This window comes from Nomascus leucogenys, chromosome 7b (assembly GCF_006542625.1).
Source record: "Nomascus leucogenys isolate Asia chromosome 7b, Asia_NLE_v1, whole genome shotgun sequence".
NCBI classification, from domain to species: Eukaryota; Metazoa; Chordata; class Mammalia; order Primates; family Hylobatidae; genus Nomascus; species Nomascus leucogenys.
The window spans coordinates 48,311,217-48,590,835 of NC_044387.1; the positions used below are offsets into that span (position 1 = coordinate 48,311,217).

General features: G+C 49.9%; 10 protein-coding genes, 3 long non-coding RNA genes and 6 pseudogenes across 26 annotated transcripts; 11 read left to right on the plus strand and 8 right to left on the minus strand.

Annotated features, from left to right (window-relative positions):
- Positions 1–18,953: 18,953 nt before the first annotated feature.
- CRKL (CRK like proto-oncogene, adaptor protein) lies at positions 18,954–56,829 on the plus strand. Its single transcript, XM_003281431.3, has 3 exons — positions 18,954–19,813; positions 35,950–36,415; positions 52,811–56,829. Exons 1-3 carry the CDS (start codon positions 19,503–19,505, stop codon positions 52,943–52,945), a joined length of 912 nt encoding a protein of 303 aa, XP_003281479.1. The 5' UTR covers positions 18,954–19,502; the 3' UTR covers positions 52,946–56,829.
- LOC115836211 lies at positions 49,698–49,771 on the plus strand (annotated as a pseudogene).
- Positions 55,063–63,955, minus strand: LOC115835983. The gene is made up of 3 exons (XR_004030964.1): positions 63,935–63,955; positions 62,433–62,436; positions 55,063–55,144 (listed from the first exon to the last, which is right to left on the minus strand). It is a non-coding gene; the product is annotated as an uncharacterized LOC115835983 (long non-coding RNA).
- A 4,230-nt stretch (positions 63,956–68,185) lies between these two features.
- AIFM3 (apoptosis inducing factor mitochondria associated 3) lies at positions 68,186–84,409 on the plus strand. Of its 7 annotated transcripts, XM_030815911.1 has the most exons (22): positions 69,884–70,384; positions 70,892–71,062; positions 73,175–73,320; positions 76,363–76,576; positions 76,817–76,926; positions 77,123–77,232; positions 77,312–77,356; positions 77,585–77,681; positions 77,764–77,876; positions 78,753–78,839; positions 79,276–79,367; positions 79,469–79,599; positions 79,712–79,827; positions 79,928–79,999; positions 80,093–80,156; positions 80,761–80,837; positions 80,949–81,066; positions 82,334–82,432; positions 82,690–82,765; positions 83,083–83,187; positions 83,800–83,820; positions 84,044–84,302. In XM_030815911.1, exons 5-22 carry the CDS (start codon positions 76,818–76,820, stop codon positions 84,081–84,083), a joined length of 1,572 nt encoding a protein of 523 aa, XP_030671771.1. In that variant the 5' UTR covers positions 69,884–70,384; positions 70,892–71,062; positions 73,175–73,320; positions 76,363–76,576; position 76,817; the 3' UTR covers positions 84,084–84,302. The 7 variants fall into 7 exon arrangements, with proteins under 7 accessions (XP_030671766.1, XP_030671768.1, XP_030671769.1 ...); XM_030815906.1 differs by lacking the exons at positions 69,884–70,384; positions 73,175–73,320 and adding an exon at positions 68,186–68,283; XM_030815908.1 differs by lacking the exons at positions 69,884–70,384; positions 73,175–73,320 and adding an exon at positions 68,232–68,283 and having other exon boundaries at positions 70,880–71,062.
- A 395-nt stretch (positions 84,410–84,804) lies between these two features.
- LZTR1 (leucine zipper like transcription regulator 1) lies at positions 84,805–102,707 on the plus strand. Of its 3 annotated transcripts, none has more exons than XM_030815902.1 (21): positions 84,805–85,624; positions 86,070–86,132; positions 89,107–89,163; positions 90,866–90,945; positions 91,372–91,480; positions 92,470–92,553; positions 93,296–93,353; positions 93,982–94,121; positions 95,223–95,424; positions 95,809–95,964; positions 96,395–96,505; positions 97,294–97,386; positions 97,556–97,651; positions 97,736–97,901; positions 98,188–98,357; positions 98,500–98,656; positions 99,378–99,504; positions 99,595–99,744; positions 100,356–100,461; positions 100,546–100,626; positions 100,892–102,707. In XM_030815902.1, exons 1-21 carry the CDS (start codon positions 85,425–85,427, stop codon positions 101,006–101,008), a joined length of 2,523 nt encoding a protein of 840 aa, XP_030671762.1. In that variant the 5' UTR covers positions 84,805–85,424; the 3' UTR covers positions 101,009–102,707. The 3 variants fall into 3 exon arrangements, with proteins under 3 accessions (XP_030671762.1, XP_030671763.1, XP_030671764.1); XM_030815903.1 differs by having other exon boundaries at positions 98,545–98,656; XM_030815904.1 differs by lacking the exons at positions 84,805–85,624; positions 86,070–86,132 and adding an exon at positions 87,313–87,706.
- Positions 102,708–103,444: 737 nt separating this feature from the next.
- THAP7 (THAP domain containing 7) lies at positions 103,445–106,510 on the minus strand. The gene is made up of 5 exons (XM_030815912.1): positions 105,763–106,510; positions 105,509–105,588; positions 104,932–105,087; positions 104,323–104,463; positions 103,445–104,108 (listed from the first exon to the last, which is right to left on the minus strand). The coding sequence occupies exons 2-5, from the start codon at positions 105,586–105,588 to the stop codon at positions 103,556–103,558; spliced, it is 930 nt and encodes a 309-aa protein (XP_030671772.1). The 5' UTR covers positions 105,763–106,510; the 3' UTR covers positions 103,445–103,555.
- Positions 106,511–106,518: 8 nt separating this feature from the next.
- On the minus strand, positions 106,519–114,723 carry LOC115835985 (annotated as a pseudogene). The gene is made up of 2 exons (XR_004030965.1): positions 112,559–114,723; positions 106,519–106,992 (listed from the first exon to the last, which is right to left on the minus strand). The product of XR_004030965.1 is annotated as a tubulin alpha-8 chain-like (transcript).
- Positions 114,724–118,327: 3,604 nt separating this feature from the next.
- P2RX6 (purinergic receptor P2X 6) lies at positions 118,328–132,184 on the plus strand. Its single transcript, XM_003282062.4, is given in 13 exon segments — positions 118,328–119,033; positions 119,036–119,060; positions 119,658–119,808; positions 121,703–121,774; positions 126,553–126,628; positions 126,819–126,912; positions 126,995–127,075; positions 127,152–127,293; positions 127,386–127,495; positions 129,978–130,071; positions 130,184–130,249; positions 130,425–130,502; positions 130,593–132,184. Coding segments are annotated over 13 exon segments (1,314 nt in total). The 5' UTR covers positions 118,328–118,906; the 3' UTR covers positions 130,791–132,184.
- Positions 132,185–132,882: 698 nt separating this feature from the next.
- On the minus strand, positions 132,883–136,072 carry SLC7A4 (solute carrier family 7 member 4). The gene is given in 5 exon segments (XM_030815905.1): positions 132,883–133,399; positions 133,505–133,613; positions 133,878–133,915; positions 133,918–134,475; positions 134,958–136,072. Coding segments are annotated over 5 exon segments (1,863 nt in total). The 5' UTR covers positions 135,940–136,072; the 3' UTR covers positions 132,883–133,223.
- Positions 135,545–146,167, plus strand: LOC115835986. Its single transcript, XR_004030966.1, has 3 exons — positions 135,545–135,630; positions 141,124–141,240; positions 145,981–146,167. It is a non-coding gene; the product is annotated as an uncharacterized LOC115835986 (long non-coding RNA).
- Positions 141,513–149,819, minus strand: LOC115835984 (P2X purinoceptor 6-like). Its single transcript, XM_030815913.1, has 4 exons — positions 149,191–149,819; positions 148,455–148,605; positions 146,654–146,725; positions 141,513–141,598 (listed from the first exon to the last, which is right to left on the minus strand). The coding sequence occupies exons 1-4, from the start codon at positions 149,352–149,354 to the stop codon at positions 141,536–141,538; spliced, it is 450 nt and encodes a 149-aa protein (XP_030671773.1). The 5' UTR covers positions 149,355–149,819; the 3' UTR covers positions 141,513–141,535.
- A 384-nt stretch (positions 149,820–150,203) lies between these two features.
- On the plus strand, positions 150,204–165,184 carry LRRC74B (leucine rich repeat containing 74B). Its single transcript, XM_012508103.2, has 9 exons — positions 150,204–150,432; positions 151,699–151,841; positions 152,227–152,359; positions 153,301–153,507; positions 156,495–156,604; positions 157,603–157,718; positions 159,192–159,270; positions 161,186–161,281; positions 164,433–165,184. The coding sequence occupies exons 1-9, from the start codon at positions 150,294–150,296 to the stop codon at positions 164,586–164,588; spliced, it is 1,179 nt and encodes a 392-aa protein (XP_012363557.2). The 5' UTR covers positions 150,204–150,293; the 3' UTR covers positions 164,589–165,184.
- A 5,734-nt stretch (positions 165,185–170,918) lies between these two features.
- LOC100590743 lies at positions 170,919–175,528 on the plus strand (annotated as a pseudogene).
- A 958-nt stretch (positions 175,529–176,486) lies between these two features.
- Positions 176,487–187,047, minus strand: LOC100591081 (annotated as a pseudogene).
- A 157-nt stretch (positions 187,048–187,204) lies between these two features.
- Positions 187,205–214,746, plus strand: LOC115835987. The gene is made up of 4 exons (XR_004030967.1): positions 187,205–187,619; positions 190,364–190,447; positions 210,687–210,839; positions 214,704–214,746. It is a non-coding gene; the product is annotated as an uncharacterized LOC115835987 (long non-coding RNA).
- Positions 214,747–246,408: 31,662 nt separating this feature from the next.
- LOC115835992 lies at positions 246,409–247,360 on the plus strand. Its single transcript, XM_030815943.1, has 2 exons — positions 246,409–247,016; positions 247,156–247,360. Exons 1-2 carry the CDS (start codon positions 246,498–246,500, stop codon positions 247,315–247,317), a joined length of 681 nt encoding a protein of 226 aa, XP_030671803.1. The 5' UTR covers positions 246,409–246,497; the 3' UTR covers positions 247,318–247,360.
- A 2,437-nt stretch (positions 247,361–249,797) lies between these two features.
- Positions 249,798–250,849, minus strand: LOC100591743 (annotated as a pseudogene).
- A 5,072-nt stretch (positions 250,850–255,921) lies between these two features.
- On the minus strand, positions 255,922–256,749 carry LOC115835993 (annotated as a pseudogene).
- Positions 256,750–257,484: 735 nt separating this feature from the next.
- LOC115835990 (breakpoint cluster region protein-like) lies at positions 257,485–275,764 on the plus strand. 5 transcript variants are annotated; one of them, XM_030815939.1, is made up of 7 exons: positions 257,485–257,521; positions 270,148–270,257; positions 271,527–271,666; positions 272,723–272,857; positions 273,800–273,905; positions 274,384–274,546; positions 275,241–275,764. In XM_030815939.1, exons 1-7 carry the CDS (start codon positions 257,507–257,509, stop codon positions 275,328–275,330), a joined length of 759 nt encoding a protein of 252 aa, XP_030671799.1. In that variant the 5' UTR covers positions 257,485–257,506; the 3' UTR covers positions 275,331–275,764. The 5 variants fall into 5 exon arrangements, 1 of the variants encoding a protein (XP_030671799.1); XR_004030972.1 differs by lacking the exons at positions 257,485–257,521; positions 270,148–270,257; positions 272,723–272,857; ... (1 more) ...; positions 274,384–274,546; positions 275,241–275,764 and adding exons at positions 257,661–258,136; positions 263,267–263,370 and having other exon boundaries at positions 271,527–271,616; XR_004030973.1 differs by lacking the exons at positions 257,485–257,521; positions 270,148–270,257; positions 271,527–271,666; ... (2 more) ...; positions 274,384–274,546; positions 275,241–275,764 and adding exons at positions 257,661–258,136; positions 263,267–263,370; positions 268,527–268,566.
- Positions 275,765–279,619: the final 3,855 nt, after the last annotated feature.

Genomic DNA, 279,619 nt, shown 5'->3' on the forward strand with positions numbered 1-279,619 from the left:
CCTTGCGCCTGGTTCAAACTATTCTGAATAGGGATTTCTGATATTCTGAATAGGGATTTCTGATACTGCAGCCAAAGCATGCTAATACAGCTTGTTAGTTAAGATGATTACATCATGAATCCATGGCGAGTAAACTTTTGTAAGACCATTGAGTCACTCTGGTGTTGCAAGTATAGACGGATCTGATTGCCTAATTCTAGGAGGGTTAGGCCCTGATCTCAGTCATGACTACTTTCTGAATAGGCTTGGCACCAGGAATTGAGTGGGAGGAACCTAGGTGATCTAGGAGTTTAAACAAAAATAAAATCTTCAATTTTAGAAGAAAAGATGTCCCAAGAAACTGCTCCACGATGGGTAGGAGATAAAAAAGTGGAAACAGGTACCTGAGCAGGAAAAACTATGTTCATGATTTTATACTAGCTCTTGAGGTTTTAGTCTTGTGTTGGGAAAAGTGGATTTAGGATTAAAGTCTTCTGTCCATACACAATCTACAGCATTAAAATACTTTGCCCTATCAGATTGGCACACGCCTGTGGTCACAGCTACTCGGGAGGGTGGGGTGGGAGGATCATTTAAGCCTGGAAGTTGGAGGTTGCAGTGAGCCAAGATCAAGCCACTGCACTCCAGCCTGAGTGACAGAGTGAGACCCCATCTCAATTTAAAAAAAAAAAAGATCTTACCCTATCAAAGATTCGAGTTCAGTGAAGATCCATTATAAAATACTTCCTCCTTCAAATAGAGATGATGATAACAGGCATTGATGCAATATTCTTAGTAAGCATTGACTCTTGGTTGTTTTTAGTCAAAGATTTCTAATTCTGGCTCTATTACTGAAGGACCATCTGGCCACCCATTATGGTACACAGGTTATATAACACATATGAATGCTATGGTTATGGACTGAAAGTCATTTTATAATAAGACACCCTATTGCTATTACATAAAAGGCAGTCTCAGCTATAGAACGAATTCTCGCTTGGTCAGTCATTGCGGTCCTACTAATCATGGAGGGAAAAGATGTTTCTCTCAGAAAATCTAAACTAAGTAGGAAAGCCCCAGGAGGTGCAAGCCTGGTTGCACATTAGAATTGGCTAGAAGTTTTAATAAATACTCATGATAGCCCTTGAACATATGAAAAGATGCTTGACCTCATTCCTAATAAGAGCAATGCAAAATAAAACTACTCTAAACATTTTTTTTCACCTATCAGATTGGCAAGAATCTAAAAGTTGGACATATAATTTTATTAATATCCAGTTCTCCTCTACTTCTGAGAATATGGACTATACAATTTCCTGCACCCCCTGAATTTAGGCTTAGCATGTGACTCATTCTGGCCCATAAAATGTGAGCAGAATTAACATATTTTCCTCTGGGCTAAAGGATTTAATAGCTGGTGCTATTAAACAAACTATGGGGATTCTCCAGCTCTGTTCCCCAATTCAGCTACTAAGGGAGAAGGTGAAGTTTTCCATTTGGTGTAGCCTCAGGATGGGGGACTTCCACCAGCCTGGATCTGAGCCGCTGCAGAGAGGAACATTGCCCTGTGTCAGAAATAGTTAAGCCACTGCTGCATAATCCCAGCCTATTGTGACACACGCTGTTGATGAAGCTGTGAGTAAACAGGTATTCTCCTATATTGCTGCAATAGTACAAAATGCTATAAGCGTCATGGAGGGCAATTTGACCATAGCTATAGATGCACATGTATCATTTAATCTATCATTTAATTCCACTTCTGGGAATTCATCCTACAGAAATGCCTGCATACATATGAAATGATGTATGTACAAAGTTATACATTATGGCATTGTTTGTAACAAGAGTTTGGAAATAAATATCTAAGTATGGAGACTGGTTAAATAAACTGTGGTCTATCTTCACAATGGAATAGTATGCAAATATAAAAACAAACAAACAATAAGGAAACTCTCAAAATGCTGATGTGGAAATTGCTCCAGGATATATTGTTAGATTTTTAAAAAGCAAGATGCAGAAGAGTGGATATGTTTCCTTTAGTGTAAGAAAGGGGGAAAATAAAAATATTCTTACTTACATAAACATTTGTGTGATACACAAGAGATGAATAGAAGTGGTTAACTATAGGGTCCTCCAAGTTGGATGGGATGGGAGCAGGACTTCTCAATAAATACCATTTGTATCACTTTATATTTGAACCATATTAATACATTACTTTTTTTTTTTAATATAGTACTCAGGTCTCCCTGCAGGCCAAATAAATAAATGAGTCTTCTGGGATCAGGACTGGGCTTTTTGTTGTTGTTTTTTATGCTATGCATGTGATCAAATGTTCAGTCAGCACTGAGAATTGGTATATTCAGCTTCAGTCTCAGACGAAACAGGATATCAGAGAGGCAGTTTTTGTGTTGTGGGTATGGGTAGTATTTGGCCTTTGCTCTGTGTTCTAGAACCTAACTCTGATGGCTGAAGTAACCCTTCTGGTTGGAATACTATAACTAGATGAGGGAGCTGCATCTGGCACAGATGTTGACAGTGCTGTGGGATATGCCCGGATCATGTGCCAGGCTATCTGGAACTGAATACTCTGAACTAGAGAATTGGGCCAGACACAGAGATGAAGTAAGATGCAAACTAACACTGAATTTATCAGGGCTATGTGGTTATAATCGGGGTATTTTTTAGGGGAAGACGTCTATTAGATGTTGTGGTAGTAGGCTGGGCACGGTGGCTCACGCCTGTAATCCTAGTACTTTGGGAGGCCGAGGCGGGCAGATCACGAGGTCAGGAGTTCGAGACCAGCTTGACCAACATGGTGAAACCCTGTCTCTACTAAAAATACAAATATTAGCCAGGCGTGGTGGCAGGTTCCTGTAATCCCAGCTACTCAGGAGGCTGAGGCAGGAGAATCGCTTGAGCATGGGAGTCGGAGGTTGCAGTGAGCCAAGATTGCGCCACTGCACTCCAGCCTGGGCGACAGGGCAAAACTCCGTCTCAAAAAAACAAAAAAAGAATTTGTGGTAGTGACCTTAAAAAAGTTCTGGGTCACACTGGGAGCAACACAAAAGGCACACATTCAATACAGAAGATTTTTGACCTAAAGTTGGCAAACCATGGCCCATGGGCCAAATCTTGCCCATCAACTCTACCTTTATGGCTTGTGGGCAAAAGGTGTTTGTTTGTTTGTTTGTTTGTTTGAGACGGAGTTTCGCTCTTGTTGCCCAGGCTGGAGTGCAATGGCACGATCTTGGCTCACCACAACCTCTGCTTCCCGGGTTCAAGCAATTCTCCTGCCTCAGCCTCCCAAGCAGCTGGGATTACAAGCATGTGCCACCATGCCTGGCTACTTTTGTATTTTTAGTAGAGACAGGGTTTCTCCATGTTGATCAAGCTGGTCTCAAACTCCCGACCTCAGGTGATCCACCCGCCTCAGCCTCCCAAAGTGTTGGGCGTGAGCCACCGCACCCAGCCAAGAGTGGTTTTTACATCTTTAAACAGTTGGGGGAAAAATCAAAAGAATATCTCATGGTACATGAAGATTATGTGAAATTCAAATTTCAGGGCCCATAAATAAAGTTTTCCTGGAATAAAGCTATACCTAAACCTATTGGGACAAAGTCACATGTAGTGTGGCTGCTTTCCCACTACAATGGCGGAGTTGAGTAGTTGTGGCAGACACGTACCTGGCACTCTCATCCCTTTGTGCTGCTGCTCAGTGCACTACAAGTTGGAGTGCTGCAATTACAACTCAGCAGTATTTTGGCCAGGCGTGGTAGCACACACCTGTAATCCCAGGACTTTGGGAGGCTGAGGTGGGCAGATCACGAGGTCAGGAGTTCGAGACCAGCCTGATCAACATGGTGAAACCCCGTCTCTACTAAAAATACAAAAATTAGCCAGGTGTGGTGGTGGGTGCCTGTAGTCCCAGCTACTCAGGAGGCTGAGGTAGGGGAATCGCTTGAACCTGGGAGGCAGAGGTGGGAGGCGGAGGTTGCCGTGAGCCGAGATCATGCCACTGCACTCCAGCCTGGTAACAGAGCAAGACTCCTTCTCAAAAAAAAAAAAAAAAAAAAAAAAAAAAAAAAAAAAAATTGCCAATGTATATTCTTGTATCAAAAGAAGAAAAGTATAATTTTCTTTTTTTGAGACAGGGTCTCGCTGTCTCAATGCCCAGGCTGGAGTGCCGGGGTGTTAATCAGAGCTAACTGCAGCCTTGACCTCCTGGGCTCAAGCAATTCTCCTACCTCAGCCCCCTGAGTAGCTGGGGCCACTATGCACAGCTAATTTTTTAAAATTTTTTGTGGAGATGGGGTCTTGCTATATTGCCCAGGCTGGTCTCAAACTCCTCACCTCAAGTGATCCTCTTGCCCCAGCCTCCCAAAGTGCTGGGATTACAGGCATGAGCCACTGCACCAGGCCAGAAAAGTAGACTTTGAATGTCACACTTTCGAGGCAAAGTGTAGATTATTTTGTTACTATATACAATTGCAAGGTCGGGGGCGCAGTGGCTCACACCTGTAATCCCAGCACTTTGGGAGGCCGAGGCAGGGGGATCACTTGAAGTCAGGAGTTTGAGACCAGCTGCCTGGCCAACATGGTGAAACCTCATCTCTACTAAAAATACAAAAATTAGCTGGGTGTAGTGGTACATGCCTGTAATCCCAGCTACTTGGGAGGCTGAGGCAGAAGAATCACTTGAATCTGGGAGACGGAGGTTGCAGTAAGCCGAGATTGCACCACTGCACTCCAGCCTGGGTGACAGAGTAAAACTGTCTCAAAAAAAAAAAAAAAAAAGCATACAATTGCAAAGTATTATGTTTATTATGCAGTGACACTGTATCTGTGCTAAAATAATAAGATATATGTTAACTTAGACTAAGCAGTCATCACAGTATTACCAATTCATAGGAAAGCAACAGTCAGAAAAATTGGAAAATTTTGGCTAGGTGCTGTGGCTCATGCCTGTAATCCCAACACTTTGGGAGGCTGAGGCAGGAGAATTGCTTGAGCCCAGGGATTTGAGACCATCCTGGGTAACACAGCAAGACCTCATCACTACCAAAAAAAAAAAATTGGCCAGGAGTGGTGGTGTGTGCCTGTGCTCCCAGCCGCTTGGGAAGCTGAGGTGGGAAGACTGCCTGAGCCCAGGAGGTCGTGGCTGCAGTGAGCTGTGATCACGCCCACTGCACTCCAGCCTGGGTGACAAAGGAAAACCCATCTCAGAAAAAAGAAAAAAAAGAAAGAAAGAAAGAAAGAAAAAAATAGGAAAATTTCAAATGGAACATCTTATCAGAATTTCTGCACAAAAATGAAAAATGAGGCTGGGTGTGGTAGCTCAGGCTTATAATCCCAACATTTGGGAGGCCAAGGTGGGAGGATCGCTTGAGCCCAGGAGTTTGAGACCAGACTGGGCAACATAGCAAGACCCTGCCTGTACAAAAACAATGTTTTTAATTAGGCAGGTGTGGTGGCACATGCCTATAGTACCAGCTACTTGGGAGGCTGAGGTGGGAGAATCACTTGAGCCCTGGAGGCAGAGGCTGCAGTGAGCTGATCATGGCACTACATTCCAACTTGGGTGCCAGAGTGAAGAAACCCTGTCTCGAAAAAAAAAAAAAAAAAAAAAAAAAAAAAAGAAAAGAAAAAATGAAAATGAAACTGCCAAAGTTTCCAAAGAAAGCCAGCCAAAGAAAGCTGCTTACTGGCAGTGAGTTCATCAAATTCTGTTTGTAGTAGCAGAAGAAAAGTGTCCAGAGAAAAATGATTTTGAATTATTTTCTTTATCAACGACTTGATAGATGTTACCATTAGTGCTCAATTGTTGTTTATTTGAGGCGTTAATGCTGAATATAAAATCACTGACGAATACATCTCTCTTGAATAGTGTGCATGGAATAACTATAGGCAATATTCTGAAAAGTTGATCGGGCATGGTGGCTCATGCTTGTAATCCTAACACTTTGGGAGGCCAAGGAGAGGGGACTGCTTGAGCCCAGGAGTTCGAGACCAGCCTGGGCAACACAATGGGCCCTCATCTCCAATAGACTTAACCTCTGCCAGGCATGGTGGCTCATGCCTGTAATCCAGCACTTTTGGAGGCTGACGCAGGCAGATCACCTGGGGTCGGGAGTTCGAGACCAGCCTGGCCAACAGGGTGAAACACTGTCTCTACTACAAATACAAAAATTAGCTGGGCGTGTTGGCACACACCTGTCATTCCAGCTGCTCGGGAGGCTGAGGCATGAGAGTCGCTTGAGCCTGGGAGGCAGAGGTTGCACTGAGCCAAGATCATGCCACTGCACTCCAGCCTGGGTGACAGAGTGAGACTCTGTCTCAAAAATAAATAAATAGGCCAGGCGCAGTGGCTCACACCTGCAATCCCAGCACTTTGGGAGGCCGAGGCAGGCGGATCACCTGAGGTCAGGAGTTCAAGACCAGCCTGCCCAACATGGTGAAACCCTGTGTCTACAAAAATACAAAAATTAGCCATGCATGCTGGCGTGCGCCTGTAATCCCAGCTACTCGGGAGGCTGAGGCAGGAAAATCACTTGAACCCAGGAGGCAGAGGTTGCAGTGAGCCGAGATCATGCCATTGTACTCTAGCCTGGGCGACACAGCGAGACTCCGTCTCGAAAAAACAAACAAACAATAACAACAACAAAATAAATAAATAAAAGACTTGATCTCAGACCAGACGTGATGACCGGCTGAATTTAAGCATATTAGTCAGCAGAGGAAAAGGAACTAACCAGGATTCCCTCAGTAATGACAAGTGAACAGGTAAGAGCCCAGCACCAAATCCCTGCCTTGCAGAGTTTTTACGTGTGTGTGTGTGTGTGTGTGTGCGCATTATATATATACGTATTCTTTTTAAGTTGAGAAAACAATAATTCAGTATAACCCAAAGTGGAATCTGCTAAGATGTGTAACAAGTGATAGTGGTAATCATGTATGAAGCAGAAAAAGGCTTAGGTGAGCAAATTTATAAAGCCCTGGAAAATATAAGGTGTTTAGAGCCTATGGTTATTTATTACATTATTCATCTGAAACTAATCCATGATAAAATATATATATATATTTTTTGAGACAGAGTCTCTCTCAGTCGCCCAGGCTGGCGTGCAGTGGTGCAATCTCAGTTCACTGCAACCTGTGCCTCCCAGGTTCAAGTGATTCTCCTGCCTCAGCCCCCGAGTAGCTGGGACTACAGGCACACGCCACCATGCCTCGCTAATTTTTCTATTTTTAGTAGAGACGGGGTTTCACCATGCTGGTCTCAAACTCCTGACCTCAGGTGATCTGCCCGCCTTGGCCTCCCAAAGTGCTGGGATTACAGGTGTGAGCCACTGAGCCTGGCCCCCCAAAATATTTCAATCTACCATGTGTTATTGAACTAGAAGTGTTAACAGGGAATTTCATTTGCTCTCTTGTTTAACCATCACAAAACATGAATTTTTGTCAGAAATAGAAGCTAAATATCCTGACAAGGTTACTACCTTGAAGGTGGTTCCTACCATACGTCATTTCAATGACTTAGCAATGATTAGGTTTTATTAATTTTTTTTAAGCTCAGGGCCAAGATTGAAATTATTCAAAACAGACAAAAATCATTCTAAACCATTATTACTGAATAATTAATAGTTGGAGATTAGCTTTTGCTACAGACTTGATAATGTTTCCTTTTTTTTTTTTTTGAGACAGAGTCTTGCTCTGTTGCCTAGGCTGGAGTGCAGTGGCGTGATCTCGGCTCACTGCAACCTCCGCCTCCCGGGTTCAAGCAATTCTCCTGCCTCAGCTTCCTGAGTAGCTGGGACTACAGGCATGCGCCACCATGTCTGGCTAATTTTTGTATTTTTAGTAGAGATGGGGTTTCACCATGTTAGCCAGGATGGTCTCGATCTCCTGACCTCAGGTGATCTGCCCGCCTCGGCCTCCCAAAATGCTGGGATTACAGGAGTGAGCCACCATGCTGGGCCTGATGTTTCTTAATGAATTAAATCTAAAATTACAGGGCAAAAAAGTGCTTATACACAAAATACATACTGTAGCAAAGTCAATGATAACTAACATTGTTTTAAATCACAAGTAATGTTAAGGCCAGGCATGGTGGCTCACACCTGTATTCCCAGCACTTTGGGAGGCCGAGGCAGGTGGATCACTTGAGGCCAAGAGTTCAAGACCAGTCTGGACAACATGGCGAAACTCTGTCTCTACTAAAAAATACAAAAATTAGCCAGGTGCAGTGGCATGCACCTGTAATCCCAGCTACTTGGAAGGCTGAGACACAAGAATTGCATGAGTCTGGGAGGTAAAGGTTGCAGTGAGCTGAGATTGTGCCACTGCACTCTAGTCTGGGCAATAGGGCAAGACTTTGTCTCAAAAAAAAAAAAAAAGAAAAAAGAAAACAAGTAATGTTAAGCTACTTTATTTTGTTTTGTTTTGAGACAGGGTCTCACTCTTGCCCAGGCCAGAGTGCAGTGGCATAATCGTAGTTCACTGCAGCCTCGAACTCCTGGGCTCAAGCAATCCTCCCATCTCATCCTTCCAAGTAGCTATGATCACAGGCACACACAACCATGCTAGGCTAATTTTTAAATTTTTTTTTTTTTTGAGGCTGAGTCTCACTCTGTCACCCAGGCTGGAGTGAGGTGGCATGATCTCAGCTCACCACAAACTCTGCCTCCCAGGTCAAGCAATTCTTGTGCCTCAGCCTCTCGAGTAGCTGGGATTACAGGCAGGCGTCACCACACCTGGATAATTTTTGTATTTTTAGTAGAGATGGGGTTTTACCATGTTGGTCAGGCTGGTATCGAACTCCTGGCCTCAAGTGATCTACCTGCCTCGGCCTCCCAAAGTGCTGGGATTACAGGTGTGAGCTATCATGCCTGGCCAATTTTAAAATTTTTTTTTGTAGAGACAGAGTTTCGCTATGTTGCCCAAGCTGGTCTTGAACTCCTGGCTCAAATGATCCTCTTGCCTTGGCCTCTCCAAGTACTGGGATTACAAGCATAAGCCACTGTGCCCAGCCTTAAGTGCTTTAAATACTTCTTGTGCTGTCAAAAGGTAAAACAGGAGGCACAATCTCCATTCCTACACAAATTTGCAGCAGAGACATCTCAGCTCAAACTACAGTTGCAGAGGCAATTTTTAGATCTTGATGCCAAGTGTAATGGAATTTCACATATTTCAAAACCCATTTAATTGTGTGATTGAGTAGCTTCTACCTAACCTTCAATTGAAGGTGGTTACTCTCCAATAACAGGCAAATACCAAGAGAAGAATCTAATAGAATTCTATAAGTGCCTTCCAACAATGAATATACTCAATTAAAATCATATGCTCATGGACTGGCATCAGTATTGCCAGTGCTATCTAGGTGAAAGACATTTTCTTTTCTTTTTTTTTTTTTTTTGAGGCGGAGTCTCGCTCTGTCGCCCAGGTTGGAGTTCAGTGGCGCGATCTCGGCTCACTGCAAGCTCTGCCTCCTGGGTTCATGCCATTCTCCTTCCTCAGCCTCCCGAGTAGCTGGCACTACAGGCACCCGCCACTGCGCCCAGCTAATTTTTTGTATTTTTAGTAGAGACGGGGTTTCACTGTGTTAGCCAGGATCGTCTCAATCTCCTGACCTCCTGATCCGCCCATCTCGGCCTCCCAAAGTGCTGGGATTACAGGCGTGAGCCACCACACCCGGGCGTTTTTTTTTTTTTGAGACGGAGTCTCGCTCTGTCGCCCAGGCTGGAGTGCAGTGGCCAATCTCAGCTCACTGCAAGCTCCGCCTCCCGGGTTCATGCCATTCTCCTGCCTCAGCCTCCCGAGTAGCTGGGACTACAGGTGCCTGCCACCATGCCTGGCTAATTTTTTGTGTTTTTAGTAAAGGGGTTTCACCGTGTTAGCCAGGATGGTCTCGATCTCCTAACCTTGTGATCCGCCTGCCTCGGCCTCCCAAAATGCTGGGATTACAGGCGTGAGCCACCACGCCTGGCTGCAAAAGACTCTTTTTTTTTAAGTTGGTTTTTTTTTTTTTTTTTGACTCATCACTATACAAATGAGGAAAATACATTTTCAAAGATGATGTAAAATTTCATTATAGATCGGCATTAACAGCTCAGCATTTAGGGCCAGACATGGTGACTCACGCTTGTAATCCCAGCACTCTGGGAGGCCGAGGTGGGCGGACTGCTTGAGTCCAGGAGTTTGAGACAGCCTGGGCAACATAGCAAGACCCTGTCTCTACAAAAAATTTAAAAATTAGCTTGGCATGGTGGCGCACGTCTATGGTCCCAAATACTTGGGAGGCTAAGGAGGGAGGATCGATCGCTTGAGCCCAGGAGATTGAGGCTGCAGTGAGCCAAGAATGCGCCATTACCATTTCATACCAGCCTGGGTGACACAGCCAGATCCTGACTCAAAAAACAAACAAACAAACAAAAAAACAAATGTTTTTCCTATGCTCTCCCCTCACACTGTTGAATGAGAAACACCTGAGCCCAGAAGGGTGGTCTACAGTGAGCCAAGATCTCACCACTGCACTCTAGCCTGGGCAACCAGGGTGAGACTCTGTCTCAAAAAAATTCAAAAAGCTCAGCATTAAATAGTGCACACTAACTTCGAACCCCAATTAAGCAGAATGTTACTCCAAACAAATGAATCCCATTCTTCTCATTACTATACACAGATTACAAAAAAAATTTATACTCAATTGCTCTTATACTTTAATTGATAAAAAATTTGCAGCAAAATATTTTTCTTGTTATACATGGACTTACATAAATTTCCTTGATTTGCCTCTTGGTCCACAAAGCTTAACATATTTACTATCTGTCCCTCAATAGTAAAAGCTTGCTGACCCCGGTGCAAAGAGTTGCACAGAACTGGTTTATTTGAGATAAGGGTGAGAGGGAATCAGTGTCCCCTAGTGGAAGGATCATCCTGCTCAGATCTTTACAAATGACATGCCAAAGGGTTCTGAAATCCAGGGACAACAAGAGAATTTGCCTTTCAGTTCAGAAGAAGCTAAGTGACAAGAAAGTGGACATACCACTTTTAGGGACAAAACAAAGGTACACGAGAAAATGGCAAAGGGAATATGACCGCACTTTAAAACACTTGGACAAAGAAGTAGGCCAGTGCTTTCTATGGCAGTCAACAGAGTTTCCAGGTATGGCAGCTTAGCTTAGATCAAGAATATCACCCCATGAAGCAAGTGATTATTAAGTTGATATTATGATAAGGATATGAACATTATTATTTTTGTTTGTTTTTGGGTTTTTTTTTTGAGATAGAGTTTCACTCTTGTTGCCCATGCTGGAGTGCAATGGCGCAATCTCGGGTCCCTGCAACCTCCGCCTCACAGGTTGAAGCTATTCTCCTGTCTCAGCCTCCCGAGTAGCTGGGATTACAGGTGCCTACCACCAGGTCCAGCTTATTTTTTTGTATTTTTAGTAGAGATCGTGTTTCACTATGTAGGCCAGGCTGGTCTCGAACTCCTGACCTCAGGTGATTCCCCCGCCTCAGCCTCCCAAAGTGCTGGGATTATAGGTGTGAGCCACCGTGCCCAGCCGAACATTATTATTCTTATTATTTGAGACAGGGTCTGGCTCTGTCACCCAGGCTGGAGTGCAGTGATGCGATCTTGGCTCACAGCAACCTCCGCCTCCAACCTCCCACCTCAGCCATCCTCCCACCTCAGCCTCCTGAGTAGCTGGTACTACTGGCGCATGCCACCACACCCAGCTAATTTTTGTATTTTTGGTGGACACAGGGTTTCACCATGTTATCCAGACTGGTCTCGAACTCCTGAGCTCAGGCAATCCATCCTCCTTGGCCTCCCAAAGTGCTTGGGTTATAGGAGTGAGCCACCGCACCTGGCCATGTCTTGCCCTGCCGCCCAGGCTGGAGCGCAGGGGCGTGATCTTGGCTTACTGCAACCTCTGCTTCCTGGGTCCCAGCAATTCTCCTGCTTCAGCCTCCCAAGTAGCTACGACTACAGGCACCCACCACCACTCCTGGCAAATTTTTTTTTTTTTGAGACGGAGTCTTGCTCTGTCACTCAGGCTGGAGTGCAGTGGCACAATCTCAGCTCACTGCAAGCTCTGCCTCCCAAGTTCACACCATTCTCCTGCCTCTGCCTCCCGAGTAGCTGGGACTACAGGTGCCTGCCACCACGCCTGGATAATTTTTTTTTTTTTTGTATTTTTAGTAGAGATGGGGTTTTACCACGTTAGCCAGGATGGTCTTGATCTCCTGACCTCGTGATCTGCCCGCCTTGGCCTCCCAAAGTGCTGGGATTACAGACGTGAGCCACCACGCCCAGCCTTTTTTTTTTTTTTTTTTTTTTTTGAGACAGAGTCTCTTGCTCTGTCACCCAGGATGGAGTGTAGTGGCCCGATCTCGGTTCACTTTGCAAGCTCCGCCTCCCGGGTTCACGCCATTCTCCTGCCTCAGCCTCCTGAGTAGCTGGGATTACAGATGCCCGCCACCACACCTGGCTAATTTTTCTATTTTTAGTAGAGACAGGGTTTCACCAGCTTGGGCAGGCTGGTCTTGAACCCCTGACCTCGTGATCCACCCACCTTGGCCTCCCAAAGTGCTGAGATTACAGGTGTGAGCCACCACACCCAGCCTAGCTTCTTTTTTTTTTTTTTTTTTTTGAGACAGAGTCTCGCTCTGTCACCCAAGATGGAGTGTAGTGGCAGGATCTCGGCTCACTGCAACCTCTGCCTCCCAGGTTCAAGCGATTCTCCAGCCTCAGTCTCCCTAGTAGCTGCGATTACAGGCATGCGCTACCACACCCGGCTAATTTTTGTTATTTTCAGTAGAGATGGGGTTTTGCCATGTTGGCCAGGCTGGTGTTGAACTCCTGACCTCAGGTGATCCACCCTCCTTGGCCTCCCAAAGTGCTGGGATTACAGGTGTGAGCCACTGCGCCTGGCCATGAACATTATTTTCTAAGTATTACAGTAGCAAAGTAGTAGAAGAGAAAAAAGAAAATCATCAATGAGGTTTTTTCTTTTAGGGAAATAAACTTAGAAATATATGTAAAACATGGGAATAGTGGCTGAGAACTAATGAGAGAAAATTTCTTGCATAGGAGGCAAAGAACTCAATGAATTAGGTTAGTAAACACAGTACAAATGGAAGAGATTAATCAATCCTTGTGCAGAGAGCATCCGAGGACTGCTGAGATGCTCTGAGTCACTGCAGTAAATACATCATGTAATTGTGTATCTACAGTTTCACACCTCTTCTACCCTTAGCATCATTGCTGGAAAAGAGAAGGGCAGGAAGATGGGACAAAAGGTTGTTCTGGTGCCTTCAGTAAGGCAGCGATCTAGGGAGACTGCCAGGCCCTGACTATCACCCAAAGAGTTGAGCCTGCCCAGACAGGAAGAACAAGGAGCCAATAGTGGGTCCCAAAGTTGTGGCCTCTCTGCAGTGTCAGGGCTAGGAAGTAAAGAATCCAGACAAGTTGCTCAAAAATATTTGTCATTTTGAACCTAGATTGTAATTACCTTTTTTTTTTCTTTTTGAGACGGAGTCTCGCTCTGTTGCCCAGGCTGGAGTGCAGTGGCCCGATCTCGGCTCACTTTGCAAGCTCCACCTCCCGGGTTCACACCATTCTCCTGCCTCAGCCTCCCGAGTAGCTGGGACTACAAGCGCCTGCCACCACGCCCGGCGGCTAACTTTTTTGTATTTTTAGTAGAGATGGGGTTTCACCGCATTAGCCAGGATGGTCTTGATCTCCTGACCTCATGATCTGCCCGCCTTGGCCTCCCAAAATGCTGGGATTACAGGTGTGAGCCACCACACCCAGCCTTTTTTTTTTTTTTTTTTTGAGACACAGTCTCACTGTGTCACCCAGGCTGAAATACAGTGGCATGATCTGGGGCTCACTGCAGCTTCAACCTCCTAGGCTCAAGCACTCCTCCTGACTCAGACTTCCAAAGTGTTGTGTTTACAGGCATGAACCACCACACGTGGCAACTATAGTTATTATTTTTTGATACGGAGTCTCACTCTGTCACCAAGGCTGGAGTGCAGTGGTGCGATCTCGGCTCACTGCAACCTCCGACTCCTGGGCTCAAGCGATTCTCCTGCCTCAGCCTTCCCAGTAGCTGGGACTACAGGCATGTGCCACCATGCCCAGTTTTTAGTAGAGATGGGGTTTCACTATGTTGGCCAGGCTGGTCTTGAACTCCTGACCTCAGCTGATCTGCCTGCCTCGGCCTCCCAAAGTGTTGGGATTATAGGCATGAGCCACTGCAGCTGGCCTGGCGATTGTAATTATTTTAGAAGACAAGAGTTTAAGTATAAAACCATCTAGAAACCCTGGGAATATGCAAGCTAAAGAAGAATCACAAATCTATATGTTACAGCTTTTTTTTTTTTTTTTTTTTGAGACATAGTCTGGCTCTGTCGCCCAGGCTGGAGTGCAGTGGTGCAATCTTGGCTCACTGCAAGCTCCGCCTCCCGGGTTCACGCCATTCTCCTGCCTCAGCCTCCTAAGTAGCTGGGACTACAGGCGCCTGACACCATGCCCGGCTGATTTTTTGTATTTTTAGTAGAGATGGGGTTTCACCGTGTTAGCCAGGATAGTCTCGATCTCCTTACCTCGTGATCCGCCCACCTCAGCCTCCCAAAGTGCTGGGATTACAGGCGTGAGCCACTGCGCCTGGACTGTTACAGCTTTTTTAATGGTTTCTTTCTGTTTCTCTACTCATTGCTGTTTTGCTATCTCAGCATTTAGTAACTTTTTTTGGAATGTTTTTGACAGGGTCTCGCTCTGTTGCCTAGGCTGAGGTGCAGTGGCACAATCAAGGCTTACTGCAGCCTCGACCTCCTGGGCTCAGATGATCCCCCAACCTCAGCCTCCTGAGTAGCTGGGACTTGAACACCTGGGCTCAAGTGATCTACCCGCCTTGGCCTCCCGAAGTGCTGGGATTACAGGCATGAGCCAACATACCCAGCCTGGAAAGTTTACTTTATGCTGGTCTCAACTGTGCTAAGGAAAAACAAAGGAAAGTATCTTTTACAAAAATTTTATTATAACAAATTCCAAACATACATATTTATGTATTATAGAATATAATTAACCCTACCTTCACATCATGTCACCTGGTTTCAATAATTATCAATCACACATGGCCATTCTTGTTCCATTTTTATCTAAACCACACCTTATTCCTCTCTGGAGTATTTAGAAGCAAAATGAGAGATATTTGGCTTTTGTTTTTTTTTTGAGATGGTGTCTCACTCTGTCTCCCAGGCTGGAGGGTAGTGGCACAATCTCGGCTCAATGCAACCTCCACCTCCCAGGTTCAAGCTATTCTCCTGTCTCAGCCTCCTGAGTAGCTGGGACTACAGGCGACCACCACCATGCTCGGCTAATTTTGGTATTTTTAGTAGAGACAGGGTTTCACTATGTTGGCCAGGCTGGTCTTGAACTCCTCACCTCAAGTGATCTGCCCGCCTCCACCTTGCAAAGTGCTGGGATTACAGGTGTGAACCACCATGCCCAGACTTCTTTTACTTTTTTCTAAAAAGAGGGTTTATTTAAGGAAAATAGAGAGCAGAGAGTTTATTTATTTTTAAAATGTTTTTACATTGGCTGGGTGTAGTGGCTCATGCCTGTAATCCCAGCACTTTGGGAGGCCAAGGTGGGCGGGTTGAGAGGTCAGGAGTTCAAGACCAGCCTGACCAATATGGTGAAACCCTGTCTCTACTAAAAAATACAAAATTTAGCCAGGCGTGGTGGCACGCGCCTGTAGTCCCAGCTACTCAGCCGGCTGAGGCAGGAAGAATCGCTTGAACCAGGGAGGCGGAGGTTGCAGTGAGCCGAGATCACGCCACTGCACTCCAGCCTGAGCAACAGAGTGAGACTCTGTCTCGAACAAAAGAATGTTTTTATTTATTTATTTATTTTTTTAATAGAGATGGGGTTTTGCAGTGTTGGCCAGGCTGGTCTCTAACTCCTGGCCTCAAAGGATCCACCTGCTTCACCTTCCCAAAATGCTGGGATTACAGGTGTGAGCCACTGCACCTGGGCAAGAGCAGATCGTTTATATAGACAGATAGTACACCCTGAAAAGGTGAGGCAAAGAGGGCTGCTGAAAAGGGAGTGAGCCAGCAGCTAATGTTCAATTTTCATTTTTCTCTGGCTTCCTCCCATCTTTATCCAACTACATTCAAAAACCATACATCAAGTATGTATTGGCTGGGCGTGGGGGCTCACGCCTGTAATCTGAGCACTTTGGGAGGCCAAGGCGGGCAGATCATGAGGTCAGGAGTTTGAGACCAGCCTGACAAACATGGTGAAACCCTATCTCTATTAAAAATACAAAAATTAGTCAGGCATGGTGGCACGTGCCTGTAATCCCAACTACTCAGGAGGCTGAAGCATGAGAATCACTTGAACCTGGAAGGCAGAGGTTGCAGTGAGCCGAGATCGCACCACTACACTCCAGCCTGGGCAGCAGAATGAGATCCCGTCTCAAAAAAAAAAAGCATGTATTATGTGCTAGGTACTGGGAATAGAAAATATATAGCAGCCTGCCCTCAAGATGCTCAGATTGGGATGAGAAAAATATTTATAAACAATTACAATAGAATGTGATAAAAATTAATTTAGGCTGTGACCACAGTGTATACATAGTAATCAGAGAGTATGGTCAGTTTTGGTTCTGCTTTTAGAATATGTGTTTGGAGTCACCAGAGATGTGACCCCTAAATGCTTCATGATGATGATTAGCCTACTAAAGGAAAAACTATGGAGAGGTGAAGGAGGCTCTACATTTAGAGGGCAGAGAGCGGGTTGCTATGGCTCATATCGGTAATCCTAGCTACTTTGGAGGCTGGGGCAGGAGGACTACTTGAGCCTAGGAATTTGAGACCAGAGTCAGCAACAGAGACCTGTCTTTAAAAACAAAACAAAACCCAAAAAACCTAATTCAGTCAAAGCATGGGTAGAAGCCAGATTAAGAAGGTTGAGCAGCTGGGCGGGTGGCTCATGTCTGTAATCCCAACACTTTGGGAGGCCAAGCTGGGAGGATTACTTGAGCCCAGCAGTTCCAGATCAGCTTGGGCAATACAGTGAGACCTCATCTCTACAAAAAATTAAAAAACTAAAAAATCACCTCTAGGATTACAGGCGGTGGCTCACACCTGTAATCCCAGCACTTTGGGAGGCTGAGGCAGGAGGATCGTGAGGTCAGGAGTTCAAGACCAGCCTGGCGAACGTGGTGAAACCCTGTCTCTACTAAAAATACAAAAATTAGCTGGGCATGGTGGTGCATGCCTGTAACCAATCCCACCTACTTGGCAGGCTGAGGCAGGAGAATTGCTTGAACCTGGACCTGGGAGGCAGAGGTTGCAGTGAGCTGAGATCGCGCCACTGCACTCCTCCAGCCTGGGCTACAGAGCTAGAGTCCGTATCAAAACAACAACAAAAAAAGGCTGGGCAAAGAGCAGGTGATTATGAAGTGGCAAATCTGACAGTGAAAAGTAGTTAGAAAACGAAGTGGATATTTTTCTCTCCACCCTCACCCACCCACTGAGGGTATGCTCAGGGTTTTAGGCTATAGAGGTAGAGGCCCAGGGAAGGAGTGAATAATAATAATGGAAGACTCATATGATGCTTACTATGTGCCAGGTACTATTCTAAGCACTTTGCATATATTAGCTTGTTTCATACATAGCTGGGCGGGGTGGCTCACATCTTGGCTGAGGGGGAGGATTGTTTGAGCTCAGGAGTCTGAGACGAGCCTGGGCAACATAGTGAGATTTCGTCTCTATTAAAAATCAAAAAAATTAGCTGGGCATGGCAGCGCGAGCCGGTAGTCCCAGCTACTCGGAAGGCTGAGGTGGGAGGATCCCTTGAGATGGGGAAATCAAGGCTGCAGTGAGCCATGATAGTTCCACTGCACTCCAGCCTGGGTGACAGAAGGAGAACCTGTCTCAAAAACAAAACAAAATAAAACAAACAGGCCAGGCACGGTGGCTCATGCCTGCAATCCTAGCACTTTGGGAAGCTGCGGCAGGCAGATCACCTGAGGTCAGGAGTTTGAGACCAGCCTGGCCAACATGGTGAAACCCCGTTTCTACTAAAAATACAAAAATTAGCAGGGCATGGCGGCGGACAGCTGTAATCCCAGCTACTCGGGAGGCTGAGGCAGGAGAATCGCTTGAACCCGGGAGACGGAGGTTGCAGTGAGCCGAGATCGCGCCCCTGTACTCCAACCTGGCGACAGAGCGAGACTCCGTCTCAAAAAGAAAGAAACAAAGAAAACAAAAACAAATAGGGATCAATAAATAGGCAGAAGCAGGCATAATCCGGGGCAGGCGAAGCCTCGGGGCCACGCCCGAGAGGCATTTGTATTTAACTTTCAGCAGTTCAGAGCCCATGATGGCCAGGTTACCCACTTGTGGACTTCCTTGACCACTCAATTGAGTCAATCTAACCCTCACCTTCTCTCTCCTCTCACTCCATTTAACGGGTCAGGTAGCCACTAGGGCTTCCTTAGCCTATCAGGCAACCTGGGGACTGAGTCATTCAGTCAGTCACCTATCTGGTGGTCACATCTGCCCCTGGGGTCATCCCTTTACTGGGCCACCTCGGCCCATCGGGACCTGTCAGTCCTTGAGCTCCCTCAGGCCCCTAGGCTGGCCAGGTCGCCTCAGTGCCACGCCTCCCTAGCCCGCGATTCGGCCTGCACGTTACGCTTTGTTCCCAGAAGCAGGTTTTCGAAACGCCGCTCCCTCTCGGCTCCAGCTGTTTTCCTGCCAGCCGCTGGGAGACCCGGCAGCCGCAGCGCCCCCAGCGGCGCGCAGCGGCCCAGGAAGAGAGTGCCTACCGCCGGCGCCTCTTCAGTCTCCTCCTGGAACGCGGGAGCGGGCGAGACCAGCGCCCACCCTGATCGTCGCGACGGTGCTCCTGATTGGCTGCGCTGTGTGACGTAACGGGAGGGCCCCGGCGGCCGCCGGGAGCCGGAGCCCCGCGCGTGCGCAGACGGAGCGCGCTGAGCGGAGGGGGAGGTGGCTGCCGCTTCTCCCGCGTCCGCCATTTTGTTGCTGTGGCTATTGGGAACAAGCTGGGCAAAAGCACCCCGGAGGCGCGACGCTCCTTCGAGTTCGGTGCCTCGTGTGACGGCGGGGGTCGGTGAAGACCCGTAGAGCTGGGGCGCCGGCGCGTTCCAGGCTGGGAGTCACTGGAGGCACCCCTGGGACGCCGAGCAGTCCGAGAACCCCGGGGTGGCCTCCGCTGCGGCTCGGGTTTGCCTGCCCCGACCCCCCGGCTCTACCCTGCATTCCCGGGCGGCTCTCTCCGTGTGGCGGCCCGGAGCAGGCGGGCGGCGTCGGAGGATGCTGCGGGCCCGGAGCCGAGAGGAAAGTGCTGGCCCAGCCCTCTGAACGCTCCTCGAGGTGTGCGAGAGGCCCTTCCTCGGCCCCAAAGCCGTCTGCCGGGCTAAGGCGTGCAGAGCAGGCGAGGACAGCCGCCGCCCCTACCACCGCAGAGTCCCCGGCCCGACACCATGTCCTCCGCCAGGTTCGACTCTTCGGACCGCTCCGCCTGGTACATGGGGCCGGTGTCTCGCCAGGAGGCGCAGACCCGGCTCCAGGGCCAGCGCCACGGTATGTTCCTCGTCCGCGATTCTTCCACCTGCCCTGGGGACTATGTGCTGTCGGTGTCCGAGAACTCGCGGGTCTCCCACTACATCATCAACTCGCTGCCCAACCGCCGTTTTAAGATCGGGGACCAGGAGTTTGACCATTTGCCGGCCCTGCTGGAGTTTTACAAGATCCACTACCTGGACACCACCACCCTCATCGAGCCCGCGCCCAGGTACGCGAGAGCCCGCCCCGACCGCGGAGGAAGGTCGAGGACCGGGTCGGTCGAAGAGTGTTTGTATAGGGGGGAGGGTCGCGCTTGAACCCATATTCCCCCCATTCTGAACCAAATTATTTTCCAGAAGGCCTTCCTAACGGAAAGCTAGTGTCAGGATCTGGGTCACTGGATAAGAGGATGCGTTTTTTTTTTTTTTTTTTTTCCCCTCACGAGGCTTTCTCAATGTGAAGAGGATGCGTTTTGAATCTTTAACGGTGGTTGCATAGTTGAAATGCACGCTTTTTGCCTTGCGTAACTTTCTCTGGGTATAATACTGATGCAGGGATTTGTTGGTTTTTCTAAACCTTTTTTTTTTTTTTTTTGAGACGGAGTCTCGCTGTGTCGCCAGGCTGGAGTGCAGTGGTGCGATCTCGGCTCACTGCAGCCTCCGCCTCCCGGGTTCAAGCCATTCTCCTGCCTCAGCCTCCCGAGTAGCTGGGACTACAGGCGCACGCCACCACACCCAGCTAATTTTTGTATTTTTAGTAGAGGCGGTGTTTTACCATGTTGGCCAGGATGGTCTCGATCTCTTGACCTCGTGATCCGCCTGCCTTGGTCTCCCAAAATGCTGGGATTACAGGCGTGAGCCACCGCACCCAGCCAAAAACCGTTTTTAAGCCATAGACTTCTTTGAGAATCTGCAGATAGCGGAGCACTCACCACCCCACTCCCACCCCTCCCCGCCAAAGGCACGTACACACGTTTGCACACCATCCCAGGTTCTTGTACTCCCTCCAGATCTCTGAACTCCAGGTTAAGAACTCCAGGACTGCAGCCTTTGGAACAGTCGACAAAATGAAAATGCTTTAGCGTTTAGAAACAAAAAAACCTTTAACCAAAATATCAACTATATATTGATACTGTGGTGCCAAGTTTGAAGCAGGCCAGACACCACCACTTTTATAGTACGTTAATTACAAAGATAAGAGAAGGTGCATTGGCTTCAGCGAGGATATTTTTTGGGAAATTTATTTCATATTTTCTCCCCAAGGACCATTAGCAGGCCAGAGATCAGTCTGGTTAATTTCCAAGGTGGAATTAGGCTAGAATGTTATTAAGGAAAATTTTTGAATGACACTTAGTTGTATCCTAGTTCAATTTCAGACAGCTTTTTGTGTTGTCTAATGACTTAGTATTTCTTATTTTAAAATTAACGCAAAGTGACCAAGCATTCTCTTTTCCAAGTGAAATACGTTATTTTAATTGATTGGTTGCTTTAATTTGCCTTAAGTGTTTTAGCAGAGATTTGCTTTTGTTATTGTGTTTGCCCTGTAACACTTTGATTTTATCAGGTTTCTTTTATTTAAATTATCCCAAATTTGAACTGAAAAGTTGCCTAGAATTTTTAAAGTAACAAACTGGCCAGTTCATTTCTTAAACATCTATTTTAAAAGGACTGGGTGTTGATACAGTTTTTCCAGGGTTAGATGTTTATGACTTTATGGATTTGTCGACCGGGTATTACTCTAAACTTTAAACATTAAAAGCTATTATAATTGAGGACACCAACTGTTTGCATAGTGGGATAGAGATAGAAAAAGAAAAAGCCATGATAGTATAATGACTGTAAGATTAACTGCTGAACTAAGTGGACTTTAAAAGTGGGGAGAAAGTGATTATAAATCAAATACTATATAACAAAGACCAGTACACCAAGAATCTGATTGGTGAAACCTGCGGTTCCTGGCAGATGCTGGTAGTTGCAGTCAGCTTTGAGCACAATGTAATTCCAATTTAAGGAGTCGAGAATCTTAGAACCCACTGTAGTGAGATTTGTAATATGACTGAATAAATTATTTGTTTCGTTTGTGAGAGTGAATTATATAATTAATACCAGGCATTCATTAAGCCATGCATATGCTTACGTTGAGGTGATGAGTACTAATAATACAGCTGTTTCAAAAAGCGAGTTAATGTGTGGGTGTGGTAGCTCACGCCAGTAATCCCAGCATTTTGGGAAGCCAAGCCGGGCGAATCACAAGGTCAGGAGTTCAAGACCAGCCTGGCCAACATGGTGAAACCCCGTCTCTACTAAAAATACAAAAAATTAGCTGGGCGTAGTGGTGGGTGCCTGTAATCCCAGCTACTCGGGAGGCTGAGGCAGGAGAATCGCTTGAACCCGGGAGGCGGAGGTTGCAGTGAGCCGAGATCACGCCACTGCACAGCCCGGGCGACAGAGTGAGACTCCGTCTCAAAAAAAAAAAAAAAAAGGAAAAAGTTAATGGCTTGAATCTCCTTCTAGAGGAAGGAAAAGAAGTACGCGGCTTCTCTCTATCCACAGAATCGCCTCCAAATTTTCTGTACATGCATGTATCTTCTTAGAGAACAAGCATGTAATTCTGTCTTTGCCCCCTTTCGTCCTTCCTTTACTGCAGCTCTACGAGGCTGCTCACTTTTTCCCTGGTAGCCATCCTTCCTTACTCATACCTTTGTACCTTTGCACCTTTGCTCCAGCTGTTGGCTCTTCATTGACTGCCTTAACTACACCTCACTCTCCATCTGTTGAAATCCTACCTGTTGTTCCAGTCCCCTCACAGATTATGGGGCCTTTGTCAGACCCTCCCCCTCACGTTCAGCTTTGTTTCTCCTTCTCTGTGCCCTCTGCCTCAGGCCTGTTGCTTTACTTTAGTTTTTCATTTTCCTAGGTATCTCTGAAGGAAATCACCATGCTGGTTGAATTAGATCCTGGCTGAGTTTACTTTGTTATACTGAATCTTTGAATTGCCACTCCCAAGCCTGGTTTTCATGGCTTAGGTTTAACATGTTATTAGCCTTTTATAGAAAGCTAGTGACTACTAGAGCCTGGGCCAAAGGGAAAACTCAGTGTAATGCTTCTTTGCATCCCAAACAGGATACATTTAGTGTCTTAACTTTGCAGGCATCAAAACTGAGCTTTTAAAGCCAGAGTTTCATGCCTCTTGGCTAATATTTTGGTTTACCTTGCATAGCTAATGTCCTACTCGAAATTTAAGGTCTGGTGGCTTGCATTGTTATAGTCTTACCCTTTTTATTGGAATGCTTCATAATTTTTAATTTTATATTTTTATTCAAATGTTTATAAGAGAATTATAACCCAGTGTAACCCAGTGTAGGTACTCGGAAAGATGTGTGACAGACATACTTTCTCCCTGTGGAACTTCTACTGTAGTGAAGACAGACTGAAAAGTAGAAAAATAAAGCACTAGTAAGATCAATAAATGCTATGAAGGAAATAAACCAAGGCTGAACGAATATAACAGGAGGGACCTACGTGGGGTGGTGTGGTCAGAGAAAGCATGAAGCTAAGACCTAAGGGTAAAGAAGAACCCAGCCTAGGCAAGGCTTGGCCTGAGAGGAGAAGAGCCTTTCAGGTAAAGAGAAAAGCTTATGTAGATGTCTTGAGGTGAGAAAGTCCATTGTGTTGGGAGTGTGTTTCTTCTCTTTCTTTCTTTTTTTTTTTTTTTTTTGAGACAGAGTCTCACTCTGTCGCCCAGGCTGGAGTGCAGTAGCGCGATCTTGGCTCACTGCAAGCTCCACCTCCCGGGTTCACGCCATTCTCCTGCCTCAGCCTCCCGAGCAGCTGGGACTACAGGCATCCGCAACCACGCCGGGCAAATTTTTTGTTTTTTTAGTGGAGACGGGGTTTCACCGTGTTAGCCAGGATGGTCTCAATCTCCTAACCTCATGATCCGCCTGCCTCTGCCTCCCAAAGTGCTTGGGATTACAAGCGTGAGCCACCACGCCCGGCTTTTTTTTTTTTCTTTTGGAGATGACGTCTCACTCTGTGGCCAGGCTAGAGTGCAGTGGCCCAATCTTGGCTCACTGCAACCTCCGCCTCCTGGGTTCAAGTGATTCTCCTACCTCAGCCTCCTGAGTAGCTGGGACTACATGGGACTACAGGCACCCGCCACCATGTCTGGCTAATTTTTGTATTTTTAGTAGAGACAGGGTTTCACCATGTTGGCCAGGATGGTCTCGATATCTTGACCTCATGATCCACCCGCCTCGGCCTCCCAGAGTGCTGGGATTACAGATGTGAGCCACCCTGTCTGGCCTGGGAGTGTGTTTCTTTTTTTTTTTTTTTTTGAGACTGAGTCTCGCTCTGTCGCCCAGGCTGGAGTGCAGTGGCGCAATCTTGGCTCACTGCAAGCTCCACCTCCCGGGTTCACGCCATTCTCCTGCCTCAGCCTCTCCGAGTAGCTGGGACTACAGGCGCCCGCCACCACGCCCGGCTAATTTTTTTGTATTTTTAGTAGAGACGGGGTTTCACCGTGGTCTTGATCTCCTGATCTCGTGATCCGCCCGCCTTGGCCTCCCAAAGTGCTGGGATTACAAGCGTGAGCCACCGCGCCCCACCTGGCCGGGAGTGTGTTTCTTAAAGGAGAAAGGGGGACATATAAAATGAGTTTGGAGATAAAGTCAGGAATTGGGTTTTTATTTAAAGTGCTATGGGCTCCAAGGAAGGAATTTGAGGCAGAGGAATGACCTGGGGCTGTTACTGTAATCCAGCTACAAAATGATGGTGACTAATAGTGACAGTGGAGCTGTGACTTGGAGCTGCCTATTTTGGAGATAAAATTGATTTGCTGGTGGGTGGGGATGAAGGGAAAGGGAAGAAGGGATGATTTGGTCTGTTGTAACTTTGTATCTTCTGTGTTTTTATCTTTAACTGCTTTTTGTATTTGTGGTATTCCTATGGTGGGTTTTATTTTATTTTTTATTTCATTTATTTTTTTTTGAGACCAAGTCTCCCTCTGTCCCCCAGGCTGTAGTGAAGTGGCGTAATCTGGGCTCACTGCCACCTCCACCTCTGGGGTTTAAGATTTTCCTGCCTCAGCCTCCCTAATAGCTGGGATTATAGGCATGCACTGCCACACCTGGCTAATTTTTGTATTTTTAGTAGAGACAGGGTTTCACCATGTTGGCCAGGCTGGTCTTGAACTCTTGACCTCAAGTGATCCACCTGCCTGGGCCTCCCAAAGTGCTGGGATTACAGGTGTGAGCCACTGCGCCTGGCTTAGCTCTAGTGTTTTTTTATTTAATAAGGGCTGTTTCCAGTTTAACAACAGAATGCTTCAGAAGGTAGCTTGCTTGCTTTGACATTTTCCATTTCTAGCTTATGTCGATAGATAAATCCAGGCTACGAAAAAAATTAGAAGAAATAAAATTTTACCATTAAAAACTAAAGGAAGTTGGCCCTTCAAGAAAATATGTATTGCACTCAGCAGACCTTGAGCATTGCATGTACCTGGTAATATGGAACCAACATTGAATCAGACAGCCCTATCATGTTTCTGAGGAGCTTACTGGTTACTAAAAAAAAAATTTTTTTTTTTTTTTGAGACGGAGTCTTGCTCTGTCGCCCATGCTGGAGTGCAGTGGTGGGATCTTGGCTCACTGCAAGCTCCGCCTCCTAGGTTCACACCATTCTCCTGCCTCAGCCTCCTGAGTTAGCTGGGACTACAGGTGCCCGCCACCACACCTGGGTAACTTTTTGTATTTTTAGTAGAGACGGGGTTTCACTGTGTTAGCCAGGATGGTCTCGATCTCCTGACCTCGTGAACCACCCGCCTGGGCCTCCCAAAGTGCTGGGATTACAGGTATGAGCCACCGCGCCCGGCATTTTTTTTTTTTTTTTTTTTTTTTGAGACAGTCTTGCTCTGTTGCCAGACTGGAGTGCGGCGGTGCGATCTTGGCTCACTGCAACCTCCGCCTCCTGGGTTCAAGTGATTCTCCTGCCTCAGCCTCCCAAGTAGCTGGGACTACAGGCGCACGCGCTACCACACCTGGCTAATTTTTGTATTTTTAGTAGAGATGGGGTTTCACCATGTTGCGCAGGATGGTTTCTATCTCTTGACCTCAGGGGATCTGCTCGCCTCGGCCCCCCAAAGTGCTGGGATTACAAGCGTGAGTCACCGTGCCCGGCTACTGAAAAAAAAAAAAAATTAAAAGGTTGGCTGTGCTCGGTGGCTCATGGCTGTAATCCCAGCACTTTGGAAGGTTAAGGCAGGAGGATCGCTAGAGCCCAGGAGTTTGAGACCAGCCCTGGCAAGATAGTGAGACCCCATTCCTACAAAAAATTAAAAAATTAGCTGAGCATGGTGTCATGCGCCTTTAAGTCCCAGCTACTTGGGAGGCTGAAGTGGAAAGATTGCTGAGCATGGGAGGTCGAGGCTGCATTGAGCTATGATCGTGCCACTGCACTTCAGCCTGGGCAGCAGAGCCAGACCTTGTCTCAAAAAATGAACGAATAAATGAATGTAAGTTGTATATATTTAATATAATATATTTAATTTCCATGCATGGTAAAACAGCTGCGGGAGAACTGAGAAAGGGTGCTTAGTCTAACCTGAGAGCCCAGAAGAGGAGCCTCACACACCTGTGAAGTAGAAGCCAATCCCTGAAGGGACAGGAGGAAACAAGAAGCATGGTTGTGCCTCCTCCTTACATCCCCTGTTGTAAATATTTAAGAACTGAAATCTAGACTTCCATAATTTGGAATGGGGAAAGGATTGCCAAATCAGCATAGGATTCAACACTGTGAATAAACCCATTTGCATTTCTCCTGACCAGTAGTTAAAATCATGTGAATTTGATTCAGATAAAATACAAGAACATGGCCGGGCGCAGTGGCTCACGCCTGTAATCCCAGCACTTTGGGAGGCCAAGGCAGGCGGATTGCCTGAGTGCAGGAGTTTGAGACCAGCCTGGGCAACACAGTGAAACCCCGTCTCTACTAAAATACAAAAAATTAGCTGGGCATGGCGGCGTGCACCTGTAGTCCCAGCTACTCGGGAGGCTAAGGCAGGAGAATCACTTGAACCTGGGGGATGGAAGTTGCAGTGAGCGGAGATCATGCAGCTGGACTCCATCCTGGGCGACAGAGTGAGACTCTCTCCAAAAAAAACAAAAAACAAGAACACTGTCATTATGCTGAGAATGGAATCTCGTCCAGTTAAGAGTTGTGTTCCCAGCCGGGCGTGGTGGCTCACGCCTGTAATCCCAGCACTGTGGGAGGCTTAGGCGGGCGGGTCACGAGGTCAGGAGATCAAGACCATCCTGGCCAACATAGTGAAACCCCGTCTCTACTAAAAATACAAAAACTAGCTGGGCATGGTGGCATGCACCTGTAGTCCCAGCTACTCCGGAGGTTGAGACAGGAGAATGGCTTGAACCTGGGAGGCGGAGGTTGCAGTGAGCCAAGATCGCGCCACTGCACTCCAGCCTACCAACAGCGAGACTCCGTCTCAAAAAAAAAGTTGTGTTCCCATGGAAAGTACTAGTAGCCATTTGATTTGTGACTTTTAAGACTCAAATCCACAGAATTGTGACCTAAATTTTTCCTTTTGATCTGAATGATTAGACTAGATTTATGAGGGTCTTTCAGATTAAAATATTTTAATTCTGGGCTGGCCGTGGTGCCTCACGACCGTAATCCCAGCACTTTGGGAGGTCTGGCAGGTTGGGAGTTCGAGACTGAACCTGGGAGGCAGAGATGGCAGTGAGCCGAGATTGCGCCAGCGCCACTGCACTCCAGTCTGGTCAACAGAGCGAGACTTCGTCTCGGAAAACAAAAAACAAACAAAAAAAAACATTATTTTAATTCTTTCAGATAAGTAAAAGGGGGCACAGCCTATTAGTTGGGAGTTCAGATTAACTTGAGTTGAATCTGAGCTAAAATCATAACAAGTTGGGTGGGGCCACCAGGCACATAGCAACTCACCTGGAATGAACGTGACAAGAGCAGTGGAAGAGGGTGAGAAGAGGCCTCGAAGGCGCACGCTCAACGGTATTCGAATTCTGTCACACCAATTTTGTGACAGAATTAAACCAGAGTTAGGTAATTCGAATACCTGAGCTTTTGTGCTTTCAGAAACAAAAAAGGAGGGAAATAGGAAAGGGAAGTTCTTTGATATATGGAGGCCTACTATATACCAAAGCTCACTGCTAGACTGTTGGCATCTAATGGAAATAAACCATGTTTTTGTTTTTGTTTTTTGTCTTTGAGAAGCTTTGGTCTATTGAAAAAATTAAAATAGAATGCCATGACAGCTTAAAAGCAAAGGTGATCAACTGTACCTAAGAGGTGGGAAAAGGCTTGAAAGAGGAGATGCTCTTCAACTGGTTCTTTAAGGATGAGAACAAGTATACGAGGTAGAAGAGGTGGTGGCAGTGCTTGCTGGTAAAGACACAGTTATAATTAATGTAAATGATGGGCAGGAAGCTAGGAAGGAAAGATAAAGCCAACTTGTAAAGGGCCTCCTCAGCCTTGTAAATGAGCTTAACAATGGGAGCCATCTAAAGTTTTTAAAAAGAGAACTGTCAGATTTTAAAAGGAGAACTGATGAGTTTTACTTTTGAGAAACTGCTCTGGGTGGGAAAAGATCTGAAGGACTAATTCTGTTACGGGAGAGGGACCCTGAGAAGCTGAGCCAAGATCAAATGCCATAGGAATGTAAAGTGGCACATAGAAGGTGAGGGGAGAGGTATGATGACTTCAGAGAGGATTGAGTGGTGCCTTTGAGAGAAGAGAAAGGGATTAAGGTGGGGACGTGATTCTTTTCAACAGGAAGAATCTTTGAGGTACCTGCTGGAAGCCAGGTGATATTTAGCAATCTGATGGGTTTGTTATGGAGAAGAGAGGTAAGGGCTGAATACATATAGATTTGGGAATCTCAGCTTAGATAGGATCACCCAGAATGAGCAGGCAGAACAGGAATAAGTAGAGGAAGAGAAGCTGTGGAAGGAGAGGCAGCCACAAGCATAGGAGGAGGAGCCATTAGTGATGGCCTGAAAGCCCAGGGACAGAAGGGAGGGGACCTGGGCATTAAATGCTGGTCAGTGATAAAGAATGGTGGTTACTGGCCGGGCGTGGTGGCTCACGCCTGTAATCCTAGCACCTTGGGAGGCCGAGGCAGGTGGATTGCCTGAGCTCAGGCGTTCGAGACCAGCCTGGCCAACACAATGAAACCCTGTCTGTCCTAAAATATAAAAAATTAGCCGGGCATGGTGGCATGCGCCTGTAGTCCCAGCTACTGGGGAGGCTGAGGCAGGAGAATCGCTTGAACCCGGGAGGCGGAGGTTGCTGTGAGCCAAGATCGCACCACTGCACTCCAGCTTGGGCGACAGAGCAAGACTGTCTCAAAAAAAAAAAAAAAAGAAGAAGAATGGTGGTTAAAGCAGTTTCACTAGAGAAGTACTTGGCCAATCTTGGAATTGATTTTTTTTTTTTTTTTTTTTTTTTTTTTTGAGACAGTGTTGCTCTGTCACCCAGGCTGAAGTGCAGTGGCACGATCTCGGCTCACTGCAACCTCCACCTCCTGGGTTCAAGTGATTCTCCTGCCTCAGCCTCCTGAGTAGCTGCGATTACAGGTGCCCACCACCACGCCTGGCTAATTTTTGTATTTTTAGTAGAGATGGGGTTTCACCATATTAGACCAGGCTGGTCTTGAACTCCTGACCTCAGGTGATCCAACTGCCTCGGCCCCCTAATGTGCTGGGATTACAGGCATGAGCCAGCCACCACGCCCAGCTGGAATTAAGTTTTCTACCGGTGTTTTTGTTTTTGTTTTTTTTTTTTTTAACTGTGAAATATTTCATACATAGAAAAGAGTAAGGATGCCGTGGCTCACGCCTGTAACCTCAGCACATTGGGAAGCCAAGACGGGTGGATCACTTGAGGTCAGGAGTTCGAGACCAGCCTGGCCAACGTGGTGAAACCCTGTCTCTACTAAAAAGACAAAAATTAGCCGGGCGTGTTGGTAGACGCCTGTAATCCCAGCTACTTGGGAGGCTGAGGCAGGATAATTGTTTGAATCCGGGAGGTAGAGGTTGCAATGAGTTGAGATCGCACCACTGCACTGTAGTCTGGGTAACAGAGCAAGACTCTGTCTCAAAAAAAAAAAAAAAAAAAAGAAAAAGAGTAAGGCTGGGCACGTTGGCTCATGCCTGTAATCCCAGCACTTTGGGAGGCCGAGGGAGGCAAATCACTTGAGGTCAGGAGTTTAAGACCAGCCTGGCCAACATGTGAAGCCCATCTCTGTTAAAAATACAAAATTAGCCCGGCAGTAGTGGGGCCCTGTAATCCCAGCTACGGGGGAGGCTTAGGCACGAGAATAGCTTAAACCCAGGAGGCAGAGGTTGTGGTGAGCCAAGATCACACCACTACACTCCAGCCTGGGCAATAGAGTGAGACTGTCTCGAAAAAAAGTATATGTAAGCTGGGTGTGGTGGCATGCACCTGTAGTCCCAACTACTGGGGAGGCTGAGATAGGAGGATTGCTTGAGCCCAGGAGTTCAATACCAGCCGGGGCAACATAAACCCCCATCTCTGCAAAAAATTAAACAAGGATTAGCTGGGCATGGTGGCTCATGCCTGTAGTCCCAGCTACATGGGAGGCTGGTGTGGGAGGATCAGTTGAGCCTGGGAAGTCAAGGCTGCAGTGAGCCATGATTGTACTGCTGCACTCCAGCCCGGGCAATAGAGCAAGACGCTGTCTCAGAAAATTAAAAAAAAACAAGCAAAACTATCATCTGTGTGCTCCCTTTAAAAAAGTAAATAAAACATTGGCCAGGCATGGTGGCCCAGACTGTAATCCCAGGACTTTGGGAGGCTGAGGTGGGAAGATCACTTGAGCTCAGGAGTTCAAGACCAGCTTGGACAACATGGCAAGACCCTGTTTCTACCAAAAATACAAAAATTAATCAGATGTGGTGGCAGGCACCTGTAGTCCCAGCTACACAGAAGGCTGAGGTGGGAAGATTGCTTGAGCCTTGGAGGTTGAGGCTGCAGTGAGCCATGATTGTGCCTCTGCACTCTAGCCCGGGCAACAGAACGAGCTCCCATCTCAAAAAAAAAAGAATATTACCAGCACCTTTGAAACTTCCTTTTTCTAGAAGTTGATTGTTTTGGTTCTTAGCATGCATCAGGAGAATTTTTTTTTTTTTGAGACGGTGTCTCGCTCTGTCACCTAGGCTGGAGTGCAGTGGCACGATCTCGGCTCACTGCAAGCTCCGCCTCCCGGGTTCACGCCATTCTCCTGCCTCAGCCTCTCCGAGTAGCTGGGACTACAGGCGCCCGCCACCACGCCCGGCTAATTTTTTGTATTTTTAGTAGAGACGGGGTTTCACCGTGGTCTTGATCTCCTGACCCCGTGATCCACCCGCCTCGGCCTCCCAAAGTGCTGGGATTACAAGCGTGAGCCACTGCGCCCGGCCAGGAGATTTTAAGCTTAGAACATATTAACACTTGGTTTAAAGATGTTTTGTGTGTGGTTTATACATGTAGAAACTGAGAACGCTTTTAACCAAAAGAGCTGAGAGATTCATTATCATCAGAAAAGAAAAGTAAGTTACGAATTAGTTGTTAGGGACTTTGCTGCTCAAAGTGTGCAGTGGACAATAGGCAAAAACTGAGAAGCATGGTTAAGGGTGTTTGGATGGGCTTGGAAAACCCTGTACATTTTATTTTATTATTTATTTATTTATTTTTTGAGGCGGAGTCTCACTCTGTTGCCCAGACTGGAATGCAGTGGTGCGATCTCGGCTCACTGCAAGCTCCGCCTCCCAGGTTCACGCCATTCTCGTGCCTCAGCCTCCTGAGTAGCTGGAACTACAGGTGCCCGCCACCACGCTCAGCCAATTTTTTTATATTTTTAGTAGAGACAGGGTTTCACCGTGTTAGCCAGGATGGTCTTGATCTCTTGACCTCTTGATCCGCCCGCCTTGGCCTCCCAAAGTGCTGGGATTACAGGCGTGAGCCACCGCACCTGCCTTATTTATTTATTTTTTGAGACGGAATCTCCGTCTGTTGCCCAGGCTGGAGTGCAGTGGCATGATCTCAGCTCACTGCAACCTCCACCTCCCGGGTTCAAGCAATTCTCTTGCCCCAGCCTCCCAAGTAGCTGGGCCTACAGGCGCACGCCACCACACCTGGCTAATTTTTATATTTTAGTAGTGACAGGGTTTTGTCATGTTGGCCAGGTTGGTCTCAAACTCCTGACCTCATGATCCACCTGTCTCGGCCTTCCAAAGTGCTAGGATTACAGGCATGAGCCACTGCGCCTGGGCAACCCTTTATATTTAAAAGGGAAGTTGGGGGAGGGTGCTATTTTCAACCTTGCTCAAAGAACAAATAATTGAGAAGCAATAAATTTTCTGATGAATATGCTTCATATTTCTTTAGACATTGGGGTCTAATGGAAAGGCTAAGATATCTGACATGGAGCAACATGTATTTATCTCTTCAGTGGAACTAATGTGTAATTTTCAGGGGAGTTTGATGAATAAATGAGTTTCAGAATATAGGGCAGAGGACTTGGAATTTATGTCAGGGTTATGGCTGGTGAGATTGATTTGGTGTCAAATTTATGAATATCTCTGCAGATACTAACACAGAAAATGAGCCCCAAGGTCACTATAGCAGTATAGTAGTGGAGGGAAATAAAAGCTATCTTTATCAAATTTGTACACAGACATAGCCCTCACCAGGGAAGCAAGGAAGTTGAAAAGCACACTTTGCTTCCCTAACCCAGGAATTTAGAATGGGGGATCAGCAAACTGTTGAGTAAAGGGTCAGATTTTAAATATTTTCAGCTTTTCCATAGGGTCTCTGTCCAACTACTCAACTATGCCTTTGTAGTGAAAAACAGTCATAGACAATACGTAAATGAATGGGCTTGGCTATCTTTTTTTTTTTTTTTTTTTTTTTTTTTAAGACGGAGTCTTGCTCTGTCGCCCAGGCTGGAGTGCAGTGGTGTGATCTCGGCTCATTGCAACCTCTGCCTCCCCGGTTCAAGCAATTCTCTTACCTCAGCCTCCCAAGTAGCTTGGCCTACAGGCGCATGCCACCACACCTGGCTAACTTTTGTATTTTTAGTAGTGACAGGGTTTTGTCATGTTGGCTAGGTTGGTCTCGAACTCCTGACCTCAAGTGATCCTCCCACCTCGGCCTCCCAGTGTTGGGATTACAGGCGTGAGCCACCACACGCCTGGCTTTTTTTTTTTTTTTTTTTTTTTTTTTTTTTTTTTTTTTGAGATAGAGTCTAACTCTGTTTCAGGCTGGAAGTGCAGCGACGTGATCTTGGCTCACTGCAAGCTCCGCCTCCCGGGTTCACACCATTCTCCTGCCTCAGCCTCCCGAGTAGCTGGGACTACAGGTGCGTGCCACCACGCCCGGCTAATTTTTTGTATTTTTAGTAGAGAGACAGGGTTTCACCATGTTAGCCAGGATGGTCTCAATCTCCTGACCTTGTGATCCGCGGCCTTGGCCTCCCAAAGTGCTGGGATTACAGGCGTGAGCCACCACGCACTGCCTAACTGCTTTTAACTGTACAAATAATAAAATACTCTTGGATGGAGTCTAAGGTAGAACTGACTGTGCTCTTAATAGTGTCTGAAATTTATATGGTACTTACTAGACTCTTCACAGGATCTCTGTGGCTCTTGAAATAGCAGGGGCTGGGTGTGATGGCTCACACCTGTAGTCCCAACACTTTGGGAGGCCAAGGCGGGAGAATTGCTTGAGGCTAGAAGTTCAAGACAAGCCCTGAAAACATAGACCCCCATCTCTACAGAAAATTTAAAAATTGGCTGTGTCTGATGGCAACTGCCTGTAGTCCCAGCTACTCAGGAGGCTGAAGTGGGAGGATCACTTGAGCCTGGGAGGTGGAGGCTACAGTGAGCTGTGGTTGTGCCATTCTGCACTCCAGCCAGGATGACAGCAAGACCCTGTCTCAAAAAAAAAAAAGAGAAAGAAACAGAAGCAGGGATGTACTTGAAGGGATATGTGTGTGTTCATGTGGGTACATTGGATGCTTGGTGTTGGCTGGTAATTTTGAATGCTTCACATGCATTATGCCATTAATTCTCGTACACCTGACAGATGCAGGTCCCTAAGGCTGATTAGCTCATTGTGAGTGAAGAGTCTAGAACCAGACTCCCTGAGTGCAAGTCTAACCTCTTCTTTGGCTCTTCATTTGTAAAATGGGGATAATAACAGCATCTACCTCACAGACTATTAAATAATCTAATCTCTTCAAAGACCGTAAACCATGCCTAGCATAGATAATAAGTATGAGCTCTTTATTATTACTACCTGCTCCTACTACTCTACTACTCTTGCTATTTATTTTTATTTTATTTTATTTTTTTGAGATGGAGTCTCGCTCTGTCGCCTAGGCTGGAGTGCAATGGTGCAATCTTGGCTCACTGCAAGCTCCGCCTCCCGGGTTCACGCCATTCTCCTGCCTCAGCCTCCCGAGTAACTGGGACTACAGGCACCCGCCACCACGCCCGGCTAATTTTTTGTATTTTTAGTAGAGACGGGGTTTCACCGTGTTAAGCCAGGATGGTCTTGATCTCCTGACCTCGTGATCCGCCCGCCTCAGCCTCCCAAAGTGCTGGGATTACAGGCGTGAGCCACTGCGCCCGGCCTCTTACTTATTTATGTGTTGAGACAGAGTCTTGTTCTGTCACCCAGGCTGGAGTGTAATGGTGCAGTCATAGCTCGCTGCAGCTTCTAACTCCTGGGCTCAAGTAATGCTCCTGCCTCAGCCTCTTGAGTATCTGGGACCGCAGGTGTGTGCCACCATGCCCAGCTAATTTTTTGTCTGTTTAGTAGAGACAGGGTTTTGATATGTTGGACAGGCAGGTCTCCAAGTGATCTGCCTGCCTTGGCCTCCCAAAGTGCTGGGATTACAGGTCTGAGCCACCACGCCTGGTGGATTTATTATTTTTAATTTGGCAAGTCTGTAAGCCCTTTTTTGTTCCTTTTTTTTCAAGGGGCCAGAGGCAGAGGCCTTTGTCATTTTCTGTGTGTCCAGGGAAGTGTGCAGGATGTAAGCCACAGATTAGGACTGGGAGGAAGAGTGTGTGGTTGTTGTGACAACGGTCCAAAGGAAGGAAGCTTCCGAATTTACTTGAGATTATAAAAATAAATTTAAACCAGGTATCTCTGTGTAATCAAAAGGTTTCTGTAAAACAAAGATGGAGTGTATGTGTGTGTCTGTATACTTGTAATTTGAAAAGACATTCAGAATAGTAACTTTTGGGACAGTACAGACTACAAAAATTACAACATGATAGAACCTTCTTAACTACTAAGAATATAGAAAGAAAAATAAGGCCAGGTGTGGTGGCTCACACCTGTAATCACAGCACTTTGGGAGGCTGAGGCGGGTGGATCACGAGGCCAGGAGTTGGAGACCAGCCTGGCCAACATGCCAAAATCCTGTCTCTACTAAAAATACAAAATTTAGCTGGGTATGGTGTTGCACATCTGTGATCTCAGCTACTTGGGAGGCTGAGGCAGAAAAATCACTTGAACACGGGAGGTAGAGGTTGCAGTGAACTGAGATTGCGCTACTGCTCTCCAGCCTGGGTGACAGAGCAAGATTCTGTCTCCAAAAAAAAGGCTGGGCTCAGTGGCTCACACCTGTAATCCCAGCACTTTGGGAGGCCGAGGCAGGCAGATCACAAGGTCACGAGATCGAGACCATCCTGGCTAACAAGGTGAAATTCCATCTCTACTGAAAATAGAAAAAATTAGCGGGGTGTGGTGGCATGTGCCTGTAGTCCCAGCTACTGAGGAGGCTGAGGCAGGAGAATTGCTTGAACTTGGGAGGCAGAGGTTGCAGTGTGCTGAGATCCTGCCACTGCACTCCAGCCTGGGCAACAGAGCAAGACTTCATCTCCAAAAAAAAAAAAAAAAAAAAATGTAGGGGCCGGGCATGGTGGCTCATGCTTGTAATCCCAGCACTTTGGGAGGCCAAGGTGCGTGGATCACCCGAGGTCAGGAGTTCAAGACCAGCCTGGCCAACATGGTGAAACCCCTTCCCTACTAAAAATAAAAAAAAAAAAAATTACCTGGGCGTGGTAGTGGGCGCCTGTAATCCCAGCTACTCGGGAGGCTGAGGCAGGAGAATCACCTGAACCTGGGAGGCAGAGGTTGCAGTGAGCTAAGATCGCGCTGTTGCACTCCAGCCTGGGCAACAAGAGCAAAACTTGTCTCATAAAAAAGGAAAATAATTTATTACAGAGGAGAGTGGTTTATTAAGAAGTTTGACAGGCGCTGGCTTAGAGTAAGATTTTTCTCTTAATTTTCTTTCTCTCTTAAGGTATCCAAGCCCTCCAATGGGATCTGTCTCAGCACCCAACCTGCCTACAGCAGAAGATAACCTGGAATATGTACGGACTCTGTATGATTTTCCTGGGAATGATGCCGAAGACCTGCCCTTTAAAAAGGGTGAGATCCTAGTGATAATAGAGAAGCCTGAAGAACAGTGGTGGAGTGCCCGGAACAAGGATGGCCGGGTTGGGATGATTCCTGTCCCTTATGTCGAAAAGCTTGTGAGATCCTCACCACACGGAAAGCATGGAAATAGGAATTCCAACAGTTATGGGATCCCAGAACCTGCTCATGCATATGCTCAACCTCAGACCACAACTCCTCTACCTGCAGTTTCCGGTTCTCCTGGGGCAGCAATCACCCCTTTGCCATCCACACAGAATGGACCTGTCTTTGCGAAAGCAATCCAGAAAAGAGTACCCTGTGCTTATGACAAGACTGCCTTGGCATTAGAGGTAAAATCTGTTCAGATTAGCTTTTTGGGTCCTTTGACATTTGGTTTTAATTTTTAGTTTTAGTTTAGTTTCTGCTCATTTAAGCTTATATTCATGGAATTAGAGCACTGGATGATTTTGGAAGATATGCACTGTTAGCATTTCATTTTTAAATTTTTTTTATAGAGACGAGGTCTCTGTAATTTTAAAAGAGTTTGCCCAGGCTGATCTCGAGGTCCTGGCCTCAAGCAATCCTCCTACCGCGACCTCCCAAAGTACTGGGATTACAGATGTGAGCCACCATGCCTGGCCCATTATTAGTGTTTCACAGCTTGTTTTGTTCTGTCCTATTCCTTGTTTGCCCCAAATTCTCAGCCTCCTTGCTCTTTTTTGTTCCCAAAGCCTAACAGATTTAGTTTTGCAGTCGTTGGTTTTTCTTCCAGTAAGGAAAGATAATTAAGGAAGACCCATGACCTAGAGGCAAAATCAGCATACAGATACATAGCTACTTGTATGGTTCTGTATTTCTAACATTGGAATCAGTTGAGAAATACGAAAATGTCTTAGAATTTCTCTTGAGCTTGGTAGAGGAATGATTTTTTTTTTTTTTTTTTTTTTTTTTTTTTTTTTTTTTTTTTGAGACGGAGTCTCGCTCTGTCGCCCAGGCTGGAGTGCAGTGGTACAATCTCCGCTCACTGCAAGCTCCGCCTCCTGGGTTCACACCTCCCAAGTAGCTGGAACTACAGGCACCCACCACCATGCCTGGCTAATTTTTTTGTATTTTCAGTAGAGACGAGGTTTCACCGTATTAGCCAGGATGGTCTCGATCTCCTGACCGCATGATCTGCCTGCCTTGGCCACCCAAATTGCTGGGATTACAGGTGTGAGGCACTGCACCTGACCCAGGAATGATTTTTTTTGAGATGGCATCTTGCTTTGTCACCCAGGCTCCAGCACAGTGGCATGATCTTGGCTCATTGCAACCTCTGCCTCCTGGGTTCAAATGATTATCCTGCCTCAGCCTCCTGAGTAGCTGGGATTACAGGTGCCTGCCACCATGCCCATCGAATTTTTGTATTTTTAGTAGAGATGGGGTTTCACCATGTTGGCCAGGCTGGTTTTGAACTCCTGACCTCAGGCGATCTGCCTGCCTTGGCCTCCCAAAGTGCTGGGATTACAGACATGTGTGACCACGCCCAGCCATAGAGGAATGATTTTAAAATACATCAGCCCTTGCTTGTTACGGATTTTGTAAATTAGAATAGCATGAAATAGAACTTGAACATTTTAATTACCAAGTCATTTTCTTTTCTTTTTTTTTTTTTTGAGACAGGGTCTCGCTCTATTGCCTTGTTGCCTAAGCTGGAGTGCAGTGACGTGATCTTGGCTCACTGCAACCTCCGCTTCCTGAGTTCAAGTGATTCTGCTGCCTCGGCCTCCCGAGTAGTGGGGACTACAGGCACGCACCACCCTGCCCGACTAATTTTTGTATTTTTAGTAGAGATGGAGTTTCACCATGTTGACCAGGCTGGTCTCGAATTCCTGACCTCAGGTGACCCGCCCGTCTCAGCCCCCAAGTGCTGGGATTACAGGCACGAGCCACTGCACTTGGCCAAGTCATTTTCTTCTAACTAAATACTACTTTTTAAAAAGACTCTTTCTCAGCTGGGCATGGTGGCTCATGCCTGTAATCCCAGCACTTTGGGAGGGCGAGGCTGGTGGATAACTTGAGGTCTGGAGTTTGAGACCAGCCTGGCCAACATGGTGAAACCCCATCTCTACCAAAAAATACAAAAATTAGCCAGACGTGGTGGGCATGCACCTGTAGCCTCAGCTACTCAGGAGACTGAGGTGGAACAATCTCTTGAACCAGGGAATTCGAGGTTGCAGTGAGCCGAGATCATGCCACTGCATTTAAGCCTGGGCAATAGGATGAGACCCTATCTCAAAAAAAGGGGGGAGAATGTTGAGAGAGACCCTAAGTGCATTTCAGAAGGATGAAGTAAGGGACCCTGTTGCTTCAAAAAAACCAAATCCTGACTTACCAAACAGCCTGCCCACAGATAAAAGTTAGCTAGAATTGGTTTCATGGGTATTTTTCCATAGGTTGTCCTCAGTGTTTTTTTGTTTTTGTTTTTGTTTTGTTTTGAGATGGAGTTTCGCTCTTGTTGCCCAGGCTGGAGTGCAATGGCATGATCTTGGTTCACTGCAACCTCCGCCTCCTGGATTCAAGCCATTCTCCTGCCTCAGCCTCCGGAGTAGCTGGGATTACAGACATGCGCCACCATGCCCAGCTAATTTTTTTGTATTTTTAGTAGAGATGGGGTTTCTCCATGTTGGTCAGGCTGGTCTCAAACTCCTGACCTCAGGTGATCTGCCCTCCTCGGCCTCCCAAAGTGCTGGGATTACAGGCGTGAGCCACCATGCCTGGCCCTCAAGTTTTTCTTTGGACCAGTAGTAGTATCTGAATGAACTGCACCTGAAGGTTTGTTTCAATGTTTGGTTTTTGCCTCCCTTTCATGTTGGCTATAAAGAAAAGGAGCATTTGAGGCTGTGATGGGGGTCAGGGACTGAGAGGCTCCAGGTCTGAGGAGGCTGCCTCCACAGATAGGAGTGCTGGCTGAGCAGAGCAGGCCTTCCAGCTTTCTTTCCTTTTTTTTTTTTTTGAGATGGAGTCTCATTTGTTGCCCAAGCTGGAGTGCAGTTGATATAATCTCAGCTCACTGCAACCTCTGCCTCCTGGGCTCAAGTGATTCTTCTGCCTCAGCCTCTCAAGTAGCTGGGATTACAGGTGCCCACCACCATACCCGACTGTTTTTAGTAGAGACAGGGTTTCACTACGTTGGCCAGGCTGGTCTTGAACTCCTGGCCTCTGATCGTCTGCCCGCCTCGGCCTCCCAAAGTGCTGGGATTACAGGCGTGAGCCGCTGCGCCTGGCCAGGCCTTCCAGCTTTCTCACCCACACACAGACCTGCCTAGGCCCAGGTGCATGCCGCTGGCCTGGTCTACACCTCAGCACCTTAGAATAACACGAGGTGCTCTGGGCTGTTAATACCCTGTAGCATGCATTGTGTTTTCAGCCTTTTGAGTCATTTTCACGTCTGTCATAGCATCGGATTGGGGAGCTAGGAGTCAGAGTGGATGTGACTCGTGTGTGTTTGGCAGGTGCTCGTTGAGAATCTTGAAGGTCGAGGCTCCCAGTCAGAATTTTAGGTACCTGCCTGTTGACCTCTGGCTCTAGGATGTGTGTTTTAGAAACCTGTATCTAGTGTGCATGCATGTGTGCTCATTGGAGCGAGTACTAGGAGGTTGTAGGGAGGAACACCAGATATTGCAGAAGGGATCACTTACAGCTTGGTGAGTGGGTGGATAAGTAGGTGCCCGAGAGAGGTCAGGAGCAGGAGGAAGGAAGCCTGGTTAATGATTGTGTATTTTAAGATAACCTACATACTTGGCCATTACATAGCTCCTAGTCTCTCTGGCCCCAGAGAGAGGTTCTCCACACCTGAGCCTCATGACACTAACCCAGCCAGCTGAGCTTCAGCCAAGGGTTTGTTTGGTGTTTGACTGAGAGAGAATGTAAATAGGACCTGAGAAATAGACCTTTTTACCAAATTCCATTTAGTGGTATTTCGCTTTCTGTATATTTAAATGAAACTTAGGTTATGGCATAAGTAAATTTTTTTTTTTGAGACTGAGTCTCTGTCACTCAGGCTGGAGTGCAGTGGCACGATCTCCACTCACTGCAACCTCCACCTCACAGATTTAAGTGATTCTCGTGCCTCAGCCTCCTGAGTAGCTGGGGTAAATGTTTTTGTGATTGTTATCTTAAACTATTACTAGGATAGTGGTGCCTGTCTGATCTTGTTAAAAACAACTCTTGGGACTTTTGCAATTAGGTTACTGGGAAAAGTATTAAAATTAAAATGAGAAACAGACAAGTAGGACAAAATGTGCCAATAATTGAAGCTTTGTTATTCCCCTAGATAGTATTACAGAGAACGACGATGGTTTAGGTGACTTTATTCCTTAAATTATTTTACAATTTTTTTAATCTTGATTTTCAAAAGAGGAGTCCTGTAAGTAAAGAGATATTTTAAAACCAGTCTGTGTTTAGCTATTTTCTTTTCTTGCTGACTTTTCTGCAAGAAGAGAGTTGATCCTGAGATTTGATTTGAAGGGGAATATGTGGTATCTGTAAGGCGAGTAGAGCTTGTGTGATGAGACTAACGTCACTGAATAGCTGTAGATAGGTGAGCATGCTGGGCAAAGGGCAAAAGTGGCAAAAGACAGCCAGGGCAGTGGGCTGTTGCCATATCACGAAGGGCTGAGCCGAGGAGATTAACAATTTTCTTGCATTGCTTTCATTTGAGTCATGAAACAGCCAGTTTCTCACAACTGACAAGGTCAGGTTTACAGGCAATTTCTTTTATTTATTAATTTTTTTATATATGCTTTTATTTTTCCATGATTACAAACACAACTGAATATCAAATGCACAAAGTAAGAATTATACGGGGAAAAAAATCAGATACGTTCATATATATATCACCTTTTCAAGGCTATTTCCATCCAGAATAACCTTGGTTTGCCAGGGCCAATAGAAAGAAGTCACAAAATCGCCTTTAGTCAAATTTGTGTGTTTGCTTTCTTCTATAATTCCAGTACCTCCACCATCAACGACTTGAGATAGCTGCCAAGGTGTTATATAATCAGTGCCAGTGTCTTCATTCATTCTACAATGAAGGCTGTCACTTCACACTTGGAAGGTTGCACAGTGGCCAGGCAGAGGCGCTCCTCACTTCCCAGACGGGGCGGCCGGGCAGAGGCGCTCCTCACATCCCAGACGGGGTGGCCGGGCAGAGGCGCTCATCACTTCCCAGACGGGGCGGCCGGGTAGAGGCGCTCCTCACTTCCCAGACAATGGGCGGCTGGGCAGAGGCGCTCCTCACTTCCTAGACGGGGTGGCGGCCGGGCAGAGGCGCTCCTCACATCCCAGACAATGGGTGGCCGGGCAGAGGCGCTCCTCACTTCCCAGACGGGGTGGCTGGGCAGAGGTGCTCACTTCCCAGACGGGGCGGCCGGGCAGAGGCGCTCCTCACATCCCAGACAATGGGTGGCCGGGCAGAGGCGCTCCTCACTTACCAGACGGGGTGGCTGGGCAGAGGTGCTCACTTCCCAGACGGGGCGGCCGGGCAGAGGCGCTCCTCAGTTCCCAGACGGGGCGGCCGGGCAGAGGCGCTCCTCAGTTCCCAGACGGGGCGGCCGGGCAGAGGCGCTCCTCACTTCCTACACGGGGTGGCGGCCAGGCAGAGGCGCTCCTCACATCCCAGACGGGGCGGCCAGGCAGAGGCGCTCCTCACATCCCAGACGATGGGCGGCCGGGCAGAGGCGCTCCTCACATCCCAGACGATGGGCGGCCAGGCAGAGACGCTCCTCACTTCCTAGATGGGGTGGCGGCCGGGCAGAGGCGCTCCTCACTTCCCAGACGATGGGCAGCCGGGCAGAGGCGCTCCTCACTTCCCAGACGAGGCAGCCGGGCAGAGACGCTCCTCACTTCCCAGACGATGGGCGGCCGGGCAGAGGCGCTCCTCACTTCCTAGACGGGGTGGCGGCCGGGCAGAGGCTGTAATCTCAGCACTTTGGGAGGCCAAGGCAGGCGGCTGGGAGGTGGAGGTTGTAGCGAGCTGAGATCACGCCACTGCACTCCAGCCTGGGCAACATTGAGCATTGAGTGAGCGAGACTCCGTCTGTAATCCCAGCACTTCGGGAGGCCGAGGCGGGCAGATCACTCGAGGTCAGGAGTTGGAGACCAGCCTGACCAACACGGCGAAACCCCGTGTCCACCAAAAATACAAAAACCAGCCAGGCGTGGTGGTGTGCGCCTGCAATCCCAGGCACTCTGCAGGCCGAGGCAGGAGAATCACGGGAGCCCGAGGCAGGGAGGTTCCAGTGAGCCGAGATTATGCCGCCGCACCCCAGCCTGGGCAACAGAGGGAGCCCATCTCAACAAAGAAAGAGAGAGGGCGGGAGGGAGGGAGGGAAACACATCTTTAGAAATAGCACAACTATTAGGAACTCGTAATGAAACTCAAGTCCTGGATGTGCTGCAGATGCATCCCAATAATCAGGGTGGCCTCAAAACCCTGTCTGTCCTCTATAGCACTTTTATAAATGGCCTGCGACATTCACTGAGTGAGATCGAATTTTTCTGTCTTCAAACATCACCACTGATTTCTGTGGATATCCTTAGGGTGACACTCTGATGTAGGGGAGGAAGGGGTTGATGTGTCCGGAGAGCACGGCAACCACGTAGGAGATAATGAAGGCGGCTGACGACCAGGTCACCAAGAGGAAGGGGAGGAAAGCCATTCCCTTCAGGAAGCGCAGCATTGCCCCGCCGTCACCTACGGAGTGCTGTGCCTACGGAGTGCGACGCCCGGGCGTCGGGTTGCTCCGGGCTGCCTGGAGGCGGCGCTATTTATTAATTTTTAAATTTAGAGCAAATGCTTGACTGTCATGTAATAATATCATTCTCATTCATTTGCATTCCAGTTTGCTTTTCTGACTAAAAGGGAAGAAATATCTTAGCAACTTTAGAATTGTACTTAACCCTGGGTACACACACCCATGACTATTTGTATGAAAATTTGTATTTAAGTGTCTAAATGCAGCCTCACCTGTGCTTTTCCCCCATGGTATGGCATAAGAAAACAATTGGTGACACAAGCTGGGAATCTGTGGGAATTGAAGTCAGTGGAACAGATCGTGTAGGAGGAAAAATAGTTTCCCAGGCTTACAAGTGAGACAAAGTGATTTGGGATGGAATTGATATAAATCAAGCAGAAAGGTTGAATTGATACCTTAGGTCATTTAGTTCAGTTATTTTCCCAGTGCTTTTAGCCCTCTTCAGTCTAACTCCATGGCCCTCCAGTCTCAACTTGGACACCTCCAAAAAAAACATTCACTTCAACAAAAGTTTATTGAGTGCCTATTATGTGACAGGCTAGGAACTTGGGATACAGTAGTGAACAAAACAAAGATGTCTTTCCTGTGGTACATCTGGAACATAAGTTTCTTTTTTTTTTTTTTTTTTTTGAGACAGAGTCTTGCTCTGTCTCCCAGGCTGGAGTGCAGTGGCGCCATCTCAGCTCACTGCAAGCTCCGCCTCCCGGGTTCACGCCATTATCCTGACTCAGCCTCCCGAGTAGCTGGGACTACAGGCACCTGCCACTGCGCCTGGCTAATTTTTTTTTGTATTTTTTAGTAGAGACGGGGTTTTTCACCATGTTAGCCAGGATGGTCTCCATCTCCTGACCTCGTGATCCGCCCGCCTCGGCCTCCCAAAATGCTGGGATTACAGGCGTGACCCACCGCGCCTGGCCCATAACAGTTTCATGAGGTGGTCTGTCTCATGTTGTATGGCTCTGGTAGCTGACATATCTTGTGTTCAGACTCTCCACCAGGGAGAAAGAAGCCACAGCCAGTCCCCTTCTTGTGTTTGCCTAGCCCAGTGTGTGGACTTAAGTGCATGGCCCCATAGTTGTCCCTCTTGAGTTGTGTTGTTGTTGTTGGTTTGGTTTTTATTGGTCTTGTCATACCATCTGCGTACATCTCTGAATCCTTTTTTTTTTTTTTTTTTTTTTTTGAGATGAAGTCTCGCTCTTGTCGCCCAGGCTAGGGTGCAATGGCGTGATCTCGGCTCACTGCACCCTCTACCTCCCAGGTTCAAATGATTCTCCTGCCTCAGCCTCCTGAGTAGCTGGGATTACAGGCGCCTGCCAACCACGCCTGGCTAATTTTTGTATTTTTAGTAGAGAAAGGGTTTCACCATGTTGGCCAGGCTGGTCTCAAACTCCTAACCTCAGGCAATCCACCCGCCTCAGCCTCCCAAAGTGCTGGGATTATAGGCATGAGCCACCACACCCAGCCTCTGAATCTTTTAAAATCCTGGTTATGTCATCTAGCATATTCATTACCCTCCAGTTTCCTAACTGCAGGTTTTGTAAAAGCACCAACAGATCTTTGTACTAAAGTCCTTCTATGCAGCCTCTCCAGATCTGCCTCTTATATCTATAAAAAGACAGTGAGGTTGATCTGGCGTGACTTGTTCTTGGTGGGCTCATGCTGCTTCCAGATGCTCCACTTCCCATTCTAAATCCTCACAAACCATCTGTTAGCTAGTCGCATCCAGAATTTTGTCTGGGTTTCATTTCAAGCTCACTGTTTTACATTTTATGGAATTTGCCATCTTTTGACAAAAAACGAGAGAGTTGACCCTTCCTAAGTCTTCCAGTGTCCTATGATGTAATTTCTCTGTGACAGGAGACTAGTCTTACTCTTACTCCTGCTCGCCAGTGTGTTTGGTCAGCTCTTAAGAACACCCTTTCCTCATCTTTGGTGCTCTTTTTTTTTTTTTTTTTTTTGGCATTTTTTTTCTTAGTGATACTCAGCGTTCTTTGAGCTTACTAGCATCCTCAACATTCTTGCTCTTCGTTCCCATAATTGCTCTGTGTCATCTGTGATTGCGTTTTTATAATTTCTTCTTGGATTGTCTTTGTCCCATTTCAAAACCTGTAGTAATTTGGATTACATCTGGTCTCTGTGTCTTTTGAATTGGCCTTCCCAAGGGCCCATGGTACAACTTCCTTTACTGACTGACGTGGAATTAGCAGATTCCCACTTTACCAATTGGTTTTGCTTCATTGCTTAGAATTAAATTTGTATTAGCATTTTCTTCATTGCTGCTTCTGCTTGCTGAGGTGAAGTAATCTGCAAAGTAAGTTTAGGTTTCAGTAATACTGATTGGACTTTGTAATCTCTTAGGGATCATCATGAGTTCCTCCTGCTGGGTGGCCTGCAGTGCTGTTGGGCCTGTATGTGTTCATCGTGAAGCATCTGACTCAGCCCTGGGGGTCCATGCGGCAAGCTTACAGCCTCCCATTGTAATGGGGCTTCTGTCCCTCACCTCACGTCACATTCTAGCACGTGAAGCCTTCTTACCAAGGCTTCCCAGAAAGGCCCACAAGTTAGCATTCACCTTAAGCAAGAATCTCAGGTGTGTCCTACCCATGCCGTGGTGGTGTGTGGATGTCTGGTGCCCGAGGAATCATTTCCACTCGCCTCCTTGGACCTTTCATCAGGACTGACCAGGATCCTCCTCCACCCTTCTGTCTTTGACATTGTGTCAGTTGTCCTTCATAGCATCTCAGCTTTATTTCTTCAGTACCAAAAGTGCATTTTTCCTTGATTATAATACCATGCAAACATAGGAATCTTTAGAAAGTCCTTCAGAATTTTAGAAGATTCTCGTATTTAAAAATATATAAATATATGTGTTTGTGTATGTGTATATGTATATTTTTATATATATATATATTTTTGTTGTTGTTGTTGTTGTTGAGATGGAGTCTTGCTCTGTCGCCCAGGCTGGAGTGCAGTGGCGTGATATCAGCCCACTGCAACCTCTGCCTCCTGGGTTCAAGCAGTTCTCTGCCTCAGCCTCCCGAGTAGCTGGGATTACTGGTGCCTGCCACCAGGCCGGGCTTTTTTTTGTATTTTTAGTAGAGATGGGGTTTCACCACCTTGGCCAGGCTGGTCTTGAACTCCTGACCACATGAGCCATTGCGCCCAGCCCAGAAAAAAATATTTTTAAAAGGTTTTTGTTCCTCTTTCCTAATGTGTAAATTAAATGAGAATGCCATGGAATTGGGGCCCTGGTGTGGTTCAGGCAGGGCCTGTCCCATCCTGGTCATTAGGCTGACCTCTGTTTTCTGTGATAGCTGTTTTCTGGTGGTAGCTGTTGAGTGAGAAGAACCATCAGCTAGGGGTTCACAGAGAGAAGTTTATTCTCATGACTACCCCCACACTAAGAGCTTGAGGTTTATATAATTTGCCAACAATCTACCTTCTGTCTATGAATTTACCTATTCTAGGTACCTGATATAAGTAAAATGATACAATATTTGTCCTTTGGGTCTGAATTATTTCATTGGGTACAATGTTTTCAGAGTTCATCCAGATTGTAGCATATATCAAAACTTCATTCCTTGTCCCAGCATGAGGTGGCTCACACCTGTAATCCCAGTTCTTTGAAAAGCCAAGGTGGGAAGATTACTTGAGGCAAGGAGTTTGAGACCAGCCTGGGCAACATAGTGAGACTCCATCTGTACAGGAAATTAAGATAAAGACTTCATTCCTTTAGGGCTGAATAATATTCCATTGTTATGTATATATCATGTTTTGTTAATCCATTTATCTCTTGATAGATACTTGAGTTGTTTTTGTTATTTTGGCTATAGTGAATAATGCTGCAGTGGACATGACACACAAATGTTTGAGTCCTTGCTTTCAGTTATTTTGGTTATATGTCTCGGAGTGGATTTCTGGGTCAAATGGGTAATTCTGTGTTTAGCTTTTTTTTTTTTTTTTTTTTTTTTGAGATGGAGTTCTGCTCTGTTGCCCAGGCTGGAGGTGCAGTGGCACAATCTCGGCTCACTGCAACCTCCATCTCCTGGGTTCAAGCGATTTCTCCTGCCTCAGCCTCCCGAGTAGCTGGGATTACAGGCGTGTGCCACCACACCTGGCTAATTTTTGTATTTTTTAGTAGAGACAGGGTTTTGCCATGTTAGCCAGGCTTCGAACTCCTGACCTCAACTGATCGCTCACCTCAGCCTCCCAAAATGCTGTGATTATAGGCATGAGCCTCCTATGTTTAGCTTTTTGAGGAACTGTCAAACTATTTTCCATAGCAGCTGTACCATATTCCATTCCAGCCAGCAGTATATAAGGGCTCCCTTCTTCACTGCCAAAAAAAATTCTTCCACATCCTCATCAACACTTATTATTTTCCGTATTTTTTATTATAGCCATCTTAGTAGGTGTGAAGTGGTATGTCATTGTGGTTTTGATTTGCATGTTCCTAGTGACTGATGTTGAGCATCTTTTCATATTGGCTGTTGGCAAATCTTTGGATAAATATTTTCAAGTTCTTTGCCCATTTTTTAATCGAGTTATTTGGGCGTTTTTGTTTGTTTTTTATTTTATTTTATATTTTTTGAGACAGAGTCTCACTCTGTCGCCCTGGCTGGAGTACAATGGCACGCATGATCTCGACTCACTGCAACTTCTGCCTCCCAGATTCAAGCGATTCTCCTGCCTCAGCCTCCCAAGTAGCCAGGATTACAGGCACTCACCACCATACCCCACTAATTTTTTGTATTTTTAGTAGAGATGGTGTTTTGCCACGTTGGCCAGGCTCTTCTGGACTCCTAAACTGAGGTGATCCGCCCGCCTTGGCCTCCCAAAGTGCCGGGATTACAGGCGTGAGCCACCATGCCTGACCTTAGTTATTGTATTTAGGCTGTTGTTCCATTTTAAATGACTTTTTGTGTATAGTGTGAGATAAGGTTTCAGAGTCTTTCTTTTGCGTGTGGAAATTGGTGCAGTTGTCCCAGCAAGGTTATTCTTTCTCTGTTGAATGGACTTGGCACCCTAGTGAAAAATCAGTTGGCCAAGCTGGGTGTGGTGGTGCATATCTGTAATCTCAGGTACCCTGGAGACTGAGGTGGGAAGATTGCTTGAGCCTAGGAGTTGAAGATCAGCCTGGGCTACATAATGAGACTCCCACGTGTTAAAAAAAAAAAAACACTTGATCATAAATGTGTGGGTTTATTTTTGAACTCTCAGTTCTATTTCATTGTTCTGTATGTCTCTCCATATGCCAGCACCACACTGTTGATTACTATAGCTTTTTGTAGTAATTTCGAAGTCAAGGAAGTGTAAGTCCTCTAACTTTGATGCTTTTCAAGGTTGTTGTGGCTATTCAGGTTCCTTGCAATTCTATATGAATTTGAGGATTGGTTTTCCCATTTCTGCAAAAAAAAAAAAAAGGCTATTAGAATTTTGATAGGGATTTTGTTGAATTTGTAGATCACTTTAGGTAGTATTAGCTTTTTTTTTTTTTTTTTTTTTTTTTTTTTTTTTTTTTTGAGACGGAGTCTCGCTCTGTCGCCCAGGCTGGAGTGCAGTGGCGCAATCTCGGCTCACTGCAAGCTCCGCTTCCCGGGTTCACGCCATTCTCCTGCCTCAGCCTCTCCGAGTAGCTGGGACTACAGGCGCCTGCCACCACGCCCGGCTAATTTTTTGTATTTTTAGTAGAGACGGGGTTTCACCATGGTCTCGATCTCCTGACCTTGTGATCCGCCCGCCTCGGCCTCCCAAAGTGCTGGGATTACAAGCGTGAGCCACTGCGCCCGGACTGCCGTTTTTTTTTTTTTTTTCTTTTTATGAGACAGGGTCTCACTGTGTTGCCCAGACTGGTCTCAAACTCCTGGGCTCAAGTGATCCTCCTGTCTCAGCCTCCCAAAAGTGCTGGAATTACAGGTGTGAGCCACTGCGCCTAGCCAGTATTAATATCTTAATAATAAGTCTTTCCATCCATTAACACAAATGTTTTTGCATTTATTTAGGTCTTTAATAATTTTTGGTATGCAAGTCTTTCACCATGGTTAAATTATTCTCGGTTTTGTTTTGTTTTGTTTTGTTTAGACAGTCTTGCTTTGTCACCAGGCTGGAGTGCAGTGGCGCAATCTCGGCTCACTGCAACCTCCGCCTCCCCGGTTCAAGCGATTCTCCTGCCTCAGCCTCCCAAGTAGCTGGGACTACAGGCGCCTGCTACCACGCCTGGCTAATTTTTTGTATTTTTAGTAGAGACAGGGTTTCACGGTGTTAGCCAGGATGGTCTCGATCTCCTGACCTCGTGATCCGCCTGCCTTGGCCTCCCAAAGTGCTGGGATTACAGATGTGAGCCACCATGCCCGGCTTGGAATTACTTTCTTAATTATGGAACCAAAAAACTGTTGTGACGACCAGTGCTTGGGCCCTCCAGTGCCTTGACTGCTCTTTGAATCAAGTGCCAGATGCCAGTCAGTAGAGTCATTTCTTGGACAACACTCTGGACAAGTAGGGCTGTAGGAAACTATTGCCAGCAACAAGAGGTACCCTCTTGCCATTTAACTCTTGATAGACATAAAAGGGCTGACTAGTGTCCCTGGCATATGTGTTTTAGAGTTAATTTGTCCACTCCCCAGGTGCTAAGTGCGGCCAGCCACAAAAATAGTATTTTGACAGTTCTAATAATGACTAGGATTGTCCTGTTCCATAGGGTGAAAATTAATAAAGATGATGCATTAGGTATGTGCTTCCTCTTAATCTGTTGATAAGGGTCAGCCACATCTTCCAGGTGTAGTTTGCCCCTTGAACTGAGTTGGTATCTACCCACATCAAGATTGATCTGTCCTGTAAGACTATACTTTCAGGGATTATTTCTATAGTTCATTACTAAAAAAGTTTCTCTGAAGGTGTAGAGCACCTCCCCCCCCCAAAAAAAAAAAAAACAGATTGATCTGCCCTCCAAACTGAGTGCTTCTTTGAGCTGGATCCGTGTACCATGAACCCAGAGGAAGAGCACCACACCAGAATAGGGAGTGATGAGGGAAACAGCAAGATGGCTGCCAAGCTACCAACCATTTTAGGATCTGAGCACAAGCACTGTTCGGTAGAGCCATGGAAGAAGCTGGTCCATAGCCAGGCCTGTAAGTGGACAGCAGGCTGCATAACAGCCAGGATATCTTTTCTGTGTTGAGATAGAAAACAGCATGAAGAATGATGATGGTGTTTTAGCATGTGGAAACTCCTGCAAGGCCACAATGAGGCACTAATGGTCAAGAGGCCACCAGAAGTCTGTCAGCCATTCTCTTCCTAGGCTGCTCCTTGACCTACTTCTGCTGGTCCAGGTTCCCTCTGTCTAAGCAGTAGCTCCTTGATCCTGTGCTCTGCAGCATTGATTTAGTAGTGTTTTTCTGCCACTTGCTGCTTTAATGTGTTTTCTCTCTCTCTGTCTCTCTTTTTTTTTTTTTTCAATAGAAGCTAGGTCTCACTATGTCCCTCAGGCTGGTCTTGAGCATGTGGCCTCAAGTGATCCTCCCACCTTGGCTTCCCAAAATGCTGGGATTACAGGTGTGAGCCACTGCGCCCAGCTACACCAAGTGCAGTGACACAATTTTGGCTCACTGCAACCTCCACCTCCCAGGTTCAAGTGATTCTCCTGCCTCAGCCTCCCTAGTAGTTGGGATTTGGGATTACAGGCATCTGCCACCACGCCTGGTGATTTTTGTATTTTTTAGTAGAGACGAGGTTTTGCCATGTTGGCCATGCTGGTCTCGAACTCCTGACCTCAGGTGATCCATCTGCCTTGGCCTCCCAAAGTGTTGGGATTACAGATGTGAGCCGCTGCACCTAGCCTTTTTCTTTTCTTGTCTTTTTCTTTTTTTCTTTCTTTTTTTTTTTTTTTTTTTTTTTTTTTTGAGACAAGGTCTCGCTCTGTCACCCGGGCTGGGGTGCAGTGGTGTGATCACAGCTTACTGCACCCCTGCAACCTCTGTCTCCTGCGCTTAAACGATCTTCCCACCTCATTCTCCCAAGTAGCTGGGACTGCAGGTGCATGCCACCACGCCTGGCTCATTTTTGTATTTTAGAGACAGGGTTTCACTGTGTTGCCCACGCTGGTCTTGAACTGCTGGGCTCAAGTGATCCACCCACTTCAGCCTCCCAAAGTGCTGGGATTACAGGTGTGAGCCACTGCGCCCGGCCACTTCGTGCTTTTTACACTGTGTTATTATCTGACAAAGATTCATTGTGTATCCCACTCAAAAGACAGAAGTTTTTTAAGGATATGAACTGACTTGCCCATTTTCCATGGAGTAGATGTTCAGTAAATTTATTTAATTGATTAGGTAGGATCATGTAGAAAGTATCCTGTTGAAGACTGCCAGACTCACAAGTTAATTGGAAGGCGTGAGGTGTGAGTGTTTTTGGCAGCTTTCAATCCTTAGCCTCATCTTTAATCTTCCCGTAGTCTTCCTCGGCTGCTTAGTATCCATCACAGTAATTTTTTAGACCCCGTTTTCAGCCTGTTCCTCATTGGTTTTGAGAGGACCCTTGTTGGTGACAAGGTTGGAAATCCTCTGATATATACAGTGCTGTGCTTCTCAGTGCTAATTCCAGCTCTTCCCTTCATGCATCCAAAGGGTATGATCATTAGAGGAGGCGTGGGGTTGGGGGCTGGGTTCTCATTAGAGGGGGCATGGGGTTGGGGGCTGGGTTCTACTCAGAAATCTCTACTCAAGTAACAATCATTTAATTACTGCAAGAACCTTTCAAAGTTGGAAGGAAACTGAGACTTGGAGAACTTAAGCAGTTTGCTACAGTCATGTAGTTTCTAAAAGTGGCAGAACCAGGACATTTGTTTGGTGTCCTGCATGCTCCAAAGTTCATGGCATGGACCACTGGACTGTGCCATAAAAACCTTGTGCCCGTTTTTATTTTGAGATGTGGTCTTGCTGTGTTGCGCCGGCTGGTCTCAAACTCCTAGGCTCAAGCAGTCCTCCCACCTCAGCCTGCCAAGTACCTAGAACTACGGGCACGTACCACTATGCCTGGTTCTATATGTGTTTAAGCAGACAAAAGCTTATTTCTTACTGTCTTAGATCTTAGGTGGGTCTTATATTCAAGTAGTGTTTTTATGGACCTAAGTACACAATACAGAACCTTAGATTAGTGCTCTGCTGAACAGAGTAACACCCTGTCTACAATGGCTACCACCTGAAGGTCTTTTTTTAAAATACACCTTTTTGTGTAATTTGACGTTAACCATTCTCAGAATCGTGTTCATTTCTATCCTGTTGGGGTTAGTGGCCAAAATAGAGGGTTAGTGTCGGGGGAAGTGGGGGGGAGCTGCTTTGTGCTCAGAAGCTGTTTCTGTGTGTGTGTGTTTTGATTTTTGTTTTTTTTGAGACAGAGTCTCACTCGGTTGCCCAGTCTGGAGTGCCGTGGCATGATCACGGCTCACTGCAGCCTCAGCCTTATGGGCTCAAGCCATCCTCTCACTTCAGCCTCCTGAGTAGCTGGGACTGCAGTTATGTACCACCACACCTGACTAATTTTTCTATTTTTTAGAAGAGATGAGGTTTCACCATGTTGCCCAGGCTGGTCTCAAACTCCTGACCTCAAGTAATCCCAGGAGTTGGTTACAATGAGCTGTGATCGTGCCACTGCATTCCAGCCTGGTTGACAGACCCCGTCTATAAAAAATAAAAAATTAATGTGCATGGTGGTGCACGCCTGTAGTCACAGCTATTCAAGAGGTGGAGGTGGAAGGATCACTTGAGCCCAGGCGTTAGAGGTTACATTGAGTAGGGATCTCACCACTACACTCCAGCATGGCTAACAGAGTGAGACCCTGTGTCTAAATAATAATGTATGGGCCCTTTGGATAAGGTAGTGTTTGTGATTTAATGTAAACTGTCTTTTTCTTGTTGCAGAGAAATGCTAACTTTGTCTTCTTCATCCATACAGGTTGGTGACATCGTGAAAGTCACAAGGATGAATATAAATGGCCAATGGGAAGGCGAGGTGAACGGGCGCAAAGGGCTTTTCCCCTTTACGCACGTGAAAATCTTTGACCCTCAAAACCCAGATGAAAACGAGTGATTGCTGTTGCCCTGTTTCCTGCTGCTTTGTTGTTCTGCCTGTCCTAGTCTCCTTTGAAGTGGGAAAGCATTTTCTCTCATAGGCAAGTCACACTGCATTGCCGAAGTCCAGCTTTCTGCAGACTGGCAGTCGCACACACATTTGGAATGCACACAGCGGCTGCCTCCTGACGTTTGTATCATAGTCGTATTGTCAAAGAGTAGCCGATTTTAGAGTTCTTTTGGATCATAAACTGGAAATACTGATGGAAGCACACAAGTGGAGAGAAGTTGACGAGGAAAGGGTCTTCCTTCTCATTGCTGCCCGTTTGTACATGGGACTGATTCTGTCGTGTTCACCAGAGAAAGCTTGAGGCCATGGCGAGATACTGCATGTTTGCTGTTCTACAAAGCCGTGGCTCAGCTGCCATCTTGCTTTTCTTTGGACAACAGGAAGTGAACCTTAAGGAAGAGAGAATTCTGTCCTAAAACTCCAAAATCTGGCTTTTTTTTCTTTTGTTTTGGTTTGGTTTTGGAAAACTAATTAATTAGACTTGTGTGGGGGTTTTTTTGGTTTTTTTTTGTTTGTTCTGTTTTTTTTGAGACGGAGTCTCGCTCCGTCACCCAGGCTGGAGTGCAGTGGCGCAATCTCGCCTCCCTGCAGTCTCCGCCTCCTGAGTTCAAGTGATTCTCCTGCCTCAGCCTCCCCAGTAGCTGGGACTACAAGCGCGCACACCACGCCCAGCTAATTTTTGTATTTTTAGTAGAGACGGGGTTTCATCATGTTGACCAGGCTGGTCTCCAACTCCTGACTTCAGGTGATCCACCCGCCTCAGCCTCCCAACGTGCTGGGATTACAGCTGTGAGCCGCCGCGCCTGGCCTAGACTTGTGTGTTCTAAACAGGTTAAGTAGTAGGTTGGGTTTTTATGATAGTGCAAGGAATGACTCATGCCTCTGAGCTTATAAACTGAAGCTGCTGTAACTAAAGGAATCTGAAAAGAACAACCCTGAAGCAGAGGCCTTTATTGTCTTGGTTGCCAGTAGTACCTTGTTTTGCCATGTAGCAGACAACACACAAAATAATGCAGTTGTGGTGTGCCATGCTATGTGCACAGGCCCTTGGATTACTTTGTTTTAAAAAGCATCAGAGTTGGGGGGTACTTTAGGGAAACCTTTGCTTACCTTGTTTTGCCAGTGATAAGAGCAGTGGGTTGGAGGGCAGTTGGCCAGTTTTCTGTTCAGCTTTTCAGTGAATATACCCCTTTAAGGTTAAGACTTAAACTTCCTTAAAAAGTGGGGTTGTTCATAGAATCACTGGGCTCATTAATGAATCGTTAAACTCCACTCACTGACACCCAGACCTCCGTGCCCAGGCCCAGTCTCGCCAGGCTGCCAGAGAAAGTTGGTGCTGCCCATACTGGTCTCACAGTCTAAGTAAGTGTCTGTGATGCTCCCAAGCAAAGGAAATGCAAGCTCTGGAAATTCGTTAATGTATTTGATGTCTTAGAGTTTTAGTGACTAGGGAGACCATTAACCAGTTTATCATTAACCACTTATCAGTGTATTGATATTAAAGCATTTCCCTGTTAGCTAAAAGAGGCCTGTTCATACAAGCCAGCTGGTATATATGTGTGGTTCATCCATCATCTGCTGCACATAGCAGACTAGAATTCTGGGAACCCTGTGCAATTCAGTCTGCTCTCTCTTCTGGACCCTGGTAAAGACAAGCCTCAGCTCATAGTGAACACAGCAGACCTAGAAATGTAGCAACAGCCTAATGAGTAGCTGTCATTTACTGAGCATCTGCTGTGACTGTGGCCCTGTCTGGAGGTTCCTGGGTTTTGAGATTTAGAGCAATGCATTCTGGAGACAGAACCAGCAAAACAACCATTTTTCGATTTTTCTTTAAATCAGTATTCCATCAGGCAGATAACTGCCATATTCATGAATCTTGACAGTGTTCCTGAGACAGAATTAATGGTCAGTTGGGAAAACTATCACCATGGCTTCCCATCTGTGGTTTTCCTCTAAAAGCCTTGGAGATTAGCCCTTCCTTGCCAGTGAGAACGGTGGCCGCCTCCTGCTCTGCACGATCTGCGGCAGTTGCCGCTTCTGGTTAGGTGTGTCAGGTTGGCTCATTTTGGGTTCAGGCCTGGCGTAGCACCCACAAGTGGCAGACATATCACAGTCCCCAAACTCTGCCTAGAAACAGTATTTGCCCTTTGGCCAGTGACGTGGTTCATCCCTGCCCATGTTGAGTCGTGAGTGGAGTTTGCAGCAGAGGGAGGAATGTGTGTCTTGTTCAAGGAGGGCACAGACCCTTAGGCCTTTTTCAACCAGATTTAGCTGAAGGGCTTGACACCTTTGAATTACAGCAGTTGACTCAGCGCAAGAAGTCTGTGACCATTTTGGAAAGCAACGTTTCCTTTCAGCCCTGTCTACTGACCAATACCCCGACTCACCTTGTGTGGCGCACTTCAGAATCAGATATACCTAGAATATACCTGTGGTTTGTTTTTATAATTAATCAGCTCATTACTTCAGCCCATGAAAATGGCATCCAGGGCTGCCAGGAGATTCAGAGCTCAAAACAAGGTGAGCTTGAGTTCTGCACTCCAGATATGTGCCAAAACTAGTAAAACTTACTGACTTACAGCCTTGTCAATTTTTTTAATCAGGCAGGGATACTCTGTTTTTCACACTAAACATATGAACGCAGCACTGCTGCGTCAGCTCAGCTTCATGCCTGGGTTCCCCACTGGTCTAGGAAGACTGTTGTGCTCCATAGAGCAGTGCACATCTGACCCAGAGGGTGGGTGTTCATAACTGCTACTTGCTCTGCTCTACCATGTTTAAAGAAATATTTGGATGTTAAATTAACTCACTATGGTTTTTCACCTGGGAAGGAAACAAATTATGTACTAGAGGGCATTGACTGGTTAAAAAGTTGTGTATCCCGGGAAGGACCTGCGGTACAGGAGTCAGCCATGTCTGTGCTGTGTGGAACCACCTGACGACATGGCTAACGAGGAAGACGATGTGTTGACCGGCTGCCATTTGAGGACTTTGGTCACCCAGACTAGATACCTTCTGTGCTCATGTTTGGAAAGCTGAAAGGGAAGGACAGCTGTGCCCTCCTGGGAGCTCACGTGTCCCTGGCGCTGTGCTAGCTTTCCTTTACAGCTGTTTACAGACAAGGCAGGCCTGAGGCAGATGGCCACTGCTCTTGTGATGTTTGCTCAGAGGAATATGAACATTTTATTTTTGAAAAGGGATGATGTGGTTTTGTGCCAGGTGTTTATAATTTAATCCTTTAATATTATGGTTATTAATCTCTTAAACATGAATGAATTCTTGATTGTTTTAACACAGTACCTAAGACTAATGCTTTCTGTGGACACCACTGAGCTCTGCCTCAACTCCACCCTCTGGGACCGGAGGACTATGCCCCTGGTAACTGCTGTCGGTGTGGACACTGTGCTGGTTCTATTTTCTAAAGGAGCAGAAGGACAGGTCTCTGAGACAGGATCGTTGTCCCTACAGGAGGAACAGTGGCCTTGCTTCTTAGACGGTCTTCACTGTGTGTTTTAAAACAAAAACAACAACAACGTAAAACTCTTTTGACCTGTAACTTAAAGATCATAAACTTCAGGCAATAATATTTTCTGTGTAAGCTTTTAAAATTATTTTTGGGGATCATAGCTTGTTTTATTTTGTGCTATAAAATTAACAGTATTAAATGACTTATATTCTTAGAATACATCGAGTGTCTTTTCTTAACAGATTAGTGCCTTTTTATTTTTGTATGCCGTTTTACGTTACTGGTCCCAGCATCAAAACCCTTGTTTCCATGGCCTGTTTGTATATTGTCTCAATAAAACTTGCATCAGCCGGTGGTGGCGGCAGCTTTGGTGTTTCAGTGTCTCCTCAGTCCGCTCCCACTAGCCTCCTGGCAGTTCAGCAGTGGTGAAATCTCTGATGCTCCTCAGAGACCCCTTAGTGCTGCTGCTGACCAAGAGCTAGAATGAAGTCTTGGCATCCGCCTATTCCAACACTCGGGCACCCAGAGGAGAACACTTGGGGTCTCCCTCCAAAAGAGAAAAAACCTGGCTCCTAGAGTGTCTGCCTTGTAGGTACTGTATGGGAGCCTAGTGCTTGGCCTTCTGAGCATGAGGCAATAGTTCCCACAGGTTGCACCACCACAGAGAACTTGGATCTTTTTCCTTCTAGGCACCCATATCTGGGGCTTCTAGTAAATATTTCTTCAGCATGAGCTAACCAGGGTTGAATGGTATCAAGCAGAAGTCATGGGAAGTGAGCAGCCTCATCGCAGGTCAGGGCATGATACCTGTGCGGCTTTCTTGAATCCTTTTCTGTTCTTGGCTGTACATGGTTCTCCTGATGAACTTTGGGAGACCTCCAAGTGGATTGGCTTGAGGTGCTGGGAGGCCCACTGACACCCCCTCAGCCAGGGCCTTGTCTCTCCTACTCCCAGCTCTCAGTACATTTTATCTTTCACTTCACCTGTACTCTATTCCCATGCCTATTTGTGTATCTTGAGGTGCACATTTTCTTGTAAAACCTCAGGAAGCCATTTTTTAAAATTATGGCTGGGTGTGGTGGCTCATGCCTGTAATCCCAGCACTTTGGGAGGCCAAGATGGGCAGATCTGGAGTTCAGGACCAGCCTGGCTAACATGGTGAAATCTCATCTCGGCAAAAAATATGAAAGTTAGCCAGGCATGGTGATGCACGCCTGTAGTCCCAACTACTGTGCAGGGAGGGCCAAGGTGGGAAGATCTTTTGAGCTTGGGAGGCGGAGGTTGCAGTGAGCAGACATACCACTGCACTCCAGCCTGGGTGACAGAGGAAGATCCTTTCCCCCTCCCCCCACCGAGACAGTCTTGCTCTGTCGTCCAGAGCTGGAATTCAATGGTGTGACCTCAGCTCACTGCAACCTCCACCTCCCGGGTTCAAGCAATTCTCCTGCCTCAGCCTCACCTGAGTAGCTGAGATTACAGGCGCATGCCACCACATCCAGCTAACTTTTGTATTTTATAGTAGAGACGGGGTTTCACCATGTTGGCCAGGCTGGTCTCACTCCTGACCTCAGCTGATCCACCCGCCTCAGCCTTCCAAAGTGCCGAGTTTATGGGCATGAGCCACTGTGCCCAGCTGAGACCCTGTCTTAAAAATAAATTTAGCAGCACTTTGGGAGGCTGAGGCAGGCGGATCACAAGGTCAGGAGTTCCAGACCAGCCTGGCCAAGATGGTGAAACCCCGTCTCTACTAAAAATACAAAAATTAGCTGGGCGTGGTGGCAGGCGCCTGTAATCCCAGCTACTCGGGAGGCTGAGGCAGGAGAGTTGCTTGAACCCGGGAGGCAGAGGTTGCAGTGAGCCAAGATCTCACCACTGCACTCCAGCCCCATGGGTGACAGAGTGAGACTCATCTCAAAAAAAAAAAAAAAGTTAAAAATTTATTTAAGACAATGTCTTGCTCAGGCTGGAGTGCAGTGGTAAGATGATCGCTCACTGCAACCTCCAACTCCTGGGCCCAGGCAATCCTCCCACCTTGGCCTCCTCAGAAGCTGGGATTATAGGCATGACCCTCTGTGCCTGGCCCAGGATATCTATTTATATAGAACTATGAGGCTAAAATGTCCCTGGTTCCTACTTTCAGGTTTCTGCTGAATTTGAGAGAAGTCTGTCTTGAAATATCAAAACTGTCACATCATTCTGGGAGAAACAATACTCCAGAGACATCTTTGAAAACTACCTTTAGACCTGGTGCGGTGGTGCACTCCTGTAGTCCCAGCTACTCTGGAGGCTGAGGCTGGAGGATTGCTTGAGCCTAGGAGTTCCAGACTGCAGTGAGTTATGACTGTGCCTGTGAATAGCCACTGCACTCCAGCCTGGTCGACATAGTGACCCCTATTGAGACATAGTAGCATCTCAATTTTTTTTTTTTTTTTTTTTTGAGACAGTCTCCTCTGCAGTGGTGTATTATTGGCTCACTGCAACCTCCGCCTCCCAGATTTAAGCGATTCTCCTGCCTCAGCCTCCCCAGTAGCTGGGACTACAGGCGTGTGCCACCATGCCTAGCTACTTTTTGTATTTTTAGTAGAGGGTGGGTTTCGCCATGTTGACCAGGCTGCTCTTGAACTCCTGACCTCGGGATCCGCCCACCTGGGCCTCCCAATGTGCTGGGATTACGGGCATGAGCCACTGCGCCTGGCCAGCATCTCAATTTTTAATAAATAACTAAAAGATAACTTGTTTAAACAGGTGTATCTTGGCCGGCAATGCTGGACTGGGTTCCTTTGAGGTGAGGGAAACTCTTGGACATGGGACCTAGTGGGGGCTACGCCTCTGCTTGCCTCCCTGCTGGGTTAACAGTACAGCTGGCCCAGCTAGTCTTGAAACCTTACCCTGCAACAAAAACTTGACACCTCCAGGCTGGTCATTCTGGAGGTGTCTTCTCTGGCCAAGTGGGTGACTCCCCAACCCATTATTATGGCTGGACTCTGCTCTTGCAGTCTTAATGTACACCCTGGTTCTTCAAGGGCAGCAAGCAAGACTATTCCGGTAGCAACCAGAGCTGGAGCTCAGGGCCCTGCGCTGGAAAGCTGGGGCAGCATACGTGGTGACCAGTGCGCTGAGGATGAGGGGCGCTGTGGAGCCCAGGTGAGTTTAGGAAGCATTCCTGGCTTCCTGGAGGAGGGGAAATACTGGTAATCCAGGCTGAAGGAGCTGGATGGGGCCAGGGGCAGTGACTCACGCCTGTAATCCCAGCACTTTGGAAGGCCCGAGACGGGAGGGTCGCTTGAGCCCAGAAGTTCGAGACCAGCCTGGGAAACATGGCAAGACCTCGTCCCAAAAAAGCCACGCGTGGTGGCATGCGCCTGTGCACCCAGCTGCTTGGGAGGCTGAGGCTGGAGGATCGCTTGAGCCCTGGAGGTCGAGACTGCTGTGAACCGTGATTGCACCACTAGACTCCAGCCTGGGTGGCAGTGAGACCCTGTCCCCAAAGAATTGGGTGATCTCGACCCTCCACATCGCTGGCTCTCCACGAGCGCTGCACAGTGGACACCCAGGATCTGATTGCATAGGACTGGGCACTGAAGTTTAAGTTCTCCAGGGGGGTTTAATACGCAACGAAGTTGGGAACCACTACCAGTGAACCCCTTCATTCTGTGCGGCTCCAGCTCCCGGAAGCCCTCGGACAAGGAACTGTAGCCCATGTACCGCGTGATGTGAGAGCGGAGCCCGGGTCTGCCGGGCGTTTGGATCCCAGATCTCAGCCCCCGCGCTCAGTCCGGGCTTCCTGACCAGCGCTCTCCCCGTCCCTTCTCGCGCGCCCTTACCTGGGGTGGAGGAGGTGGGGACAGAGCCGGGCGAAGTCGGGGGCACAGCCCTGAGGAGGGGCTGTGGGCCACTGTGCTGAGGGCCAGGCCGCCACGCCCCTGGACGCTGAAAACGGGCTCGGACCCCCGCTGCAGCGTGGACTCCGGCGTGGCCGCGTGGCCTGCAACCTGGACCCTGGCCAGCTCCGTGTCCTCCAGACCTTTGCTCCTGGCCACGCATCGCCAGGCCAAGCTGCACCTTCGGTCCCCGCCCGCGGCAGCCGAGGTGGGGCATCTCCAGCGCCGACTTTGGGGAAGGTGGAAATCGCACGGAAGGGGGTGAAGGGCAGGGAGGATCCCAGCTTGGGATGGGGGGAAGAGGGTGGCGGACTTTGCGCGTGGTGGGTGTGGAAGGCGGCCCAACTCTTGTGGCCCCTGGTGCTTCCGGGAGTTCCGTCCTCGCCCTCGGATCCCAAGGAAGAACTTGACTTTTCTCTGACATTCTCCAGTGCCCATGGCTTCTGGCATCCACGGATGGCGGAGGCGCATTCAGCGACTGCAGAAACTGGGGGCTGTGGGCCAGGGCAGCTGCGGGGCGGAGGGTGGCCTGTGGTGGGGTTGGGTGGCGTGGGGTTGCGGAAGGCGGGGCATGGGTCCCAACGGCCGGCTGCGCCGCCCTTCTCCGTATGGCTCTTCGGAGCCGTTGCATTTGCCCTCTCGGCTTCCTGGGCTCTCGGCCCAAAGTAACCTGTGTCCCTGAGTCCCTGAGGGAGGCGCAGGATCACCGAGCTCTGCCCTCCCTAAGATGGAAGCAGGACCATGTGGAGGAGGGACGGCCGGATGGGATGGCCAGGGTGGCGGCCCCAGGAGGACAGCCTCCGCCCGCCCGCCCACCCGCCAAGGAAAGCCCTGGGGGAACACACTTTCAGGCTAAGGGGTCTGAGGAAGAGAAGATTAACAAGGGGGAAGCCCTCGAGATGCCCAACAGTCAAGTCCGGGAAGGACGGAGTAGGTAACCAGTAACTGCCTAGAGGGTGGGAGCCAAGAAGAGGAGGGGCCTGGACAGGGCTACAAGGAGGAAGACACAAGCCCCCATGCCAGCCCTCTGGAAATAGCGGTTTGCAGACCACCTGAGCTCACCAAGACAGCTCTGAAGAATTTAAGGAATTATGCTTTGGCTTCTGGGTTGAAGGAAAAAAATATCTATAGGACGCAGCATTCCAAAGAGCTGTAGGCAGGGCGTGGTGGCTCATACCTCTAACCCCAGCAATTTGGGAAGCTGAGGCGGAGAGGATCACGTGAGCCCGAGGGTTCAAGACCAGCCTGGGCAATATAGTGAGTCTCTACAAAAAAATAAAAATAAAAAAATTAGCTGGGCGTGGTGGCATGCCTATAGCCCCAGCTACTCCACAGGCTGAGGTGGGAGGATGGCTTGAACCTGGGAGTTGGCCCAGGTGTGGTGGCTCATGCCTGTAACCCCGGCACTTTGGGAGGCTGAGGCAGGCGAATTACTTGAAGTTAGGAGTTCAAGACCAGCCTGGCTAATCATGGTGAAACCCCATCTCTACTGAAAATACAAAAATCAGCCAGGCCTGGTGGCCCACGCCTGTAATCCCAGCTACTCAAGAGGCTGAGGCAGGAGAATCGCTTGAACCTGGGAGGCGGAGGTTGCTGTGAGCTGAGATCACACCATTGCACTCCAGCCTGGGCAACAAAGCAAGACTCAGTCTCAAAAAAAAAAAAAAAAAAAAAAAAAAAAAAGAAAGGCCAGGTGCGGTGGCTCATGCCTGTAATCCCAGCACTTCGGGAGGCCAAGGTGAGCGAATTGCTTGAGTCCAGGAGTTCAAGACCAGCCTGGGCAACATGGCGAAAACCCGCCTCTACGAAAAAATTTTTAAAATTAGCCAGCCATGGTGGCACACTCCTGTAGTCCCAGCTACTCAGGAGAATGAGGTGGGAGGATCACCTGAGCCCGGGAAGTGAAGGTTGCAGTGAGCCGTAATAGTGCCACTGCACTCCAGCCTGGGCAACAGAGCGAGACCCTGTCTCAAAAGAAAAAGAAAATATTTAAAATATTTAGGCCCAGCACGGTGGCTTATGCTTGTAATCCCAGCACTTTGGGAGGCCGAGGCAGGTGGATTGCTTGAGCTCAGGAGTTTGAGACCAGCCTAGGCAACATGGTGAAAACCTGTCTCTACCAAGAAAATACAAAAATTAGCTAGGCATGGTGGCGAATGCCTGTAGTCCCAGCTACTCGGGAGGCTGAGGTGGGAGGATCACCTGAGCCCGGAAGGTGGAGGCTGCAGTGAGCTGTCATCACGCCACTGCACTCCAGTCTGGGCCACAGAGCAGGACCCTGTATCAAAAAAAAATATGTATTTTTAACATAATTACAAAACACTGTTTATAATTAAAAATAATAAAATGTTTGTAATAAAAAACTTTTTCATGGCAGAATAATATTCCACTGTGTGGACTAAGACAGCTGTTTTTTGTTTGTTTGTTTTTGTTTCTTTTTTCTTTTTTTCTTTTAGACAGAGTCCCGCTCCATTGCCTAGGCTGGAATGAAGTGGCATGATCTCCGTTCACTGCAACCTCCACCTCCTGGGTTCAAGCAATTCTCCTGCCTCAGCCTCCCAAGTAGCTGGGATTACAGGTGCCTGCCACCATGCCCAGCTAATTTTTTTTTGTGTGTGTGTTTTTAGTAGAGACAGGGTTTCGCCATGTTTGCCAGCCTGGTCTCGATCTCCTAACCTCAGGTGATCCGCCTGCCTCGGCCTACCAAAGTGCTGAGATTACAGGCACGAGCCATCGCGCCTGGCCTGAGACAGCTTATACTAGCCCATCAGTCACTGGGAGTGTGGAGATTGTTGTCAATCGTGTGTGTGTGTGTGTGTGTGTGTGTGTGTGCGCATGCGCATGTGTGTGCGTGTTTAGAGAGGGGGTTTTGTCATGTTGCCCAGGCTGGTCTTGACCTCCAGGGCTCCAGTGATCCTCCTGCCTTGGCCTCCCAAAGAACTGGGATTACAGGTGTGAGCCACACTCCTGGCCTATTGCCAAATTGGTGATAGAAATTCCTCATGGGGTCTAATTAAGGGCCGCAGGGACAGGGCTACCCTGCAGCCCTGTGGGCTAGCTCTTGCCCAGCCCTCACTGTAGGAGTCCTCTGACCTCTTCCCCCTACCTCTTGCCTCCTTCTAGTCCAACACCAGTCTTAGATTTCTTTCCTGAAGACACATGTAACCTGGCACAGTGGCATATGCCTGTAGTCCCGTCTATATGGGAGAATGAGGCAGGAAAATCCCTTGAGCCTAGGAGTTCAAGGCTGCAGTGAGCTATGATCGCACTCCTGAACTCCAGCCTGGGTGACAGAGAGAAACCCCATTTCAAAAACAAAACACGTGTGATGAAGACTCCTTAACCAGCTCCCCTCATTCCTCCAGACCAGCCAACCTCCATGCCAGGCCCTTGCCCAGAACTTCATGGCAAGCTGGACTGGACTGGCATATTCTGAGTTCTCCAGAGTTTACCATCTTACCTCCTTGCCCACACTGTTTCTTCTGTGTGAATGCCCTTTTCCTCTCCTATGAACACCTATGGGCATCTGCCCTCAGCTCCTGCCACCTCCCTCCATGAGAACAGGGATTAAGACTGGCTATCCCTCACCAGGCGCGGTGGCTCACGCCTGTAATCCCAGCACTTTGGGAGGCCAAGGCAAGCAGATCACTTGGGGTCGGGAGTTCAAGACCAGCCTGACCAGCATGGAAAAACCCTATCTCTACTAAAAATACAAAATTAGCCAGGCATGGTGGTGCACGCCTGTAATCCCAGCTACTCGGGAGGCTGAGGCAGGAGAACTGCTTGAACCTGGGAGGCAGCGGTTACGGTGACCCCAGATCATGCCATTGCACTCCAGCCTGGGCAAAAAGAGTGAAACTCCATCTCAAAAAAAAAAAAAAAAAAAAGGCCAGGCGCAGTGGCTCACACCTGTAATCCCAGCAGTTTGGGAGGCTAAGGTGGGCAGATCACAAGGTCAGGAGATCGATACCATCCTGGCTCACACGGTGAAACCCTGTCTTTACTAAAAATACAAAAAAAAACTTAGCCGGACATGATGGCGGGCGCCTGTAGTCCCAGCTACTCGGGAGGCTGAGGCAGGAGAATGGCGTGAACCCAGGAGGCGGAGTTTGCAGTGAGCCAAGATCGTGCCACTGTACTCCAGCCTGGGGGACAGAGCAAGACTCCGTCTCAAAATAAATAAATAAATAAATAAATAAATAAACAAACAAACATACAGGACAGTGTGCGCTGCAAAGCCAGCCATTTGAGGAGGGCCTAGTCTGAACTGAATAGGTCAATGGGCTGGAGCTGACTTTGGACAGAGTTGAACAACCCCAGAGAATCCAGTGGGTGCTGGGCATACAGTGGTCAGGCCTGTGTAGACAGACCTGGGCTGAGAAGAGGCTGGGCTGCAGTAGCCAGGGCAAGGCAGAGGGGCAGGAACAGGCATGGGTGATGGGGTTGGACCCCAGTTCTTTGACCTGGGGAATCCCCCAACCTATGCTTCCATATGAATGAATCACTGTGCATCTGTGGGCACCACTGCATCAGCTTGCCCCTCCACACAGCTGCCCTTGGCTCATGTTGGCTGTGCTATATCAGTCCTTCAACGTTTCCTGGGGATCAGTTAATTAAGTTGAGGTCTCTGCATCTGGAAATCCACCTCAGCCTGCAGGGAAAAGGCCCCTAGTCTTGGTCTCTGCCTTCAGAACCCTAAGACTCAAGGAGAATCCTGCTGATTCTCAGATTGGGCTCCAGGGGGCGACAGTGTCAATCACAATGTTAGATACTGAAGCTCAGTTCTTTTTTTTTTTTTCCTTCCCCTTCTCCCCTCCCCTCCCCTCCCCTCTCCTCCCCTCCCTCCCCTCCCCTCCCCTCCCCTCGCCTCCCCTCCCCTCCCCTCGCCTCCCCTCCCCTCCCCTTCCTCTCTTTTCTTTTCTTTCTCTTTTTTTTTTTTTTTTTTTTTTTTTTTGACGGAGTCTCACTCTGCTATCTCACTCTGCAGTGGCGCAACCTCGGCTCACTGCAACCTCTGCCTCCTGGGTTCAAGCGATTCTCCTGCCTCAGCCTCCTGAGTAGCCAGGATTACAGGTGCGTGCCTCCACACCCAGCTAATTTTTGTATTTTTAGTAGAGATGGAGTTTCACCTTGTTGGCCAGGCTGGTCTCGAATCCCTGACCTGAAGTAATCCTCCTACCTTGGTCTCCCAAAATACTGGGATTACAGGTGTGAGCCACTGCACCCGGCCTTTTTTTTTTTCTTTTTTTGAGACAGGGTCTCACTTTGTCACCCAGGCTGGATGTAGTGGCAGAATCATGGCTCACTGCAGCCTTGACTGCCCAGGCCCAAGCCATCCTCCCACCTCAGCCTCCCAAGTGGCTGGGACTACAGGCTTGCACCACCACACCAAGCTAAAGTGTTGTTTTGTTTGTTTTTTGTAGAGACAGTTTTGCCATGTTGCCCAGGCAGCGATCCTCCTGCTTCAGCCCCCCAAAGTGTTGGGATTATAGGCGTGAGCTGCTACGCCCGGCCACTTTCTTACCTAAAATACCTGCACACCCTGCTTGGAGACCCTAGGGTGAGGGGAGTGGGGAACAGGAGAACCTGACAGTAGAGGGTAGCTGTAAGGAGGAGAGGGACAAGCTTGCTGCGTGGTGGGGTGCTCCAGGGCTGGGGTTGCCTAGGGATCCACCTTTCTCCCAGGCTGTGGAATTATCCTCCCCACACTCACTGCTTCTCTAACCTTGGCTATCTCCTGCTGCCTTTGGGGTGTCTGATGGGCCTGAGGGACCTGCCAGCTGCTCTAGGTCGTCTCGCCACAGCCATGTGCCCCATTTGGTACTGTCAAAGCTGCTGGAATATTATCGCCTTTCCAGAAACATCCTTGGGGCAAGATCAGGACCTCAGGCTGCCTGGGGCTTAGACCCCTCCTGGGTCTTCCTGGGGCCCCTGGTCCACATGCATCTTCCCTAAGCCTGAGGGCCCTTCGGGAGAGGCAGCACCTCCAGCCTGCCCTTGGTTTTAGCTTTTGCTCTATGAAGATCTTGTGATTTCTGCCCCAGCATGGGGCAGCAGGAACCTCAAGCACAGTGCCTGGGGCCAAGGGAGCCACAATAGACTTGCCCTAGGTCAGGCCTGCACTTGCCTTGTGTCAGGGTATCTCCCCAAGTTGCTGGCCTCAGCCCCCACACTGACCTGTTTCCCCAGCTTTATCTCTGGCACTCCAAACTCAGCAGCCCCAACCCCACTTCCTGAGCACCCCCCGTGCCTGGCTCTATGCCTGTCATGGTGTCCTGGCAGCAGTCTGGGAGAATATTTCAGTTACCCCTGGTGTCCCAGGGAGGCTGGAACAGAGGGGTCCACTCACTGATTGCCACGGTCACAGAATAGGACTTGAATTGTGCACTGTAGGCCCTGTGGCCTTGCATGAGCCTGGTAGGCCTCTCCCCTCCTGCTTCTAGCCCTCCACCTGGGAGGCCAGCCTGCCCAGGGCTGCTCTGCCGCTTAGCAGCTGTGTGGCCCTGGAGAGTCCCTAACCTCACTGAACCTCAGTTTCTCCGTTTGTGAAATGGAAATAATACAAAGAGAACCTTCCTTCTCAGGCTGTTGTGATGGGTAAGGAAATAAATGCACGCAAAATCACAGCCGTAGTTATTATGAGGCACACTGTCTTCCTGGCTAGAGGAGATTCTGAAGGTGGGTGGGGCAGCAAGATCACCACGTGTATGAAATGGGGGTAGGCTGGTTGGAGACCAAGGGCACCAGGCCCAAGCACTGCCATCTGCCCTGTGATGGGACTCTCCTGTGGCAGTGGCAACGGTCCCACTGTGGAAGCAACACATGAGCTGAGAGAACTTGCCTGAACTGAGCCACATGTGCCCTCCAGGCCTGGTCACCCCACCACCTGCCCCCAGTGTGACCCATGCAGGGCCTGTTCCTGACCCTGAACAAGACCAGGACTCCTTGGGCTGCATTTCCTATCTGTAAAATTGTAGGAGGGTGGTGGTGGTGGGGGCTTGAACTTGCCCCTCGGTGGGGTGGGGCATAAATAGTCCCAGAGGATGGCCTGGGAAGGCTGGCTGGGCCTGGCACAGGGGACTTTACTGCTGTCATTATTGTCCTCCTTACAGGAAAGGAGAGCAAGGCCCAGACAGGGGAGGAACCTACACAGCCTCTGTGCTCCAGCCTGCTTGAAAGACAAGGTCTACCTACAACGCAGAGATCCATACATTAAGGACAATGAAACACCCAAGTGTTAGGAACCAGAATAATCAGCCCTAATAGAGGGGAGGCTGGTCAGGGAGGGCCTCCTGGAGGAAGAGGCACAACATCAGGGTGCACTGTGATTTCTGGAGACCCAAGGAGTTCTGGTAAATGACAGGTGAGAAAAAGAAAATGTAATAAAATATAATTGAAAACAGACTCTGGTATGTGTGGAGAGAGAGCCGGGAGGAACCTAGGACACCCGTGAACCTGAACTCCCCCAACCAGTGAAGGGAGCTATGGGCAGCAAGGTTTGATTGGGGTTTTCTTTCTTGCGGAGGTTTCTCAGAGTGATTCAAGTTCCCCCACCCCGCCCACAGATGGTTCTGAGACTTTGGAAAGAAAGAAAAGGAAAAAAGAATCAGACCCTGCCCGCGCCCCAGCTGGGCATCCCTGGAAGGTCGCGAGGATCCCCGGAGACCCATACTCGGGCCCGGGGCTCCCCCGGCCAGAGCGGCCCCTGGCTGCCTCCCTACGCCCCGCGACTCCGGTCCGGACGCCGAGGGCCTCGGCCTGCCCCTGTCCCCCGGCCGCCCCCCACCCGCTCCGGCCCGGCGGGGCGGTGCTGGGCGCCGCGGGCTCCCCGGCCGCAGTGCAGCCGCAGCGCCAGCCCCGCCCCGCCCGCGCCTCCCCGCCCCCCCTCGCCCGCGGCCCCAAGCGGTTCCCGAGCCCAGGCCCGCGCCGAGCCCCAGGTGAGCGCCCGCCCCGGGGACCCTGGTCCCCGGAACCCCGGTCCCCGCCCGCCGCCCCGCCTCTTCGCCCGGGCGCCGGGGGCCAGCGCTTGCGCTCGCAAGTCTCGGACCCGGGCCCGGCACGTTAGGGGTTGGGGGTTGGCAAGCGGGGCCAGAGGCACTGGCTGGGGGCCGAAGCGCACCTCGTCCTTCTCTCGTCCCACAACGGCCCCTTCCCGGCTCGCCGCGGGGCCCCACTGTGTGCCAGTCCTCCTTCTCGGGCTGCAAGGTCTGGCGGGGGCACCGGGACGGAGCCGGCGAGGCTGCTGGCATCGGCTTCCCAGAGAGAGGGAACTGCACGTGCAGAGGCGGGGAGAGTGGACCGAGGCTTGCGCCTGAGCTCCGTGGGGGAGGGGAGAGCGCGGAGCCCCCACACTCGAAGGCAGGACTGGGATCAGATGCCACCCCTAGGACTCCTGGAAGCCATTGGGAGTCCGATCTGGGCAGGAGCCCTTGGGATGAGGCAGTGGGGGCGGGTGAGCGAGAGATGGAGGAGTGGGGAGAGGACCCTGCCCAGCCTGCACCCCGGGAGCGCCAGGAGCCCTGGGAGGGTCAGGTGGAGCAGGGGCTGCTCTGTGAGATGGGGGTAATCCAGTCCCGCCTCACAGGTCCTGGGGTCCCTGGGACAGACACAGACTCCTGCTGGGTGGTTAGCACTGGGCTCTGCTAGAACTTTTCTGCAGTGGGCAGCTCATGGGCAAGGAATAGCACTCTGGCACTCTGAATAAACCTGGGGGCCCCTCCTGCCCTGCCCCTGGCAAGGACCTTTGCCTTTGAGTGGGGTGACTGGGCTCCAAGCCGATCTAGCACACAGTAGGCCGAAGGCACAGGGGCCCCACCCAGTCTCCTTCCTGGCCCAGGCTCTGGGGGATTCAGGTCCCTGGGTACTCGGGAAGGGACGGCACAGCCTCGGCAGGTCCCCAGTGGCAAGACCAGGTCTGACCTTTTCTCGGATCTGTGGCCCATCAGGTGAGGCCTGAGGTCAGCCAGGAAGGAAGTGGGCAGGGCTGAGCCAGGGCTGAAACCAGGACCCGGGAAGGGACCGCCTAGTGCCCAGGGAAGGGGCAGGTGGGGCAGGTGGCAGTTGAGTTTTACAGACCTTCTTTGATGACAAGTGGGGGAAAGAGCCAAGGCACACCCCAGTGGCTTTGGGAGCCACCGCCTCCTCCCCTGTAATGGGCACCTAGAGGGCCGACAGGCGCAGGGGCCAGGCACCAATGGTCCCTCTCCAACCTGGCCTTTTGTTTCCACCCCTCGCTCTCAGGCACCCACCCACGGCCCTTCCTGGTATCTGGGCCAGACCAGGTAGGTCTCAGCCCCACCTCAAGTGAGACTTCAGGAAGAACTTCCAGAGGAAACTGGAGGATGGCAGTGGGATGGACTGTGGGGAGGTCATTTGCAAACAAGGCAGTTATGGCTGTGCCCTGGGCCTTCCAAAGTCCACCTGTAGGCTGCATCTTCTGGAAGGCCCACCCTGTAGCCTGGAAGGCACCTGGCTACAGTGATCTCTCTGCTGTGCAGGTGTCCCCTCCCCCAGGGCACCTTGCAGGGCCTTAGGGTGATATGGGGGCCTTCTGGGCCCCTGCCCACCTTAAAACTGATTAAGGTGGGAGGGTGAGGTGGGAGGCCACAGGGATACACCTGCTGCTTGACCTTGATGGGACCTTGACCCCTTGCTTTCCCCATATGCTGTTGGGCATGACTGCCCACAGGCCTGGTGGGCATTTGTGAAGGGCTGGAGTCGGGGGTAGGGGGAGCTTATGGCTGCTGGGCACAGGCGTGGCAGGGCTGTGTGCCTGGCTTCCCTTTCCCCTAACCCCATCAGGCCCGGGCTGGCCGCCCACTTCTGTTCACCACAGAGCAGGGTTTCCCTGGGGACCAGTGGACTGGCCCAGCCCCACACCTCCCCCCCAGCCCCTCCTGGCCACAGCTTGAGCTGGGAGGAGGGTGGAGGCTGGGCCGCCTCCTGGACCCCTGCCCTCCCTGCCTGGCCTTCCAAGGCCCGGCAGCCTCAGTCCACTGCTGGGCCTGGAACACGCAGCAGTGGCTGCCCTGCGAGGAGGTGGGTGTCCGGAGTGCTAGCCAGGGTGGGGCTGGGCTAGGGGGAGCCTGATGTCACCCCCATTGTAGGAGGGAGAAGACCAAGGATGAGAAGGGCCTTGGCTTGCCCAAGGTGACCCACTCTTTGAGCCTAGGCATAGTGGTCTCCCGGGAGAATGGAGGGTCCCAGAGCTCTCAGGCTGTGGGATTTGGAGAGGGGAAGGGGGGCATGAGGAGGCAGCAGAAATCAGGAAGGATTTCCTAGGCAAGGCAGCCGCGGGGCTGGACGATGGGTGGCCGAGGTTGGGGCAGAGGGACTCCACTGGACGAGTGAGGGAGCTGAGCTTGGAGGGCTTCAAAGGGGAGGTGACCTCCAGGGCCCCATGCTCTGGGATCAGGCTCACCTACATGCCATGGTTTCCAGTTCAAATGTAAGACTCTTTCCGAAGCTCCCACTGTCTCTCTCCGTCCCTCTGTGTCTCTACCTGCCCACACGCCCTGGTCCTGATGGCTCCAGTCTCCCCTGCAGGTCCTGGAGCAGCTCCAGCAGAATGGTGGCTCCAGCGTCGATAAGGCCTGCAGGGGGTCCAGCCCCATGGGGGGCGCCCTAGGCCTCCGACAGCTCCCCATCTGTGCTCCTGCCTGCCGGCCATCCTCAGGCCACTCGCCATGGGTGGCTGCTTCTCCAAACCAAAACCAGGTACCTCCTGTCTTCTTGTCTCCATCCTTCCTCCTCCCTCCTCGCCTCTTCCTCTCCCTTCCCCCACTCCCCCTCTGCACTCGGCCGGCCTCTGAAGTAGGTCAGGCTAGGCCTGAGCCCGCTCGGAATGTTAATACGCTGAAGCCAGGAGGGGGTAGGGGGCCTGGAGCAGTTCCCCCGGCTGGCCCCTGCTCCAGTGGGTGCCCCTTTTTCTTTGGGGCTTTGAGTGTTGGTGGTGGGAATAACAGCAGGACGCTTCTTGGAAAAGGAAAGGCAGGGTTCCTCCTGTTGCAGGGTTGGGGAAGGGGCTATGCCCCCAGGGCCAGGGAAGGGGGGAATGGGGACACCCTCAGCCACTCTGTGACCTAGGGCATGCAAGTTACCCCTCTGAGCCTCTGTTTTTCTCTCTGCAAAAGAGAGGGCCTGGCCACCCTGACCTCTTAGAGTTGCTGTGAGGGTGTAGTGGGCAGATCCTGGCTCTCTTTGCCTCCTCTGATCCCCTGTGTGGTCTCGGGCTGCCTTCTTGGCCTTTCTGGGCACACCTCCCCATTTATACAAGAAATCACCACCCAGCCTAGCCTGAGCTACTCCAGCCAGAAGTGGGAGTGTCCTGGGGTGCTGGGGGAGGCCTGGGTCTTTTCTCCACTAAAGACTCATGTCTGCGGAGCTCTCCCTCTGGCCCCCCACTTTCCCTCTTCTCTCCTCACAACACCTGGGGAGGCAGGAGTGTGCAGCTTTGTCACAGATGGAGAAACTGAGGCTTAGCGAGACCTCAAGAGCGCAGCCAGTGCTCCACTCACCCCACCAGGCCACGCTGCCCTGGCCAGCTCACCCCAGCCAGCTCACCCCAGCTCCCCTTACCTGATACCCATCAGCTCTGTTACCTTGGAACTTGTGAGGCTTTTCTCCGCTTCCTGGGTCTAAGGGAGAACTTGGGGGAGGGAGGAGGGCTGTGATGACCCAACAGGCAGAGGGACCCACTTGCCTCTGCTCCAGGAAGCCACTCTTCCTGCCCCCGCTCCTGTGCTGTGGACACCTAGGCCTGGGCTGGATGCCTCTCTGCCTCAAAATGTGCCTTGGGCAGATGACGTCCATTGTCTCCCCCTAGAAGTGGGTGGGATGATGCCAGCTGGCCTCATACCAGGCGTCTGTGGCATCGCTGGGCTGGCAGGAGGCCCTGGCAGAAGATGCCACCTGCAGGTTCTTTTAAAGGACCCCAAATGGCTGGCCTGCCTGGGACCCGTGGCCCCAGGACTTCCAGTGTCGGGGGTGGCCACTCTCACAAAGGCAGTGCTAAGAACTTAGGCAAATCCAGCCCTGCCCCTTCCCGGCTGTGTGGCCTTGGGCAGGTGATTTCACCTCTCTGAGCCTCTGCATCCTCATTGTAAAGTAGGGGGCTGTTGTGCCTAGCATGAGGGCCTGGCACACCAGAAGCACTTGCAGAATTTTTTTTTTAAGACAGAGTCTCGTTCCTTCTCCCAGGCTGGAGTGCAGTGGAGCGATCTCGGTTCACTGCAAGCTCCGCCTCCCAGGTTCACGCCTGCCTCAGCCTCCCAAGTAGCTGGGACTACAGGCACCCCCCACCACGCCTGGCTATTTTTTTGTATTTTTAGTAGAGACGGAGTTTCACCGTGTTAGCCAGGATGGTCTCGATCTCCTGACCTTGTGATCCGCCCGTCTCGGCCTCCCCAGGAATATTATCTGTTATCCCTTCTCTGAGCTGGGCTCTGTGCTGCCAGGCCTCCCCCGTGGGGCCGTAGCCAGAGGCTCAGGCCCCAGGTGCCCATGCTGGGCAGGTCAGGCATGAGGCTCAGGGAATTTCCAGATATGGGAGTGACAGCATTTGGGTCATGAGGGTTCAGCTGGGGTCTTAAGGGGCCACAAAGAGACTAGAGCAAGTAGAAGACCTCTGTGCAAATCCCTCACTTTCTATCTTGCTCCACTCGATTCTGTGGCTCCGTGTGCATTAGAACCTGCTTCCTGGGTCCCCTCTGTGCTCCTGTGTGTCCTGTCTGAGTTCTTGATAAGAAGATATCAGGCCAGTCCCTCACCTAGCTCAGAGCTAGGAGGAAGTGCAGCTCTCTTAGCATCTGTTCACCTGCCTTTTATTAGGTGATACCTAAAGGCTTTCCATCCTCACCATGGCTGCTAGGAGGCTCAGAGCTAACTGGTAAAACACTGCTGCCCAACTCCATCTATTGAGCTTCTACTATGGGTTACATACATTATTTCCTTCAGCATTCACTGTCACCAATGAGGTAGGCATTTGCTGTTCTCTCTGTTTTATTTTCATTTTTTGAGATGGGGTCTCATTCTGTTGCCCAGGTTGGAGTAAAGTCGCATAATCATAGCTCGCAGCAGCCTAGAACTCCTGGGCTCAAGTGATCCTCCCACCTCCTGAGTAGCAGGGACTACAGGCCTGCACCACCACGACTGGCAATTTTATTTATTTTTTAAATTTTTTTATTTTTTGAGAGACAATCTCTCTCCCTCACCCAGGCTGGAGTGCAATGGCGCGATCTTGGCTCACTGCAACCTCCGCCTCCCAGGTTCGAGTGATTTTCCTGCCTCAGGCTCCCAAGTAGCTGGGATTATAAGCGCATGCCACCATGCCTGGCTAATTTTTATATTTTTAGTAGAGACTGGGTTTTGCCATGTTAGCCAGGCTGGTCTCGAACTCCTGACCTCAATCTGCCCGCCTCGGCCTCTCAAAGTGCTGGGATTACAGGCATGAGCCATCATTCCCGGCCAACAGGCAAATTTTTAAATTTTTTGTAGAGACACCCTGTTGCCCAGGCTGGTCTTGAACTCCTGGACTCAAGCAATCCTCCTGCCTTGGCCTCCCAAAGAGCCACCGCACCTGGCCTTCTCTCCGTTTTATAATAAAGGCATCTTAAGGCCCAAAGGGGCTAAGGCAGGTCTTATGGGCAGCCAGAAGTCACGGAGCTGGGGCTGATCGAGTTTTGTGGGTGAGCAGAGACACCCCTCCCCTCTACCTTTCCAAAGGGCCCCTGACTTAATGGCTTCCGTTAGACTGCATCAGTGAGCCGGCTTGGAGCCTTCTGGGAGGAGGTGGAGGATGAGAGCAGCCTGGCTTGGTGTTATCTGGCCCCCCTGCCAGGCTATTTGTGAGCTCCCACAGCTTACACAGCTGGTGTCAGCTAAGTCCAAAGTATTTCTCTTTTTAATTCTTCCAAAAACATTCTAACACCATTACATAAAGTATAGAAAATGGAATGAAAGCCCCACCCATAACCCCCCACCTGATAGAACGGCCTCAGTGCGGCTCTGTGCTCTGCATCCTCCCTGCTGGGCTGGGGTCAAGGAACTGATCTTTTCTTTGCCCCTGTCCCCTGCTATGCCTGGGCCTGAGCTGAGGGCTGGGACTTGGGGCTGGGGAGGGGACCTGGCCAGGGTGGAGGATTTAGCAGAGCATGAGATGATGGATATGCAGGGGCTGGGCAGCCAGGAGAGGCAACTCCTGAGCCTTATCTGGGTAGATAGGAAGGATGGCAGCCCCAGCCCAAGGGACAGCTCAGGCAAAGGCCTGGAGGTGCATCTCGGCAGCCTCTCTGGGTGCTTGGTTTCTGGAGTGTCAGTTCTGAGGTGGAAGGGATGAGAGGTAAAATCCAGAGGTGCTGGTGCCTTGGGAAGTGAGAGAGGTACCTCCTGCTCCAGCATCGGGCCCATGCTGTGCCAGGGGCTTAGTGTCCATCACTCAGCTTCCTCCCTGCAGCAGCAGCCTGGGAGGCCAGATTATTGCTGCTAAAAATTCTGTTTATTGTTCCCTTCTAATTAGAAAAATATCCCAGGCACATCACAGGGAATTTGGAAAATGTGGAAAAGTATAAAGAAGAAAATGGCAATCTCTGGCTCACTCCCCGCTAGAGCTGGCCCCGTGGGTGTGCTGGGGAAGTGGCTCTGTACGGAGGCTGTGGGGGGTGGAGGTGTGCCCCCTCTGTACCATCCACATGCATTCCCATGCTCAGATTCACCCCCAGGGCACATGAGGACACTGAAAACCCAGCACCTGGTTAGTGATGAAGGATTCTCAAATTGGTGAGAAGAGCTATTTTAAGAAGTTGAAATCGGGCCGGGTGTGGTGGCCCACGCCTGTAATCCCAGCATTTTGGGAGGCCGCAGCGGGTGGATCACCTGAGGTCAGGAGTTCGAGACCAGCCTGACCAACATGGAGCCCTGTCTCTACTAAAAATACAAAAATTAGTCAGGTGTGGTGGCACATGCCTGTAATCCCAGCCGCTCAGGAGGTTGAGGCAGGAGAATTGCTTGAACCTGGGAGGCGGAAGTTGCGGTGAGCCAAGATCGCACCATTGCACTCCAGCCTGGGCAACAACAGCGAAACTCCATCTCAAAAAAAAAAAAAAAAAAAAAAGAAGAAGTTGAAATTATGCTGTGAATTATTCTGTGTACATTTTTTTAATTTTTGAAAAAAAATTCAAATATATGGGAAAGTTGTAAGACTAGAACAATGAACCCTTGACTTCCTGTCACCCAGATTCACTGGCTGGGGACTGAGCTGCTGCCACTTTTGAATTCCTGTGTGCACATGAGTCATACCCTGAGATGTCAGGGACATCGTCATTGTCCATCGGAAGATGCAGGACTTTAGGGCCTCAGGGTTCTTTCTGCCACAGAGGTTTCTGCAGCCAGGAGAACTGCAGGGTCGAAAGAACTCAGCTCTGTGTCCCCCTCACTAATACTGTAATTGAAAAAGGAGGCGGGGTGCGGTGGCTCAAGCCTGTAATCCCAGCACTTTGGGAGGCTGAGGCGGGCAGATCACTTGAGGTCAGGAGTTTGAGACCAGCCTGGCCAACATGGCAAAACCCTGTCTCTACCAATCCTGTCACGCCACACCTCTGGCTTGGTGGTATGCACATGTAGTCCCAGCTACTGGGGAGGCTGAGATGGGAGAATCGCTTGAACCCAGGAGGCAGAGGCTACAGTGAGCCGAGATTGCATGACTGCACTACAGCCTGGGCGACAGAGTGAGACCCTGTCTCAAAAAAAACAGAAAAAAAAAAAAAAAAAAAAAAAAAAAAAAAAGAGACATGCAGAAACGAATTCAAGCAGACCCGGGTGCACCCCCACCCATCCATGCCCCTCCTCTGCTTCGTGCCAGGTTTAAGGCTCTTTGCTGGTGATGCAGAGGGAATTCTGGGGAGGTTGCCAGGCAGGACTGAGCCTACCAGCACCCTGAAGAGCTGGCCTCTGCACCCAGCTTGAGGGATGGGGGAGGAAGTTGGCTGAGGTGGGGGCTCAAGGCGCTGCCTTGTCCACAGTGGAGCTCAAGATTGAGGTGGTGCTGCCTGAGAAGGAGCGAGGCAAGGAGGAGCTGTCGGCCAGTGGGAAGGGCAGCCCCCGGGCCTACCAGGGCAACGGCACGGCCCGCCACTTCCACACAGAGGAGCGCCTGTCCACCCCTCACCCCTACCCCAGCCCTCAGGATTGCGTGGAGGCTGCTGTCTGCCACGTCAAGGACCTTGAGAATGGCCAGTGGGTTCTGGGCCTGCCTGGGAGGGGGGATCAGGGGTCCCAAGGTGGGAGGGTGAGGTACAGGCCATAGCCGGGGGTTGGGGTTGGCCTGAAGGGGCTATGATCAGCTGCTGCCCTGGTCACTGCCTCTGTGGCTTCTACCGGTCTGGGCCTGCTCCCCAGAAGGCTGGACACTGGGAGGAGCTGCCAGGAGGTTGTGCCTGGTGTCTGGCCTGACCTCTGAGTGCTGCGGTTCCCCAGGATGCGGGAAGTGGAGCTGGGCTGGGGGAAGGTGTTGCTGGTGAAGGACAATGGGGAGTTCCACGCCCTGGGCCATAAGTGTCCGCACTACGGCGCACCCCTGGTGAAAGGTGAGCTGTCAGGTGGGAGGCTTGAGGGGTAACCTTCCAGGCCCCATGCCAGCTTGGCTTCTCCCTAGACCCCAGGATCTTCATCTATTAGTGAAGTCTCCTGGGCTGTGGGGAGGGACCTGCAGTTGCTGGGGCACTGAGATCCTTGGGAAGCAACCCCTGCAGGTGAGCCCAGCCTAGCACCTCTCCTTCCCAGGCGTTCTGTCCCGTGGTCGGGTGCGCTGCCCCTGGCACGGCGCCTGCTTCAACATCAGCACTGGGGACCTGGAGGACTTCCCTGGCCTGGACAGTCTGCACAAGTTCCAGGTGGGACAAGGAGTGCGGTGGGGTGGGAACCTGGGGGTGTGGGGTTTGGGGCTGGTCCTGAGCAATGCAGCCCTTGCAGGTGAAGATTGAGAAGGAGAAGGTGTACGTCCGGGCCAGCAAGCAGGTGAGGGGATAGCTCGGGGCTCAGGCAGAAGGGAGGAGCCCGGAGGTCATCTTGGCCCAGAGAATGCCACGTGCAAAGCCCTGTGGTGGGAGGAGCTTGGCACGTGTCACTGGAGCAGAGTGAGGGGTTGTGGTAGGGATGAGGCTGGGCTGGAGCGCCAGGACCTGCCTGCCAAAATGATGGCATGCGGAGGATGGCAATGACCCTCCACCCTCTTGGCACCCACAGGCCCTACAGCTGCAGCGAAGGACCAAGGTGATGGCCAAGTGTATCTCTCCAAGTGCTGGGTACAGCAGTAGCACCAATGTGCTCATTGTGGGTGCAGGTTGGTAGTGGGGTCATGAGGGGCAGGGTGGGAGATGGGATTGGTGAGAAGTGGTCCTCGGCCCATGGGCCCCTCCCATCAGGTGCAGCTGGCCTGGTGTGTGCAGAGACACTGCGGCAGGAGGGCTTCTCCGATCGGATCGTCCTGTGCACGCTAGACCGGCACCTTCCCTATGACCGTCCCAAGCTCAGCAAGGTAGGGGGGGTGGGGCAAGTAGGGACCCTATCCCTCTGGGTCCCAGTTAAGCCCACTTCAAGCCTTGCTTGTCACCCCCACTGGGGTCTGGCCAACTGCCCTCCGTGCTTATGCCAGGCCTGTCTGTGGTACCCCCAAAAGATCTAGATTTGTTGTTGTTGTTGTTTTGAGACAGGGTCTCACTCTGTCGCCCAGGCTGGAATGCAGTGGCGCCTTCTCGGCTCACTGCAACTTCCACCTCCTGGGTTCAAGGGATTCTCATGCTTCAGCCTTCCGAGTAGCTGGGATTACAGGTGTGCACCACCACCATGCCTGGCTAATTTTTTGTATTTTTAGTAGAGATGGGGTTTCACCATATTGCCCAGACCAGTCTTAAACTCCTGAGCTCAGCCCATCCACCCACCTCAGCCTCCCAAGGTGCTAAGATTATAGGTGTGAGCCACTGCACCTGGCTTTTCTTTTTTTGAGACAGGGTCTTGCTCTGTCACTCAGGCTGGAGAGCAGTGCCTGTCTCACGGCTCACTGCAGCATCGACCTCCACCTCCCAGGCTCAAACGATCCTCCCACCTCAGCCTCCCAGGTAGCTAGGACTACAGGCGCACACCACCACGCCTGGCTAATATTTTGTATTTTTTGTAGAAATGAGGTTTTGTCATGTTGCCCAGGCTGGTCTTGAACTCCTGGGTTCAAGCGATCCTCCTGTCTCAGCCTCCCAAAGTGTTGGGATTACAGGCATGAGTCACTGCGCCCGGCTTGATCTGGGTTTACTGAGTTCTGTCCTGCAGCCCCTATGTGACTGGGGCTGGCCCCACCTTCCCTGGGCCCCAGTGTCTTCTGCTGTAAACTGGCTCCTCTCAAGCTGGCTCTCCCCCGCAGTCCCTGGACACACAGCCTGAGCAGCTGGCCCTGAGGCCCAAGGAGTTTTTCCGAGCCTATGGCATCGAGGTGCTCACCGAGGCTCAGGTACAGGGTCAAGGGTGGGAAACAGGCCCGAGGAGGGAAGGTGGGAACCGTGAGGTTGTGTGGGCCTCTGGGGTGGGGTCTTGGTGCTCTACCTTCCTGGCCCCACTGCCCAGGCACCTGGGAGGTGCTCCAGGCTTGGGAGACAGCAAGGAGCTTTTTCCCGACGGGTCATGGGCACACACAGAGCCCCAGGGTGTGCGGAGATGAATGATCAGGGCTGGATAGGAGAGACTGGTGGGACTTGGGAGGGTAAGGAGAGGTTTGAGGGGAAGGTGATGTCTGAAGCTTAAAGAATGGAGCCCAGGTGGCAGGATCTGTTTTAATGGGAGCTTCTCAGAGGCTGTGGCTGGGCTGTGGGTGTACTGCAGGACCGGGGTGTGGGTGGCAAGGCCCAGCCCCATGCTCAAGCTCATGCTCTGCCCGGTGGGGGTTGCAGGTGGTCACAGTGGACGTGAGAAATAAGAAGGTCGTGTTCAAGGATGGCTTCAAGCTGGAGTACAGCAAGCTGCTGCTGGCGCCAGGGAGCAGGTGGGAGGGTCTCCTTTTTACCCATTGGACACTGGGCAGGGCACTGGCCTAGACGGGGCTGGGGCTGCCAGGAGGCCCTCACTGACACCGCCATGTCTCAGCCCCAAGACTCTGAGCTGCAAAGGCAAAGAAGTGGAGAACGTGTTCACCATCCGGACGCCAGAGGATGCCAATCGCGTGGTGAGGCTGGCCCGAGGCCGCAATGTGGTCGTCGTGGGAGCCGGCTTCCTGGGTGAGAGGTAGTGGGCAGTGGGGATGGTGGTCAGGTCGTCATGGCCAGTCCCAGGGAAGTTCTGGTCGAGGAAGGTGCAGGTGTCAGCCTGCCACCCCCTGCCCATCACCAGGGATGGAGGTGGCCGCTTACCTGACGGAGAAGGCCCACTCTGTGTCTGTGGTGGAGCTGGAGGAGACACCCTTCAGGAGGTTCCTGGGGGAGCGCGTGGGTCGTGCCCTCATGAAGGTGAGCCCACCCCAGCACCCAGTGCCTTGGAGCCCTGGGGCCCAGCCCGGCCCCTGGCTGGGCTCTCATCCACCGCCCACCTGCCCACTTGCCCTGACAGATGTTTGAGAACAACCGGGTGAAGTTCTACATGCAGACGGAGGTGTCGGAGCTGCGGGGCCAGGAGGGAAAGGTGGGCCCTTCTCCCTTCTCCCTGCTGCTTTCTGTCCTCTGTCCCCTGAGCCTGGGAGCTGGGTCCACCTGTTTACCCACCTACTCCCCACAGCTGAAGGAGGTTGTCCTGAAGAGCAGCAAGGTCGTGCGGGCTGACGTCTGCGTGGTGGGCATTGGTGAGTTGGTGCGTGGGCAGGCAGGCACAAACCAGCCCAGCCGTCTGCACATGCTCACATGTGACCTTGGGCTAGTCCCTTCCCCTCCCAGAGCCTCAGTTTCCACCACATCTGTCAAATGGGGACCCCCAACCGCCCCCACTTTACGGAGCTGTTGGGGAAGGTGTGTACCGGGCTCAGCCCAGGCCTGGCACAGAGGATGCTCCCAGTGCCTGCTGCCCGGTAACACTCATCTCCATACCCTGCGAGAGTTGACATAGGCAAGACTCGAACTGGCTCCTGCTCCAGCTGAGGTGCCAATTTGGGTAGGGGCCAAGATGGGAGGTGGTAGCGCCTGCAGGGGCTGAGGAGGTATGGCATGCTGTCCCTCCACTTAAGGGCCTCATGGAGCACTTCTTGGAGAAGGTGATATCTGAGGTCTTGCGGGAGGCACCAGGTCTGTGGGATCCCGGGTAGTGGGGGCCAGGGTGCATGAAGGCTTCAGGTGGACAGCCCCTGGAGGATCAGTCCAGGGCTGGCACATCAAGCGCGTGGTGTGGGGTGTGGAGAGTGACTACGCAGAAGGGAGGGACAGGGGAGTGGATACGGGCTTCCGTCCTGTCAGGTGCAGTGCCCGCCACAGGCTTCCTGAGGCAAAGCGGCATCGGTCTGGATTCCCGAGGCTTCATCCCTGTCAACAAGGTGGGGTGGATGGCACTGGGTGGGGAGGGCCCGTTGCTGGGCTGGGAGTGGCAGGAGGTTCAGGTCAGGGCCCCTGTCACACCCATGGAGCTCTGGGCCCTCTCTCTGCAGATGATGCAGACCAATGTCCCAGGCGTGTTTGCAGCTGGCGACGCCGTCACCTTCCCCCTTGCCTGGAGGAACAACCGGAAAGTGAACATTCCACATTGGCAGATGGCTCATGCTCAGGGTATGGCCAGTCCCGAGGCACATGGAGGGGTGGGAGGGAGTCTCAGGGTCTCAGTGTCCCCATGCTCATGCCTCAGTTGCTGACCTTGGGTTCTGGACACTGTGTTAGGCATCAAAGCTCTGATGTGGATTCTCTGGCCAGCCTCATCCTGGCGATCCAGCCAACACAGAGAGCAACACCCCACTGAGCCAGCCATAGCTCCTCAGTCTCAGTTTTCCTTCTGGTAGTCTCTCCCATTTTTGTCTTCAAGGACATATATTCTGTAGAATTCCTGATCAACCTGTGCAGTTACCCTGGGGAGGGAGGGAGGCATTTAGTGGATCACCTTCCTACTTTATGCCTCTATTTCCCTTGGGCCACTCAAGTATCTCTGTGAACTCAGTTCAGCCTCATGCAGGTCCCGAGGTGCCATCTGAGCCCAGAGACCTGGGCTCAGTGGAGGCACTGTGCTTTCTGAGGAATAGCTTTCCCCTCCTGATGTCTGCTGGCCACCAAGTCCCCCAAGCCTCATCCACTGTGCACATCTGGTCTGGGCCCCTAAGCTGCAGGTGCCATCATGTTAGTTGCCTCACTGCCTCAGAGAGGGGACTGCCAGACTCCCAGCCTGGGACAAGGGACTTCTCTGCACCCATCTCCCCTTCCCTCTGCCTTTACAGCTGAGGGTCTGCTGCTTGAAACCCCACTTCTGGTACCAATTTCTATTCAAGTCCAAAGTCTAAAGTTGTTGCTAGGTTGTAAGTAACCAAGGCTACTTATCAGCCAAGTATAATTAGGATTTAACTGGGAGAGTTTAGGGGACTTTGAAGTACATCCAACTACAGGGGTCTACTGGGGCCTCATAGGAACTGGGGAGCCATCCACACGGGTCTCTTTGGGGCTTTGTGTGTGGCTGTCATCTGCGCTTCCCTGTGTACTTATGCCCCATTTTCCTCCCTCTTCAGACCTGATATGTCTGATTAGGTGTCTGTGTGCACAGCTGAAATGGTGGAGTACTCCCCCAACCCCAAGAAGTAGACCTTCCAGAGTCAGGGCACTTTATTCAGATTCTCTAAGGAAGCAATCAAGTGGCTAGCTTTGAGGCAGGTGTTCCCCTGCACCAGTCAGTTGCAGGTGCAAGTGAGCAGTGGGCTGAACAATGATGTCTCTTGACCTCTGGGGAGACCAGGAGGAGTAGCCACACGTGTCGCGGTCCCCACAGCATCAGCAGCAGGTAGTGTGGGAGTGGTAAGAGCGAGAGTCACGGTTCTCACGGCCCTGGGTCCCGCAGGGCGCGTGGCAGCCCAGAACATGTTGGCGCAGGAGGCGGAGATGAGCACTGTGCCCTACCTCTGGACCGCCATGTTTGGCAAGAGCCTGCGCTACGCGGGTAACCCTGGGGCCTCGGATGGGGGCGGGGCCGAGGGCGTTCAGGGGCGGGGCTTGAGTGTGGGGCGGGGCTGGCAGCCTACGGGCAGGGCTATGACCGCACTAGGAGGAGGCCGGCAAGAACTCGCTGGCGGTGAGGCTAGGAACTACCTAAAAGGACGTATGGAGGAGGGCCTGGGCGGGGTTAGGAGGGGATCCTGTGACGTCTCGTTCCCTCCCCCGGCTCACGTGGGTGCCACCCACCTGCCCGGCCCACAGGCTACGGAGAAGGCTTCGACGACGTCATCATCCAGGGGGATCTGGAGGAGCTGAAGTTTGTGGCTTTTTACACTAAGTGAGAGCACCGGGGTGCAGCTTGGCGCGAAGCAGCGGGAGCTCAGTCGGGAAGGGGGATTCATCCCAGGCAAAATCCCAGAACAAGAGTCTAGCCCTGAGCCCCGCTGAGGAGTGCTGGAGCCTCCTTAGGAAAGCCCGAAGCTTGTGCACGGTCAAGCCGCGATGTGCAAAGCAGGGAGGGCTGGGTGCTCAGGCCATTCCTGTTGCCCTGGGGTAGGTCCTTCCCTGGGCCCCAGATGGACAGGAGTGCATCAGGGTTTTCAAAAACGGGCTGCTGCCTCGCAGTCCTCAGGCTTGGCCATCCTCTCCTTGCAGAGGCGACGAGGTGATCGCCGTGGCCAGCATGAACTACGATCCCATTGTGTCCAAGGTCGCTGAGGTGCTGGCCTCAGGCCGTGCCATCCGGAAGCGGGAGGTGGAGTGAGTGTGGGTGTGGGAAGCCTGGGGGTGGGAGTAGTTCCCTGGAGGACTGGCTAAGGTGCCCATGACAGCCAGCCGCCCCCACAACCCTCCAGGGCCTTTCCCCTCTTGGTTTGCATCACCTGAGGCTTACAGGACTACAGGGAGGTGTGGGGCAAGGATCATGGTTTGGGAGCAGGCTGGTTATGTGTTCATGGTGGATGGAAGGGATAGGGATGTGTGTCCCCAGGCAGGGCCAGTGCTGTGGGGAGGGGTCAGGGCCCAATGCATGGGCAATCACCAGGCCTGGGACACCTAACTGGACATGGTTGTGCTGAGCCTGGCAGAAGCTAGGTGGGAAATGCAGCTACTGATGCCCTGGGTATGCTCTCCACAGAGATAGTGGGGGGTGGTTCTAGGTTTCACTCAACACCAGCCAGTTCCCTTATCCTGGTGTGGTGTCAATGAGATTCACCCTCTGGGAGAGAACTCCCAGGGACTGGGGACAGCCTGGAGGCTATGAGACAGGGGCAGGCTTCAGGCTGGAAACAATGGAGGACCAGAAGGGGACATGATAAATGACATGCTCTCTCCTTGGCCTTCTCTCTGTTTCTCTCTCTTGCCTTCGTGAAGGCTGTTTGTGCTGCACAGCAAGTACGTGTGTCCTTCATGTTGACCGTTCTGAGCCTTTCCCATGTCAGCCTAGACCCTCCACCCAATGGTCTATCTCCATCTGTCCAAGTACACCTCCCTGCTGGGCACTAGGGTCTGGCACAGAACAGACCCCCTGCTGTCCTCAAGGGCCAGCTGTTCAGGGTGCCCAGAGTGGACAGCCTGTTTTCTTCTCTCTTGACCCCTCCTCCCCTCATTCCTGCAGGACTGGCGACATGTCTTGGCTTACGGGTAAAGGATCCTGAGCTCACATGCAGTAGACTTGGGCAGGCAAAGGGGGGCACCAGGGGCAGAGGCCAAGCCTTGGGGGCAGGTGCCAATCTCCAGTCCCAGGATCCCCCAGGGTAGAACCTGAGCCCTCCCAGTGCTTGCCTTCAGCCACCTGGCTCCCCTCCTGGGAGGCCTCTGCTGGATCCAGAAGATGCTCAACCCTCAAGGTCTCTGCTGCCACTGACAGCTGGCACTGGAGGCAGGACAGGCCCTGCCTCTTCTCCCTCTATTGGGACTAGTCCCCTGAAGAACCCTGCAACATGTTAGATATTACCGTAAAATTAAAACGCACACATTTGCAGATCTGTATGACTCCCAGTGTAATTGGGCCAATAGACACAGGACCAGACCACAGGGAAACAGGCACAATCACAGAATGCTAGGTGCCACACCAAGGAAATTTGGCCTGTGAACGCCCAGAGGAGGTAGCAACTAATTCTGCGCCGCAGGCCCTCCCACATCCCTCTCCCCCTCTGCGATCAGCGAACTCTTTTTGCTTTTGACTCTGAATTTTGAAGGAAGGGTATTCCAGGTAGAAGGGACAACATGCCCAAAGGTCTTCAGATAGTAAATGCTCCTTCAGAGGCGGCTCATGCTTGACACTTTGGGGCATTTGCCCACTTAGGGCTGTGGGAGCTGTGTCCTGAGACAGACCCCATGCTTTTCATAGCCGGAGCATTCTCAATCCACATGTCAGAGGTGAAGCAGCTGAGGCCCTGCTAAGTAGGAATGAGAATCCAGAGGCTCCTCGCCGGGCTGCCTCTCAGTCAGTAAGAAAGCCAAAGGGAGAGGGGAGTTGCGGGGAGTCAGGGCTGAGGGCGCTAGCAGGAAAGGGAGCGTTGAGCCGCCTGCAGAGGCCGCTGCGAGCTCGGAACTCTCCATGTGGGATCCCGGCAGCGGCAGACGATCCAGGCCAGAGCCACGCGCAGACCCAGGGCATGCCGGGAACTGCGAGCCCGCCGCGGGTCGTCGGACTGCGTGGGCCTGGGAGGCGCCGGGAAGAGCAGTCGCGACGGGGCTAGGGACGAGACACTGCATTCACTGGAAGGGACAACGCGGCGCCAGTACATAGCCTGAAACGCTCCCCAGAAGGTCCCACGCTCGCCGCCCGGTCGCCAACCGGGTCCCGCGCTCGCCCCCGGTGTCTTAGCAAGCGCTAGGCTTGCCGGGAAGAGCGGGAGGGCGCAAGTGCGGCGCTGGCCGGAAGTGCCGCGCCGTCAGCGCAGGGCTCGCCGGGAAATGTGGTTCCTCCAGCCGGCCCGGGGCGGTGGCCGCAAGTTGGGCGGACAGCGCGGCCGATCCGGCGTGGACCCGGGATGGCTGGACTGGGCAGCACGGGGGGCCAGATCGGGGCTGGGGCCCTGGCAGGCGGCGCGCGGTCCAAGGTAGCCCCGAGCGTGGACTTCGACCACAGCTGCTCGGACAGTGTCGAGTACCTGACGCTCAACTTCGGGCCCTTCGAAACAGTGCATCGCTGGCGGCGCCTCCCGCCCTGCGACGAGTTCGTGGGTGCCCGGTACGGTGGGCTTCGTGGGGTCCTGAGGACAGGAAGGGCGATCTGCGAGGGTCCCAGGGCGGGTCCAGTGGCGAGGCCGGGGGGTGGTGTCCTGGGGTAGGATCTGGTAATGAGGTGGATGGTGCTGTACAGGACGCTGTTCAGGGCAGGGGAGAGGGTTCCCAGAGCCCGATGTCCCGGGACAGGGTATTAGAACTAAGTTGTGTTTGTGGATATTGGGCTGGGGTCCCAGGTGCTCTCAGGTGGGGTGAGGAGTCCAGAGAGTCCTGGAGCCGTGTCAGGGGTCCTCACTTGCAGGGTGATTGGTGTTATCTTAGAAGATGATGAATCTTAGCAGTTGAGAGGTGATATCTAACTTCCGCGGCAGCTCTCCTGTTTAGTCCCATAACTTGGGTGACCCCCAGGAGGGTCCTGTCCTTACCGCCCTCCACTCCTTTCTTTCCAGGCGCAGCAAGCACACAGTGGTGGCCTATAAAGATGCCATTTATGTATTTGGTGGAGACAATGGGTGAGTGAGTCTGAGCATCAGTGTTTGGACCAGGTAGGGAGAAGTACTGTGGTCAGGGACTCGAGCTCGGAACCCTCCATGTGGGATCCCGGCAGCGGCAGACGATCCAGGCCAGAGCCACGCGCAGACCCAGGGCATGCCGGGAACTGCGAGCCCGCCGCGGGTCGTCGGACTGCGTGGGCCTGGGAGGCGCCGGGAAGAGCAGTCGCGACGGGGCTAGGGACGAGACACTGCATTCACTGGAAGGGACAACGCGGCGCCAGTACATAGCCTGAAACGCTCCCATTACTGTCCTTTCGGATGTTAGTTAGCTGGTGCCTCTAAGCTTAAGTTTCCCCACCTGTGAGATACCTTGCACTCACCTCCCTGGTTGCGGTGAGGATTAAATGAGATCGTGCACTCATGGTCCTCAGCACAGCTTCCAGTGGGTGGCACATGCTCAGTATGTGGAAATGTCCGTCTTCTGAGTAGACGCAGCCTTGAAAGAAACACAACCACCCTTGCGGCCAGGCCTGCAAGGCACTTTTCTTTCCCTGGGCCTCATCGGTATGGAGGACACAGTTTTATTTATTTCATGCATTTTTCACTATTTAGGAGGGTTTTCCCACATTGCTCCAAACGTCAGGCAACAACGTGATGTTTTGTTGGTGGGCACACCTCTTTTCACATAAACTGTCTCCAGTTAAGTTGTGGCTGGTTTCCTTACGCAGAGGGTGGAGTATCTGCACATGACCAGTTGTGTCCATGTGTCCTAGCCCTGCCTCTCAGCCCCGGCAACTGGCATGAAGCCCTGGAAGGGCTGGCCTCTTACTGGCTCTGCAGCCTTGGTCCTGCAGGCCTCCTTGGGAGCTGGCTTGAGGATGGTGGGGTAGTCTGGACCCCACCAGGATCTGCAGACTGGGCAGAAGAGCCTCCTTGGGCATGGTCCCCTGGCTTCAAGCCTGTCTTCCTCCCACTCTGTTTCCCCAGGAGTAGCCGGCGGGGCCCATTTACAAATGCAAGTCAGAGTGTGCTCCTCCTTGGCTCATCCTCCTGTGATGCCTCCCTGCCTCTCTGAGTAAAAGCCCAAGTCCTCATGACAGTCTGCTGCTCCTCTGCCCGCAGTCCCTCACTGCACTGGGGCTGCACAGGCTGCCTTGCTATGTTTGGATTGTACCAAGTGCCCCCCTGCTCAGGCCCTTGCACTGCCCATTCTCTCCTCCCACCTTCTTGCCCCTCCTCTGATGTTTCTTGTGACTGAGGCCTTCCTTGGCCATCTGGACCAACTGGAGACCATTGCTTCCCCTCCATACCTCTTACCATCTTCATTTGTTCCTGAGGCACACAGATGTTGGTTACTATCCATCTCTTCAGTCAAGGCAGGGCCTGTGCTCCTTTTACCATTGTGTCCTAGCATCTAGAAAACTCAATAAATGTTTGTCAAATGAAGGAATGAAATGAAGAAGAGATGCCTACCCACAGGCGTTTACTGGAGCCTTAATGAGAACCCTCCAAACCAGAAAATGTTTTGGTGTCTAGTACAAGGCAGCAAGTGGGAAATGGAGGACCTTCATCCTCAAGAGTGTCCTTAGCAGGTAGTTTGTGTGACACCTGTGTAGCAATAAGCAGAAGCATTTTTGCTGCAGTGTGACAAAGAAATAGGATACAAATTTGTCTCATGCTAGTCTTAACTTTATAAAGACTGAATACAAAGAAAGATGGCCTCCTGTGGCACCTGGGGCAAGTAAGGGAGGGAGGGGCGGTATCACAGTCACCACCAGCTTCTAGGCTCCTGGCTTCCTGGCTGCATGGCCTCAGACACAGCCTTTGAGCCACTAGGCTTTGTTGCTATCTGTGAAATGGAGGTGAGAGAACACTCACTGCTGCAGACTAAGTGAGATGGTGCACGGGGCACCCAGCACAGGCTGGGTGTGAGGGGGCGCTGGGCTCCTGTCAGTTTGCCCTTCTTCCCAAGGACTGGGTAGTAATATGCCGGCTGGTAGTGTTAGGTGGTGCAGTGGCCAGTGAATTTGTTTTCTATTTGATTGTATCTTTAACATGATTATTACATTGGCTTTTGCAACAAAGAAGTGGCAGGGGCCAGGTGCAGTGGCTCACACCTGTAATCCCAGCACTTTGGGAGGCTGAGGTGGGAAGATCACTTGAGGCCAGGCATTCACGACGAGCCTGGGCAGGAAAACAAGACTTCGTTTCTATTATTATTTTTTTTTTTGAGACAGAGTCTTGCTCTGTCTCCCAGGCTGGTGTGCAGTGGCGCCATCTTGACTCACTGCAACCTCTGCCTCCCAGGTTCAAGCGATTCTGCCGCAGCCTCCTGAGTAGCTGGGATTACAGGCGCCTGCCACCATGCCAGGCTAATTTTTTGTATTTTTAGTAGAGACAGGGTTTCACCATGTTGGCCAGCTGGTCTCAAACTCCTGACCTCAAGTGATCCGCCCGCCTAGGCCTCCCAAAGTGCTGGGATTACAGGCGCGAGCCACTGAGCCCAGCCCATTGTCTCTATTTTTTTTTTTTTAAAGAAGTGGCAGGAAGATCAGAGAGAAGCAAAGGGCCTCCCCTGAGGCATGGGCAAGCGCTTGCATTGTGGGGTACAGCCACAGAGGAAGGGGATTGGGATATGTGAATAGGGGTTCTGGAGGCTAGGGTGAGGTGTGAGGGTGACTCTGGCCTTTGGGCCATTTCATGCCTTCATGTCAGCTGCTGGTTGGGCTCCTGGTGGCCACATTCATGCTTTGGTCCTGACCCCCGGCAGGCTGGTGGCTGCCTGTGTGGCAGTCCTGGTGCCCATATTAGTTGGGGAGCCTCGTTTGTGGTCACCACTCTTGTTCTTGGGCATCAGCTGGTTGCCTGGCTATGTTAGTGACCCAGCCCACAACCGCCCCCTACTCTACCCTGGCTACATGCAGTGCCCATCTCTGGGGTTCCTGCAGAGCAGACCTGGCTAATGCCGCCCTCTCTTCTGGCTGCCTTTCAGGAAGACCATGCTCAATGACCTCCTGCGGTTCGATGTGAAAGACTGCTCCTGGTGCAGGTGGGTGGCCCCGTGCTCCAGGGCCCTGCTTTCCTCCTAGAACACAGTGGCACAGTGCTGGGTCCCAGTTGCTAGCAGAGTCTCTCTCATCATGGGAAGCTAGAAAGAAGCTTCCAGGAGGAGATAACTACGGCCCCAGGGATGCCACGTCCAGAGCCACCCTGTCAGGGCTGAGGAGATCAAGTAACCACCCAGCACCTGCAGCTGCCAAGCTGGGCACACAGGGCGGCTCCCTTCTGGACTGTCCACCTCTACCTCGAGGCTGGTGCTAGTATGGGTACAGAAGTTGCTATGTCATTTCTCTCACACTTGATTTTGTAAGATGGCTAGTAGTTACAAATTAATTTAAAAAATCATTCTGAAGGCTTCACAATTATTTGTCAAAAATTGCTTAAGTATAAAACTCAGAAAAAAGCTAGGAGTTCAAGACCAGCTGGGCAACAAAGTGAGACCCCGTCTAGGAAGATAGATAGACAGATGATAGATAGATAGATAGATAGATAGATAGAAAGATAGATAGATAGATAGAAAGATAGAGAGATGATAGAAAGACAAAGAGAGATGATAGATAGATAGATAGATAGATAATAGATAAATAGGTAGATAGATGATAGGTAGATTAGACAGATAGATGACAGATAGTGGATGGATGATAGATGACAGATTGATAGATGATAGGTAGGTAGATTAGATAGATAGATAGATAGATAGATAGATTAGATAGACATAGATAGATAGATAGATAGATAGATAGATAGATAGATTAGATAGACAGATAGATAGATAGATAGATAGATAGATAGATAGATAGATGATGGGTAGATAGATGACAGATGATAGATGAATAGATTATATAGACAGATGATAGATGATAGGTGGATAGATGATGGATATATAGATTATATAGATGGATATATAGATTATATAGATTAGATGATAGATGATAGATTAGATAGGTAGATAGATGATGGTTACATAGATAGGTATTAAATGAAATTGATGGACCCTGTGCTCTAAGACGCTGCACTGCTGCTGAGAGCAGGAGTGTGGATGGTCCTGGAGTAGTATGAGGACCTGGTCACATTCTGTGCGTTGAATAAGGAATTTACAAAATATCTACCACTTGATTCCATTTTAAAGAATTCCATGGAAGCCTAAGTATGCACAGGAGAGGTGTGCAGGGAAGACCTCAAGGTGTTGCCAGAGGTTTTCTGGTAATGGGAATTTGCATGAGCTTTAGTGCCTATTTTGTTTTTTCCTTATTGGTGATTTTTTTTTTTAAGTTTCTATAATGAGACAGGTATCACCTTCAAAATACAAAAGTGAAACGTAGCCGGGCGCGGTGGCTCACACCTGTAATCCCAGCACTTTGGGAGGCCAAGGCGGGCGGATCACCTGAGGTCAGAACTTCAAGACCAGCCTGGCCAACATGGTGAAACCCCGTCTCTACAAAAATACAAAAAATTAGCTGGGCATGATGGTGGGTGCCTGTAATCCCAGCTACTCAGGAGGCTGAGGCAGGACAATCGCTTGAACCCAGGAGGTGGAGGTTGAGCCACTGCACTCCAGCCTGGGTGACAGAGCGAGACTCCGTCTCAAAAAGAAAAAAGAAAGGCAGCACAGGGATGCAGGGCCACCCTGTGGGGGTGTGGACCTCATGGGTGACCCCGGCTAACTCTCACTACCCCTGTGCCCACCCCAGGGCCTTTACCACTGGGACCCCACCGGCCCCCCGTTACCACCACTCGGCCGTCGTCTATGGGAGCAGCATGTTTGTCTTTGGTAAGCAGCCTCTTGCCTCCCAGGGGCTGTGTCGCCCCAAGGCCCACAGACACCCTGCCCTTCTGCAGGCCTGGGGCATTCGTGCTGGTGCTGTGTATAGCAGGGGCTCTCTCTCCACCCGTGGCTTTGTCTGCCAGTCTTCTGAATTCTGCGCTGGATCTGGGACCCCTTGCCCTAATGGCCCTGAGCTCACAGGGTTGGGTGTCTTTCTGTGTTACTGCGCTGTGGTTGGGAACAGTGTCCTGCTCATCTCTGTGTCCCCAGAGCCCAGCACAGAGGCAGACAAGCAGTAGGTCCTTCTGGGGCTTGTGGAGGGAGTCCTGACTTATGCATTTTCAGTGGGGCCAAATTCTGCTCCACCTTCCAGGGTTTGAAATCTTCAAGACTGCCCTTTGGGTTTGACGGTTTCTCACTCTCTTTACTCAGGGGGTTACACTGGGGACATTTATTCCAATTCTAACTTGAAGAATAAAAATGACCTCTTTGAATACAAGTTTGCAACTGGCCAGTGGACGGAGTGGAAAATTGAAGGACGGTGAGAAACTTTGCAGAAACGTTTGGGACAGGCTGGGTCCTGGGTGGCATTGGACCTGGGATCTGCCCCCTTTTGCCTCCCAGATGAGGACCCTGAGGGCACGCAGTGGCAGGGAGCTTGGGATTGGTGGAATATCCCCCGGTGCAGCTGTGCATGGCCTGCTCCCAGCCCTTAGATTCCCTCCTTTCAGAAGAGACCCAAATGGGCCAGGCGTGGTGGCGCATACCTGTAGTCCTAGCACTTTGGGAAGCCGAGGTGGGAAGATCACTTGAGCCCAGGAGTTCAAGGCTGCAGTGAACCATGTGTGCCCCACTGCACTCCAGCCTGGGAGACAGAACAAGACCTTGTCATAAAAAAATTTTCAGCCGGGCGCGGTGGCTCACGCTTGTAATCCCAGCACTTTGGGAGGCCGAGGCGGGCGGATCACGAGGTCAGGAGATCGAGACCACGGTGAAACCCCATCTCTACTAAAAATACAAAAAATTAGCCGGGCGTGGTGGCGGGCACCTGTAGTCCCAGCTACTCGGAGAGGCTGAGGCAGGAGAATGGCGTGAACCCGGGAGGCGGAACTTGCAGTGAGCCGAGATTGCGCCACTGCACTCCAGCCTGGGAGACAGAGCGAGACTCCGTCTCAAAAAAAAAAAAAAAAAAAAAAAAAAAAAAAAAAAAAAAAAAAATTTTCAAAAAGATCCAATGTACTGCTGATGGCGCTTCTGGGGTCCTGCTTTTTGAGCACCCCCTTTGATATTTTGGTGGCACCTAGGAGAAGGTTCTGTGCCTCTGTGGCTGTCTGAATTCCTCTTCAAGCCACTAGTCGGCCTCTGGGGCTGTTGTTTATTCCTAGTGCCTTGTGGAGGCCCTGAAGCCCCAGTGTCGGGTGGATGTGGCCATGCAGCCTGGCTGTGGCCCCTGCACTGACCACGTGGGGCTGGGAGGCTCAAGTCTGTGCTGGGCGGCCTCACTCCCTCCCCTCTTCCCTCACACTCCAGGTTGCCAGTCGCTAGGTCAGCCCATGGAGCCACGGTGTACAGTGACAAGCTATGGATCTTTGCTGGCTATGACGGCAACGCCAGGTGGGTGGTGGTCCGGCCTGTGCACCCCACCTCCGACTGCACTGAGACCCGGAGCAGGTCGTCCTGGCATTTGAGGGCTTAGGCTGGGAGAGCTCTGCCTGGTGGATTTTGAGTGCCACTCTGTCTGGGGGTTTCTTGGGAGGGGGACGGGGAAAGAGGAGGATGGGCAGATGGAGGTGAGGGCCACTGGGTGGAGCCCCGTGGCTGAGTAGCTCGGATGAGGATCCTCAGCCAGGAGTCGCCCTGCGGAGCTGAGTCGGTGGGCGGGCGGGCGGTGCCCGAACTCAGGCCCAGCCCTTGTTCTTGCCCAGGCCAAGGCCTTTTCCTCCTTATTTTAGAAAGTTGGCTTTGCTCTCTTTTTCTGATTACAAAAGTACCATATGCTGGTTTCCCAAAACTTCAGCATCATAGAAACTCCTAACAATGCATTGATGGTGGTGGCGTCTGGGATATCTGTGTCCTCTCCCCACCCAGGAGGGACACTGAGTGAGGAGCTGGCGCTGCCACACTGCCCCGATGTCATGCATGAGAGTACTTGTTCTGTCTGGGCTGGGCAGGGGGCCCGGCACGGCAGGGATTTGAGGCAGTGCCTGCCACCCCACACAGAAGTTCCCGCCTCATGGCCACACAGGTCTCCCTGTGTGGGGGTGGGGCTCCTCCCTGCAGCCATCCCTTCTAGCCAGGACTAGGCCCACCCTGACCACCAGACCCAAGGGGTCCTCACTGGTCTGTCCTAATACAGGTTGAATGACATGTGGACAATTGGCCTCCAGGACCGAGAGCTCACCTGCTGGGAGGAGGTGAGGGGCGCGGGGAGCCAGGGTGCAGGTGGAGGGAGGTGGGAGGCAGGGGGAGCCAGGCTGGGGGTCGAGGCTGCTTTCTTCCCCTTGCAAAGCCCAGCCCCGACCTGAGCCTCGCTCTCCTCCCTGGCGACCTGCGGGCCTTCACGACCAGTTCCTCACTGTGGCTGCACAGTGATTCGAGCCTTGGTGCTTTGGATGGGCAGAGCGCCACGTGTGTGAGGGATGTGGTTTTGCTTTAATGCACCCTTTATTTCAGTGCAGTGAGGGCCGTCTGCTATCCAGTGTCCTGCTCCCTGGAGCTCCCCCTGGGCTTGCTTTCCCCTTTAGAAACATGGAATTTATTTATTTATTCATTAAAAAATTTTTTTTTTCAGTCTTCTGGGCATGAAAAACATGAGTTTAGCCCCTGATGATTTAACCCTGATGATTTTAACCCCAGCTGTTCACAAGTGGGCCCCGTGAAGTGGATGAGACAGGGCTATGAGCTGTTCCAAGACAAGTGAATCTGTGAACCCTCATCTGGGGAAGTTTCAAGAATAGAAGCAGTCCCATCTCAGCAGTCGAGTGTGGTGAAATGTGAGCAGGCCCTGTGAGGCCAGGGCTGAGCTGTCCTCTCCCCCTGCAGGTGGCCCAGAGTGGCGAGATCCCCCCGTCTTGCTGCAACTTCCCCGTGGCTGTGTGCCGGGACAAGATGTTTGTATTCTCTGGGCAAAGCGGAGCCAAAATAACCAACAACCTCTTCCAGTTTGAATTCAAGGACAAGACGTGAGTACTCTGGCCAGTGGGGTGGAGGAAGGACGGTCAGTGCCCCCGAATCCTTCTGAATGTGAAGAATGCCCCTTGCACCTGGTGGCCGTGGTAACTGTCCTTCTGAGCTCTGCAAACAGCAGGAGGTTACAGCCCAGAGCAGGGATGTGCGGTGCCCCTGGCAGGTCCCCAGTATATGGCTACAGCTTAGCAAGATAGGGCCTGGTGAGGAGGCCCCTGGCTAGGCGTCCCTCTGAATGTGAAGGACATTCCCTTCCCCGTGAATGGCTTGGTCAGTGCCACCAGTAGCAAATGTGGCCTGCATAGATCTCAAATGATGGCAGAAGACCAGAGGGGCCTGCAGGTCCTGAGAGTTCTGGCCCATGCTGCCCCTGGCTGCTGGCCAGCCCTTGATCCCTGCAATAGGGCTGCAGGAGAGGGCACAAGGAGTGTGAACTGCAGGTACAGGGGGTTTGGGAAGGGACTTGGGAGCTTCCCTGGAGGCCACAGGTGCGTGGGAGGAAGGGCAGGGAGCCCCAGGATGAGGGAAACTGTTGAGGGCCTGGGGCTCAGCATAGAGCCAGATGGCATAGACCTGCCAGGCCATGATCTGTTCTGAAGTCTTCAGCTAACTTAGCAAAGGAGAGGACTTGCTGGGAGGTACTGGGAAGCCTGGGAGGTGGAAAGTGCTGGAGCAGCATCAGGATGTGGGGTGCAGGCAGCTCCCAGGATGGGGACTCAGCTGTAGGGATGGTCTGACTGGGCAGCATGAACACAGTGACTTGCAATGGTCTCTGCACAACTTTACTCCCCAGAGAGCAGGACTGCCTGGCGGGTCAGATGCCACCCTCCTGCCCATCACTGCTGCCTGCTCCATGGGGAGAGGGGGGAGCTCTGGCAGGACCCCGCGGTGGGCCACATGGAGCCAGGCAGGGCTGGTGCCAGTGCTGGATGGGGTGAGGGGTGCTCAGTGCAGGTGTCTAGGCCCTCCCTCTGGACCCTGGGCTAGTCACCGTAGGGGATGCAGGGGGACCTCCCAGTGAGGGCCTGCTGTGGGGAGGCCCCGAGGGTGAGCAGGAGCTCCTGTCCCAGCATTGGTTCACTGTTGTGTACCCCCAGGTGGACACGCATCCCAACTGAACACCTGCTCCGGGGCTCCCCACCACCCCCGCAGCGGCGCTACGGGCATACCATGGTGGCCTTTGACCGCCACCTCTATGTGTTTGGGGGTGCGGCCGACAACACGCTGCCCAACGAGCTGCACTGCTATGATGTGGACTTCCAGACCTGGGAGGTCGTCCAGCCCAGCTCTGACAGTGAGGTGAGGGTGCCCAGGGGTGTCCTGACCTGCCGGCTGCACACCAGTGGCCCCTACCCTGCTCCCCCCTAGCTCCTCACAGCTTTGGGGCCCCTTGGGGTTCCAGACAGCTACCAGGAACAAGGCCAGGACACCTGGGCCTCAGCCCTGGACACCTGCCCCGGCCTCCAGCCCCAGCTTCACCCCACAGCCTGCAGGTAGTTAACACTTCACGCCCCATCATGGCTGCATGGGGCTGCTGTGCTGCAGACCTTTCCTGGGAAGCCCACAGCCATGCAGCTCTTCCTTCTTTCAGAACTCACTCTCAAGGCCAGGATGGTGGGGGTCTCTGGGCACCTACCTGGCCCTTGCCAAGTGGTCTCATGCCCACATGTCTCTCCTCTTCAGGTCGGTGGGGCTGAAGTGCCTGAGCGAGCCTGTGCTTCCGAGGAGGTGCCCACCCTGACCTCTGAGGAGCGGGGTGGCTTCAAGAAGTCCCGAGATGTGTTTGGCCTGGACTTTGGCACCACCTCAGCCAAGCAGCCCGCCCAGCCCGCCTCGGAGGTACAGGCTGGGATCCTCATTAAGACTGCATCACCCCCTGAAGCAGGTCCTGTGATCAACCCCTCTCACACATGGGGAGACTGAGGCCCCGAGAAATACTTGCTTGGGGTCACACCACAAAGGAGGTGCAGGGCCAGGAGCCCTCACCCTGCTGGCCAGGCTGCAGCTTTCTGGGGTGGGTGCCACACACTGGCTCAAGTGCCCTACCCACTCTGAGGGTCTCCATGGCCCGTCATGCCCCACTCGCCTACATGGGTACCAGGTCCCGCCTGTGTCTGTCATTGCACCCAGGGGCCCTCATCCCTTGGGGACCCTGCCCCCTGGCCCTTCATGGCCATGAGGTGCTGCATCCTTGCCCTTACCTGGCTGCACCAGCCCCACTGTGGAAGCTCCGCTCCCCCCAGTTCCACCCTGCCTTCTTGTCCCCCAGCTGCCCAGCGGGAGGCTCTTCCACGCAGCTGCTGTCATCTCAGACGCCATGTACATCTTCGGGGGCACAGTGGACAACAACATCCGCAGCGGGGAGATGTACAGGTTCCAGGTGTGGGGCCTGTGGGCCTGTAGGGAGATGTATAGGTTCCAGGTGTGGGGCCTGTGGGCCTGTAGGGCCGGCTGGGTGGACAGATCCCCCGTGATGAGAAACTGAGGCCAAGTGGGGGTGGGGCAGGGCTTATCCAGGCCATTGCAGGGCCACACCTGGCAGGATGGAAGCCTTGGGAGGAGCCCTGTGGGCTGAGGGTGGGCTGAGGTGGCACTAAAGTGGGCAGCCTTCATGCAGTGGGGCAGGCAGATGGCGCTGGGGCTCACGGCAGAGTCCGTGGAGGGAGCCAGGCCAAGCTGGGCTCAGAACCAGAGCCTCACAGGCATCATAGCCTGGCCCAGGGCAGAGCCAGGGCTGACAGTGGCTTGCGTTGACAGGCCCTTCCCAGGCCTGGAGGAGCAGGTGGTCAGAGCAGGGACTCACAGCCACAGTGAGGTCAGGGCTGGCTTCCTGGAGAGGTTGGGATGTGCTGGTGGGGGCCAGCGTGAGGATGCAGGTCCAGGCAGAGTGGAGATGGCAGAGCTCTGCTGAGACCTGGGGCCCAGCCAAAGGCGAGAGAGGCGGGGGAGCCCTTTCCTGCTGTGGAGCCAGCCATGGACAGTTGCAGGAGCCAGGCTGTATTTTCAGGGTGGGGTGGCGGCTGCTTCCTCTCTTCAGCCAGGCCCACCTGCCTCCTGGGCCCTGAGGGTCAGCATGGGCCAGATGGGGACCTCAGGGTTGGCCTGCGCAGCCACACTGGGGCCACCCTGCTGTCCTCAACATCTAGCCTCACTGGGCCCCTCTTGCAGTTTTCCTGTTATCCTAAATGTACACTGCATGAGGACTACGGGCGGCTGTGGGAGAGCCGCCAGTTCTGTGACGTGGAGTTCGTGCTGGGTGAGGTGGGTGCCTGTCCTCGCGCCCTGCTCTGCCTGCTGTGCCCGGGCAATGGGAACTTTGCCCCCCAGAAAAACAGCTGCTTGCCTGGTGGTGCTGACCCTGGCCGGCTGGGTCTCTGTTCTCTGCGGCGAGGGTCCTGTGCCCTCTGCCAGTGCATCATTCTTTATGCAGAAGGAGGAGTGCGTGCAGGGCCACGTAGCCATTGTCACAGCGCGGAGCCGCTGGCTTCGCAGGAAGATCACGCAGGCGCGGGAGCGGCTGGCCCAGGTGAGGTGCCTAACCACCCTGCCCTAACCTGGCAGCCATGCCTGGTGTCCACTGGGGTGCCCTTGAGCTCCCTTCTCCCCACAGAAGCTGGAGCAGGAGGCCGCCCCAGTTCCCAGGGAGGCCTCTGGCGTGGCTGCTGGTGGGGCCCGGCCGCCCCTGTTGCATGTGGCCATCCGGGAGGCTGAGGCCCGGCCCTTCGAGGTGCTCATGCAGTTCCTCTACACCGACAAGATCAAATACCCACGGAAAGGTCCGCCTGGGTGGGGGTGGAGCAGGATTGGTGTGGGCTGGGGCGTGGGCAGCGGAGCCAAAAGGTGGGTGCTGCCAGCCCTGCCTTACTGATGGGCCCCGAGGCTCAGAGGCTGCGGGTCACCCTCATTACCCATGATCACTGCAGCTGGATGCCATCTGAGTCCCCCGAGGCCTCGTTCCTACCTAGTGGCCCCAACCCACACTCTTCCATTGGGGGAGCCCTGCGCCCTGTGCTCTGCCCTCCCCTCTCCGGCTCCCTGAGATTCGGGGGCTCTGGGGCGCAGGCCACGTGGAGGATGTGCTGCTCATCATGGATGTGTACAAATTGGCACTGAGCTTCCAGTTGTGCCGCCTGGAGCAGCTGTGCCGCCAGTACATCGAGGCCTCCGTGGACCTGCAGAACGTGCTGGTCGTGTGTGAGAGTGCCGCCCGGCTGCAGCTGAGCCAACTCAAGGTGTGGGGTGGGGTCAGCACGATCAGGGTCGGGTGGGGTGTGCTCAGGCTTAGGCCCCCTCCCTGCCCACCACTGTGAGCCCCTCGCCCAGCCTGGGGCCCTGGCTTGACTCTGCCTGCCTGCCTGTGCCTGTCTGCCCCAGGAGCACTGCCTGAACTTCGTGGTAAAGGAGTCCCACTTCAACCAGGTGATCATGATGAAGGAGTTCGAGCGCCTCTCCTCTCCACTGATCGTGGAGATTGTGCGGCGGAAGCAGCAGCCGCCCCCTCGCACTCCCTCGGACCAGCCAGTGGACATTGGTAGGGAGCCCCGTTCCCCTTCCCTGGGGGCTGGGAGGGATGGTGTTCATCTGCGGCAGGAGATTGGGAGCCATGGAGAGCACCTGCCAGGCCCTCGGGGTGGGGGTGGGTGCCATGGGACCCCAGAGTGCTCTCCTGGGTACAGGGAGGAAACAGATGGAGGCAGAAGCCCCTGACCCATGGGGCTTGCCACGGTGGGCTGTGTCCTGGTGAGCTGGGATTTCCTGAGCCAATTTCTGGGGGTGGACATGGGGCACCTCTTTCCGGCTGGGATGTCAGGTCTGATGGCCCAGGGTCACAGTAATCAGTCTCTGGACTTCTCTTTGCTTGTAATGTCACAGGCCTCTTCATTCCCCCAGCTCTCCCTGGGGCTTGTGCTGACCCCGGCTGCTGGCTCTTGGTGACGTCTGCAGGCACCAGAGGCCATGCTGTGGGCCTGGAGGGGGTTTGATCATGAGGGCAGCGAGGGGGTACAGCAAGCTGGGTGGAAGATGAGACGCTGGGTGGTGGGCTGTGCGTGGGGCATAGTGCTCGAGTCGGCCAGGGCGCCGAGGGAGGACAGAATGTGGCTGATGGTGCCTCAGGGCCAGAGTGAAGCCTTCTGCCTGGGTGAAGTTTTGTTCAGGGCAGCAACATGGGCAGATATGCAGGAAGGTAGTGCCGTGGGGTCCCAAGGCCAGAATCCCAGGCTGTACCTGCTCAGGGACCCTCCTACCCCCAGGCACATCTCTGATCCAGGACATGAAGGCATACCTGGAGGGAGCGGGCGCGGAATTCTGTGACATCACTCTGTTGCTGGATGGACACCCACGGCCAGCCCACAAGGCTATCCTGGCTGCCCGCTCCAGGTGGGTGGGGACTGGACAGGAGGGGAGGGTGGGCCTGGATGGTGTCTTCATTCTGCTGACAGCTGGGTGCCTGCCGCTCGTTGTCTGCAGCTACTTTGAAGCCATGTTCCGGTCCTTCATGCCCGAGGACGGGCAGGTGAACATCTCCATCGGGGAGATGGTGCCCAGCAGGCAGGCCTTCGAGTCCATGCTGCGCTACATCTACTACGGCGAGGTCAACATGCCGCCCGAAGACTCGCTGCATCCTCACTCCCCAAGGAACTCCCAGGTCCCCACCAAGGGTCCTGGCACCCACTTCGGGTGGCTTTGAGGCCTGCTCTCCTGCCCCAACCAGGCGATCTGGGCCCAGCGCCTCCCTCCAGAGGATTTGCTGGTGCCTGGGGCTGGGCCTGGTGCTCTCTGAAGCAGTTGGCAGCTGGCAGGGAGGGGTTTGCAGCCAGGAGGAACCAGTGGGTTCCTGACCCTCACAACTGCGCAGAGGATGGAGTGGGTCATTGCTTTGTGCGACAGTTGAGCACAGACATGGAGCTACTCCTCTTATGTCACTTCAGTAGGGGTCTGAACATGGAGGGTCAGGATGCCTGTTAGGCCTGCAAGGCCATGGAACAGCGCTACAGATGCGCAGACAGTATTTTTCTGGGGAGGGGATTCATGGTTTTCTTCGGATCCTGAATGGGGCCTTTGACCCACTAAGTAGTTCAGAATCCATTTAGAGAGCATGCTGGCGTGTGGGCTGGATTGGAGCCTGGCCCCTGGTGGGCTTGGGGCTCCAGCTGCGCCCTTTCCTGTCCTTCCCTGGGAGGGTGCGGGTGGACCAGCTTCCTTTGGTCAGCTCCTTAACCAGTCCCCAGCTACTTGTTTGCGGCCCCCTACTACTATGGCTTCTACAACAACCGGCTGCAGGCGTACTGCAAGCAGAACCTGGAGATGAACGTGACGGTGCAGAACGTGCTGCAGGTAGCCCCCCAGCCCCGTGCCCACGGCTGCAGCTCCCACTGAGTGGGTGAAAGGGGCAGCGCCTCAAGGTCTCTGCCATTGCAGATCCTGGAAGCAGCTGACAAAACGCAGGCGCTGGACATGAAGCGGCACTGCCTGCACATCATCGTGCACCAGTTCACCAAGGTCAGGGCTCTGGCCTCCCCTTCAGGACTCGCTTCCCCTTGGCAGTGGCCATGCCCAGGCAGGGAGGGTGCCCAGGCTCTGTGGTCCCCTGCAGTGGTGGGTCCTGGGGGTGAGAGAAGCAGAGCAGCCCATCACTGGCCACATCTTGCTTCATCCTTGGGACCAGCCTGAGCTGTGAGCAGGGTGGGCCCCAGAGGGCTCCACTGCCCACCATGGCCCTTAGGTGGATCTGGTCCCATCTCCTCCTGGCCTGCTTGCCTTGCAGGTCTCCAAGCTGCCCACGCTGCGGTCACTGAGCCAGCAGCTGCTGCTGGACATCATAGACTCCCTGGCCTCCCACATCTCAGACAAGCAGTGTGCGGAGCTGGGCGCCGACATCTGAGGCCCTGTGGCGCCTGCCTGTTGTGAAGAATCGACGTGCCTGCCTGCCCTGCCTGAGAAGACTACCCGCTATGTGCATGCCTATGGCAGAGTGGGTGCACCTGCTGGGCCAAGGGTCAGGGTGCCCAGAGCCTCCAAAGAGAGCTGAGGGGATGTGGGGCCCCCAACTCCTCAATTCACTGAAGACACAGGTCCCACAGGGAGTGGATGATGAAGCAGACCCCCTCCCGTCATCACCCTCTCCTGATGTGGTGTGGATGCGAGGCCACGGCTCAGTGATGGGCTCACCACCCGGAAGTGGGGAGAGACCTTGGGCCTCCCACCCAGTGGGGCTTGGCCTGGCTCCTGTGGCCTGGGCGTGTTGTAGACTCAGGCACTGGGGGCTGTCACCAAGGCTCCAACATGTGGGAGGAGGTTTAGCAGACTTGCACTGCACCAGCGAATCTGCCTGGGCTGCTCCTGTCCCGCCCACCCTCACTGAGATCCATGTAAGGGGCTCCTCTTCCCACCTGGAACTTGTGAGTGGGGACCCATGATGTATGGGTCTCACCTGACTTGAGGTGAATTTTGGAGCGAAGGGCCCTGAGGTCAGCTCCCAGGTCGGTCGTGCCGGGCCAGGCCTGGTTTTCACAGGGGCTGAAGGATCCCAGTCCACCTGTCTGCATGTCAGGGCTCGGCCGGGAAGAAGCCAGCAAAGTTCCCCGTGTCCCTTGCTGAGTATTCTATCACAGACAAGCCTCCATTAAAGCCACAGCAGTGCTACCTACCACACACATCTTGCTGGCCTGGACACCACTGCTGGCTTCAGCCCCTTGAGCAGCCCATGGCTTAGAGACCCCCAGACGTAGGTCAGTTGGTCTTACCTGTCTCTATCCATGCTGTCAACTCCTGCCCCCACCTGGAGTCACCCAGTCACATTGGGAAGGCCTGTGAAGGCCTCCAGGCCGGTCCCTCCCAGGGGAATCCTGGAGGCCTAGGGTGGGCTCCTGCCTCTTCTGGCCTGCCTTGCCCCTGCACTATGCTTTTGGCTCCTGTGGAAGGAGGGCTGCCCTCTTGTCCCAGTGAGGGCCCCATGTGGATCCACTCTGGTGCTGGGAGCCAGCGCTCCCTTATCAGGAACAGGATTCCAGGACCCCTTTTTTGTCGTGGCTGCCATGAAGCCACAGCTCACCTTGGGGAAGTGACCTGCTCCCCTTTGGCTGTATGCACGTGGGTAGGGGGCCCTGAGTGGCAAGTTGCTTAGCTAACAGAGGCAGATCCATAGGCAGCCTGCAGGCTAGGAAGTGGCCTGGTGCAAGATGAGCTGGGAACAAGGGAGGAGAGAGCAAGAACTAGGGCAGAGGCTGAGCCAGGAGGCCCTTAAAGTGAGGACACAGCAGGCCCAGGACCATGGCTGGGGAGGATGTCAGCACCTGGAAGTGGAGTGCAGGCTGGGGCGGCCAGCCATTTGGGCCAGGTGCATTCACTCAGAGTGGGGCCACACACCCACCTACCCAGTTTCCACAAGATGTGGCTCCTGCCACACCCACAGGGCAGCCTCCTCCAAATCCCTCTCCTGGAGGGGCTGACCCAGAAGCCTCCTTGAACTAGCCTGCAACCCTGCTCTCTGCTGACCCTTGTCACTGAACCCTGAACTGTCTCTTCTAGACTTATATGAATAAATGAAATTACATGCCAAGGGCCCTAAAAAGCAAATTTTACAAAATTGTGTGGCAGTTTCTGGGACTAGAATGAATTCAGTTGTGCTCCTTGGCAGGGAGAGGCCATACTTGCAGTAAGTCACCCCACACATGGAGCTGTTTGGGAATTGCAGCTGCAGCAAGGCCTTCCAGGTTCCTGGGAGTTGAAGGAAAAGGATGCTGAGGCCAGGACCTGAGTGCTTGTCTCCATGTTCTGGCCACCTCTTCCTAGATTTCCAGGGATTAGCTTGTTGGGGCTTTACTACCTGCTGACATGCCCCAGGAGGTTGATGATTGTCATCATCATCCCCGTTTTTCAAATAGAGATGGTAGTGAAGGGGGCAGGGAGAGAGGGTTGTCCTGCTTACCCACCAGGCTGATGGGGCCTGTGGACAGAAGCCTGTCATGCTCCTGCTTGAGAACCGAATCTAGACTGGGTTTTAGAAGTGTTCTCAAAGGGGCTGGCTGGTTTAAGTCAGGGCTGTTTCAGATCCTATGGAAAGGGCACCTGGAGCTGTCTTCCTGGCCCCTACTCACACCATCCTGCCCCTTCAGAGAACCCTGTGGGGCACGGAGCTGCACTAGCAGGGCTGACTGCCACCTGTCTACCAGTAGCTCTGAGGGATGAGAGCCAGGCTCCCTGTTCTCCTTGGCAAAGAGCTTGGACTGAGCCCTTTGGGAGCTGCAGCCACTGTCTGGGGCAGCAAGCTTAGTACTCAGAGGGGCTCCAGCCCCCAGCTGAGCCAGACAGCAGGCCCTCCGTCTAGAATCCGCTTTATTACGGCACCTGGTGGGTCTGGTGGGATCTGAGGGAGGAAGAGGCTGCAGTCTTGCTGGGCAGCCCCTCAGTCAGTCCAGCGGCCCCTCCCTTAGGCCATGCTGCTGCTCAGCTGCATAGCAAAGTCCTGCACATGCTCCTTCAGAGTCTGGCGGGCATCTGCCTGTGCCCGCTTCTCCCGTGCCCGCTCCTGCTGCAGCTTGGTCAGTCTCAGCCGCAGCCGCTGCTCCCGCCGCTTGCAGGCCTGCAGCTGGCGCTGGGCCTTGTCAAGGGCATCAAGGGCTGCCTCAGCTCGCCGCTTCCAGAGTAAGGCGCTACCCACCTGGTAGCTGTGTTCATTCTGGATGTAGGCTCCGGCAGGTGGGGGCAGGCGCAGCATATAGGCTGAGGGGGAGACTGGCCGTGGTTCGAGAGGGGAGGGCTGCCGCTCTGGTGAAGGCTGGGCACTGCAACCTGCTTCATCTGCCTGGGCACCCAGGGGGCCCAGTAGGTCTGAAAAGGGGCTGCTAAGGCCAGGCTCCAGCCTCCCAGCTGGGGAGGCTGGCAAAGTGGCAGGTGCTGAGGCCTCTTCCACAGGAAAGCAGGTGACATCAGCAGGTGGAGGTGGAGAAAATGGAGTTGTGGGCCCTCGGCCCTCGTTGCAGCTGGTAAGGGGGAAGAGAGAGACTGATGGGCTAGGCTGAGGGCTTGCCAGACCCCACTCCACCAGCCCACCTGATCAACCCTTAACACCCAAACCCGATCCACAGGTTCTGTGCAGCAAGAACCCTGTCCAGCAAGACTGCTGGCAGACACCCCTAGGGCCCAGTCCCTCAGCCTAGGGGTGGGAGTGGGGCAACCCCCACCCATACCACATACCGCTTCCTGCATCGTCTGAGCCGGCTGACTTCAGGGGGGCCAGGTGGATAACTGTGTCCTTTGGTCTTGGTTGTCCGGCGCAACTTGGAGAAAGACTCAAATATGGTGGGGACTGCCCCCTCCTTTAGCCTGTGATATCCGCTGTGGGGAAAAGCAACCCAGATGAGCTGGAGAGCAAGTGCTGTCTCCCCAGGCCAATCTGCCCCCAGCACCAGCGCCGTGGGAGGCTGGAAGGCATCGTGCAAACAATACGTCTGGGGAATGCCAAGTTAGAGCTACACCAATCGCTTCCCTGCAGGACTCCTCAAAGTCCAGGTGTGTGGAAAGCCTGCACAAGCTGAGCTGGGCTGACCAGCCAGAAAGAATTCTTTGATTTGTGGACTTGCTGGCAAGACTGGGGCTCTGAAAAATACTCTCTGGAAAGGCTCCTGTTTTCCCCTTGTGTCACAGGCACAGTGATCCTGGGGATGGGTTTCACTGTGCAGAGCTGGGAGGAGGAAACAGCCCCCTTGGACGCAGGCTGCTCAAGGGACTTCCAGGACCCGCAGCTGTCCCAGTCCGCCGGAAGCCCCACATCCTACCCCAGCGTCGGCGGGCAGGGAGGCCCACCTGATTCCCACCAGCTCAAAGCAGTTCTCCTCAAAGTGTTTGGAGCAGAAGTAGATGTACTCGGATGCCGGGTCCCACAGGCCCTGGCCGCTGGGGTCCAGCCGCTGGCAGTTGGCCAGCCACAAGCCTCGCCTCGGGTTGTCCTTCTTGGGAAGTCTGTGGAGCCACAAACCCGTGAGCACCAGGCTGTCCACAGCCCTGGGCTCATGCTGCCCAAGCTCCCCAGAGGGGAAACGCAGACCCAACACGCGCCGCCACGAGACCTCCCTGCGATCCCCGCCGGGTAAGCACCACCGCCCGGGCACAGACGAGGCAACGGAGGCCTCGAGAAGAAAACCAGTTTCCTTAGCGTCATCTGGCAGGTAACAGAGTGGGGCAGGTCCAAGCCGGCTAGACTTCCCGTCCTCCCCTTCCCGACTGCACTCGGTCCCGCCGGGACCGTCCCGCTTCACCTCCCACCCACAGGTTCAAGCCTCCTCCGTATCCGAGAAAGGCGCGAAGCCTCTACGCAGTTGCGACCCGAGGCGAGCAACAACTAGCGCATGCGCACGTGAGCCCGCGGCGCACGCGCGCTGACCTGTGGAAGGAGATGCCGCGGTTGCGCGTCTCGCGCGTGTCCCGTGTGCAGCAGCCGGCGGCGGAACAGTGACGCGGCATCTAGGAAAGAGGCGGGAGTTAAGTTGCAAGCGGCTCTCCGGGCATCCAGAGGAGCCTCGCGCCTCCAGCCGCCGCTCCTCCCCAAGGGGCTCTGGCCTGTCGAGTTCCCCCCGGCCCGTTGTCGCCCCAACCCTGTCCCAGCCGATTCTCTTGACTTCTGTCAGCGGCACTCACGGTCTGGCCATTGCTGCGCCGCCGAAGTCTCGCGAGGGGTAGCGCGCGCCGGAAGTTGGTACCATAGAGACTGGAGAGCCGGAGGTGCTCCGCCGGAGGGGCGGGGCGCGGCGGGGCGAGGCGAGGTCCTAGCGAACTGGGTCAGGAAGCGGCTCGAGTGTGCGAGTCTCTGTCGAGCCCGCATCGTCGCAGCTCCCTGGACTACCAGTATTGTCGCCCACGTGGGCTTCTCTTTCGTCCGTTCAGGCCCCACTCTTCTCTGTAAACACCCCGGCACGATGGAGCGGCCCCGGTGTACGAGTCGGCGCGGGAGCGGAAAGCTGCAGTGTCCTGGGAGCCTTGAAAGCCGCAGGGGCGGCAGCTCGCCTCGGGAAGACCTCTGACTGAAGGAAGAAAACGGGGCCTGGGACGCTTGCACGAAAGAACCCGACAAAAACCAGAGTCCGCACTCACTCTCGTACCGGGGAGGTGGACTTCAGGGAGGGTTATCTGGAGGAGGAATCTCTCAAAGTACAACACAGGAGAAAGACAATATCGCAATACAGAAATTTTATTTTTTGTTTTATTATTTTTTTGAGACCGGAGTCTCGCTCTGTCGCCCAGGCTGGAGTGCAGTGGCGCGATCTCGGCTCACTGCAAGCTCCGCCTCCCGGGTTCACGCCTTTCGGCTGCCTCAGCCTCCCAAGTAGCTGGGGACTACCGGCGCCCACCACCACCCCCGGCTGATTTGCAGTACAGAAATTTTAATAGGTAATTAGCTCTCCTAGCGTTATGGTGGGGAATACAGAGGGATGGTTGCCTGCCGCACCCTCCCCTCACTATTCTTCGCCTTCTTCAGCCTCAGCTTCCACGGCATCTATGCCCACCTCTTCATAATCCTCCAGAGCTGCCAGATCCTCGCGGGCCTCGGAGAATTCCCCCACTGCCATGCCCTCCCCCACGTACCGGTGCGCTAAGGCGCACTTAGCCGAACTTACGGTCCAGGCAGGCCCAGGCCTCCATGATCCAACACACGCCGCCACGAGACCTCCCTGCGACCCCGCCGGGTAAGCACCACCGCCCGGGCACAGACGAGGCAACGGAGGCCTCGAGAAGAAAAGCAGTTTCCTCTGCCTTTTGGCAGAGCTGTGCATGCTGAGCCGTGGTGTTGCTCAGCATGCACACCGCCCGCCGCACTTTGGCCAGGTCTCTCACAGGGACCACCGTGGGGGGCTGATAGTTAATGCCCACCTCTCAGAGATGGGCAGCATAGAATGAAGTTTATATTGGCCTCAGAAATGGGAGCTCATTAAAAATTAGAGCTGTGGACCAGTTCCAACACTGTGTTTAAGAATTGGTTCTATATTTTTTGGCATTATTTGTTATCTATGGACAATTAATATCCTTTGACGACTTTTTTCTTTTTTTCTTCTCCTTTTTCCTCCTTGTCCTTCTTCTTTTTTTTTGTTGTGGTTGAGACAGGGTCTAGCTCTGTTGCCCAGGCTGGAGTGCAGTGGTGCAATCTCGGCTCACTGCAACCTCCCCCTCCCAGGTTCAAGCAATTCTCCCTCAGCGTCCTGAGTAGCTGGGATTACAAGCATGTAAGATGGAGCCCGGAAGACAGAGATTTCAGTGAGCCGAGATTTCGCCACTGCACTCCAGCCTGGGCTACAGAGCGAGACTCTGTCTCGGAAAAAAAAAAAAAAAAATTATTACCCATATTACCCATACAGTAAAACACATGAAAAAGAATGAGAACCCTGTCTTGGGATATAAATACATCCAAGGTATATTGTATACTTCGTAAAAAGAAAAGTGACTTGAAATCTATGTATTTATGTGTAAAAAAACTATGTAATAACATACACAGGCTAGAGCTTTGGGCAGCTAGGGTAGCATCATGCTGGAGGAGGACAAACGCCTGCTGAGGTGGTGACCCTGCCCTGCCCTGCCAAGCACGTCGCAGTTAGCACCAACTAGATACAGACAGACTCCACAGGAGTTGGAAGGGGCAGAGAGAAGGGTTCGTACCCTGATCAGGGAGTGTCCTCCCACGACTCTTAAGACCAAGCCAATCAGCCCTTCCAAGTGGGAGTGCTGCCAGTTTTCTGTTTACTGTGACCACTTGTGTGCAGTGATTGGGTCTGTCACCTACAGGAAAGGGACATACATGTCTGCTGGCCACTGTCAACATCACCTGTATAACAAGAGATTAATATGCCTTGAATATGTACAGAACATTTTTTGAAGGACAGAGCAGCTCTGGGGAAGAAGAGGACTTCAGCTTTTCAGTCTTCTGCATTCTTTTAGTATTTTGCCACATATCAGGTTTTGTTTTGTTTTTTGAGACAAAACAGGGTCTCACTCTGTCACCTAGCCTTAAGTGCAGTGGTGTGATCTTGGCTGACTGCAACCTCTGCCTCCTGGGTTCAAGCGATTTTCCTGCCTAAAGTGATCCGCCCGCATCAGCCTCCCAAAGTGCTGGGATTACAGGTGTGCGCCACCGTGCCCAGCCCATATCAAGTTTTTGTTTTTTTTTTTTTTTTGAGATGGAGTCTTGCTCTGTCATTCAGGCTGGAGTGCAGTGGCACAATCTCGGCTCACTGCAACCTCCACCTCCTGGGTTCAAGCGATTCTCCTGCCTCAGCCTCCAGAGTAGCTGGAATTACAGGCAACCACCAACATGCCTGGCTAATTTTTGTATTTTTAGTAGAGATAGGGTTTCACCATGTTGGCCAGGCTGGTCTCGAGCTCCTGACCTCAGGTGATCCACCTACCTCGGCCTCCCAAAATGCTGGGATTATAGGCGTGAGCCACTGACCGCACCCAGCTTTTTTTTTTTTTTTTTTTTTTTTGAGATAGGGTTTTGCTCTGTTGCCCAGGTTACAGGGAAGTACAGTGGTGCCATCTTGGCTCACTGCAGCCTCAACCTCCTGGGCTTAAGCAGTCCTCCTGTCTCAGCTTCCTGAGTAGCTATAGCACTACAGGAAATGTGCCACCATGCCCAGCTAATTTTTTATTTTTTGTAGAGACAGGGTTTTGCCATGTTGTCCAGGCTTGTCTCAAAGTCCTGGGCTCAGGCCATCGACCCAATGGATTACAGGTGTGACACACTGTGCCTGGCCAACATAAGTACTTTTATAATAAAAAACCCAAATGTTCTTTTTTTTTTTTCTAAGGGTCTTGTTCTGTCACCCAGGCTGGAGTGCAGTGGCGCAGTCATGGCTCACTGCAACATCTGCCTCCCAGGCTCAGGTGATCCGCCTACCTTAGCCTCCCAAGTAGCTGGAACTATAGGTGTGTGCCATCACACCTGGCTAATTTTTTGTATTTTGTGTAGAGATGGGGTTTCACCATGTTCTCCCAACAGATCCTGAACTCCTGGACTCAAGCTTTTTTTTTTTTTTTTTTTGGTGAGAGAGGGTCTCACTTGGTCACCCAACCTGGAGTGCAGTGGTGCAATCTTGTCTCACTGCAACCTCTGCCTCCTAGGCTCAAGTGATCCTCCCACCTCAGCCTTCCAAGTAGCTATAGGTGCGTGGCATCATGCCCGGCTAATTTTTTGTATTCTTGGTAGAGATGAGGTTTCACCATGTTGCCTAGGCTGGTCTCGAACTCCTGAGCCCAGGCGATCCACCGACCTCAGCCTCCCAAAGTGTTGGGATTACAGGCATGAGCCACTCGGCCCAGCCCCCAAATGTTTTTAAGCATGGAAAAGACTCTTTGAAAATAGCGTGTCTGAGGCTGGGTGCAGTGACTCATGCCTATAATTCCAGCACTTTGGGAGGCCAAGGTGGGTGGATCACTTGAGTTCAGGAGCTCGAGACCAGCTTAGCCAACCAACATGGTGAAACCCTGTCTCTACTAAAAATACAAAAATTAGCCAGGCGTGGTAGCGCATGCCTGTAATTCCAGCTGCTTGAGAGGCTGAGGCAGGAGAATTGCTTGAACCTGGGAGGTGGAGGTTGCAGTGTGTTCCATTGTACTCCAGCCTGGGTGACAGGGCGAGACTTCCATCTCAAAAAAAAAAAAAAAAAAGCAAATGGTTGTTAAAGAACGTATGGTTGGCTGGGTGTGGTGGCTCACCCCTATAATCCCAGCACTTTGGGAGGCCAAGGCGGGTGGATCACCTGAGGTCAGGAGTTCAAGACCAGCCTGCCCAACATGGCGAAACTCCATCTCTACTAAAAATACAAAAAATTGGCCAGGCGTGGTGGCTCATGCCTGTAATCCCAGCACTTTAGGAGGCTGAGGTGGGCGGATCACGAGGTCAGGAGATTGAGACCATCCTGGTAACACGGTGAAACCCCGGCTCTACTAAAAAATTAAAAATAAAAAACATTAGCCAGGCATGATGGTGGGCGCCTGTAGTCCCAGCTACTCGGGAGGCTGAGGCAGGAGAATGGCGTGAACCCAGGAGGTGGTGCTTGCAGTGAGTGAGATCGTGCCACTGTACTCCAGCCTGGGTGACAGAGTGAGACTCCGTCTCAAAAAAAAAAAGAAAAAAAATTAGCCGGGCATGGTGGCGGGCCCCTGTAATCCCAGCTACTCAGGAGGCTGAGTCAGGAGAATTGCTTGAACCGGGGAGGCAGAGGTTGCAGTGAGCCGAGATCATATCACTGCACTCCAGCCTGGGTGACAAGAGTGAAACTCTGTCTCCAAACAAACAAAAAAGAATGTATGGTAAGTCACACTAAAACTGACAAAAAGGAACTTAGAGCAAAGAGAATTCAACAGGGTCAATGTGGGGCTGGACTATCTTCTGGGGGGACAGGAGAGGCTGTGACTTTTATCTCTCTACAGACTAGCCTCCCTGCTGTCTCACAAGACTTAGTTACAACAGGAAACCTCTGCAGAGCATAGCATCTCCCACAGTGCCTGCCAGCTAAGGATGTCTTCACCTTCCAAAAGTAACACCAATTGAAAGAAAAATTTCTCTACTCAAGTTGAGAGGCTTAATAATTAAGATACAGAATGGAAGGTTTCACCTCCTACCTGTAACATCTAACATCTAAGGTCTGTAATCCTCCTATGTAACATGTAATGAACATTCCAGGTTGGTGTAACTGTTGTAGATTTTACCCTTCTTTTTCCTTTTTTTTTTTTTGAGACAGTCATGCTCTGTTGCCCAGGTTGGAGTGCAGTGGTGATCTTGGCTCATTGCAATCTCTGCCTCCCTGTCTCAAGCGATCCTCCCACCTCCGCCTCCCCATTAGCTATGACTGCAGGCATGCACAACCACATCCGGATAATTTTTATCTTTTGTAGAGACAGGGTCGCACTATGTTGCCCAGGCTGGTCTTGAACTCCTGGGTTCAAGTGATCTTCCCACCTTGGCTTCTCAAAGTGCTGGGATTACAGGCATGTGTCACTGAGCCTGGCCGATTTTACCCTGTTCTATGAATCACTTTAAATCTGTCAACTTAAAGATGATTTACATCAACATGAGATGAAAAATAGAGATGATCTGTGTCGAAGTGCTGTAAAGTGGCTGAGAGAGGGCCAGACAGATTAAAGAAGTTATGTGCATTCAGAGGCAAGTTATGGCCATTCCGGGTGGGAAAAAGAAGACACATACCTGTGACTTTCTCGTATCATTTCAATCTGGAATGATCCTGGAACTTGCAACTCCTCAAACACCTTAGAACTCATTGAGACTTATAAATGTGGGATCTATAGCTTTGCCTAATGTGGGAAACCACTGTAGACAAGGACTCTTAACTAACCATAGGGCACAAAGTTGACCAACACAGGTGTGGTGAGGCATTTAGCCTAGTCATCACAACAGATCTTCGAGCCTGACATTCTGTTATTTGGCTTCCAAATACATGGTACTTTTCTCTTGGTAGACAATTGACTGTAAGCATAGCTAAAGGAGCACCAAATCATCAGGCTGATTGTGTGTGAGGCAGAGGTCTCTGCTTGGTTTGGAGAAAGGGCAAAGACCTGCCTTTGGTCTTCACGGTAAACACTGCACAATGTATTTAAAAATCTTTACGGAAATATTAGTGTTGCCCAAAATTCAGTGACAACAGGTGACCAAGATGATGTAAAGTGTAAAAACCACTATTTATAACACAAAAAATGATAACATAGATCCTGACAAATTACTAAAGTGAGCAGTGGAGTAATGTGGAGGACAGGCCAGGACCTGCACTCAGATAATCTCTGATTTCTCTCTGCATCACTTGCTGCCTGTGAGGCTTCAGACACCTAAAGCTATCTCAGCCTTTGTATTCTTTTCTTTTTTCTTTCTTTTTTTTTTTTTTTTTTGAGACGTAGTCTCGCTCTGTTGCCCAGGCTGGAGTGCAGTGGTGCAATCTTGACTCACTGCAAGCTCTGCCTTCCAGGTTCACGCCATTCTCCTGCCTCAGTCTCCCGAGTAGCTGGGACCACAGGTGTCCACCACCACGCCCAGCTAATTTTTTGTATTTTTTAGTAGAGCCGGAGTTTCACCGTGTTAGCCAGGATGGTCTCGATCTCCTGACCTCGTGATCCGCCCACCTCGGCCTCTCAAAGTGCTGGGATTACAGGCGTGAGCCACCGCGCCCAGCCTCGGCCTCTGTTTTCTAAAGTGTAAGATGCTGGTAATATTGCCCCATGAACTTTAAAGGGTAGCGGTAAGATATGAGGGAACATAAAGTATTTGGTAAAGCATAAGGAGGTAGGAAGTAAGTTACTAAAATTACTGTCCTTGCAACCTAGCTGACGTGAAAAGGGGTTGTCTTCACAAAGGATGTGGGCCTTCAGGGGCAGCATTATTCTGCAGGTCTGCTGCTTCCTGACAGCACAAGGACTCCACATCACCCAGTCCTACCTTAAATCCAATCAGACACCAGTCCACAAACTGGTTGGTGTGCTTGCTCTTGATGGTGGCGACAGCCGCACTGACATCTTTCAGGACCACATCCCCTCTGTACAACATGCAGCAGGCTGTGTACTTGCCATGGCGAGGGTCACATTTGGCCATCTGATTGGCTGGCTCGAAGCGGGCACTGGCGATCTCGGCCACGGACAGCTGCTTGTGGTAGACCTTCTCGGCTGAGATGATCAGGGCGTAGGTGGCCAAGGGGAGGTGGATGTGGGGGTACGGCACCAAGTTGGTTTGGAATTCTGTCAAGTACACATTCAGGGCCCCATTGAATCACAGGGAGGCCATGATGGAGGACACGATCTGCCCAATCAGACGACTGAGGTTGGTGTACCTGGGACACTCGATGTCCAGGTTGTACCGACATGTCATAGGTGGCTTTGCTGTTGACTGTGAAGGCACAGTCAGAATGTTCCAGGGTCGCGTAGGTGGTCAGGATGGAGTTGTAGGGCTGGGTCATGGCCGTGGAGACCTGGGGGCTGGGTAAATGGCAAACTCCAGCTTGGACTTCTTCCTGTAGTCCACCGAGAGCCATTCCATGAGCAGAGACACGAACCCAGAGCCGGTGCCGCCCCCAAAGCTGTGGAAGATGAGGAAGCCCTGCAGTCCCGTGCACAGATCCGCCTGAGAGAAAGCAGACAACGTGAGCCAATGCCCGTGGGAGCCACACCACCAACCTCCACCAAGCCGGGGCCAAATCTCTTTGCCTCTGAGAGTTGATACGGATTCAGACCATCCATAATGAACACGCATTACACTTTGAAGCAGAGAAAAGCAGACAATACGTATCTATGCACAAATCACCACGCACACTTCATAGTAAGATGTTGCAGAGGTCCAGGAAGGCTGGTTTGAAGAAATACATAGAAGAAAAATGGATGGACTAACCAGAGCGCTCAGCCAGCCTGCTGGCCTGGCACTGGTGGCTACAGACACTTGTTTAGCACCATGGAGAGCTCCCTGCGCAGAAGCAACTCAGGGCATTGCCCCCTCTACCTGAGAACTAGACTCAGCACCCAGCACTGGATTTCATAATACAGGTACTCAAATACATGTGCTTTCCTCTTTACTCAGACACTTCTAGGGCTGGCAGGGTCAGACAGTAATCCCCCACTTTGTGGGGAGGCCCTGTTTTTGCTGAACAGCTCAAGGGTAGGAAGATTCTTTCTTCCACACACCCCTGCAACTGCTAATGCTTGTTCTGTGTGACCCTTGCAACCGTCCTATGTGGTAGGTGCTACCATTGCCATGGATCAAGTGGGGAGGCACAGATCCAAGCTCCTTCACCTCAAGGGAGTCGGGCCCTCCCACAGATCTCCTCTTGGAGAAAAAAAATGGCCTTGCTGGGCCTGTCGATTTCCAGTCCCCACCCACCTCCCTCATGTACATGTGTCTGTTTGTGAAGCCTTCATAGCACCTTAGCTTCCAGGCCCTCCATCCCGGTTGCCTCTCTGGCACTTGCCCTTTTACTGTGCAGGTCCAAAGAGACACCTATATTCAGTTTGTCAAAGTCTGAAATAAGCCTGTCTTTTAATTTCACTGACTCCCAGTAGTAATTTTTTTAGAAGGCAAACTGCTTCTCTGGCAGTTACACTCCAGGGCCAATTCTCAAAGGCCAAGTCTGGTGCCACCCCACTCCCTCTAAGCTGCTTGATCCAGATGAGAGCTTATGAAACGCTGCCGAAAAGAGTTCTCCCGGGGCATCCATTACAATACAGATTCACCAGCATTCCCCTAAGAGTTTGGTTCAGCAGGTCCAGGGTCAGCATCTGCATGCCTAACCCAGGGTCCCAGGTGATCCTTACTATTATTAGACCATTTGAGGAGGCAGGTAGAAGTGTATATTCCTGGCAAAGCAAACACTCAGGGGCATGAGAGTGATGAGACCAAGGAATCCCAACCGTGTCTTCTACCTCACCTGGAACAAAATCTTTACCCTTTTTGCCACGGCCTACAGCCCTGCAGCCCCCTCTGTCCTCTCCACCTCACAGCCTGGCCACGCTTCCCTGGCTCCCTTGCCTAGTCACACTGCTGTCCGCCAGTCTGGGAAACAGGCCCGCATGCTCACTGTTCCTCTGCTTGAAATGCTCTCCCTCTGATCTTGCCATGGCTGACTCCTTCCTACTCTGCACATTTCAGCTTAAATGTCACCTCACAGAGGCCTCCCCAGCCACCTCTTTAAAGCAGGGGGTCCCCATTCTTCTCTAGAAGCATAAACTTTCTTTTGCAGTGCCAATAATTACTGAGAATGATGTTGTTAACATTGTTCCTTGAGGTCAGGAACTTGGTTTTGTTCAAGGTGGATTCCTGGTGGCTAAGTCAGTGCCCAGCACATACAGCAGTGGGCAATGAGATATTTGTGGAAGGAATTAAGAGTTCCGTGTGGCTGGACTGGAAGAGGAGTGGGGCAAGGTGGGGTGTGGCGAGCATGAGCCAGAGCACATGCTCCCTGGCGATGTGCAGTGCGGTCCTGCCAACCCCCACCCACCCCTGCCCCAGGAAGCTGAGCTTTCACGGCCATGGTGCCCTGGGCAGGCGTTACCTGCTTGGTCATTCAGCTGGTTATAGCTCAGGTCCAGGGACTTCAGGTCTGTGTGGGCCAGGAGTTCGGCAAGGTACTGGGCCGCCTGCTCCTCCAGGCCATTCCTTGACAGCTGCATCTTCCGCATTACCTGGTTCACAGTGAGGGCGGCACAGAGGGCCTGGACTCCTGCCACTCCCAGCTGGTTCTCCAACAGGTCCACATCTGGGGGATGGAGCCACTCCTCAGCCAGTGGGATGCAAAGCCGGGTACCACCCCCCCTCCTCCCTCTTCTGCCATCCCCCAAACCTCCAGGTCTGAGGCTGAGGAAGGGGCCTTACAGGTTAACTGTCCTGGGGTTGCATGGTGGCTCTGGCTCCCAATGGCTGGGTCCCTTCTGGCCCCTGACCTTCCCCTCCCTGTGTGCCCACGAGCTTCTGTGTCAAGCGGTTAAAACCGCCTACCTCCTGGTACTGTAGAGACTGCTGTGGCACCCCATTGATGATTGTGTCTGGCAGTGATATCACCACCCACTTTAGAAGCCCTCACAGCCCCATTCCCAGGATTGGCAATAATAGTCCAGGTGGCTGTGCATGGAGCACTTACATGGGTCACACACTCTGCTGATCACTTCAGCAGTGCATTTCACTTCATGCTCACCACAGCCCCAAGCCTATGAGGTCTTGTGGGGGCCATTTCACAGATTGGAAACTGAGCTGCTTTCATAGGTCACCCCATTTTCTCAGTGGCAGAGCCAGCATTTGGATTCAGCTTCAATGAACTCCCACCTTGCCCACCCCTTTCTTGAACTTCCCCGCTCCCAACTCTCTCTATTGCAGGACTTTCCACCCTGCATTCAGGCACTGGGAGTCTCCCATGTGCAGGGCAGGGCAGGAGAATGGTTGCCAGCCAGCAAGGAAGGAGAGTGGTGGGGTGGGGTGGATGAGGAAGGGACTTGTATCCAGCATTGGCTGCACAGCAGAGGGTCTAACTCCACCCCACATACCCCTTCCTGTGATGAGGCCCCTCCTTTATCCACCAGCAACACCAGCAGGCCCCAGGTGACACAGCCCAGCTTTCGGGGGTGGAGGCACATCCCTGAGGAAAGGGAGGACTCATGCCTACCCACCTGCCCCAGGCCCAGCACCTACCGCAGATGCTGCTGCTTTTGCTCAGGGCACCTGCCAGGGCCTCTGTACCTGTCCTATAGAGTCCACTGTCCCAAAAGTTCAGCCACTTGACATATGGATTGGAGCTCAATGAGGAAGCCAGAGCCCAGTCCCCTGGGACAGACAGAGCAAACACACTGGTCACTATCCTGGCTCATGGTCCAGGGCTCAGACCGCTCCACGTCCTCCACCTGGAAAGTAACCCCCTTTCCACCTGCTTGAGGGACACCTGCTTCTCCTTTTAGGCCCCACCTAGGTCTCCCCCACCCCCACCTCTCCCAGAGGCCCCAGCAGGTTAGAAGCCTGAAGGCTCCCCAACCCTTAACGCCGTCTGTCATAGCATCAATCCCATCTGTCTCCCAGATGTCGAGGGTAGGGCATGCCTGGAACAGGCAGAAGCTGGGTAGTATAGGGGACAGACTCAGGGGCACTCCCATGGCTGTTGTCTCCTGGGGCCTCTCCCTGTAAGTCTGGACCCAGTGTCCTTCCAGTGGTACCTGGGGCCCCAGGCCACCATGCAGCAGGTTCAGCTCTGGGGCGCTCCCTTGGTACAGAAAGCAGAAGACGGGCACAACGCTATGGATCCGGCAAGACCTCAGGTAGAGGGTGTCCCCGCCCAGTTCTCCAAGTCCATGGGTGCCTGGTAGGAGACGGGGGGATGAATGTGAACCCCTGCATGGCTATAACCACCTGCCTCCTCCCCTGCCCTGCATCACTACCTGGCCTATTTTTTGCCTCTAGAAGCACTGCTTCCTATGCTCCTTAGGACCACTGCCCCCATATGACAGATGAGAACATCGAGGCTAAGGCAACGCAAATATTTTCCTTAAAGTCATACAGCTGTCAGAAGAAAGCTGGACAACCTGGGCAACATAGCGAGATAAAAAATTATTTAAGTTAGCCAGATGTGGTGGCCCCCTGTAGTCTCAGCGACTCAGGAGACTGAGGCAGGAGGCTCACCGGAATGCAGAGTTCAAGGATGCAGTGAGCTATGATCCTGCCAATGCACTGAAACCTGGGTGACAGAGCAAGACCCTGGCTCTAATAAATAAATACATGAAGTCCCACAGCTAGTGGTAGCTAATCCCACCAGAGTCAGGCCTCTACCTGTCTGATGCCAAATTGCACACTGTGTCTTTTAACCTGATTGCAGACCACAAATGTTTTGTGAATATTTTCCCCAGGGAAAAAAACGGAAGTAGTTCTAAATTCTATACATCCATTAGATTAGTTTTACCTGTGGATTGGGAAAACCTAGCTCTGATTGCATTTCAGGGCGGGACAGCCTTTGGTGCACTGTCTGGCGGGATTTTCCATTTTAACCTCCTAGAAGTGCCTTCTCATGGTAGAGTTCCTGATGCCGCCAGGAGCTTCGAGGGGAGGGCAGGGGGCTGGAGACGCCCCGCAGAGGGCTACGTGCCCTGCTGGACAGGGGTCTCCTGCTTCCTCGGTCCCAGACCACCTCCCACAACCCCTGCGGGAGAAGCCCCCAAGGGGAGGAGACGGGCCGGGCCCCTGCCCCGAGCACCTTCCGTCTCTAGGTCAGAGTCCGAATCAGCCTTGGGACCCTGCTTGGCCTCGGGGACCCCTGCAAGACGTCCACAGGCCGCCGTCGCCTCTTCCTCCTGCTTTTCATCCTGCCCAGACCTCTGGCAGGAACCACTCATTGTTACGCCCCTTTCGCAGCCTTGGCGCTTGGCGCCTCACCTAGAGCGCTGCCCGGGGGATGTGGGCGGAGTCTGCGGCTGCGCTGGCCAATCCAGTGTAGCGTCCATCGACTGGCGTCGGCCACGGCAATTAGCGACGCGCTCCCCGGCGGCGGTCGCCCCGGCAACCCAGTGCTGTTGGTTGCCGTAGAAACCGTGACTCACCTGCGCTGAGGCTCCTCGCCTGAGAGGATAAACTGCATGAGCCACGGGCCATGCACTGGGCTGGGCGCCTTGTGGGCATTTTCCCTGCCTTCCTAGGGGGTTCCAGCATCGCCCCCCTTTCGTGGACTGGGCAACATGCCTGACTCCAGGACTTGTGTTGTCCTCACTGCACTGGGGAAGGTGGCGGGGGACAGCTTTTCAGGAGGGCCTGGGGAACTTCACAGAGCCAGGTCACCCTCTCACTCTGTGCCTCTTAGTTATCTTGCATGCTCTGGTCTTTGCATACGCTGCTCCCTGCACCAGGAACCTCCATCCCCATCTTTGTCTGCTTGTCGGACTTCAGAAATCTGCAAGGGTCAGCTTAGAGGTCACTTCTTCCGGAAGCTTTGCTCAACACCCTCCCCGCCCTGCTGCTGCTGCCCTCAGGCCGTCCTCTCACAGCACTGATGACAGCTGTCCGTCCCCACCCTCCCACCACCTCCACTCCCACCCCAGGAAATGAGGCCAGAGGGCAGGGACAGAGCTGCTGCTGTTCTCTGTGTGCCAGGGCCCAGCAAAGGGAATGTAGGGAGGGTGGGAGGTGCAGGGCAGCTGGGGTTAGGGGTTGAGGGCTGGGTGTTGGAGGCTGGATCCTGCTTTAGTGGAAGTGTCCCTTTAACAGCGGCTGGCCTGGCCTGGCTCGGGCCCTGCTTTGCCTCCTGTTCAGCTGTGGCTGCAGCTGCCATGCTGACTCATGTGCCCGCAGCTAGCAGGAGCTGGCAGCATGGGCTCCCCAGGGGCTACGACAGGCTGGGGGCTTCTGGATTATAAGACGGAGAAGTATGTGATGACCAGGAACTGGCGGGTGGGCGCCCTGCAGAGGTTGGGATCGTGGTCTATGTGGTAGGGTAAGAGAGAAGAGCTTTTGGCCAGGCTGGAGGGGCAAGGGAAGAGGTGGGGGATGGGGCTTGGTCCTGCTGGGTTGAAGTTGAGGGTTGGGCTGTTTAGGGGCTGGAGGGGAAGGGGGCAGATTGGGATGGGGGGCGGGCAGGGTGAGCTAGGCGATACAAGACAGGAGAGCAAGAACAAGCTGTGTGTTTGTCCTGTGTGCCCACTTGCCTCCTTCCCAGGCCCCCACCCAGGGGGCACAGGACATAGTCCCTAACATCTTTGAGAGCTGGAGCACTAGGTCCCCAGAGAGACCACCAGCTGTATCTCCAGTCAGGAGAGTCTGTAAGGGGGAAGCTGGATCTAGTCAGGTTGGGGGTGGGTGCTGGCTGGTGAAGGTGATTGTCTGAGGGTACTGGCTCTCTGATGCATGGCTGGAGCTTCTGTCTCATTCAGGGGGTCTGGAGTGGGAAGCGAGGCCAGAGAGGAGGTGGGGCCTTTGACGTTGGGCTGGGAGCCTGTAGGGTGTGGGGAGAGAACTGAGCATGTAGGGCCCAGCTCCGCCCCTGTCACTACACGCTGGGGACACACCACACTGCCCAACTTCTCCTCCCCAGGTGGGCTCTCCTCGCCAAAAAAGGCTACCAGGAGCGGGACCTGGAACCCCAGATTTCCATCATCACCAAACTCAAAGGGGTTTCTGTGACTCAGATCAAGGAGCTTGGAAACCGGCTGTGGGATGTGGCCGACTTCGTGAAGCCGCCTCAGGTGGGGCCCTGGTGTTGCTGATGGGGCAAGTCCTTTGCCCACTGACAGCTTGAACACCCGCCATGCAGCCAGTGCATGCGAGAGAGAAGCATGTGATGCCAGAGACGGCTGCAGGTTCTCAGGAAGGGCTTCACAGAGGAGTGGCGCCTGGACAGGACTTTCAGGGATGTGTAGGATGTTTCGGGGTGGAAAAAGGGGCCAGTCGAGAAGCCAGGCCAGGGTTGGGCGTGGTGGCTCACGCCTGTAATCCCAGCACTTTGGGAGGCTGAGGCAGGTGGATCACGAGGTCAGGAGATTGAGAGTATCCTGGCTAACACGGTGAAACCCCATCTCTATTAAAAATACAAAAAATTAGCCGGGCATGGTGGTGAGCGCCTGTAGTCCCAGCTACTGGGAGGCTGGGGCAGAAGAATGGCATGAACCTGGGAGGCGGAGCTTGCAGTGAGCCGAGATCGCACCACTGCACTCTAGCCTGGGCGACAAAGCGCGACTCCGTCTCAAAAAAAAAAGAAGCCAGGCCACAGAAACTGCATTTCCAAAGACTGCCAACAGAAAAGAAGGGAGTATCCAGGACTAATGGCTTGAGCTTGAGAGTGGTGTGAGGTGCTGGGGCATGGAACTTCATGTAGCCCTGCTCCCTGACCTGGAGCACTGCGGTCAGGTGCTGCTCCTCCCCTCTTCTCAGCTGCGTTTTCCTCCTGCCTCTACCCAGCTCATCCCTAGCCTCAACTGCCACTTCTGTTCTTCTGATGCCCAGGGTGTATTCCCAGTGATCACCTGCCCAGAGCACAGCTGTCTTCCAGGTGCACACCCACATGTCCAAAGATCAATTATTTCCCTCTCCTGGCATGGCCTCTGTGACGTCCACTAGTCACGATGGCTGTGACATCCACTAGTGCCTCAGTCAGACTCGTGACTCAGCCTTGACCCCTTCCTGTCCCTTCCAAGATTTTTTGCCACTACCCATGCCATGCCATGCATGAGTATAGCCTCCTAGAGGGCCCTTAGATGCCCCTCTCGCCTCCTCCCTACTGCTCGGTGCACACCACGCAGCAGCCAAGCTGAACTTTCACACCAGGCATCATGAGAGCCTGCAGCCCCTGCTTCTACCCTCAGGAATTCCCCCAACCCTGCCCATGACGGTGTCCACACTTTCCTCCCAATCCTAATGGCTGCCACTCCCAGCACCCTCTGGCCAGCCCTCACCTTCCCTTCCTGGGCATACGTTCCCCAAATTCACAGTGCTCTCACGAGCAGCACCAGAGGGTCAGCCTTTCTTTCCAACGGCCTCGGCCACCCGTTGACCACAGACACAGCTTTCCCTCTTCTCCTTTGGCCCCTGCCATGCCAGTGCTGCTGTGTGTGGGATGGGAGACTCACCTCTTCTCCATCCTGGGCAGGTGCCGGGCCCGGCTCTCCCCTGGATCTTCAGTACTAGAAGCAGCAGGCTGTTGGAATATTCTGGTTGAAGCCAGGCGCGGTAGCTGGAGCATGTAGTCCCAGCTACTTGGGTGGTTGAGGCAGGGGGACCTCTTGAGCCCAGGAGTTAGAGGTTGCAGTGAGCACTGATCACAACACTACACTCCAGCCTGGGCGACGAAGTGTAATCCTGTCTCTAAATACACACATACGCACACACGCACACACACAAATTTTGGTTGAGACAAGAAAGAAACTTGTCTCAAGAGATGGACATGGGCACAAGGCTTTCTGGTCTCAAAAATGGCCAGAACCGCTGCCAGCCTCCCATTTCTGCTTCAATCTGCCTTACGGGGGGACAGGGTTAATGACTTGATGGGGCCAACATCCCTTCCGTCATAAACCAGGCTGCTAGCTTCTGATCTTTCCAGTCAACGCAAGCCCAGCCAGGCCAACCTTGAGACTTGCCTCCTAGGGAGAGAACGTGTTCTTCTTGGTGACCAACTTCCTTGTGACGCCAGCCCAAGTTCAGGGCAGATGCCCAGAGGTAAGTTTGCCCAGGATCCTCCCAGCGGGCCCCTTGTTCCTCTGCCAGCCCCAAGTGGCCACCCGTGTTTCCCTTTATCCTTCCCAGGTGGCTGAAGGCTCAGCATGTGCTCAGTGTCCCCCAGGCACTGGGCTTCATCTTTTCATGAATCATTATGTTCAGTCTTCACATATCCTCTGCCTGGTAGGAAGTCCTGTGATCCCCATTTCAGAGGAGAAGACTGAAGCTCAGTGAGGTTGAGTCACTTTCTTAAGGCCTCCAGGCCTGTGGGTGACAGGACCCTGAGCTCTGGGCAGCAGCAGTTCCCATGAGGTGTCCAGGCCCTCCCCATCCTGGTCCTGCCTCCGGGTACTCTCCACGTTGGTAGTGTGACACCCAGAGCTGGGCATATGCTCAGGGAGGCTGTAATAGCAAGAGCCAAGCTGGAATATCACCTTCCCTTCTCTGTGCCCAGCCTCTATTAATATGTCCTGAGGCAGCTTTCATCTTTGTGGGCTAACACAGCACACTCTTGCTCATGGTGAATTCAGGATTGCTTATGATTTCTGGATAGTTTTTTTGTTTTATTTTTGAGATGGAGTTTCGCTCTGTCACCCAGGCTGGAGTGCAGTGGCGCGATATCGGGTCAATGCAAGGTCTGCCTCCCAGGTTCACGCCATTCTCCTGCCTCAGCCTCCAGAATAGCTGGTACTACAGGCGCCTGCCACCACGCCCAGCTAATTTTTTTTTTTTTTTTTTTTTTGTATTTTTAGTGGAGACGGGGTTTCACCGGGTTAGCCAGGATGGTCTCCATCTCCTGACCTCGTGATCCATCTGCCTCTGCCTCCCAAAGTGCTCGGATTACAGGCGTGAGCCACCATGCCCAGCCTGATTTCTAGATAGTTTTTACATCAACCGTGGTCAAGCCAGAGTCCCCCACCTTGTCCTTCTTCATTTCTGATCCAGAAATGCTGATTCTCCCCCTGACATTTCACCTCCCCTTGCCCGGGGATGTCCCTGGGATCCTGCATCTGCCACAGAGCACGCTCATTCTCTCCAGCTGTGAATTTTGTTTGAACTATTGTGACTCAGGACATAGTCCTAAAAGTTTACCTCCACAGCGACATCTTTAAGCAAGTCCATCATTTACCTGCCTCCTGGGCTGGAGGGTCATTGTGCAGACACCTGTCCCCTGAGCCCTGGTGGCTGGTCCTAGCACAGTTGCTGGAGACATCCCATGTCCGTAGTTGGAAGTATGCACAAAGGATTGCTTACTCTTTTTTTCTTTCTTTTTTTTTTTTTTTTTGAGATGGAGTCTTGCTCTTGTCCCCCAGGCTGGAGTTCAATGGCGCGATCTCAGCTCACTGCAACCTCCGCCTCCCAGGTTCAAGCAATTCTCCTGCTCAGCCCCTGAGTAGCTGAGATTACAGGTGCCCGCCACCACGCCCAGCTAATTTTTGTATTTTAAGTAGAGACGGGGTTTCACCATGTTGGCCAGGCTGGCCTCGAACTCCTGGCCTCAGGTGATCCACCAGCCTCGGCCTCTCCCTGTTGGGATTATAGGCGTGAGCCTGCTGAGATCAGCTTGGTCGAGGAGACCCAAACCCAGCGGTGCTAAAGGAATTAATGACACACACACAGAAATATAGAGGTGTGGAGTGGGGAATCAGGGGTATCATAGCCTACAGAGCTGAGAGCCTCGAACAGATTTACCCACATATTTATTGACAGCAAGCCAGTGATAAGCATTGTTTCTATAGATTATAGATTATAATACTTCCATAAGTATTCCTTATGGGAAACAGGGATGGGCTCTGGCTGGTTATCTGCAGCAGGAGCATGTCCTTAAGGCACAGATCGCTCATGCTATTGTTTGTGGTTTAAGAATGCCTTTAAGCGGTTTTCCGCCCTGGGTGGGTGAGGTGTTCCTTGCCCTCATTCCGGTAAACCCACAAACTTCCAGCGTGGGTGTCGTGGCCATCACAAACATGTCACAGTGCTGCAGAGATTTTGTTTACGGCCAGTTTTGGGGCCAGTTTATGGCCAGATTTTGGGGGCCTATTCCCAACATGAGCCACTGTGCCCAGCAGGATGTGCTTACTCTTAGTGAACCCACACAATGTCCTTCTCTTTCTTAATGCTCAGGTGTCTATTTAATGTTCAGTTTGTAGACTTCTGAAATTTGGCTGGATCCGTGGGTCTGTGTTTTTCAGAATCTGTGCAATTCCTTTTTGTCTGCAACCACACTCTGGCTCTTCCCATGAAATGTCAGGGCTGGGTCGTAATTATCGGATCTGACAACCTGGCTTTCCCAGAAGGCCAGAGTTCTGCCAGCTCTCAGGATCCTGGTGCCTGATCCCTCCCTTACATGCACCATGCTTCTTATAGTGTCACCTCCCTCAGCAGATACCGCTGAGCCTCCCCACTGGGCCAGAGGGCTAGCTATGCTAAATTCACAAAACTCCATCTCCCATACTTCAAGGACCACCTGCATGGACAGCCCAGCCAAGGTGGCAGGTCCTATGATGGGACAGAGGCTGTAGGTGGGGGACCTAGGGCTGCACTTGAGCAGAATCTTTTTTTTTTTTTTTTTTTTTTTTGTTGAGACGGAGTCTCGCTCTGTTGCCCAGGCTGGAGTGCAGTGGTGTGATCTCGGTTCACTGCAACCTCCGCCTCCTTGCTTCAAGCGATTCTTCTGCCTCAGCCTCCCAAGTAGGTGGGACTACAGGCACACACCACCACATTTGGCTAATTTTTGTATGTTTAATAGAGACAGGGTTTTGTCATGTTGGCCGGGCTGTTCTCGAACTCCTGACCTCAGGTAATCCGCCCACCTCGGCTTCCCAAAATGTTGGGATTACAGGTGTGCCAGGCCAAGCAGAATCTTAAGAAAAAGGTGAGGAGAAGCTGGCGAGCAGGTGGATTTGGTTGAAGCAGGATGTTCACACAGAGGGGGCTTGGTGGATAAAGACCCTGAGCTGTGTGAGGTGAGGTGCCTTTAGGGCTATCTGCCACTGAGTGGAGCTGAAGTGAAGATTTGGACTGGGGTGGGAAGAAGGTAGTTCAGGGTTTCAGGGGCCCCTGTAAGCCCCACTAAGGAGCTAAACTTTTTGTTTGTTTTCTTTTCTTTTTTTTTCCTGTAGCAATGAGGTCTTGCTTTGTTGCCCAGGCTGGTCTCGAACTCCTGGGCTCAGGCAATCCGCCCGCTTTGGACTCTTAAAGTGCTAGGATTACAGGCGTGAGCCACCGTGCCTGGCAGGAGCTAAACTTGATTAGAGGAACAGAAGAGAGCCATACGTGGGCTCAGAGGCAGGGAGCTCAATCTCCTGCACATTGGGATGCACCACTTGGGCTGCTGGGCATAGGTGGATGAGGGTAGGGGGAGACGTGGGGGCCCCACTGGTGGTCACTGTGGCGTCTAGTTGGAGGAGATGGTAGCCCAGCTGGGGTGAAGAGGAGAGGCAGACACAGGACATAGGTAGGGACAAAAAAGCAGAGCATGTGGCTCTGCACCGACCTCCACCCAATCATGACGACCCTGTCTTTCAGAAAGTCCCACCGCCTCTTTCTGGCTTCTCAGAGGCCCTCAGCCTTCCTTGCACCCCTGGTGCTGGTGTTCCTCCTGCTGCCCCTGAGCTGAGTGCCCAGGGCAGCCGTGTCCATCCTCAGCTGGGGCAGGACCGTGCCTGGGAGAGTGCCGTCCTGCTTCAATACCCACGCCCCTGTGACTCTAGGGCCCTGATCTTTGTCAGCCATGTCCCCATGCCGGGTATCAAAAACTCACCTTCCCAAGGTATCTTCACCTTCCCTGATCTGTCATCCAAATTGGACCAGAGGAGCTAGACCTGGAAGAATCACTTCCGTGTCCACCAGGGACAGAACTGTCAGGAGGGAAGGGGCAGGGTGCGTTGTCTCATGCCTGTAATCCCAGCACTCAGGGAGGCTGAGACAGAAGGATTGCTTGAGGCCAGGAATTTACAACCAGCCTGGTCAACATAGCAAGACTCCATCTCTACAAAAAAAAAATATTAAAAAATCAGCCAGGCACAGTGGTGTGTGTCTGTAGACCCAGCTACTGGGAATACTGAGGTGAGAGGATTGCTTAAGCCCGGGAGGGCGAGGCTGTAGTGAGCCATGATCATACCATTGCACTACAGCCTGGACAACAGAGTGAGACCGCATCACTAAAAATAAACTTTTTGAAAAAGGAGGAAGGCCGGGCGCGGTGGCTCATGCTTGTAATCCCAGCACTTTGGGAGGCCGAGGTGGGCGGATCACGAGGTCAGGAGATCGAGACCACGGTGAAACCCTGTCTCTACTAAAAATACAAAAAATTAGCCGGGCGTGGTGGCGGGCGCCTGTAGTCCCAGCTACTCGGAGAGGCTGAGGCAAGAGAATGGCGTGAACCCAGGAGGCGGAGCTTGCAGTGAGCCGAGATTGCACCACTGCACTCCAGCCTGGGTGACAGAGTGAGACTCCGTCTCAAAAAAAAAAAAAAAAAAAAAGAAAAAAAGAAAAAGGAGGAAAGGGATCTCCCTTTGTCTTTAAAATACAGCACTGTACCTTCATCTGGCCAGAGCATTGCTCCACACCCTCTTCTGACCACCTCCTTTTATTTGCACCCTCCAGCTTTCCTGTGTGGCCCCACACTCAGGGTACTCTGGTGGCGGGGTGGTGAGGAGGTTTAAGGTGGGAAGGGGGCCTGTCCTTTCCACCTTGAACCTCCTTGCCTTTGAGACTGGGCTGTGGAGGGGAGACATCCCCTGTGCCATTGGTGACTGCTCTCTCTCCCACCTCAGCACCCGTCCGTCCCACTGGCTAACTGCTGGGCCGATGAGGACTGCCCCGAAGGGGAGAGAGGCACGCACAGCCACGGTAACTGTGGGCTTTGTCTTCCAGTGCCCCCAGCAGGGTGGGAACCGGGCTGGGATCCTGGGTGGCTCCCGAGTGCAGGCCCTGCTCGCCTCTGTCCCTGCATCTCTCTTTCTGCCAACAACCCTCTGGCTGAAGCCCTCCCCAGGCCTGTGGAGATTTGAAGGTCTGGAGTTCATCTTTTGTTTTCTAGGCGTAAAAACAGGCCAGTGTGTGGTGTTCAATGGGACCCACAGGACCTGCGAGATCTGGAGTTGGTGCCCAGTGGAGAGTGGCGTTGTGCCCTCGTAAGTGTCCCCACAATCCCCCACCCCCAGTGGCGCAGGGCCCCAGGCCTGGCAGAGGCCATCACCTCCCTTCCACCTGCAGGAGGCCCCTGCTGGCCCAGGCCCAGAACTTCACACTGTTCATCAAAAACATGGTCACCTTCAGCAAGTTCAACTTCTCTAAGTAAGCAGAGTGGGTCTCATCTGCCCCAAGACCCTCCTTGTCCCCTACCTCTTCTGACCTCTCCCACTCCTCCCAGGTCCAATGCCTTGGAGACCTGGGACCCCACCTATTTTAAGCACTGCCGCTATGAACCACAATTCAGCCCCTACTGTCCCGTGTTCTGCATTGGGGACCTCGTGGCCAAGGCTGGAGGGACCTTCGAGGACCTGGCGTTGCTGGTGGGTCCCGAGTTGGGGGCAGGGTTCCTAGAGGGCTCTGGGAGAGGGTCCCGGGCCCACCCACCGGTGGAACAGCTATGTGCTATGTGCAGGGTGGCTCTGTGGGCATCAGGGTTCACTGGGATTGTGACCTGGACACCGGGGACTCTGGCTGCCGGCCTAACTACTCCTTCCAGCTGCAGGAGAAGAGCTACAACTTCAGGTGAGGCCTCACTGCTCCCAGTGCCCAGCTGCTGTGCCCATCGCCCTCTCCCTGTGGCGGCCAGGACAGACCATACCCAGGCCCAGCCCTCTAGATATTCCACTACATGTGCAAGGGGGTCCCAAGAGGAGGAGAGAGCTGTTCTCAACCCCATATCCTCCAGCACAAGCTCCATCCTGCTCCCCCAAGTCCTGAGCCCTCCACCCCATCTGTCCCAGGCCCCTGTCCAGCTCAGGCTCCTCACTGCCAACCCTTCCTCCACCCTACCCCGCTTCTATTATCTCCCCTCCACAGCAATGGGGTGTTTCATTTTTACTTTCTCCTTCTCCCCTTCAGCTTTTTTTTTTTTTTTTTTTTTTTTAAAGACAGAATCTCATTCTGTCACCCAGGCTGGAGTGCAGTGGCCCGATCTCGGCTCACTGTAACCCCCGCTTCCTGGGTTCAACCGATTCTCCTTCCTCAGCCTCCTGAGTAGCTGGAATTACAGGTGCCCGCCACCACTCCCAGCTAATTTTTATATCTTGGTAGAAATGGGTTTTCACGATGTTGGCCAGGCTGGTCTCAAACCCCTGACCTCAGGTGATCCACCCACCTCAGCCTCCCAAATGGCTAGGATTACAGATGTAAGCCACCGTGGCTGGCCTCCCTTTAGCTTTTACCTAAACATTTTTTTTTTTTTTTTTGAGACGGAGTCTCACTCTGTCGCCCAGGCTGGAGTGCAGTGGTGGGATCTCAACTCACTGCAAGTTCCACTTCCCAGGTTCACGCCATTCTCCTGCCTCAGCCTCCCAAGTAGCTGGGACTGCAGGTACGCGCCACCATGCCTGGCTAATTTTTGTATTTTAGTAGAGACGGGGTTTCACCATGTTGGCCAGGATGGTCTCGATCTCTTGACCTCGTGATCCACCTGCCTCAGCCTCCCAAAGTGCTGGGATTACTGGCATGAGCCACCATGCCCGACCTTTTTTTTTTTTTTTTTTTTTTAAATGGAGTTTTCACTCTCTTGTGGTCCAGGCTGGAGTGCAATGGCATGGTCTTGGCTCACTGCAACCTCTGCCTCCTGGGTTCAGGTGATTTTCCAGCCTCTGCCTCCGGAGTAGCTGGGATGACAGGCATGCACCACCACGCCCAACTAATTTTTGTATTTTTAGTAGAGATGGTGTTTTGCCATGTTGGCCAGGCTGGTCTCTAACTTCTGACCTCAGGTGATCCGCCCACTTCGGCCTCCCAAAGTGCTGGGATTACAGGCATGAGCCACCATGCCTGTTTTTTTTTTTTTTTTTTTTTGAGACGGAGTCTCACTCTGTCGCCCAGGCTGGAGTGCAGTGGCGCAATCTCGGCTCACTGCAAGCTCCACCTCCCGGGTTCACGCCATTCTCTTGCCTCAGCCTCTCCGAGTAGCTGGGACTACAGGCGCCCGCCACCACGCCCGGCTAATTTTTTTGTACTTTTAGTAGAGACGGGGTTTCACCGTGGTCTCGATCTCCTGACCTCGTGATCCACCCGCCTCGGCCTCCCAAAGTGCTGGGATTACAAGCATGTGGCGCCGTGCCCGGCCTTTTTTTTTTTTTTTTTTAGATGAAGTTTTGCTCTTGTTGCCCAGACTGGAGTGCAGTGGCCTGATCTCGGCTCACTGCAATCTTTGCCTCTCGGGTTCAAGCAATTCTCCTGCCTCAGCCTCCTGAGTAGCTGTGATTACAGGTGCACACTACCCCACCCAGCTAATTTTTGTGTTTTTACTAGAGATGGGGTTTCACCATGTTGGTCAGGCTGGTCTCGAACTCCTGACCTCAGGTGATCCACCTGCCTCAGCCTCCCATAGTGCTGGGATTACAGGTGTGAGCCACCGCGCCTGGCCTCAAGGTTCATAAATTGCATTTATTATCATGTCTTTGAGTCTTCTAAACAGATCTGTTGGATCCTTCTGCCACCGAGTGTCACCTCGTCATGCAGGCAGGCACACACGGCCACCAGGCCTGGGGATGATGCCCCTCAACACAGCTCACTGCACCCCGTCTGATCTGGCTTCCCCAACCTCCCCAGCCCTTCGAAACCATGTGGGGCTGGCTCCCACCCACATCTTGTTCCCCCGACCTCTGTGCTGGCAAACCACCTGTGTGTATGTTCCTCCAGGCCCAGCCTCATGTTTCCTCCAGGAAGCCTACCCCAGTTCCCAGGGAAGAGTGAGTTCCCATCTCTGGAATCCCTCAGCCCTGAGCCTGCCCCTTCACATCCCCCGCTGCTGGGTCTGTTTAGGGACTCCTCTGTCCCCCGTCCTCTCAGCAGGCAGGGAACTTCTGAGGGACAGGTCTTCGTTTGCTTTTTCTGTTTTCTCACCAATTACACAGGGCTGAGACCCAGGACTCAGGCTTGGGCTGGGGGTTTATAGAGTCAATTGACAAGCTGGACAGAGGCCTGGCAGGGCCAGCCCCACCTGGGGGTGGGCAAAGCAGGTCACCAGAGCCTTCTTTCCTGCCCACAGGACAGCCACTCACTGGTGGGAGCAATCGGGTGTGGAGGCCCGAACTCTGCTCAAGCTCTATGGAATCCGCTTCGACATCCTCGTCACTGGGCAGGTAGGCACAGGTAGGGGTCAGGCCGGGGATGGGATGGGGCAGACAGACGGGGCTGGAGGAGGCATGAGGCCGACAGTCGTGGGCTGAGAGGTTCAGCTCAGATCTCTCTCAGGCAGGGAAGTTCGGGCTCATCCCCACGGCTGTCACACTGGGCACCGGGGCAGCTTGGCTGGGCGTGGTGAGTGTGAGCACTGTGGGCACCTGCAGGCTGCTGTGAGTGCCTCTGACCAGGGTGTGTCCAACGCATGCTGGAGCTTCCAGTGCCTGCACATTGAGTCTCGGGGTGCAGACTGGGGAGGTGGCAGGAGAGCAGGCTCGGGGGCTGGAACATGGGTTGGCCCTGCCTCTCCCAGGTCACCTTTTTCTGTGACCTGCTGCTGCTGTATGTGGATAGAGAAGCCCATTTCTACTGGAGGACAAAGTATGAGGAGGTGAGCTGAGGTCGCTCTGCTTGGACTCTGGGTTCTGCCACACTTAGGAAGATGTTGGCTGGATCCCTGACCTGCTGTCCTCGTCTGCAGGCAAAGGCCCCGAAGGCAACCGCCAACTCTGTGTGGAGCGAGCTGGCCCTTGCATCCCAAGCCCGACTGGCCGAGTGCCTTAGACAGAGCTCAGCACCTGCACCCACGGCCACTGCTGCTGGGAGTCAGACACAGACACCAGGATGGCCCTGTCCAAGTTCTGACACCCACTTGCCAACCCATTCCGGAAGCCTGTAGCCGTTCCCTGCTGGTTGAGAGTTGGGGGCTGGGAAGGGTGGAGCCTTGCCTGGGGATCTCAAGGATGCGGCCCCAGCATGGAGGATTGGGGGTAGAATTCCACCCTTGAACCCCAGCAGACAGTCCCTCCCCCGACTCCCACCTTGGCAGGGTGCTGCCTCGGGGAGCCACAGAAGTCGGCTGTGTTTTGAGACGGCAACAGAACCTGACCCGTGGAGACTGGGAGAGCCCAGCAGGCACCTGTATTGCAGGGCTGCGACTGCATGTGGCAGGGGCTTCTGCTGCGTCTGGGCCTGGAGGTCTCTCTGTCCCCAGTGTTCCTAGCAGAGGTATGCTTACCAGTTGTCAGCACAGACCCTCCTGCTGCCTGGGTCCTGGCCCTCCTCCCCCATCTGCACCCCCATCATAGGTAGAGACCCCACCCTCCCATTGGTCCTACATGGGGCTGTGCAGCTGGAGCCAAAAAGGCAAGGTACAAAGAGGAGTGATGGGGGAGGGGGATTGTTTCAGCTTCTCTGGTGCTGTGATGCCCCAGGAGAGTCCTAATCTAGGGAATGGGGTGGAGTAGGCAGATAATCCACCCCCCTATGCCCCAGGCAAGGGCAGAGCATGTATCTTGGGCCCACACCTGCTCAGTTTATGAGGACTGGCTGCTTTCCAGTGGTAGCCCTTTTGCCATGGAGGGCTGGGAGAGAGAGCAGAGGGTGGCAGGGCTAAGTTGGTGATCACTGGGTTCTTCAGGACCTTCTATATCCCTCCTCAGTGACTCCCCCGCCCAACCCCTTGGAATCTTTCCTCCAGGCTTCCTGAGAGCCCTGGGGGTGGGAGGCTGTGGGAGGCTGTACAACTGAAATTCACTTCAGTCCAAGTCATACCTAGGAAGCTGTCGGGGCCGCTGCTCGAGGGAGGCCCTGACTCTGATCCCAGGCTGGGTGGAGTGGCTGGAAAGAATGGTTCCAAACAACAACACTGAGATCTCCCTCAGGCTGGCCAGGTTTTGCAGCTGGAATTCTCTTCTTGGTCCCAGGGCGGGGCAGGGCGGGGCAGGGAATTCCAAGTGTCCATCCCAGGGAGGCAAGGGGCTGCTTTCTACTGTGGGTACCTGGTGATCAGGGCATGCTGTGGAGGGCCAGGGGTGGGGTTGAGACTGGGCTGACATCTGGAATCATCTGCCACCTGGAGCCTCAGTAAAATGCCTAGGGTCCCTGCTGCCTCTCAATCCCCAGAGCCATGTCCATGGGGAGGTGGGCCTGAAGGGCTAAGGTGGGAGAGCGTGGCCCCTGAGGCCTGGGTATCCAAGGGGGGGCACATGCACCTGATTCTTCTTGGGGCCCAGAGAAAGCTGATGTCATGGCTGGACAAAGTCACGGAGTAAAGCCAGCAAAGCCACCCTCTTCCTGTGTAGTCCTTACAGGCATGACTGGAAAGTTGGGGGGGTCTATGGTAGACATGGCACAGCCATGGGGAGACCAGTGGGGCGGTACAGGGTGGACTTGGGGACCCTACCCCCGAAGACTGAGGCCCTGCAGCTACCAGGTGGGCTAGAAGGCAATGGAACAGGCCTGGGCACTTGTGCACCCATGGAGGCGCATGAGGGCCACACTCTTTTCACCTCAAAGCCCTTGAAGAGTGGGCAAAGACAGCAAGAGAGCCGCAGCCTGGGCCCGAGCTCAGAAACAGCTGTTGCCTCAGTCTGTGCACAGGCGTGCACCCCAGGGTAGTGCCTGCAGGGACGCATGTGTCTCTGTGGGAGTGCCTGTGCCAGGCAGGCCTCAGGCGCATGCCACGCTCAGAACCCTGCTGCCCTTTCTAGGCAGCCTCCTTGGGGCCCAAGCTCTGCTCCCTGGATCTGCCACCTAGCAGACATGGGGAGCCTGACCCCATGCCTGTCATGGAACCCTCCTTGCCTGGTGTGTGTGGCTCTCCTCTTCGCTGGGCACCTGGATCCAGGACCACTTGTGTCCCTGACTCAGGGTGGTCCCAGGACTGGCACCTACTCTTTGGAGAGCCCCAGCATCTTTGATATGGATTGGAGACAACTGCCTGGTTCCCTGGGGCAGGTGAAGACTCGGTGCCACAAAGAATGCCACAGTGGATATGCCAGCAGGCCACATGGCTGGCCAAGCAATTATTATAATGGATCCCTTGGGCTGTGGGCCTTCCCATGCACCCCACCACAACTGCCCAGGTAGCTGGGGCTGATCATAAACAAGAAGGCTCTGGGCAGAGTCCACGGCACCAGCACCGGCCAAGGCCCACTCCTGAAGACCCGAAGCTCAGCCCCTGGATGAAGGTCCTAAGGTCCTGAGGACTCCCCAGCCTGCGCAGGCCTGCAAACCCAGGCTGCCCACAACAGAAGGGGCTCCCGGCTTGTCTGGCCTCTCTGGCCTCCCAAGCAGGTGTGGGAGGGCGGGGCAAGTGTGGGCTGACCAGCTACTCCATAGGGTCAGGGTCCTGTGCTGGTGCCTGGCTGGGGGGCTGCACAGCCTGCACTGTCTCTTCCAGGCTGCCCCTGGGGAATACCACGTCGTGTGTGGAGTTCGGCCCTGGCAGCTCCCGCTGGTTCTCCTTGCTGTGCCGGATGCCGTAGCCAAAATACACTGCAAGTCCTAGACAGGGCAGGAGGCAGGGCATGAGCCTGAGGTACAGGTTCCAGCCCTTCCTGTCCTCTTTGCCCTCCTCCTGACCCTGGTCCCAGCCTGGCCCCCACTCACCCATCAGCAGCCAGATGGAGAAGCACACCCAAGTCAGATAGCTCAGTATCAGCATGAAGCAGATGTTGAGGACGATGCTCAGGGTTGGAATCAGGGGAACCATGGGGATCTGAGGAGGCAGAGGCAGGGCAGGGCTGGGCCGGGCTGCAGGAAAGATCTGCCAGCCCAGGGCTCACTTTCTTGGGAATCCATAGAGCCTTTCTCCCTTTCAGGAGATTGTGGAGACGTGCTCACTCACTACGCAGAAAGGGGTGCAGGATGGATGTGCCGTCCTCCCCAGCCCCGTGAGCGTTGTTCATTCTGGGATGGCAGCAGGGGAAGGGGAGGCAGCTGCCTGGGCTGAGCGCGAGTGGGTGTTGGCTAGGGGAGGTACCTGAAATAAGTCTTCCCGATACTGTTGCTGGTGAGCAGGAGCAGCAGGATGTAACCCCATTGTGGGAGCTGCAGGGTCGAGTTCCCAAAGACGAGCACGCAGCCTATGGTGATGGCCGAGGCCAACATAACGCCAAGCGCCCAAGTCACCACTGCTCCAGGGCTGTACCCATCCAAGAAGCCCAGGTAGGGCCTCAGGGCTGGCTTCAGCTCCCCTGGCTCAGGGACGGAGGTGTGCGCAGTGCCCGCCAGCTGTAGGTGGTCTGAGAAGGAGCTATGCTGCTTGGTCAGGGGGCCGGGGCTGGCTGGGCCTGGGCAGCTGGGTGGGGAAGACTTCTGGAAGCGCAGCACAATGATGCTGGTGGCCATGAAGGTGTAGGCCAGGAGTGTTCCAAGGGACAGGAGCTGAACCAGTGACTCCAGGTCCAGCAGCAGTGCCAGGAAGGCCATGAGGAGCCCGAACACCAGGGTGCCCGCCACAGGCACCTGTGTCCGGGGGTGCACATGGGCAAACACCTGGAAAAAGAGCCCATTGGCGGTCATGGCATAGACAATGCGTGGCAGGGAGAAGAGGAGGTTGAGCAGGACGCTGTTCATGGCTGTAGCAGAGAGAGTGGGGAGGGTCAGCATGGCAGAGAAGCCCACCAGGGGTCTCTGCTAGGGGTCGGTGCATGGGTGGCTCCTTGGGACCATGGGCATGAGCTTGTCTGGGCTCTCAGAGTAAGCATGAGTGTGTGTAGGAGTAATAGATTGTCAGCGCTTTGCCCAAGAACAGGACATCTGGGTTAGGTTGCAGGCCCACCTGGAGCATCTGATGAGGGCTGAGTCCCTCTGCCTAGGAAATAATTTATAAGGACATGCCCAGAACTAACATGCTATGGACCATGTGTGGGGCGGTCCCTTCCAAAAAGTTTCTGAAGAAACTTTTTTTGAAGTGAAGAGTTTCTCATAATTAGCACTTTCCTTGCCCCGTTATGCAACTGGTAAAACAGCCTCAGGTGAAGGTGCATTCCCCAAGAATCTGAGGACAGGGCCCCCCTTGCTGTTTTCCCTGCCACCCTGCCCAGGAAGAGTCTCTCACCGCAGATGGAGCCAGCTGCCACGATGAAGCCAGCCCACCTGCAGCCCCGCTGGTAGAAGGCATCTGCAATCCCTGAGTAGGGGTCCAGGCTGTGCCAGGGCACCATGAGGGTTAGCACGGTGGAGACAAGGATGTAGGCACCAGCTGCAATGGCATGCGAGATGGCGATGGCCAGAGGCACGGACCGCTGTGGGTTCTGGGCCTCCTCACTGGAGGCGGCAATGATGTCAAAGCCCATGAAGGCATAGAAGCAGTAGGCAGTGCCGGCCACGACACCGGAGAAGCCAAAGGGTGCAAAGCCGCCTTCCTCAGCGCTCCAGTTGTGAGGCTGGGCCAGGATGAAGCCCAGGATGACAATGAAGAGGATGCCAATCAGGGTGATGGCCGAGAAGGTGTGATTGAGCCAGACGGAGACACGGGCTCCACGGGAGACAAAGGCAGAAGACAGGAGGATGATGCCAGCAGCCAAGAAGTCCAGGTGGTGGCCCAGGAGGGGCACCTGCCAGGAACCCATGTGGGTCTCAGTGAAGCTTTGGATGCAGTGGCTGAACATAGAGTCCAGGTAGCCACTCCAGGCACGGGCCACGGCGGCGCCACTGATGATGTATTCGAGGAGAACATTCCAGCCGATGAGGAAGGCCCACAGCTCGCCCATGGATACGTAGGTGAACAGGTAGGCAGAGCCCGTGAGTGGCACATGTGCCCCAAATTCTGCATAGCATAGGGCTGCCAGCAGGGAGGCCACAGCGGCCACACCGAAGGACAAGAGCACAGCAGGGCCAGCCACCTCCTTGGCCGCAGCACCTGTGAGCACGTAGAGGCCCAAGCCCATCATGCCACCCACGCCCAGAAGAGTCAGGTCCAGCGTGGACAGGTAGGGCCACAGTAACCTATACATGGTGGAGTCCTCCAGCGGCTTCAGGCGGTTCAGCTTCTGGCATAAGCGTGCCAGGCTAGCGATGCTGGGCAGCCCCCAGGCCATGGCAGGTGGCCGAGAAGAGCACCGAGCCAGCTACTGGAACCTGCTAGGGCCAGAGGGGAATGACAGGATGCCCAGCCAGGGCCTGGCCGGCCTTCCATCCCTCCTGGTCCAACCACCCCCAGTCCTCTCTCCGTCCCTGACCTGGGGACCTGGACACCCTCACCAGGGGCCTGCTGGAGAGCTGGAATGGGGCAGGTGTCAGAGCCTGTGGGCAGGAGGTCATAGGAAGCCTGGAGGCCCTGTCTGCATCCCAGGCAGCAAAGGAGGCCTGGTGAGGCCCCAACTGCTCACCTGCTCGGTGGCCCTGAGGGGTGGGGAGGGAGCAGCTCCAGGGGGAGCAGGGAGAGAGGCTGGGAATGGCTCAGTGGTGGGGTCCCAGAGCCAGGTGAAACCGAGGCTTCCCCAGAGTGGAGCCGGACCGGAACAGGAGCCCAGGAGCCGCGGCTCTGCGTCGGGGCGGGCGTGGCCCCGCAGCCACCTGGCCACAGAGAGACAGTGGCGGCTACATACACCCCCGCCCCCGCCCCCCTGGCCAGGCTGGAGTATCGGCGCGCCAGGCGGAGTGCAGGGGCCCCCTGGGCCCGCACACCTCCCCATGCCCGACACAGCGCTGCTGCCAGAGCCAGCTCCTCTGCGCCCACGTCCCTGGACACCTGCGCCTTCGTCTGCTCTTGGGCCTGAGCCCCTCCCAGTCCCCGTCCCCGTAGGATCTGCTGCAACCCACCTGCTGCCGCCGCCGCTGCCTCCGCTCTGAGCACTGAGCCCGCCCAATTTGCTGACGCCCAGCCCAGGGCCCGCCCCCACCACAGGCCCCCCGCGCGGCCCCACCCGCTGCCACACACCCAGATATTTCACCCTGCCCACCCTGCCCGACCTCGCAAGGTCATTACCGGAGCTCACCGGAGTCTAGGGAAGCCCTGTGACTGTGACTCAGTCACAGATGGAGGTCAGACTGCCGGCTAAGTGACTAGCCTAGGTCACTTCGGGGAGGTTAAGGGCCACGTCTGAAATTCCTCAGCCCACCTTCTTTCCACTGCAGCGGACACCCTTCTTGATCCCTCACCCCAGTACATGAACCCCACCCAGCTGGGCCCCAGACAGGCCCCACAGCACCGTCATGTGAGCTTCAGGCACAGTGAGTTAGATGAAGACGTGGGTCTGGCAGAGTGGCCTGGGGCAGTCCCTGATCTCTACTTTTACAATGGGGTGGCAGTGAGCCACCCTCACAGGTTGGCAAGAGACTGCAGCCTTTTGAGAGAGTTCTGCGAATTGAGGGAACGCACACTGGCCGTTTTGAGCCTGCAGCTACCACGTCCTGCAAGGGAGCAAGCAGCTTCTGGGACCAGCCTGCAGCCCTCCTGTGGGGGACAGGAGCTCCTCAGACCCCAGTGGCAGCCCTTCCTAGCCTAGGCGCCTCTGGCAGGCCGGGAGGGCCCTATGGGACCCCAATAGCAGATCCCCACTTGTGTTTATTAGCGACAGCCACTGTGTCCTGAGTACTGCATTCCAGCGCCCCATGCCCCAGGCAGGCAGCTATGCAGCAACACACCTGGCTAATTTTTTAATTTTAATTTTTTTAGAGACTGGGTCTCACTATGTTGCCCGGGCTGGTCTCGAACTCCTGGACTCAAGTGATTTTCTTGCCTTGGCCTCCCAAAAGGTGGTGATTACATTCACGAACCATGGGGCCTGGCCTCCCCAGAACGCTATACTAGACATGTGTTCAGGCTTATATGTGGTTTGTGGAATGGGATCTTAGGAGCATCTGCAGCCTATCCAGCCTATTGGGCTGGTGACAGGATGATGGACTCCCAGACAAGATGGTGCCAATTTGGAACATTCTGCCTCAGCCAGAATGCCAATACCTTCTAATATTTGGCTGGTATTGTCTTGAGGAACTTCTCAGGTGGCTCCCACTTCCAGTGGGATGGTAGCTTCCTTACCCCATCCCTGTGTTGCCTGAGCGGACGCCCCTTGTCCTGAAATGTCACCACAAAAGTCTAGGCACTTCAGGCCAGAGGGTTAGGCAAATTTGTAATGGGAGCTCCCCCAAGGCCTTACCAATGACCGCCTTATTGCTGGTGTCCAGTATTTTGGAGTGTTGACTTTTTATCTACCTGGAGAAGGTGTGACACCACACCCTCTGCCACAGGCACCAACATACAACAGATATGTGAGACTAAGCAGGGCTGATGCAGTAAATTGTACATTTCCAGGGATATTTCACTCACTACTGAGTGAGACAGTTACACAGAGCAACCCCACAGTGATGCAGTGAAGATAAACCACCAGGAAACAAAAACTTTCTAACTCATTCTACAAGGCCAGGATTACCCTGACACTAAACTCAGCAAAGACATCACAAGAAAAGAAAACCACAGACCAAAATCCCTAATGAATATAGATGTACAAATCCCCAGCAAAACACAGTGGACTCTTGAACAACACAGGTGTACTAATACATAGATATTTTTCAACCAAATGTCGATCCAAAATACAGTATTTGGCTGGGCCCAGGGGCTCACACCTGTAATCCCATCACTTTGGGAGGCTGAGGCGAGAGGATCCCTTGAACCCAGGAGTCTGAGGCTGCAGTGAGCTATGATCCTGTCACTGCACTCCAGCCTAGGTGGCAAAGCAAGACCCTGTCTCCAAAACTACTAAATAAATAAATTAAAATATGTGGTGGGCGCCTGTAATCGTGGCTACTTGGGAGGCTGAGGCAGGAGAATCACTTGAACCCGGGAGGCGGAGGTTGCAATGAGCTGAGATGGCGCCACTGCACTCCAGCCTGGGTGACAGAGCGAGACTGTGTCTCAAAAAAAAAAAAAAAAAAAAATTCATATGGAAATACAAGGGATCCAGAATAGCCAAAATACTTGGGTATTTTGCCTGGGTAACATAGGGAGACCTCACCTCTACGAAAAGGTAAAAAAATTATCTGGGCATGGTGGCATGCGCCTGTGGTCTCAGCTACTGGGAGTAGGGGGTGGTGTTGAGGTGGAAGGATTGCTTGAGCCTGGGAGGTTGAGGTTGCAGTGAGGCATGTTTGTGCCACTGCACTCCAGCTTGGGTGACACAGTGAGACCCTGTCTCAAAAAAAAAAATAAGAAAAGAAAAGACAGAAATTAAAGACAACATAAATAAATGGAAAGACATCCCATGTTCATAGACTGTAAGACTTTAAATATAAAATGGCAGTATTCCCCAAACTGGTCTACAGATTCAGGGGTTGCATAGATTCAGTGCAATTCCTATTGAAATCTCAATTGCCTGTTTTGCAAAAATCATCAAAATTCATGTGGAAATGCAAGGGATCCAGAATAGCCAAAATACTTTTGAAAAAGTTTTGGAGGACTTACAATTCCTGATTTCTAAACTGGTTGCAAAATGACTGTAATCAAGGTTGTGGTGGTGACATAAGAGTAGACACATAGATGAACGGAATAGAATTGACAGTCCACAAATAAACACTTATGTTTATGGTCAAGTGATTTTTTTAAAATAGACTTTATTAGCTGGGAATGGCGGGACACACCTGTAGTCCCAGTTACTCAGGAAGCTGAGTTGGGAGGATGGCTTGAGCCTAGGAGGCTCAAGGCTGTAGTGGGCTTGATCATACCTGTGAATAGCCTCTTCACTCCAGCCTGGGCAACATAGCAAGACCCTGTATCTAAAAAAAAAAGATGAGTTTTCAGAGCAGTTTTAGGTTCACAGCAATATTGAGCAGAAAGTACAGTTCCCATATACTTCTGCCCCCACACATGTGTAGCCCCCTCTCCCACTACTGACATCCAGCACCAAAGGGGCATATTTGTTACAATCGATTAACCTACATTGACACATCATTATCACCCAAAGTCCATAGTTTACATTAGGGTTCACTCTTCCAGTTGTACATTCTATGGGTTTGGACAAATGTGTAATGACACATATACACACCATTATTGTATCATACAGAGTAGTTTCATTGCCCTAAAAACCCTCTGTGCTCTGCCTGTCCCTCCCTGCTAACACCTGGCAACCACCTATCTTTTTCCTGTCTCCATAGTCTAGTCTTACCTTTGCAGAATCTTATATAGTTGGGATTATAGAGTATATTGCTTTTTCAGGCTGACTTCTTTCCCTTAATAATATGCATTTGAGATTCCTCTGTGACTTTTCATGGCTGAATAGCTCGTTTTAATTTTTTATTTAATTTTTATTTTTGAGACAGAGTCTCACTCTGTCACCCAGGCTGGAGTGAAGTGGCGTGATCTTGGCTCACTGCAGCCTCTGCCTCCAGGGTTCAAGCGATTCTCATGTCTCAGCCTCCCGAATGGCTGGGACTACAGGCGTGCACCATCACACCAGGCTAATTTTTGTATTTTTAGTAGAGACGGGGTTTTCCCATGTTGGCCAGGTTAGTCTCAAACTGGTTTCCTGAAGTGATCCACCTGCTTCAACCTCCCCAATGTGCTGGGATTACAAGTGTGAGCCACCCCACCCGGCCTGTGCTATTTCTAAAATGCAGGAGATGAAGTTGCCATGTGAAAGATGCAACGTTCTTATCTTCAAGGATGAGAAGTTGAAATGAGAGAATTCTGTACAGAACTTGTTGAAACACTGTTATCTTTTAAGCCTCCCCACATAATTTAGTTGCTTCTTCATAACTTATTATTCTTTGTCCAATTCAGTGTATAAGTAACAGACTCTAACTTCTTCTTTGGGTCTTCATATGTCCTTATGAGGGTTCCCAACCGATGTAAAACTTGTACCCAATAAATTTGTGGGACTGTGTGGTGGCTCACTCCTGTGATTCCAGTGCTTTGGGAGGCCGAGGGGGGCTTGCTTGAGTCCAGTTCAAGACCAGTCTGGGCAATATAGTGAGATCCCGGTTCAACAATTTTTTTTTTTTTTTTTTTAATTAGACCGGTGTGGTGGGTGGCATGTGCCTGCAGTTCCAGCTACTCGGGAGGCTGAGGTGGGAGGATAGCTTGAGCCCAGGAGTTTGAGGCTGCAATGAGCTATGATCTCGCCACTGCACTCCAGCACCCCTTATTTATAAGTAAATGTAATGGCTAGCGTTAGGGACTCTGTTAGCAAGATTAAAGAACAGAAATCAGACGTAGAATAGCATATAAATAAATTTGTGTGCTTTTCTCCTGTTAACCTGTCCTATGTCAATTTAATTCTTGGGCCCAGCTGAGACTCTAGGGATGGAAGTGGAGTTTCGCCACCCCTACACTTTCTGGTGACACGGATGGGATCCTCTCAAGCCTAAAGATGGGATCCTGGGAGAACAAATAAAAGCAGGCACAGGTAGGAATTCTTACCAAAGTGAACTCTCTTTTTTTTTTTGAGACGGAGTCTTGCTCTGTAGCCCAGGCTGGAGTGCAGTGGCGCCATCTCGGCTCACTGCAAGCTCCGCCTCCCGGGTTCACGCCATTCTCCTGCCTCAGCCTCCCACATAGCTGGGACTACAGGTGCCCGCCACCACGCCCGGCTAATTTTTTTTTGTATTTTTGGTAGAGACGGGGTTTCACCGTGTTAGCCAGGATGGTCTCGATCTCCTGACCTCGTGATCCACCCGCCTCGGCCTCCCAAAGTCCTAGGATTACAGGCGTGAGCCACCGCGCCCGGCACAAAGTGAGCTCTTCTGGATCTCTGTCTGTAGTGCCTGGTTGAAAGAGAGTCAAATTTTTCCTTGTCCCTTTCTAAATTCAAACTGGCAGGAGAAAAGCATGGTAAGAATTGATTCTTTGAGTTATGACTCTTGTGTCAACCTTAAATAATGAGATTCAGAAAATATCAGCTAGTCACGTTGGCTTATGCTTGTAATCCCAGCACTTTTGGAGGCCAAGGTGGAAGATCACTTGAGCCCAGGAGTTTGAGGCTGCAGTGAGCTATAATTGCATCACTGCATTCCAGTCTGGGTGACACAGACCTAGTCTCCAAAAAAAAAAAAAAAAAAGAAAAATAAGAAAGGAAATATGATTTTTATTCTAGTGCAAAGCTTGAGGATGGACACCCAGGAAACAGCTTCCAAAGGGTTGGGGTCATTGCTCCAAAGTGGAGAAGCTAAAGTTTCACTCATAGAGGCAGAAAAAGTGTCAGCAGGATTGCAACATCTTCTGTGCAAATCCAGTATGTTAGATTCCATTAGTACAGCTTGCTACGTTCTAAGGAAAATTGTTTCAACATTCCGTGAGAAGAAGTCAAGCTCTGAGGGCATCTTATCTCTGATGCTGCTCAGTCATTTCTAACCATTTACAGGAAAAAGCAGAAGTTACAACTGCATGCCACATGGCCACATTCCTCCTGAGGCTCATAATAATGTAAAGTTCCAACAGCTTGGTGGTGGCTCACACCTGTAATCCCAGCACTTTGGGAGGCTGAGGTCGCTGGATAACTTAAGAAAGGAGTTTGAGACCAGCCTGGCCAACACAGCAAAACCCCATCTCTACTAAATATACAAAAATTAGCCCGGCATGGTGGCGGGCACCTGTAGTCCCAGCTACTCAGGAGGCTGAGGCAGGAGGATTGCTTGATCCTGGGAGTTTGAGGCTGTAGTGAGCCATGATTGCAGCACTGCACTCCAGCCTGGGTGACAGAGGGAGACCTTGCCTCACAAAAAAAAAAAAAAAAAAAAAAGAATTATTTGATTTCACACTTTTTCACACTTCTGAATTTGATATTTGGCTCTGCATACATAGTGGCTATTGACCCACAGCCTCCCAGAAATAAGGCTTGTTTTCCATGTTTCTGTTGTGTGGTTTATCATATCTTGTTTTATGTCTTGAGAACATGGCTCTGTGACCAATGAAAATATTCTCTTTGGTTTCTGCCAGCTGCGGGGGGTTGGGGGGACAAGTCCTTGTTAGGCTGCTAGCCAGCTGCCCAGGAATCAGAAACACAGTGTTTCTGTCCAACGGTTCCAACTCTCAGAGGAGTTTGTCCTACTTGTCTCAGCTTTCATTGCCTTGATAACAATTAGGATATTTGCTTGCTTAGGCTATCTTGAGAAAGACTTTGGATCTTGAGGGGGATTGCATCTTTTCCAGCTTGTTTGGGATGCGCTTCTGTTTCTCCAGTTAAGCCAGAAAAGGCATACTGATTTTAAGCCATAAAAAGGCTTATTGGTTTTGAGTCACAATTAAAGTAGTTATAACATTGAAGATTTGGACTTTTGAATCGAAAAGCTTTTTTTTTTTTTTTTTTTTTTTTTGAGACAGAGTCTCGCTCTGTTGCCCGAGCTGGAGTGCAGTGGTGCAGTCTCGGCTCACTGCAACCTCTGTTTCCCAGATTCAAGTGATTCTCCTGCCTCAGCCTCCTGAATAGCTGGTATTACAGGCATCTGCCACCATGCCTGGTTAATTTTTTGTATTTTTAGTAGAGACGGGGTTTCACCATGTTGGCCAGGTTGGTATCGAACTCCTGACCTTGTGATCTGCCTGCCTTGGCCTCCCAAAGTGCTGGGATTACAGGCGTGAGCCACTGTGCCCAGCCTAAAAGTATTTTTATTAAAGAGAGCTATTGGCCAGGTGTGGTGGCTCACACCTGTAATCTGAACATTGTGGGAGACTGAGGTGGGAAGATCGCTTGAGCCCAGGAGGTTGAGCCACAGTGAGCTATGATCTTGCCACTACTGCATTCCAGCCTGGGCAACACAGTGAGACCCCATCTCTAAACCGCCCCCACCCACACACAAAAAAGGGTGCTTTCATCCTAAGCAACTGTCGTATTGGTAACTAGAGAAAGATCAAATTAAAAAGAAGACACAAAGAAATATAGGCCAGGCACGGTGGCTCATGCTTGTAATCCCAGCACTTTGGGAGGCCGAGGTGGGTGGATCACGAGATCAAGAGATCGAAACCATCCTGGCCAAAATGTTGAAACCCCATCTCTACTAACATACAAAAATTAGCCAGGCGTGGTGGTGCACGCTTGTAGTCTCAGCTACTCAGAAGGCTGAGAAAGGAGAATCCCTTGAACCCGGGAGGCTGAGGTTGCAGTGAGCTGAGATCACGCCATTGCACTCCAGCCTGGGCGACAGAGCCAGACTCCGTCTCAAAACAAAAACAAAAACAAAAACAAAAACAAAAAAAACTTAAGTATCTGAGGAATTGGGCTGGGTGCAGTGGCTCACACCTGTAATCCTAGCACTTTGGGAGGTCAAGGTGGGCGGATCGCTTGAGGTTGGGAGTTCTAAACCAGCCTGGCCAACATGGTGAAACCCTGTCCGTACTAAAAATATATATAAAAAAATAGCCAGGTGTGGTGGCATGCACCTGTAATCCCAGCTACTTGGGAGGCTGAGGCAGGAGAGCATTACTGGAACCACTCGGGAGGCAGAGGTTGCAGTGAGCCAAGATCACACCATTGCACTCCAGCCTGTGCAACAGAGCCAGGCTCCACTCAAAAAAAAAAAAAAAAAAAAATGTGTCTGAGGAATTAACTAGAACAACCCCTAGTATGCTCGTCTGAGATTAAAAAAACGTGTTGAATGTTTAACGTTTAGGTGCTTTACTTCAATAATGTTTGATATTTGCCTAATATATATGTCATAAAAATTGCCAGCAAAATAAAACTTAAGATAATAACTAGCTTTGTCTAACGTTTCATGAAGTTTTCACAATTCAAATATAATTATTAAATAAACTAAACTTATATAAATGCAAGTGGGAAAAAATTTGTAAATAAGTTATTACTATTATTTTTTGAGACTGGGTGTTGCTCCATTGCCCAGGCTAAAGTATAGTAGTGGGACTGTAGCTCACTGCAGCCTTGAACTCCTCTTGCCTCAGTATCCTGAGTACCTGGGGTGATGCCTGGCAAACTTTTAGAAAAATTTTCTTGTAGAGTGGAGTCTTGCTATGTTGCCCAGGCTGGTCTCAAATTTTGGGCCTCAAGCAATCCTCCTGTCCTGGCCTCCCAAAGTGCTGGGATTACAGGCAGGAGCCACTGTGCCCAGCTATAAATAATTTTTTATTGTTTTAATTTTTATTTTTGACTGACTCATTGCTAGACATGCTATTTAAATAATGATTATATTTTATAAAATATGTCTACTTTAAATAATGATTATATTTTATAAAATATGTCTACTTTAAAAATATGTCTACTTTAAATAATGATTATATTTTATAAAATATGTCTACTTGGCTGGGCGCGGTGGCTCACGCTTGTAATCCCAGCACTTTGGGAGGCCGAGGCGGGCGGATCACGAGGTCAGGAGATCAAGACCACGGTGAAACCCCGAATCTACTAAAAGTACAAAAAATTAGCCAGGCTCAGTGGCGGGCGCCTGTAGTCCCAGCTACTAGGAGAGGCTGAGGCAGGAGAATGGCGTGAACCCGGGAGGCGGAGCTTGCAGTGAGCCGAGATTCCGCCACTGCACTCCAGCCTGGGCGACAGAGCGAGACTCCGTCTCAAAAAAAAAAAAAAAAATTATATATATATATATATATATATATGTCTACTTAAAAATAATTTCCAGGAGTTTGAGGCTGCAGTGAGCCATGATTGTGCTACTGCACTCCAGCCAACTCCAACTATTATTGTCTAATAATAATAACAATAAGAAGAATAATAATTTCTGGCCGGGCATGGTGGCTCACGCCTGTAATCCCAGCACTTTGGGAGGTCGAGGAGGATGGATGACCTGAGGTCAGGAGTTTGAGAACAGCCTGGCCAACATGGTGAAACCCCGACTCTACTAAAAATACAAAAATTAGCCAGGCGTGGTGGCAGGCGCCTGTGATCCTAGTTCCTGAGGAGGCTGAGGCGGGAGAATAGCTTGAACCCAGGAGGCAGAGGCTGCTGTGAGCCGAGATTGCACCACTGCACTCCAGCCTGGGTGACAAAAGCATACTCTGTCTCAAAAAAAAAAAAAATTCCAAAATCTTTTTGGTAACCTAAACCCTTAAAGTCAAACTAAGTTAAATTAAAAGATGGTTATTTGTTGAATATCTAGATCACTTCCAAATAAGATATAATACAGAAACATTGATTACTGAACATAAGTATAAGCTTATCTAACTTTGGTTTCTTACTACACAGGAACAAAAGATATCTGTGTCTCTCAAGAAACATGTCCTGGGCTGGCCATGGTGGCTCATACCTGTAATCCCAGCACTTTGGGAGGCTGAGAGAGGAGGATCGATTGAGCCCAGGAGTTTGGGAGCAGCCTGGGCAACATAGTGAGACCCCCTATCTACATAACATAATACAATTCTCTGGGTGTGGTGGCCCATGCTTGTTGTCCCAGCTATTCTGGAGAGTGACGTAGGAGGCTCACTTGGGAGTTTGAGGCTGCAGAGAGCCATGATCATGCCACTGCTTGGCTCTTGCTATTGGAGCCTCCCTGAGCATGTGCCCAGCTCCTGGTGTCACACTAACAACCTGGAGAGAACCCAGAGGCAGGACCAGGATGGGAGGGGCCTGGGACCTCACTGGAACTGCTGCTGCCCAGAGCTCAGCTTTCTGTCACCCACAGGCTGGGAGGCCTTAAGTGATTCAACCTCACTGAGCCTCAATCTTCTCCTCTGAAATGGGGATCACAGGACTTCCTGCCAGGCAGGGGATATGTGAAGACTGAACGAAATGATTCACACAAAGACGTAGCCCAGTGCCTGGGGGACACTAAGCATATGCTGAGCCTTCAGCCACGGGTGGCCACCCGGGGCTGGCAGAGGAACGAGGGGCCCGCTGGGAGGATCCTGGGCAAACTCACCTCTGGGCATCTGCCCTGAACTTGGGCTGGCGTCACAAGGAAGCTGGTCACCAAGAAGAACATGTTCTCTCCCTAGGAGGCAAGTCTCAAGGTTGGCCTGGCTGGGCTTGCATTGACTGGAAAGGCCAGAAGCCGGCAGCCTGGTTTATGAAGGAAGGGATGTTGGCCCCATCAAGTCATTAACCCTGTCCCCCCGTAAGGCAGATTGAAGCAGAGATGGGAGGCTGGCAGTGGTTCTGGCCATTTCTGAGACCAGGAAGCCTCGTGCCCATGTCCATCTCTTGAGACAAGTTTCTTTCTCATTTGTTCAACCAAAATATCTTTTATTTTCTTTCTTCTTTATTATTTTTTTTGAGACAGAGTCTCACTGTCACCCAGGCTGGAGTGCAGTGGCATGATCTCGGTTCACTGCAACCTCCACCTCCTGGGTTCAAGGGATTCTCCTGCCTCAGCCTCCTGAGTAGCTGGGATTACAGGCGCACAGAGTTTCACTTTACTCGTCCAGGCTGGAGTGCAGTGGTGTCGTCAACTCTTACTGCATCCTTTAACTCCTGGGCTCAAGAGATCTTCCTGCCTCAGCCTCCCAAGTAGCTGGGACTATAGGCTGCAGCTACCATGCCTGGCGTCAACCAGAATATTCCAACAGCCTGCTGCTTCTAGTACTGAAGATCCAGGAGAGAGCTGGGCCCGGCACCTGCCCAGGATGGAGAAGAGGTGAGTCTCCCATCCCACACACAGCAGCACCAGCATGGCAGGGCACAGGTGAGAAGACAGAAAGCTCTGCTTGTGGTCAAAGGGTGGCCAAGGACGTTGGAAGGGGAGGCTGACCCTCCAGTGCTGCCCATGAGAACACTGAATTTGGGGAATGCATGCCCAGGAAGGGAAGGTGAGGGCTGTGCAGAGGGTGCTGAGAGTGGTAGCCATTGGGATTAGGAGGGATGGGTGGCCACCATCATTGGTGGGGGGCCTCCTAAGGGTAGAAGCAGGGGCTGCAGGGGCTCACGATGCCTGGTGTGAAAGTTCAGCTTGGCTGCTGCGTGGTGTGCACCAAGCAGTAGGGAGGAGGCGAGAGGGGCATCTAAGGGCCCTCTAGGAGGCCATAGTCTCATGCAGGCATGGCATGGGCAGCAGTGAAAAATGTTGGAAGGGACAGGAAGGGGTTGAGGCTGAGTCATGGGTCTGGCTGAGGCACTAGTGGATGTCACAGCCATCGTGACTAGTGGACGTCACAGAGGCCGTGCCAGGAGAGGGAAATAATTGATCTTTGGACATGTGAGTGTGCACCTGGAAGACAGCTGTGCTCTGGGCAGGTGTTCACTGGGGCTACATACACCCTGGGTATCAGAAGAGCAGAGGTGGGTGGAAGTTAAGGCTGTGAATAAGCTGGGTGGAGGGAAGAGGAAAATGCAGCTGAGAAGGGTGGAGGAGGAGCATCTGATCGAGGTGCCCCAGGTCAGGGAGCAGGGTTACAGGAAGTTCCAGGCCCTGGCCCCCCCACACCCCTCCCACAACACTCTCAAGCTCAAGCCATTAGTCTCAAACACTCCCTTCTTTTCTGTTGGCAGCCTTCGGAAATGCAGTTTCTCTGGCGTGGTTTCTCAACCCATCCATTTTTCTACCAGAAACCTCCTACACATCCCTGAAAGTCCTGTCCAGGTGCCACTCCTCTGTGAAGCCCTTCCTGAGAACCCGCAGCCGCCTTTGGCATCACATGCTTCTTGCTCGCACACACTGGCTGCATGGCGGGTGTTCAAGCTGTCAGCAGGGAAAGGAGCTCCCATCAGCAACACCAGGGCCCCACCTGAGGCGGCTTCATGAAGTCGGCCACATCCCACAGCCGGTTTCCAAGCTCCTTGATCTGAGTCACGGAAATCCCTTTGAGTTTGGTGGTGATGGAAATCTGGGGGTCCAGGTCCCTCTCCTGGTAGCCTTTTTTGGTGAGGAGAGCCCACCTGGGAAGGAGAAGATGGGCAGTGTGGTGTGTCCCCAGCGTGTAGTGACAGGGGCGGAGCTGGGCCCTACATGCTCAGTTCTCTCCCCACACCCTACAGGCTCCCAGTCCAGCATCCTCTCTGGCCCCACTTCCCACTCCAGATCCCCTGAACGAGACAGAAGCTCCAGACATGCATCAGAGAGCCAGTGCCCTCAGACAATCCCTTTCACCAGCCAGCACCCACCCCCAGCCTCAGTACACCCAGCTCCCAGCTTATAGACTCCCCTGACCCGAGATACAGCTGGTGGTCCCTTTGGGGGCCTAGTGCTCCAGCTCTCACAGATGTTAAGGACGATGTCTAGTGCCCCCTGCGTGGGGCCATGGGGAGGGACTGGGAAGGAGGCAGCTGGACACACAGGACAAACACAAAGCTTGTTCTTGCTCTCCTGTCTTGTATTGCCTACCTCCCACCCCGTCCCATTATGCCCCCTTCCTCTCCAGCCCCTAAACAGCCCAACCCTCAACTTCAACCCAGCAGGACCAAGCCCCATCCCCCACCTCTTCCCTTGCCCCTCCAGCCTGGCCAAAAGCTCTTCTCTCTTACCCTACCACATAGACCACGATCCCAAGCTGCAGCAGCCTCTGCAGGGCGCCCACCCGCCAGTTCCTGGTCATCACATACTTCTCCGTCTTATAATCCAGAAGCCCCCAGCCTGTCGTAGCCCCTGGGGAGCCCATGCTGCCAGCTCCTGCTAGCTGCGGGCACATGAGTCAGCATGGCAGCTGCAGCCACAGCTGAACAGGAGGCAAAGCAGGGCCCGAGCCAGGCCAGGCCAGCCGCTGTTAAAGGGACACTTCCACTAAAGCAGGATCCAGCCTCCAACACCCAGCCCTCAACCCCTAACCCCAGCTGCCCTGCACCTCCCACCCTCCCTACATTCCCTTTGCTGGGCCCTGGTGGCACACAGAAGACAGCAGCCCTGTCCCTGCCCTCTGGCCTCACTTCCTCCGGTGGGGTGGGCGTGGTGAGAGGATGGGGAAGGACAGCTGTTATCAGTGCTGTGAGAAGACGGCCTGAGGGCAGCAACAGCCTGGGGGGGGGGGGCTCTGAGTAAAGCTTCAGGAATAAGTGACTTCTGAGCTGACGCTTGCAGATTCTGAAGTTCAACAAGCAGACAGCGATGGGGATGGAGGTTCCCAGGGAGCGAACAGCTTATGCAAAGGCCAGCGCATGCAAGAGAACTGAGAGCCAGAGTGAGAGGGTGACCTGGCTCTGCGAAGTTCCCCAGGCCCTCCTGAAAAGCTGTTCCCAAGTTCAGTGAAGAAAACACAAGCTCTGGAGTCAGACATGTTTCCCATTCCATGAAAGGGGGGCAAGGCTGGAACCGCCTAGGGGAGGCATGGGGATAAACGCCGCAAGGCGCCCAATCCGGTGCATGGTCTGTGGCGCATGCAGTTTATCAGCCCGGGCGAGGAGCCTCGGTACAAGCCAGCCACAGTTTCTACGGCAACCGACAACACCGGGTTGCCGGGGCGACCGCCGCGGGAGAGCGCGTCGCTATTGGCTATGGCGGGTGCCTGTCGCTGGACGGCACATTCGGTTGGTCAGCGCAACCGCAGACTCCGCCCACAATCCCGGGCCTTGCTCTGGGTGCGGGGCCAAGCTGTCTCCGACTCAGTGTCTGAGACTGCGAGAGGGTCGTAACCATGAGGGGTTCCTGCGAGAGGTCTGGGGAGGATGAAAAGCAGGAGGAAGAGGCGACGGCGGCCTGTGGAAGTCTTTCAGGGGTCCCCGAGGCCGAGCAGAGTCCCGAGGCCAACTGGGACTCCGACCTGGAGACGGAAGGTGCTCGGGGGAGGGGGCAGGCCCGACTCCTCCCCTTTGGGGGTCTTGTCCCGCAGGGGTTGGGGGACACTGGCTGGGGCTAAGGGGGCAGGAGACCCCTGTGCAGCAGAGAACGTACCCGTCTGCGGGGCGCCTCCAGCCACCTGCCCTCCCTTCGTTGCTCCTAGAAGCATCAGGTAAAAATGCAAAATCCCGCCAGACAGTGCACCAAGAGCTGTCCCACCCTGAAATCAGGCGGGTTTTCCTGTGCCCTGAAATGGAATCAGAGCCGGGTTTTCCCAATCCACAGGAAAAAACTAAGCTAATGGATGTATAGAATTTAGAACGATTTCGGTTTTTTCTCCCGCAAAATGTTTACAAAACATTTGTGGTCTGCAATCCAGGTTAAAAGACACAGCATGCAATTTGGCATCAGACAGGCAGAGGCCTGACTCTGGCAGGATCAGCTACCACCACTAGCTGTGGGATGCTCAGCGCAGGCCAGCCACAAACAACAACACTGGGTTGCTTGGGCTCATATTTATTAATAAATAAATATATAAATAAATTATTTATTTATTAGAGCCAGGGTCTTGCTCTGTCACCCAGGCTTCAGTGCAGTGGCAGGATGTTAGCTCACTGCAGCCTTGAACTCTGCACTGTAGTGAGCCTTCTGCCTCAGCCTCCTAAGTAGCTGGGACTACAGGGGACCACCATGTCTGTCTAATATAAAAGTGTTTTGGCTGGGTGGGGTGGCTCACGCCTGTAATCACAGCACTTTGGGAGGCCCAGGCAGGCGGATCACCTGAGGTCAGGAGTTCGAGACCAGCCTGGCCAACATGGTGAAACCCCGTCTCTACTGAAAATACAAACAATTAGCCCAGTGTGGTGGTGGGCACCTGTAATCCCAGCTACTCGGGAGGCTGAGGTGGGAGAATTGCTTGAACCTGGGAGGCGGAGGTTGCAGTGAGCTGAGATGGTGCCACTGCATTCCAGCCTGGGTGACAGAGCAAGACTGTCTCGAAAAAAAAAAAAAAAAGAAAATTTGTCTGGCTATGTTGCCCAGGTTGTCCAACTTTCTTTTCATAACTGTATGACTTTAAGGAAAAGATTTGCGTTGCCTGAGCCTTGATGTCCTCATCTGTCATATGGGAGCAGTGGTCCCAAGAAGCACAGGAAGCAGTGCTTCTAGAGGCAAAACATAGGCCAGGCAGTGACACAGGGCAGGGGAGGACACAGGTGGCTGTAGCTGTGCAGGGGTCCACATTCGTCCCCGTCTCCTACCAGGCACCCATGGGCTTAGAGAACTGGTCAGGGACGCGCTGTACCTGAGGTCTTACCGGGCCCATAGCGTTGTCCCTGTCTCCTGCTTTCTGCGCCAAGGGAGCGCCCAAGAGCTGAATCTCCGGCACCGTGGCCTAGGGCCCCAGGTACCACTGGAGAGACACTGGGTCCAGGCTTACAGGAAGAGGCCTCGGGAGACAGCAGCCATGGGAGTGCCCCTGAGTCTGTCGCCTACACTCCCCAGCTTCTGCCTGTGTCAGTCATGCCCTACCCTCCACATCTGGGAGACAGATGGGATTGAGGCTGTGACAGGTGGTGTGAAGCGTTGTGGATCCTGCAGGCTCCTAACCCGCTGTGGGGTCAGGGAGAGCTGGGGGATGGGGGAGACCTTCACTGAGCCTAAAAGGAGAAGCAGGTGTCACTTCAAACAGGTGGGAAGGGGAGGGCTTTCCAGCTGGAGGACGTGGAGTGGGCTGAGCCCTGGAGCATGAGCCAGGATAGTGGCCAGTGTGTTTGCTCTGTCTGTCCCAGGGCGCCCGGGCTCTGGCTTCCTCGTTGAGCTCCAATCCATACGTCAAGCGGCTGGACCTTCGAGACAATGGGCTCTGTGGGGCGGGTGTAGAGGCCCTGGCAGGTGCCCTGAGCAAAAGCAGCAGCATCCGTGGTAGGTGCTGGGTCTGGGGCAGGTGGGTAGGCGTGAGTCCTCCCTTTCCTCAGGGATGTGCCTCCACCCCTGAAAGCTGGGCTGTGTCACCTGGGGCCTGCTGGTGTTGCTGGTGGATAGAAGAGGGGCCTCATCACAGGAGGGGGCATGTGGGGTGGAGTTAGACCCTCTGCTGTGCAGCCAATGCTGGATACAAGTCCTTCCTCACCCACCCCACACCATCACTCCTCTCCCTTGCTGGCCAGCATCCCCCTCTTCACCTAGCACATGGGAGACTCCCAGTACCTGAATGCAGGATGGGAGAGTCCTTCCACACAGAGAGGTGGGGGTTGGGCATTGTAAGAAGCAGGTAGGCAATGTGGGAGTTTGATGGGGCCAGATCCAAATGCCAGTTCTGCCACTGGGGAGCTGGATACCTGGGCAAGCAGCTTAACCTCTCTGAGCTTCAGTTTCTGATCTGTGAAATGGCCCCCACAAGACCTTATGGGCGTGGGGCTGTGGTGAGCATGAAGTGAAATGCACTCTTGAAGTGATCCAAAGAGTGTGTGACCCATGTAAGTGCTCCACGCATGGCTACCTGGGCTATTATTGCCAATCCTGGCAATGGGGCTGTGAGGGCTTCTGAAGTGTGTGGTGATATCACTGCCAGACACAATCATCGATGGGGTGGCTGCCCCCCACCACAGCAGTCTCTACAGTTCCAGGAGGTAGGCGGTTTTAACTGCTTGACACAGAAGCTGGTGGACACACAGGGAGGGGGAGGTCAGGGGCAGAGGGGACCCAGACATTGGGAGCCAGAGCCACCATGCAACCCCGGGACAGTTCACCTATAAGGGCCCCTTCCTCAGCCTCAGACCTGGAGGTTTGGGGGATGGCAGAAGAGGGAGGAGGGGGTTCCTGGCTTTGCATCCCACTGGCCGAGGAGTGGTTCTGTCCCCCAGATGTGGACCTGTCGGAGAACCAGCTGGGAGTGGCAGGAGTCCAGGCCCTCTGTGCCGCCCTCACTGTGAACCGGGCCATGCAGAAGATGCAGCTGTCAGGGAATGGCCTGGAGGAGCAGGCGGCCCAGTACCTTGCCGAACTCCTGCTGGCGCACACAGACCTGAAGTCCCTGGACCTGAGCTATAACCAGCTGAATGACCAAGCAGGTAACGCCTGCCCAGGGCGCCATGGCCGTGAAAGCTCAGCTTCCTGGGGCAGGGGTGGGTGGGGGTTGGCAGGACCGCACTGCACATCGCCAGGGAGCATGTGCTCTGGCTCATGCTCCCCACACCCCACCTTGCCCCACTCCTCTTCCAGTCCAGCCACACGGAACTCTTAATTCCTTCCACAAATATCTCATTGCCCACTGCTGTATGTGCTGGGCACTGACTTAGCCACCAGGAATCCACCTTGAACAAAACCAAGTTCCTGACCTCAAGGAACAATGTTAACAACATCATTCTCAGTAATTATTGGCACTGCAAAAGAAAGTTTATGCTTCTAGAGAAGACTGGGGACCCCCTGCTTTAAAGAGGTGGCTGGGGAGGCCTCTGTGAGGTGACATTTAAGCTGAAATGTGCAGAGTGGGAAGGAGTCAGCCATGGCAAGATCAGAGGGAGAGCATTTCAAGCAGAGGAACAGTGAGCATGCGGGCCTGTTTCCCAGACTGGCAGACAGCAGTGTGACTAGGCTAGGGAGCCAGGGAAGCGTGGCCAGGCTGTGAGGTGGAGAGGACAGAGGGGGCTGCAGGGCTGTAGGCTGTGGCAAAAAGGGGGCAGATTTTGTTCCAAGTGAGGTAGCAGATGTGATTGGGATTCCTTGATCTCATCACTCTCATGCCCCTGAGCATATTCAGGAGCTATCTGCTTTGCCAGGAATTTGCACTTCTACCTGCCCCTCCTCAAATGGTCCAATAATAGTAAGGATCACCTGGGACCCTGGGTTAGGCATGCAGATGCTGACCCTGGACCTGCTGAACCAAGCTCTTAGGGGAATGCTGGTGAATCTGTATTTTAATGGTTGCCCCAGGAGAATTGTCCTTTTTTTTTGAGACGGAGTCTCACTCTGTTGCCCAGGCTGGAGTGCAATGGTGTGATCTCTGCTCACTGCAGCCTCCGCCTCCCAGGTTCAAGCAATTCTCCTGCCTCTGCCTCCTGAGTAGCTGGGATTACAGGTGCGCGTGACTACGCCTGGCTAATTTTTGCATTTTTAATAGAGATGGGGTTTCACCGTTTTGGTCAGGCTGGTCTCGAACCCCTGATCTCGTGATCCGCCCGCCTCAGCCTCCCAAAGTGCTGTGATTAGAGGTGTTAGCCACCGTGCCTGGCCAAGAATTGCTTTTCAGAAGCACTCCTCTGTCTCAAGCTGCTTAGAGCAAGTGGGGTGACATCAGCCTTGGCCTGTGAGAATTGCCCCTGGCATGTAACTGCCAGAGAACCAGTTTGCCTTCTAAGAAAATTATTGCAAGAAGTCAGTGAAATTAAGTGAGGCGGCTGGGCGCTGTGGCTTACGCCTGTAATCCCAGCACTTTGGGAGGCTGAGGCGGGTGGATCACGAGGTCAGGAGATGGAGACCATCCTGGCTAACACAGTGAAACCCCGTCTCTACTAAAAATACAAAAAATTAGCCGGGTGTGGTGGTGGGCGCCTGTAGTCCCAGCTACTCGGGAGGCTGAGGCAGGAGAATGGTGTGAACCCGGGAGGTGGAGCTTGCAGTGAGCTGAGACAGCGCCACCGCAGTCTGGCCTGGGCGAAAGAGGGAGACTCGGTCTAAAAAAAAAAAAAAGTGAGGCTTGGCAGGGCACTGTGGCTATCTGTAATGCCAACACCACTTCGGGAGGCTGAGGGGCGAAGAGTGCTTGAGGCCAGGAGTTAGAAACCAAACTGGGCAACGTAGGGAGCCCCAGTGGTGACAACAAATGGTTAAAAAAATTAGCCCCAGGCGACAGAGCAAGACTCCGTCTCAAAAAAAAAAAAAAAAAAAAATTAGCCCCAAGTGGTGGCATGTGCCTGTAGTCGGAGGCTGAGGTGGGAGAATCGCTTGAGCCCGAGATATCAAGGCTGCAGTGAGCCGTGATTGTCCCACTGCACTCCGGGTTAGGCAACAGAGTGAGACCGTGTCTTAACAACAACAAAAAATACTTTCTTTCCTCTTTAGTGCCTGTTTCCCTATTATGATGTTAAAAGCAGGTACTGATGTGCAGCTGGTTTCTGGCTCTTCTGCAGGCGCTTTCTTGTGTGTATAAATAAATGTTCACTCTGGTGTTCCTGTGAGGGTTGTGGGATGACCGCTGGAGGGTTCTGTTCGGCCATGTTGCTCCACCTTCATCTCTAGGTCTCGCTATTTTGCCCAGGCTGGTCTTGAACTCCTGGCCTCAAGAGATCCTTCTGCCTCAGCCTCCTGAGTCGCTGGGCCCACAGGCTCACACCACTGCCTAGCTTTCACCTTCCTTTCTCTACCACCCCCATCTCCTCTCTACCACAGCTGTGCCAGCCCTGTCGCCTCTTGCCGGGCCTATGGCACCAGCCTTCCATCTGGTCCCCCAGCCTCTTGCCTCTGTCCCCACCCAACCCAGTCTATCCTGGACACCTGCCACTTGCTGAAATGCTAATCCAGCCTCATCACTTCCTAAGGCCCTCCCTGACTCCTTGCCACTTGTGTGTGCTGCCTAAGCCCCTTGGCTTGGCACTCAAGGCCCCTCAGCATCTCTCAAGTGCCCATTACTCCTTCCTCACCTCACTGGCTTCACCCTCCCCAGCCCCAGCTCCAAGCCTGCGTGCATTTCCACAGGTGCCTCTGCCATTTGCAGTTTCCTGTGTCTCCTCCCCACTGTGCATGCACACACCCCTGGGGAATTCCTCAGTCCTGAGTTATCTCCTCTGTCCTCTTTCCTGACTGTCCCCAAGACAGGTTGGCCACCACTCCATTCTCACGCCTCCCCCTTTGCAGTCTAAATGAATAGCTCACATCCCATACATTTGCATTTATATCTCCCCCATGAAATGTGAGTTCCTTAAGGGCACGGCAGGCCCACGTTAGTTTCATGTCTGTGACCCTCCTGCCCAGCAGAGGCTCGGCACGCAGTGGGCATCAGTGTGATCTTTTGAAGGAGTGAAGAGAGTGAGTCAGAAGGTCTCTCTTGGCGTTTCTGAAGGGGAGACACTGGGACCAGCCCTGGCAGAAAACACAGGACTCACTGAGCTTAACGTGAGCTGGAATCACCTCCGGGGCCCAGGAGCTGTGGCATTTGCCAGGGGACTGGAGGTATGAAGCCCCCACCTAGTCGGCCCTGCAGCCTGTCTGCTGGGGCCTGTCTCCCAGGGGCCACCTCCCTGTCTCTGCAGCTCCTCGGAAATGAACCTTGGATCTTTTAAGCGCAGCTTAAAGACCGTTTCTTTAGGTGATTTTAATTTTCCTGGCTTCACTTAGTGACCACAATACGCTGTGCTCACCGTCACATCGTTTCCTGAAGGGTCACTGTTGAATGTCTTGCACCTTCCCCAGACACCATAGACACCCAGCTGGGAAGGGACATCCGTGCAGTCCGGTGACACACGCTCATTGTTGGGCATATGCAGGTGGTTTCCTGAGATGACACCTTGCACCCTTGGATGCCAGTGCAGCCTCTCAAACACCCACCTGTTCCCTTCCATGTTGTGGTTCACAGGGCTTGGGAATGGGTGGCTCAAGCTGGTGCTAGGGTGGTACAAGGCGTCTGCGATGTCCCCAGTGCCAGATACCCTGTGGGGTCCTCAGGCCATGGCAGCTGCTGTCTTGCCCTGATACAGGGGCTGACCTTGGGGTCCTGCCCCACAAGATGGCATGTCACACTCTGTCTTGCCAGAGCACCTACCCTTCTCCCCATCACAGTACCCTGGGCAGGTTTCATCCAACAGCTGTTCACTGGATCTTGGGATCCCTGCCCTCCAGAGCCATTAAGTGGGTGTGGAGCCTGATCAGTGTTTCTGGGGCCTGCTGCTGCTCTGCACACGCCCCTTCCAGTCTCTCTGAGGGCCATTCACGTCTACACCGCTCCTTTCCTGTTGCACTCTGGGCCACTGGGCTCTGTTGACCACCATCATCCAAACTGCTGCCACCAGGGGGTCTGCATGGCACTTTCCTGACCCTTCCTTAGAGCCTCTCCCCTTCTGCCCTTTATCCCTTATCTTTGCACCTCAGGGCTCCTGGTCTCTGAGACTGTGGCACCCTGGCTTGCTCCACTGTCAGATGGAGTCCCACGACTTCACTCTTTGGTGTTCTAGGCAAACATCTTCCTTAAAGTTCTAGACATCTCATACAATGGCTTTGGGGATCCTGGAGCCTCTGCAGTGGGTGAGGCTCTGAAGGCCAACAACGTGTTGGAGGAACTCAACATGAGGTGAGCATCCCCGAGGGGACACCCCAGGAATCCTGGGCTCCGTGATCTTGCTGCTGAACCACGCAGTCTACCCGTGATGGGGATTCCCGTGATGGGGCTTGAGCCACAATCCCAGAGCAGCTCTGTCATCCTCATCACCAGAGTTTATAATTTTATTAATTTATTTAAAACAGCATCGCTGGCCTTGAACTCTTGGGCTGAAGCAGTCTTCCCACCTCAGCCTCCCAAAGTGCTGGAATTACAGTCATGGGGAGTTCCTCATTGTTACATAGAGACCTGTGATTCCTACAGCACAGGTGGATGGCTGTGAATTGCACACGGTGTATAAAGCATCTCCGGCAGAGCCTGGTGCATGGCCCGTGCTCCATGCAAGCTTTCCTCCCTTGCAGAAGACGAGCCAAGGCCAGGTTCTGTGGCTCACACCTGTAATCCTAGCACCTCGGAAGGCTGAGGCGGGAGGATCCATTAAGGACAGGATTTTGAGATCAGGCTAGGCAACAGAGCATGACTCCATCTCTATGAAAAATCTAAAAATTGTCCATCTCTGGTGGCATACACCCATCATTCCTGGTACGTGGGAGACTGAGGCAGGAAGATTGCTTGAGCCTAGGATTCAGGAGTTCAGGCTGCATTGCAGCCTGAGTTAACAGAGCGAGTAAAACGAGCCTAGTCTGGGTGGGGCAAGGCAGGACCCTGACAAGTGGGCCCGGTGCCTGTTTTGCTCAGCACGTGGCTACTGGAGCATGCCCTGTGTGAGGGGCTCCTCCAGGCCAGGCAGTGTCCCAGCCTAGCCAGGAGGCACAAGCCCAGAGGGAAGAAAAGAGGCGGATGCCAGGGAGGTCATGGGCCAGAGGACAGGGAGGTCATGGGCTGCTGTGGCTGAGACCCTCCCCAGGGGCAGCTCCCTGTGGGCAAGAAGGCCCCACTCAATCCTGCCCACCTTTCCTCCCCATGGGAGGAGCTAAGACTAGAGGCAGCCACAGAGGCTGAAAATGGAGGTGCAGCCAGAGCTGGGGTCTGAGAAGTCAAAGAGAAGTGGGACTGGCTCCGGAGACAAAGTGGTCCAGGGCGGTCGGTGCTTGAGGCCTGGAGTTTGGGAACAGCGGGAGGAGGAGAAGCCTTGAACATAAGCTAGGTGATTTTCTGGAACAGGCGTTGTTGTGGTGATAGGCATGAGGTGTCAGCTGGGGCAGAATACGTGGGAGCACTTGCAGAGCTCAGAGGAGCGGCAGCTGGTGTCCACCAGGACAGGGACGCTTTAGGCGTGTTTGCTGTGTGATTCCTCTGAACGGTGTCATCTCCACCGTTTACCTGTTGACCTGTCCAGGGTTCCTGGGGTGTGAGTGGACGGCTGGAACGAGAGACCCAACCTGGTGGCTGCAATGGCAGCTCCAGTGGGCACCCTGGGGAAGTGGGTTCTGCCCCGCTGCTTGGAAGGTTGCACAATGCATGTGCCTGTTGTCTTTGTTGCAGCAACAACCGCATCTCTGCGATGGGAGCCCTGAGCCTGGGCCTGGGCCTCCGGGTCAACCAGACGCTGAGGATTCTCGTAGTGAGTGCTAGCCTGATGACTGAGACCCCAGCATAGACCTGCCCTGTAACAGTCCACACAGATCCCTCCCCAGCAGCCCCCACCCAGGGGCAGCAGGCAGGTGCACACAGACTTGCTCGCTCCCTTGCCACTCACCCTGCATCTGGGGCCTGGCCCTCCTCTTCTCCCCTTCATCCCTCCCAGCCTCTCTCCCACATCTTCCTGCTGCCTTTCCTCCTCTGTGGGCTGGGGTGCTGCTCTGCTGAAGGTGGCTGGGCACCCCTTGTGTCTCCCTCATCTTCTCCCTTGCCTTTCCTCTTGCCTTGCTGGGACCCAGGTCCCACCCAGGTGTTCTGTTGGCCACTGCTCAGGCCAACCTGACGCCTGGTGTTCCCAGCTGGGGTTCCTTCCCCTGGGTTTGCAGGTGGGGAGGGAGTGCTGAGCAGGACAGAGAGCAGAAGACAGACACAGGAGGGAGGCAAGCGGGGAGCAGGTCCCCAGGGGACCACTGTGCCCACAGCAGGTACGTGCTGGGGGAGATTATTGCCAGCTGGGTACAGACACCCAGCTCTGTTGGCCCTCAGCTCCCCACCCTAGCCTTCCCTGGGCTTCTCCCGTAGATCTCCTCCCCTGCTCCCTGCCTCACAGGAACCTGGACCTCTCTGAAGCATAGACCCGCTTTTCGAGTCACTTCATAGACAGTCCTCTAAATGTCCCAAAGTCACATGGGAATGTGAGAGTCCAACCTGAACGCATACCCCCCTCTAAGGGCCATCTCCTGGTGGGGGGCTCCTTCTTCCTTCTTCCCAAGTCACCAGCTGGGACCCAGAGCCTGTCTGCCCCTCCCTTTTCCACACCCTCCTTCCCACCTTCTGCAGGGGCTCACCTTGCTGACTCCTCCCTCTTCTGACTTCCCCTCTTAGCTTCTGTGTACTTGCAGGATTCCTGGCTGCAGTTCTTTCTTCCCAGCTGCTACCCAGGACCAGAAACATGCCCTGCTTTAAAACTGTTGGAGTTTTATCCCCTCTGGATAAACCCAAGCTTCGAGTGCATCATGTTGTGCGGACCTAGGTGTGGTGGCTCACGCCAATAATCCCAGCACTTCGGGAGGCTGAGGCAGGCAGATTGCTTGAGGTCAGGAGTTTGAGCCCAGACTGACCAACATGGTGAAACCCTGTCTCTACTGAAAACAAAAAAATGAGCCAGACATGGTGATGCACACCTATAATCCCAGCTACTCTGGAGGCTGAGGCAGGACGATCCTTTGAACCCAGGAGGTGAAGGTTGCAGTGAGCTGAGATCTCACCACTGCACTCCAGTCTGGATGACAGAGCAAGACTCTGTCTCAAAAAAAAAAAAAGTAACGTAGCATGTCATGGGGGATCTGGGCTCTGCCAGTCCCTCTCTTCCAAGTTCAGTGCTCTCACCCCAAGCTTGGAGTACACGCACACACACACACACACACACACACACGGTACTATTTTTCACCCCTGCCTTTGTTCCTCTGCTGTTCTTTCTGAAGTGTCCAGCTCCGGCCACCTCACCTGGGAAGCTCAGCTGAGCCCTGCCCAGATACACATCCTCTCCCAGCCTTTCCCTCCCAGGGGAGCTGGTGCACACTCACTCACTGCGCTGATCACACCACATTTCCTGATGCTTCCTTTCCCTCCCCTCTCCCCAGCAGGCAAGTTCTTAAAGGCAAGGGTGTGTCTTGTGTGTCTATATCAGTCAGAGGCCTCTCCCTTCCTCTCTTCCCTAGCCCAGCAGCCTCACCAGAGCATTCTGTCTGACTGTCTGATGGAGACACCTTCTGAGCTGAGACAGTATGGCCATAGTGGCTGTGTCCTCGGAGATGAGGAGCCCCTCCTTCCCCTTCACGTTGCTCTCTGGCCTTCCCGGACCTGGCTTCTCACAGCTTTGTGTGCGTGTTTCTCAGGTGTCCAGGAATCCCATCCGAAGTGAAGGCTGCTTTGGTCTCCTCAAGTCTGTCCAGGACAATCCAGCCTCTGCCCTGGAACTACTGGATTTCTCAGTAAGAGCATTTTATAAACCTCGTTTCTGATCCTCCCAGCAGCCCTGTGAGATATCATAATTTTAGAAGAAGAAAGTGAGGGTTAGAGAAATCAAGAGCCCTGCGCAGATACATGGCATGGCAGAAGCAGTGTTGCAATGGGACTTGAGTGCAGGCACGGGACCACTCGGCTCTGCCCCCTCTGGACTGGTGGTTCCACGAGATCTTGCCTGGGGCCCCTGCCTGGGTTCTTTATTGGCTGAGAGAGGATAAGTGGAGGTCTGGGCACGATGCTCCCTATCCACTGAGGTTTAGATCTGCAGGCGCAGCACCTGCAAGGCTGCCCTCTGCCCCTCCCCTGACTGTCTGCAGGTGGACTGTGGTGCTGGAAGGTCCACTTGAGTGGCTGTGAGAGAGATTAGGATCCCTTTTCATTCAACTTTGCCACTTTTTTTTGAGTCAGGGTCTCACTCTATCACCCAGTTGCAGTGCAGTGGTGTGATCGTAGCTCACTGCAGTCTCAAATTCCTTAGCTCAAGTGGTCCTCCTGTCTAAGCTCCCCAAGTAGCTGGAAGTACAGGTACAGGTCACCATACCCGGCTACATTTTTTAGAGATAGGGGCTTGCTATGTTGCCCAGGCTGGTTTCAAACTTCTGACCTCAAGTGATCCTGTGCCATGGTCTCTCATGTCTTGGGTGAATTTTGATTTTTTTTTTTTTGAGACAGAGTCTCACTCTGTCACCCAGGCTGGAGTGCAGTGGTGCTATCTCGGTCTCTGCAACTTCCGGCTCCCAGGTTCAGGCAATTCTTCTGCCTCAGCCTCCTGAGTAGCCGGGATTACAGGTGTGTGCCACCACGCCCGGCTGATTTTTTCTTTTTCTTTTTGGTATTTTTTTTTTAGTAGAGATGGGGTTTCACCAGGTTGGCCAGGCTGGTCTTGAACTCCTGACCTCAGGTGATCCACTCACCTCGGCCCTCCAAGTGCTGGGATTACAGGCATGATCCATTGCGCCTGGCAAATTTTGATTTTTTAATGTAGAAAAAGTGCCAGGTGAGGTGGCTTACACCTATAATCTCAGCACGTTGGGAGGCTGAGGTGGGAGGATCCCTTGAAGCCTAGAGTTCAAGACCATCCTGGGCAACACAGCAAGATCCCCATCTCTACAAAAAGCTTTTTAAAAAATTAGTCAGGCATGTGGCACATACGTGTAGTTTCGGGTGCTCAGAAGACTGAAGCAGGAGGATCACCTGATCCCAGGAGTTTGTGGCTTCAGTGAGCTATGATTGTGCCACTGCACTCCAGCCTGGGGAACAGGGCCAGACTCTGTCTCAAAAAAAAAAAAGGGAAGGAAACAAAAAAATTGAGTTACAAATCAGTGCTGATTCTAACCCTGATTTGTTTCAACCCAGACTTGAGTCAAAGCCTTTCTAGAAATGTGTGTGTGTATTTTCAATTCTTCAGATTTGGGACAACCGATGTCAAACGTCCTTACCGTTTCCTTCTAACGGCCTGTTCTTGCCTTAACCATCTGCCTGCTGCTCTGAGAATTCCTGCAGCACTGGATCTGTCATTCTAAAAGAAATAGAATGTCATATGGCATTATCCTGCCCGAATATACACTTACTTGTCACAATGTATGGTCATTATCAGAAGCCCCTAGTCTCGTGGGAATGCCATGGGCTTTGGAATCAGTTCAGGCTTGGGACCAAATCCTGTGTCTTTCAATGTGCGATCCTGGACAAGATTCTGAGTCAAAGAATCATAAACAATCAATAACTAGCCTGGGATGGGCATGATGGTTCACGACTATAATCCCAGGACCTCGGGATGCCAAGGCAGGTGGATCACCTGAGGTCAGGAGTTCGAGACCACCCTGGCCAACATGGCAAAATCTGTCTTTACTAATAATACAAAAATTTGGCCAGAGTTGGTGGCTCACGCCTGTAATCCCAGAACTTTGGGAGGCCGAGGCAGGCAGATCACCTGAGGTCAGGAGTCCAAGATCAGCCTGGCCAACATGGTGAAACCCTGTCTCTACTAAAAATACAAAAATTAGCCAGGTGTAGTGGTATGCACCTGTAATCCCAGCTACTTGGGAGGCTGAGGCAGGAGAATCACCTCCAGGAGAATCCAGAGGCAGAGGCTACAGTGAGCCGAGATCACACCATTGTACTCCAGCCTGAGCAACAAGAGTGAAACTCTGTGTTGTAAAAGAAAGAAAAAAAATTAGCTGGATGTGGTGGTGCCCACCTGTAACCTCAGCTACTCGGGAGGCTGAGGCAGGAGAATTGCTTGAACCAGAAAGCGGAGGTTGCAGTGGGCCGAGACCGTGCCGCTCCACTCCAGCCTGGGTGACACAGTGAGACTCCATCCCAAAAAACAAAAAAAACAAAGAAAAACAATTAGCCTGAATCGAATATTCTATTTTCTATTCCTTAACTGTTGTTATCTGTTATCACTAGTATAATCTGACTAGCCCAGATTTTATTCTGAGCTTTGAGGGAAATAGTTTTGAAGACTTATAGTTCAAGGAAAATCTTTCCCTGACTTGTGTGTTTGTGAAACGGGGCTAACGCCTACCCCGCAAGGCCATCATGAACATAAGCTGAGATGACAGACCTAAGGGAAAGGCCTTGCACAGAGAAAGACTCAATCAGTGCCGGTTCTGTTCTTCACAACCCCTTGGTTTTTAGTTTTTAATTGAGGAACAACATTTATGCTGAAAAATGCACAAAGATTAAGCATAGAGCTTGGAGAATTTTCACAAACAGCATTGGTGTCTATGTAACCAGCCCCCAGATCTGGAAATACAGCATAGCCGGGCGTGGTGGTGGGCACCTGTAGTCTCTGCTATTCTGGAGGCTTAAGCGAGAGGATAGATAGCTTGAGTCCAGGAGCTCAGGGATGAAGCAAGCTATGATTGAGCCACTGCACTCCAGCCTGGTGACAGAGTACGATCCCATTTATACATAAATAAATACAGCAGGCCTCTAAACATCCCCCATTGTCCCGTTCTCTACTGGATCTTACTAGTTTGTGGGTATGAGATTGTCATCCACAGGAGAGAAGCCGCTGGAAGGAGCTTCTCTGAGACCTTGCATGTGTGAGTGAAAAATGGTCAAGTTCTCAGATAGTAACAAAGTTCATCCTTGTAATGGGTGTCTCCTCAGGATATCCAGGTGAATGCAGAGTTTGATGGCCTTGCTAGCTCAGTGAAGGGAATTCTTCCAGAACTCTGTATAAAGACTGGCGCTTGCAGAGTGGAGTATAAAAAGGAGTTGCTGCCAGTCTTCAGATCAGTCCTGCCAGCGTCTGTCCCTAAGTGACCTCGGAGTGTGGCTTCCTCATCTCCAGTCAGCTGCTTTGACCTCCAGGGTGAGGAGCTCTTGACTCACGAGGCCTTGTTACCACTTGTGTCTGCACCGAGTCCCCACGTCAGCCGTGTGCTAAGTCCTATGGAGCTGGCCTTCATGGTGCCCACACACCTGTACCCTCCTCTGTGCCCCACGGACCCTGCACTCATCTGGGCCTTCATGTGCTCTCACTCATTCCTGTCACACAAACCCCTACTAAGTACTGCACATTGAGCTGGGCATGGTATCCAAGATGCCCAAGCAAGTCCCTGCCCTCCCCATGTTCATGTTCTGGTGACCTCAGGAAACTATTAAAATATAAGGGGGGGTGCACACTCTACTTTTGAGAGTACAAACAGGCACAGCCTTTTTGGAAGGCAATTTATCATCATGCACTGAGAGCCTCAAAACTGCCTGTGCCCTTTGATACAATCATTTGACTAATGTGCTCTAGAGAAATAACCAGAGATGCATAAAAGATTGATGCCTAAAGATGCTCATGGGGCCGGGTGCGGTGGCTCACACCTGTAATCCCAGCCCTTTTGGAGGCTGAGGTGGGTGGATCACTTGAGGTCCGGAGTTCGAGACCAGCCTGACCAACATGGTGAAACGCCAGCTCTACTAAAAATACAAATTTAGCCAGGCGTGATGGCACACACCTGTAATCCCCCCTACTCAGGAGGCTGAGGCAGGAGAATCACTTGAATCCTGGAGGCAGAGGTTGCAGTTCTCACCATTGCACTCTAGCCTGGGCAACAAGAGCAAAACTCTGTCTCAAAAAAAAAAAATGCCCATGGAAATGCTGTTTATCATAATGAAAACTGGAAGTGTCCCCAACAACAGGGGATTGGCCAACTAAAATTTGGCACTCTGCGAATGTTAAAAGCCACATGCTCAAAGAACGGTTAACAATTCATGAAAATACACATGATTAATGTTAAGTGAGAAAATTGGGAAGAAAAAAATCACATGGCAGCTGGGCGCAGTGGCACGTGCCTGTAGTCCCAGCCATTCAGAGGCTGAGGTAGGAGGATTGCTTGAGTTCAGGAGCTGGGAGACCAGCTGGGGCAATACAATAAGACCCTGTCTTTAAAAATCAATCAATCAATCACATGGCTTATCTGACAGTTCCTCAAAAGCTTAATCATAGAATTACCATATAACCCATTAATTGCATTCCTAGGTATATACTTAAAAGAAATGAAAACATATGTCCCCACAAGAACTTGTGCACGAATATCCATAGCAACATTATTTATAATATTCTAAGAGTGAAAATGCCCACCAGTGGATAAATACAATGTGGTATATCCATACAGTGGAATATTATTTGGCAATAAAAAGGAATTTGAGGTGATAACAATGTTCTAAAATGTATTGTGGTGATGGCTACATAACTGTGCATATTCTAAAGGCAATTGAATTATATATACTTTAAATGAATGAACAGTATGGTATGTGAATGACATCTCAATAAAACTGTTTCGAAAAGAAGAAAAAGTAGTGAAACATGCTAAAAACAGATGAAACTAGAAAACGTGATGCTAAGTGAAAGAAGCCAGTCACAAGCTCACATGTTGCATGATTGCATTTTTATGAAACATCCAGAGTACACAAATCTATACAGACAGAAAGTAGATTATAAATTGCCTAGGCGTAGAGAAATAGAGGGATCGGAGGTTGACAGCTAAAGGATGTGGATTTCTTTGGGGGGGTGATAAAAATGTTCTAAAATTGATTGTGGTGATGTGCAACTCTATGAATATGCTAAAAACCACTCAATTTTACATTTTAAATGGGTGATTTGTGTGGTACGTGAATTGCATCTCAAGAAAGCTGTTGCAAAAAGTATCATATGGGTTGAGCCTAGTGGTATTAAAAAAGTATAAATATGGCCGGGCCTGGTGGCTCACGCCTGTAATCCCCCAGCATTTTGGGAGGCTGAGGCGGGCGGATCACACGGTCAGGAGATTGAGACCATCTTGGCTAACACGGTGAAAACCCATCTGTACTAAAAATACAAAAACAAAATTAGCCAGGTGTGGTGGTGGGCGCCTGTAGCCCCAGCTACGTGGGAGGCTGAGGTAGGAGAATGGCGTGAACCCAGGAGGCGGAGCTTGCAGTGAGCCAAGATTGTGCCACTGCACTCCAGCCTGAGCGACAGAGCGAGACTCTGTCTCAAAAAAAAAAAAAAAAAGATTATAATACCGTATTTTCCCCATAGCTTTTCTGTGTTTAGATATGCAAATCCTTACTGTACAGGTCGGTAGCCAAGGGGCAATATGCTGTACCATATGGCCTAGGTGTGCAGTGGGCTGCACCATCTAGGCTGGTCTAAGCACACTCTATGATGTTCTCACGTCAACGAAATCGCCTGATGATGCATTTCTGAGAACGTATCCTAGTCATTGAGCAATGCATGCCTCTACTGAAGAGCACCGTGTGATGCGGGCTACAGCTGAGCTCTGTGCACGATGTGGCTGGAGCCCTGAGGAAGGAGGGGTCTGTGGACTGAATGGTGTCCCCCTCAATATTAGACGCTGAAGCTCTAGTTCCCAATGTGATTGTATTTGGGGCCAGGGTCTATAAGAAGATGGTGAAGGTTAAGTGAGGGCATAAGGGTGGGCCTTGATCCAATAGGATTACTGTCCTTATAAGAGAGCAGAGAGCTTGGGTGCTACCTCCCCCCACCCTGTGGGAGGACGTGGTGAGAAGGTGGCTGCGTGCAAGCCAGGAAGAGAGGCTTCTGGGACTTTTAGCCTCCAGAACTGTGAGAAAATAAATGTCTGTTGTTTAAGCCGCTCAGTCAATGGTATTTTTTTATGGCACCTGGAGCTGACCAATACAGAAGGATTCACCCTCCTGGGGAGAAGGGGCAGTGGGGGCAGTGGCCTCCTCTGGTTTCCCTGGCCCTCTGCAGAACTCCCTGCCTGCCCCTCCTTCTTGCGCCAAAGCATCCTTCTAAGGGCAGACCTGATCGCACTGTTCAGAGGCCCCCAAAGCCCACAGAAAAGGCCCAGCTCCTGGACCTCATGTGTTCTGTTCCACTGGGGGAGCTGCTTCTCTCTTCTCTGCTCTCTTCTCAGGAGGGAAAGTTGAGGGTCTGCTTGACCACCCTCTAGGGAGATGCCAGAATGGGGTGCTGCATTCCAGTGATGAGCTGGGGGTAAGCCTGCATGTCTTCTCCTGTACTCTTCCCAGAAGTGAATACACAGTGGATATTCAAGAAAGTAAAGACTATCTTTTAAGAATGAATGAATCAGGGTGGGCATGGTGACTCACACCTGTAATCCCAGCACTTTGGGAGGCTGAGGTGGGCAGATCACTTGAGGTCAGGAGTTTAAGACCAGTCTGGCCAACATGGTGAAACCCCATCTCTACTAAAAATACAAAAATTAGCCAGGTGTGTTGGGGGGCACCTATAATCCCAACCACTCAGGAGGCTAGGCAGGAGAGTTGCTTGAACACAGAAGGCGGAGGTTGCAGTGAGCCGAGCTCATGCCACTGCACTCCAGTCTGGGTGACAGAGCAAGACCTGGTCTCAAAAAAAAAAAAAAAAAAAAAAAGGAAGAATCAGGCTCAGCACACTGGCACATGCTTGTAATCCCAGAAATTTGGGAGGCCAAGATGGGAGGATCACTTGAAGCCAGGAGTTCCAGACCAGCCTGGGCAGCATAGTGAGACCCCCGTTTTCTATAAAAAACGTTTAAAAATTAGCTGGGCATGGTGGCATGTGCCTGTCGTTCCAACTACCTGGGGTGCTGAGGTGGGAGGATCACTCGAACCTGGGAGTTTGAAGCTGCAGTGAGCCATGATTGCACCACTGCACTCCAGCCTGGTTGACAGAGTGAGAACCTGTCTCAAAAAAAAAAAAAAAAGAATGGAAGGATCAAACTGCACATGGCGATGCATGTTTGCCTGTAGGCCCAGCCTACAAGGGATGCTGAGGCAGGAGGATCATTTGAGCCTGGGAATTTGAGCCCAGCCTGAGCAACATAGTGAGATCCTGTCTAAAAAAGAAAAAAAGGGAAGAATCAAATAATTGTTCCAAAGTCCTTCAAAATGAGTATTGAGTCCCAGCTTGGCACTTTCCTGAGCAGGGATATGTCTCCTCTTTCTTCTTTAGTGAGAAAAATAAAAATAGCTCAGAGCACTTTGAGCTATGTGAGGTATGCAGAATTTATCAGGCCTGGAGACATAAATATGGGACTTCAGGAAGGGCATGGTGGCTCACGCCTGTAGTCTCAGGAGGCCAAGGTGAGTCCAAGGTGGGAGGATCACTTTAGTCCAGGAGTTTTGAGACCAGCCTGGGCAACATCAGGAGATCCTTGTCTCCTCAAAAACTTAAAAAAAAAAAAAAAAGCTGGGCATGGTGGCACACACCTGTGGTCCCAAGTCAGGAGGTTGAGGCTGCAGTGAGCTATGACCATACCAGTGCATTCCAGCCTGGGTACACAGCGAGACCCTGTCTCAAAGTAATAATAATATGCTGGGTGCAGTGGCTCATTCCTGTAATCCCAGCTGTTTGGGAGGCTGAAGTGGGCGAATCACTTGAGGTCAAGAGTTTGAGACTAGCCTGGCCAACATGGTAAATCATTGTCTTTTCTAAAAATACAAAAATTAGCCAGGTATAGTGGTGCATGCCTGTAATCCCAGCTACTTGGGAGGCTGAGGCAGGGGAATCGCTTGAGCCCAGGAGGTGGAGGTTGCAGTGAGCCGAGATCATGCCACCGCACTCCAGCCTGGATGACAGAGCAAGACTCTGTCTCAAAAAAAAAAAAAAGAAAAAGAAAAAGAAAAAGAAAAACAAAACAAAACAAAAAACAAAATAATAATTATAATAAAAGAAAAAGAAATGAATATGGGACTTCAGTAACATATTTCGTATCCATGCCCAGGGGGCAATTTTTTAAAGGCATTTTGTTCCTGACTAGCTTAACCCATTATCTTCTTGTTTGTAGAATTTATGATACAAAGAATAATGTATAGACAACCAATAGCTTATGTTGTTTTAACACAAATTCTTGTGGCCAGGGAAGCTGAAGTGATAGGATTGTTTGAGGCCAGGAATTGAAGACCAGCCTCAGTGAGACCCATCTCAATTTTTTAAAAAAGAGCAATTCTTGGTAAACCACTTAGGAACTGCTTCTTCTTTTGTCTTAAAAACAGTATCTCTGGCCAGGTGCAGTGGTTCACACCTGTAATCCCAGCACTTTGGGAGGCTGAAGCAGGCAGGTCGCCTCAGCCAGGGGTTTGAGACCAACCCTGACAACATGGTGAAACCCTGTATCTACAAAAAATACAAAAAAATTAGCTGGGCATGGTGGCACATGCCTGTAGTCCCAGCTATTCGGGAGGCTGAGGTGGGAGGATCACCTGAGCCTGAGGAGGTTCAGGGCTGCAGTGAGCTATGATCTTACTACTGCACTCCAGCCTGGGCAACAGAGTGAGGCCTTGTCTCAAAAAATAACAAAATAGGCTGGGCATGGTGGCTCACGCCTATAATCCCAACACTTTGGGGGCCGAGGCGGGTGGATCACGAGGTCAGGAGCTCGAGACCAGCCTGACCAACATGGTGAAACCTTGTCTCTACTAAAAATATAAAAATTAGCCAGGCATGGTGGCACGTGCCTTTCCCAGCTACTCAGGAGCCTGAGGCAGGAGAATTGCTTGAACCCGGGAGGCAGAGGTTGCAATCAGCCGAGATCCTGCCACTGCACTCCAGCCTGGGTGACAGAGCGAGACTCCATCTCAAAAAAAAAAAAAAAAAAAAAATATATATATATATATATATATATATATATATATAAAAAATTAAATAAAATAACATAAAAACAGCATTTTGTAACTGCTGCTAATTAAGAGTGTATATTTAAAGCAACTTGAATCTCCGCTCCAGGGCTGAACGTCTTAAATGTGGCAATAATAAACTTTTTTTTTTTTTTTTTAAGAGCTCTGTCACTCAGGCTGGAATGCAGTGGGACAATCACAGCTCACTGTAGCTTTGAACTCCTGGGCTCCAGCAATTCTCCCACCTTGGCTTTCCAAAGGGCTGGGATTACAGGGGTCAGCCACCTCACTCAGCCTTCTCTCTTCTATTTACCTTCTCCCTTCTATTTTAGTTTGTTATTCTCCCCTTTTAAGAGCTTCTTCCTTATAGGTTTAACCCTGATAGGCAGACACACTTTGTTCTCATTCCCTTTTTTTTTTCTGTCACCACAGAATATTTTGCATGCCGTAGAGTTTCAAATTGTCTTGAAATGAATGGGTTCACATTTATGTTCTGGTTCACAGCATGAGTGTATCTCTATCCACATGGGGCAGGCGGGTGTCCAGATCGGCAATGCCTGCTGGGAACTGTACTGCCTTGAACATGGAATTCAGCCTGATGGTCAAATGCCAAGTGACAAAACCATCAGTGGTGGGGATGACTCCTTCAACACGTTCTTCAGTGAGATTGGGGCTGGCAAGCACGTGCCCAGAGCAGTGTTTGTGGACCTGGAGCCCACTGTAGTTGATAGGTCCTCGGGCACTGGATGGCAGCTTTCCTGGGAGGGTGGGAGAGCATTGGTAAAACCCCACATGGGCTCCCGTGAATCCCCCTGCAGAATGGATGGGATAGAGAAGCATATACCCATGGCATCGTTAGGGCAGAAACTGAAAGTTTCATATTTAGTGTATGTGAGACTCAGCTCCTAATTTAGGATGTATGGGAAAAGCTGCTTTGCCAGCAGTAAGATGGGCTGTGGAGAGATTCCCTCATGGCTGCCTCAGCCCTGCCCAGGTGGCCCTGCCTGCAGGGTGTGGGGCGTTGATTCCCTCCTGAATGCTGTGCACTGTCTCATGCTGGCGCATGAGAGTCTTGATGTGCATCTTAGGCATAGAAGGTAAGTACAGAACATTCATTTCCTTCATCCAGATTAGAAGTCCCAGGTAGTTTCCAAGGAGAGCTGCAAAGAGACAGTACCTTTCAGTGTCCCGCAGGAGGTGACAATGTCACCTGAAAGCATGTGGGACCCAGGCCACACAGGTTGATGGGACTGCCCTTCAGAAGTCACACTGACCTGGTGACTGTCCAGTTTGTAAGAGATTTTTAACTTATAGCCTTTGATGTAGTAGCTAAGGGCAGGAAAGGTGTATGTACCTGTAGAATTACCAGTGTTGGGGGGCGGTGCGAGAGCTTATTTCCCTTCATTGGGAACTGTTTATGCTGACATTTATTTATTTATTTATTTAGAGAAAGAGTCTTGCTCTGTCGCCCAGGCCAGAGTGCAGTGGCACCATCTCGGCTCACTGCAACCTCCACCTCCTGGGTTCACGCCATTCTCCTGCCTCAGCCTCCCAAGTAGCAAGGACTACAGGCGCCCGCCACCACGCCCGGCTAATTTTGTTTTTGTATTTTTAGTAGAGATGGGTTTTCACCGTGTCAGCCAGGATGGTCTTGATCTCCTGACCTCGTGATCCGCCTGCCTCGGCCTCCCAAAGTGCTGGGATTACAGGTGTGAGCCACCACGCCCAGCCTATGCTGACATTTATACCAGAGCTGACTTTAACTTCCTAGAGCCTTAAATTGCATTTGTGGTTTGGTTATCACGGAGACATTTTCTACCAGACACTGCCACTGTTGACCTACAACATGTAGCTCATGTACTTTGAACAGCATGTACTTTGTAGAAGTGAACAGTCCTGGAACGTGTTCACCTTGGTGTACAGTAGGCCTTAAAGACTCACAGCACATGTGGTCTCTTTGTAGATGAAGTGCACACAGGGACCTACAGGCAGCTCTTCCACCAGGAGCAGCTGATCAGTGGGAAGGAAGATGCAGCCAATAATTACTCCAGAGGCCATTACACCATCGGCAAGGAGACCTGATCCTGGACCGGATCCACAAACTGGTAAGAAGAGAAGGCTTCATGAGGACGTTGTCCCGCACAGGAGACTAGGCCTTGGATGGTGAAGGGAAGGTCATTTTCGCAACACTTAGAGCAGCATCTTGAGTCCGACTAAGTCTGTAACGTCTTACTATGAAGTGTGCGTGGTGATTTGTGCATAGATATGTATTGTCTGCCTTTCTCTGCTTCAGAGTGTGATGCGAGTTCATTATGGAGGGTCTGAATCCGTATCAACTCTCAGAGGCAAAGAGATGTGGCCCCGGCTTGGTGGAGGTTGGTGGTGTGGCTCCCACGGGCATTGGCTCACGTTGTCTGGTTTCTCTCAGGCGGATCTGTGCACGGGACTGCAGGGCTTCCTCATCTTCCACAGCTTTGGGGGCGGCACCGGCTCTGGGTTCGTGTCTCTGCTCATGGAATGGCTCTCGGTGGACTACAGGAAGAAGTCCAAGCTGCAGTTTGCCATTTACCCAGCCCCCCAGGTCTCCACGGCCATGACCCAGCCCTACGACTCCATCCTGACCACATACACGACCCTGGAACATTCTGACTGTGCCTTCACAGTCAACAGCAAAGCCACCTATGACATGTCGGTACAACCTGGACATCGAGTGTCCCAGGTATACCAACCTCAGTCGTCTGATTGGGCAGATCGTGTCCTCCATCATGGCCTCCCTGTGATTCAATGGGGCCCTGAATGTGTACTTGACAGAATTCCAAACCAACCTGGTGCCGTACCCCCACATCCACCTCCCCTTGGCCACCTACGCCCTGATCATCTCAGCCGAGAAGGTCTACCACGAGCAGCTGTCCATGGCCGACATTGCCAATGCCTGTTTCGAGCCAGCCAATCAGATGGTCAAGTGTGACCCTCACCACGGCAAGTACATGGCCTGCTGCATGTTGTACCAAGGGGATGTGGTCCCGAAAGACATCAGTGGGGCCATCGCCACCATCAAGAGCAAGCACACCAACCAGTTTGCAGGTTGGTGCCTGACTGGATTTAAGGGAGGACTGGGTGATGTGGAGTCCTTGTGCCGTCAGGAAGTAGCAGACCTGCAGAATGATGCTGCCCTCGAAGGCCTGCATCCTTTGCAGTTGCTTGTCTGGAACCGTCACCCTGCCCCTGTTCCATGGGCTAGGCTCATGGACATAAACCGATGAACCAGAGTGATAATTAATTCAGTGGTGTCTTTTGAACTTCCTTTGTGAGTCATCACACTATATATCTGTGGTGAGATTTTTGTGTTTTTTTAAGAATAAGGTATTTTTTGGAGGGTTTTGGTGCCCCTTGCTTGGACAGCAGAATTTGTGTGGAAAAGATAGGTTGAACTTCGTAGAAATTTTATGGGCATTTTGGGGAATCATGTGGATGGTGTATATAGTTTAACTTGGGCATTATTATAAACTGCTCTCACTAAGTCTTGCTTCATCTAAGTATGTCCAGGTTGTGCCAACATATGTCATAGGTGGCTTCGTTGTCGACCATGAAGACACAGTCAGAATGTTCATCTGTAGAAATTATATCCAATTTAAATGTCTTTCGGAGTGTTTGATTTAAAGAAAGACTATCAAGAATCTTTTTGTGACGAAAACAGCACCATCTTTATTTCTCTTTTGGGAAGCCTAGTAATTTTGGCCTGTGTTTGCCTCAGACAGAAAATCTGTCCCCATCTTCCACTGACACATGAAAGAAACCTTGCTGTCCCCTTTCAGCTTTTCCAGGAGTTGGTGACTAAATCCTGTCACTTCTCCCTCTGTTGGACCTGTGCGTCCTCTGCTTTGCTTTCCCTGCCTCCTCTGGCTCAGACACCCCCTGCCTCTGGGGAGACCACTGCAGTCAGCTCTAACTGGGAATTCCTACTCCAGGCTTCTCTTCCTCTCCTTCAGGGCTTAGCATGGCTGCTGGACTAGCCGCCCAATTTTGTAAGTAAGGTTTTGTCTGAACACAGCCACCACACCCCTTCACTGCAGATCGATTTTGCTGTCCAGCCTCAGAGTGGGGTAGGTGTGACAGAGTCCATGTGCCTGTAAGGCCTAGAATTTGTATGATCTTGTCATTTATAGAACAGGTTTGCTGACCCCTGCTCTAGTTGACCCCATGCACTACTCAGGACGTGTTATTCCCAAGTTCTGAAACTTGGAATGCTTCCCTTTTGGTTCCCACCTTGGAATGTCACTTCCTACTCAAGCAAGCACGTGGACTACTCTTGCTGCTGTGGTAGCTTCATTCAAGTGATCTTTGACCTGTCAGCTTTGCATATTTCACAGTGGCTTGTTTGGTGGGACAGCAGGGGGTATGACCTTCCCCGTGGCATCACAGTTGTGTACTCACAATCTATCTGGGTGGAAAATGTTTAGCTACAGAATTTCATTACTATCTTGTAAAACCCTTTGGAGTTAATAATCTATAAAGAAGACAAGTAGTGTACATTTTCAGAGGGAAGACAGTCTTCACCTGGGCACCTATCACATGTCACAGTTGGTAGGACACAGCCCTTCGGGCAGCTTGGGATCCTGCCAGGAACCTCCAAGGCTCCTTTCTCTTTATTCCTTGTCTGGAACCGTCATCCTGTCTGGCACAGAGAAGGGCTTAGTGAAGTTTGTGGGGGTGAACTGAGCATTCTCCTGGTCACCTACAGGGGGTCTTCTGTTTGAGGAAAAGTAGCCACCATTTCTAGGTTTGGTACAAGCTTCACGGACTGCTTTCTTCCCCTTCTCTGGCAGGTGGGCATTAACTACCAGCCCCTGACGGTGGTCCCTGGGGGAAACCTGGCCAAGTTGCAATGGGCCATGTGCATGCTCAGCAACATCACAGCCATCACCAAGGCCTGGGCCTGCCTGGACCGTAAGTTTGATCTCATGTATGCCAAGCAGGCCTTTGTGCAATGGTACATGGGGGAAGGCATGGCGGAGGGGGAGTCCTCTGAGGCTCGCAAGGACCTGGCAGCTCTGGAGAAGGATTATGAAGAGGTGGGCATGGATTCTGTGGAAGCTCACGCTGAAGAAGGCAAAGAATACTGAGGGGAGGGTGTGGTGGGCTCTCTCCTGCCACCCCCAGCATGGCTGCTTTCAAGTTGTTTGCAATTAAAGTTTCTCTATAAAACCAAGACCTCTGTGTGTCGTGCTGCTTGGCTCTGCCTACAGGAGCAGGTGGGACCCCAGAGCCTGCATGGACAGTCAGTGGGGTCCCAGCCTGCCCTGCTGGCATGGGGTTGGGGTGCAGCAGGAGTGTATGTACTTAAGGAGCTGCCATGGAAGTGACTTGACCCGGGGAAACAAGCCAAGCGTTGAGTGGATAGGTTTCCTAAATTCTAGGAAAGCTAAGTCAGGGTTTTAACTGAATTTGCATTTTTTGAGGCTTTTCTATTAATGGGATGTGCTGGCTAAAAAGAAGAGCCTAGAAGCAGAGTGTTTAAATCTGAGGTCTGTGAATGGGGCGTGTCCATGAAATCCCTAAAGCTGTAGGTCAAATGTGTAAGGTCAGGACATTTTAGAAGGGGGAAGGTGTTACTGAGTTCTCCACAGTATTTGTGACCCACAGAAGGTCACAACACACCCATCCTGACCCCCCACTGCTCCATGGTAACCTGGAAGGCAGCGTTTACCCTCCACGCACACACACGGTCACCTTGCCCCTCAGCACTGTCAACTGTCTTGGTAGAAAACCTCGCACCTTTCACTTCAAGTGAAGCGTGTTAACGTCTGTTTATAAAAGACCTGGGAATCCAGGTATCTTTTCTCAGAACCAAAGTCAGCTCCAGGAAGTTGACTCAAGGTGAAGTGACCTGGTTAGTTCAGCTGTGGCACAACCAGGACCTGCATAAAAACCTCATTCTAAGTTTGTGCCACAATATCATTAAAAAACAGTAGAGAACATATGACCCAGACCGTCTGCATCTCAGAAAGACTTACTATCAACTGAAGGAGACAACACGTAGCCTTTGCTGGGGACAGTGGTGTGACAAGTCTCTGGCCCGTCCTAGGTGCTGCCCCACACCTGCTGCCTTCTTCCAGGCCCACCCCACTTGGGCAGCCTGGTAGCACTGGGCTGGCGGGGTGTCCTCTGGCTGGATCCTTTGCGGCTGCTGCATTCCAACAGGGCCGGCGCTCCCCCGAGGGAGGTGCTGCCTTTGTTTCTCCCTGAGGAGACACAAAGCACAACCAATAGGAACAGACGAGCCCCGTAACTGCAGCACCTACTGAAGTGTGCCCCTTGAGCAACATTTGTGTCTGCATATTTCCCTCAAAGCCACTTCAAGCTGAAAGCCCTGTATCAGTCCCCAGTCCTGAGGCTCACAACCACCAAAGGCAGTTCATGCCCTAGAAGCCCTTGGCCACGGGTCCATTTAGGGAAGGGTAAGCGTGGCTGGTCCATACTTGGCCTGGACAAGGAACCTGGTCTGCCCTGATGGCGCCAAGCAGCAGCAGCAGCAGGGACTTGCCGCTTCATCCTTCAGGTGTGTTCACGCTGAACTGTACATCTGAGCTGCCTCAGACGGTGACAGGCAGGAAACACTGCAGTCACCAAGTACTGGAATTGGGTTTCTGATTTTGATTTTGGAAGCTCTCACATTGTTTCCTACCTACCTGAGTATTCTGCAAACAGTGGTCAAGCCTTGTAGGGAGACCCCCTGAAACTATTGCTGTGGAATAAAAGATGAAATGCTCTTGATTATTGTAAATACAAAATAGCATGCAGGATTGTGTAAAGACAATGCCAGATTGGACTGCCAGAACGAGCTAACAGTGTGTGATGTGCTTCCCCCTGCAGGGAGCCTGTGAACGGACGTGCAGTCAGGGAGGTTTCACATCACCAAGATTCCTATCCCAGAAAAGCAGATGTTCATAGCTCTGGGAATGGAATGCGACCCTTGTGGAGGGCCTATAAACGGATGCATGGGGGAGCGCCTGTCCATATGGATAAGATAGGGCTATAAATGCCCTCATCTTGCCGTGGCTCTTCTAGGCCTCTTTAGGGTGAAGGCATACTCCCTTCTGAGAATTTCTGGTCTAACCCGTTGTGTAGCTTCACGTCCTGTTTCCATGGATTGTTCATAACCAGCTTTTGTTGCAATTGTTACTGCCAATTAATATCTTGCTAATCATAGGTTATGGAAAGACTGTGTTTCTGTTCTAAGGCTCTGTTAGAAATTACTGACGCACACACTATGTTGTAAATTCTTATCTCTGTATACTGTACTTCTACATACAAATGTACTGTACTTCTACATACAAATGCTATGTTAAAGAATTACTTCATCCCCATGTGACCATCTCACCTCATAATCAAATGACCCTAAATCCCTCACTAACCTACCCCTGCCCTCACTAAACTTAATAATAAATGCTGGTATATCCAGTGCATCGTTGACACCATGGGGCCAGAAGGCAGTGACTCCCCTGGACCCAGCTTTCACTATCTTGTGTGTGTCTATTATTTCTCAACCTGCCGATCCGCCTAGGAGCAAAGAGAGAGCCCCGTTGCATTGCGGGCTGCTGGCCAGATCCCGCAATAAAGCCTCTCGCTCTTGAGTTGAGCTACCGGATTCCATGACTGGGTTCCTCCCATGGTCTGAATGCTTGAGACTTTCCTTCTGACCACCAGAGAGTCTCAGATGAAGACCACTGGTTCAGATTTCCCTCGATTTGTAATTTGCTTACTCCTTTTTGTGAAGATAGAACAATCTGCAACGACACTTGGGCCAGAGCTTTATTTTAATGGGATGGATTTCCCTGGACTTGGTGTTGTCAGCATCAGCAAGACCGAGAGGACCCTCCAGGGAACAAATGTGCTTGGGTAGAAGGCTTGCCCGTGGGGTCACAATCCCCCATGTGAAGTACCTTGGCCAGGGCTCTCTTTTGCTCTGGCCTGGTAGAGTCTGCCCCATGGGCTCTAACCAGGGCGTGTGTCCCCTGCTTGACTCACAGTGTTGGGTCCCCCATCTTGTCCCCCCAGCTTTGTCCTGACCGAGAGCATGCCTTGACTGCTCTGTGACCTGGTCAGCTGCGTGTTCCCCCTGCAGGCTTGAACCCTAGCTGGGGCCTTGCTTCTTACCAGACACTGATAAACATGTTGTTTGTTGCCTGAAACAGCAAAAGATCTGACATGTTGCGAAGCATGTGGAAACTGGCCCCACCCCCAGCCAAATTCCTTGCACCCTCATATAAACTCCACACTCCACCCCCCTCACTGCAGCATGCCTAGGCAGAACCTCCTTCCTTGCTGTTCCTTGTGAGGCCATACTGCAGCACTGTGTGTATGGAAGTTCCCCTAACACATGCTTTAGACTGACCACCCTCGCATTAAGTGCTTCTTCCTTTGGAATCCCAACTGGCTCTCATCCCAACTGGATCTCAGTGGAAGGTCTGGGGCAGTCCCTTGCGGGAGCTCTCCTGCCACCACTTTTGGGGTGAGATCAGACGAGGGTTCAGCCAACAGAACACTCAGCCTCAATCCTGGTTCTTCCCTGGCCTCTTACCAAGTTTAGTCAAATAGCCTGCAACTGGAAACTGCGCTCTTGGAGAAAAGATGCAACCAAGTGTTTTAGGGATCCATCAGGACATTTCTGTTTCACCATTTGTCTCCTTGAACAAGTGGAGGCTCCTGTGTCTGAGATGCCATGGATCTTAGCTACTCCAGAGGACACTCCAGCTCCCTTTCCACGCCAATACTGAAAAGAAAATTCTCCCCAAACCCCTGCAGGGATAGGATGGCCCTCCTTGTGAGAGTTTCTGGGGAGTTCTTCCTCAGAGAATGAGATCTTTGCTGCTTGGTGGGTGGCAAAGGTTATGGTAGTGGCACGCTTGGAACTCTGTCAGCTTGGCACACTCAACTCAAGAAAGATGGAGTCAGGGTTGCCCAGAACCAAGGAGGGGTGCAGCCAGAAGCATGTGGTGGGTGAAGTTTGGCCACCTCAGTCTACCAATGACTCGTGAAAAAGGCACAAAGCAGAGAATGGCCACCATGCATTTCCTTTGGTACAAACTGCCATTATTTTAGTCTCCACTGACTGGTCAGGGGGAAGGACCCCGTCTCCCATGAGCAGATGAGCCCCACCACCTTGCAGCAGCTCCCACAATGGGCCAGCATCCTCCTATGAGGCCACAGTCCCTCTGCGGGCAAGGCCAGACAGAGTCAGATCATCTGTAGCCGCGGTGTTTAGGTGCCCACGTGCTCTCAGGGTGACTAATGTCCAGCTCCCCACAGCACACGGCAGGGCAGGCTGCAGACCTGGGTCTGACTCAGAGCTGGCTTCCCTTCAGCTTGGCGCCATCTGCGTTTCCTCTCTTCCCCTCAGTAATGACTTGGTCCCTTCTGGAAACAAGGATGAGAGGGAAGCAGAAAGGAGGAAATAAGGGTTTTGAAAATTTTTTTAAATCTTTTTGGTTTTTAGAGACTGAGTCTTGCTCTGTCACCTGAGCTGGAGTGCAGTGATGCAATCACAGCTCAGTGCAGCCTTGAACTCATGGCCTCAAGCAATCCTCCTGCCTCAGCCTCCAGAGTAGTGGGACTACAAGCATGTGGCCACACCTGACTAATAATGCTTACCTTTAAATCTGACAGGGCTGACAAACCCTTAACATAACTTTAAGCCATAATGGATGTTAAGAAAACAATTCTGGAACCCTTCAGGAATCATGTGCTCTTGGGGTTAGTGAGGAGCCCTGTTCAGGCCTCCTCACTTTATGAAGGATGAGGAGGCCCAGAAGAGAATGGCCTGCAGCATCTTGAAGTGGGAAAACCAGCTTTTTTCTTTTAGCTCTGCTCCCTTGGGAGGGGCTACTGAGTCAGACGGGCTGGACAGTGGGGTTGAACCAAGTGTGGCTGCAGGTTGGGGTGGGAGGGTGGAGTGACTGATGTCCCCAGGCCTGGTCCCTGGAGGGTCCTCCTATGCACCAAAAATAGTCAATGACCAATGAATGTTAAAACAGACTTCATGCTATAATCCCAGTGCTTTGGGAGGCTGAGGCAGGAGGATCCCTTGAGGCCAAAGGTTCGAGACCAGCCTGGGCAAAAAAGTGAGACCCTATCTCTAAAAAAAAAAAACCGAAAAAACAAACAAAAGCCGGGCTTGGTGGCCTGCACCTGTAGTCCCAGCTACTCAGGAGGCTGAGGTGGGAGGATCACTTGAGCCCAGGAGTCGGAGGCTGCAGTGAGCCATGATTGCACCACTGCACTCCAGCTTGGGTGGCAGAGGGAGACTACCTCTAAAAAAAAAAAAAAATTAGATTAACAAAACTTAAAAATACAAAAATAAAACAACAACAAAACTAAAAACAGCCTGGCTCATTCTCTTCAAGGTCAGTGCTCCTGCTACTCTGAAACCAGCTAGTGGCCACTCGGCATTTCGTGAGCCCCTAACAAAGCAAACCCCAGAATGCAGCAGCCTGTCAGCCTCTCATGATCTGGGGAATCCCTGAAGCTGCGGAGTGGGCCAGACCAAGCTGGGACGCCCTCTGCCGTTTACCTTTGGTGTGACCTATGTGAGCCCGACTCCCCCCCATTTCCCATCTGGGCAGAGCTGGTTGGGGAATGAGGATGTGTCCCTTCCTACTGGTCCCCAAGGGTGGCCTTTCTTGTTTTGTAGTGGCAGCACGAACTTGCAGCAACATGGGCTGACCAACATTTGTGTTAGGAAGGAAAACGGGCAGAGGTGAGGTGAGAGAACTGAAAGGGAAGGAAATAACCACTGGCTCTGCTTGAGAAGCAGCCACAGCCAGGGCAGGTGGCATCAGCAGTGGTGTCTCACTGGCGGGGGCAGGGGCAGCACAGCAGGTCCTTTAGTCTGTGGCTCGCCTAATACTCCTGTCAGACAGTGCTGCTCCAACACATTCATGACATGCCTTCAGCAACCCCAAGTCAGGGGCATGAGCCACACATGCAATTTTTTTTTTTTTTTTTTTTTTGAGACGGAGTTTCGCTTTTGTTGTCCAGGCTGGAGTGCAATGGTACAATCTCCGCTCACTGCAACCTCCACCTCCCGGGCTCAAGTGATTCTCCTACTTCACCTTCCCAAGTAGCTGGGACTACAGGCATGTGCCACCATGCCCGGCTAATTTTGTATTTTTAGTAGAGATGGGGTTTCACTATGCTGGTAAGGCTAGTCTCGAACTTCCGACCTCAGGTGATCCACCCACCTCAGCCTCCCAAAGTGCTGGGATTACAGGAATGAGCCACCGCACCCAGCCACAATTTTAAATTTTCTAGTAACCACTAAAGTAAAAGAAAATGTGAAATTAGAATTCAAATAATATATTTTAATTAACCCAAAATATTCAACATATGATCATTTCAACATGTAATCAGTACGTAAGTTTTTCACGAAATGTTGCAATCACTTTTTTTTTTCCTTTTTATTTAAATAGAGATGGGATTTCACCATATTGCCTAGGCTGGTCTCAAACTCCTGGGCTCAAGTGATCCACCCACCTTAGCCTCCCAAAGTGCTGAAATTACAGGTATGAGCCACTGTGCCTGGCCCTGCATTCACTTTTGTTCTTTTGTCTGTAGACACCGGATCTCACTATATTGCCCAGGCTGGTCTCGAACTCCTGGCCTCAAGTGATCCTCCTGCCTCTCCCTCCCAGTGTTGGGATTATAGCCATGAGCTAACACGCCTGCATTCACTTTTGTACCAGTCCTTTGGCACCTGCTGTGCATAATACACGCAGTGCAGTGACCATGCCAGCCATATGTAGCTCACGGTTCCTGTATCAGGCAGCACAGCTCATGTGAGACGCACGGCTTCCACATACCAAACGTCATCTTACATGCTCTGGACAACTTTAAAAAATGTGTAGTTTCCCTAAACTTAGAGACTGCTTGACTGAATTTAGTTTTCCCTCAATGACTCCAGACCCTCACCACGACAAGCATCGCCCCTCTGTTCTGGGGTCTTCTGTTTCCCCCTCCTTGTGGGTATGAGTGAGCCTGGTGGTGGTGGTCCCTGCAGGCCATCTGGATGGCTGGGGGACAGGAATCCAGAGACGCTGGGGCGCCTGCTGCAGTTCACAGAGGCAGGCTCGAGTGGGCCTGGCCCGCAGCCTGGAGAACTCCACACCCAAGTCCTGTGTGAAATCTATGGCCTCCATGCCCACCAGCTGGATCACTCCGACAACCCCCCCTTATGTTCTCCACCCCAGATTCTGCCATTACTGGGGCAGCCGGAGCTCCGCGTGTTCAGATGCTGCAACACGCGGGCCTCAGAGAGCTCTCGGCATCCCATCTGCGAGCTCTGCCTCTCACTCCGCAGCACACTCCTGGTGCGGCCCCACCTCTGCCCCACTCCCCTCCGCCTTCTCCCCAGGTTTCCCTCTATCCCCACAGGGCAACCCCCCAGGGCCTCTGTGCCCTCATATCCTGGCCTTCTGCCACCCAGCCTACAGGACAGAGCCCTCAAAGACCAAAGACCCTGAGGGGCCCAGCATGCCAGGCCGCTCCTGTCCTCGTGTTTTGGGCATCCTCTCACTTCTCTCGGAGCCCCCGTTTGCTCACACGGCACCCCTGATCCTCCTGGCCCCTTTATGCCCGTGTTCCCAGCACCACGACCCCCGCATACATCTTTTTTTTTTTTTGAGATGGAGTCTCACTCTGTCTCCCAGGCTGGAGTGCAGTGGCGTGATCTCACCTCACTGCAACCTCTGCCTCCCAGGTTCAAGTGATTCTCATGCCTCAGCCTCCCGAGTGGCTGGGATTATAGGCGTATGCCACAACACCTGGCTAATTTTTTTTTTTTTTTTTGTAGAGATGGGGTTTTGCCATGTTGGCCAGGCTGGTCTCTAATTCTGGACCTCAGGCCATCCGCTCGCCTTGGTCTCCCAAAGTGCTGGGATTACAGGCATGAGCCACTGTGCCTGGCCCCTGAATACATCTTGACTGTGTCCTGCCACCTCCCTCCTCCTGCCCTGGGCCCACCAGCGCCTGGACAGCACTCTGCCTCGCCCACCCCCTCCCCCCACCCCAGCTCACACCTTCGGGGCCCTGCTGACCCCTCCTGTCCCGCCCTGTGTAACCTTTACTGCTCTCCTGCTCAGAAGCCTCCTCCTACCTCCATCACTGGTGGTTTTTCTCGCCACCTCTCATTGGACCGAGTGTGACCATCTCACTTCACTGCCACACCCTCTGCACTGAGAGCTGGGCCCGGCACCCAGAATCCCCAAGTGAGTGGCAACATCCCTTAGAATGACAAGGACTCTGTTCCCAGTTTCTTCCTCCCTGTGGAAACCTGCCCTTCAATTGCTCATCTCAGCCTGCAGTCCGTGCATCCCTACCCCGGCTTGTCCCTCAGCCCCTCCTCACCCTCCCTTGGGCCTGAGCTCTGGGTGGCAGTGAGGTGGGCACCGTGGGGAGGAGCGTACAGGTGGTGCAACCAGAGCCCCGTGGGCTCTCACAGGCCCCTGGCTCTGGGACCCTGGTTTCATCACACCTGGTGACACCTGGAAGGTGGCCCCAACTCAGGAGTGAGGCGGGCAAGGGGGCTGAGTGCTGGAGTGTGGCCACGGGACCAGCACACGGCATCTGTGTGGTGCTGCCCAGGAGGCTCGGAGAAGGCGGGAGCCTCTGTTTCAGCCTCCAGACTTCCTGTCCGGGTAGGGGACAGCTTCTAGGAGGCCGAGGTGTTTGTCACGCCTGGGGCTGTGCTCTCCAGCACAGCACACCACCCCTCGGCCTGCTGTCCTCCTCTGGGGTGGGCGGAATTCTTTACAGGGCACAAGTCTCACTCACCACAGTTCACCTCTGCGGTGTGGGATGTTGATCCTGTCCCCAGATGCCAGCCCAACTGTGGGCCATACCATGTCTCTAATAAACAGAGCCAGAAATTGTGCCCTGTCACTAAGCCACAGGGCAGCGACGGCCTACGTGGTCCTGCCCTTGCAGCTTACAGGTTTTTCTGCCTCCTGGGGCCAGGCACTTTCCATGGAAACAAGGCAGAGCACCAACCCCCAGAGATAAGCCAATAAACACGACCTGAGAAAGAACAGGCAGCAAGAGAGGCGGAGGGAATGGGGCGGGGTAGGGGCTGGAGAGAAAGGTGAATGTGTGGCAGCCGGGCTGTGGGGCAGAACCGGAGAGGCCGCAGGCCAAGGGCCCAAGGAAAAGAGGGGTTCGAAGTGGGGTTATTGTTCCTGGCAGAGAGAAAGGAGGCCTCTGGAGGTCAGAGAGAGACACAAAGAGAGCAGACAGAGCACGGGGTCAGTGAGGCCTGTGCACAGGTGCCTGAGGCCTCTCAGGGCAGGGGGACGGGGTGCCCAGGCCCTGCCCCCATGGGGGCAGCCGGCTCTCTGCCCCTTCTCAGGATGCCTGTGTGGGTGTACTCATGCTTCCAGGCGGGGAGCAAGCTCTGGGCCTCCTTCCCGTGGCCTGGGAGGTTTTACTGCATTTCACAGAGGGAGCTGTCGGGAGCAGAAGCAACATGTGGGGAGGATAAGCAGGGACCAAGGCTCCACCATGACACACTCTCGGCCTCAGCATCTGCTCAGCCCCAGTCACCATGCTGGAGAGAGAGGAGGCCCTTCAGGCCCGGCAGGCCTCTGTACCCTGGGAGTTTTGCCTCTGACTCCTGTCCTGCAATCCTCAGAGGGAAGCTGGCCAGGGCTGGCCAAGCCCCTGCACAGGACCTGGGCCCAAGTGGGGTACAGGCAGGGGGTGGCAGGAAGACCTCTCTGCCTGCCCTGCTCCCTCGGCACTTTCCTGGAGGCTGTAATGCCACAAGATAGGACCAAAACTGTGCTGTTATTTTTTTTTCGAGAGGAGTCTCACTGTCACCCAGGCTGGAGTTTAATGGTGTGATCTTAGCTCACTGCAACCTCCGCCTCCTGGATTCAACCGATTCTCTTGCCTCAGCCTCCAGAGTAGCTGGGATTACAGGTGTGTGCCACCATGCCCAGCTAATTTTTGTATTTTTAGTAAAGACAGGGTTTTACCATTTTGGCCAGGCTGATCTCAAACTTTTGACCTCAAATGATACGCCTGCCTCAGCCTCCCAAAGTACTGGAATTACAGGCGTGAGCCACTGCTGCTGGCCCAAAACTGTCTTTTAAAAAAATTTTTTTGGGGGTGCTGGGTGTGGTGGCTCACACCTGTAATCCCCGCACTTTGGAAGGCCGAGGCGAGCAGATCATGAGGTCAAGATATCGAGACCATCCTGGCCAACGTGATGAAACCCCGTCTCTGCTAAAAATACAAAAAAAAATTAGCTGGGCGTGGTGGCGCATGCCTGTAGTCCCAGCTACGTGGGAGGCTGAGGCAGGAGAATCACTTGAACTCGGGAGGCGGAGGTTGCAGTGAGCCGAGATAGCACCACTGCACTCCAGCCTGGCAACAAAGCGAGACTCCATTTCAAAAAATATATATATATTTTTTTCTTTTTTTTTCACAGGCAGGGTCTCACTCTGTCACCCAGACTGGTCTCAAACTCATGGCCTCAAACGACTTTCCCCCCTTGGCCTCCCAAAGTGCTTGGATTACAGGCAGGAGCCCCTGCGCCTAGCCCAAAGTCGTCTTGATTCCTGACTTTGTGGAATGGAGGCATGAGTGAAGAGGTGGGGAGAGGCTGAGGCGGAGGAGCCCTAGCCCACCTGGAGCACCGTGGGGCATGCACTCTGCCTCCACCTGGCCTGGACATGCCTCCTAAGGATAACAGCGAAGCCAGGGAGCAGAGCCCACGGATGGGCCCTGCAGGTGCTGGGCTGAGACCGAAAGACAGGCGTGGTCACTCCGGGCCATGCTGCCGCTGTACTGCGCCTGCCCCTCTCCGCCCCGCCCCCCGACCACTGGGGCAGGGACAACGGGCCCGGCTCTGACTTCGGGCACGCTCGACGTGAGCAGAGACACGGCCGCAGAGTCCTGGGGCTCGCTCGCCAGCCTCTGCACGGCACACATCGACTTGAGCATCTGGAAGACGGCCACGGGGGCCACGTTCAACTTCAGCAGGTCCACCAGGGTCCTGGCGGGGACAGACGCCGGGCCGGTGAGCCCTCCCCGCCCAGCGCGGACCCGGGCCCCTCCCTGAAGACCCGACAAGGGCGGGAGGCTTCTCCCGACCAGTGAGGCTGGGCTGACAGCGAGAGCACAGGTGGGGGCGTCGGGGCGCGCACGGCCTCCACCCGCCCCCCTCACTTGAACAGGTCGGGGTCGATGGCGCCATCCGCCGCCTGCGCCAGTTCTTACAGCTCCATCTCAGCGCTCGGCGCCTTCTTCCGCCGCAGTGAGAGCTTCTGCCGGGCAGCCTCCAGCCCCGGGGGTGCTGCGGGCCCCGGCCCAGGCCCTGCGCCCTGGCCACGCTCCCACCTTGCCCCCTAGCAGCCGCGCCCGCCGCCTTCTCCCTGCAGCGCCAGTGCCCGGCCTCCTACGCGGCCGTGAATGACCGCAGGGGCCCAATCCTTGGTGGTCAGAGCCTTCCTGATAGAGGTGCTGGCCGAGTATTGGTCATTCTCGCTTAGGTGGCAGCACCCAGCCCAGTGCCAGGCATACATTGAGCGCTCAATAAATGCCTGTTGCAAGAAAGCGTGCAATTGTCTTATCCGCGCCGGTGCCCCATTAGGGGGCGCTCCAGGGCGGCACCAATCACCCTCTTAAGCGCACGCGCACTCCTTGCTGGGGAGAACGTGCAGGAGCTTTACGGTAAGGGGCGCAGAGGCCGCCACTAGGCAGGCGCGTTCAGTGGCGGACCACCCCCTCACACTCCTTCCTCGCCACCTCCCCTCCGCCACCAGGCCGGCCTTCGCTTTGCACACGCGCCTTTTGATGTAGCGTCCAAAAGAGGCAGAGGCGCTTTATCCGCGTGACGCCCCGCGCAGCTTGATGATGACATTTCGGCACCGGGTGGCCGAATAGCGGCTTCCAGCTCAGAGGCGGGCAACACTATGGGTGCCACAGCTGTGTGGCGGGGGACGCGCGTGAGACGGTCCCGCGCCCCGGCCCGGCGGCTTCCCCGAGCCCCTGCCGAGGCCGTCTCCGTTCCTCCGCGAGTCCTGGGACTCGGGCCTGCCCCGGCCACTCTGCCCCAACCAGGCGGGCTTGGGAGGCGAGGGCTCCAGTTGAGTCCTCATGACGCCCTCCTGGGCCATGCCTTTGTGCCACCTTCCCGCGCGGCTCGTACACTCTGTTTCGGTAGGTGCTCGTTGAAAGTTAACATTCGTTGAAGGAATTGAGGGAAGGAGAGCTTCGTGTTGAAGTTGAGCCTTGGGCTCAACAGGTGCTGTGGGAGGATGAGCCAGGTGTGGGTCCCAGCTCGACCCTTCGCACTGGATGCTTGACCTCTCCAAGCCTCGGTTTCCTCATCTGTGATAGGAAGGTGCCTCCCGATTCCCAATTAACAGGACAATTGGGCTGCTGCTGCTGCTCAGGGGAGGTTTTGGCAGTGACAGGATTTACTTGGAATGACTGGCGTAGCCTGAGAGCTGTCGCTCTCGGAGGAAACCCCAAAACGGGTTCCGAAGCAGCTCATGAAGAAAGTGTGTGTTGAAGAGGCGAGATGAAGCGGACGCTCGGTGCATGGCAGAGGGGTGTGATGCGGGAGCGTGGCCATGGCAGGGTCAGAGAATGGGTGAGGGAGACACCGACCTCTCTTGGAAACTCCCGGGTTTGAATTTCCTCTCGGAAATTTCCCGGAAATTCCTCTGGGCCTCAGTCTTTTAATCGCTGTCTATGAAAGCTTCCTCTGAGCAGAGATGCTCTCACTTCAGAGCAGAGAAAACTCTGCACTTAAACAGTTCCCGTTTTGTGCTGCTTTGATCATTTTGGAGTAGTGCACAGTGTTTTCTTGACCAAGTGCGTCAGGACTGAAGTGTTTTAAGTTTTCCTTAACACTAAACTTGGTAGGTTAAGAATGGAAAAAACCTGAGAGGTGTTCTTATTGCCAAGTGGCAGAGATTCCTGTCTCCTTTTACCCCTCCCAACTGCCTACTCGCCCTCCTTACACCCAGCCTCTCTTCCTCCGCATAGACTGCCAGGCGCCACCCCTGTGCCTTTACTTGTGCGGTGGGCAGAGCTGGGCCAGGAAAGCTGTCACTAGCCCACCAGTGGGACTTGGGAGACTTCCTCTCTGCGCAATTTAGGTCTTAGCATTTTTCATTTCTGACCTGGGTGGGCGGAGAGGTAGGAATCTGGAGAGCTGATCCTAGTTTTCCGATGGTTCATTCATTCAAAGGCTCCCTTGGTGGAGCTTGCACTTCCCCTCCATTCATTACGTAGAGGACAGATTTACATAGAGTAAATCTGGCTTTACTTTTAAAAGGCTTTCTCTTTCTTCTCACTAAACAACAAAACCCAATAATATGGAGGGGATTTGCCCTTATCTCTGAGAGATTTGTGAGGTCTTTGTATTTACTAGCTGGGTGGGGGTAAGTGACTTATTCCCTTTCTGCCTCTCCCTCATCTGTACTGACCTGTACTTTCGTTACATCTGCACTTGAAGATGGTTTTTCTATTCTTGTTTGACAAATTTAGCAGCTTAAATCAGTACCCATTTATTATCTCACAGTTATGTAGTCTGAAGTCCAGGCAGGCCCGGCTGCGCATCACAAGGCTGAAATCAAGGTGTTGGCAGCTTTGCTCTTACCTGGAAGCTCTAGGGAAGAAGCTGCTTCCAGGCTTATTTAAGTTGCTGGCAGAATCCAGTTCCTTGGAGTTGTAGAACTAAGGTCTCTGTTTCCTTACTGGCTGTCAGCTGGAGACTAGTCTGTAACTTAAGGTCCACTAACTTAGGACTTTAATTGTATCTGCAGAATGCCTTCATAGCAGTACCTAGATGAGTATTTGACTGAACAACCAGGGGACAGGAATCTTGGGCGGCTGTCTTTAGAATTCTGCCTACCACTGAGGATGAAATGAGGAAATAGATGGAGAGCCCTTAGAGCTCTCCTGCTCCTTAGAGCAGAGTATGTCCTGGCATACAGCAAGTGCTGTACAAGCATTACCAAGGATTCACCACCACAAACTTGGCTCTGAAGCTGGCCACTGTGGGCTGCATGAGAATGGTGTTTCTATAAAACATGGGAATTGCTAGTCAGGCACAGTGACTCATGCCTGCAATCCTAGCATTTTGGGAGGCTGAGGCAGGAGGATTGCTTGAGCCTAGGAGTTCGAGATCAGCCTAGGGAACACAGCAACACCTCATCTCTACACACACACACACACACACACACACACACACACACACACACGCATAATTAGCTGGGCATGGTGGCATGCGCTTGTAGTCCCAGCTACTAAGGAGGCTCAGGTGGGAGGATCACTTCAGCCCAGATTGAGGCTGCAGTAAGCCATGGTCATGCCATTGCATTGCAGCTACTTGGGAGGCTGAGGCAGGAAGATCATGTGAGCCCAGGAGTTTGAGGTTGCAGTGAGCTCTGATCATGCCACGGCATTCTAGCCTGGGTAACAGAACAAGACTCTGTCTCTAAAAAAAATAAAAATAAAAAATAAAACATGGGAATTGGCAGTGCAGTGTGTGTATTGAGTTACACGAATGTTTTCCTGGGCATTGTGAAACTATCTAATATTTTGTTAGGGCCAGGTACAGTGGCGTACACCTGTACTCCCAGCACTTTGGGAGGCTGAGGTGGGAGGATTGCCTGAGGCCAGGAATTCTAGACCAGCCTGGGCAACATAGTGAGACCCCGTCTCTACAAAAACAGAAAATTTGCTGGGTGCGTTGGTGTACACTTGTAATCCTAGCTGCTCAGGGGGCTGAGGTGGGAGGATCACTTGAGCCCAGGAGTTTGAGGTCGCAGTGAGCTATGATTGTGCCACTGCACTCTAGCCTGGGTGACAGAGTGAGACCTTGTCTCTGAAAAATAAAAAGATTCTGTTGTGTTGTAGATGTTGAGATTTCGTCTTTGTTTTTTCCACAGTGGTTTACTAAGAAGGCCATTTTCGACTCTCCACTGGAGGCTGCTACGGCGTTTCCTCACCTGCAGCAGCCCAGCTTTCTACTGGTAAATATCAGCTGCCTGTGTGAGTGTCAGTGTGGCCATAGTTCTATGGCTGAGGGACTTGACTGTTGTTTCTACTGACTTGAAGCTCTCTAGTGGTGTTTTTTTAGGAGCATGTGATGGAAGTAACACCAGACTCAGGGTTAGACTCCTTCAGCTTGACTTTGCCTCCTTATTACACTGAAGGACCTTGGATTTACTCAGCCTCTGAGCTCTGGTTTTCTCATACAAGACTAATTCATTCAAATGTTGTTCTCCTTCCTTCCCAAGGGTATGAGGAGAAAGCGAGAAGGATATACCTCAGAATGTTCATGACCTGTAAATCCTTATGCAGATATGAAGCTGTTCTAGTAATCATAACTATCATTAGTGAAAAATGGAGAGGCACTGGTGTGCTGGGGGCAGCTAGGTTTGCACTTTAAGTATTAAACATGATGCCGACAGCTGGGTGCAGTGACTTTGCCTGTAGTTCCAGCTACTCGGGAGACTGAGGTAGGAGGGTCACTTGAGCCCAGAAGTTTGAGACCAGCCTGAGCAACATAGTGAGACCCTGTTTGTACAAAAAATAAGAAAAGTTAGCCAGGCATGATGGCACATGCCTATAGTCCAAGCTACTTGGGCGGCTGAGGCAGGAAGATCACTTGAGCCCAGGAGGCTGAGGTTGCAGTGAGCCATGATGGAGCCACTGCACTTCAGCCTGGGCCACAGAGCAATACACTGTCTCAGAATAAAACAATTTTCTCTCTCACTCTTTCGTTTTCCCTCAGTCATCCCTGCCCTGATGTGCCTCTTCCTCTCTCCTAACTGCACTCTGGAAAGCACGGCCATGGCTGCAGAGCTGTGTTTGGTCTGGGCCCTGCTCATCTCCCAGGTCCCCACACCTGGCACAGTTCATGCTACAGGTAGACAGGCAATCACAGTATGCAGTGAATGCAATCTGGCTTTACTTTTTTTTGAGACAGAGTCTCACTCTGTCACCCAGGCTGGAGTGCAGTGGCGCAATCTCAGCTCACTGCAACCCCCGCCTTCCGGGTTCAAGTGATCCTCCTGCCTCAGCCTCCTGAGTAGCTGGGATTACAGGCACGCACCACTACACCTGGCTAATTTTTGTGTTTTTTTTTTTTTTAGTAGAGACGGGGTTTCACTGTGTTGGCCAGGCTGGTCTTGAACTCCTGACTTCAAGTGATCCGCCTGACTCGGCCTCCCAGAGTGCTGGGATTACAGGCATGAGCCACCACGCCCAGCCTTGGCTTTACTTGTAAAAGGCCTTTTTACTAAACAACTTTACATCATCAAATAACCCATAACTCGTTTATCACTTAGAAGTTTTTTTTTTATTCTTTATTTTTTATTTTATTTATTTATTTTTTTGAGACGGAGTTTCGCTGTGTCACCCGGGCTGGAGTGCCGTGGTGAGATCTCTGCTCACTGCAAGCTCCGCCTCCCAAGTTCACGCCATTCTTCTGCCCCAGCCTCCCGAGTAGCTGGGACTACAGGCACCCGCCACCACACCCGTCTAATTTTTTTGTATTCTTAGTAGAGACGGGGTTTCACCGTGTTAGCCAGGATGGTCTCAATCTCCTGACCTTGTGATCTGCCCACCTCGGTCTCCCAAAGTGCTGGGATTACAGGCATGAGCCACTGTGCCTGGCCCTGGAAAGGAGGGATTCTGAAAAGAGAAAAGAGGGAACTTTCTAGGGGGCAGAAATACTCTATATTGACTGTGGTGCTGGTTACACAGGTGTAGACATTTGTTAAACCTCAAACTGTACACTTAGATCTATGCCTTTTATATGTAACTGTGTTTTTTTTTTTTTTTTTTTTTATTTAAAAAGCTCTCTGTTCCATCGCAGCCCATAGTAAATTGAACTTGGCTGATGAGGGCTGGATCCAGGGTCTGTAGTGAGATACATCTGGAGCCCCAGTCACCCTGGGACAGGCCTTGGAGGAGCTGCTCTCCCTTCCCTTCCCCCATCCCTCTGCTGAGACTCACTCGCAGGGATGGTGCCGAAAGAGGTGGGTCCGTCTGCTTAAAGTACTGATTTGCTTTCTTTCATCTCTGCACCCTGGAAAACATACATCCTGCATAGAAAATGCCATCTCACACTTTGTAGCACATTGTAGTCACATCCAGTAGGTTTGCTGTAGGCAGAGCATACCTGCTGCTGTGATGAGATACAGGGCGTTTTATTGTTTAATTTTTCCTCAGTAACCAACACGCTCAATTTCCCAGCCAAGGAGAGCTTAGATCAAATCTCAGCATAGGTGCTAATATACTTCACAGTTTAACACACAAAGCCCATGTAACAAACCTGCACACCATGCACAGTTACTCCAGAACTTAAAAGTTAAAGAAAAAAAATTTAGATAGATTTTTAAAAAAGATAATTTGTTTCAAAATTCAAATATGAATCAAATATAATATTGTCTATGTGTATATTTGCCTGTATAAATAATACTCTGATTGTGTTAAAAAAAAAAAAGCTCTTCTGGTGACTCACTGTCAAACCACCTAGCGGTTCTGCAGCCGCTGAAGGAGCCTGACTTCTCCCTTGGTCTTGGCAGTACCGCTCTATGAGGCCAAGGCAAGTCTGTGGAGAGGGCGCTGGAAGCAGATCCTTTTTTTTTTTTTTTTTTTTTTTTTGAGATGGAGTCTCGCTCTGTCACCCAGGCTGGAGTGCTGGAGTGCTGGAGTGCTGGAGTGCTGGAGTGCTGGAGTGCAGTGGTGCGATCTCAGCTCACTGCAAGCTCCGCCTCCTGGGTTCACATCATTCTCCTGCCTCAGCCTCTCCGAGTAGCTGGGATTACAGGCGCCCGCCACCACGCCCGGCTAATTTTTTTTATATTTTTAGTAGCGATGGGGTTTCACCATGGTCTCGATCTCCTGACCTCGTGATCCGCCTGCCTCGGCCTCCCAAAGTGCTGGGATTACAAGCGTGAGCCACCGCGCCCGGCCATGATCCTTTTAAGTAAAGGCTGCACCGTGCCATGGGCCTCTCCAGCTGCACTGCATTATGGCCTGCCCTCCTCCCTAACGCAAAGCCAGTCACACTCAACCACACAAGTGTCGATGGTGAGCAAGCTACAAATCTTAAGAACAGCAGTTATTTAACCCTCCTTGCATTTTTTAGAAAAGACCAAGAAGATGCCAAAATTCAGTTAACATACAGATTTGTTAAAACTCTGTCTCAAAAAAAAAAAATTATGTATTTGTATGTCCCCATGGAGTTAAGTGGTAGTTTAAATGCGTGTTGTGAAAAGTAGTTTCTCAGAATTCTATTAAGCAATGAAAAACAAGATCCAGTCATGCAAGTGTTATAAAAAATACCGTGTACAGATTGGTACATCACATAGGGTTTGGTACATATCTAAATTCATGCTTCTATTTCACTGTTATTTGAAACAGTTTTATATAATGTTAAACAGGGAAATTACAATTTAATGTCATGGGGGTAGGGGCAATGCATGGAAAATTCTTTTTTTTTTTTTCTTTGAGACAGTGTCTTGCTCTGTCACCAGGCTGGAGTGCAGTGGCGCAATCTCGGCTCACTGCAACCTCCACCTCCCGGGTTCAAGTGATTCTCCTGCCTCAGCCTCGCGAGTAGCTGGGACTATAGGTGCCTGCCCCCACGCCCAGCTGATTTTTGTATTTTTAGTAGAGACAGCATTTCACCATGATGGCCAGGATGGCCTCGATCTCTTGACCTCGTGATCCACCCGCCTTGGCCTCCCAAAGTGCTGGGATTACAGGTGTGAGCCACCGTGCCCGGCCTAAAAATTTTAAGTATTTGTTTCACATTCACCACCTTAAAAAAAACTAGTTATTTGTCACTGAAAGTTGAAATCGCGTTTTCAAGTACATTTGATGCTAATGCTGTCATCACTTGCACTTTGATTCACTAATAACACATCTAAGTAGTTTAATAGTTTTGTTATCTGGCCGGGCACGGTGGCTCACACCTGTAATCCCAGCACTTTGGGAGGCCGAGGCAGGCTGATCACTTGAGGCCAGGAGTTCAAGACCAGCCTGGCCAACATGGTGGGACCCTGTCTCTACTAGAAATACAAAAATTAGCCAGACATGGTGGTACGTACTTGTAATCCCAGCTACTTGGGAGGCTGAGGCAGGAGAATTGCTTGAACCCAGGCGGCGGAGGTTCCACCGGAGATCACATGAGACTCTGTCTCAAAAAAAAAAAAAAAAAAAAAGTTTTGTTATCTATTTGGAAAATGTTTTGGAGTTGTGAATTGTTTCTCCTCTTTTTCTTCTAGAGTTAAACAAATCCAAGCGCCTTTGTTGTGGTGTGGAGAAAAGTGTCACAATTTTATATTTATCTTACCTTCCCAACTCTCTCTGGAGGTACTTTGAAAATAATTGAGTCCAAACAGAAGTACCAAATGATCTATGAACTCTATGCTTAGTAAATCTGTTAAACCTGAATAACTTAAAAATTAATGTGCATTTTTTATAGAAAATTTGATTTTAATTTAGAATTGTGTCTTTTAGTGTAATTTTCATAGGGACTTCTAATTTTTCTCCACTTTTCTAATCAATGTTGGCTATACTTTTTTTTTAACGGAATGAATTTCAAGACATAATAATCAGAAAAGTTTTAGTTTTACTTTTCTTTTACAGTGTGGACTTTTGTTATTTGGAGAGTGGTGCAATAAATCATAAGCTCAGATAATTAAACACTATTTTGAATCTTAACAAGAGGCTTTTTTGTGTTAAGAAGATATCAGCCTACGTACAGTGAATTGAAGAAGCTTCAGCATTATCAGAGTTTTTGCACATTTTAGCTCAATAAAGTCTGAATTAACTGTTCCAGATTTTATCTGTATTTGGAAATATAATTTTGTAAAATCAATGTGTTGCCTTTTTGATACAATAGATCATGTTACGTTTTAATAAAACAAGAAGCACTTTTATCTTCTGTTTTTCAGGGAAGGGATGAACATTTAATTGTTTGTTTACATTTTGTTATCCCTGTTATGCAATGCTCATTTTATGTTGCTTTATAAGTAGGTTTACATGTACCAGAATAAGTATCTGCTCATGTAATCTACCTGTGACTGTTTTACTATCCCCTCCAGTCACTTCAGAGTATGCTGAAATTGGCCGGGCGTGGTGGCTCACGCCTGTAATCCCAGCACTTTGGGAGGCTGAGGTGGGAGGATCACGAGGTCAGGAGTTTGAGACCAGCTTGACCAACATGGTGAAACCCCGTCTCTACTAAAAATATTTTTAAAAATTAACCTGGTGTGGTGGCGGGCACCTGTAGTCCCAGTTACTCAAGAGGCTGAGGCAGGAGAATCGCTTGAACCCAGGAGGTGGAGGTTGCAGTGAGCCGAGATCATGCCATTGCACTCCAGCCTGGGCGACAGAGCGAGACTCCGTCTCAAAAAAAAAAAAAAAAAAGATTATGCTGAAATTTACCACTATTGGTATGAATGATCCGTATTCACCAAGCATATCTGAACATGCAAATGTTTAAGAAATAAGCATAATAAGGATATAGCTTGGGTTAATAGGATTCTCATAGCTTTTTTCCCCTCTGAAACATAAGTAATGATTTTAATGTATTTATTATGAATATACTCATTTAAAAAGGACTTTAAGAAGTTGTGCTTTGGGAGGCAGAGGCAGGTGGATCACAAGGTCAGGAGTTCGAGACTAGCCTGGCCAAGATGGTGAAACCCCATCTCTACTAACAATACAAAAATTAGCCGGGCGCAGTGGCGGGCGCCTGTAATCCCAGCTACTCTGGAGGCTGAGGCAGGAGAATCGGTTGAACCCAGGAGGCGGAGGTTGCAGTGAACTGAGATCGCACCACTGCACTCTAGCCTGGGTGACAGAGCAAGACTCCATCTCAAAAAATAAAAAAAAGAAGTTGTGGATGTGAATAATACATTTCTCTAATAAAAATTTAAATTGTATAATAGTTTAATAAAGTATTCACATTCATTGATTTTTTTTTTTTTTTTTTTTTTTTTTTTTTTAAAGACAGAGTTCTGCTCTGTCACCCAGGCTGGATTTCAATGGCATGCGATCTTGGCTCACTGCAACCTCTGCCTCCTGGGTTCAACAGTCCTCCCACCTTAGACTCCCAACTAGCTGGGACCACAGGCACGTGGGTTACCATGCTGGGATTACAGGCATGAGTCACTGCGCCTGGCCTCAGTTATCCTTTCTATTACATCCTATGATGTTTTCATTGCCTACAAGACATAAATTTCTTCTTAATAATTGTCAATCTGGCCAGGTGCAGTGGCTCATGCCTGTAATCCCAGCACTTTGGGAGGCCAGGGCAGGCACATCACCTGAGGTCAGGGGTTCGAGACCAGCCTGGCCAACATGGCAAAACCCCCCTCTCTACTAAAAATACAAAAATTAGCCAGGTGTGGTGGCGTGTGCCTGTAATCCCCGCTACTTGGGAGGCCGAGGCAGGAGAATCACTTGAACCCAGGAGTCAGAGATTGCAGTGAGCCGAGATCGTGCCACTGCACTCCAGCCTGGGCAACAGAGTGAGACTCTGTCTCAAAATAATAATAATAATAATAATAGTCAATCTGGTTAAAGAGTTAACAATGATCTATTAATGCTTTGGGAAAATAATTTGGGTTGCCTTTGAAGGCCAGGGTTCCTAGTTCATTCAAAAATATTTATTTAATTTATAGCATGTGCCAAGCATTTTTAGCTTCCCAGTATACAGCTGTGAACCAATCAGATAAGGCCTTAACCATTTTCGGCATTCTGTCTAGTTGGGGTGGGATGGAGGCTTAATTAAGATAGAGATATAGAAAAATATACATCTATATAATATAAGTATGGAGTTGAGAGGAAGCAACTAACAATATGTTAGAGATGTTAGAAGTAATATTTTGCAGGCTTGTAACCTCTATTTGACTTTTAAGTTTGGGTAGTATTAATAGTTGAAGATAGTGTAAAAAAGCCTTAATTTTTCACTTTCCTTGCTGGTAAAGGTATGTTTATTTAGACTGTTCATTTATTTATTTATTTGAGATGAGTCTCACTCTGTCACCCAGGCTGGAGTGCAGTGGTGCAATCTCGGCTCACTGCAAGCTCCGCCTCCTGGGTTCATGCCATTCTCCTGCCTTAGCCTCCCGAGTAGCTGGGACCACAGGCTCCTGCCACCACACCTGGGCAATTTTTTTTTGTTTTTTTATTTTTATTTTTTGTATTTTTAGTAGAGACGGGGTTTCACCATGTTAGCCAGGATGGTCTCGATCTCTTGACCTCGTGATCTGCCCGCCTCGGCCTCCCAAAGTGCTAGGATTACAGGCGTGAGCCACTGTGCCTGGCCTAGACTATCCATTTACAGTAGTGTTTAACATGGCGGAGTATGGTGGCTCCCACCTGTAATCCCAGGAGACTGAGGTGGGCAGATCACTTGAGGTCAGGAGTTCAAGACCAGCCTGGCCAACATGGTGAAACTCAGTCTGTGCCAAAAATACAAAAGTTAGCTGGGTGTGGCGGCAGGCGCCTGTAGTCCTGGCTACTCAGGAGGCTGAGGTAGGAGAATCACTTGAACTCAGGAGGCAGAGGTTGCAGTGAGCCGAGATTGTGCCACTGCGCTCTAGCCTGGGCAACAGAGTGAGACTCTGTCTCAAATAAATAATAAATAAATACATACATAAATAAAAAAAAGTAGCATTTAACACAACAATCCTGTGAAAACGATTTTATTACATATTCACAAGCAAATTAGCTGTTCACTCTTTCTTGTATTTTACAATTTAGCACAATTTTAGGCCTCAGTCTTCTCTTCAAATCACTGGTGTTTTAAATTTGGCAAAGAATAGGAAGTTACTTTTGACTTATGGAGTGATTATATTATTACTTTAAAAATGTGTTAATATTTTAGGACGGTTTGGAGCCTCTATCTTTTTTTGAGTTAATATTTCAATTCTCATTACTTATTCTAACAGCTTCTAAGTGAAAATAGTATTTAGGCAATTAAATCAGCATATGTTTTCAGGAATTTTCTTTCATTTTTAAGTTTTGTCATCGTTGAGGTTAATTTTTTAACCTGTCGTTCAGCTATGATATATATAAACAGTTTGTGAAGTGAAATAGTCTTAAGTATGATGTGCGATGCACCTACAAATAAATGAAAATGGCGTGCACCCTGTCTCTTTACTATGGGAACTGTACTGGAAGATTTATGAAAGCATGTGAAATTGCACCTAAAATTGTGTTATTAGTGACTATAAGCAGCAGTGCTAAATTTTTTTATTGTACTTGATGAATGAATGCATTTAGTCTAATCACAGTTACTTTGGTTTAAATACATTTGTCTTTAGGGTTTGTATTAGTTTTCACACTGCTATAAAGACCCCAGACTGGGTAATTTATAAAGAAAAGCAATTTAATTGACTCACAGTTCCACAGGGCTGGGGAGGCCTCAGAAAACTTACAGTCATGGTGGAAGAAGAGGCACATCTTACCTGGTGGCAGACGAGAGAGAATGAATGAGCTAAGGGAGAAGAGCCCCTTATAAAACCATCAGATCTTGTGAGAACTCACTATTATGAGAACAGTATGGGGGAAATACCCCCATAATCTAATCACCTCCCACCAGGTCGTGCTCTCAACACATGGGGATTATATGGATTACAACTGGAGATGAGATTTGGGTGAGGACAGAGCCAAACCATATCAGGGTTTTATATTTCATTTCATTTCATTTTATATTTTATTTTATTTATTTTATTTTATTTTATATTTTATTTTTTGAGACAGAGTCTTGCTGGAGTACAGTGGCACAATCTCGGCTCACTGCAAGCTCCGCCTCCCAGATTCACGCCATTCTCCTGCCTCAGCCTCCCAAGTAGCTGGGACTACAGGCGCCCGCCACCATCCCTGGCTAATTTTTTGTATTTTTAGTGGAGACGGGGTTTCACCATGTTAGCTAGGATGGTCTCGATCTCCTGACCTCGTGATCTGCCCGCCTTGGCCTCCCAAAGTGCTGGGCCCATATCAGGGTTTTAAGAAATGTGTTTGTAATTTGTACTCTTGGCAGGGTATTCTTGGGCTGCAGGGGTTGTTGTCAATGTGTGATTTGTGTTTTTATTTTATAGAATAATGTGATGTACCAATTTTTATAAATGATAGATAATTCTAATAACTGTATATTTGACAACCTATTAAAATATTTTGCATTTGAACTTCTTTCATTAATTGTAACATGCTAACAAACTGATAGTGGTTTAAAAATAACTCATTCATTGAACAACAACCACAAAAGAAAAAAGGTTAAAAGTAAACATTTTTATGGGAAATCTCTTATCCAAAATTCTTCAAAGATTTTACCTTATTTAGTGACTAGTTTTGTATTTTTGCATGAGGAATAAATATGTCTCTGGAAGGAAAAAAAAACTATTGCTATTAATAGTTATATGAACCTTCTAGAACCTAATCCGACACCAGACAACTGAGGCTAAAGAAACACTAGATTGCAGCCCCAGTGGCCAGACATGAATATAAGAAGGAAAACAGGCTGGGTGTGGTGGCTCACACCTGTAATCCCAACATATATATGTATATATTGCGGTGGCTCACGCCTGTAATCCCAGAACTTTGGGAGGCCGAGGTGGGCAGATCACGAGATCAGGAGATTGAGACCGTCCTGGCTAACACGGTGAAACCCCGTCTCTACTAAAAATACAAAAAAAAAATTAGCCTGGCATGGTGGCAGGCGCCTGTAGTCCCAGTTACTCAGGAGGCTGAGGCAGGAGAATGGCATGAACCCAAGAGGCGGAGCTTGCAGTGAGCTGAGATTGCACCACTGCACTCCAGCCTGTGCAACAGAGCAAGACTCCATCTCAAAATAAATAAATAAATAAATAAATAAATACATACATACATACATACATACATACATACATACATACATAAATAAGAGTTTAGTCCTCACATACCTTTTTTTTTTACATCAATCCCCAAATAGTTTTTTTTCCCACAAAGCATACTGGACCAATAGTACAGAAATGATTTGTCAACTTCCAACTTTGTCCAGCTAGAAAAACACTAGAAGCCAGTTAAAATGTTTGAGCAAGAAAGGACAAATGCTCTGTTTCTTCCCCAAACAAATTGCAAATAGGAGAAAAGGAGGGAGAAAGAGCCTATAGATTAAAAGAGATTTAGGAAGTGTGCTATCCAAATGCCAGGTACAGACTTTGTTTTGGCTCCTATGAAACAAGTCAACTTTTTTTTTTTTTTTTTTTTTTTTTTTTTTTTTTTTTTTTGAGACGGAGTCTTGCTCTGTTGCTTAGGCTGGAGTGCAGTAGTGTGACCTTGGCTCACTGCAACCTCTGCCTCCTGGGCTCAAGCTATTCTCCTCCTTCATTCTCCTGGGCAGCTGGAATTATAGGCACCCACCACCACGCCTGGATAATTTTTGTATTTTTAGTAGAGATAGGGTTTTACCGTGTTGGCCAGGCTGGTCTTGAACTCCTGACCTCGTGACCCACCCGCCTCGGCCTCCCAAAGTGCTGGGACTACAGGCATGAGCCACTGCACCCACCCAAAACAAGTCAACTTTTTAAATGAAGAAATTTAAACAAACACTGAATATTTGATGATTTTGAAAAATTACTGTTATTTTTTCAATGTCATATTATTATGGCTATGTTTTTAAAGAAAACGCTTATCTTCTTGAGGTATACTGAAATATTTAAAAATGAGATAACAGATGTCTGGCATTTCCAAAATAATCCTTTTTCAGAAAAGGGATAAGAGTGAAATATGACTGATTATGAGTTGGTAATTGTTGGAACTTGGGGTTCATTTTTCTAGACTCTACTTTTTAATGTATTTGAAACTTTATTACTAATTACTATTACTTTCTTTAATACTGATTACACAAATAAAAAAATCAACAAATGAAAAATTCAAGACACCCCCAAAAAGGAACAATGACATTTTCATACATGGTATCATCTACTATTTCAATAATATCTAAATAGAGGACAGTTGAGGGTGTGACATGGAATACTGGGGTAGAATTTTTTTTGAAACGGAGTCTCGCTCTGTTGTCCAGGCTAGAGTGCAGTGGTGCAATCTTGGCTCACTGCAATCTCCGCCTCCCGGGCTCAAAAGGCTGAGACAGGCAAATCACTTGAGGCCAGGAGTTCAAGACAAGCCTGGCCAACATGGCGAAACCTCGTCTCTACTAAAAATAAAAAAAATAAGTCAGGCATGGTGGCACATACCTGTAGTTCCAGCTACTTCGGAGGCTGAGGCATGAAGATTGCTTCAGCCTGGGAGGCAGAGGCTGTAGTAAGCCGAGATTGTGCCACTGTACTCCAGCCTGGGTGACAGAGTGAGACTCTGTCCCCCCACCCCCCAAAAAAAGTCTATTGTGATTCTTGTCATTGTCTTACTGTTAAAATGTTTACCTAAGTCTTTCTTTCAAATGGGGTGCTAGAGAACACTTCAGGAAAAATGAGAAACAATTAAAATTCTCCATGCCAAACTTATTTATTTATTTATTTGAGACGGAGTTTCTCTCCTGTTCCCCAGGTTGGAGTGCAACGGCGAGATCTTGGCTCACTGCAACCTCCGCCTCCCAGGTTCAAGCAATTCTCCTGCCTTAGCCTCCCAAGTAGCTGGGATTACAGGGGCCTGCCACCACGCCCGGCCAATTTTTTTTTTTTTTTTTTTTTTTTTTTTGAGACAGAGTCTCGCTCTGTCACCAAGCTGGAGTGCAGTGGTGTGATCTTGGCTCACTGCAACCTCCGCCTCCCGGGTTCCAGTGAATCTCCTGCCTCAGCCTCCTGAGTAGCTGGGATTACAGGCATACACCACCACGACCAGCTAATTTTTGTATTTTTAGTAGTGACGGGGTTTCACCATGTTGGCCAGGATGGTCTCGATCAGACCTCGTGATCCATCCGCCTCGGCCTTCCAAAGTGCTGGGATTACAGGTGTGAGCCACTGTGCCGGCCTTTCTTTTGAGATGGTTTCACTCTTGTTGCCCAGGCTGGAGTGCAATGGCGTGATCTTGGCTCACCACAACCTCTGCCTCCTGGGTTCAAGCAATTCTCTTGCCTCAGCCTCCCGAGTAGCTGGGATTACAGGCATGCACCACCAGGCCCAGCTAATTTTGTACTTTTAGTAGAGACGGGGTTTCTCCATGTTGGTCAGGCTGGTCGTGAACTCCCAACCTCAATTGATCCGCCCCCCCTTTGCCTCCTAAAATGCTGGGATTCCAGGTGTGAGCCACCGCACCTAGCCTTTTTTTTTTTTTTTTTTTGTATTTTTAGTAGAGACGAGTTTCACCATGTTGGCCAGGCTTGTCTCGAGCTCCTGACCTAAGCCTCCCAAAGTGCTGGGATTACAGGTGTGAGCCATTGCACCTGGCTGCCAAACTTTATTTTTAAAAACATTTAAGGCTGGGCATGGTGGCTTACCCCTGTAATCCCAGCACCTTGAGAGGCCAAGGCAGGAGGATAGTTTGAGACCAGGAGTTCGAGGTCAGCTGGGGTAACATAGTGAGACCCCATCCCAATTAAAAAAAAATATATATATATATATATATATATATATAAAATATTAAAATAGGCCGGGTGCGGTGGCTCACACCTATAATCTCAGCACTTTGGGAGGTTGAGGTGGGCAGAACACCTGAGGTCAGGCGTTTGAGATCAGCCTGTGCAACATGGCGAAACCCAGTGTCTACTAAAAGTACAAAAATTAGCTGGGTGTGGTGGCATGAGTCTGTATTCACAGCTACTTGGGAGGCTGAGGCAGGAAAATTGTTTGAACCAGGAGGTGGAGGATGCAGTGAGCTGAGATTACGCCACTGCGCTCCAGCCTGGGCAACAGAATGAGACTCTGTCTCAAAAAAATAAAAAATAAAAGAAATAAAAATTAAAATCATTTAAAGTTCATTTCTTTAGAATACTTCTCTCAAATTATAAGTGTAATATTTTAAGCATCGCTAAGTTAAAGTTACAATACAATAAAAAAGAATTACTGTAGCAGGAAAAAAATAAACCATGAGGGAAGTAGGGGGACTATCAAATGGATATTAATTCATAACAGCATGGATTTTTAAAGTTTTTTCCTTTTTTTTTTTTTTTTTTTTTGTGACAGGCTCTTGCTCTGTCACCCAGGCTGGAGTGCAGTGGCACGATCATGGCTCACTGCAGCCTCAACCTCCTGGGCTCAAGTGATTCTCCCACCTCAACCCCTTGAGTAACTGGGACCACAGGTGCGTGCTACCATGTCAAAATCATTTTTGTGTGTGTGTGTGTTTTTTGTAGAGATGGGGTTTTGCTATGATGCCCAGGCTGGTCTCAAACTCCTGGGCTCAGCGATCCTCTGCCCTTGGCCTCCCAAAGTGCTGGGATTATAGGTGTGAGCCACTGCGCCTGGCCTTTTCCTTAATATTAAATGAAGTATTATTTTTATTACAAACCAATTATTTGGAGAAACCCCGTCTCTACTTAAAATACAAAATTAGCTGGGCATGGTGGCACATGCCTGTAATCCCAGCTACTAGGGAGGCTGAGGCAGGAGAATCGCTTGAACCCGGGAGGCGGAGGTTGTGGTGAGCTGAGATGGCGCCATTGCACTCCAGCCTGGGCAACAAGAGCAAAACTCCGTCTCAAAAAAACAAACAAACAACCAAACAAACAAACCAATTAGTACTAAAATGCTATTGAAGAAAGAACCTGTAAAATCTTATCAACTGAGGATCTAGCAGTACTAAAAAATATCACCATTCAATCAGGACAATTAGCAATTCTATATTATATTTAGGGAAGTTTTCTAAATAATCCATTGCAAAGTGAACAATTGAGGATTAACAGTCTTTGAAGAAAAATAATTAAAAAGGCAAAGTTCCAAGGTGAACGAAGAACTGATGCAGAGGAAACAGACATCAGAGAGCATAAGAAAACTTTAAAAAATTCCAGGGAGTGTTGTCAGAAAGGGAAAGAGGTGTTTCCTCACCTCACCAGCTACACAATCATAAAGCAGTGTAGCCTTCATGAGGGAAATATTTCAACCCAAGAATTCCATACTCAGTCAAATCAACTACCAGAACACTGAGGGCACAATGAGACATTGCCAGACATTCAATAACTTGAAAACATTACCATCCTCAATCCCTATAGGGGAAAAAAGAAATGTTACACAATCAAGCATGTATGGGTATACATAATATGTATGTATGTATAATATATCCACATACATATAGATATTCCCACTGCCCACGAAAAGACTAGCAAATCATCAGAAGAGTAATCCAAAAAGCCTGCTGTGAACATAAAACAGTGGCAGCTGACTATGATCTAGAAGCAGCAAAGGAAGTTAGGGAGAAAAATAAGAGGAGGGCTGAGCGCAGTGGCTCACGCCTGTAGTAGTCCCAGCACTTTGGGAGGCCAAGGTGGGTGGATCCTCTGAGGTCAGGGGTTTGAGACCAGCCTGGCCAACATGGTGAAACCCCATCTCTACCAAAAATAAAAATATTTTCTCTACCAAAAAATAAAAATAAAAAATTAGCTGGGTGTGGTGGCGGGCACCTGTAATCCCAGCTACTCAGGAGGCTGAGGCAGGAGAATCGCTTGAACCCGGGAGGCGGAGGTTGCAGTGAGCCAAGATCGTGCCATTGCACTCCAGCCTGGGCGACAGAGCAAGACACCGTCTCAAAAAAAAAAAAGTAGGAGGAACTCTTCAGTACCCAAGCCTGCACAGCTCTCCTGCAAAGGCAGCGGGGCATCTATCTGCTTTCTCTCTGGGTCCAGTCACACCACGACTTGGCTTTGCAGGGAATAAAATGTGCATTACCATATTATTATAAATGCTATTTACTGGTTTTCAATTCTTATAACCAACTTAGACAGAACAAAGAAAACTTCATTATAGTCACAGAACATAAACATTATAAATTTTGACAACACAAAACTGATATACTCCTAATTCTCAACTGAAAATAAATTTTAAAGTGGCAGCCACAGATATAAAGGAAATTAATTAAAATACGATTTCATGTTAATAAGCTAGAAAGTATTGATAAAATTGATGGTATTTCTAAGAGACTATAATGACAAAATCAGCAAAAGAAAATCTAAATAGAATACTAATTTTGGAAAATATTTGGAAAGAAGTCTAACAATATCCCCCACTGAAAAGCACTGTATTTGCATAGTTTTATAAATGAATACTTTGAAACTTTGCTCTCTAAAATATTTTTTTTTTGTTTTCTTTTTTTTTTTTTTTTGAGATGGAGTCTCGCTCTGTCGCCCAGGCTGGGTATAGTGGCGTGATCTCGGCTCACTGCAAGCTCCACCTCCTGGGCTCACGCCATTCTCCTGCCTCAGCCTCCAGAGTAGCTGGGACTTCAGGCGTCCGCCACCACGCCCAGCTAACTTTTTTGTATTTTTTAGCAGAGACGGGGTTTCCCTGTGTTAGCCAGGATGGTCTCGATCCCCTGACCTCGTGATCCACCCGCCTTGGCCTCCCAATGTGCTGGGATTACAGGTGTGAGCCACTGTGCCTGGCCCTGTAACATATTCTTGAACACAAGACTGCAAGCTTTATAGTTTTTCCTAAAACTTGATCATAACTCTGATACTACAGTATTCCAAGGGTAATATACAAAAGTTAAGACCACAGACTACAGACTACTCCTCATTTGGGAATATCGTTTAAAAAAATAATAAAACATGAATACAAAAGGCTCAACTGTGCAGGTAGAGAATAAAATGCCATGGCTAAGTGTTTTATTCTGGGACTGCTTGAATGATTCGATAGTATTGGTATATTAATCTAAACAAGAAAAATAGTCAAAGACGAAAATCACGATGGTCTTGAATAGCCATATTTCAATATTAATTTCTCATTTAAAGTCTTAGACTTTTAGACTGATAAGAGTTTTTTTAATGTTTTAAAAAATATGACTGGGTGCAGTGGCTCATGCCTGTAATCCCAGTACTTTGGGAGGCCAAGGCGGGTGGATCACATGAGGTCAGGAGTTCGAGACCAGCCTGACCAGCATGGAGAAACCCCACCTCTACTAAAAATACAAAATTTAGCTGGGCGTGGTGGTGCATGCCTGTAATCCCAGTTACTCAGGAGGCTGAGGCAGGAGAATCGCTTGAACCCAGGAGATGTGGATTGTGGTGAGCCGAGATCGTGCCACTGCACTCCAGCCTGGGTGACAAGAGTGAAACTCTGTCTCAAAAAAAAAAAAAAAAAACAAACTTTCAAATTAACATTCAATTTTAATGGAAAACGTCTAGAATATACCTTAAAATAAAAAACAAGTAAAACAATTTATAGTAACCAGGAGGAAGGCGGCTTTCACTTTTCATGGCATACCCTCCTATAATGTTTGAATTTATTAGTTTTGAGCATCCTTTTTTTTTTTTTTGAGACAGGGTCTTGCTCTGTCACCCAGGCTGGAGTGCAGTGGCGTGAACGTGGCTCACCGCAGCCTCGACCTCCTGGGCTGGGAGCACAGGCACACCACAGCCATGCCTGGTTAATTTTTTAGTTTTTATTTTTAGTAGAGGTGGGCTCTCATTATGTTGCCCAAGCTGGTCTTGAACTCCTGGGCTCAAGTGATCCTCCAACCTTGGCCTTCCAAAATGCTGGGATTACAGGTGTGAGCCACCTCACCCAGCAATAACTGTCTTGTAACACAAACAGGTGGATTGGCGCTGTCATCAATAATAATTGTGAGTAATTAGCTCATCAGGTCCTAGGATGACTTTGGGGCAGCAGTTGGTGCAACTTCTGGTAACTTCTGTCATCAAACTCTGGTTATGTGGATGTCTCTGAGTCATATCAATGTAGTAGCCTCTTCTGAGTAGGAATGGTGTTTGTATGTCTCTGGGTCTGAATCCCTCGTGAAACTATAAGCTCCTTGAGGGCAGGTATTATTTCTCATTGCTCTTAGCAAGTCACCTGTTGTTTGGCATACCCAATTCTCCTTCTCTGGAGACTGTCCTTTACTTTCTGCATCCACATAGCTATAGTAGGAGCCACCATATTTGTGCAACGTGGCCCTACCAATGGCTGCTGTTGACTGGACTAGAGATAGAGCCCATCTTAAGCTAAGCCACTGAAAGCCTCATGGCCCCACTCATGGATGTTGTTGATTGGACTGTGGGTAGGGTCCAACCCAAGCTGGACCAATGGAGCTCTTCCTCAAGATTTTGGAATTAAGTTTAAGAGAAGGGATCCTACTGACCCAGCTTGAGTATTTAGAGGAGCTGTTGACACCATTATTTTTCCTGTGAACAGGGAACTAGTTAACGAAGGGAAGTGGTGCTCATAGAGGAGAAAAAAGGATGAAGGACACAGAAAAAATACATCTTAGATTTCCTGGCATGTCTCAGTTCCTGTTTCCAGGCCTGTAGGGAAAAGAAAGAGAGATCAGACTGTTACTGTGTCTATGTAGAAAAGGAAGACATAAGAAACTCCATTTTGATCTGTACTAAGAAAAATTGTTTTGCCTTGAGATACTGTTAATCTGTAACTTTAGCCCCAGCCCTGTGCTCACACAAACATGTGCTGTATGGAATCAAGGTTTAAGGGATCTAGGGCTCTGCAGGATGTGCCTCATTAACAATATGTTTGCAGGCAGTATGCTTGGTAAAAGTCATCGCCATTCTCCATTCTCGATTAACCAGGGACACAATGCACTGTGGAAAGCCGGAGGGACCTCTGCCCAAGAAAGCGGGGTATCATCCAAGGTTTCCCCCAACTGAGACAGCCTGAGATATGGCCTCGTGGGAAGGGAAAGACCTGAGCGTCCCCTAGCCCGACACCCATAAAGGGTCTGTGCTGAGGAGTATTAGTAAAAGAGGAAGGCCTCTTGCGGTTGAGATAAGAGGAAGGCCTCTGTCTCTTGCATATCCCTGGGAATGGAATGTCTTGGTGTAAAACCCCATCGTACATTCATTCTATTCTGAGATAGGAGAAAACCGCCCGGTGGCTCGAGGCAAAATATGCTGGCGGCAATGCTGCTCTGTTACTCTTTGCTACACTGAGATGTTTGGGTGGAGAGAAGCATAAATCTGGCCTATGTGCACATCCAGGCACCATACCTTCCCTTGAACTTATTTATGACACAGATTCCTTTGCTCACATGTTTTCCTGCTGACCTTCTCCCCACTATCACCCTGTTCTCCTGCCACATTCCCCTTGCCGAGATAGTGAAAATAGTAATCGATAAATACTGAGGGAACTCAGAGACCAGGGCCAGTGCGGGGCCTCCATATGCTGAGCGCCGATCCCCTGGGCTCACTGTTCTTTCTCTATCCTTTGTCTCTCTGTCTTATTTCTTTTCTCAGTCTCTCGTCCCACCTGACGAGAAATACCCACAGGTGTGGAGGGGCTGGCCCTCTTCACAGGCCCCTCTCAAAACCTGGCTGCATCAGATCTCCCCTCACCCCTTCACTGCTTGAGTTAATTTGAGTGAGTCTGTTACTTTCAGCCAAAAGTATCCCAAGGAATTTAGAGCCTGAGAGATGTCCAATGTCACACTGCAGGCCAATGAAGAACTATCCTCTTTCTGCTGACTCTCAAATGCAAAGTTCTTTGGGGCAAGAAAGAAACAAGGAAGAAAAACATCACTCACATCTGTTGAAGACTTACTATGTGCTAGGTACTTTGGAATGTCATTTATTTAATGTTTACCATGCCAGAAGGTAGATTTTATTCTATTAGTTTACAGATAAGGAAACTGAGGCTCAGATATGTTGAATAACTTGTTTAGAGAAGAAATGGGGATTGTATTTAATTATTTTAACAAATTCCATGATTGTCAGGTACCTCCTGTTGCTTTTTTTTTTTTTTTTTTTTTTTTTGAGACAGAGTCTTGCACTGTTGCCCGGGCTGGAGTGCAGTGGCACAATCTTGGCTCACTGCAACCTCTGCCTCCCGAGTTCAAGTGATTCTCCTGACCCAGACTCCTGAGTAGCTGGGATTACAGGCATGCGCCACCATACTTTGCTAATTTTGTATTTTTAGTAGAGATGGGGTTTCACCACGTTGGTCAGGCTGGTCTTGAACTCCTGACCTCAGGTGATCCACCCGCCTTGGCCCCCCAAAGTGCTGGGATTACAGGCGTGAGCCACTGCACCCGGCCCATATTGCCTCTTAAAAGGTGTGCTATCAGCATGCGGCTGTTGAAAGATAATGAGGTAGCCAGTGAGGACCCTAGGAGGAAGGTAACTAGTACGTTGGCAGTCAGCCTCTTGAAATCTTGCAGAGTACAGACAGAACCAAGAGTTGAGACATTGTGGGCGGCAAGCCACCCAAGCGCCGAGGCAAGAGACCGAGGACACGAGCTGTTCCAGTATAATAAAATATAAAACAAGAATAGTTATACCAGATATAGATCTTAGATATGATTATATATGAATATCATTCATCATTAGTTGGTAGTAATTACTCTTTTATAATAATCCCCGCTCTATAATCATAACCTAGGCAAAACCAGGCCATACAGAGATAGGAGCTGAGGGGACATAGTGAGGTGTGACCAGAAGACAAGAGTGCGAGCCTTCTGTTATGCCCAGACAGGGCCACCAGAAGGGCTCTTTGGTCTAGCAGTGACGCCAGCATCTGGGAAGATGCCCGTTGCCAGACGGACCGTGCTCTAGCGGTAGCGAAAAGCGTCCAGCAACAACACCCGCTACTTAGCAGACCGGGAAAGGGAGTCTCCTTTTCCCCGGGGGAGTTTAGAGAAGACTCTGCTCCTCCACCTCTTGTGGAGGGCCTGACATGAGTCAGGCTTGCCCGCAGTTATCCAGAGGCCTAACCGTCTCCGTGTGATGCTGTGCTTCAGTGGTCACGCTCCTAGTCTGCCTTCATGTTCCATCCTGTACACCTGGCTCTGCCTTCTAGATAGCAGTAGCAAATTAGTGAAAGTACTAATAGTCTCTGATATGCAGAAATAATGGCGTAAGCTGTCTTTCTCTCTCTGTCTCCTCTCCCTCTCTGCCTCGGCTGCCGGGCAGGGAAGGGCCCCCTGTCCAGTGGACACATGACCCACGTGACCTTAACTGTCATTGGAGAGGACTCACACTCTGTACCCTGCCCCTTTTGCTTTGTATCCAATAAATAACAGCACAGCCAGACATCTGTGGCCTCTACCACTCTCCGCGTCTTGGTCGTAGCGGTCCCCCAGGCCCAGCTGTCTTTTGTTTTATCTCTTTGTCTTGTGTCTTTATTTCTACAATCTCTCGTCTCTGCACACAGGGAGAAAAACCCACTGACCGTGTGGGGCTGCACCCTGCATCTGGCACTCCGACGTGGGGCTCTCCCTCGCTGTGTGAAGTTGCAATCTGAGTGTGGGATTCAGCGGAGGAGTTCAACGAGAGATTCCTGAGGACTACGGTCAGTAAGCTTGTGGTAAGCTAGAGCACTCAGAGTATTCCGGGGACACCATGGGACAAGCCAGTACTAAGTAATCAGACTCGGTTAGAGTCACAGGCTCCCTTGAAGCCTGGTGTCTTTCCTACAAATCGGACTCCGGGAGAGTCACAGGCCCCCTTGAAGCCTGGTCCCTTTCCTACAAGTCAGTTTCAGGTAGAGTCACAGGCTCCCTTGAAGCCTGGTCCCTTTCCTACAAATCAGACTCCGTTAGAGTCACAGGCTCCCTTGAAGCCTGGTCCCTTTCCTGTCAATCAGACTCAGAGTCACAGGCTCCCTTGAAGCCTGGATCCCTTCCTATAAATTGGACTCGGGTAGAGTCACAGGCCCCCTTGAAGCCTGGTCCCTTTCCTACAAATCAGAATCATGGAGAGTCACAGGCTCCCTTGAAGCCTGGTCCCTTTGCTGCCGATCGGACTCGGTTAGAGTCACAGGCTCCCTTGAAGCCTGGTCCATTTCCTACAAATCAGACTCAGGTAGAGTCACAGGCTCCCTTGAAGCCTGGTCCCTTTCCTACAAATCAGACTCGGTTAGAGTCACAGGCTCCCTTGAAGCCTGGTCCCTTTCCTACAAATCAGACTCCGTTAGAGTCACAGGCTCCCTTGAAGCCTGGTCCCTTTCCTGTCAATCAGACTCAGAGTCACAGGCTCCCTTGAAGCCTGGATCCCTTCCTATAAATTGGACTCGGTTAGAGTCACAGGCTCCCTTGAAGCCTGGTCCCTTTCCTACAAATCAGACTCAGGTAGAGTCACAGGCTCCCTTGAAGCCTGGATCCTTTCCTACAAATCGGACTCGGTTAGAGTCACAGGCTCCACTGAAGCCTGGTCCCTTTCCTACAAATCGGACTCAGGTAGAGTCAAAGGCTCCCTTGAAGCCTGGATCCTTTCCTACAAATCGGACCCGGGTAGAGTCACAGGCTCCCTCGAAACCTGGTCCCTTTCCTGCCAATCGGATGTGGTTAGAGTCACAGGCTCCCGTGAAGCCTTGTCCGTTTCCTACAAGGCAGACTCGGTTAGAGTCACGGGTCACCTTGAAGCCTGGTCCCTTTCCTGCAAATCAGACTCAGGTAGAGTCACAGGCCTCCTTAAAGCCTGGATCCTTTCTTACAAATCAAACTCAGAGTCACAGGCTCCCCTGAAGCCTGGTCCCTTTCCTACACGGACTTGGTTAGAGTCACAGGCTCCCTTGAAGCCTGGTCCCTTTCCTACAAATCAGACTCGGTTAGAGTCACAGGCTCCCTTGAAGCCTGGTCCCTTTCCTACAAATCAGACTCGGTTAGAGTCACAGGCTCCCTTGAAGCCTGGTCCCTTTCCTGCCAATCGGATTCAGTTACAGTCACAGGCTCCCTTGAAGCCTGGATCCTTTCTTATAAATCGGACTGGGGTAGAGTCACAGGCTCCCTTGAAGCCCGGTCCCTTTCCTACAAATCGGACTCAGAGTCACAGGCTCCCTTGAAGCCTCGTCCCCTTCCCACTAATCGGACTTGGGTAGAGTCACAGGCTCCCATGAAGCCTGGTCCCTTTCCTCCTACTCAGACTCGGCTAGAGTCACAGGCTCCCTTGAAGCCTGGTCCGCAGTTGCCGTGGCAGCCTGGTTTTCAAGCCCATGAAAGATCTGCTTAGCAGGTAATCTGGTCTGAAGCTGGCTTTCAGGTTTTCAACTCTCCTTCTTTTCAAAATTCTACCCCTTTTTCTGCTGCTTGTCTGGTCACAACTGTTGTTGCTAATACGACCATTGCCGCTCATAAGCAACAAATTACATACATCCCTGAAAATGACACTCCTCTTATGAGGGCTATAGCTCAGGCAAGGGAATACGGGGATCTCAAAGCCTGGCAATTTCCTGTAATTTTACAACCTCCAGTACCTGCCACCGCAGCAGCACAAAATCACTCACAGCCCATTGTTGATCTTGCTCAGCAGGCGGCTGATGTCATGGCACCTTCACGCTCTGTATTAATATCTTGTTTTTCTGCTTTACAACAAACAGTCACCGCAACTGGCTTTGTTATCGCCCCAGAAAAAATTCAGTCTTCTTCCCCTTATCACTATTTAGGAATGCAGCTAGAGGACAAGGTCATTAAGCCTCAAAAAGTTCGACTCAGACGAGTCTCCTTAAAAACTCTAAATGATTTCCAAAAATTACTTGGAGATATTAATTGGATTCGTCCCTCCCTAGGTATTCCTACTTACGCTGTGTCTAATCTTTTTGCAACATTACGGGGCAATCCTGATTTACGCAGTAAAAGGTCTTTGACTCCTGAGGTGGATTCTGAATTACGACTTACAGAAAAATGCATTCAACAGTCTCAGGTTACCAGAGTGAATCCACATTTACCTTTTGAAATACTAATTTTTCCCACTGAACATTCACCAACAGGACTCATTATTCAGGGACATAATTTAATTGAATGGTGCTTTCTTCCTCACAACTCTTTACGGACACTATTTATCTAGATCAAATTTCTACCTTAATTGGTCAGGCTCATTCTCGTCTCCTTCGTCTTTTGGGAACAGAGCCCCAAAAAATCATTGTTCCCCTTACCCGATTACAAGTTCAACAGGCTTTTGCTACTTGCATCGCTTGGCAAGTGCATTTGGCAGGTTTCCCGGGAATAATTGATAGTCACTATCCTAATGTAAAATTATTTCAGTTCCTTAAACTCACTTCTTGGATTTTACCTAACATTACTAGAAACACCCCATTACCTGAAGCTGTCACTGTTTTCACTGATGCCTCCTCTAATGGCCGAGCAGCATATACAGGACCAAGAGAACGTGTTCTTAACACAGGAGCTATTTCAGCACAACGAGCTGAGCTGCTTGCTGTTATGGCTGTCCTTGAAGATTTTCCTGAACCAGTTAATATTGTCTCTGACTCAGCATATGTAGTACATGTTGCTCGCAACATTGAAACTGCCTTAATCAAATTTCTGCCTGATGATAACCTATTCTTTCTTTTTCAAAAGTTTCAGTCTGTGCTCAGAGCAAGATCTTCTCCTTTCTACATTACTCACATTCGGGCCCACACACCCCTCCCCGGACCCCTCTTGGCAGCAAATGCCAGAGCTGACACATTAGTTACTCCCGTTTTTACAGATGCAGAAAATTTTCATGTTTTAACTCATGTCAATGCTGCCGGACTCCGAAAAAAGTTCCCTCTTACATGTAAACAAACTAAAACCATTATATGTCATTGTCCTACTTGTCAAGTGTTAATTTTACAGCCAGTCTTCAGGAGTTAACCCTAGAGGACTTTCACAGAATGCTCTCTGGCAAATGGATGTGACTCATTATCCTGCTTTTGGCAAGCTTTCTTTTATACATGTAACTATTGATACCTTTTCTCATTTTATTTGGGCCACTTGTCAAACAGGAGAAAGTACAGCTCACGTTAAACCACATATGCTTTCCTGTTTCTCGGTTATGGGCTGTCCCGAGAAACTAAAAACTGATAATGGCCCAGGCTACACTAGTGCTACTTTTAAAAAGTTTACTCAGACATGGGCAATTACTCACACAACTGGCATCCCCTATAACTCTCAAGGACAGGCTTTGGTTGAACGAGCCAATAAAACATTCAAAGATCAACTTCGAAAATAGAATACTAAATCAAAGGGAGATGCTGCTACTCCTCATGCCCAATTAAATCTGGCACTTTTTACACTAAATTTCTTAAATCTAACAAGAAATCACCCTTTTACAGTGGCAGAGCAACACTTCACTAGAAATAAATTTGATCCACAAAAAGGAATGCGGGTACGGTGGAAGGATGCAAAAACTAACACATGGGAATTAGGCACGGTCATAACTTGGGGTAAGGGTTTTGCTTGTGTTTCCCCAGGAAAAGGACTACAGCCCATGTGGGTCCCCTCCTGACAATTAAATTGCACCATAACTCCAAAGACGAAACGCTCCCAGAAACAAAAGGCAAAGACCCATCGGAAACAAAAGAGCAACTTTCACCGCCTGACACATACACTTCATGACCTCCACATTGAGACAAAATCTCGCCGTGTGACCTACAACACCTCTCGTTCAACTCCACCAACTTGGGGTCAAATAAAGGTTTTATCTCATCAAACAGAAAATTTCTTAACAGAAAAAGGAATCCCAAAAACGACCGGTAATATAATTCTGGCTGCCTTTATGGTAGTCAGTGCAGCAGTAAGTATACCACCGCTTGGGGCAATTCAAAATTGTACTTATTGGGCATATGTTCCTTTTCCCCCTCTAATTCGTTCTGTCTCCTGGATGGACTCCCCAGTAGAAGTTTACACTAACAATAGTGCATTCATGCCGGTCCCTAATGATGATAGCAGAGAAAAGCCCACCGACCCTGTGGGGCTGGACCCTGCAAGACATAGCCATGTCTCCCCCACAATTTAAGACCATCTCTTTCTAGAACTCACTCACTGCTTTCTGGTTGCTTCGGGACTCCCAGTACCCACCCAGACAGCCCCAGCTCCAGCCTCTGGAGACAGCTTCTTAGTGGATTCTCTGCATGCCCTTCCATCCTTGGGAAAACCCAGAACAAACCCAGATCTTCCAACGGAGGCTCTGCAATGGAGAAATCCCAGTGGACCAAGGTGTAGGATCTGCTTTGGAGCACTCAGGGATATCTGTCTCCTCACACTGGGCTGGTTGTGGTGAAGGGTGCACCGGGCTCCTTTTAATGTGCACATCTGGATTGAACTGAGATTCCCACAGCAGATTTCCTAATGGGGAGTGGAGGACAACAGATAAATAAATATAATTAGGGACAGTATCCAGACTGACGCATGCTGAAGAGTTTCAGCAGGTACCAACAGATATATTCAGGAGTCAGAGAAGCTTGGGAAATTCCCATAGTCATAAATTGTAATCTCCAGGTCAAGTTAGCTGACCATCAAAAATCATCCTGGCAGGTCTTTTAACACTGCAGTTTCCCGAGCTTGACTTCTGAGGATTCTGATTGCATAGGCCTGTGGCATATTTGTCCCTTTGAGAAGCCTCCAGGGGGATTCTGACAACTGGCCAAACTTAGAGAGATTCACAAGGCACATTGTCACATTAAAGGCACTGAAAAGTCCTGTAATAATGACACCACATCATTTCACTGAACCAGTTTATCAAAGTTACTTGAACACAGATCCCTCCCTCTATATATTTTGTACACCTGTTTTAACAAGGTCTACTGCTCAGGGAGCTTGCCAAGATTTCCTCTTAATAATTCTATACTAATATCATAAATCCAGTTTTTTTATACCTTTCCTACCATTTTGTAGTATCCACTGGCTGTTCTCTCCTTGAAGGCAGGAATAGTGTATTTTATTTGCAATATCCCTTATGCAGAGTCTGAGTAAATGAGTCTTTTAAGATAACCTCTGAACAGGGGATGTGGCCCTCTGCCTCGCCGGTTCAATGAAGTACTTTGGTACCAGGGTGGAAGAGAGATTTAAAGCAGCATGTCATAGTAGGAAAGCCTGCAGAGCCATCTTTGGTTGACAATCGTGGATGATGATTGCCAACAGTCCAGCTGCTTCTCCTCTGAGCTGTTTCTCCACTGCTCTGAGATCAGCCTCTTAACAAACTTGGTCCCCAGGTACAAGCCCTCCTGACACATTTGGTTAAGAAGAGGAGTTTCCCATTTCTCCCCTTCTCCTTTCAGCCACCAGGCATTGAAGGGAGCAGTGCTGAGGCCATTTAAATGGGCTTCTCCATAGAATGAGCCCTTCTGTTGGAAATTGGGTTATGCGCAAACCATTCACAATGGCCCTTTACACCCCAGAAGCACTAAGATCCCCCTAATCTTCAGTCAAAACAGAGCATGAAGGGTGGTGTATTCATCCCAAAGGCACTGGGCATCTGAAAGTTAGGGAGGGGTGGGACCACCCACATTCAGGGCTTTGACTTTCCAGCCAGAATGACAAGACCACAAGACCCCCGGGAGGACTCCATCCTTCTCATTCTTTATGTGGTGGACCCTTAAAAAGTGCAAGGCGGGAGGCTAAGGCAGGCGGCTCGTGAGATCAGAAGATCGAGACCATCCTGGCCAACATGGTGAAACCCCGTCTCTACTAAAAACACAAAAATTAGCCGGGTGTGATGGCACACGCCTGTAATCCCAGCTACTTGGGAGGCTGAGGCAGGAGAATGGCATGAACCCGGGAGGCAGAGATTCCAATGTGCTGAGATCATGCCACTGCACTCCAGCCCGAGACTCAGTCTCAAAAATAAAATAAAATAAAATAAATAATAAAAAGTGCAAGGCTTTTTTTTTTTTTTTTTTTTTTTTGAGACAGAGTTTCGCTCTTGTTGCCCAGGCTGGAGTGCAATGGTATGATCTCGGCTCACTGCAACCACTGCCTCCCTGGTTCAAGCGATTCTCCTGCCTCAGTCTCCTGAGCAGCTGGGATTACAGGCATTCGCCACCATGCCTGGCTAATTTTGTGTTTTTAGTAGAGACAGGGTTTCACCATGTCGGCCAGGCTGGTCTTGAACTCCTGACCGCTGGTGATCCGCCCGCCTCAGCTTCCCAAAGTGTTGGGATTACAGGGTGAGCCACCGCGCCAGCCACAAGGCATCCTCACAAGAGTTTTGCTACCATTATCTCCTGTTACAGTTGAGGAAACTGAGGCATGCAGAGGTTAAATGAAGCACCCATCAGAGCCAAGCAGATAGATGGCACAGTTGTATTAGTCTGGTTTAAGAAAAGTTTAATACAGATACCATTTACAGAGGTGCAGACAGTGTATTGGTTTTTTTTTTTCTTTTTTTTTCTTTTTTTTTTTTTTTTTTTTTGAGACGGAGTCTCACTCTGTCACCCAGACTGGAGTGCTGTGGCTCGATCTCGGCTCACTGCAATCTCCAGCTCCCAGGTCCAAGCAATTCTCCTGCCTCAGCCTCCTGAGTAGCTGGGATTACAGGCGCCTGCCACCACACCTGGCTGATTTAGTAAAGATGGGGTTTCACCATGTTGGCCAGGCTGGTCTCTAACTCCTGTCCTCAGGTGATCCGCCCGCCTCGGCCTCCCAAAGTGCTGGGATTATAGGCATCAGCCACTGCTCCTGACAGTATATTGGTTTTCTATTGCTCCATAACAAATAACCACAAACTTAGTGACTTTAAACAACACCCCTCCATTAGGTCATAGTTCTGTAAGTTAACAGGCCAGGTATGGCCTGATTTTCTTCTCAGTGCGTCACAAGTTTAAAGTCAAGGTGTTGCTGAGGCTGTGATCTCATCTGAGGCTCAGAGTTCTCTTTCAAACTTTTTCCAGTTGTTGGCAGAATTCAGTTAGTTGTGGTTATAGGACTGAAGCCCCCATTTCCTTGCTGGTTGTTGTCCAGGAACCGCTTTTATCTTTTAGAGACCACACTCAAAGTCCACAGGCAATTCACAGGATGGATGTTTGCTCCTTCAAGGCCAGCAGGTGGCTGTCTCTCACTCTTCAACTCTCTTTGACGTCTAAGGGTCACCTGCTTAGGCCAGGCCCACCCGGGATAATCTTCCTTTTGATTAACTCAAAGTCAACCTAATAACAGTGTGAAATGCCATCATATTTGCAAGTCCAGCCCATACTCAAGGGGAGGGCATTATGCAGGGTGTATTCACCAGGGGAGCAACAATCTTGGCAGCCAGTTTAGTATTCTGCAACGCAGAGACAGGAAGCAGGAAACCACCAGGAATACTGCAGCTCCCTGGGAAGAGCAGTGGCGGGACTTGATTACAAGCCCTAGTCGTGAATAGATGAGGAGCTGAGAGACACAGAAGGCTGTGGGGAGAGGGCCACCAGGAAGATGCTGGGTCCTTTGGTTGAAGGACACAGCTAGTCCATAGTTACTTGGCAAAGAGGGAGCTAGAAAAATAAATAGCTGACCTCAGTTTCCTTTCTCTCTCTCTCTCTTTCTTTCTCTTTCTTTCTTTCTTTCTTTCTTTCTTTCTTTCTTTCTTTCTTCTTTCTTTCTTTCTTCTTTCTTTCTTTCTTTCTCTTCTTTTCTTTCTTTCTTTCCTCTCTCTCTTTCTTTCTCTCTCTCTCTCTCTTTCTTTCCTTCTTTATTTCTTTTCTTTATTTCTTTTTTTTTGGACACAGAGATTTGCTCTTGTTGCCCAGGCTGGAGTGCAATGGTGAGATCTCGGCTCACTGCAACCTCCACCTCCTGGTTCAAGGGATTCTCCTGCCTCAGCTTCCCAAGTTGCTGGGATTACAGGTGACCACCACGCCTGGCTAATTTTTTGTATTTTTGGTAGAGATAGCGTTTTGCCATGTTGGCCAAGCTTGCCTTGAACTCCTGACCTCAGGTAATCCACTTGCCTCGGCCTCCCGAAGTGCTGGGATTACAGGTGTGAGCCACTGTGCCTGGCCTTCTCACTTTCTTTTTTGAGATGGAGTCTCGTTCTGTCACCCAGGCTTGAGTGCAATAGCGAGGTCTCGGCTCATTGTAACCTCCACCTCCCAGGTTCAAGCGATTCTCCTGCCTCAGCATCCTGAGTAATTGGGACTACAGGTGCGTGCCACCACACCCAGCTAATTTTTGTAGTTTTAGTAAGACACGGGTTTCACTATGTTGGCCAAGCTGCTCTCGAACTCCTGACCTCGTGATCCGTATGCCTCAGCCTCCCAAAGTGATGGCAAAGATCCCAGAGATTACAGGCGTGAGCCACCGTTCCCGGCCACTCTCTCACTTTCATCTTCTGTTGTTGCTCTCCTTTGGCTGATCTTAACATGAAGCTGAGTAAGGGAGCCAGCTTATTGATGCAGTCAGTAGAGGCCAGCTTCTGAGGGAGATCCAGGTTGGGGGAGTATGGAGTGTAGATTGGGAGAGGTAAGGAGATGATATTTGGCAAAAGTACTTCTTAGATCACACATCTTGTAATGATAGACTTCAGATTCAAATTCAAGTCTGTTTAAAGTCAAATTATACCATCTATGCATCCATCCATCTATCCATCCATCCATTCTTCCATTTCCTGAGTGCCTACTGTGTGGTAGGCACTCTGCTAACCTAACAACCCAGTGAGAGACATACTTATATTCCTATTTTATAAAAGCCCAGAGAGGTTAAGTAAATAATCCAGAGTCACACAGCCAGTGAGTGGCAAAGCTAGAATTCTCATTTAATTCCAAACTTGATTTCTACCCTCTCCACCACCAACCACCCATATATATCCACTGACCAACCTATTCATTCATCAGACTTTTACTGCATGTCTTAAGCTATGCACTGTGTTTAGAGCTGAATGAAACACCATTCTTAAATCTTCATGATATTCACAGTCTGGTAGGAGAAACAGACCTGTGTACAGGTTATTGTGCAGTGGTCGGGGACAGGAACTTTGAGAGAGGAACGTATGGTGCCCACTTGTGGGCATATAGGAGTGAGAGGTCTGCTCAGCTGGGGAAAGAAAGCATCCTTTTGAGGTGGGTTTTGAAGGATGCATAAGATTTTAAGGGGACAGTGCATCTTGGGAGGGCATCATATCTTTGTAGTCCAGCTGCCTCTCCTTTGCTGGAGCTTCCTTCCTTCCTTCAGGTGTTAATTTGGAAGGACTGAGTTTTGCTGTTATTGAGCAAGCAGAGTCCTCTAAAGTGCATAGCCCAGGGGCTGGAATGGAGCAGACAATGTATGTGTGGGGGGGAAAAACTACTTTGATTTGAATTCCTGTCTGGCTATTTCTGAGATGTTATATATGAGGGCCCTTCCCTATGTGGTCATGTCTATAGGAGATTTCGTATTTTTACCCACTGGTGTCAGGTTGGCTGGGTGACTTTCAGCCAATGGAATATGAGTGGAGGTGGTATGTGCTACTTCTTGGCAGACCCATTAAGGGCCCTTCTGTGGTCACCCTTTCCTCTCTCTTTTTGTGATACTATGGATAGTTTTTATTTATTATTCTCCAAGGGTTGTGCCTTACCTTCCCTTTTTACTGCTGCCCCAAGACCATCAGGTTTCCACAAGGGGCTTGCTTCTTTAGCCTTAATCCTGGAATGAAGTGATGAGGGTCAGAGCCAGAGCTGAGCTGCAAGTGTGTGTCACATTCCAGAGGAAGGAATGGTTGTTACTCTAAGACATGGACTTTTGAGGTCATCTGTTATCATAGCATAGTGTAGCCTAAGCTGACCACAGCAAGGCGTCTCACCTTTCGACATGTTAGTTTGCTCATCCATAGAAGTGGATTAATCATTGTAGACACATGGCAAAGACCCATCCCTACAAAAAAAAAATTAGCCAGGCATGGTGGCGCAAGACTGTAGTTCCAGCTACTCAGGGGGCTGAGGCGGGAGGATCATCTGGGCCTAAGGAAGTTGAGGCTGCAGTAAGCTGTGATCACACCACTGTACTCCAGCCTGGGTGACAGAGTGAGATCCTGTTTCAAGGAAAAAACATACTCATAGTCACGTTATTGGGCTTTGTGAAAATTAGGTGAAATTGCTCAGTAAAAGCACAGTTTCTAGCCCAGCATGTGTCTGCACTTTGCAGATGTTCAAGACTCTTCTTCCAGTCCCCTTCTCTGTCATACTTATTTCTCCCCAGGGCCTTTGCATATCCATGCTGTTCCCTTTGCCTGAGGCTTTTTCTCATTTCCTTCTTTACTCAAGATCCCATATGCAGACTTAGCTCCCCCAGGAGGCCAGATAAGGATGGGTTTAGAGCCCCAGAAAAGTCAGGACATGAAAGGGATGAAAAAGGTTGCACTTCAACAACCAGAATCAGGAAATCTAGAAGAGAGTTCCTTTAACCTCGACATGTGCATATATTTTGTGCTTTATGGTTTTGCGTTATTTTAATTTTGATTTACATTGGGTATCTTGGCTGGGCGTGGTGACTCATGCCTGTAATCCCAGCACTTTGGGAGGCCAAGGCAGGTGAATCACTTGAGGTCAAGAATTTGAGCTCAGCCTGGCCAACATGGTGAAACCCCATCTCTACTAAAAATACAAAACTTAGCCAGGCGTGGTGGTGGGCACCTGTAATCCCAGCTACTTGGGAGGCTGAGGCACCAGAATCACTTGAACCTGGGAGGGCGGAGGTTGCGGTGCTGAGATCATGCCACTACACTCCAGACCGGGTGACAGAGTGAGACTCTGTCAAAAAAAAAAAAAAGTGACATAATTAAAAGAGCCATCATCTATGGCCTTTAAGTGTCGTGTGTGTGCTCATCTTTCCTTGCTTTACTACTCAAAGATTATCTTTCCCATGTGACCTGCTCTTTCCTGCCTCTGTCACCACGAAACATCAAAGCCTTAAGTTTTGTTTGGCTGTTATCTCTTGAGAATTGGGCACCAGAGCTATTGGGTGTGTTTGATGTTGACCTACAATGCAGGATGTCTGTGGGCATGACTGTCTCCTAGGCACTCACAGACACTTGAAGCTGGGGACCGAGGTCCTCTAGTGTGTGTCTGTGGGGGTGAAGGAGTGCACCCTCATCCTCCTGCACTTTCGGGTCTTGTAGCAGCAACTCCCTGTTTCTGTCCTTTCTACTTACTGCTGGTTTCATCGCACTCCCAGGGTTAATTTAAAGAACCAGCCTCGGTGTGATGCACTTGCAACAAACAGAGCCACTTCTGTGGGGAGCTCTGGAGCTGGGATGGCCCCTCAGAGTCTAGAGGTGGTGAGAGCGCTGGAGCTTCATCACGGTGCCAACTGTGTCCCTGGAAGAGTGAGTGAGCTTGAGTGATTCCTTACCCAAGGGCCGTCATAAAAGGTCTCAGCTGACGCCTACTGCTGATCGCATTCAGCTATTTGGGAAGAGATGTTCAGTCCTTAAGAGGACATTATTAGTGGACATCACTCTTGCCACAAAAGCCCCACTCTTGTGTTACTTAGTCCCACTAGCTTCTTTAAAGAAACCCCAAGAGCATTTCCTCCAGGAATCTGTTTGATCTCTTTTCCTGGGGGAGATTTCCAGGTGATTCTCAGTGGAATGAATCCTAGGCCCTGTTGCTGCTGCTGGTCTCACACTGTAACTGATGCTAATTCCTTCTCTTCCACCACCATTCTGGATTTTCCTTGCTATAGCCTAAGTGTTTATGTCTCCCCAAATCGTCAGCGTTGGAGCACCAAGAAGACAGGCAGCACTGACAGTAGCAGAAGAGTAGGAGGTGGCTGTGGCACCCCAGGCCGAGCAGGAGCGGGAGGAGTTCCTGGGCGATGGGGCCACGGCCTGGGCTGATGCTGACCACGGAGTGGGATCATTCTTCACTCTGCACCGTGACCATCAGGGGGCGCCCCAACCACCTTTTGTGCCCCACATCGTGCTAATGCAGTGTTCTCCCCGCAGGTGCTGCATGGAGTGAGTGGCGGCATCCACCGTGAGGAGAAGGAGAGGAGCTCCGATACCCTCAGGACCCGCCTGGAGGGGCACCACGGAGGCTTCTGGATGACTTGGACCTGTGTCCTGGGGAGAAAACCGCTCCTGTCTGGGCCCTGAGTGCTGAGGAGGGAGCTGCCATGCGCTTTTCCCTGGCATTTTTCCTGCATGGTGAGCACAGAAGCTTTAGTTTTCTGGTATGTTCTGTTCATTCCTCTCCTGTTCTCCTTGGTTTTCCTCTTTCTCTTGCAGTATTTTACTATTTATTTTACAGTGGTATTCATTCTCTGAAGGCTTTTGAGGGCATCAAGTGTAGCAGACTGTGGTATTTTTAGGGGTTTAAGACTTTTTCTGAGGGAACCTCCCCTGTGTAGAGGGAGAGAGAGGGAAGCCCCGCTCAGGTTGGAGTCAGGGCCAGGCCCAGGTCTGGCTGGCTGCCTGGTGTCCAAGCCTCAGAGGGAGGATTTGCGTTGGGCTTTGCTGAATTTTTAAATCTGCGTTCCTGCCATCGGGACCCAGGGGTCACTTTTCTTCACTTTCGGGCAGCGCGTGTCCTCTCGTGTCCCTCCCACCGTGGCCGCCTGACCAGGGGCGAGGGACTCCTCCGTGTGGGTTTTTTGTCCTCTTTGCAGAAATGTCTATTCTGGGCCTCTGCCCAGTTTGGGGTGGATTATTTTTTGTTGTTGTTTTAAATTGCTATTTAGTACTGTTAATGTGTTGTATATTTTCGGTAAGAATCCCTTAGCAGATGTATGATCCCCCAAAACTTTCGTCCAAACTTTGGGCTCATTTTTTCCTTTGTGGTGCAGAGAAGCTTTTCAGTTTCTTGTGGCCTCACATGGTTGGTTCTTGCTCTCCTTGCTTGTGATTTTGGTCCCCAATTTAAAAAAAAAATCATTCACAAACCATTCCATTCTCCATGAGGTTTCTACCCCTTGTCTGTTCCTCTTTTTCTTTTTGAAACTCTTTCCAACTGATGAGCATGGATTCAAGTTGTCCTGAAAGTAAGCTCCCCCTCTTTTCTTACAGGAATTTTATAATGTTTTGTGGTTTCAGGTTTTGTGTTGAAGTCTTTAATCCATTTTGAGTTGATTTTTGTGTATTGTGTAACCGAAGAGTCCTATTTCTTTCTTTTCTTTTTTGTGTATGGATATCAGTTTCCTCCAAATAATTTCATGAAGAAACTCTCCTGTCCCAATTGTGTCTTTCTGATCTCTGGTGCTGATTTCATTTGCTCTGGAGGTATACCCAGTAGTGGGATTGCTAGATCTTATGGCAGTTGCATTTTGTGTCATTTTCTTTGAGATGGAGTTTCTTCTGTCACCCAGGCTGGAGTGCAGCGGTGCAATCACGGCTCACTGTGGCCTCTACCTCCACAGCCCAAGCAGCCCTCCCACCTCAGTCTCCGGTAGCTGAGACCACAGGCACACCCCCCCATGCCTGGCTAAGTTTTTAATTTTTTTGTAGAGACTGGGTTTTGCCATGTTGCCCAGGCTGGTCTTGAACTCCTGAGCTCAAGCAATCTGCCCACATTGACCTCCTGGTAGTTGTATTTTCAGTTTTTTGAAAATGGCAACTTCCAACTTTTTACCATAGAATATGTACTAATTTATCTTCCATCAACAGGGTATAAGAGTTCCCTTTTCTCCAAAATCATACTAGCATTCTTTTTAAAATTGTATGGCCGGGAACAGTGGCTCATGCCTGTAATCCCAGCACTTTGGGAGGATGGGGCGTGGTGGTGTGCACCTGTAGTTCCAGATACTCGAGAGGCTGCAGTGGGATGATCACTTGAGCTAGGGAGGTCAAAGCTGCAGTGAGCTGGGATCACGACACTGCACTTCAGCCTGGGTGACTGAGTCTGAGTCCCTGTCTCAAAAAATTAAGAAAAAACTTTTTAGTAACATTTATTTCAATAAAAGTGAAATGGCATCTGAATGTGGTTTTGAGGTACTTTTTTTTTCTGATGAAGAGAGATGTTGAGGACCTTTTCTCTTACATGTTGGTCAATTTTGTGTCATCTTTGCAGAGATGTCTACTCAGGTTCTTTGTATTGGTTTGGATATGTATTTTGCTACATTGTATTTTTTTCTGTGTATATGTTTGATAACAACCAGTTATCGACTTATCGCTAACATGATTCTCTCAAATTTTCTTTCTTTTTTTTTTTTTTTTTGAGACAGAGTCTCATTCTCTCACCCAGGCTGGAGAGCACAGTAGCACATCACAGGACCATGTATATTGGCTACCTACAGCTTTGCAATGTAATTTGCTGTCAGGGATTGTGAGTCCCCCGACTTAGTTTGTATTTCTCAGGATTCCTTAGATGTTCAGGGCCATTAGTGGTTCTATGTGAATATTAGCATTTTATATTCATATTTCTTAAATTTTTGCCACGTATAATAAAATACACAATTATAAGTTATGCTGGGACATGTTTTATTCTTTGGGGACATTTTGATACATGTATATTTTGAGTAATGATCAAATCAGGGTACTTATCATAACTATTCCCTCATTCAGGTATTATTTCTTTGTTGTGAGTACATTCAAATTGCTCCCTTCTAGTTTTTTGAAAAATACAGTATTTTGTTAACCAGAGTTACCCAGCTGTGGCATAGAAAACCAGAATGTGTTTCTCCAAACTCACTGTAACTTTGTTTCCATAACCAATCCCTCCCATCCCCCTCCTATCCCCCTCCTTCCCCTCTCCTCAGGAAACTGCTACTGTACCTTCTGCTTGAAGGTGAAGTTTTTTCGATTCCATATAAGTGAGATCATATAGTGTTTGTCTTCCTCTACCTAGTCGATTTCATTTAATGTAATGTCTTCCAGGTTTGTCTGTGTTTTTGCAAATGACATGTTGTCATGAATTTTTATGCATGAGGCATATTTCATCATGTCTGTATGCTGAAGTCCCTTCATCCTTTCATTGGTTGGTGGACAGGTAGGTTGATTTCATACCTTGGTTACTCATTGTTAGTAAGTAGGAGGTCACTAAACCTCAGAAGGCAGCTGTTGCTTCAATAGACCGATCTCATTTTCTTTAAGCACATAACCACTGTTAGAATTACTAGATGAAACAGTTCTTGCATTTTTAATTTTTGAGGATGCTCCAAGTGGTTTTCTCAGTGCATTTCATCATTGAAATTTCTCCCAATAGTGTGTAAGAGGATCTCTATATCTAACAGCACCCTGAACTTTTATTTTTAAATTATTTCTGTTTTGGTATTGTTCATTTTACTTAGCGTTAGATAGTATCTGAGTGTGGTTTTTATTTACAGTTTTGTGATGACCAGTGATGCTGAGAAACACTTTTTTTACCTGTTAATCAATATCATACCTTCTTTTCAGAAATGTCTGTTATTCAGGTCTTTTTGCCCAGTTTTTTTGGGAGTATTGGGTCTTGTATGTTTTGCCCCTCTGTAGTGTTAGTTTCTGCTGTTGTCAGATAACACTCCCTTTCAGATATATGATTCCTCATAATTTCCTTTTTTTGATGTGTAAAAAGATAAACCTATTGTGGCAACAGCCAAGAACAGTAATAATCAAATGCAGGAATTAGGTGCCATTTATATTTCCCCACTCAGAGTATAAGACTTCCTGCCTCAGAGAAGTAAATGAGATTTTTCTGTGCATATAGTAAAATTTTACTTTTCATATTTTAATTTTTCATGTCCTAAAAAGTAAACAAAATTTAATTAAAAATTAAAGCCACTAAAACATTTATGTAACAATTTCTTTTTAAGTTTTACTTTAAGTTCTGGGATACATGTGCAGAACGTGTAGGTTTGTTACATGGGTATACATGTGCCATGGTGGTTTGCTGCACCTGTCAACCCATCATCTAGGTTTTAAGCCTCGTATGCATTAGGTATTTGCCCTAATGCTCTCCCTCCCCTTGCCCCCCAACCCCCTGACATGCCGTGGTGTGTGATGTTCCCCTCCCTGTGTCCATGTGTTTTCATTGTAACAATTTCTTTAATTATCACATAAGGTACTACGTTATCTGACAAATCTATGTTTTACAGAGAAATTATAGAAAACTCATTCACAAGTTTCTTCTTGATTTCAAACTGTAACACAATGCTGTAAGTAATGCAACTAGACAGAATTTGGCTGGATATTGGAATTCAACATAACAAAATATATATGCTAGTTTATCCATACTATTCACACTGTTAGTATGAATGCTCTATCCGAAAGACAGAAACAAATGTCTTAGTGAATCTATATCATTACCAAGTAGATTAGCTTTTCTCCTTTTGAATTTTAGAAAAATACAAAATTTTGATTGCCTAATTATTGCGCACAGTGTTTCAATATATGCATGACTAAAGTAATTATAGTTTGTTGTTGTTGTTGTTGTTGTTGTTGTTTTGAGACAGAATCTTGCTCTGTTGCCCAGGCCTGAGTGCAGGGGCGCAATCTTGGCTCACTGCAACCCCCACATCCCGGCTTCAAGCTATTCTTCTGCCTCAGCCTCCCGAGTAGCACACACCACCACGCCCGGATTATTTTGGTATTTTTAGTAGAGACGGGGTTTCACCATGTTGCCCAGGCTCATCTCGAGCTCCTTACCTCAGGTGATCCACCCATCTTGGCCTCCCAAAGTGCTGGGATTACAGGTGTGAGCCACCAGGCCTGGCCACAATTATAGCTTTTATGTAGGAGTAAGAAAGCTCTTAAATAGAAAGATTAGAAAGGATTGCAAACCACATGGCAGCAGAAGGGAGCTATAATTATAACATGTCAGCAAAAGAACCAAAAATCACCTTTCAAATCTAGAGGACTATGGAAAGATATCTGAAAAAAATTGTACACTTCTGATAAAGGCAGTTTATTTTACACAAAATGCTTACCAATAATGTGCATGAGGAAAACGTGAACTGAGAAGTTGACAACGGAATTCAAAGAGGGAAGAAGAATTTTTGTACCAAATGCTGCTTGAATAACAAAATATAAATATTTGCATCCCATTCTCACTCCATACAGAAAACAAATGGGTACTTCTTTCTAACCTTGGAACAGGTAGAACTTTCTTGTAAGGACACAGAAAGCTCTAACCCTACATAAAGACATTTATAGGTTAAACTTCAGTGAAAAGTAAAGGTTATCAAAAGACAATATAGACATGAATATGCAAGCCACAGACTTGGGGAAATATATGTAATACATACATTTGTCAAATAATTCATCTCATATAAAGAACTTTTACAAGTTAACAATACAGAGGCAAACAGGCCAATTAAAAAGTAGAAAAACTTGAACAGACAGTTTACAAAGCAAGACATACAAATAGCCAGTGGGCATATTAAACAATGGTCAACATCACTGTCAGGAAAATGCAAGTTAAAATCTCAAGATACAATATCATTTGATTTCACATTTTAGCCACTGTAATGGCAAAATCAAAACGACTGATAATACTAAATGTTGATGAAGATAAGAATTAACCAACACTCTCATAAAACTGGTGGAATTGTAAAACAACTACTTTGGAAATGGTTTAGCAATTTCTTATAATATTAAATATACACTTAACCTGTGACTCAGCACTTTTACTCCAAGCTGTTGATCCAAGAAAAATAAAAATGTACAAGTACATTTTTAGTACATTTTTTAGTACATTTAGTAGATTTTTTCTAGTACAAGTCTATGTGTGCATGTACGTGTGTGTATGTGTATGTATACAGACGTACACCAACACAGACTTGTACTAGAATCTAACATAGCAGTCTTACGTTAACCCAAACTTGGAAATGAGCCAATGTCCTTTGACAGTGAATAAATAAACCATGGTGTATCACACAACAGTATATATTCAGCGGTTAAAAGAGAACTATAGAATCGCACAACAGCATGGGTGAATCTCAAAACAGAAAAATGTATTTAGAGAAGGAAGCCAGACCTTGAAAAGTATGGATGTGTGATTCCATTTATTAGCAATGCAGCCATAAGAAAAATTTATCTTTGGTGACAGAGCTCGGAAGGTAGTTGTTTTTGAGCCATGAAGGTACTGACTGGAAAGAGACGTGAGAGGGTTTTCTGGAAATGTTCTATATTTTGACTGGGATAGTAACATGAGGGTCTATAACTGTCAAAGCTCACAGAAGTGAACATTTAAAACTCGTGCATTTTACAAAGTGTAAATTGTTCCATAATTTAAAACAATAAACTTAGTCTCATATCATTCATTTCTTCAACAAGTAATTATATAGGCCTTGCCTTTTAGTAGCTCTGCAGTCTTGTGAAGATTTGAAGATTTCTCAACATCTCTGAGATCAGCTAGCTCAGGCCAAATGGGATAATCATAAAAACCACCTCACCGGGGTATTGAAAAAATTAGTTATAAAATGTTTAGGTCAGTGTGAGACACATACTAGGTCCTCAGTAAACGTTAACTGATTCTATGTTTACCATTCAGCACCCAGACTTGATAAAGGGGCAAGACAAAGAGGAAGCTCAGCCAGTATGGTTTAAAGAACACTGAACTGTGTAACAAAACTATTTTACATTTTATAGACTTTATTTTTATTATTTTGGTCGACAAATCAATTGTATAGATGTCTTGAGTACAATGTGATGTTTTGATATGTGTACACAATGTGGAATGATTAAATAAAGCTAATTAACATATCCATCATCCAGCTCACCTTTGTGGTGGGACATTTGAAATTTACTCTTAGCAATTTTGAAATATATGATACATTATTATTTACTATAGCCACCATACTGTGCAATAGATCTCAAAACTTTATTCTTCCTAATGAAAACTTTGTACCCTTTGAATAGCATCTCCCTGTCTGCTGTACTCCCAGCACACCCCAGCCTCTCATAACCCCTTTTCTACCATTATTTCCATAAATTTGGCTTTTTTAGATTCCACATATACGTGAGATCATGTGGTACTTATCTTTCCTGTCTGGCTTCTTTCACTTAGTGTAATGTTTTCCAGATTTATTCATTTTGTTGCAAATGACATAATTTCCTTCTTTTAAAAAAATGCCCAGCAGCGCTAATCATTAGGGAAATGCAAATTAAAACCACAACAATATCGCTTTACATCTGTTAGAATGATTAATATTAAAAAAAGAAAGGTAACAAGTGTTGAAGAGAAGGTGGAGAAAATGGAACCATATACATGTTGGAGTGAATGTAAATCAGTACAGGCATTATGAAAAACAGCACGAAAATTAATCAAATAACTAAAAATAGAATCACCACATGAGGTCAGGTGTGGTGGCTCACACCTGTAATCCCAGCACTTCGGGAGGCTGAGGTGGGAGGACTGCTTGAGCCCGTGAGGTGGAGGCTGCAGTGAGCTGAGATCATGCCACTGCACTCCAGCCTGGGCAACAGAGCAAGACTTTGTCTCAAAAAAAAAAAAAAAAATTACCACATGACCCAGCAATCCTACTTCTGGCTATATTTCCAAGGAAATTGAAATCAGTACGTCAAAGAGGTACCTGCACCCCCATATTTATTGCAGCATTATTCACAACAGCCAAGATAGGGAACAACTTAAGTGTCTATCAACAGATGCATGGATAAAGTGTATGTGTGTATGTATATATATATTATTATAATTTAAGTTCTAGGGTACATGTGCACAACATGCAGGTTTGTTACATATGTATACATGTGCCGTGTTGGTTTGCTGCACCCATTAACTCATCATTTACATTAGGCATTTATCCTAAAGCTATCCCTCCCCTATCCCCCCACCCCACGACAGGCCCCGGTGTGTGATGTTCCCCACCCTATGTCCAAGTGTTCTTATTGTTTAATTCCCACCTATGAGTGAGAACATGTGGTGTTTGGTTTTCTGTCCTTGCGATAGTTTGCTCGAATGACGGTTTCCAGCTTCATCCATGTCGCTACAAAGGACATGAACTAAACTGGCTTAGCCATATGTAGAAAGCTGAAACTGGATCCCTTCCTTACACAAAAATTAATTCAAGATGGATTAAAGACCTAAATGTTAGACCTAAAACCATAAAAACCCTAGAAGAAAACCTAGGCAATACCACTCAGGACATAGGCATGGGCAAGGACTTCATGACTAAAACACTAAAGTATGTATTTTTTTTAAAGAAAATCCTCTTCAGTGATTGTCTAGTTTTTCTAGATGTTCTAGTTTTTCCATGCCTATTTTCAGCAGGTTGCATTAACATGTATGTGGTGACTTAGCTTTCTGAAAGAGCTATGGTATAATGAATATATGCCACTTGCCAGAAACCATGGTCAACACCATACATACCTCATTCTTAAGTGACCTATAAACATATGAAGGATGGCATTACCATGCCCATTTTATAGATGAAAAGATTGAGGCTTGGTGATGCTAAGAGGCAGGTCTAAAGCTACAAGTTTACAAAGTAACAAAGTCAATTTAATCATAAGCACATTCATTTCTTTGTTCCCTTTTCAGATACAATGTTTAAAAATATGTCAAATGATTAAGTATTTCCTATTTGTTTTACTTTGAAATATAGTGATGTCCTTTGCCAGCTACTTAAAAATGTTTTGTCCTTACTCTGAAGTATGAATAACTGATGTGTTTGTTTTTGAGACAGGGTCTTACTCTGTCACTCAGGCTGAAGTGCAGTGGCATGATGTCGGCTCACTGCAACCTCTGCCTCCCAGGCTCAAGTTATCCTCCTTCCTCAGCCTCCCAAGTAGCTGGAATTACAGGCGTACACCACCAGGCCCGGCTGATTTTTTGTAGAGATGGGGTTTTGCCATGTTGTCCAGGCTGGTCTTGAATTCTGAGTGCAAGCAATTTGCCCACCTTGGCTTCCCAAAGTGCTAGGATTACAAGCATGAGCCATAGTGCCCTGCCTACTGTTGTTTTTTGATAGCTTGTTTGCCCTCTTCCTTCCTTTCTTACCCTCCCTCCCCTGATGGTCTCCCTCTCCTTTATAGATACAGGGCCAGTGGCCTCAAACCAGTACCTTGGACATTTACCTCTACTGTATTTTGGGCTAGGACATTATAACTAAACTTAATAACTATTGAAACAAACATCAAGTTAAGATTTTGCTACAAGAAAGGTGGGTGGACATATATTAATAGTTTGGGAGTAAATGTCAATCTTTACCTTCCTGAGACCTTATAGTTTATTTATTTATTTATTTTGAGTTGGAGTCTCGCTCTGTCGCCCAGGCTGGAGTGCAGTGGCGTGATCTCGGCTCACTGCAAGCTCCAGCTCCTGGGGTTCACGCCATTCTCCTGCCTCAGCCTCCCGAGTAGCTGGGACCACAGGCACCCGCCACCACGCCCGGCTAATTTTTTTTTTTTTTAATATTTTTAGTAGAGACGGGGTTTCACCATGTTAGCCAGGATGGTCTCGATCTCCTGACCTTGTGATTCACCCACCTCAGCCTCCCCAAGTGCTGGGATTACAGGCATAGTAAGCCACTGCGCCTGGTCTCTTTTTTTTTTTTTCCTGGCAGTTACTTTCTAAATTACATGTTTTTTGCTTTTTCCTTTAAAACCTTTATTGTTGACAGGTTTCTCCACTTACATTATTTATCTCAGAAATCATAGGAGAGACTGTACTCTGTATTAGTTTTCTATGGATGTGTAACAACCACAAATATAGTGGCTTAAACGACAGATATTTATGATCTATCAGTTCCTGTGTGGCACAGTTTGGTGTGTCCTGTACTCAGGGTCTCACAAGGCTCAGTCAAGATCTTGCCTGGGCCATGCTCTCCCCTAAAAATTCCACTAGAGAGAAACTAGCTTCCAAGCTTTTTCAGGTTGTTAGCAGAAGTAGCTTCCTTGAGGCTGTAGTTCCAAGGAGCTCAGCTTTTTGCTGCCTGTTGGCTGAAGGCTGCCCACAGTTCCTTGCCATGTGGGCTTCCTCAACTTAGCAGTTTACTTCATCAAGCCAGCAAAGTGGATATGTGCCCCAGTCTCCTACGATGCAGTCCTAAATAATGTGGTCAAGGGAAGTCTTAATCGATGTAATCAATAGACTCAGATAAATCACATCATTTTTGCTGTATTCTCTGGGTTAGAACAAAGTCACAGGTCCCACTCACATGGAAGAGGAAGGGATTTCACAAAAGCATGGACACAAGGCACTTTATATCTATCCATGCCCCCATTTTACAGAACAAGAGAAAGACCATAAAATGAAACTCTTGAGAAATGATCATTCAACACATGACTTTAGTTGCCAACTCCTCAGGCTACTTTTAAAAATATAAACATATGTTGCAGTTTAGATATATGAATATTTGAACACTTTCCTGGAGTCCTTCTTTTAAGATCACAAATAGTGAATATAACTTTATAGCTTAGGTGATATATAAAAAACAAAGATCAGATGTAACCAGAAACTGAGTTTCTTTTTTTTTTTTTTTTTTTTTGAGACAGAGTCTCACTCTGTTGCCCAGGCTGGAGTGCAGGGGCGCAATCTCAGCTCACCACAACCTCTGCCTCCTGGGTTCAAGCGATTCTCCTGCCTCAGCCTCCTGAGTAGCTGGAACTACAGGTGCCTGCCACTATGCCTGGCTAATTTTTGTATTTTTAGCAGAGATAGGGTTTCACTATGTCAGCCAGGCTGGTCTTGAACTCCTGACCTCGTGATCTGCCTGCCTTGGCCTCCCAAAGTGCTGGGATTACAGGCATGAGCCACTATGCCTGGCCCAGAAACTGAGTTTCTACTCTGGCAAGTTAAACATAAAAAATTAGCACCTCTCAGGCTAGGTGTGGTGGCTCACGCCTGCAATCCCAGCACTTTGGGAGGCTGAGGTGGGCAGATCACCTAAGGTCAGGAATTTCAAGATAAGCCTGGCTAACATGGTGAAACCCCGTCTCTACTAAAAATACAAAAATAAGCCGGGCATGGTGCAGGTGCCTGTAATCCCAGCTAATTGGGAGGCTGAGGTAGGAGAATCGCTTGAACCTGGCAGGCAGAGGTTGCAGTGAGCCGAGATCGTGCCACTGCACTCCAGCCTGGGCAACAGAGCAAGACTCGGTCTTAAAAAAAAACAAAAAAAACATACATTTTATAAAAACAAAAACACGTTTTGCTTAAATGAATGTATATACTCTTTTCTAACTTGAATTTATTCCCTATTCTTAGTGTATGAACTTTTTAACAGACTTTAACTTCTAAACAGTGAACTGAAATTCTCAATACAGTTAATTCTATAGAAAAAAATAACACTACATAAAATGATTAATTGTTCATGTATTAGCCAGTCATTTCTACAAATTACTTAAAGCAAAACTATTAGAAGGCAGGCCATAATTAAGGCAAGATCTCAAGAAGACTCCTAGTGCAGTCCTTCTTAATATTTTTTACTCCTGATTTTCATACCATTATTAATAATGATAAACCCCTCATTTGAAAATACTTGTACAAGGAAGCAGGACAAGTGAAATGATTTTGTAAATCCCAGCCAATCTCCAAGAGAATAATGATCATACTAAAAGTAATGGCAATGACATCACTCTGCATTAGTATAGAATAGTTTGTTTATGAAGCCCTTTTACATGCCCCAAACCAACCTTGATTTCCAGTGAAAATATGTTAATATTATGCTCTACAGAGCTCTGAGCTACACACTGATTATTTGTTCATGTGTTAAGGTAAATGCAAGATTTTTCCCAAGAAAATCCTAGTCCCATGCCCAAGCACTCACTTGATTCTCACATTTAATTACTTGGGCATATCTTGATTACTCTATCTTTAGTACTGCATTTTCATAAGAGGGCATTCATTTTACCCACGGATAATGTTTATCATCAAAACGAGAATCTACCCTTACTTGATAACATAGATTGTCTGAAGTCCACGGCTCTTGTTAGAAAATTTATCCATATTTTAGTAAAATTTTTGTCATAAGACTGGGTGGAGCTAGGTGGGGCAAATTTGACTCTGCTCCATGTGGGGCCAGCTTCCATGGCTCATTGGGGGACTGAAGGGTTCATTTTTTTGTCTTTTCTTTTCTTTTTTTTTTTGAGACGAAGTCTCGCTCTTTCGCCCAACCTGGAGTGCAATGGTGCGATTTCCGCTCACTGCAACCTCTGCCTGTCCGGTTCAAGCGGTTCTCCTGCCTCAGCCTCCTGAGTAGCTGGGAGTACAGGCACGTGCCACTAAGCCTGACTAAGTTTTTGTATTTTTAGTAGAGATGGGGTTTCACCATGTTAGCCAGGATGGTCTGGATCTCCTGACCTGGTGATCCGCCCGCCTTGGCCTCCCAAAGTCCTGGGATTACAGGTGTGAGCCACCGTGCCTGGCCCAAGAAGGCACGCGGGTTCATTTTCAAGATGGCTCATTTGTATGGCTAAGTTGATACTGAATATCAGCTTAGGGCAGTGGGCTAGCATTTTCTATTCTTCTCAGGACAGTATGTGTATCTAAAAATGACTATCTTAAGAGAGTGGAAGTAGAAGCTTTCAGTCTCTTAAGACCTGAGCCTGGAGATGAGAATGAGCAGAGTGTCATTTTTTTTTCTTTTTTGAGACAGTGTCTCACTCTGCCACCCAGGCTGGAGTGCAGTGGTGCAATCTCGGCTCACTGCAACCTCTGCCTCCCGGGTTCAAGCAATTCTCCTGTCTCAGCCTCCCGTGTAGCTGGGACTACAGGCACAAGCCACTACGCCCAGCTAATTTTTTTATTTTTAGTAGAGATGGGGTTTTGCTATATTGGCCAGGGTGTTCTTGAACTCCTGACCTCAAGTGATCTGCCCACCTCGGCCTCACAATGTGCTGGGATTACAGGCATGAGCCACCGCCCCCGGCCACCAGAGTGTCATTTCTAACATGTTTTATGAGTCAAGCAGTCACAGAGCTCAGATTCACTGGAAGAAGTTGGTATTTAAAGAAAAGAATTAGCATAGCACTTCTTGTCAGATTTTAATTTAGAACTTCACTGAATGATATTCTACATTTCCAATTCCATATTTTTGCATTTGAGCACTACCACCATTAAGAAGTTATGTGGTGCTGTCTAGTCCTGTCCTTTCTCACTCCACTGTCAGTGTTCTGTTCCACTTTCTGACAATGTGGGCTCATTTTCCTTTTCTTTCACTGTTATTCATAATACCTTATTAATATATTCTTTATCAAAAGCCTTTAGATAATTTAAACATTAAGAAACAATAATGCATTTAATTTAGTGTGATTTACAGAGGTAAAAAGCAGTAAAACACCACTAATCCTGCTAGTTCCCCAATAGATCACTAGGATCCCTCTTATGTTTTCATCAGGACATAGGCACGGGCAGACAGGATCTGCACCCACATGCAAGCTTGTTCATGGGGCTTCCAAGTATTTAACTTAATTTCTCTAGTTTCTAAGAGACACTTATTATTTTTCCTAGTATTTGAAACTACTATTACATACTATCATCTATTTCTTAGAATGCACTCATCTGATGCTAATTTTGAGTCACTGACTCATCAATTTTTGCAGCAAATAATGACTGGCTCCTAATATGTGGCAGGTATTTTGCTAGATTCAAAATAGAAAACATTGAACAAGACTTTTGGACTGAGGAGGATAAAAGTGATTAAACAGGTAATTAACACATCGATTCTTTGAGGATATGTAGGAGGAACTAGTGACATAGATTTCTGGAAGAACTATGTTTTTAAGCTGAGACCAGAGGAATAAATAGAACCAGACAGAAAGACGAAGGATTCATGAGATTCTGAAGGATTCTTAAAGATCAAAGTACCAAATACCACCTCTTCCTAGATTGATTCTTGAAATATACATTCTCAACAAGATGATTTCTCGGACATTGATAATTAATCCATAAATAGTTCATTTCCTCTGTTCAGTTCCTCAAATATCTTAATCTATACCATGACTTCTTGATAATTCAATTCAATTAAAAATACATTTAAATGTAAAAGTATGCAAGTTCCTGATTTCAATGCAATCGAGGATGCCAAGATGATAAACAAGTTGTCTTCACACTTGGGGATCAAATTGACTGGGTTTCAAGTCCAATGGCCATTTGTAGCCATGTATGGATGGGAACATTTCTGAATATCAGTTGTATTTTGTGTAATATGAATACCTAACTTACAGTATTGATGGTGAAATGAGATAAAGTAGCTAGCGTAATACTACACACACGGTTAATAATAATTAACCATGGGCCGCTGTTAGAGGGTGCTGCTGAATAGCTACAGAATAAGGAAAATATGATCATGGAAAGAGCAACCTGTTGATAGAGATTCAGAAGATCTGAGTGATAGAATTTCACTACGGCCTAGGCTAATCTAACATCTTCATGCCTATCTCATCTGTAAAATGTGGGTACAGGTAATAGGGTCAAATAAGGTAATGAATGAACTAAATGATGTGAAAACCTTTCTAAGCTACAACAGATTATACAGATGTCAGTCAGGAAAGGGACAACTGTGGCTATATATATCCTTAAGGCTGTCTAATAAGAGGAGCAAGTGGACTCATGCTTACCTCACTTTACGTAACTCCAAACAGAATGTCACTCCTGAGTGGAAGATAACTTAATACATAAAGGCGCAGCTGCCACTGGCCTAAGCAATCATTCAGAGCAAGCATCTATGTATCGATTTTCCAATGCTACCGAGTTAACTCAATAACTGTCTAAAAAGAACATCTCATCTGGCCTTGAAAATTATTCTAAGAACTAAGGTATCTCTACAGCTTAGGAAACATAATTTGGCAGGTAATTTACTTCCAATAAAAAATGTATTTCACATAATTAAAAGCAAGCATTTCATAATCTAATACTGAATACCATACTTTTCCCCTCCAAGAAAATTATCACAAGAAAAAAAAAGTCACATCTCCTTTAAAAATCTGCATTATTTGTAAGTGAAACAACTCTTGTTCCACTGAACTACAGCTTTGCTTGGTTTTGATATGGTCAATCACCATCATTATTGAGTCCCCCCACGTAGAGTGCAACCATGTTAGAGAAATTTTTAAAAGCTTTTTTTAATACATAGTTTACTTGTATTCACTCTTAGATGTCTTTTAATGACTAGAAGTTCTTAACTGTAACACAGCCTGCTGTATCAATCCTTTTTTCTTTATGCTTAATGAATAAGGTCCTTTTTAAGAATCCTTTCTTATTCCCAGGTCTTAAATTATTTTCTCTAGAATTTCTTGGATTTTTGTTTTCTTTTTAATGGAAAAAAAAAAAAAAGACAAACAAATGGTAGGAGTCCCATTTTATTTTTTCCCATATGGATATTCAATGACCTCAGCACCCTGTTTTCTGCAGTGGTGCCCCCATAATAGATCAGTTGTCTATATATGCATAATTCTATCTCTGGACACTTTTTTCCATTGGCCTATTTTTCTCTTTCTTACACAATACCATGCATTGTAATTATTCTAAGCCTTATTTATAATAAGGCTTGATATCCACCAGGATAAATGTTCTAATTATATTCTCCTTCAAAATTATTTTGATTGTTCTTAATCCTGTGCGTATCCATGTATCTCCTGGAGTCAATATTTCATTTCCAACCACTATCCAATTTGTTATTTAAAAAACTAAACTTGGCCAGGTGCATTGGCTCATGCCTGTAATCCCACCACTTTGGGAGGCCGAGGCGGGTGGATCACAAGGTCAGGAGATCGAGACCATCCTGGCCAACATGGTGAAACCCCGTCTCTACTAAAAATACAAAAATTAGTCAGGTGTGGTGGCACATGCCTGTAGTCCCAGCTACTCAGGAGGCTGAGGCAGGAGAATCGCTTGAACCTGGGAGGCAGAGGCTGCAGTGAGCTGAGATCGCGCCAGTGCACTCCAGCCTGGGTGACAGAATGAGACTCCTTCTCAAAAAACAAAACAAAACAAAACAAAAAACAAAACTATTTTCTTTGCTATATTTATTTATCAAAATTTAGGTAATTGAGAAGTCATATTTATAATATTGAGTCTTTCACCAAACATGGTATCTGCCTCCATTTACTTAGCTTTCCTTTAATTTCTCTCAATGATATTTGGTAATTTTCTCTATAGAGGCCTTGCACATTTTTTATTTATTCTAAGATGCTTGATGATACTATTGTGAATGGCATGATTTCTTAAATTATTTTCTATTTATCAATTGATATTTAATAGTCAAATTAATAATTATTAATCTAATTGTATTGCTGGTAGGAAATCATACAATTGTTTTATCTTGAGCTTGTTCTAGTGACAGTAATAAATTTACTTATTTCTAATGGTTAATCTCTAAATTTTTTTGGATTTTCTGTACATAATCATGTCAATTTTGTTTCTCCTTTTTGAATCTTTATACCTTTTTTTCTTCGCCTTGTTCTAATCCTGGGATCTTCACTATTATGATGAAAATAAGTGCTGACGAAAAGAGGTTTTTGTCTCATTTGCAATGTCAGAAGAAAATTTTTCATTGCTTTACTATGGTTTGCCATAGTTTTCAACAAAATTTTTCTTTTATCAGATTAAGGAAGTTCTTTCATTCTTAATTTTCTAGAGTTTCTAATCATAAATGGATGAATAGTTGAACTTCATCAAATGCTTTTTCTGCATCTGTTAGATGATGTCTTTTCATCTGTGTTCTCTTAATGTGCTACAGTCTAATCGTGTCTCCTAAAATTCATATGGTAATTTTTTTTTTTTTTTTTTTAGAGTCTCCCTCTGTTGCCTAGGCTGGAGTGCAGTGGGTGATCTTGGCTCACTGCGACCTTTGCCTCCTGGGTTCAAGTGATTCTCTTGCCTCAGCCTCCCGAGTAGCTGGGATTACCACCAGCTACTTGGGAGGCATGTATCACTATGCCCAGCTATTTTTTGTATTTTTAGTAGAGACAGGGTTTCACCATGTTGGCCAGGTTGGTCTTGAACTCCTGACCTCAGATGATCCGCCCACCTCAGCCTCCCAAAGTGCTGAGATTACAGGCATGAGCCACCATGCCCAGCCCATATATTAAAATTTTAACTGCCAAAGCATTGGCATTAGGAGGTGGGCTCTTCCAGAGGTGATTTAGTCTTGGGAGCAGAACCCTCACAGAAGAGGATCAAGAGACCCCTCATCCCTTTCACCACATAAGGACACAGCAAGAGGGTAGCATCTATGGCTGCATAATAACTTACCTAAACCTTTATTTATCTAGGAACCATAACGTGGTCCCTCCCTCACCAGACATGGAATCTGGCAGTGTCTTGACCTTGAACTTCCAAGCCTCCAGAATTGTGAGAAATGAATTTCTGTTATTTGTAAGGTGCTCACTTTGTGATATTTTGTTAAAGCAGGTCAAACAGCCTAAGACATGATGTAAATTACATTAATTGATTCTCAAATGTTAATTCAACTTTATTTATTTTTTGAGACGGAGTTTCGCTCTTGTTGCCCAGGCTAGAGTGCAATGGTGCGATCTCGGCTCACTGCAACCTCCACTTCCTGGGTTCAAGCAATTCTCCTGCCTCAGCCTCCCTAGTAGCTGGGATTACAGGCATGCACCACCACGCCTGGCCAATTTTGTATTTTTAGTAGAGACAGGGTTTCTCCATATTGGCCAGGATGGTCACAAACTCTCGATCTCAGGTGATCCGCCCGCCTCGGCCTCCCAAAGTGCTGGGATTACAGGTGTGAGCCACTGCGCCTGGCCTAATTCAACTTTAAAGTCCTGCAATAACCCATCATCATCCTGATGTATTGGCCTTTCTATGAACTACCCTGGCTTAGGTTAGGAAGTATCATGTTTAGGATTTTTGCATCTCTGTTCATGATTCATACTGGCCTATAGTTTACCTTTCTAATAATGTCCTTGTTAGGTTTTGGTGTTAAGGTTATTATGGCTTTTTAAAAATAATTGGAAAGAGGTCCTCATAGTAAGGGAGTAAGGTCTTCCACAAACAATCAACAAGGAGCTCAGTCTTCTCACCAATGGCCATGAGATGAGGCATCTTGGAAGTTGATTCACTTATAGCAAACTGTTAGAAATTTTCAAAGTTTTTTAAAATTTATTTTATTTTATTTATTTATTTTTTTAGACAGAGTTTTGCTCGGGGGCCCAAGCTGGAGTGCAGTAGTGTGATCTTGGCTCACTGCAACCTCTGCCTCCCAGGTTCAAGCAATTCTTATGCCTCAGCCTCCCAAGAGGCTGGGATTACAGGCATGTACCACCATGCCTGGCTAATTTACTTTTATTATTTTTTATTTTTAGTAGAGACAGGGTTTTTCCATGTGGGTCAGGCTGGTCTCAAACTCCTGGACTCAAGCAATCCTCCTGCCTCAGACTCCCCAAGTACTGTGATTACAGGTGTCAGCCATGGTGCCCAGCCAGAAAGAGTAATTTAGCACTAATCACCTCCTCCTCTTTCCTGTTACTGTTGTCCAGCATTTTATTTTCACCTCAATTTTTCTATTGCCCAAGCTGGTTATCACCATTATTATGCTCCTAAGGTGCTTATTCAGATTTACCCATGTTTACCAGTTTGTTTCTTTACCCACTGCTATGCCAGTTATGAATTTACTGCCTCTCAGCTCCCAAACTAAGCTTGGTTGTCTTGTTTATTGATTCTGGAGCTGGATCCTGTATACCTGTATTTCTCCTTTACCAGTTGATACAATACCATCTTATACTATGTCAGTAAGGGAAAACAGGTTCACTGCAGAGGAAAGTGGCTTCTCTTTCTGGTTCCTGTGTTCTTCCATTGTTGTCTTCTTAATCCTTCTGGCAACAGTGTGCATGCACCCTGCAAGAGGTTTTGCTGACACTCTGGAGTGGGGCTTCCTTCTTACCAATCTGAGCTCAGAATCCCTTGCTCTCTAGCCTTGCTTCTTGCATTTTCTTCCTCCTGGGATCAAATTTCTTCTCATTCTTTTATTGTGTGGGTTTTTTTTTTTTTTAAGATGGAGTTTTGGTCTTATTGCCCAGGCTGGAGTGCAATGGCGCGATCTTGGCTCACCGCAACCTCTGCCTCCCGGGTTCAAGCAATTCTCCTGCCTCAGCCTCCCGAGTAGCTGGGATTACAGGCATGCGCCACCACGCCTGGCTAATTTTGTATTTTTAGTAGAGATGGGGTTTCTCCATTTTGGTCAGGCTGGTCTCGAACTCCTGACCTCAGGTGACCCGCCTGCCTCGGCCTCCTGAAATGCTGGGATTACAGGCGTTGAGCCCTGCGCCTGGCCTCTTTTATTGTTTTAATAAGGGTTTATTAGTAGTAAATTCTGTCTTTGTTTAGCACTCGGTCTTTAATGATGAGCGTGTCTTTACTGAGCAGCCACTTCTGAATGATAATTTGGGTATAAAATTCTAGATTGGCAGCTAATTCCTCTCAAGACTTGCAAGATATGATTCCCCTCACTTTTGTCTTTTTTTTTTTTAATGAAGTTTGCTTCTAGTTTAATTTCTTTGTGAATAATCTGCCTATCCTTTTACTGATTCCGCTCTCTGTCTTTAATGTTTGACAGTTTCACTGTTTCGTCTAGATGTGCATTTCTTATGTTTTCTGCTATCACTGTGTGTTCTGAATCTGAAAATGAGTTCTTTTATTTGTAAAGTAAACTCAGCCAGTATCACTTTAAATTCTTCCTCTTGTTCATTTTCTAGTTTTTCCTTCTGGTATTCTCTCTAGACATATTCTGGACTTTTATATTCTATCCTACACCCACCTTAACCTTTCATATTTTTAAATTGTCATCTCTTTCTGCTATCTCTTGATAATTTCCTCAAATGTATTCTCTTTTTCTGTCTTTAATGGTTTTTTAATGTCAAGTTTATCCTATTCACTAAGTTAGTATTTCAATGATCTTTGTTTAATTCTGGTATTAGAAAGTTGTGTCTAGTCTTTAGTTTATCCTGTCCACTAGGTTTTATTATTTCAATTACAATAGTTTTCATTCTGCATTTTTTTGCCATCTGTTCTTCAGAATCTTGGTGGGGTTTTTTTTTGAACTTTAAATCCTTATATTTGCCTTTACTTACATAAAATTCTTCGTGGGTTATGTATAAATCTGTTCTTTTGTGTATCTGCTGACCATCCCTCATGTGACTTGTTTACTCACGTGTTTTGTAATTTTGGATTATGAAGTCATCTTAAGTGGGGCTTTCCTGTGGGAATTCTGTGGCCTAGGTTATGGTCATGCTCCTAGAGTGATACAATTTGCATCCTCCTAACACCTGAGTTGACACTGTCCTGGAACCAATTTAAATTGTCACCTGTGGTTTTCCACACTAAGTAAATTTTGGATTCAAAACCATGGCAATATGTATTTTCAGGGTTTCAATTTGGTAAGGTAAACTTTAATTAAAAAAGAAACCTGGATTCTAGAGACCTTGCTATTTCTGTGATAATAGTTTTTTAGTTCCATCTAGATAGGCAGAAAAACTTAAGCTGCTAGCAACTATCAACTTTAATAACTCACCCACCCCCATCCTCGATTGCCACAATATCACCTCAACTATGTACTTCTATTTATTTTTTGTATTTGTAAATTTTCTTTTCACGTTGTATGGTATGGCTACATGATAACTTACTTAAACCTTTATTTATAAGCTTTCAGATTGTTTTAATTTTTCTGTTCTAATACACAGTATTTCTATGAAAATTCTCAAGGTATTGAGTATTGTGGATATTATTTAGGACAGAGCATAAAGGTTAGATAACTAATCTAGTATCAATCTTCCAGGTCCTGTGAAAATTTTCAGATTGTATGAAATTTTGTCTAGCAGCATTCAGAACCACAGGGAAGACAAATACTTGGAATCAACCAGGTTGGGTTTTTCTCTTCAGAAGAGTAAATAAAGAGTCAGTGGGTTAGGCTGGGTGTGGTGGCTCATGCCTGTAATCCCAGCACTTTGGGAGACTGAGGCAGGAAGATTGCTTGAGCTTAGAAGTTTGAGACCAGCCTGGGAAATATGGTGAAACCCTGTCTCTACTAAAAATACAAAAATTAGCTGGGTGTGATGGCAGGGGCCTGTAGACCCAGCTACTTGGAGGGCTGAGGTGGGAGGATCACTTGAGCCCAGGAGGTCGAGGCTACAGTGAGCTGAGATTGTACCACTGCACTCCAGCCTGGGTGACAAAGTGAGACCCTGTCATGAGAAAAAAAAAAAAAAAAAAAAGAGTGGGCTGGAGCCGGCAGTGAAGTGAGAGCAGTTTAATGATTATACTCTAAGGACAGGAGGCAGTGGCCAGAACAGCATGTCTGAATCAGTGATTTCAGAAGTGGGATAATTCTTGGGTAATGAAAAGGACTAGAATGTAGGTGATGGACTTTGGTGACAAAATGCAAACTATACATATAACAAGGAGAGTTAATGTTCAGAATATGTGAGAAAAATGTCACAATAACTCAAAGGAAAGACTTATGTTTTCACTACAAGGAAATGCTAAGTGCTGAGGTGATAGATCTGCTAAATACCCTGATTTGACTATTGCTCAATGCACACATGTAGAGAAACATCACACTGTATCCTATAAATATCCACAATTATTACATATCAATTAAAATAAAACTTTTTAAAATACAGAAGACTTCTTAAAAGTAAACAAACAAACAAAAATCAGGAAAAGCAGAGGCCACAGAATTAAATCAGGCCATTTAAATGGACATTGAAGTCAGTCAGGATGATGAACTCAAGTATAAGACTTTAGGAGAAGTGTGAAAGTTTTCATGGAAAATCTCCAAGAGATCTGAAGGTGGCAGTGCCAGAGAACTGGCCGTGGCGGTGGGTAGCACATGTGTCTAAGAGCAAGAGATTTTCTAATAGGAAGAGAGAAATAATGATTCCGAAGGAATTGGAAGGAGCAAGGAGAATCTATAAACCACATTCCCACCTGAAGTACTTGAAGTACTCTGGAGTTTGAGAGAATGTGTATTATCTAGTTGACATACAAGGGAAGCAATGCCCTCAAGGGAAATCCAGATTACAGTTATAGCTAGGAGATACGAGGAACTGTCAATGATAGAGCAGGCAAAGGAAATCAGGACACTGGCTTGTCATGCGGCTGGACTTCCAGAGAGGACAACTGAACATTTTGTGCAGTGTGGGGGGAAATGGGTGCTGGACCAAGGGAGAAAAATTCAGAATATAGTGATAAGAGTGCAGGAGAGAATGGGAGAACAAAGGCGTTTAGGGTTTGGACTGTGATCACAGAAACCAGGAATGTTCAGCAGGGAGGGTTGCTCCATCAGACAAAAGAATGGAGGAGTGTGCAGGGGCCTTCTTAGCCATCCCACATGGAGTCAGATATCTCAGCAAGAAAGTCTAAATCTAGTCATTAGGTGTCCAGGAGTAGGGAGTCCTCCTGCTAGCATTGGCCCTACGTTTATGGTTCCCATTAAGAGTACAGGGGCACAGGGACCAAGAGGTTACTACAGAAAGTCAAGTTGTGCTCTGAAGCGCCCCCTGCAGGACCCTGTCCAGAGAGACAGGAGGAGTTGAGGCCTGCTGGTCAGCACTCTCGGCTATGTTGTGGTCCCTCCCACCTGTGCCTCTTTTTGGCCCAAGTTCTAGTCCCACTTGCTTTGTCACCCCTCATATGGCAGCTTCCTCTCTGGTCTTCAGTGTCCTCACTGATCCAGTGAACATAGCATCTCTCCTCCAATCACATACATTCATGCAGTGATATAAATGATGTGAAAGTACTTTGAAAAATGTAAGTGAAAGACTGGGGCACTGACTTCTTCCCATTTTCCCAAGTCCTGTTTCAGAACCACTGTGTTAGGCCCCAAGCCCCTAACTCCTTTTTGGCCCTTTGATCAAACTTTGCCTACTGAGGGGCATAACTACATGGTATCCCCAGAACAGGGACTAATATTACAGCCCCCATTTCTTCTCTTTGCTATTTGCCATGATACTCTTAAACCTAGAGACTGGGACCCTTCCCCTGGTTGGTGGGGCCCTCTCCCTAGACCAAAAGGGAGGGGCACATTGGCATCATAATGGGCATTTGGACATGGTATGATGTGAGGGGTGGGTGTGAGATAAATGATGGAGTAGGTCTGGGCAACACCCCAGTTACTCATTTGGACTCACTGGGACTAGTGATTAACTAGAATTCTCAATGAAGACATGACAACAAGGCTCCCTCCAATTTCGCAATTTCCACCCCACCCAATACCCAGTTTGATTCCACACCCTCCTAGTCCCTCCCACCCTCGTAAGCCAACCCACTTACCCCCTCTTTTTCCTCAATCTGCCAGGCCTCTTTCTCTTCTCCAGAAGTATATAGATTTTTCAATTTTCTGCCCTCACTGTTATCCCACTGTGGCTCATGCCTGCCCTCCCCACTACCCTACCCTAAAACTCTTCCTGCCCTGCTCTTCTGCTACTCATTACAGACCATCTATTTGCCAGTGCCGTGGCCCTACAACTCTTTCTGGCAACTTCCCTATCTATGCCCCTAGCCCTCTTAGCCCTGCTTGCCAAAGCTGTGGTTCCCGGGCTCTTTCCTGTGACTCCCCTATCTATCCCCCTACTCCTCCCCCTAGCCCTGCTTGCCAGTGCTGTGGTCCCAGAATTCCTTCCTGTCACTCCCCTGTCTATCCCCCTACTCCTCCTCCTAGCCCTGCTTCCCAATACGCTAGTCCCAGAACTCTTTCCTGTGACTCCTCTATCTATTCCTCTACTTCTTCTTCTAGCTCTGCTTGCGAATGCTGTGGTCCCTGAGCTTTTTCCTGTCACTCCCCTATCGATCCCCCTACTCCTCCTTGTAGCCCTGCTTCTTTCTAGTCCCCAGCCTCCAGCACCGCCACCCGCAACCAGACCTGACGATTCAAAGATCTCATCTTGGAGATGTTTTTCCTGCTCCTGGAGCAGTTTTGGTGCAGTTCAGAATGGCCAGGACCATGGCTTCAGCAGCCTGACCTGGTGGACAAAGAGAAGCAAGACAACGGCAAACCAGCATTCAGCCTCAGTAAGTCACAGGAGCCCTTTCCATGGCCAGGTCCTGGTCACCTACTGCCATCTGTATTTTGCCTTCACTCCCATCTTGTTAATCCTCTTCGATTTTCTTTCTCTGAACAGTCTGCTCCTTTCCTTCCCTTCCTGATCAGCCAGACTGCCTAAGCTTCTACATTTGTCCCTGGCTTCTCCATGGAACTCGGTCTGTAGCCACAACGCAAACCGTAGGGCCACAGACAGAGAAGGTAGAGGGGAGTGAGGAGTGGGAAGCACCTCATCTGTTCTCAAAGAGGGTAAGTCCTGCCCTGGGTTAAAGTGAGTGCAAGAACCATGACCCCTGAGAGCTCACAGGGCACAAGGCCCCTGCTAGAGATAGACAGAGACTCCGTTTTGGCTTTGTTCATGTTTTTCAGGTCTTGTTTATTCCAGAATTTATTTGTATTCACCCTAGGATTCCAGAACCATATCAGGGACTTTAGATATCTAGATTCAACAGAATCTCCATGAAAATCCCACTACATTTTTGAGAACTTGACAACTAAAATTTATATGGAAATGCAAAAAGCCAAGGTTAGCCAACACTCCCCTAAGAAGACATTTTTGCCTGCCAGATATCAGAACTCATCATGAAAATTATTGTAATTAAGATAGTTTAGGAGGGGAGAAAACACAGACAGGCAGACAAATGCCACAGAATGAGAGCAAAAAGAGACTGCCACATTGCTCTGCCCATGCATGACTATTGAACACTTGAGATGTGCTAGTAAGTGTAGAACTTACACTGGAATGTTGTTGTTGTTTTTAAAAAGAATTGTTTATTTACCAAACCTGAGGCATATTAGATACAACCAATTTTAAGTTTACATCTTTTAAATCCATTTTGAAGTATTCCACACCCACACACAAATTGGCATGCAACAGTTGTACTAAGGTGAAAGTCACCTTCTCTCAATAAACTGTTGCAAGTGTTCTCACCCAAGGGTGAAAAATTGTTTATCCTGAACGTGAAAACCTGTAACAAACTTAATTATATAAAAGTAATTATTTGTAGTTTTCCCCTTGCAAAGATCCAAAAAAAAATGTACAACTAATATATATCAGTCATAACATAATCCTGGATCATCCCCATACCAAAACCAGATGTTCTTTTAATTTTAAACCCATCATCAGAGAACAAGAGAAAGTCACTTCATTTTACACAAAGCAAAATTCACATGTGCCAAAAAAGAAAGACCTAAATGAAAACTCTAGTGCTGACATGCCCTAACCAAAGCCACTGATCAAAAATAAAATAGTGGCTGTATATCACTGCAATGAAATCCAAGAGGCTTAACCCTTTGGCATCAGAAATCCAGATTTTTCTAATTACGTAAATGCCTATTTCTTACGTGTGAAGAGTGAGGGAAGTGGATGTGCCAGTGTGGAAAGAAGAGCCACCATTCACTGGCAATTTTAAACCCATCATCAGAGAACAAGAGAAAGTCATTTCAATTCTTTCACCCAAGGAACTGGCTTTAACAGACAATTAGAAGGTTAGGCAGAAACCCAGAAATGGTTATTAGCTGCTTGTGTCACCAATTTAAGTGGCAGTGATTGAGTCCTAAGGTTCAACGTAAAAATGTATGGGGCAAAATGTATGCTGAGTTGTAGCTTTAAAGCAAAACAAGAAAACAAAGTATAAAAGTACCCAGCCTGGCAGTATATGCCTGAGTCAGAGAGCTCTGCCATTAGGATGGGCAGAAACCATCAAGATTCATACCGTTATTTCTCATAAGGACTCAACAAAAATGAATAGTGACTTGAACCACAGAATGAGGGAATCCAAAGAATGCAGTCATTTTAGTAAAGTACAGGCTTTGTGCCGATTTCCTGAACAGAGTTTTATTGTGAAAACAAAAAGAAGAAATAATAAAAACTATACCCCATGTTTCACCTAACAGTGTTTGAGTTCCTGGAAGAACCTATATAATGGAGGCAGCATTTAAATATGAAATTATGCCAATCCACTGTCAAATTTTCACCAAAACTTTCCTAAAAAGGTGTTTCCCCCCAATATCCCAATATCTATTAATCACAAAGAAACATAAGTTGTGAATGTATAGTTCAGAAAATGTTTCGTGAATGTATACTTCAGAAAATAAAAATGGAGAAACTAATGATATTACTATGACCAAGGTGTTTGGTAAACAGTGAATTCAGAGTTTAGGATCATCAAGAAGAGGCTTTTTTTTTTTGAGACAGTCTCACTCTGTCACCTAGACTGGAGTGCAGTGGCGTGAACTCGGCTCACTGCAACCTCCACCTCCTAGGTTCAAGCGATTCTCTTTCCTCAGCCTCCTGAGTAGCTGGGATTACAGGCACCGCCACCATGCCCGGCTAATTTTTATATTTTTAGTAGAGATGGGGTTTCGCCATGTTGGTCATGCTGGTCTTGAACTCCTGACCTCGTGATCCGCTGGGATCATAGGCGTGAGCCACCGTGCCCGGCCAGGAAGAGGCTTTTTAAATAACCCTCTGAATTTCAAAGACTCTCTTCAGGTAGTAGATCTGTCCCAGTGTCATGGCAACTAGAACAAGAGCTTCAAAGGAGGACCAAAGGACCACTCTGCGGGTCCCTCCCAGGCTTTGAGCAGCTCATCTGACTCCTCCCAAGAGCTGTGCGTGGTTCTGTGTCTGCAGAGTTGATGGGGGTGGTGGGCATTCCCATTCCTCTTCCCTGCTTGGCCCGATGTGATGGCCAGGAGGAGGCCAGTGTGGCAGGACGCAGTGCCTGCGTGGGGATTGGGTGGCTCTGCCCTGTACATAGCAACCACCCCTGCACCAGTGTCTTCTGATAGCAGGAAGGCCATGGGAGAATCTGATTGGTTTCAGTGTTTGAACCTGTGTCTTCCTTTGGACCCAATTGGCCATTGGTGCTTACATCCTCACCACAGGCCAGGTCCATTCTGGGCCCCCAGAGGGAGCTGAAACTACCACAGGGCCCTCCCAGGGATGCTGGGCATTCTAGGGGTCCTGGTCAGGGTGGGTGGTGTGTGCTGCAAAGAAGGGTCTGCAGGCACAAAATCCTGTTGCTTTGAAGATACTGGGAAGGACCCTCTGGGGCTTCAGTGCCCTCCCCTGGCATTTGAGGCAGGTCCGGGTCCTTCAAAGCCTGTGAGGGTTGGTGAGATGGAGGCGGAGATGCTGCAGCCCCGGCCTGAGCTGAATTTCATCAGTGCCCTCTGCCCACCGCATCCTCACACAGGGCAGTGGACAGACTGCACTGAGTCCTGGGCTTCCACCTCCTGTCCACCCGCAAGGCAGGAAGGCCAAGGCCCCGCAGAAGCCCCTGGTCCACCCCACCAAGTGGCATGAGTGGGTACGATGGTGTAAAAACTGACTTCTATAGAAGCTGTTTGTACAACTCTTGTTTTCTCTTTTTTAAAAATAATAACACAGTAAATGAAGAAAAGACAGAGAGAAGGATGTGACATGCCTGGGCCATGGAGCACTCTGAGATCTCATCATGGACACCACTGCCCACACCTCCATCCCGCCCTGCGCAGGCCGACACTCACTGACGTTGAAGGCTGCCTTCAGTGCCTGGATGTCTGCGGCCACTCCAGACACGTGGTAGATGCCCACCTCCTCCATCCCTTGGTGCTTGATCTTCTCCACGCACTGGCGCATGATGTAGGGCACCTTGGACCTCTCTCTCCTGCGGGAGGAGGGAATGTTCTCAGTGTCCTGACAGCCCTGCTTGGGCCATAACACAGGAGACCTGCTCCCTATCTGCACACCCAGAGGCGGGGTGAGGATGGTGACGAAGGTACCCAGGTCTGGGGCTGCACTTAGAGCCTTCTGCATGCCTGTCCTCCCTCTGCAAGCTCTGTCCTCATTGCATGTACTTTCTCAGGAACCTTTCAAGCGGCCAGAACCCCTGCAAATCACACATGATCTTTGCGGGAAGGTCTGGAGGCCTGTCTAAGTAAAGTCAGCACAGGAAGGGCATCTGACAGATTCCAGGCCTGGGGTTAGCAGCCTGTGCCCCCAGCTGGGAGATCAGACCCGGTGTTGGTCCTGCCACCCACGTGCTGTGTGAGAGGAGAATCCCCGACCCCTGCCCTGGGCCTGGGCCTTAACACACATCCGACGAATGAATGAAGGGTTGCCTCAGCACCAGTGCTCCAAGTCCTGCGATGCTAAGTGCTTTTCTCCTCTGAGTCTTAGCAATGGACAATTCCAATACCACCACACAGGACACTAGAGTAAGAATACTTCAAAGTTAGAACACAGTGCTGTGCAGAGGCCTTAACTTTAGTTCTGTTTTGCAACTGGATTTAGGAGCACATCAAAGCTGCTTCTCAAGCCACCCTCATTAGCAGGGCTTATTTGGGGGAGCTGCTGATGGGGTCCTCGCTGCTCATGCCCAGAGCCCTCCCAGAGTGCTATGCAAGTGGCTGCCGTGCAGCTGGGGGTGAGGCGTGGTGTTTAGACACAGATAGGACTCCAGGGTATGACTGATGGATGCCCCGGCCCATGTGACCAGCAAGGTCAGGGGCCTAGCCAGATTCCATCCTGGGGAAGCAAAGGAATTCTCAGAGGAAGTGATCTGTGTCTGCATGAACTGCTCTGAAACCAACAAACACGCTTCTCTTGGCAACTGACTCCTGACAAAGGGTTCAAGGTCGTTTGAAAAAAAAAAAGGGAGCGAGGAGGCAGTGGGTCCTGGAAAAGTAAATTGTTTATTTTACAATAAGAAATTGATTACGTATTTTTTTTTTACAATGGTGGAAAATTAGAAGTGATTGTGAAAATGATGTCTACCCGCCTTGCTGATGAGTAGGATGTGATCTGGCTCTTTAGGAAACTGAATTTGCAGAACTTAAGAATATTGATTTATAAAGGGCATGGCCATTGACGCAGTCCATCTTATGCAAATCTGGATGCCATAAATAATATTTAAAAATGAAAGTATTGGGGTGGAGGTTGCAGTGAGCGGAGATCGCGCCACTACACTCCAGCCTGGTTGACAGAGTGAGACTCTGTCTCAAAACAAAAAAAAAAAAAAGAAGAAGAAGAAGACATTCCCAACATCGCTCATCAAATTATGACCATAAATTTCTAGGATCAGACTAATGGCTAAAGAGACTGACGCATCAACACCAGGCAGAGAATAAAGCAGATTTTTTTTTCTGTTGTTTTAGAGAGCCTCTAGGAACTTGAGTAATGCATATGCCACACTCTTAAGACCCGGTGGGTCTTAATCAGGGATGTACATTAAAATGCTGGAAAACTGTAAAGACTTCTAGGTCCCATCCAAGGAGATTTTGCCTCTGATTGACTGGATAGTGGCCTGTCCATTGGTATTTTGAAAAATCCCTCCAAGTGATTCTTTTACATCCCAGATAGAAAACCCTAAATTAAAGGTGAAAAAACCAGACACCAAGTGGCATTTAAATAAATGTCAACTTTAACTCCACAAAGCATCTGGTTGCATGTGGACAGAAAGAGAAGGAAAGAGGGCCCTATATCTGGATAACTTAGAAATGTGCTCCCCCTAGCAAGATATCTACTAAAATTAAAACCATATTTGAGGATGCTGGCGCTGCGAGCAATATATAAATGATGCATGTAATGTCATTTAATATGATCGTATTTTTGAGAATGAGTTTGGTGTTTTCTAGCTGTTAGTTTTTCCAAATATCAATATAGAAATTAGTCTTCTGCAGCTGCAGAGGCAATTCTGTTTCCAGCTTGCTTGCATGTGGCCTAGAGCCATAACGTGGCCCAGGGCATCTCTGATCCACCCCTCCCCACAACCACCAAAGCCAGAGACAACCAAATGCCTTGGACCACCTGGTGAGAGAGGTAGCTGCATGGCAGTAAGAGTCCTGCTCTGAAGTGACAAGAGCCTTAAGGCCTAGTTTTGACTTACTGCTAACTTGCTGACACTGCACACTTGCTGAGTGATCTCGGGTGAATCCTTTCACCTCTCTGATGTTCACTATGAAATCAGAGGTCAATGGTCAAACTTAAACACCTTCAGAGATTGGGTAATATCAGTGAGTAAAATGGACCAGGCACAGCACAAAGTGGAATGGTGCAGACTGTGGCAAGTTCACCACTCAGTTACTGCAGATTACTCTATCTTTGCTGAGGACAGTTGCACAGGTAGTGCACTGCAGAAGAGTAACACCTTAGAGGGGGTGTCATTTGCATCATAGATGCAAAATTCACAGGTGAAGACTGATGTAGTTTGTCCCTAAAGTTTTGCTTTGATTTGCAGATATTTATCCATGGCAGTTTCCTGAAAGATGTCTATAGGAGGTTTTGAGGAATGGGCACCTTTTAATTTGCTACTAAACTAAACCCCAAGGGCCCATTATATGCCAGCGTGGTCCTAGAGATTCCACACTCATTCAGTTCCTTTTCATCTTAGGAAGTGGGCATTATAATATCAGGTCCACTGTAAGAGTTGGAGGCTGGGCGTGGTGGCTCATGCCTGTAATCCCAGCACTTTGGGAGGCCTACCTGTGCAGATCGCGGGAGGCCAAGAGTTTGAGACCAGCCTGAGCAATACGGTGAAACTCTGCCTTTACAACACATAAAAAAAGTTAGCCGGGCTTGGTGGCATATCCCTGTAGTCCCAGCTATTTGGGAGGCTGAGGTGGGAGGATCGCTTGAGCCTGGGAGGTCAAGGCTGCAGTGAGCCCAGATTGCACAACTATACTCCAGCTTAGGCCACAGAGCAAGACCTTGTCTCAAAAAATAAAATAAAATAATAAAAAGAAAGAAAGAGAAAGGAACAGATCAATAGGTACAATAAAGTAACATTTGTATAAAGAAAGCAAAAGAACATATTTGTTTATTTGGATATTTGTTTATATTCATAAACTACCTCTAGAAAGATACCAAGAAACTGAATCTATTTGGTTGCATCTGAGAAACTACAGGAATAGGGACGGGGTTGAGATGGTGCCTTCTGAATTTTGAAATATACAAATGTATTGTCTATTTAGAAATAAATGGGCCAGGCGTGGTGGCTAGGCCGGGTGCGGTGGCTCTTGCCTGTAATCCTAGCACTTTGGGAGGCTGAGACTGGCAGATCACTTGAGGTCAGGAGTTTGAGACCAGCGTGGCCAACATAGTGAAACTCCGTCTCTACTAAAAATACGAAAATGGCCAGGCGCCGTGGCTCACCCTTGTAATCCCAGCACTTTGGGAGGCTGAGGCAGGCGGATCACCTGAGGTCAGGAGTTCGAGAACAGCGTGACCAACATGGAGAAACCCCATCTCTACTAAAAATATAAAATTAGCTTGGTGTAGTTGCGCATGCCTGTAATCCCAGCCACTCAGGAGGCTGAGGCAGGAGAACTGCTTGAACCTGGGAGATGGAGGTTGTGCTGAGCTGAGGTTGTGCCATTGTACTCCAGCCTGGGCAACAACAGCGAAACTTTGTCTCACAAAAAGAAACAACAACAACAACAACAACAAAAAACCACACACAAAAATAGCTGGGGGTGGTGGTGGGTGCCTATAATCCCAGCTACTCAGGAGGCTGAGGCATGAGAATTGCTTGAACCTGAGAGGTGGAGGTCGCAGTGAGCCAAGATCAGGCCACTGCACTCCAGCCTGGGCAATAGAGCAAGACTCAATCTCTAAATAAATATATAAAATAAATAAATAAATAAATAATATTAAGACAAAAATCATAAGCACATTACATAAACCACGTTATGCCAGTGATTTTTTAAAATATCAAAACAGGCAGTTTTATAGAAAAATATAACTTCAGGCCAGGTGGGGTGGCTAATGCTTGTAATCCCAGCACTTTGGGAGGCCAAGGTTGGCAGATCACCTGACCTCAGGGGTTCGAGACCAGCCTGGCCAACATAGTAAAACCCCAACTCTACTAAAAATACAAAAATTAGCTGGGCGTGGTGGCACATGCTTGTAACCCCAGCTACGCGGGAGGCTGAGGCGGGAGAATTACTTGAACCTGGGAGGCGGTGGTTGCAGTGAGCCAAGATTGCGTGACTGCAATAGAGAAACTCTGTCTCAAAAGAAAAATATAACTGCATAAAAATGAAGTAGGGAGAAACAGAAAAGTTTGTCTAGATCTAGAACCATTAAAGGAATTGAATGTTTATTTTAAAATCTGTATCCCATCCCCTCAAAAATCTCACAAAAAGACAAAACCAAAGAAAAGCACCTGGCCCAGATGATTTTACAGACAGCAAACATTAAAAGAACATAAAGTTTTTATCTTCTACATAATTTTTTAAAATTAATTAATTTATTTATTTTTGAGGGAAGTCTGGCTTTGTAGCCCAGACTGGAGTGCAGTGGCGTGATCTCCGCTCAGTGCAACCTCCGCCTCCCAGGTTCAAGCGATTCTCCTGCCTCAGCCTCCAGAGTAGCTGGGATTACAGGTGCGCCCGGCTAATTTTTTGTATTTTAATAGAGATGGGATTTCACCATGCTGGTCAGGCTGTTCTTGAACTCCCGACCTCAGGTAGTCCACCCGCCTCGGCCTCCCCAAGTGCTAGTTTTACAAGTGTAAGCCACAGTGCCCAGCCTACATAATCTTTCAGAAAAAGAAGCAAATGGAATTCTCCCCAACTCACTGTGAATTTAGTATAGGCTTAAAACCAAACCAGACATAAATAGTACAAGGAGGCAAAAGTATAGACTAACTTCTTATGGACATATATGCAAAAATGCTCAATAAAATATTAGCAAATAATCCAGCAATGGATTAAACATGTATCACGACCAAGTTGGGGTTTTCCTAGGAAACTAAGATGATGTAATAAAAGAAAAAACTATTAAAATAGTACAAACTATCAAAGGAAAATACCTGTAGGATCATTGCAACGGGTTCATTTGCGACATAATACAATTTTTTTCTTTTTTTCTTTTTTTTTTTAAAGTCTTTTTGGCTGTAAGTTTATTCAATGCAAAATAATCCTCTCCAATTTTACTGAGGTGGCTGACGGCGTCCACGACCAAATCCACCTCTAAACTGGAATTCAGTTGCTGATCCAGCCCCAGCCTCGGCTTTCTTGTCGGCACCAGGGGGCACAGCACTCCCTCTGTAGGTATCTCTGTCAGCTTCCCCTCTTGTGAGTCTTGCAGGTCGCTCACCCTCCAGAACTTTAGACCCAGGCCTGCCAGTCCCTGGACGGCTGCGGCGTAGGGTGGGAGGCACAATCTCCAGGGGCAGATGAAGGTAATCACGGAGATACTGGATACCCTCATTGGTAAGGTACCAGTAGAAATGTCTCCAGGCAAACTGTTCCTTCACGTAGTAGCCTCGGGACCACATGACGTGAAGGTTGGGCACATTCTTTTTTTTTTTTTTTTTGAGCCGAGTCTCACTCTGTCTCCCAGACTGGAGTGCAGGGGCGCGATCTCAGCTCACTGCAACCTCCGCCCCCTGGGTTCAAGCAATTCTCCTGCTCGGCCTCCCGACTAGCTGGGATTACTGGTGTCTGCCACTGCGCCCGGCTAATATTTTTGTATTTTTAGTAGACACAGGGTTTCACCATCTTGGCCAGGCTGGTCTTGAACTCCTGACCTCGTGATCCGCCCGCCTCGGCCTCCCAAAGTGCTGGGATTACAGGCGTGAGCCACCGCACCCGGCCGGGCACATTCTTGTCTGCCAGCTCCAGGTGCTTAGGCATGTGGACATCCTTCTTGACCACCGTGACTTCCTCTTTAAAAAGGAGTTCATAAATGGCAATCCGGTTCTTCTTAGGCATCAGCGTTCTGGGGAGGAGCAGCCACCAAGGCGGCAGGGTGGCCCGGATGGGGGCCGATGGAACTCGAACTCCACCAGAATTTGTTTAATATTATATATATACATACATATATATGTATATATGTGTGTGTGTGTGTGTGTGTATATATATATATATATATATGTTGCTCGCTTATTTTTTTGTCTATTCCCTTATGTACCGGGAGTGCCAGGGGGACAGGGCTTTGTGTTTTCCTCACCACTGTCGGGCTCATGCATAGCACAGTCCTTGGCACAACTGTAAACACGTTGAGGAGAACCTCTGGGACTAGCGGACTCTGAGCATCATTCCGCTGGGCCCAGTGGGGCCTCTGAAGGGATCCGCCTTGCCAGGCTCCAGCCCAAGACCTGACGCATGCGCACCGGCTCGCCGGCTACTTTTTTTCTTGACCGGCCAAGTTGCAGGGCGCCTGCGCGACGCAGTGCCGAGACGGACGCGAGCCGGAGATGGGGTAAGGGGAGGGGGTGGTGGTGGGGGACAGCGGCGCCTGCGCAGTGAAGGAATGTAGGCGGGGCCTCCATAGCGCCTGCGCAGACGGCCGCAGCCCTGCTGGGCCCGAAGGGGCTGGCCAAGGGCGGGGGCCGCGAGGGAGGCAGGGCGGGCCCGGTAAGCGGCGCCGCGGGGTTGGCTGTTTCCCTGAGGCCGGACTCAACGGGTCTCGGCTGAGCCACCGGGTGAACTCACCGCCGAGCCCCAACCAGGAGATTGCGAGGGAGCGATGCGGTGCCGCGCGGTAAGAGTTACGGCCGGGTTCCCGCAGTGTTCGCTGGCGGGTTGGTTTATCGCCTCAGCGCCGCCCGCGCGACCGCGCCCGGACGTCCGCGCAGACCCCGGGAGGCCCAGCGCCTGCGCCGTCCCTGCTCCTGGGCCCCTCCAGAGTGTCCCGCGCCTGCGCCTTTCCCTTCCCGCGCGGTCCTCGTTCTGGGCTTCGGGGCTCCTGGGACAACCCGCAGGCTTCGCGGCCGAGACCCACAGGCCTGCGTCCCTTGGTGTTGGGGTTCAGCTGGTTCTGGGACCCCGCTTACGGCTTATCTGTGTGCAGACAGGCCGGGTGCGAGCCTCGTGCTTGCCTTTCCGGCGTTCCGGGAGAGGCTGGGGCTGCCGCCCCGTCGCCCGGGTCCCTTGCCTGTGGCGGGGACAGCGTTGTTCAGTGGCCCGGAGGGCGCCGCGCGGAGGAGCAGGGGCCACGGGCGGCGGACCCCAGGCCTGCTGCTGGTGCTGCTTCTGCTGTGGCCGGCGCCCCAGGCCGACGGAACGTCCTTTCTTCTTGAGACGTGGTTAGTTGCATCAGGTTGGATGTGAATAATCCGGTACCTGTCTGAGGAAATTTTGCGTTTCCAGGAATTTGGTAATTGTATTACCTTAAGTAGTTAAGTCTAAGACATGATAGTCACGGCACGCTGGGCAAGCTGCCCTGGAGATGACGAAAAGAAATCAGTTTCCAGTAGTTTTAGCCCATTTACAGAACACGCAAAAATTCTATCATCATTCAAATGCAGGGAACCTTGATTTGTTGATATCGTTGATCATTTGTCCGAAATACCGGAAGGGCGAGGAAAAGATTCCCGTGAATACAGCCCAGGTGATTTCAGGGAACAGCGTTTTCTTTTGTCAAAAGAGCTTCTTAAGCCATTGATAATATTTCCCAAGCTTATAACAGATACAAGCCTTTAAAAAATGACATTTGCTGTCAGTCAGTAGGACACATCTTAAAATGAAATCAGAGCTGTAGGCTTTGTAGACAACAGCAGTCATTTCTGGTGGCTTCGGGGAGTGGAGCGGGACTGCAGTTTTGCCAATGTAGGTGATACCAAAGGGACTATAGTAATTTTTTCTTCGTAATTAAAAACCAGGCCAGGCACGGTGCCTCGTGCCTGTAATCCCAGCACTTTGGGAGGCCGGGGCGGGCGGATCACCTGAAGTCAGGAGTTCAAGACCAGCCTGACCAACATGGTGAAATCCTGTCTCTACTAAAAATACAAAAAGCGCGCGCCTGTAATCCCAGCTACTCAGGAGGGTGAGGCAGGAGAATCGCTTGAACCCGGGAGGCGGAGGTTGCAGTGAGCCGAGTTCGCGCCACTGTACTCCAGCCTGGGCGACAGAGCGAGGCTCAGTCTCAAAAAAACAAAAACCAGACATAATAAGGCCGAGCGCCCTGGCTGATGCCTGTAATCTCAGTAGTTTGGGAGGCCGAGGCGGGCGGATCACCTGAGGTCAGGAGTTTGATACCAGCCTAGCCAACATGGCGAAACCCTGTCTGTACAAAAAATATAAAAATTAGCCCCGGGCTTGGTGGCACAGGCTTGTGATCGCAGCGGCTTGGGAGGCCGAGGCAGGAGAATTGCTTAGGAGGCGGAGGGTGCAGTGAACCGAGGTCTCGCCACTGCTGTCCTGGGCCTGGGCCACAGAATGAGACTCTGTCTCAAAAAAACAAACAAACAAAAAACAGCCATTACAATATACAAGTATGTCATAAAATAACCAAACCAATATAGAAGGGTATATAGTGAAAGGAGAAGTATTGTTGTGGGTGAAGTTGTTTCTATGAATAAATGGCTGATCCAGTATTTTTTTCCTCCCTAAAAACACCTTTTCTCCTTTGATTTAGTGTACACCACACAGAGTCGCTTAGCCGACTCAGTGTGGCTTTGTAGATAGCTGGAGTATGCTTCCTAATGGTTGCAGGTGTGTAGGGGTTTTTCTTGACATTTTCAGTAAGAAAGTGAATGTTGTGCCATAGGAAAGCTTTATCACTGGTGCCCGTTGGTAGCCAACCAAATAACATGAGTGTCAAGTACAGTATCTAGTGAGTGGAGAATAAGTGTAATAATTACAATTACAGTTGTAGTTAAAGCGAAGTTTGTATCAAAATTTCTGTTTCAAAGGTGAACTTTTAGGGGGTGTATCTGCGGTGTTTCCTCCTCAGATGCGATTTCTCTGAAGCAGTGGTTCTCTATAACTGACTTGACACACAGTGCATCTGATATTTCATATGACTTAAGTGATAGTATCAAAATTGCTATCGTATACATATTTAAATCACATGACTAACCTGTGTGTGTTATTACGCAAACTGCTCAGCTCAGTAAGGGAACAGAAATAAGAAAAAAAGGACAATATTGGGAGTCTTTTATACAATTCAGTTTATTCGATTGTAGGACTATCCTTTCTTTAAAAAAGTTCTGCTTTCTTGGTGTTAAAATAAAGCGTCTTTTATGAAATGATGGTGATAGTAAATGGTGATATATGGTAAACGTAAATAGTAAATACAAGGGTAGTTATTGTGATTTTTAAAAATAAAGAGAGCCGAGAATCTCTTGTTTTGCTGCTGCTGTTAGGGAGTTGAGGAAAAAGTTCCCGGGGCTTTTGCTGTTAAGAAGATTCAAATATAGAATATTTCTTAAGAGTGAATATGAGTTTATTTCAAGGTCATTTGTCACAGTCTACTGAGAAATCCACTGAGAAAGCTGTTAAATTTGCCTGGCATTAAAGATGTTCCTATTCTGATCATTGTTAAATCTTTTCTTATTAGATATAAAATGTCAGGAGATATTTTGTTTTGAGACAGAGTTTCGCTCTTGTTGCCCAAGCTGGAGTCTGTTGGCATGATCTCGGCTCACCGCAACCTCCGCCTCCCGGATTCAAGCGATTCTCCTGCCTCCGCCTCCCAAGTAGCTGGGATTACAGGCATGTGCCACCACCCCTGGCTGATTTTGTATTTGTAGTAGAGACAGGGTTTCTCCATGTTGGTCAGGCTGGTCTGGAACTCCCGACCTCAGGTGATCCGCCTGCCTTGGCCTCCCAAAGTGCTGGGATCACAGGCACTGGCCACCTCACCCAGCCCCAGGAGATTTTTTTGTGTTGTGGTGTGCCAACAAAATAAGCCTAGGCAGGGAAATTCTTTCTGGTGATTGGAATTGTTAGTACTGAATAGACTAGCTGCGAGGTAAAGAACCTCCTTCTGTCAGCTCAGAAATCATTGTGACCTCGGTCTTTTGCTGTGAAATAACATGACCATTAAGAAAGTAGCCTTAAACAATGTATTTTGGGTATGTTGAGGGGGAGGGACAATTATGATCTGTTCCAAAGTGAACATAACAGATGATCCCTGTGTCTGTGAAGCCTTTAAAATTTATAGTGTTCTTCTTCTGTTAATCTCAAATAAGATTTAGAGTTATTGTGACATACTCTTAAAACCTGCAGTGTATCAAAAGGCTCATTTTTAAAGCATCTTGAAATGAAATTAATAATGTCATATCTACTTCTTCAGAATAGTAGTTTTTACATTCTGAAGACTGACTGACTGCCCTCAGCCACTTCTGAGTTTTCTATTTTCAAAGAATAATTTGGTAATTCCATAAAGGAAATCTGTAAATAAGAGAAGAGAGTGAATATCTTTTAACAGTGTTTTTCCTGATCTTTTCCAACATCTTCATTGTGGTTCTGTCCTTTATTTTTTGGTTAAATCCAGAGGTTTACTTCTTCCCGTATCTTTCCAAACTATTAATCTGTTCACAATCACTCTCCCATTTAAACCCTTCAACAGCCCCACTACCTTCATAATAAGGTCTCCTTAGCTTGGTATCCAGAACACTTCAATACTGCGCTTTGACCCCTGTTCTCCTACGCCACCTCTGTTTAGGTGCTTCACTGAGCTGCACCGAACAGCTCTTGGCCCCTTGAAACCTCTGCAGTCTCCTTGTCTCCCTCTGCTGGAATATTCTTCTCTCACTTCATCTGATCATTGCTTTCAAAACTCAGCTCATTTTCTTATTTCCTTGCCCTTTTCATGTCCCTTGTTTTCCTCCGATTAAATTAATGTTCCAAACTCAAAAGAAAAACAACTCAGCTCAGGCATCACCTTGCCTGGAAGGCTTCCCTAGTCCTCCTGCCTCCTGCAGACTTATCTGGCACCCTGTGCATTTGGGATTTGGCACACTATGTCTCGTCTGCGGCCTCCACTGGATGATGAGACAGTAAGTGTGTGGCTTGACTGAAAGTTGTTGACTCTGCTGGGGTGCTGGTACAGTGCTGGGCACGGTAGCGTTACAGAGGAAGTGAGCCACTTAGTTTTTGCCCTTAGGAGCTTTTATTCTAGTTGCACTTGACCCTGCCAGCTGTGAGACACCTCCCAGTAGAGCATACCGACTTTCAAAGTCTTTTTAATTGTATCTTAGTGTCTGATTCCAGTTTTATTTCTTGAAGGAGGGGAGTGTCTCTAATGTCTTATTTTGGCACCCAGAGACCAGGTAGGCATCATTTTTGTCCCAAATTGTGGAAGGAATGTACATTTGGCACAGATTACTTCCCTTCTTTCTCTTGTACACCTTTCACCTTTTTTTTTTTTTTTTTGAGTTTGATGTGTTTGGACAGTAAGGGTTTAAGAGATTAAGATTAAATTTCAACTTTGTTGTGCATATAGCCTAAGGAAAACAAAAAGTTAAAGAGGAAAAATGCATTGTCTCTAAAAGGAAGACTCATTATTCAACTTTTTTTATTTTTAATTGTTTTCAGAGACTGGGTCTCACCCTATCACCCAGGCTGGAGTGGTGATCACAGCTCACCGTAGCCTTGAACTCTTGGGTTTAAGAGTTCCTCTTGCCTTAGTCTTCTCACTAGCTGAGACTGCAGGCCCGCGCTAGCACACCTGGCTAATTTTACAAAAATTGTTTTGGAGAGATGTGGTCTTGCCATCTTGCCTAGGCTGGTGTGGAACTCCTGGGTTCAAGCAAACCTCCCGCCTTGGCCACCCTAAGTGTTGGGATTACAGGCGTGCCCCATTGTGCCCAGCCTAAACTTTTTTTAATGCTGAGCTGTACACAAAAGAAAGTAAAGGTCTTGGTCAAGCCTAGGAAAGAAGTATGCAAAGAAACTGGTGGCAGGCTGGATGTGGGCATATTTCAGGGCTTTGGGAGGTGAAGAGGAGAGGATTGCTTGAGGCTGAGAGTTTGAGACCAGCCTGGGCAACATAACGAGACCCTGTCTGTACAAATAAACATTTTATAATTAGCCAGGTGTATGTGCCCTAGAACTTAAAGTATAATAAAAAAATAAAATAAAATCAGCCAGGTGTGGTGGTGCGCACCTGTAGTCTCAGCTACTTGAGAGGCTGAGGCAGGGGGATCTCCTGAGTCCAGGTGTTTGAGGCTGCAGTGAGCTAGGATCACACCACTGTTCTCCAGCCTGGGCTACAAAGCGAGACTCTGTCTCTAAAGAAAAACATACTGGTGGCATTGTCAAGATTTGTCAAGAAATAGCCCTTATACTGGGCCCAGTGTTGCGCACCTGTAGTGCCAGCTTTTCAGGAGGCTGAAGTGGGAGAATCTCTTGAGCCTAGGAGTTTGAGTTCAGCTTGGGCAGCATTGCAAGAGCCCAGTCTCAAAAATATTAGGTCAATAAGATTTATTTTAATTAAGCAAGAAAAAGAAGTATCTGCTAAAATTTAAAGCTATTCTTATTCTTTCTCTGTCTCTTCTAGTGTTCTTGGGGAAGATCCCGACTAAGCCATTTTCCAGTGGCACCTCTTCCACCATGAGTTCCTGAGGCAGTCTGATGGGGCTACTTTATTCCAGAACAATCACAGTGAGACCTTTTCTCCCGATAAATGCTGCTTTTCTCTGCTTAATATATTCTCTTGCTTACAAAACACTGGTGTCTCCTTATCATGGTTTGGTTCTACCCCACTGGGCCCAAGAATTCTTGCCCAGGAGCAATTGAATTTTCTTCTTGCATGCTTTTTAAAACTTTGGTGGGGTAGAGCCAATTTTAAATCTTCTGATCCATTTTTTCATTGTTTTTCTCTCCCTTCTGCATTTTCTGCAGACTCCGTTGAATCCTTGCAGTTACTTAGGTTTGCTTCGTCTCCCCCATTACAAACTACTTGCTGGATTTTTCAACCCTAGTTCCCTCATTTTTATGATTTATGCTCATTTCTTTGTACACTTAGTCTTGCTCCATCTCCTAACTCATGGCCTCTGGCCCTGGATTATTGTTTCAGTCTTTTATTTTTCGTCTTCTTCTACCTCAACACTTACCTTCCTCTCCCAGTCTGTACCCTATCACCAAGGTTGTCATTAACCTTTCATATTATTCCTCATTATCCATGTATTCATTTGCAAATAAGCATATGTTAACAAAATAACAGGTTTATGGAGATAAAATTCACATACTTTAAAGTTCAGGCTTTTAAAATGTACCTTTCAAGTGGTTTTTGGTATATTCACAAAGTTATGCATTGATCACCACTATCTGATTCCATAATATGTTCAGTACCTCAAAAAGAAGTCTGTACTCATTAGTAGTCATTTCACATTCACCACTCCCTCTGGCTCTGGGCAGTCACTGATCTTTGTGTCTCTATGGATTTGCCTATTCTAGGTATTTTATGTAAATGGAATCATACAACATGTGACCTTTTGTTTGGCTTTTTTCATTTAGCAAAATGTTATCAAGGTGTATCCCTGTTGTAGCATGTATTAGCACTTCATTTCTTATATGTCTGAATGATAGTTCATACCTTATTTGTTCATCAGTTGATGAACATTTGCGTTTGTGCCACTTTGGGCTATCGTGAATAATGCTACTGTGAACAAGTGTGTACAAGTTCCTCTGCAAATTTTTGTGTGGACATAACCCTTTCAGTTATCTTAGGTATATATGTAGGAGTTGAATCGCTGGGTCGTGTAGTAGCTATGTTAAACATTTTGAGAAACTGCTAAAATGTTTTCCAGAGCTCTACCATTTTACATTCTGTGTATGAGGATTCCACGTTCTCCACTTCCTCACCAGTGTATGGATTTTGGGGTGTACTTTTTAAAAAATGGGATTAGGCTGGGCACAGTGGGTCACACCTGTAATCCCAACACTTTGGGAAGCTGAGGTGGGAGGATCACTTGAGCCCAGTAGTTTGAGACCAGCCTGGGCAACATAGGGAGACCCTGTCTCTACAAAAAATAATTTAAAATAAATTAGCTGGGCGTTGTGGCACACACCTATAGTCCCAGCTACATGGGAGGCTGAGGTGGAAGGATTCCCTGAGCCCAGCAGTTTGAGGTTGCAGTGAGCCATGATGGCAGCACTATACTGTAGCCTGGGCGTCAGAGCAAGCCTCTGTTTCAGGGAAGAAAAAAAAGTGAGATCATATTTTTGACACTTTTCTTCTTGTTTTCTTAGCTTCATACTTCTGGAAATTCCATTAAATTAGCTGCTACCACTCTAACTCACTGTGTTTCATGGCTTCATAGTAATATTGCATAATATAAATATACCATTCATTCGTCAAAGTTAGCAGATATTGACTGTTAGGTGCCAGGCACTGCTCTTAAGTATTGAACAAAAACACACAACAACTTTTGCATTCTTTAGAGTTTATTTTCCAATGGAGGGGGTGGAGGGAGGTAAGAATTTAGGAAATAAATCAATTACATATATAGCATAGGGTTTCACCAGTGAGTGCAGCTTGAGTCATTGGCGGCTTTCTTAGTAGTATAAATACAGTACTAAAGACGAAATTACTCTAAATGGTGTTATTTAAATTACTGTAATAGGTATTACTATTACTCACTTTGCAGGTGAAAGTGGAAACAGCATCATAAAATGAAAAATAGAAAACAGCTGGTTAATGTGGATCTGGAGTTTTTCTAGGACGTAAACTGATGAGCTAGAAAAGTAAATATGTGAGTCCTTGGTAGCAAAGTTTGTACATCTATAAATTTTATCCAAATCCTCTTAATCTGGTGATGAATACACTCTTCACAAAAGGATGAGGGAGGTATATGTGTATGTGTTGAAGGTTCTGAAGGATGCAACTGAGAGTACTTGGGGGACATGGCAAAACTTCCAGGCCCATTCAAGAGTCTTGTTTTCTCAGACATAAAAGTCTGAGCTTTTATGTATTTATTATATTGCCCTATTAATTATTGAGATTGTGCCTTACAGTAAAACCTGCTTTAAATTGTTGACGCTATAATTTAAAATAATCTGGGTCTCCTAGAGTGGTTAAGCCTGGAAGAAAAGGTTGTCCTTCCTGCCAGGGCAGATTGTATATAGATATGCAACCTGGTTGTGCCTGTGCTAACCCCTACTCTGTTGGGCCTAGAAGTATGCAGTTAAACGTTTCTGTTCTGATTTTTTAAAAAATGTTTGACTTTGTTTACTTTTATTTTAATTTAGAGACAAGGTTTCACTATTTTGTACAGGCTGGTCTCGAATTCCTGGGCTCAAGTGATCCCCTTGCCTCAGCCTCCCAAATGCCGGGATTACAGGCATGAGCCACTGCACCTGGCCTTAACTTTGAAATGAAGTTAGAAATGTACATTTTATTATTATTTTTTTTATTATTTTAGAAACAGGTCTTGCTCTGTTGCCCAGGTTGGAGGGCAGCAATGGTGCAATCACAGCTCACTGCAGCCTCCACCTCCTGGGCTCAAGTGATTTTCCTGCCTCAGCATCCTGAGTAGTTAGGACTACAGGTACTCGTCACCACAGCTAATTTTTATTTCTGTAGAGACAGGGTCTCACTATGTTGCCCAAACTGATCTCGCACTCCTGGGCTCGAGTGATTCTCCTGTCTCAGTCTCCTAAAGTGCTAGGATTATATGTGTAAGCCACTGTGCCCAGCCTAGAAATGCACGTTTTAGACACACATTTACTCAACTTTCCTCTTGCCTGCCCAGGACTATCCAACTGTATTTTTGTGCCTCAGAGTCCTTTCACATGTTCTGCTTTTACTGGGAACTCGTAGGCAGTAAGATCAAATGCTGACCTTTGAGGCATCTACGCACTTCCAAAACCTGCTTCCTCTCTCATTTGCCACTTTATTTATTTATGTTTTGAGATGGAGTCTCACTCTGTTGCCCAAGCTGGAGTGCAGTGACACGATCTCAGCTCACTGCAGGCTCCGCCTCCTAGGTTCAAGTGATTCACCTGCCTCAGCCTCCTGAGTAGCTAGGATCACAGGCAAGCGCCACCACACCCAGCTAGTAGAGATGGGGGTTTCACCATGTTGACCAGGCTGGTTTCGAACTCCTAACTGTGGCCTCCCAAAGTGCTGAGATTACAGGCCAGAGCCACCATGACCATCCTCATTTGCCACTTTAAATTTTAGGAGATGAAAATATTAAGTATCCCCAAAAGCTCAGAGTTTCCTATTTGGGACTTCAGTTACAGAGATTCATTTTTTTGTTTCCAGGCTGGGCGCACTGGCTCACACCTGTAATGCCAGCACTTTGGGAGGCCAAGGAGGGAGGATTGCTTGAGCCCAGGAGTTCAAGACCATCTCGGGCAACATAGCGAGACCTTGTCTCTACTGAAAATAAAATAAAAAAAAAATTAGGCATGGTGGCGCTCCCCTAACTAGTCAAGTGATTACACTTTTGTTTTATTGTTTTTTTTAGAGACAGGATCTCCCTCTGTCACCCAGGCTGGAGTGTGGTGCCGCAGTCACAGCTCACTGCAGCCTCGAACTTGTGGGCTCAAGTGATCCTGCCTCAGCCTTCTGAGTAGCTGGGACTACAGACACACTCCACCATGCCTGGGTCATTGTTTTAGTTTTGTAGAGATGAGGTCTCCTTGTGTTGCCCGAAATGGTCTTGAACTCCTCGCCTCAAGCAATCCTCCCACCTTGGCCTCCCAAAGTGCTGGGAGTATAGGTATGAACCACCATGCCCGGCCTCATGTGACTAGTCCTACAGAGGCCCTCGATGGCCTGGAATGATTGATTCCAGGACCCCGTCTTCTCATCCCAAAGCACCAAACCCTACTGACAAGGAAAGGACCCCCATTTCAGAACTTCCATGGCCACCCCCCCAACCCTGGGATTGGCAACTTTGCAACCTGGGCTTCCCCAATAATCAGATTTACGGTAAGACCCCAAAGAGGTCCAGGCACTTCTAAAACAAGTTATACAGAGAATCCAAACCCAAATCCTCAAGATGTGAGCCCACATCACATCCCCCAAAATAGAGCACCCGTGACCACTCCAGCCTTGCTAGGGACACAGCATACTCCTTGACCCTCGCCACTACAGAGGACAATTGCTCTCACAAACTTGGGGGTCCACTGGTTCCCACGCACTAAGCAAACTTTTATGGCCTTCATTGACACTGTTTCCCAGAGACCCCACTAAATTTAAGGAGGAACTCTCTCTGTTCCCTGGGCATAGATTGAAGGCAAACAAGTCCACCTTAGCCTGATCACTGGTGCAATAGCTTTGCAGAATATTCCAGTGGTCTCAGGTTCCTGGTTTCTGCTCTTGAATTTCCATCACTGGGACGGATGCTCCAATTGGAATAAAACCCACACTTTGTCCCTTACTGTTGGTCTTGGCAGACGAGACCCTGAGGACCTGCCCAAGCCATTAAAATCATTAATATGACCCAAAATAAATTAAAACAGGGACTTCAAGGATCGAGTGAAGGGGTGACTGTCCCCTCTGTTTCTCCATTTAACAGCCCGATTTGACGTGTTCTTCAAATGGAAAAGAACAAATGGCATCTCATGGTCGATGCTGAAACCTTAACCCAGGGGGCCATGGGGGGCCTCAGTCCCTGCAGGCTGAAAGGATGGAGCCCATTCAGTCTTTTGCTGGCCAATATTTTGCTATTTTTGCTTCCTTGCAGTGTTCCACAGTACCTAATTCAACAGCCTCTCAGCCTCTACTCCCATTCTGTTTATTGTGGTAAAATATATAACAAAATTTACCGTTTTAACCTTTTTCTTTCTTTTCTTTTTTGAAACAGGGTCTCACTATGTCACCCAGGCTGGAGTACAGTGGCGCCATCGCAGATCACTGCAGCCTCAACCTCCTGGGTTCAAGTGATCCTCCCACCTCAGCCTCCTGAGTAATTAGGATTGCAGGCTTAAGCCACCATGCCCAGCCTACTTTAATCAACAAAAAGCATTTTTAAAGTGGAAGATTTTATTTTTGTGTGGGTTTTTCTTTAGACAGAGTTTCACTCTTGCTGCCCAGGCTGGAGTGCAATGGTGTGATCTCGGCTCACTGCAACCTCCGCCTCCCGGGTCCTGGTTCAAGCAGTTCTCCTGCCTCAGCCTCCTGAGTAGCTGAGATTACAGGCACGTGCCACCACACTCAGCTAATTTTTGTGTTTTTAGTAGAGATGGGGTTTCACCATGTTGGCCAGGCTGGTCTCGAACTCCTGACCTCGTGATGTGCCCACCTCGGCCTCCCAAAGTGCTGGGATTACAGGCGTGAGCCACCGCGCCTGGCGTGTGGGGTTTTTGAGATGGAGTCTCACTCTGTCACTCACGCTGGAGTGCAGTGGTGCGATCTTGGCTCACTGCAACCTTGGCCTCCTTGGCTCAAGTGATCTTCCCACCCCAGCCTCCAGAGTAGCTGGGACCACAGGGGCGTGCCACCATGCCCAGCTACTTTTGTTATTTTTTGTAGAGACGGGGTTTCGCCATGTTAGCCAGGCTGGCGTCAAACTCCTGATGAGTTCGAGGGATCTGTCCGCCTTGGCTTCCCAAAGTACTGGGATTACAGGCGTGAGCCACAGCATCCTACTTGAAAAACTATTTTAAATAACTGTTCCAGCCCTGACGTGGTGGCTCATGCCTCTAATCCCAACACTTTGGGAGACTGAGGCGGATGGATTGCCTGAGCTCAGGAGCTTGAGACCAGCCTGGGCAACATGGAGAAACCCCATCTGTACTAAAAATACAAAATTAGCCAGGCATGGTGTTGTGTGCCTGTAATCTCAGCTACTGAGGAGACTGAGGCGGGAGGATGGCTTCAACCCGGGAGTCGAGGCTGTAGTGAGCCGTGATTGTGCCACTGCACTCCAGCCTGGGGAACAGAGCAAGACCCTGTCTCAAACAAACAAAAACCTGATTCAGTAATTACAAAGTAGTTTGTATCAGACAAACTCTCTTGCCAATAAAAATTCAAAACTTGCACAGAGAAATAGACCTCAGGAAGAAAGCAGTAGTCTTCATGGGCTGATGACACAGAGGTTAGAGTTTGGGGCCTCCAGAGTGTTTCTAAGTTGAAAGGCAAAATCCAGGAACAGAGACAGGCAAATCGGGGTAAGCCTCAGATTTTGCATAAAAATTTCTTTCCAATCCTTGGATGCCTCCTAATGGTATAAGACTCCAGGAAAGGCCAGGCACTATGGCTCACACCTGTAATCCCAGCACTTTGGGAGGCCGAGGTGGGCATTCAAAATCCTTGCTCTTTCTGAAGTAGACTAGGGGCTTCCCCGAGGGGCAGTCTCACCTCACCCTGAGACCTTTGCATGCCTTGTGGGTAGAAATATTTGATGAGTCCTCTAGGGGCCCTTGGGACCTTGGGCTATGAGGACCAGGAGCATTAGAGGACTGTGCCCCTTCTCCCCACTATAGATTGAAGTAAAGCCCTTGGTGAAGTTCACCAGTAGGGAGTTCAGCTTGAAGAGGATGCCGTCCCGAAAACAGACAGGGGTCTTCGGAGTCAAGATTGCAGTGGTCACCAAGTGAGTGCAGAGGGACTTGGGCTCACGCACTGAGGGTGCCTGTCCCTTCAGCTGTTTCTGCAGAAAAGAGCATGTGTGGGTCTCTCCTCTCTGTGCGTGGCCGCTGCACGGTGAGGTCAGGCCCCAGAGAACACTTGGTATGTTCAGCTACCTCCTGTGTTTCCTCCAAACCAGCTCAGGAATGTCTTTGCTGCCTTGCTTGGAAGCAGTAGGCTGGCTCCAGGAACTGCCCAAATGCAGGGTTTTCTGCCCTTGCTTGGAATTTGTGACGGTCCCAGGTTCCTGTTGAATGGTTGTAACTAACCCCTGCCCTTTTGTCAGGAGTCAGTTGCCAAGAGAAGCCTGTTTGTTGTTTTGAGAGCAGTTCTTGCAGACACAGATCACTTCCTTAGAGAATTCATTTGCTTCCCCAGGATGGAATCTGGCTGGGCCCCGGACCTTGCTGGTCACGTGGGCCAGGGCCTCCATCAGTCATACCCTGGACTCCTTTCTGTGTCTAAACACCACTCCCCACCCCCAACTGCATGGCAGCCACTTGGTAGCACTCTGGGAGGGCTCTGGGCATGAGCATCGAGGACTCCATCAGCAGCCCCTCCAAATAACCACGGCTAATGAGGGTGGCTTGAGAAGCTGCTTTGATGTGCTGCTAAATCCAGTTGCAAAACAGAACTAAAGGCCTCTGCACAGCACTGTGTTCTGACTTTGAAGTATTCTTACTCTAGTGTCCTGTGTGGAGGTATTGGAATTGTTCATTGCTAAGACTCAGAGGAGAAATGCACTTAGCATCGCAGGACTTGGGGCACTGGTGCTGAGGCAACCCTTTATTCGTGGGATGTTTATTTAGGCCTGGGCCCGGGGCAGGGGTCAGGGGATTCTCCTCTCACACACCACGTGGATGGCAGCACCAACACCGGGCCTGATCTCCCAGCTGGGAGCACAGGTTGCTAACCCCAGATCTGGAATCTTTCAGATGCCCTTGCTGTGCTGACTTGACTTAGGCCTCCTGACCATCCCACAAAGATCATGTGTGACTTGCAGAGGGTCTGGCTGCTTCAGCCTCTTAGAAAAGTCCTGAGAAAGTACTTGCAATGAGGACCGAGCTTGCAGAGGGAGGACAGGCATGCACAAGGCTCTGTGTGCAGCCCCAGACCTGGGCACCTTCGTCACCGTCCTCACCCCACCTCCGGGTGTACAGATAGGGGGCAGGTCTCCTGTGCTGTGGCCCAAGCAGGGCTGTCAGGACACTGAGAACATTCTCTCCTCCTGCAGGAGAGAGAGGTCCAAGGTGCCCTACATCGTGTGCCAGTGTGTGGAGGAGATCGAGCGCCGCGGCACGGAGGAGGTGGGCATCTATCGTGTATCCAGAGTGGCCACGGACATCCAGGCACTGAAGGCAGCTTTCGACGTCAGTGAGTGTCGGCCTCCGCAGGATGGGATGGAGGTGTGGGCGGCGGTGTCCACGATGAGATCTCAGAGCGCTCCATGGCCAGGGCATGTCACATCCTTCTCTGTGTCTTTTCTTCATTTACTGTTTTATTATTTTTAAGAAAGAGAAGACAAGAGTTGTAGAAGGAGCTTCTGTAGAGGCCAGATTTTAAACCATCCTAGCTACAGGTGCTGCTTGCTGGGGTGCACCAGGGGCTTCCTCAGGGCCTTGGCCTTCCTGCCTTGGGGGTGGACAGGAGGTGGAAGCCCAGGACTCAGTGCAGTCTGTCCACTGCCCTGCTTGAGGATGCGGAGGGCAGAAGGCACTGATGGGACCCAGCTCAGACCGGGGCTTTAACATCTCTGCCTCCATCTCACCAACCCTCAGAGGCTGTGAAAGACCTGGAGCTGCCCCAAATGCCAGGGGAGGGCACTGAGACCCCAGAGGGTCCTTGCCCAGCATCTTCAAAGCAACAGGATTTTGTGCCTGCAGACTCTTCTTTGGGGCACACACCACCCACCCTGACCAGGATCCCTAGAATGCCCAGCATCCCTGGGAGGGCTCTGTGGTAGTTTCAGCTCCCTCTGGGGGCCCAGAATGGACCTGGCCTGTGGTGAGGATGTAAACACCAGTGGCCAATTGGGTCCAAAGGAAGACACAGGTTCAAACACTGAAACCAATCAGATTCTCCCATGGCCTTCCTGCTATCAGAAGGCACTGGTGCAGGGGTGGTTGCTATGTACAGGGCAGAGCCACCCATTCCCCACGCAGGCACTGTGTCCTGCCACACTGGCCTCCTCCTGGCCATCACATGGGGCCAAGCAGGGGAGAGGAATGGGAATGCCCACGCACCCCCATCAACTCTGCAGACACAGAACCATGCACAGCTCTTGGGAGGAGTCAGATGAGCTGCTCAAAGCCCGGGAGGGTCCCGCACTATGGTCAGTGTGGCAGGGACGGTGCTTTAGCCAAGGCAGGGATGGCGGGTGACTCACTCGGGATCCTCAAGGAGGCCGCGTCATTTCCATGCTCTTTCCAGATAACAAGGATGTGTCGGTGATGACAAGCGAGATGGATGTGAACGCCATCACAGGCACGCCGAAGCTGTACTTCCGTGAGCTGCTGGAGCCCCTCTTCACTGACGAGTTCTACCCCAACTTTGCGGAGGGCATCGGTGAGCACTGGAGGCCTTGGCCTCATGGGAGACGTCTCCTCCACGTGCACTGCTGCCCTTGGAGGCTGTGAAAAGTGAGGTGTGAGAACCCGAGCTGTGCCCCCTCTGCCATGGTCGGCATTTTAACCCAACCTCAGAAAGCAGGGGACCAGAACAGAGCCTGTCCTGGAAGCCCTCGCCCATCCCCAGAGGGCTCCCGGTCCTTATTCCTCAAGGAGACCAAGAGGCTGAAATAGTCAGCACTGCCATGCTGTGGGGTCCTAAAGTCTGCTGTCCTTTCTGCAGACCAGGGCTGAAGGAGGGTGCCCAGGTGCTCTAGCCACGGGTCCTGGCCCAGTCGAACATGGGTTCGAACATGGCCTGACCCTTAGTCAACCTGGAGGCTGATGTCTAGAGTGGGCGCTGGCACGTGCAGCACCTGTAGCCTCCGCATCACCCTTAGGGCAGGTCTGCCTCTCACGCCCATGCACAGAGGACCTGCTCTCCCAGCCTCCAGGTGCCCCTGTGGTGTCCAGGACGACAAGGGGGTCTCTGCGTACTTGGTGGGGCTGGGGCCTCCCACTTCCCACCTCCTTGTGTCCCTCACTCCCCTGTTTCATTCCACGCCGAGCCTCCCCTGCCTTGGGCTCTTCTGGGGAGGGGGTGGTGGCAGGAGTTGTCCAAGGGCAGCTCTGCCCATGAGCGGCTGCTCCCGCGGCTCCTCCTGCTGCTGTTTGCCGCGTGCTGCTGACCCGTGTGAGGTAGAGAAAAGGCGTTCAGGTGGCTCATACCCCACACCAGCGCCCCTCACAGGGTCCTCACTGGGGGCCAGAGCTGTGAGACTGAGGATGACGACGAGCCTGGGCTGTGCAGGGACACAAGCCCCAGGTGCTCCATGTGACCACCTCGGGAGAGGTCTCTGGCTCGTTGTGACCCTGAGGAGTAACCCACCGCCTCCTGCAGCTCTTTCAGACCCGGTTGCAAAGGAGAGCTGCATGCTCAACCTGCTGCTGTCGCTGCCGGAGGCCAACCTGCTCCCCTTCCTTTTCCTTCTGGACCACCTGAAAAGGTAGCCCAGCTCTCCCGTGGCAGCCCAGGACTCCAGGTCCCCAGGCCGCGGGGTGCCCTTCTGCTCCCACTAGACCCCCAACACCGAGGACCTTTTCCCCTGACCCCTGTCTGCAGTCACTCACTGCCTCTTGCGACTAGTGCCACTGCCACTCCTGCCCCCGCCTCTCCTCTTTGCCACCCTCCTCCCCCTGCACTGTGGCCTTAAAAAAGAGCTCAGAGCTTTGGCCATGGCCAGCAGAGCACTAGGACCCCCTTCTTCCCTCCCAGTCACATCATAGAGGAGACTCCCTCACCAGCCCAGAGTTGGCCCCTTGTCCTGGGCCACTGAGACCCAGAAGTACCAGGGCTGGAGTCACCTTGCAGCACAGCCAGGGTCGAGGTCACTCCCTTCCTGAGGACTCCAGCATGGCCCAGCCCCTCTTCCTCTCTCCTGGTGGTGGCATTGAAACAGCACCCTCTGCTTTGGTCCTCTACACGGTGGCAGAGAAGGAGGCAGTCAATAAGATGTCCCTGTGCAACCTCGCCATGATCTTTGGCCCCACGCTGCTCCGGCCATCAGAGAAGGAGAGCAAGCTCCCTGCCAACCCCAGCCAGCCCATCACCATGACTGACAGCTGGTCCTTGGAGGTCATGTCCCAGGTATGGGAAGACAGGCTCCAGCCCTGGCAACCCTGACCTGCCAGAGGTGGCCTCTGCCTGCCCCACCCCCAGTCCTGCCCATCTTCCTACTTGCATTGTATGTGGTGTGGCCGACATTCATGGAGAGGGACTTGCCTAGGTCTGCATGGATGAGAGTGATAGTGGGGGCCCAGGCCACCTTCTGGTCCTGCTAGTGCACTTTGCTGGGGGCTTAAAACTACCTCAAGTGTTTGGGTGTGGTGGCTCATGCCTGTAATCCCAGCACTTTGGGAGGCCAAGGCAGGATACCCAATCCCAGGTGTCTGAGACCAGTCTGGGCAATGTGGCAAACTCCATCTCTAGAAAGAAATAAAAAGAAAAATTAGCCAGGCATCGTGGCACACACCTGTAATCCTAGGTATCTGGGAGGCTGACACGGGAGGATTGCTTGAGCCCAGGAGTTAGAGGCTGCAGTGACCCATGATGGAGCCGCTGTACTCCAGCCTGGGGGACAGAGCAAAGCCCTGTGCATCTCTAAAATAAACAACCCCCCCAGCCCCAAGTCATGCCTTGTCTCACTGTAAGGGGTTCATGTCGCCAGCAGGGGTTTCTAGCACCTGAGATGGACTTGGAGGCTTGGGCCCCAAAGACCTCCCACCAGCAGCTGTGAGCCTCCCTCTGAGCCACTCTCCTCTTCCCCACTCTGCCCGGGCAGGTCCAGGTGCTGCTGTACTTCCTGCAGCTGGAATCCATCCCTGCCCCAGACAGCAAGAGACAGAGTATCCTGTTCTCCACCGAAGTCTAAAGGCCCCAGTCCATCTCTAGGAGGTGAACAGACGGCCTGGAAACCTCTGGCTAATCGGGCCATCCGTAGAGCGGGAACCTTCCTGAGGTGTCCTTGGGCCACCCCCAAGTGTCGGGCCATCTGCCAAGAGACAGCGACCCGAAGCCGAAGGACAGGTGACTGGACAGATCCCGCCCAGGTCTGGGAGCCCCAGGCTGGCCTCAGACTGGTTTTTCCATGCAGCCACCTGAGGGCGCCCCCAAGCCAGTGCATCTCAGAGGCCAGGCCTGGCCCTGGGAGACAGGGTGAAGGGAGTGGTTTTTATGAACTTAACTTACAGAGTTTAAAAGATTTCTACTGGATCACGTGTCAAGATGCGCCCTCTCTGGGGAGAAGGGAACGTGACCGGATTCCCTCACTGTTGTATCTGGAATAAACGCTGCTGCTTCATCCTGTGGGGCCATGGCCTGTGTGGGTGGGGCCTCTTCCATTTCCCTGACTTAGAAACCACACTCCACTTAGAACAGGGTTGGAGAGGCTTAGTCAGCACTGGGGAGCGTTTGGACTCCATTCTTGCCTTTCTTCTTTTTCTTTCCAGAAGGATTTTTGTGCAGAAATGGGTCTTTTGTTGCCGCGTTTGTCCTCGTTGGAAGGCAGCTCCAGGAGGCCTGTGAAATGTCGGGGGACAGGACCCCCAGGGAGGGAATCCCAGGCTACATACTTCAGGGTTCATTCTCCAGGGAGAGCGACCTCGTCCCCCGCTCCTGACCGCCCTTCCGGCCCACGCTCTCCTGTTTGGCTTCCACAGGCCTGGACTTCTCTGGCTTCTCTGCCCACACACTCCCTGCCCCAAGTGTCCCTGCCCCTGCCCCTGCCCCAGCACAGGTGACTTCATTTCTGTCCTCTCAGCTCAGTGGACTCGCGCGAACTTTTGTAAAAGTCTCCACTTGGTGGTAGCAGCTTGCTGATGACTTGTTTTAAAACTTTCATCCTAAATAACCTTTTGATACTTGAATATTTTTAAGTTTTATATGTAGTTTCTAATTTTTTTTTCCTAACAGATTCAGATACCTAATAAGATGCTGGAATGTATTCCATGGACAATCCGTGTCCTGGCAGCATTTGCTCTTCCTCTAAGCGCCTGGCTTCGCTGTTCTCCGGAGTGGGTTCTGGTCTCTGGAGAACAGGATACGTGGAGGGTTAGGAAGGGGCCAGGCCTAGAGACGGAAGACTCCCTCCCAGAGCAGGTGGAGGCACAGGACCATTTGCTACCCCATCTGCCGGCACCTGCGGGGGAGCCCAGGCATTCTTTGTAAACCCTCCTGACCACCTGGCTAAAGAAAACAGAAGCATGGAGGCTGCCAAGTATTTTCAAGAAATAACCCCATGAACATTGCATCACTGTTTTAGAAAAAGGGGCTTGGGGCAGGCAGAGAAGAGAAGGGAGAGCAAACTGAGAGCCAAGTTTTCAGACGGTCCTGCAGGAGGAGAGGATGCAGCTGCCCAGAGGGAAGCAGGATCACATTTAAGGAAGTGTGTGGGGTCCCTGGATGACACCAGCACCCAGTACGGCTCTGTCTGGCGACCGCTCCCAAGGTGGGAGGAGTGGGTGCCCCTGTGTGTCAGTGGGCAGCTCCTGCTGAGCCCACAGCTCACTGGGGAGCCTGACAGCGGGGCCATGCGCCTGACACTCCTCTCTGCTTGTGGACCTGGCGAGGCAGGGAGCAGAAAACAGAGCCACTTGAAGGCTTTCTGTCTGCCTCTGTGTGCAGTGTGGATTTAGTTGTGCTTTTTTCTTGCTGGGAGAGCACAGCCACCATTTACAAGCAGTGTCACCCTCGTGGGTGGTGAGGACAGAACAGGAGCCTCTGCTCTCTGTACCTATCTGGGCCCGGTGGCTCCCCTGTCCTGGCTTCCATCTCTGTCTCAGCGACCATCCAGCCCTGCGCAGGAACACATGTTGCTTAGAAAAGCCAAATCCAGACCTTGTCTCGGTCTCCTCTGGTCTCATGATGTGCATCTGTTACCTTGAAACTGGAATCCAGTCTATCAATGTCTGTGCCAATTTTTGTTCCCTCTCCAACCTCCTTCCCCATACGACTTTTTATTTACGTAGGATGTGTGCTGTCTAATGATGGGATGACCACACTTTTCCTGTTCTAAAAGTGCTCCTCTCCCGCAGGGCCCCAGGGCTGATGGTTGTTTTGGGTCTACAGCTACGTCTTACCCGCCTCCTGGCTCAAAGCCTGTGTGGTGGCAAAGCCGGTGCGGGGCTGGGGAACGCGGCGTTCTCCAGGAGGAGGACCCGGCTCTCCTTCTGCAGTGCAGGCAAAGGCCTAGATGCCAGTGTGACCTCCCACAAGGCATGGCTTCCAGACTCCCCGACCAGAAGTGATGCTTTTTTGCCTCGGGCCCTGGGTTTGAAGCAGCCTGGCTTTCTCTCGGTAAGTGGCTGGTGTCTTAGCAGCTGCAATCTGAGCTCAGCCACCTACACACCACCGTGGGGGAATGAACTGCCGACACTTTCATTAAAAAGTTTCCTGAGACGACTTGCGTGCATGTTGATTTCATGATGAGCGCCGCTGGGAAGAAGCCCTGAGCCGGTGGGGTGGGGCTGGAAGTGGCAGGTGCAGTGATGGGGCTGGGTGCCCAGGAGGCCTCCGTGCTCAATCAGGCCACGGTGGCCAAGCCCAGGCTGCAGGGAAGGCCGGCCTGGGAGGTGTGGGTGAGCACAGGCAGGCGCCAGCTGGGCAGTGTTAGGATGCTGGAGCAGCATCTGTAACTCCGCTGAGTGGGGTAGTCTGGTTGGGGCAGGGACCGCTGTTGCTTTGGCAGAGAGAGATGATCCCCACTGGGGAGAGGCTGTTCTGACTCTGCAGGTGGGACAGGGACAGATGGCCACCAGGGTGACCCGGCTGGTCTTCCTTTGCTGTGCTGAGCCCTGGGACGTGGAGGTTTCCCGCCACACACAGCCTGGGCCCGGGTTCTTACCTGTGGCCACCTCTCTGGCACGAGCCCCTCAGTCTTGGGTGGTTTCTGCCTGGTCCGGGATTTGGTGTTGCTGCTGAGTCCAGCCTTTCCACCATCCCCGCATGGGCCTTGGGTGTTGTCAGCTGCCTCCCGCCTTGGCTTCAGTAGCTCACCCAGCTTACAGGGGAGCTGCCCTGGGCTGGAGATGGGCACGCACCCTGGGTCCTGCTTCAATGAATGCAGCTTGAGGAGACCCGGCCACATCCACTGGGCCACAGGTTGCCCTCGGCAATGCCCACATCAGCCGTCAGCCTGAGCCTCCCCAGGAGATCAAGGCTCACATGACAAAGGCTGCCCGTGGCCAGTGAGGTGGCTGAGCCCAGCCAGGACTTTTCTCGGACTCCCGGGATGTGGCTCTGCTCGTGAGAGGCCTGGTCAGCTCTCTCGGGGTGAGAGGGGCTTGTCACACGGGCCCCTGCCTGCGGTGTGACCCTTCTCAGCTTCTCTCAGCAGCCCTGCCTGCGGAGTGTCACCACTACCATGATCATTTCCCTGACACTGGAGGGTGTGGGGACGTCCTGGGTAGAGACAGGGCCCGTGGCAGCAGCAGGCTCAGGGGCGCCCTGCACTGGTGGGCTGGGGACATGGTGGAGACCACACCAAGGGCTGGACAAGGGACGAGCCTCCACCCTGGCCTCTCCGCAGGCCTCAGCAGCCCCTCCCACAGGCAGAAGGGTTCACACTGGGTTCTGTCCTCACTGCAAGAGCTACCAGTGCCACGTGCTGTTCTGCCCAATCTGGTGTCTGCAGGGCAGGAAAGGGCTGCCGCTGGCCCATTTCTGAGTGTTCAGCACCTAAAGGTGACAGCACTGTCTGTCCCTACCCTCCGGGTCCTGTTTGAAAATCAAACCCATGCTCACAGGCCGATTTTTTTTTCTTTCAGAGACAGGGTCCCACTTTGTCACCCAAGCTGGAGTGCAGTGGTGCGATTATAGCTCAATGCAGCCTCCAGTCCCCGGACTCAAGGGACCCTCCTGCCTCAGCCTGCCAAGTAGCTTGGACTATAGCTGGGTGCCATTGCACCTGTTTTATTCTTATTTTGTAGACATGGGGTCTGGCTATGTTGTCCAGGCTATTCTCAAAATTCCCGGCCTCAAGCAATCCTCCCGCCTCGGCCTCTCAAATGTTGGGATTACAGGTGTGAGGCAAGGCACCCAGCTCAGCCACAGAGCCCTATTGCATCTCTCTTACTAGGAGCAAGAGCCGACTGCCCCCTCATCCCCATTCCAGAGTGTTGGGGCTGTGTTCAGCCGAGGCCGGGCCACTGGCATGGCCCAGGG

What these genes read in the sequence shown, in the direction of transcription:
- AIFM3 (XM_030815906.1), top strand. Translation starts at nt 71,032, where the DNA reads ATGGGTGGCTGCTTCTCCAAACCAAAACCAG. An exon ending in CTTCTCCAAACCAAAACCAG is followed by an intron (nt 71,063 to 76,362) that starts GTACCTCCTGTC and finishes CCTTGTCCACAG; the next exon opens with TGGAGCTCAAGATTGAGGTG. An exon ending in CTGCTGGCGCCAGGGAGCAG is followed by an intron (nt 79,368 to 79,468) that starts GTGGGAGGGTCT and finishes GCCATGTCTCAG; the next exon opens with CCCCAAGACTCTGAGCTGCA.
- CRKL (XM_003281431.3), top strand. Translation starts at nt 19,503, where the DNA reads ATGTCCTCCGCCAGGTTCGACTCTTCGGACCGCTCCGCCTGGTACATG. An exon ending in CTCATCGAGCCCGCGCCCAG is followed by an intron (nt 19,814 to 35,949) that starts GTACGCGAGAGC and finishes TTCTCTCTTAAG; the next exon opens with GTATCCAAGCCCTCCAATGG. An exon ending in AGACTGCCTTGGCATTAGAG is followed by an intron (nt 36,416 to 52,810) that starts GTAAAATCTGTT and finishes TCATCCATACAG; the next exon opens with GTTGGTGACATCGTGAAAGT.
- LOC115835990 (XM_030815939.1), top strand. An exon ending in AAGATTGCAGTGGTCACCAA is followed by an intron (nt 270,258 to 271,526) that starts GTGAGTGCAGAG and finishes CTCCTCCTGCAG; the next exon opens with GAGAGAGAGGTCCAAGGTGC. An exon ending in GAAGGCAGCTTTCGACGTCA is followed by an intron (nt 271,667 to 272,722) that starts GTGAGTGTCGGC and finishes TGCTCTTTCCAG; the next exon opens with ATAACAAGGATGTGTCGGTG.
- LRRC74B (XM_012508103.2), top strand. Translation starts at nt 150,294, where the DNA reads ATGAGGGGTTCCTGCGAGAGGTCTGGGGAGGATGAAAAGCAGGAGGAA. An exon ending in CCAGCTGAATGACCAAGCAG is followed by an intron (nt 153,508 to 156,494) that starts GTAACGCCTGCC and finishes GCGTTTCTGAAG; the next exon opens with GGGAGACACTGGGACCAGCC. An exon ending in TGGAACTACTGGATTTCTCA is followed by an intron (nt 161,282 to 164,432) that starts GTAAGAGCATTT and finishes GTGTCTCCTCAG; the next exon opens with GATATCCAGGTGAATGCAGA.
- THAP7 (XM_030815912.1), bottom strand. Translation starts at nt 105,588, where the DNA reads ATGCCGCGTCACTGTTCCGCCGCCGGCTGCTGCACACGGGACACGCGC. An exon ending in CGCGGCATCTCCTTCCACAG is followed by an intron (nt 105,088 to 105,508) that starts GTCAGCGCGCGT and finishes GTGGCTCCACAG; the next exon opens with ACTTCCCAAGAAGGACAACC. An exon ending in TTTGAGCTGGTGGGAATCAG is followed by an intron (nt 104,464 to 104,931) that starts GTGGGCCTCCCT and finishes TTTTCCCCACAG; the next exon opens with CGGATATCACAGGCTAAAGG.
- LOC115835984 (XM_030815913.1), bottom strand. Translation starts at nt 149,354, where the DNA reads ATGTGCCCGCAGCTAGCAGGAGCTGGCAGCATGGGCTCCCCAGGGGCT. An exon ending in ATCGTGGTCTATGTGGTAGG is followed by an intron (nt 148,606 to 149,190) that starts GTAAGAGAGAAG and finishes TCTCCTTCCCAG; the next exon opens with GTGGGCTCTCCTCACCAAAA. An exon ending in TTCAGGGCAGATGCCCAGAG is followed by an intron (nt 141,599 to 146,653) that starts GTGAGTTTGCCC and finishes TCTTTCAACCAG; the next exon opens with GCACTACAGACAGAGATCCA.
- LZTR1 (XM_030815902.1), top strand. Translation starts at nt 85,425, where the DNA reads ATGGCTGGACTGGGCAGCACGGGGGGCCAGATCGGGGCTGGGGCCCTG. An exon ending in GAGTGGAAAATTGAAGGACG is followed by an intron (nt 91,481 to 92,469) that starts GTGAGAAACTTT and finishes CTCACACTCCAG; the next exon opens with GTTGCCAGTCGCTAGGTCAG. An exon ending in AGCTCACCTGCTGGGAGGAG is followed by an intron (nt 93,354 to 93,981) that starts GTGAGGGGCGCG and finishes CTCCCCCTGCAG; the next exon opens with GTGGCCCAGAGTGGCGAGAT.
- LOC115835992 (XM_030815943.1), top strand. Translation starts at nt 246,498, where the DNA reads ATGCCCCTAGCCCTCTTAGCCCTGCTTGCCAAAGCTGTGGTTCCCGGG. An exon ending in CAAACCAGCATTCAGCCTCA is followed by an intron (nt 247,017 to 247,155) that starts GTAAGTCACAGG and finishes CTTCCTGATCAG; the next exon opens with CCAGACTGCCTAAGCTTCTA.